This window comes from Manis pentadactyla, chromosome 3, assembly GCF_030020395.1.
Source record: "Manis pentadactyla isolate mManPen7 chromosome 3, mManPen7.hap1, whole genome shotgun sequence".
NCBI classification, from domain to species: domain Eukaryota; kingdom Metazoa; phylum Chordata; class Mammalia; order Pholidota; family Manidae; genus Manis; species Manis pentadactyla.
Genome location: NC_080021.1, coordinates 116,164,231 through 116,452,588, shown reverse-complemented (window position 1 = coordinate 116,452,588; position 288,358 = coordinate 116,164,231). Strand labels below are relative to the sequence as shown.

Here is a 288,358-nt window from a genome sequence, read left to right as displayed (position 1 = left end):
TAACAGCAAGTGTGTATAATCCTCCCTACTTAGACCATGGTATGGTTATTCATTGTTTATCTAACTGCTCCACTCCTGTGGGCCCTATTGTATGGAAAAATGATGGTGAGGAAATATACAGACAAAAGAACTGGGGAAAACTTGGGATGGTGTAATGTTACTAACCAAACTGTTAGAAATAGCTGGTATAATATTTTTAAAGCAATTTTTACTAACGGTGATACTGGCAATTATACCTGTGAGATATTTAAGAAAGGAAGTCCTGACACCTTATAGAAGAGTAGTTCTGTGTACTTAAATGTGTCTATTATCCCAGAAAGTAATCTCTCCTCACCTAACTTATAGTTGCAACTTGCTAGCCAAGGACTACAAAAATCATCCTTCTGTGTGTCAGGAGATTCCTCTATCAGTGGGTTGTTAAAGAAAAATTTAATAGGTATAGGAGTTCCTCTTTTGGTATTTACTTATATATCAGGTCTAAATATTACTCTTCCTCTTATAGTTTCAACTTTTAATGCTCAATTAAATTTACCTGTTAGTACTACCATAATCACTGACTGAATATGTATTAATTGTATCCATGTTCCCTCCTACTGTAATTCCACAATCAATGTGACAAGGCCTTCTGGATATAAACTTCCTAATGGTTGGGTGTTTTTATGTAATCATAAGACATATCAGGCTCTTACCTCACACTATTGATTTATTTGTGGTGTGGGATGTATTCTTTCTGCTCTGATGGATCACTCTGGAATCAACCATAAAAGATTTCTCTGAGCCCTGCTGTCTGATTATGATGACAACTTATGCCTTTTCGATCCCACCTCTGTTGCAGTTGCAGCTGCATTCATCCTCCCAGTTTCTGGACTTGTTGCTGGAATGCAAAATGAAATATCTAAATTAGCTTGCACATATAGTAAGACAACAAATTTAACTGCTTGCATATTGTCTGAACTTAATCAGGAGGTAGGAGAAGTGTGAATTGCAGTGCTTCAAAATCATGCTACTATAGATTATTTGCTGTTAAAAGAACATATGGAATCTGAACAATTTCCAGGAATGTGTTGTTTTAATTTGTCTGATTTTTCTCAAACTATTCAAAATCAGCTAGACAATATTCATAATGTCATTAACAAGTTCTCACAAATGCCTGAATTATCCAACTGGTTTTACTGGTGTGGGTAAAATTGTAACATTTCCAGAACATCTCACCTGGTTTTAATACATCTGCAGTGCATAGCAACAGGTATTCAGAGGTGGAAAGAAGTATGGCTTTAGTGCATTTGCATCATTCCTCAGGGGTGGAGAGAAGTTCATCTACATATCAGTGGGTAATTACCTGGACAAGGAGGGCTTATCTGTACCCAAGAGGTGAGGGGAGGGGTGGTTTTTGCTTCTGTTTGAGCAGGAAAAGAGAGAAGGGCCTGGACTGTAGCTTGTAAGCAATAAACAGATTTTAAACTTTATTTCTCCCGTTGACTGATTTCAGTTTTTAGAGGTATTTTGTCTTGGGATTTCCTCTCCCCAGACTTATGTTCTGGCATAGTTGGCAGGATCCCTCTGAACCCCAAATCTGTCATAATGGGTGTGACCTTTGGGAGGACCGCCCCAAGAAATCATGGGGAGAAGTGGCATTCATGCCAAGGGACATGTGTCTACACTCGTGTGGTCATGGAGGCATCACCACTGCTGCTGGCCATGCCAACCCCAGCCTGTGGCCTGAGCCTAAGGCTGCTACTTCTGCCACTGCTGCTGCTCCTGCTGCCAGCTGGAGCCTGGTCACAACTATGGAAAGAAGCAGAGGTCTGGGTCACCTTGATAGAGAAGCAACTGGCTGCTGTGGACCACACCTTGCTGGCTACAGAGCCCATTGCCGGAGAAGCTCCAACCAAGGTAATAACCACCTATCCTATCACAGGGTGGGTGAGAGACTAGACCCAAAGGCCATGGAGTGGTATGGCACAGACACCTACCATATATCATGTGACTGGCCATTTGCCTTTGGCATCCCCAGGGAATAATGAAGCAGACACATTGGCCCAGGTGCGCTGGCTAGAAGGAAAGCCTGCCTCTGGTGTGGTCCAATGGCTACATCAGCATTTGTTGCACATGGGGCAAAAGACAGTGTGGGCTGTAGCCTGTCAGTGGAGCTTGCCATTGACCTTTGAAGAAGTCAGACAAGCCCGGAAAGAGTGCCCTGCATGTTGTGCAGATCAGCAAACCACCAAGAGGGCCCTAAAGTGTCTCTTTGCAGCCTATGGCCCATCGCCAGTGATTGAGAACAATCAAGGCACCCACTTTATTGGACATGTGTTGGAAGGATGGGTGAAGCAATTAGGAATAAAATGGATGTGGCCTTGGACATTTCAACACATGGACCGGCGATGGCTGCCTCTTCTGGCACCTTGGGGAAAAGGCCTGAAAGCTGGCCTCCTGTGTATTCCTGGAATAACAGCAAATTGGCCCCCCACAATCATGGTTATTTGCTTCTACAGTCCTTGTGGCCTGGATGCGCTCCTTGGCTGCAGCTGCCGCGTGATGGCTGGAATGGACAAGTTTTAGACTTAATCTGCATGGGACTTTGAACCTAGCTGAATCCTCTGGCTTGATAATTATGATTGTGTTGCTGTTGTCTAGAAAAAAATGCTTAAAGAGAGGCTTGACTTTGTCTAATGTTTGGTAGAAGTTTTGTGAGCAATCTAGCATGGTTGTTAGGATGAGGAAACAACTGTAGAAACATATTTTGTGCTTAGTGAGAGATTGTGCTGTAAAGTACATTTACTTAATCTGCATAGGCTGAATCCTCTGGCTTAAGGATTATCAAGATTTTATTGCTATTGTATGTTATTAGATTGGTTGGAAGAGGGGGAACAAGTAAATTGTAAGGTGAGATTTCTGGAGGGGTGGCCTGTGGGTAAAATTGTAACATTTCCTGAATAGCTTGCCTGGCTTTAGGACATCTGCATATCAATAGGTGTTCAGGGGTGGAAATAAGTATGGCTTTAGTGCATTTGCATCTTTCCTCAGGGGTAGAGAAGTTCATCTCCATATCAATGGGTGATTACCTGGACAAGGAGGGTTTATCTGTACCCTAGAGCTGAGGGGAAGGGCAGTTTTTGCTTCTGCTTGAGCAGGAAAGAGAGAAGGGCCCAGACTGCAGTGTGTAAGCAATAAATGGATTTTAAACTTCATTTCTCCCTTTGACTGATCTCGGTTTTTAGAGGTATTTTGTCCTGGGATTTTCTCTCCCTGGACTTAAAACTGGTTCCATTCATTCTGGGCTGTAGTTGTGGGCCTATTTTTATTATGTATTTTTATTCCTATTTTGCTTCAATGTATTCACAATTTAGTTAAAACCTTACTAAATCCTGTATATACTTATGTTACCATACAAGAAATTATGTCAAACAAATAAGGGGAAAATGTGGGATTAATATAAGGTAAACACATCAGAATCCTTGTTCTGTGAGGCTTGCTTAGAGTTTCCAGATCCTTGATAACATGGTTGTTCTGAAAAGGGGGAAAAAAAGACCAGAAGGCAAATGCGCCCAAGTGTGTCCAGAATGTCGGGCATATAGTAGGTCTTAGGACTCCCCTTGTGTTTTTCTACAATAAGTAAATACTTCTCAGGAGTGTCGTGTCTCAATGGACTGGAGACTGCATGACAGCTAAACAGATTTAAGAACTGATAGTGTTGAATTCCCACTTGAACCCCTGCATGTATTCTATAGATGTTAAGATTTACTTGCTCAATAAATATGAGGAGTGCCTTCTCGGCATTACTCTTGTGCTGCACTGCCTTGAGTCTTCTGGCTGGTCCTTTCAGATCTTTAGTATTCCATTGTGTTCCCCTACATCTGTGGGTCAGAAGTAAGGAGGAACTGACAGGAACTCTTCTGTCACAGGCACCTTACAGCAGGAAACATAGGGCGATGCTCACCACTCATTGGGCTTCTAATCTGTGCAAACATTTACACATTACTGTTACCTCAAACCCTGGAGGGAGACATAACTCCCCCATTTTATAGATGGGTAGCCAGAGGCCCATTGGGGTTTGAAAACTTGCTCAAGGTCACTGTTAAGTGGCAGAGGCAGGATTCAAGCCCACATCTGTCAGGTGCCAATGTCCATTCTGTGCCCTTTCATGATGCCTCCAGGTTCACATTAGTGGGGACAGAAGCCAGGACTGGTGCCTGGAGGCTGGCCAGACCCAACCAACCACCTTCCCTTAGCCCACAAACTGAATCAGAGAAAAGATAGCCCAGAAATACCTGGGCAGTTTGGTTCCTGGTTTGCAGCCATATGAGGTGCAGTCACTGGTCCGGCAAGATGGGAATGAATTGCCTCAACAATTTCCAAGCTCCTATTCTGGGACCCTATTGGAGGCTCATATGTGTGTTCATGAGTGCAAACTTTCCAGCTGAGAGGAGCCCTGGCATGGGCCTCTCATCAACCCAAGACATACCAGTCAGGATCCTGGGCCACACTAGGGCCCTGGGCCCCCATCACATGTAAGCATCTGGACAGGACTCAGGCAAGAACCTGGTAGTAAGTCCACTGGCTGGTGTAGACACTATGTATACAAACAGCTTTCCCTCCACTCCCCTGGTCCCCCATAGAGAAGGGGGCCACCCAGTGCTTCCTCATACCCACTTCTCCTACTGCCCTTGATAGCACTTAACTCACTTCATTTGCCCAAGGAGACTGGTGAGGGAGGGGGACACAGAGTGTCCCACTGGGACATCTCTGCTTCTTTAGTCAAACCCACATATGGTTCCACATTTACTCAGCCGCCATCCTGGCTGCAAAGCCCCCTCAGCCCTGGACTCCACACCTCACTCCCTTTTTTGAACCTAACACTTCCTGGTCTCACCATTACCTTTTGTCAAACACCAGGTGCTTCTGCAATCTGCCAGGGAAAACAGTAACTGATGGGCATTACACTTTGAACTACTTTCATGCCTCCAAGTTCTTTTTGAGCTCGGTGGGTGACTTTACTGGAATTTAACCCATCACATAAGCTTTACCCAGTGTGCACATGTCAACTGCAATCTCCTCCTGAAAATGTTTTATTTTGGAGGCACAGTTCCATGTATGGACATCAGCATGCCTGCCATGTCCAACGGCTCTACCGGGGCTGTCATGTCACAGAGTTCCAGGGTTTGCTGAGTCATTGCAGGATTGCTGGGCACTTGGATTGCTTCCAGCCTGTTGCTGTTATAAATAGCATTGCTGCCTCCCCATTGCTTTTGCATTTACTCACCCACTGCTTACCATTTAACTGTTTCCTGGGGCCAGTCCCATGTCGCCAGAGGTAGTGATGTGGTTTCACCTTTCATGTCCGCTCACTGCCCACAGGGGTGCTGAGCCCAAGAAGACTGCATAACACAAAAATAGCCATTTCTTGTGCCCTGACTATGTGTCAGATGGCAGGGGTGGTGGTAAGCCCTTTGCATGTATTATCTCATTTAATCTCACAGCGATCCTGTACCCAGTGCCACCATGATTTTTATGTTATAAATGGGAAAGACAGCCCATAAAGCAATTGGCTAATTTTCTTTCATGTAGCCAGTAAGAGGTGAGGCAGGATCTGGCCCTGACTGCCAGACTTCAATGCACCTGCCTGGCCCATCTAACAGAACTCACCTGGGCACTGCAGGCAGTCTCTTGTGTCCTCACAGGGTGACTCCTGGCTCATCCCAGGCTGGTATGCAACTTGGCAAGAGCATTCCTCAAAATCAGCCCCATTCAGATCACACAAGTGAAGCTGCTCATGTACCTGCACCACCAATTCCAGGTAGGAAGCCACCTGGACATCTGCCCTGTGATGGCCTGTCTGTCCCACCAGGCTCCAAATAAACTCTAATTCCATCCAGCTCCTGAGTCCCCAGGCTGAGTGTTTGGAACAGCAGATGTGGTCTTTCTCTGATTCCTATGATGATGGGAGGAGGGAGGGAGGGACGGCATGGAATTCTGCTTGTGGGGTCCTTTGAACCACAAGTATTTTAGAGGAGGAGAAGGGCAGATGTGCCCTCTGCCTAAGAAGCCCTGAATGCCAGCCCCAAAGGGCCCATGGTGAAGAATTGCTGGCAGGGCCACAGCCGGAGAAGAAAGGTGAAAGCCCAATCCCTCCTCTTTCTGAAACTCCTTCCCAGAGAGAATCTTGTGAGATACTTGGAGAAGAGAAGCCATCAGGGCTGGAAAAGCCTTCCAAACAGCACCTGATTTGGCCACCTGCCTTCAGACAGGTGAGTGTAGTATCTGCTTCACAGGAGGGACCACTTAGGTGCACAGAGGTGATCAGTGAGCTCAATGAGTGTTCAATACTGCACAGCTCAGAAGCTACAGATGGGGAGTCATAAATATGTAAAATTGGATACACTCTGGAATGGCAACCTACCAATTATCATACATCTTTTAAAGAGTATGATTTTTCTTTCTGATTATAAAAACAGTGCATTCTCATTTTAGAAACTATCCAAAATGGAAAATTGAAATCGTCCTTATCTTATCACCTGGCAATAACCCAGTATTAACACTTTGGTATATTATATACTTCATTATGCCCATGTGTGGATAAAATGAGAGTTTCTGTGGCCAGGATTCTCACCTGGCCCTGACTAACTAGCTCACTGCCCACCTGTGGGCAATACATGGCCGTTGACTCTATAAAAAAGAGCTCTGCCCAGGGCTGCAAGGCTGTAGGAGAGCAGAGCAGAGGCTGGAGTGGTGGCAGTGCTGAGGACAGAGGCCCAGAGGATGGCTGTGCAGGATGACTATGCAGAGAGGCCTAGAGGATGGCTGTGCAGGACAGCTGTGCAGAGAAGCCCAGAGGACAGCTGTGCAGACAGAGGGGCCCAGAGGCAGAGACTGGCTTGCTGCATGTAGACTTGCTGTGAGTGAATGGGATTTTAGTGACTGACCTGCCACCTGGAAATAAAGTTGGGTATATCCCTTTCACCCCAAGAACGTTTTGCTGTCAATTTCTTTGGTCACATTGAATCCATAGCGAACTTGCCCGGGGCTGAAACCCATTGGCAAGACAACATGCCTTTTACATAATCATGTTGATTACATATATTTGTAGACCACTTTTCCCACTTACCATTATAAACATTTCACCTAGTTAAGAGATCTTTGTAAATATAATTTTCATAACTGCATACATTTTATTTGATATCAGGCCAAACTTTTCTTAAATATTTCCTTATATAATAGGTGCTCAACTCCAATTTTCTGCTATTATAAATAATTCTGGGATCAGTAGCTTTTGTGTAAGCTTTTTCTGCATTTTTGTGAATTTCTGTACTGTAGATTTCTCAGAGGTGGAAATCCTGGGTTCAACTTTGAAGGTTCTTGGTAAATTGCACTTCAGAGACTCTGACCTTTTACACTCCTACCAGCAGGGCCTGCTCCACCCTGTGCTCTCTAGGTTGTGTTATCCCTAAAAAGTTAAAAATACTTAATAAAATGATCAAAGCCTATCAGTATCTTTAGTCATGATTTTCTCTATCAGTCATTTTGCTGATAATGACTACGTTTATGGATGGTGTCCTATGTACCAGACCCTGTGCTAAGCAACCCATGTGCTTTATCTCATGTGATCTCCCAGTACCCCTGGTCAGGTTTTATTATTGTCTTTGCTTTGCAGGTAAGAGACCCGAGACACAGAGAGCTTAAGTGAGCTCCCCAAAGTGCACAGCTAGTAAGAAGTGAGACTTTGGTTAAAGGGTCTGTCTCCTGTGCCTGGCCTCCTACCACCTGTCCTGAATGCCAGGGCTAACCCAGGCCCAAGCCTAGGTCTCTCTGCCCTGCATGGATCTCATTTCTGGAATTTAAAAAAAAATTGAAGTATAGTTGATATACAATATGGGTTTTAGGGGTATGCCACAATGATTTGTGCTCACCATAGTAAATGTAGTTACCCTTTGTCACCATACAATGTTAATAACATTGTCTATATTCTCTGTGCTGTTCTTTACATCCCCATGAATTGTTTTATAAGTAGGAGTTTGTACCCCTTGGTCTCTTTCACCCATTTCACACCACCCTTCAAATCTCCCTCTCCTCTGGCAGCCATCAGTCTATGAACCTGGCTTTGTTTTGTTTTGTTTCTTCAGTTGTTTTTTCTTAGATGAACCATATGTTGTATATGTCTGAATTATTTCACTTAACATAATACCCTCTAGGTCCATCCATATTGTCACAAATGGCAAGATTTCATTTTTTATGGCTGAGTAATTTTACACTGTATATATGTATCACTTTTTCTTGATCCATTCATCTATCAATGGATTTTGTCTATTGTAAATAATGCTCTAATGAACATACAGGTACAGATAACTTTGGAGTTAGTGTTTTTGTTTTCCTCAGGTAATTACCCAGAAGTTGAGTTATTAGATTTTATGGTATTTCTATTTTTAATTTTTTGAGGGGCCTCCATACTGCTTTCCATAGTGGCTGCACCAGTTTACATTCCCACTAACAGTGTACAAGGGTTCCCTTTTCTCCACATCCTTGCCAATCCTATTCATCTTTTGATACCAGCTGTTCTGATTGATGTGAGGTGATCTAATTGTGGTTTTGATTTGCATTTCCCTGATAATTACTGATGTGGAGCATTTTTTCACATGTCTGTTGGCTATCTATATATCTCCTTTGGAAAAATGTCTAGATCCTCTGCCCATTTTTTAATTGGATTATTTGGGGTTTTTTGGTGTTGTATGAATTTTTTATATAGCTTGCATATTAATCCATTGCCAGATATATCATTTGCAAATACAGTCTCCCATTCAGTAGGTTAACTTTTTGTTTTTTTGATGGTTTCCTTCAATATGTAGAAGCTTTTTATTTTGATGTATTCCCACTTGTTTATTTTTCCTTTTCTGGGAAAATTTTTTCCTTGGAAAAAACTTCCTAGGGGGGAAAAACACAGAAAAAAAATACTAATGCCAATGTCCAAGAGTTTACTACTTATGTTTTCTCTGAGTTTTATGGTTTTTGGTCTTACATAAAGTATTAATCCATTTCAAGTTTATTTTTGGGTATGGTGTCATACAGTGGTCTAGTTTCATTCTTTTGCATGTAGCTGTCCAGTTTTTCCAATACTATGTATTGAAGAGATTATCTTCCCCATTGTATATTCTTGCTTCTTGCATCACAGGTTAATTGACCATATAAGTGTTGGCTTATTTCTGTGCTCTCTATTCTGTTCCATTGATCTTTATGTCTGTCTTTGTGCCAATACAATGCTCTTCTAATTACTATAGCTTTGTAATATAGTCTGAAACCAGGGATCATTCCTGGTTCTGAGTCAGGAACCCATCTTCCTGGGTGGTTGTATCATGGGGAAGTCAAGGAATAAGCCAATCAGGGTCAAAACAACAAAACCAGCAGCAGCCTTCCTAGATTCATCTAGAATCTAGATTCATGGTCTCATAGATTCATCTCCACAAAAAGTTGAGCTATTTGCAGTATACCAAGCTCTCTGTAGGACTTAAGATCAACAAAACATTTTTTCTCTCAAAAGAGGTGAGATCTGATGGACTTGAGGATTCAGAGAAGGGAATGACAGCTGGCTGGAGGGCTCCACTGAGGAGGTGTCCTGTAAACTCTGTAAAGGGTGAGGACAGTTTCTGTTGGCAGAGATGCCGGAGGGACCCTAGGCCGAAGGCTTCCATGACCAAAGGATACTGAAGGGATGATAGGATATTCCATGTGGGACATGAATCAAGTTGATCTGAAGCACGGTGGTCACCAAGCTCAGAGGTCTGCCCTTGATGTAGGCTGCTGGACTGGAGGTTGTGTCCCCTGTCCAAGGGATGATGCCAAATGCCCTTGGGAATGGAGGGTAGATTGTGAATTCAGGTGAGTGATGAACAGACTTGAATGAGGAAGATGGGTGTAGGAATGGAAACAAAACAACAGATTTGAGAGAGTTTATAGAGTGGAATTGACAAGACCAGATGATTGGGCTGCAAGACACTTTCATGAAGCTTGAGTCCCTGGCTGCACTGTTTCTCTGCCTCATCAATCCAGGAAGTGTCCCACCAGCTCTGCCCACATAACACATTCAAAAGGCATCAGTCCTTCCAATTCCTAGGCCACCACCTGCCCAGGACCCCAACAAGGCCCATCCACTTCACTCAGTTCCAACTGACTTCTCAGCTCCCAGGACGGCTGCCCTTACGCCTTCTCCTCCCTCTGGGCAGAGTTCGTGGAATCTTGTGGTTTATCATCTGAACCAGGATACTTCTGAAAGTGAAGGGAAGCAGCACACATAATTACATCAGGCAAAAGGCATAAACCAGGCCTGTCCCGGCAATCATGGAGAGACGGACTCCCTAGCTGGAGGGATCATTTGCAAATGTAAGTTATGTCACATCACTGAGCCAGGAACCTGTGAGGCTTCATGCTTCACAGCTTCCCTCTGTAATTAGAATAAAGCCCACATGTCCTCACCCCTGAAGTCTTCCCAGCATTGCTTCCTCCCTCCTCCCTTTTCTGTGCTCTGGCCACATAGACCTTCCAGTACTAGGGCCCTACACCTGGCCAATCCTGATGCCTGAACACCTTGCCCTAGATCTCCGTGAGGCTGGCTCCTCCCCACCAGTTATGCCTCCTCCATATGCCATCTCCCCAGACAGGCTTCTTGCAACCTAGCAATAGCTCTTCTCTATCTTGCTAGTCAATGCCCCAGCACTTATCACGGTATGAAAAGTTATTTACAGACTTCAAGTTTCAACTCCAAAATGGAAAGAGCTTGGAAGTGATCACTCCCATACTCATGACAAGAAAAAGCCAGACAAAATGAAAATTAATAACTTTATTGGACTCACTAGAGAACTCAAGTTGCTGGGACAACCATTCCCAAAATCTGCAGAAACAGGCCAAATCCAGTCATAGCTGAAAGCTGATTACCTGAAGCAGAAGCTGCTGGACCTGTAAACTGGGAGGGACCCTTAGCTGGTCATTTCCAGGAACTGCTGGAGGGGAACGAGGAATTCTGAGCAGTTGTTGAGTCGGGGATGAGCAGGGCAGGAACAAGCTCTTGTGGGCGGCAGTCTTAGGAGTCCTGTGCTTTTTTTGATCGTTACCCGCAAGAGCTCTACCAGGTTGTCATGGTGAAGATCTGAGAACGATTCAGGGCTCTGGCTTGGGTAAAGGCAGAGTAATCCTGTGAAATACAGCAGACATTCTCCGTAACAGAGGCCTGCCCTGAGGCGAACAGCTTTACCAGAGTCTTCTAAACTTTTTGCCTCACCGAAGGAGGAGGGTAGTACACAAGAGGGTGAACTGAAGGTCACAGACCAGAGGCACATGCCCACTGAAGGACTGAGATTTATCGGAAGGTCATAGTGTGCTCCGCTCCTTTACATCAGCAGAGTCCATACGACAATTGCGTGTTGCAGTGGCAAGACACAGACTTTCTGTGAGGAGAAGTACTTAGGGAGGCCCAGAGTCAAGGAGGAGGTGACAAAAAGCAAACACAAAAACATTAGAGTCTCTACAGAAAACGTTAAAGCCAGATTATCACAAATCCTTATGTAATAAGCCTGTTTACCTAAGTCTCTGTTACCCAGTATGTCATGTCCAGCTCTCAACGAAAAAAATCAAAGTCTGAAGAGACAAAGCATTAAAACCAGACTAAGATCTAACACAGATGTTAAAAAATGATCATTCAGAGAATGTAAAGTATAATTAACTTGTTAAGGGGTCTGCTGGAAAAAGTAGACCACATGAAGGACAGATGCGATAAATGTAGCAGAAGGCTAAGGAAGACTCAAAAAGACATGCTAGCAATTTTAAAAAAGAATAAATGGAGAATACTGTTGATGGTTCATCAGTAGACTTGACACAGCTGAGGAAAAAAACCAATGAGCTTGAAGATCCACCAATATAAGAACAATTAAAAAAAAAAGAAAAAAATCAAAAAAATGTTTCCGAATATCCAAGAACTGTGATGCATGTAGAAAACTTGTAACATACACATGGTTGGAATACCAGAAGGAGAAAAGAGCCAACACTGAGCAGAACAAATATTTGAAGTACTAAAGGCAGAGAGCTTTCCAAGATGAATGACACACAGCAAACCACAGGTCCCGGAAGCTCAGTGACATTAGGCTAGCTCTCTTGGTGCTTGTCACTTAGTGCCACTGACCTTTCTTGTGAGCATTAGTCCTGGTCATCTTTGTATTTCTGGAGTTCAGACAGGGCCCAGAACATAATAGGCATGCAGTAAATATTTGTTGAATAAATGAAGGAATCGAATTGGTTTTGGGCCAGGTGCCTACACGCTGATTCCATAGCTGCGGGTATGTGTAGGCACCACAGCTCACAGAACTTTGACATGCCAGCTGTCTCATTGTTGGCCCTGGCATTCTGTATGACCAAGAAGCATTTTGATGAGCAATGGGTGGAGGGCCAGGTCAGCCCGGCTCACCAAATGTCCCCATAGCCTGGGCAGGTGACCTGTGATCCGCTATGTTATCTCATGGTCACCACACCAGTTTGGGCCACCATCATCTTCTACCCAGAGCACAACATCAGCTTCATGACCCACCTGCCTGATTCTAGCCTAGAGCCCTCCAGGCCATTTCCCACACTTCAGCTGGAGTGGTCTTCATCATCAATAACATTGATGCTTTTACTTTCTCATTTCCAGTGCCTCAAGGTTCCCTACTGTATTTGGAATAAAAACCCCAATTTCAGAGCATAGCACACAAGATAGTTCATTATTTTACCTGTGTTCCTCACCAGCTTGCTCCTTGCTGCAGTCCCAGGACCATTCCCTCCCCACCTTCAGCCCTGTGGAATTACATGCAGTTTTCAGGAGATACCACCTCAAAGCCTTGGTGCAGACAACTTCTCCCTCCCTCCCACCCACTTACCCTCCCTCCTTGCTTCTGGCTAGCCTATCTATCTTATCAGCTCAGGCTGAGCATTTCCTGGGGAAGCTCTTGTGCCCACACTTCAGTCTGAGTTCAGGCCCCTCTTATGAGCTGGCCCCTGTTGTAAGATTTAACTCTCTGTTTACTTATATCTTTTTCCCACTAGGATGTAAGCTCCGTGAGGAAGTATTAGTTATCCAAAACTAGGAAGTGACACACAAAGATGTCTGCTTGCCTGACACCAGTCAGGGTATCACCTAGGAAGCCTGTCTGTGGTGTCTGCTTCTTGAGGAAATGCTGTCTTGCTCAACTGACTGCTTGCTATTGATCAGGGCCCAGACTCTAAAGTTATATGTTCACTTATACGAAACAGATAAATAGCAAATTTTTGTCCAGTAGAGGTGCAAGTGACTTCTGACTGGTGGAAAAGACTAACAGTGAAATGGTAACAGTTTTATTACTTGTGGCATGTGAACCAGGTTTGAATGTAATTTTGAAATAAGATTCCCTCACTCCATTGCCACTGTGTCCCCACTATGCATAAACAGAAACATGAGTGTGTCTGTGTATATGTATATTTTTCTCCTAGCCTCTTCTGAACTAAAGCCACCATCCCATTGGTTGATTCTATCATTAACCATTTAGTGATCTAAGAAAGCCTTTGGCAAGTGGGTGGTGGCTGTGGAAGTGTGCCTTCAGCAGCTTTCAGAGAGGGCAAGCTTTGGGGACTGGGGTCAGATGGCAGTTTCTGGGTGTGGAACCTTCTGGATCCACTGCAGCTCTTCTGCTATGACCTAGCCCAGCAGAGTGCTAGGGACTGGCTGTTTCTGCCCATTTCCTCCAAAGGGCAACCTCTCTCTCTCTCCAGGTTGCATTTCTTGCGTGTCTCACATTGTCTTGGTGCCTGCTTCCCAGAGGCCCCTAAATGTCACCTGTGTTCACCATGTATCTGGATGAGACTTTTGTTTTTAGCTTTGTGAAAAGTATGCTTTGCCAGAAAGCCCAAGACAGCCAACTACACCATGGCAACACCCATATCTCGCATAGCATTTATACCAATGGCAGGTGTTTAGTAAATATTTGCAGAACGAACACGTGAGGAATGAAGTGATTTGCCTGTAGAGGATTGCGTGCACAAGGGTAGCACCACGGTCTGGGTTGAGGTGGAGCCTGGAGCTGAAGGTAAACTGGGCCCTGCTGCTTCAAAGCACCTGGAAATGCCTCTGAATCACCTTCAAGTCTGAGCTGGTTTGGTGTCTTTCCTTTGAAAGTGCCTAGGTCCCCACATGACCTAGTTTCTCCCCACGGAGTCCCTGGCAGGGTAGAAAGGGTGCGGGCATGTGACAGAGAGGATGGGAGGACTCAGACCTGAGGGGAAGAGACCAGGCTCCGGGAGAGGGCCTCGGAAAAGACGTGCCCTGACACCAGGCCCTCCCCACCTCTGCTCTGCTTCTGGGCTGTGGGCCCAGTGAAGGCCAGGCTAGGCCTGAAGGCAGAGTGGCTGGGTCAGAGTGAGCAGGCTGTGTGGGGAGGGAGCCTGTTTCTTCAGGGTCCTGGGAGACAGGGAGGAACTGGGGAGCTAATTCAAAAGTTCTCTCTCATAGTCCTGATAGGCACAAAATCCAGAAAACCTGTATTTGAAATTATTTTTCTGAGCATGCCATTTTCTCTGGTGATTCAGCAAATTGAGTAGATATGAATCATCCCCCAAGGGTGGCCAATTAAACATTTGATAAATAGAATTTAGTGCTTTTCATCTGCAGAGAGCTTTCTTGACATTAACTAATTGATCCAAAAAAAAGGTGTCACCTTCATTCTACAGATGGCAAACCTGGCAAAGACGAGACAGTTAAAGAAGTAAAAAAAAAAAAAGTGTGAATAGAGGAGGGTATTCTACAGCAAGCCACTCCGTGGCCCTCTGAAACCCAGATCTCTGCAGTTTCGCTTAATTGTGTCACTTCTCCCACTGCAGCGCTGGCCTCGCTAGGATTTGCTTCTGGAAACACTCCCGGGGCGGCAGGGCCAGACTGAAAGGCAGAATCGCTCACTGGATTCAAGTTCTTTGTATTATTAACAAATTCACGAGTGGAGATGGGGCCGCTCAGGGTCAACTAGGTTCTGGGGGCTGGGGAGGTGGTGTCCCACTGCGGTGCCTAAGAACTGGCACTTGCTTTCGAGATCGTGACTCAGGTAAAAGGCCGGCGGGGCGCCCCTGCTCCGCTCCTGCGCGTATGCTGATGAGCAACAACGCCACCTGCTGACCCTACAGCTTTTCCCTTAGCACTGCCGACGCCCCGCGAAGGGCCGCATTTTTCTTCCGTAATTATTTCCTCCCCTGGCCAGTTCCAGCTCTGAGTCCTGGCTTCTTCAGCTGGAGTAATGTAGCTGACAGGTTGTTTCAGAATTAATACAAATACGGCAGAGGACCGTTTGGATATAAGTGGCAAACATCTTACCCCTGGATTAAAGATAGTGTTAATGAATTAAGTCTTGATTAACCAATGGGAATGAATTCTTACCTAATCCAGTGGAAACTGAAGGCTTTGTATCCTGGAGTGGCTGGCTGGCTGGGAGTGGGTTTCTGGGGACTCGTCTGGAAGCTGTGTTTGCATAGCAAGCACTGTTTTTGTCCGTAGACTGTGTGCTTGTTACAGGAGAGGAGAAACTAATGGAGATCAGGGGATTGGCAAGGCCACTAAGTATGGCTCCATGAAGACCCACATGGGGCACTGGGTCATCCTGCCTCTGTTTCCACCCAGGGTCTCGAGGGCAGCTGTGGGGGTTCCAGCTGAGTATTTTACTCCCTCCAAATGAAGAGAGATGGAAAGTTCACTTACTTGTTCTCCCAAACATTGGAAACAAGTTCTGAATTACCCCCAGGCCTATACCTCCTTTCTCCTAGAGAACAAGGAAATGCAGCTTCTCCTTCCTGCCCTGCCGCCCAGTGAGAAGTCAAACAAGAGTAGCTGACCATGGACATGCTAAGGAACCATGTGCACACAGAGGCCCAAGGAGGGTCTGGGGCCGTCAGAATTCTAAAGTGAAGTGAAGCAAAACACTTCTACAGCCAGGAGTCAGGAGAAAGAGGGCGCCAGTCTCTCTGCTGCCATGCAGGAGCAGGCAGAGTTCAGTGTAAGAGGAAGGGAGATGGAGCCCCCTTGCTCCACGCAGCTTCTGGAAAGGATTCTCATGACAGCCCTCTGAGGTTCTGGAGCCCGGCACAGAGAACTCCACCTGGAGCGGGAGGCCCCCCCACCTCCCCACGAATGGCCCCTGAGGACCACTGGCCTATTTCCCTCCACCTTACACATGCTGGAGTTGTTCTGAAGATGAACTTAGAACTGTCAGTGATGGAGCTTTAGATTTCTAGGCGTGTTGCTGCATTCTGCCAATGTGGGCAGTGTTGGTTATCAGCTGAGAAGCATAATGCCATGCCTGCTGCTGAGTCCCTGTGCAGGCAACTGTCCCACAATTCCTACTGGTGGAGTCCTGGACCCCAACCCATGTCTCCAAGAAGCTTGACATCGGAGGCTCGAGTGTCAGGGTGTTCCTTCCTTCTCTAGTGAACTGACCATCAAGTGGTCCAGCTGACATGGGCCAAGAGTTTTTAAAATGGCTAATTTCCTACATTATTGAAAACTGTTATGTGGAAGAACAGCTTTGCACATGTTCTGTTTTTTCATACAACCTCGAATGGGGTGGGCACTGGTATTACAACCCAATATTACAGATGAGCATGAAACTTGCTCAAGTTCAATAACCATACGTGGCATGGCAGGGCAGGGGTTGGGAGTGTGAGAGTCCAGAGCCTGTGTGCCCTTCTCCAAGTGACTGATCCTCCTTCCTGTGTCACTGTGCCTGTGGTACCAGCAGCCCCTCCAGTCACCTTAGCCTCCAACATAAATGGTGGTGGATGGTAGGGGACAGGTGGGCAAATTGGGGTAGTTTCTAATACTTGAGTCAAATTTTGGGTCAGAGACTGTGAGAACTAGTGTCTGTCATGTGGAGACAGCAAGGAATCAGAGGCAAAGTCAAATTCAGCCTCTACCATGTACTAGCAGTGGGAGGATGGTAAGGAACTTGACCTCTGAGGACCTCATCTATACCATGGGGTTACCAAGCCCCTCCCAGGACTGCTTCCATGATGTGATGAAATTGCAGGCAGAAAGCTGGTACAGGACTGGGCATGTGATAATGTTCCCACCCATTCCCAAGTTCCTTCTAATGGAAGAGATGATAATGGGCTTTCATTATCTTGATTTTTCAGCAATAGTCTGATACAGGTGGGACATAGACAAACACACCTGGACACAGTCCTGCCACAGCTAGAATTAGGTCTGCTGTCTCAGCCAAGTGCCCATAGCTTCATATGCCTCGGTCTTTTATCTACACATGCCCTATCTATCTCATAGGGCTATTCACATATATATTTTTTTAAGGAATCAAAAATTTAAAAGAATTTACATTTAACATTTAAAAGAGCAACGTCAGAAGCTTTCAATGCAGCTGACCCTTGAACAATGCAGGGGTTTTAGGGTCACTGACTCCCCACACAGTCAAAAATCCACTTGTAACTTTTGACTGATTCAAAACCTAACAGTCCACTGTTTACTGGAAGCCTTACTGTTAACACAGTCAATCAATGCATATTTTGTATGTACAATGTATTATGTACTGTATTTTTATAGTAATGTAAGCTACCGAAACATCTTACAGTATTATACTGTATTGAAAAGAATCTGTGTATGAATGTACCCACACAGTTCAAACCCATGTTGTTCAAGGGTCAACTGTATTTTCAATGCAACAGAAGAATTTCTTGTCCTTTTGAGTAGCTGCTAAGATTTAACCAATATTTGGTGGAACTACCTTGTGGTCACTGGATATCAATCAAAAATGGCACTCTTGCACAGAAAACCCTAGGCCAGCATTTTCCATGTACCATGCTGTGTGCTGGAGCTTACAGAGCTATCATTATAAGAAGACTATCTAGAAGGAGATGTCTTTGTATTCTGTGTGAGTTTCCTAGAGTCGCTGTAACCACGTACCCCAGAATGAGTGGCTTAAACACCGGACATGTGTTGTCTCACAGAGCTAAAGGTTGGAAGCCTGAGGTCCAGGTGTCGGCGGCACTGGTTCTTCTGAGCCCTGTCTCCTAAGCTTGTAGACGGCTGCCTCTTCCTGTGTCCTGCCACGGGCTTCCCTCTATGCATGCCTGTTTCTATGTCCAGATTTCCCCTTTATTTAAGGATACCTGTTATATTGGATTACGAACAAGTCTGATGACCTCATTTAAGTTGATTATCTAGACTATCTCCAAATAAGGTCCCATTCTGAGGTACTGGAAGTTAGGACTCCCACTCATCTTTTTTTTGAGGAGGGAAGAGCAGAGGCAACCCATAACTGACTCCCACCGCACCTCCCTTTATGCTTTCAACAAATTACCATCGTTCTCTCCTTCCTTGGAATGCAAGCTCCTTGTGGAATCAGAGTCTACATATAACTCACATTTATGACCTCTATTGAGCCTTACTCTTTACACTCTGTAAACACTTGGGTGATCAGTGGTAAATATGTGCTCATGGCTGAATGTGGACCATTGCCAATTATGACAGGTTTGGAGTGTACACCATGTGAGACTGGAAACACTTCAGCCATTAATTTGGCTGTCATCACAGTTAGATCTGACTTGTGGAAAGATCCTACCTAACAACCAGAAAAACATCTTTCCCACCTGGACCTGGAGTGTCCTGGCAGATGGTGCTCCCTGCTGGCTCTTTGTGATTCCTGATTTACAAAACACAGTGGCCGCATCAGGAATCACAAGTGTTCAGAGGGGAAGGAACCAGTAACAGTGGGGCTGGAGGAGGCAAGGGAAGCCACGAGGAGAGAGGTAGGACCCCTGTTTTATAATCTCCCAGGATGAGCTCCAACGCTAACAATGCTCAAATGCATTGAGTGTCATATGTAGAAACCACCAATCCAGAAGTACCAGCTGTGGTCATTTCTCATCCCTGCCCCATTTTATTTATCTTTGCTTCCAGATAGGCACAAGGCTCCTTGTTCAGTGGTGGTTCAATTTTTCTTTAACTTTATGGAAAAAACACATCATTATAATCCTTTCAGAATGGATGCTAAAGTGGAATTCAGAGGGTGAGGTTGGACTTAATAATTCAGTGAGATTTAATTACAGACACTTTATGTCAATTTCCAAATAATACAAGTCAGTTCCAATATATCCCTGAAGAGACCCCCAGAGCTTCCTGGCATTAGGTGTCAGGAACATTTCCACAACTCTGATGAGGCTGCGAAGGAACATTAAAGCGGTGGCATTTTGGACCCTGCCTACTAGGACTTGAGCTTGCATTTGTTTCTGCTTCTGTAGCTGCCTTTTTGATCTCAGCACGATATAAAAGTTCAGCAGAAGACCAGTTCATTATGAGAAATGAGGGATGCTGGTCTGTTACTCTTTCTTCCCTATAATCCTCAGGGATCAGCAGTATGCACTGTGCATTTAAATGGTGAAGCCTGTGGGATGTTTCCACACAAGCTCAGCAAATCCATGGTACTGATTCTAGGGCAGAAGCCCTCTGACGTTCTCCCCCTGACTGAGCCCTCAGGGTGCATCTGTTGCAGGTAGGCTCGGAGCAGCCCTTTTTCTGATGCAGAAAGAGCAGGTGTATGCAATGTAATGTGTTTACTTTTTAAAAGTAAAGTAGGAATTTTTCTCTGGGGCAAATGCCATACCAGTATTTTCAATGTTCCATTATTTGCATCTGAATCATTACCTTGATCTTTGATTTGCTATTTTCCCCCTGATCCTTGCTAGTCACTTGATACACTACTGTTTAGGAAGGCTTTGCACAGAGGCCTGTTTGGAGGTGTCTGGCCCTTCCTCTGGATCTCAGATTAAAGAAGGCCTGTGAAAAACAAATCCTCAAAACCTCTGTCTGGGCCCTAGCTTGATGCTGCCCATCCCAGTGAGGAATGTGGAATGGTTGGGGGAGACTGGTGAGGCTGGGCCCCACAATTGCCAGTGTAGGCCTTTACACGGTGCCCCTTATGACCTCAGAATCTCACACCCAGATAAACATCCAAGAGCCAGAGTCCAAGCCTGGAAAATTAAGATGGCAAAGAACAAATGCAATTGTTCTCATAAAAATGTGAGCATAATCTCTATGTTAGTAGATGTAAGTAGATTAAGGAAAAATCTAAAAGAATGTAGGTCAAGGGAGTGAGGTACTTGTATTTGGGAAGTGGTGTCCAAGCTTTAGGCTCTCTTGAGCGCAGCGAGGCCCTGTCGCCCAAGAGCGTACTTTTAGCTTTAATCCTGCCAAACAGATTTACCCAGATCCCCCACCATGATATCTAATCACTCTCATTATCTGATTGGGTTCCCCACCCGAACCAGGTGTCTGAACCCTGGCCTGCCATCAGCGGGAATCTTGTCGGGTGAGTTTAGCCAGAATCCCCCTCTCACACTGATGGTCCCTCTTGGGAATTTTCCATCCAGGGACCGCCACTGGCTCCTTGGCCACATACACCCACTTTTCCCTGTGCCTCAGGAGCTGAGCCCAATCTCCCTCCCCTCTGGCAAAACACTGCAGTGCCCTACCTATGTAACAGCCCTAAATCAAGTCAGCCTTACTGACTCAGCAAGTGTCATGAATGATTTTTTTTTTTCACAGGGAGGATATCTGTGATTTTCAATTCCTAAATTATATATCCTTATAATGTTTGTATTTTTCACATAGATCAAGATATACTATTTTTAAAAACAGCTTTCTTTAAGTATAATTTCTGCCATAACATCCATCTGTGTAAAGTATACAATTCAATAAGTTTTAGTACTTTATAGAGTTGTGCAACCATTGACACAATCCAGTTAAAAACTTTTTTATTGAATTACAGTTGATACATAATTTATATTGGTTTCAGCTGTACAACATAGTGATCCAACAATTAAATACAAAATGCTCACCATGGTAAGTGTAGTTACTACCTGTCACCAAAGATATCACATAATTGACTATATTCCCTATGCTGTACTTTCATACCTATGACTTACTTTATAACTGGAAGTCTGTACCTATTAATCCCCTTCACCTGTTTCACCCAGCCCCCACCCCTCCCCTATGGGAACTACCAGTTTCTTCTCTTTATTTATGAGTATTTCTTGTTAGTTTGCATTTATTGTTTTTTGATTCTACGTATAAGAGAAATCATATGGTATTTGTCTTTCTCTGAGGTAATGTCACTTAGCATAACACCCTCTAGGTCCATCCTTGTTGTCACAAATGGCAAGATTTCATTCTTTTTATGACTCATATTCCATTGTGTATATGTACCACATCTTCTTTACCCACTTATCTATTGATAGACACTTAAGTTACCTCCATATCTTGGCTACCGTAAATAATGCTGTAATAAACATAGGGGCGCATGTATCTTTTTGAATCAGAGACTTTTTTTCTTTTTTTTTAGATAATTATTTTTTATTGAAGGGTAGTTGACGCACAATATTACATTACATTAGTTTCAAGTGTACAACACAGTGATAAAACATTTATATACATAATTCTAGGTTCCAGCTATCACCCTACCAAGCTGTTACAATATCTTGACTATATTCCTTATGCTATACATTACATCCTCGTTACTTATTTATTTTACCATTGGAAGTCTGTCCCTTTTTTTTTTTTTTTTTTTGTGAGGGCATCTCTCATATTTATTGATCAAATGGTTGTTAACGACAATAAAATTCTGTATAGGGGAGTCAATGCTCAATGCACAATCATTAATCCACCCCAAGCCTAATTTTCATCAGTCTCCAATCTTCTGAGGCATAACAAACAAGTTCTTACATGTAGAACAAATTCTTACACAATGAATAAGTTACATAGTGAACAGTACAAGGGCAGTCATCACAGAAACTTTCGGTTTTGCTCATGCATTATGAACTCTAAACAGTCAGTTCAAATATGAATACTCATTTGGTTTTTATACGACTTGATTTATATGTGGATACCACATTTCTCTCTTTATTATTATTATTTATAATAAAATGCTGAAGTGGTAGGTAGATACAAGATAAAGGTAGAAAACATAGTTTAGTGTTGTAAGAGAGCAAATGTAGATGATCAGGTGTGTGCCTGTAGACTATGTGTTAATCCAAGCTAGACAAGGGCAATAAAACATCCACGTATGCAGAAGATTTCTCTCAGATCGGGGGGGTGAGGTTTTAAGCCTCACCTCTGTTGATCCCCAATTTCTCACCTGATGACCCCCCTGCGACTGTGCCTGTCTTAGGTTGTTCCTCCCTTGAGGAATCTTACCCGTCAGAGACTTTTTTTCTTCAGGTAAATACTCAGATGAGGAATTGCTGGATTGTATGGTATTTTTTTTTTTTTTGAGAGGGCATATCTTATATTTATTGATCAAATGGTTGTCTTGAGGTATCTTTAGCACTTGGAGGAATTATGATACTTGGTAAATTCGATATGAGGCATGAATTCTATTTAAGAGTTGTAATTAGGAAGGAAGAAGAAAAACTATAGAGGTAGCAGACGGAAGAAAACATGGGGAGATTGATTATTTCTTTGACATATCTTTTTGTAGAGTAATTTAAGCATGTATAGGTTTTAAACTACTAATTAAATTGCACACACACATTAACATAACAGGAATACAGTTACATAACCAAAGCAGATCTATAATTACCAGCCATCTCCAGTGAGGCCAAGAAAACCAGTTAGGCACCGTAGGCATTTGTGAAAATTTGTCTATGATATGATGGATATTGTCCAACTGTACTTGAACAGTCTGAGAGAAATCAGACAAATTAAAACAGCACATTCCTGGGAATTGTTCACATCCCGTATGTTCTTTTAACAGTAGATAGTCTATAGTTGCAAGATTTTGGAGCGCTGCAACTTGCAATTCTCCTAATTCTTGGTTGAGTTCCGACAGTATAGATCCAGTCAAATTTGTTGTTTTACTGTATGCACAGGCCAGCTTAGATATCTCCTTCTTCATTCCAATGGCAAGTCCAGGAACCGGTGGGATGAATGCAGCTAAAACTGCAGCATCGTCTGGATCTTTGTTGAGGTTTTTTGGTGATCATCTTCTGGTACGACTCTTCCAGAGAGTGCTGATGTTGGAAGTTCTTCTTCATATCATATCTTAGTTTATTTTCTGGGTAGCCAAATTAGGCTTTGATCCTCTGTATAAATACAAACAGACCCTTTGCCCACACTTTGATCTGCCCTTTATACCATTGTGTAGAACTCATTGGAGGTCACCACACAGGAACTGCTTTTTTTTTAAGAGAAAAGAATATTATCAGAAAAGTGTACCTCCATAGCCGATCATCTGACACCCTTTAAGTGATCAAAGTTAAGGATATTTAAAGCATGCATTAATCGTTGATTTACAGTTAGTTTTATCCTATCATGGAGTAATCCCCCTTTTCTTTCTTTTTTTTTTTTTTGTTATCTTTAATCTACACTTACATGAAGAATATTATGTTTACTAGGCTCTCCCCTATACCAGGTCCCCCCTATATACCTCTTTACAGTCACTGTCCATCAGCGTAGCAAAATGTTGTAGAATCACTACTTGTCTTCTCTGTGTTGTACAGCCCTCCCCTTTCTCCCACCCCTCTATGGATGCTAATCTTAATACCCCGCTACTTCTCGCCCCCCTTATCCCTCCCTACCCACCCATCCTCCCCAGTCCCTTTCCCTTTGGTACCTGTTAGTCCATTCTTGAGTTCTGTGATTCTGGTGCTGTTTTGTTCCTTCAGTTTTTCCTTTGTTCTTATATTCCACAGATGAGTGAAATCATTTGGTACTTCTCTTTCTCCGCTTGGCTTATTTCACTGAGCATAATACCCTCCAGCTCCATCCATGTTGCTGCAAATGGTAGGATTTTCCCTTTTCTTATGGCTGAGTAGTATTCCATTGTGTATATGTACCACATCTTCTTTATTCATTCACCTACTGATGGACATTTAGGTTGTTTCCAATTCTTGGCTATTGTAAATAGTGCTGCGATAAACATAGGGGTGCATTGATCTTTCTCAAACTTGATTGCTGCGTCCTTAGGGTAAATTCCTAGGAGTGGAATTCCTGGGTCAAATGGTAAGTCTGTTTTGAGCATTTTGATGAACCTCCATACTGCTTTCCACAATGGTTGAACTAACTTACATTCCCACCAGCAGTGTAGGAGGGTTCCCCTTTCTCCACAGCCTCACCAGCATTTGTTGTTGTTTGTCTTTTGGATGGCAGCCATCCTTACTGGAGTGAGGTGATACCTCATTGTAGTTTTAATTTGCATTTCTCTGATAATTAGCAATGTGGAGCATCTTTTCGTGTGTCTGTTGGCCATCTGTATATTTTTTTTTGGAGAACTGTCTGTTCAGTTCCTCTGCCCATTTTTTAATTGGGTTATTCATTTTTTGTTTGTTGAGGCGTGTGAGCTCTTTATATATTCTGGACGTCAAGCCTTTATCAGATGTGTCATTTTCAAATACATTCTCCCATACTGTAGGGTTCCTTTTTGTTCTCTTGATGGTGTCTTTTGCTGTACAGAAGCTTTTCAGCTTAATATAGTCCCACTTGTTCATTTTTGCTGTTGTTTTCCTTGCCCGGGGAGATATGTTGAAGAAGAGGTCGCACATGTTTATGTCTAAGAGGTTTTTGCCTATGTTTTTTCCACGAGTTTAATGGTTTCATGGCTTACATTCAGGTCTTTGATCCATTTTGAATTTACTTTTGTATATGGGGTTAGACAATGGTCCAGTTTCATTCTCCTACATGTAGCTGTCCAGTTTTGCCAGCACCATCTGTTGAAGAGACTGTCATTTCGCCATTGTATGTCCATGGCTCCTTTATCAAATATTAATTGACCATATATGTTTGGGTTAATGTCTGGAGTCTCTAGTCTGTTCCACTGGTCTGTGGCTCTGTTCTTGTGCCAGTACCAAATTGTCTTGATTACTATGGCTTTATAGTAGAGCTTGAAGTTGGGGAGTGAGATCCCCCCTACTTTATTTTTCTTTCTCAAGATTGCTTTGGCTATTCGGGGTCTTTGGTGTTTCCATATGAATTTTTGAATTATTTGTTCCAGTTCATTGAAGAATGTTGCTGGTAATTTGATAGGGATTGCATCAAATCTGTATATTGCTTTGGGCAGGATGGCCATTTTGACGATATTAATTCTTCCTAGCCACGAGCATGGGATGAGTTTCCATTTGTTAGTGTCCCCTTTAATTTCTCTTAAGAGTGACTTGTAGTTTTCAGAGTGTAGGTCATTCACTTCTTTGGTTAGATTTATTCCTAGGTATTTTATTCTTTTTGATGCAATTGTGAATGGAATTGTTTTCCTGATTTCTCTTTCTATTGGTTCATTGTTAGTGTATAGGAAAGCTACAGATTTCTGTGTGTTAATTTTGTATCCTGCAACTTTGCTGTATTCCAATATCAGTTCTAGTAGTTTTGGGGTGGAGTCCTTAGGGTTTTTTATGTACAATATCATGTCATCTGCAAATAGTGACAGTTTAACTTCTTCTTTACCAATCTGGATTCCTTGTAGTTCTTTGTTTTGTCTGATTGCCGTAGCTAGGACCTCCAGTACTACGTTAAATAGCAGTGGGGAGACTGGGCATCCATGTCTAGTTCCCAATCTCAGAGGAAAAGCTTTCAGCTTCTCGCTGTTCAGTATGTTGGCTGTGGTTTTATGATATATGGCCTTTATTATGTTGAGGTACTTGCCCTCTATTCCCATTTTGCTGAGAGTTTTTATCATGAATGGATGCTGAATTTTGTCAAATGCTTTTTCAGCATCTATGGAGATGATCATGTGGTTTTTGTCTTTCTTTTTGTTGATGTGGTGGATGATGTTGATGGATTTTCGAATGTTGTACCATCTTTGCATCCCTGGGATGAATCCCACTTGGTCATGGTGTATGATTCTTTTGATATACTTTTGAATTCGGTTTGCTAATATTTTATTAAGTATTTTTGCATCTACGTTCATCAGGGATATTGGTCTGTAATTTTTTTTTGGTGGGGTCTTTGCCTGGTTTTTGTATTAGGGTGATGTTGGCTTCATAGAATGAGTTTGGGAGTATTCCCTCCTCTTCTATTTTTTGGAAAACTTTAAGGAGAATGGGTATTATGTCTTCTCTGTGTGTCTGATAAAATTCCAAGGTAAATCCGTCCAGCCTGGGTGTTTTGTTTTTGGGTAGTTTTTTGATTACCATTTCAATTTCTTTGCTCGTAATTGGTTTGTTTAACTTTTGTGTTTCTTCCTTGGTCAGTCTTGGAAGGTTGTATTTTTCTAGGAAGTTGCCCATTTCTTCTAGGTTTTCCAGCTTGTTGGCATATAGATTTTCATAGTAGTCTTTAATAATTCTTTGTATTTCTGTGGAGTCTGTCATGATTTTTCCATTCTCATTTCTGATTGTGTTGATTTATGTTGATTCTCTTTTTCTCTTCATAAGTTTGGCTAGAGGCTTATCTATTTTGTTTATTTTATCAAAGAACCAGCTCTTGGTTTCATTGATTTTTTCTATTGTTTTATTCTTCTCAATTTTGTTTATTTCTTCTCTGATCTTTATTATGTCCTTCCTTCTGCTGATTTAGGCCTCATTTGTTCTTCTTTTTCCAATTTCAATAATTGTGATGTTAGACTATTCATTTGGGATTGTTCTTCCTTCTTCAAGTGTGCCTGGATCGTTATATACTTTCCTCTTAAGACTGCTTTCGCTGCGTCCCACAGAAGTTGGTGCTTTGTGTTATTGTTGTCATTTGTTTCTATATATTCCTTGATCTCTATTTTAATTTGTTCGTTGATCCACTGATTATTTAGGAGCATGTTATTAATCCTCCATGTGTTTGTGAGCCTTTTTGTTTTCTTTGTAGAATTCATTTCTAGTTTTATACCTTTGTGGTCTGAAAAGTTGGTTGGAAGAATTTCAATAGTTTGGATTTTGCTGAGGCTCTTTTTGTGGGCTAGTATGTGGTCTATTTTGGAGAATGTTCCATGTGCACTTGTGAGGAATGTATATCCTGTTACTTTTGGATGTAGAGCTGTATAGATGTCTATTAGGTCCATCTGGTCTACTGTGTTGTTCAGTGCCTCCGTGTCCTTACTTAGTTTCTGCCCGGTGGATCTATCCTTTGGGGTGAGTGGTGTGTTGAAGTCTCCTAGAATGAATGCATTGCAGTCTATTTCCCCCTTTAGTTCTGTTAGTATTTGTTTCAAATATGCTGGTGCTCCTGTGTTGGGTGCATATATATTTAGAATGATTATATCCTCTTGTTGGACTGAGCCCTTTATCATTATGTAGTGTCCTTCTTTATCTCTTGTTACTTTCTTTGTTTTGAAGTCTATTTTGTCTGATATTAGTACTGCAACCCCTGCTTTCTTCTCTCTGTTGTTTGCCTGAAATATGTTTTTCCATCCCTTGACTTTTAGTCTGTACATGTCTTTGGGTTTGAGGTGAGTTTCTTGTAAGCAGCATATAGATGGGCCTTGCTTTTTTATCCATTCTATTACTCTGTGTCTTTTGATTGGTGCATTCAGTCCATTTACATTTAGGGTGACTATTGAAAGATATGTACTTATTGCCATTGCAGACTTAAAATTTGTGGTTACCAAAGGTTCAAGGTTAGCCTCTTTAGTATCTTACTGCCTAACTTAGCTCGCTTATTGAGCTGTTATATACACTGTCTGGAGATTCTTTTCTTCTCTCCCTTCTTATTCCTCCTCCTTGATTCTTCATATGTTGGGTGTTTTGTTCTGTGCTCTTTCTAGGAGTGCTCCCATCTAGACCAGTCCCTGTAAGATGTCCTGTAGAGGTGGTTTGTGGGAAGCAAATTCCCTCAGCTTTTGTTTGTCTGGGAATTGTTTAATCCCACCATCATATTTAAATGATAGTCATGCTGGATACAGTATCTTTGGTTCAAGGCCCTTCTGTTTCATTGCATTAAATATATCATGCCATTCTCTTCTGGCCTGTAGGGTTTCTGTCAAGAAGTCTGATGTTAGCCTGATGGGTTTTCCTTTATAGGTGACTTTTTTCTCTCTAGCTGCCTTTAAAACTCTTTCCTTGTCCTTGATCTTTGCCATTTTAATTATTATGTGTCTTGGTGTTGTCCTCCTTGGATCCTTTCTGTTGGGGGTTCTGTGTATTTCCGTGGTCTGTTCGATTATTTCCTCCCCCAGTTTGGGGAAGTTTTCAGCAATTATTTCTTCCAAGATACTTTCCATCCCTTTTCCTCTCTCTTCTTCTTCTGGTACCCCTATAATACGGATATTGTTCCTTTTGGATTGGTCGCACAGTTCTCTTAATATTGTTTCATTCCAGTGTATCCTTTTATCTTTCTCTATGTCAGCTTCTATGCGTTCCTGTTCTCTGGTTTCAATTCCATCAATGGCCTCTTGCATCCTATCCATTCTGCTTATAAACCCTTCCAGAGTTTGTTTCATTTCTGTAATCTCCTTTCTGGCATCTGCAATCTCCCTCTGGACTTCATCCCATAACTCTTGTGTATTTCTCTGCATCTCTGTCAGCATGTTTATGATTTTTATTTTGAATTATTTGTCAGGAAGACTGGTTAGGTCTGTCTCCTTCTCTGGTGTTGTCTCTGTGATCTTTGTCTGCCTGTAGCTTTGCCTTTTCATGGTGATAGGAATAGTTTGCAGAGCTGGGACGAGTGACAGCTGGAAGAACTTCCCTTCTTGTTGGTTTGTGGCCTTCCTCTCCTGGGAGAACAGCGGCCTCTAGTGGCTTGTACTGGGCAGCTGCGTGCAGACAGGGTTTCTGCTTCCTGCCGGGCTGCTATGGAGTTAATCTCTGCTGTTGCTGTGGGCGTGGCCTGGCTCGGGCAGCTACTCCAAAGTGGTGGAGTCGTGTTGGAGGGGGAGCGGCCGGGAGGCTATTTATCTCCGTAGGGGGCCTCCGTGCTCCCTGCAGCCCAGGGTATTAGGGTGCCTAGAGATCCCCGGATTCCCTACCTCTGGATTAAGTGTCCCACTCTGCCCCCTTTAAGACTTCCAAAAAGCACCTGCCAAAACAAAATAACAACCACAAAAAAAAAAAAATTTTTAAATTAAAAAAATTAAATAAATAAATAAAAAATGGCCGCTCGTTTTTCTTTATTCTCTGGCACCAACCTCAGGCATCTGCTCACTGGTCTTGCTGCCCTGTTTCCCTAGTATTGGGGTCCCTATTCCTTTAAGACTTCCAATAAGCGCTCGCCAGAACAAAACAGCAAAAAAAAAAAAAATAATAAATGGCCACTCGCTTTTCTTATGTCCTCTGTCACCAGGCCTCCGGGACCCGCTCACCGTTCTTGCTGCCCTGTTTCCCTATTATCCAGGGCCCTGCACACGCACTGTGTCTGTGCTCTGGCCCGGATGGCTGGGGCTGGGTGTTCAGCAGTCCTGGGCTCTGTCTCCCTCCCCCTCTGCCTACTCTTCTCCCACCAGGAGCTGGGGGGAGGGGTGCTCGGGTCCCGCCAGGCCGGAGCTTCTATCTTACCCACTTCGTGAGGCCCTGGTTTCTCGCAGGTGTGGATGTGGTCTGGATGTTGTCCTGTGTCCTCTGGTCTTTATTCTAGGAAGAGTTGTCTTTGTTATATTTTCATAGATATATGTGGTTTTGGGAGGAGATTTCCGCTGCTCTACTCACACCACCATCTTGGCTCCTCCTCCCCTGTATGGTATTTCTATTTTAATATTTTGAGGAACCTCTACGTTGTTTTTCATAGTGGCTGCACCAGTTGACATTATTACCAGCAGTGCACGAGGGCTCTCTCTCTTCCACATCATTGTCAACACCTCTTATTCCTTGTCTTTTTGATACTAGCCATTCTGACAGGCATGAGGTGATATCTCACTGTGGTTTTGACTTGCATTTCCCTGATGATTAGTGATGTTGAACATCTTTTCATGTATCTGTTGGCCATCTGTATGTCTTCTTTGGAAAAATGTCTATTTAGGTCCTCTGACCATTTTTAATTGAATTGGTTTTTTTGTTTTGTTTGGTTTGGTTTAGTGTTGAGTTGTATGAGTTCTTTAAAAAGTTGGAATATTAACCTCTTATCAAATATATCACTTGTAAATATATTCTTCCACTCAGTAAGTTGCCTTTTCATTTTGTTGAGTTTCCGTTGCTGTGCAGAAGCTTTTTGTTTTGATATAGTCCCACTTACTTATTTTTGTTTTTGTTTCCCTTGCCTGGGGAGACATATCCAGAAAAAATTTCCTAATGCTGATGTCCAAGAGTTTACTGCCTAGGTCTTCTTTTAGGAGTTTTATAGTTTCTGGTCTTACATTTAGGTATCAATCTGTTTCAAGTTTATTTTTGTGAATAGAGTAAGAAAGTGGTTCAGTTTCATTCTTTTGCAGGCAGCTGTCCAGTTTTCCCAACACTGTTTAAGAGAATGTGCTTTCTCCACTGTATATTCTTCCCTTCTTTGTCATATATTTATTGACCACATAAGCGTGGTTTATTTCTGAGCTCTCTATTCTCGTCCATTGATCAATAGGCCTATTTTTATGCCAGTACCACACTGTTTTGATTATTATTAGTTTGTAGTATAGTTTGAAATCAGGGAGCATGATAACATCAGCTTGGTTTTCCTTAAGACTGATTTGGTTATTTGGAATCTTTTTTTTTTAAATAATTATTTTTTATTGAAGGGTAGTTGACGCACAGTATTACATTACATTAGTTTCAAGTGTACAACACAGTGGTAGAACATTTATATACATAATTCTAGGTTCCAGCTATCACCCTACCAAGCTGTTACAATATCTTGACTATATTCCTTATGCTATACATTACATCCCGGTTACTTATTTATTTTACCATTGGAAGTCTGTCCTTTTTTTTTTTTTTTTTTTTTTGTGAGGGCATCTCTCATATTTATTGATCAAATGGTTGTTAACGACAATAAAATTCTGTATAGGGGAGTCAATGCTCAATGCACAATCATTAATCCACCCCAAGCCTAATTTTCGTCAGTCTCTAATTTTCTGAGGCATAACAAACAAGTTCTTACATGTAGAACAAATTCTTACATAATGAATAAGTTACATAGTGAACAGTACAAGGGCAGTCATCACAGAAACTTTCGGTTTTGCTCATGCATTATGAACTCTAAGCAGTCAGTTCAAATATGAATACTCGTTTGGTTTTTATACTTGATTTATATGTGGATACCACATTTCTCTCTTTATTATTATTATTTTTAATAAAATGCTGAAGTGGTAGGTAGATACAAGATAAAGGTAGAAAACATAGTTTAGTGTTGTAAGAGAGCAAATGTAGATGATCAGGTGTGTGCCTGTAGACTATGTGTTAATCCAAGCTAGACCAGGGCAATAAAACATCCACGTATGCAGAAGATTTCTCTCAGAACAGGGGGGGTGAGGTTCTAAGCCTCACCTCTGTTGATCCCCAATTTCTCACCTGATGGTCCCCCTGCAACTGTGCCTGTCTTAGGTTGTTCCTCCCTTGAGGAATCTTACCCGTCTCTGGCTAACCAGTCATCTTCCGGGGCCATACAGGGAAATGTGAAGTTGGTAAGTGAGAGGGAAGCCTTATTGTTTGAAAAGGTTAGCTTTTTACTTCTTTGCATATTTATGCCCTGTGGCTTCTATGCCCAGCATTTGTCTTGAGGTATCTTTATCACTTGGAAGAATTATGATACTCGGTAAATTTGATATGAGGCATGAATTCTATTTAAGGGTTGTAATTAGGAAGGAAGAAGAAAAGCTATAGAAGTAGCAGGCAGAAGAAAACATGGGAAGATTGATTATTTCTTTGACATATCTTCTTGTAGAGTAACTTCAGCATATATAGGTTTTAAGCTACTACTTAAATTGCACACACACATTAACATAATAGGAGTATGGATACATAACCAAAGCATATCTGTAATTACCAGCCATCTCCAGTGAAACCAAGAAAACCAGTTAGGCACCTTAGGCATTTGTGAAAACTTATCTATGATATGGTGGATATTGTCCAACTGAACTTGAACAGTCTGAGAGAAATCAGACAAATTAAAACAACCCATTCCTGGGGACTGTTCACATGCCATATGTTCTTTTAACAGTAAATAGTCTGTAGTTGTAAGACTTTGGAGCGCTACAATTTGCACTTCTCCAAATTCTTGGTTGAGTTCCAACAGTACAGATCCAGTCAAATTTGTTGTTTTACTGTATGCACAGGCCAGCTTAGATATCTCCTTCCTCATTCCCATGGCAAGTCCAGGAACTGGTGGGATGAGTGCATCTACAGCTGTAGCAGTGCGTGGATCTTTGTTAGGGTTTTTTGATGATCATCTTCTGGCATGAGTCTTCCAGAGAGTGCAGATGTTGGAAGTTCTTTTTCATATCGTATCTTAGTTCATTTTTGGGGTAGCCAAATTAGGCTTTGATCCTCTGTATAAACACAAACAGACCCTTTGCCTACACTTTTATATGCCCTTTATATCATTGTGTAGAACTCATTAGAGGTCACCACATAGGAATTGCTTTTTTTTTTTTTTTTTATTAATCATTAATCTACACTTACATGATGAATACTTTACTAGGCTCTCCCCTATACCAGGTCCCCCCTATATACTCCTTTACAGTCACTGTCCATCAGCGTAGCAAACTGTTGTAGAATCACTACTTGTCTTCTCTGTGTTGTACAGCCCTCCCCTTTCTCCCACCCCGCTATGGATGCTAATCTTAATACCCCTCTTTTTCTGCCCCCCCTTATCCCTCCCTACCCACCCATCCTCCCCTTTGGTACCTGTTAGTCCATTCTTGAGTTCTGTGATTCTGTTGTTGTTTTGTTCCTTCAGTTTTTCCTTTGTTCTTATATTCCACAGATGAGTGAAATCATTTGGTACTTCTCTTTCTCCGCTTGGCTTGTTTCACTGAGCATAATACCCTCCATCTCCATCCATGTTGCTGCAAATGGTTGGATTTGCCCTTTTCTTATGGCTGAGTAGTATTCTATTGTGTATATGTACCACATCTTCTTTATCCACTCATCTGTCGATGGACATTTAGGTTGCTTCCAATTCTTGGCTATTGTAAATAGTGCTGCGATAAACATAGGGGTACATTGGTCTTTCTCATACTTGATTGCTGCATTCTTAGGGTAAATTCCTAGGAGTGCAATTCCTGGGTCACATGGTATGTCTGTTTTGAGCATTTTGATGTACCTCCATACTGCTTTCCACAATGGTTGAACAAGTTTACATTCCCACCAGCAGTGTAGGAGGGTTCCCCTTTCTCCACAGCCTCGCCAACATTTGTTGTTCTTTGTCTTTTGGATGGCAGCCATCCTTACTGGTGTGAGGTGATACCTCATTGTAGTTTTAATTTGCATTTCTCTGATAATTAGCGATGTGGAGCATCTTTTCATGTGTCTGTTGGCCATCTGTATTTCTTTTTTGGAGAACCGTCTGTTCAGTTCCTTTGCCCATTTTTTAATTGGGTTATTCATTTTTTGTTTGTTGAGGCGTGTGAGCTCTTTATATATTCTGGACGTTAAGCCTTTATCGGATGTGTCATTTTCAAAGATATTCTCCCATACTGTAGGGTTCCTTTTTGTTCTATTGATGGTGTCTTTTGCTGTACAGAAGCTTTTCAGCTTAATATAGTCCCACTTGTTCATTTTTGCTGTTGTTTTCCTTGCCCGGGGAGATATGTTCAAGAAGAGGTCACTCATGTTTATGTCTAAGAGGTTTTTGCCTATGTTTTCTTCCAAGAGTTTAATGGTTTCGTGACTTACATTCAGGTCTTTGATCCATTTTGAGTTTACTTTTGTATATGGGGTTAGACAATGGTCCAGTTTCATTCTCCTACATGTAGCTGTCCAGTTTTGCCAGCACCATCTGTTGAAGAGACTGTCATTTCGCCATTGTATGTCCATGGCTCCTTTATCAAATATTAATTGACCATATATGTCTGGGTTAATGTCTGGATTGTCTAGTCTGTTCCATTGGTCTGTGGCTCTGTTCTTGTGCCAGTACCAAATTGTCTTGATTACTATGGCTTTATAATAGAGCTTGAAGTTGGGGAGTGAGATACACCCTACTTTATTCTTCTTTCTCAGGATTATTTTGGCTATTCGGGGTCTTTGGTGGTTCCATATGAATTTTTGAATTATTTGTTCCAGTTCATTGAAGAATGTTGCTGGTAGTTTCATAGGGATTGCATCAAATCTGTATATTGCTTTGGGCAGGATGGCCATTTTGACGATATTAATTCTTCCTAGCCATGAGCATGGGATGCGTTTCCATCTGTTAGTGTCCCCTTTAATTTCTTTTAAGAGTGACTTGTAGTTTTCAGAATATAAGTCTTTCACTTCTTTGGTTAGGTTTATTCCTAGGTATTTTATTTTTTTTGATGCAATTGTGAATGGAGTTGTTTTCCTGATTTCTCTTTCTGTTAGTTCATTGTTGGTATATAGGAAAGCCACAGATTTCTGTGTGTTGATTTTGTATCCTGCAACTTTGCTGTATTCCGATATCAGTTCTAGTAGTTCTGGGGTGGAGTCTTTAGGGTTTTTTATGTACAGTATCATGTCATCTGCAAATAGTGACAGTTTGACTTCTTCTTTACCAATCTGGATTCCTTGTATTTTTTTGTTTTGTCTGATTGCCGTGGCTAGGACCTCCAGTACTATGTTAAATAACAGTGGGGAGAGTGGGCATCCCTGTCTAGTTCCCGATCTCAGCGGAAATGCTTTCAGCTTCTCGCTATTCAATATAATGTTGGCTGTGGGTTTTTCATAGATGGCCTTTATTATGTTGAGGTACTTGCCCTCTATTCCCATTTTGCTGAGAGTTTTTATCATGAATGGATGTTGAACTTTGTCAAATGCTTTTTCAGCATCTATGGAGATGATCATGTGGTTTTTGTCTTTCTTTTTGTTGATGTGGTGGATGATATTGATGGACTTTCGAATGTTGTGCCATCCTTGCATCCCTGGGATGAATCCCACTTGGTCATGGTGTACGATGGTTTTGATGTATTTTTGAATTCGGTTTGCTAAAATTTTGTTGAGTATTTTTGCATCTACGTTCATCAGGGATATTGGTCTGTAGTTTTCTTTTTTGGTGGGGTCTTTGCCTGGTTTTGGTATTAGGGTGATGTTAGCTTCATAGAATGAGTTTGGGAGTATCCCCTCCTCTTCTATTTCTTGGAAAACTTTAAGGAGAATGGGTATTATATCTTCCCTGTATGTCTGATAAAATTCCGAGGTAAATCCATCTGGCCCGGGGGTTTTGTTCTTTGGTAGTTTTTTGATTACCGCTTCAATTTCGTTGCTGGTAATTGGTCTGTTTAGATTTTCTGTTTCTTTTTGGGTCAGTCTTGGAAGGTTGTATTTTTCTAGGAAGTTGTCCATTTCTCCTAGGTTTCCCAGCTTGTTAGCATATAGGTTTTCATAGTAGTCTCTAATAATTCTTTGTATTTCTGCGGGGTCCTTCGTGATTTTTCCTTTCTCATTTCTGATACTGTTGATTTGTGTTGACTCTCTTTTCTTCTTAATAAGTCTGGCTAGAGGCTTATCTATTTTGTTTATTTTCTCGAAGAACCAGCTCTTGGTTTCATTGATTTTTGCTATTGTTTTATTCTTCTCAATTTTATTTATTTCTTCTCTGATCTTTATTATGTCCCTCCTTCTGCTGACCTTAGGCCTAATATGTTCTTCTTTTTCTAATTTCAATAATTGTGACATTCGACCATTCATTTGGGATTGTTCTTCCTTTTTTAAATATGCTTGGATTGCTATATACTTTCCTCTTAAGACTGCTTTTGCTGTGTCCCACAGAAGTTGGGGCTTAGTGTTGTTGTTGTCATTTGTTTCCATATATTGCTGGATCTCCATTTTGATTTGGTCATTGATCCATTGATTATTTAGGAGCGTGTTGTTAAGCCTCCATGTGTTTGTGAGCCTCTTTGCTTTCTTTGTACAGTTTATTTCTAGTTTTATGCCTTTGTGGTCTGAAAAGTTGGTTGGTAGGATTTCAATCTTTTGGAATTTTCTGAGGCTCTTTTTGTGGCCTAGTATGTGGTCTATTCTGGAGAATGTTCCATGTGCACTTGAGAAGAATGTATATCCCGCTGCTTTTGGATGTAGAGTTCTATAGATGTCTATTAGGTCCATCTGCTCTACTGTGTTGTTCAGTGCTTCTGTGTCCTTACTTATTTTCTGCCCAGCGGATCTATCCTTTGGGGTGAGTGATGTGTTGAAGTCTCCTAGAATGAATGCATTGCAGTCTATATCCCCCTTTAGTTCTGTTAGTATTTGTTTCACATATGCTGGTGCTCCTGTGTTGGGTGCATATATATTTAGAATGGTTATATCCTCTTGTTTGACTGAGCCCTTTATCATTATGTAGTGTCCTTCTTTATCTCTTGTTACTTTCTTTGTTTTGAAGTCTATTTTGTCTGATATTAGTACTGCAACCCCTGCTTTCTTCTCAGTGTTGTTTGCTTGAAATATGTTTTTCCATCCCTTGACTTTTAGTCTGTACATGTCTTTGGGTTTGAGGTGAGTTTCTTGTAAGCAGCATATAGATGGGTCTTGCTTTTTTATCCATTCTGTTACTCTGTGTCTTTTGATTGGTGCATTCAACCCATTAACATTTAGGGTGACTATTGAAAGACATGTACTTATTGCCATTGCAGGCTTTAAATTCGTGGTTACCAAAGGTTCAGGGTTAGCCTCTTTAGTATCTTACTGCCTAACTTAGCTCGCTTATTGAGCTGTTATATACACTGTCTGGAGATTCTTTTCTTCTCTCCCTTCTTGTTCCTCCTCCTCAATTCTTCATATGTTGGGTGTTTTGTACTGTGCTCTTTCTAGGAGTTCTCCCATCTAGAGCAGTCCCTGTAAGATGTTCTGTAGAGGTGGTTTGTGGAAAGCAAATTCCCTCAGCTTTTGTTTGTCTGGGAATTGTTTAATCCCACCGTCATATTTGAATGATAGTCGTGCTGGATACAGTATCCTTGGTTCAAGGCCCTTCTGTTTCATTGTATTAAATATATCATGCCATTCTCTTCTGGCCTGTAGGGTTTCTGTTGAGAAATCTGACGTTAGCCTGATGGGTTTCCCTTTATAGGTGACCTTTTTCTCTCTAGCTGCCTTTAACACTCTTTCCTTGTCCTTGATCTTTGCCATTTTAATTATTATGTGTCTTGGTGTTGCCCTTCTTGGATCCTTTCTGTTGGGGGTTCTGTGTATTTCCGTGGTCTGTTCGATTACTTCCTCCCCCAGTGTGGGGAAGTTTTCAGCAATTATTTCTTCTAAGATACTTTCCATCTCTTTTCCTCTCTCTTCTTCTTCTGGGACCCCTATAATACGGATATTGTTCCTTTTGGATTGGTCACACAGTTCTCTTAATATTGTTTCATTCCTGGAGATCCTTTTGTCTCTCTCTATGTCAGCTTCTATGCGTTCCTGTTCTCTGGTTTCAATTCCATCAATGGCCTCTTGCATCCTATCCATTCTGCTTATAAACCCTTCCAGAGTTTGTTTCATTTCTGCGATCTCCTTTCTGGCATCTGTGATCTCCTTCCGGACTTCATCCCATTTCTCTTGCGTATTTCTCTGCATCTCTGTCAGCATGTTTATGATTCTTATTTTGAATTCTTTTTCAGGGAGACTGGTTAGGTCTGTCTCCTTCTCTGGTGTTGTCTCTGTGATCTTTGTCTGCCTGTAGCTTTGCCTTTTCATGGTGATAGGAATAGTCTGCAGAACTGGGACGAGTGACGGCTGGAAGGACTTCCTTTCTTTTTGGTTTGTGGTCCTCCTCTCCTGGGAGAACAGCGACCTCTAGTGGCTTGTGCTGTGCAGCTGCGCGCAGACAGGTTTTCTGCTTCCTGCCCGGCTGCTATGGAGTTAATCTCCGCTGTTGCTGTGGGCGTGGCCTAGCTCGGGCAGCTACTCCAAAATGGTGGAGTCGCGTTGGAGCAGGAGCGGCTGGGAGGCTATTTATCTCCGTAAGGGGCCTCCCTGCTCCCTGCAGCCCAGGGGTTAGGGTGCCCAGATATCCCGGATTCCCTACCTCTGGATTAAGTGACCCGCCCTGTCCCTTTAAGACTTCCAAAAAGCACCCGCCAAAAAAAAAAAAAAAAGTTGGTCGTTCGTTTTTCTTTATTCTCCGGTGCCAGCCTCAGGCCTCTGCTCACCGGTCTTTCTGCCCTGTTTCCCTAGTATTGGGGTCCCTTTCCCTTTAAGACTTCCAAAAAGCGCTCGCCAAAACAAAACAGCAAAAAAGGAAAAAAAAATGGTCGAGCGGTTTTCTTATGTCCTCTGTCGCCCAGCCTCCAGTGCCTGCTCACTGTTCTTGCTGCCCTGTTTTCCTAGTATTGAGCGCCCTGCACTCTGGCCCGGATGGCGGGGGCTGGGTGTTCGGCAGTCCTGGGCTCCGTCTCCCTCCCGCTCTGCCTGCTCTTCTCCCGCCGGGCGCTGGGGGGAGGGGCGCTCGGCTCCCGTGGGGCGGGGCTTGTATCTTACCCCCTTCGCGAGGCGCTGGGTTCTCTCAGGTGCGGATGTGGTCTGGATATTGTCCTGTGTCCTCTGGTCTTTATTCTAGGAAGGGTTGTCTTTGTTATATTTTCATAGATATATGTTGTTTTGGGAGGAGATTTCCGCTGCTCTACTCACGCCGCCATCTTCCGCCCCTCCTATTTGGACTCTTTTGCGGTTCCATTCAAATCTTAGGGTTATTTGTTGTGGTTCTGTGAAAAAAGCCATTCTTTTTTTTTTTTTTAATAAGAATTGCACTAAATCTGTAGATTGTATTAGGTAGTATTGGATATTTTAACAATATTAGTTCCTCCAATCCATGAGCATGGATTATGTTTCCATTTATTTGTGTCTTCAGTTTGTTTCATCAATATCTTATAGTTTTCAGATACAGGTCTTTCATTTCTTTGGCTACATTTATTGCTGGATATTTTAATTTTTTTGATGCAATTGTAAGTGGGACTGTTTTCTTAATTTCTCTTTCTGCTAATTCATTATTAGTATATAGAGACACAACAGATTTCTGTATACTGATTTTTGTATCCTGCAACTTTACTGAATTAATTAAAAAATTCTAATAGTTTTTGGTATAATCTTTAGGGTTTTCTATATATGGTATCATGCCATCTGCAAAGAGTGAAAATTCTATTTATTTCTTACCAATTTGGATGCCTTTTGTTTATTTTTATTGCCTGATTTATGTGGCTAGGACTTCCAGTACTATGTTGAATAAAAGTGGTAAGAACGAACATTGTTTTATTCCTCATCACAGAGGAAAAGCTTTCAGCTTTTCATCATTGAGTATGCTGGCTATGGGTTTTTCATATATGGCCTTTATTTTGATGAGTATGTTCCTTCTGTACCCATTTTGAGATTTTTTATCATGAATAGATGTTGAATTTTGTCAAATGCTTGTTCTGTAACTTTTGAGATGATCACATAGATTTCATTCTTCTGTTAATGTGGCATATCATGTGGATTTGCTGGTGTTGTACCATTCTTGCATCCCTGGAATAAATCCCACTTGGTCATAGTGAATAATCCTTTTACTGTATCTTTGAATTTAGTTTGAAAATATTTTGTTGAGGAATATTTGCTTCTATGTTCATTAGGGATATTGGTCTGCAATTTCCTTTTTTTGCCGTGTCTGTCTGGTTTTGGTATCAAGGTCTCATAGAATTAATTTCGAAGTATTCCTTACTCTCCTATGTTTTTGAATAGTTTGAGAGGAATAGGTATTAACTCTTCTTTAAATATCAGTAGAATGCATCTGTGAAGCCACCTGTTCCTGGACTTTTGTTTGTTGGGATTTTTTTTTGAAGTATAGTTGATATACAATATTATATTGGTTTCAAGTATACAACATAATGATTCAACAGTTACATACATTAAATCCTCACCCCAACTAGTGCAGTTACTGTCTGTCAACATAGAAAGATGTTACAGAACCACTGACTACATTCTCTATGCTACACTTCCATCTCTATGACAACTTATATTATGATTGAGATTTTGTGTCTCTTTATCCCCCTTACCCACACCACCTACCCAGTCACTTCTCAGTGTCCTTGAGTCTACTGCCATTTGGTTTACAGATTCCACATATGTGAATGCATAAGGTATTTGTCTTTTTCTCCTTGGCTTATTTCACTTAGTATAACACTCTCTAGGTCCATCCATGTCACAATGGCAGGACTTCTCTTTTTATGGCTGAATAGTATTCCATTGTATATATGTACAACATCTTCTTTATCTGTTCATCTGCTGATGGACACTTAGGTTGCTTCCATATCTTGGCTATTGTAAATAATGCAACAATAAACACAGGGGTGTTTTTTTTTTCCAATTAGAGATTTTGTTTTCTTCAGGTAAATTCCTAGAAGTGCAGTGACTGGGTTGTATTGTATTTCTCTTTTTAGCCTTTTGAGGAACCCCATACTGTTTTCCATAGCAGCTGCACCAATTTACATTCCCACCAACATCTTCCATATCCTTGCTAACACTTGTTATTTCTTGTCTTTTGGATAGTGGCCATTGTAACTGGTGTGAGGTGATATTTCATTGTGGTTTTGATTTGCATTTCCCTGATGATTAGTGGTGTGGGGCATGTTTTCATGTGCCTGTTGCCATCTGTATATGTTCTTTGGAAAAATGTTCTGATCCTCTGCCCATTTTTTAACTGGGCTGTGTTTTTTTTTTTTGGTGTTGAGTCGTATGAGTTCTTTATAAATTTTGGATGTTAACCCCTTATCAGATAAACCATTTATGAAATATATTCTCTCATACTGTATATTGCCTTTTTATTTTGTTGATGGTTTCCTTTGCTGTACTAAAGCCTTTTAGTTTAATGTCCCACTTACTCATTTTTGCTTGTTTCCCTTGCTTGGGGATATGTGTCTAGAAAAAAATTGCTCTTGCTTATATTCAATAAATTTTTGCCTATGTTTTCTTTTAAGAGTTTTATGGTTTTGTGTCTTATATTTGGGTCATTAATCCATTTTGAGTTTGCTTTTGTGTATGGATTTTGACTGTAATCCAGTTTCATTCTCTTGTAGGTAGCTGTCCAGTTTTTCCACCATCAGTTATTGAAGAGGATGTCTTTTCCCTGTTGTATTTTCATGGCTCTTTTATCATATATTAATTGACCATATATGTGTGGATTTATATCTGGGTTCTCTATTCTGTTCCATTGACCTATGGGTCTGTTATTGTGCCAGTACCAAATTGTCTTGATTACTGTGGCTTTGAAGTAGAGCTTGAAGTTAAGGAGTGTAACACCACCAGCTTTAATCTTCCTTCTCAGGATTGCTTTGGCTATTTGGGGTCTTTTGTGGTTCCATATGAATTTTAGGATTATTTGCTTTAGTTCATTGAAAAGCGCCATTGATATTTTGATAGGGATTGCATTAAATTTGTAGATTGCTTTGGCCATTTAACATTATTAATTCCCATGAGTGTGGGATAGATTTCCATTTTTTTATGTCCTTAATTTCTTTCATCAGTAACTTACAGTTTTCAGAGTACAGGTTTTTCACCTCCTTGGTTAGGTTTATTTCTAGGTATTTTATTCTTTTTGCTGCAATTGTAAATGGAATTGTTTTCCTGATTTCTCTTTCTGATAATTTGTTGTTAGTATATAGGAATGTAACATAATTCTGTATATTGATTTTATACCCTGCAACTTTGCTAAATCCAGTTTGTTTCATCAATATCAAATATTTTGTGTGTGGAGTCTTTAGGGTTTTCTATATATAGAAATCTACATGTCATCTATATGTCATGTCATCCACAAATAGTGACAGTTTTACTTGTTCTTTACCAGTTTGAATGCCTTTTATCTCTTTATCTTGTCTGATTGCCATGGCTTGGACTTCCAGTACTATGTTGAGTATAAGTTGTGAGAGTGGGCTTCCTTGTGTTATTCCTGATCTTAGAGAAAAAGTTTTCAACTTTTCACCATTGAGTATGTTAGCTGTGGGTTTGTCATATATAGCCTTTATTATGGTGAGCAATGTTTCCTCTGTACACATTTTGTTGAGAGTTTTTATCATGAATGGATGTTGAATTTTGTCAAATGTTTTTTCAGCATCTTTTGAGATGATCATGTTCTTTTTTTCCTTTTGTTAATATGGTGTATCACATTGATTTATTTATGAATATTGTAGCATCCCTGCATCCCTGGAATAAATCCCACTTTATGATGGATGATCCTTTTGATGTATTTTTGAATTGTTTGCTAATGTTTTGTTGAGGATTTTTTCATTTATGTTCATCAGGGATATTGGTCTGTACTTCTTTTGTGGTACCTTTTTCTGGTTTTGGTATTAGAGTGATACTGGCCTCATAGAATGACATTCCCTCCTCTTCTGTTTTTTGGAATGCTTTAGGAAGTATGCCTAAATACTGATACCCTAATGAGTATTAGCTTTTATTTAAATGTTTAGTAGAATTTAGTCCTGAAGCCATCTGGTCCTGGATTTTTTTTGTTGGGAGTCTTTTGATTACCAATTCAATTTTGTTACTGGTAATTGGTCTGTTCAGATTTCTATTTCTTCCTCAGTTAGTCTTGGAAGGTTGTACTTTTCTAGGAATTTGTTTATTTCTTCTAGGTTGTCCAATTTATTAGCATATAATTTTTCATAGTATTCTCTAATAATGTTTTGTATTTTTTGTGGTGTCAGCTGTAACTTCTTTCTCATTTCTGATTTATTTATGTCCTCTCTTTTTTCTTGATCAGTCTGTCTAGGGGTTTGTCTATTGTTTATCATCTCAAAGAACCAGCTCTTGGTTTCATTGATTATTTTTCCTATTGTTCTATTATTCTCTATTTTATTTATTTCTGCTCTGATCTTTATTATGCCTCTCCTTCCACTAACACTGGGTTTCATTTCTTCTTCTTTTCTAGTTTCTTTAGGTGTAAGTTCATTCGACTATTTGGGTTTGTTCTTGTTTCTTGAGGTAGGCCTGTATTGCTATGTACTTCTACCTTAGAATGTTTTTGTAACATCCCATGTATTTTTTCATTTGTCTCCATGTACTGTTTGATTTCTTCTTTGATTTGTTCATTGATCTGTTGATTATTTAGAAGCATCTTGTTTAGCATCCATGTATTTGTGGGGGAGGTTTGTTTTGTTTTATTCATGTAATTGTGATCTGAAAAGATGCTTGATACAATTTCAATCTTTTTGAATTATTGAGGTCCTGTTTGTGTCTTAATATGTGATCTATTGTGGAGAACATTCCATGTGTTATTCAGAAAAATTTGTATCCTGCTGCTTTTGGGTAGAATGTTCTGTAGATCTGTTAAATCCATCTTGTTTAATGTGTTGTTCAATGCCTCTGTTTCCTTATTTGTTTTCTGCATGGTTGATCTATCTGTTGAGGCAAGTGGAGCATTAAAGTCTCCTACTATTATTGTGTGGCTGGCTATTTCCCCCTTTAGGTCTGTTAGTATTTGTTTTATATATGTAGGTGCTCCTATGTTGGGTGCGTAGATATTTACAAATGTTGCATCCTCTTGTTGGATTGATCCCTCTATCATTATGTAATGCCCTTCTTTGTCTCTTGTTACTTTCTTTGTTTTGAAGTCTATTTTGTCTGATAGAAGTATTACTACTCCTGCTTTCTTCTCCATTTTATTTGCATGAAGTATCTTTTTCTATGTCTTTAGGTCTGAAGTGAGTCTCTTATAGGCAGCAAATAGATGGGTCTTATTTCTTTATCCATTCTACCACTCTGTCTTTTGATTGGTGGTTTTATCCATTTACATTTAAGGTAATTATTGATAGGAATGTACTTATTGTCCTTTTATTAGTTGTTTTCTGGTTGTTTTTGTAGTTATCCCCTGTTTCTTTCTTCCTTTCTTATACTCTTCTGTTGTTACTTGATGGCTTTTAGTTTTATGCTTGGGCTTCTTTACATTTTTTTGTGTATCGATTATAGGCTTTAGATTTGTGGATACCATAAGGTTCAAAGATAATCTTCTAAATATGTAACAGTCTATATTAAGTTAATGGTCTATTTCAAACACATTTTAAAAGTACTAATTTTTTATTTTTCTTCCTCCCGCATACTTTATGTATGCCATAATCTACATCTTTTGTATATCTCTTGACTGATTTTCTGTATAGTTAATTTACTACTTTTATTTTTTAACTTCAGACTTGCTTAATAAGTAATTGGTCTACTACCAGACTACTGTAGGTTTATTTTCACTGATGAAAAATATATAGGCTTAAGAACATTTCCATTTATGGAAGTACCTTTAACATATCCTGTAATGCTAGTGTAGTGGTGGTGAATTCTTCTAACTTTTGTTTATCTGGGAAACATTTAATCTTTCCTTCAATTCTAAATGATAACCTTGCTGAGTAGAGAATTCTTCATTGTAAGTTCTTCCATTTCAATACATTGAATATTTCACACCATTCCCTTCTGGATTGTAAAGTTTCTGCTATCTAATGATAGCCTTATGGAGTTTCCCTTATAGGTAGGTAACTGTCGGCCTCTCTCTTGCTACTTTTAAGATTCTAGCTTTATCTTTAATCTTTGTCATTTTAATTACTATATGGCTTGGTGTTCTCTTCCTGGGGCTCCTTTTGTTAAGGACTTTGTGAACTTCTAGGAACTGGGTGTCTATTCCCTTCCCCAGATTGGGCAAGTTTTCAGCTATTATTTCTTCAAAGAGACTTTATATTCTTTTGTCTCTCTCTTCTCCTTTTGTACCTCATTATGTGAATATTGTTTCATTTGGAGTTGTCACATGATGCCCTCAGCATCTTCTCATTTAAAAAAATCTTTTTTCTCTCTGTTCCTCAGCTTGGTTGTTTCCCTGTTCTCTAATTTCCATCTCATTGATTCTCTCCTCTACTTCCAGTAGTCTACTCTTCATTCTCTCCATTGTGTTTTTCATTTCAGTTACTGCATTCTTCAGTTCTGAGTGGTTCCCCACCCAATTTTCTAACTCTTTGTTGAAGTTCCCACTGAGATCATCAATTCTTTTCTGCAGGTCAGTGAACATCTTTATGACTGTTACTTTGAAATCTTTATCAAGAAGATAGGTAATCTCTTGTTTCATTTAGCCCTCTTTCTGGTGTCTTATCCTTGTTCTTTTGTTTGGATCATATTCCTCTGCAGCCTCATTTTGTCTGGGTTTCTGTGTTTCTTCCTTTGTATTAGATAGATCAACTAAGCCTCCTGGTCTAGGAAATAATGAATTTATAAAGAAGGCATCCTGTGGTGCCCAGAAGCTCAACTCTTTGCTCACCAGTGCCTGGTTCTCCTTTGCAGTGTAGCCACAGTTGCTGTTGGTGGGCTGTGGGCAGGGCCATCTTTCTGCCTGCCTGTGTGCAGTGGCTGATCTGTCAGCAGAGGCTGACAGCTTGCCTCACTGTGCCCTTTGTGCACAGGACTGAGATACCAGCAAGGGAGATGGAGTGGTTGGAGCTTGCTCTCATGAGGGCCTGACCAATTGGGCTGAGGGAGGGGTGGGGAAGCATCATCCACCTGAACTTTCTCTTCCAGGGAGAGCTCCAACCCCTGCCCCTCTGGCACATTGCTGCTACTGGTGAATCTTTCAAACTGCCACTTCTGTGTTTAGATCTTAGGGGACCAATGGAGTGTGCCTGTCCTCCACAAATGACAGGAGTCTCAGCCTCCCTTATGTCCAGCCCTGTTAATCACTAAAGTCCAAGGCAATGTGGACTCATGTTCCCAGAGCAGATCTCCAGGGCTATGTGTGCAGGACTCATGAGCACTTATCCCTTCCCTGCTCCACTCCTCTCCCTCCCACTTATGGGCCTGCTATGGGGGAAGGGCTTTAGTCCTGCTTGATAGTGGCTTGCACCCCTTTACATTTCTCTGTGTGGTCTATTCTTCACCAGGTATAAGATAGTTGTCTGTTCTGCAGTCTTCAGGTTGCTTTCAGGGTTAGTTGTATTTGCTGCAGTTACTTCCTTGGTGTGTAGTGGGAGGCTTCCACATTGCCTTCCTACTCCACCATCTTTATCTGTTTGGGTTTTTTTACTTACTGATTCAATATCATTACTAGTAATCACTCTCTTCAAATTTTATAATTCTTCCTAGTTAAATCTTGGAAGATGGTATATTTCCAGGAATTTATCCATTTCTTCTATGTTGTCCAGTTAGTTGGCATATGATTTTTCATAGTAATTTCTCATATTCCTTTGCAGTTTTGAGATGTCAGTTGTAACTTCTTTTTTAATTTTGAGTTCTCTGTTTTTCTTGATGAGTCTGGCTAAATGTTTATCAGTTTTGTTGATCTTTTTCAAGAACCAGCTTACTTTCCTTGATTTTTAAATTAATTTTTAGTCTCTGTTTCACTTCTTTCTGCTCTGTTCTTTAATTTTTTCCTTCCTTCTACTAGTTTGGGCTTTGTTTCTTCTTTCTAGTTCATTTAGGTATAGGGTTAGATTGTTTATTTGAGTGTTTTTCTATTTCTTTTTTTGTATTTTTTAATTTTTATTAAGGTATGATTGTTATACACTCTTATGAAGGTTTTACATGAAAAAACAATGTAGTTACTACATTTACCCATATTATCAAGTCCCCACCCATACCCCAATGCAGTCACTGTCTATCAGTGCCGCAAGCTGCCAGAGATCCACTACGACCCTTCTCCGTGATACACTGTTCTCCCCGTGATCCCCCACATCATGTGTACTAAACATAATACCCCTCAGTCACCTTCTCCCTCCCTCCCCACCCGCCCTCCTACACCCCTCCCCTTTGGTAACAACTAGTTCATTCTTGGAGTCTGTGAGTCTGCTGACATTTTGTTCCTTCAGTTTTGCTTCATTATTATACTCCACAAATGAGGGAAATCATTTGGTACTTGTCTTTCTCCGTCTGGCTTATTTCACTGAGCATAATACCCTCTAGCTCCATCCATGTTATTGCAAATGGTAGGATTTGTTTCTTTCTTATGGCTGAATATTATTCCATTGTGTATATGTACCACATCTTCTTGATCCATTCATTTACTGATGGACACTTAGCCTGCTTCCATATCTTGGCTACTGTAAAAAGTGCTACAATGAACATAGGGGTGCATCTGTCTTTTTGAAGAGTGTTTTCCTATTTCTTGAGGTATCACTATAAACTTACTTCTTCAAACTGCTTTTGCTCCATCGCAAAGATTTTGAATTGATATGTTTCATTTGTCTACAGGCATTTTTTGATTTCCTCTTTGCAATCTTCATTGCCTCATTAGTTGTTTAATATCATGTTGTTTAGCCTTCACGTGTTTGTATTTTTCTCCAGTGTTTTTCTTGTAATTGGTTTCTAGTTTCATACCTTTGTGGTTGGAAATGATACTTCATATCATTTCAGTCTTCCTAAATTTATTGAGACTTGTTTTGTGACCCAACATGTAATCTATACTGGAGAATTTTTCATATGCACTAGAGAAAAATGTCTATTCTGTTTTTGGATGGAATGTTCTGTATATATCTGCTAAGTCCCTCTGGTCTAACGAGTCATTCAAATTCACTGTTTCCTTGTTGATTTTCTGAGTGCTCTATCCATTGATGTAAGTGGGAGGTCTTAATGTCCCCTATTATTATTGTACTACTGTTAATTTCTCCCCTTATGTATATTAATACATATTAATTACAATTTTTATATCTTCTTGATAGACTGATTCCTTTGTCATATAATGCCTTTCTTAGTATCTTGTTACAGTCTTTATTTTAAAGCCTGTTTTGTTGGATATAAGTACTGCTACCCCAGCTTTTTTTATTTCCATTTGCAATGAATATTTTTTCCATCCCTTCACTTTCAGTGTATACATGTCTAAATCCAAAGCAAGTCTCTTATAGATAGTGTATAGATGGGTTTTGTTTTTTTTATCCATTCAGACATTTTATGTCTTATGATTGAAGCATTTCGACCATTTATGTTTAGTCTTATTGAGGTGTGTACTTATTGCCATTTTATTATTTTCTTATTGTTTTTGTAGTTCTCTTTTCTCTTGCTCTCTTCCCTCAAGATAGATGACTTTTAGTTTGGACTCCTCCTTATTTTTTGTGTTTTAAGATTCTTAAGGTCTTGGTTTGTGGTTACCATGAAGTTCATATATGACATCTAAGAACACAGCAGTCTATATTAAGTTTATGGTTGATTAAGTTTGAACACATTCTAATAGCGCTACATTTTTCCTCCCCTTCTGCCATGTTTTATGTATATGATGTCATATAATACATATTTTTATTTTGTGATTCCCTTAATTTTTTAGATATAATTGATTTTACTACCTTGTCTTTAAATCTTCATACTAGCTTTATTATAAAGATGTAAATCTTTTACTATAAAGATGTAGTACCTTTACTATATTTTTGCTTTTTTCAGTGAATTTTTTCCTTTCATAATTTTCATCTAGTATGGCCTTTTCTGCTTAAAGAAGTCCCTTCAACATTTCTTTCAAGCCCAGTTTAGTGGCAATTAACTCCTTTGTTTGGAAAACTCTTTATATCTTCTTCCATTCTGAATGATAACCTTTCTGGGTAGAATATTCTTGGTTGGAGGTTTTTTTTCTCTTTGAGCACTTTTAATGTATCATGCCACCCCCTTCTGGCCTGTAGAGTTTCTGCTAAAAATATCAGCTGCTAGCCTTTAGGGGCTTTCCTTGTATGTAATTAGTTGCTTTTCTCTTTGCTGGTTTTAAGATTCTTTGTCTTTAGTCTTTGCCATTTAATCATGATGTGTCTTGGTGTGGACCTCCTTGGATCCATCTTGTTTGGGGCTCCTCTGTGCATCCCAGACCTGGCTGTTTCCTTTCCCAGGTTAGGGAAGTTTTCAGCCTCTTTCTCTCTGTTCTTTCTGGGATCACTGTAATGTGAATGTTAGTGTGCATGATGTTGTTCCAGAGGTCCTTTAACCTATCCTCAATTTTTAAACTTCTTTTTTCTCTTTGTTGTTAGCTTGAGTGCTTTCTACTGCCTGGTGTTCCAGGTTGCTGATTCATTCTTCTGCATCCTCTAAACTGCTCTTGATTTCCTCTAGTGTATTTTTTAAAAATCTCATTTATTCTATTCTTCATCTATGATTGGTCTTTTTTATATTTTATATTTATGTTTTATATTGTCTTTCCTGAGCTCTCCATTCTTCTCTTGAGTCTGGTGAGCATCTTTATAATCATTACTCTTCATCAGTTAGATGGCTTAACTGTCTTTTCAGTTCTTCTTCAGAATTTTTATCTTGTTCTTTCATTTGAAGCATCTTCCTCTTTCTTGTTTGTTTCATGAATTAGGAAAAACAGCTTTTTGAAGCAGTGGACCTTGTGTAGGAATGTCCTGTGTAGACTGTGTGCCTGGTAGCTTTGGCTGGCTGGTTGGATGCAGGCTTGGGCAGAGGTCCCTTTGAGCTCTGCACTGAACTGCCCTGGTGGGATGTCTGGAGCCAATGTGAGTGTGGGCTGGGGGTTCTGGGTCACTCTGAGATGGTGCCCCCCAGCAGGAGGGCCAAAGTCTTGGCAGGCATGGATGGCAGGCGTGGACCTCTGTGCAGGGGTTGCCCTGGCTGGTTGACAGGAGCTGGAGCAGGTGTAGCTCGGGGGTGGGTCCTTGGGCACGCCATGCAGGGGGTGCCCTGGTGGGACTACTGGAGCTGAAGCAGGCAGGGGTGTCCCAGAGTGCACCATGCCAGTGCTGCCTCAGGGGGACTTATGAAGCTTTTGTGGGGTCTGGGGCCCACTGAGGTGGCAGGCTGGCTAAGTGCCTGGAACCTGCTCCTGCCAGTGCTATCAAGGTGGAGGAGGAATGTAAACAGTGGTGCTTGCCAGCATCCCTGATCCTGGAGAGAGTTTCAGCAGGCCCCCCCCCCCCATTTGGTGGATGCTCTAGTGTTAGTGAATGGGTTTCCTTTGCTTATTTTCTAGTTGTCCTTCAAACTATACTTTTTTCTGTGCTCAAGGGCAAGCGATCTGTGCATAGGTCTCAGTGACATCCCTCTCAGTGCAGCCTTGTTTCATGGGTGGGGTCCCCATCACTGCTGTGTCCTTGCCTCTCCTGTTGTTCTATCCTCTGCTGTGCAGAAGCTGTTCACTCACCCTCAGATCTTCTTCCAGAGGAACTGCTCTGTGTGCAGGTGCAGGTTTGGTGTGTATGTGGGAGGAGGTGGGTTCGGGCCCTTCCTATGCTGCCTGCCATCTTAGACTCTCCACCATGGTCATTTTAGAACATTTCTGTCACCCCAAAAAATGTTGCCACATGCTCATCTGCAGCCAACCTTCACTCCCATCTTTTTCCATCCACCGCTGACTGGCTTTCTGCCTGAATGGATTTGCCTTTTCTGAAATTTTGTATGAATGGAATTAAACAATATGTGGCCTTTTGTATCTGGCTTCTTTTACTCAGTAATACTCTTGAGATTTATCAGTGTTGGGCTGTGTATCAGTAGTTTGTTCCCTGTATTGTTGGACAGTGTTCTGTTGTACGGATAGTAGTCCACTTATGGATGTACCACATTTTGTTTATCCATTTCTCAGTTGATGGACAAGTGGGCTGCTTACAGGTTTGGGCTATTATGAATCATGCTGCTATGAACACACATGTAAGTCACTGGGTAGACAGAAGTGTTACTTTTATAATCAGAAAAGAACAACAGAAGGACCAAAATGGGTCTTCAAGCTATTTCTGGAATCTACCTCCTTTTATCAAAAGAAGCTGTACCAGTGGGGCTGAAGTTTTAAAATAAGAAGAAAAATTAGTGGGCTGCTGAGCAGGCTTTGCCTGTGCCTCCCAGGGGACACCCAGGAGGAACAGAGATGATGGCTCTACTCTGGAACCACTTCCACTCATACCATTCCCCAGAGCTGCAGAACACACATGCCGTTTCATGTATCCACTCCAGCTCTGATATCAATCTCAAGCCCAGAGATCAGTTCCCCTCTTTAAAAGTCTGTGGGTTCAAAAGCAGCAAATTAAGGAAATATCAATTCGCTGACTCTGTATGTTTTATAAAAGTTCACCAGTGTGGTTTGCTGTTTGAGTAGCAGTGGAGAAAGGCCTGAAGCACCGATGCAACTTAATGGGCTGAGTTAAGATTTAGCATCTCACGTTTTTAGTCTGGGTCCTTCTCAGTACACAAAGGTCAAAGGTTGTAGCAATGAAGAGAAAAGGATCAGAAGAACCAAGTAAGAGGATCTAGTTCTGTAAGCAGGGAAGAGATCAGTAAACAACTTGGAGGGAAGGAGGTAAACAATAATTTGGAATGTAATTTGGGTGCCCTACTTGCAGAGGGCAAGAAGCATGCTGGCAGTGCACACTGGGGGATAATACAAGGAGGTTTACCGGATTTTAAAGCACTTTGGGGCAATTTGGTGTTAATGAAAATTGCAGATGACAACTTTATTATCTGTAATAGGCTCTCTACTCGAAGCTCTTCTAGCAACCTGAGTTACTTTCTGTGGACATAAAGCCCAGGTGACTTTTGAACTGTCCCCATGCAGGCAGCCCTGCCTGTTTATATGAAGACTTCTCTGCTCCTCTTTGTAAATTACCTATGGGACATATACTCTGAAACCTTCTCTCTACTTTTCCTTTTACATTTATTTTCCTTGGGAGGTTTTGTTTCTGTTTAACCTGTAATTTCTAGGTATATGACTACATTCCTTACTTTCAACTCTTATGCTTTCCTCTTTTAGCCTCTGTAACCAAAATATGAACACCAGCAGGTTTCTGGTGCTTGATGATATTCAAAGAGCTTCCTCTTGCTCCTTGCCAAGAATCAATCCTGTGATGTGGCAGGATTGCCAGTACTGACTCCTTATTTGAAAAAGAGGAAATTGAGGTGGGGAAGTTCAGCAACGACCTAGTAATCACACAGTCATAAAGTGGTGGTACGCTGAGTGGGTTACAGGCCCCTAGCCCTGGTGTAGCGCAGGGTGAGGGTCACGCAAGTGATGAGGTTTAAGACAAATGTGCTGTTATCTGATGGGTTAAACTTAGACCAAAAGGAAAGGGGCACTCAGTAACAACTCACAGGAGGTCTACAGAATTTGTTCAAAACCAGCAATCTGGGATTGTAAGAATGTAAGAGCGTGTGAATTTTCTAACTCATTTTTAAGTTTGCTACATGCCTTATATATTCATTATTTTTAAAAACACACCAATATCCTGAACTTGAGACATAGATGAAGTTGTAAAGAGCTTCTGTTGAATGATGATTTGTCAGAATGTGTTTTCAACAGAGTATTTTCAGGGGTTGAATAATTACTTTTATGACCTTGTATAAAATGTTACCTTCAACTAAATTACTGGGTATGGCAATTAACACTTAATGGTGAAATGTTTCTCAGGAAAGGAACATGCTTGGCAGTCAATGTGAACCAATCAGTGGTGTTTATTCTGAAGCTTTTATTTTGGAGTCCAATATTGCAAAATGACACGTTTAATGTTTATGACAGGTATTAGAAATTGAGATGTTTTTTATTTCTACTATTTTAGAGTAAAATTGTAGATAATGTTCCAAACTGTCATCAAAAAAATGCAGAGCAAACTTTTCTGTATATAAACTGTACATAAAAACAAGGCACTATACATTTTGGGGAAATAGGTAGAGAGGTGGATTTGCACAAATGCTTCCCAGCCCATGCCAGGAAGTACAAATCTTTGCTCACTGTAGCACCGAGGCAGCACTCAGAAGAAGTCAGACCTCACGCTAGAGGAGACATTTCTGAACACGTGTGAGGATACATATCGGTGGCAGAACTCATTCCGTAGAAGCAACTCTATCTACCTTTTAGTACTATTTTGACACTGAAAAAAAGTCTTCAAAGTGAATGAATACATATTGCTTTGTTAAATACATATTTGATTTATATGGTGTTTATATAAATATATATATATATCTTAGAATCCACAAACTATCAAAATAACACTTTATAAAGAGAACTGCTTCCAAAAAGGCGGCACGGGAACAGGAGGGCTGTGCTCCTAGCAGCTGCTGAGGAAGCGCTGCCCAAGTGCATGTAAGGATACTTTTCTTAACATACCTGCTGAGTCGTGGAAAGGGAATTCCAAATAGGGCTCTTAAACATTTACAAAATACACAACCCCAGGACAAACAGTAGAGCTAACAGCTTCAGGTTTTGAAAACTCTTGATTCAAAACTATTTTTTCAAATACCAATCCAAAGAAATATCCATTTTTCTGGTCCAGTGGTATTGAAAGCAATGACACGGTACCACCAGCATCTCCCCAACTCAGAACAGACCTTTTGCTTTCTTCAGGTTCACCTGCTTCCAGGCGGGCAGTGCATTGTATTCCTCTCTGGTCATATCTAGTGCAAACTGAAATCGAGAGAGACACCCAGTGGCTGAGTACAAGGACTCTCATACAAGCCATGTGTGTTGCTGTCCCACCTAGACATGCACTTACCTCAAAGTCTTCATCAGTGAGATAAATCTCAAGCTTTAAAGGATCAACTCCCTCGGGCAGTGGCCTGGCGAAGAGTTCAGCCAGTGGGTAAACGGTTTTACACAGCTTTGCTAAGACATCTTCCACGAGTGTGATCTGATTAGAAACTTCTGTATCCTAGGGAAGAGAAGGGAGCAGTGTGCCATATCTGAACATGTGCTTTCTGCAAATACAGTGTTGTCCCATCCGGAGCCCAGACAGGCTTGCTCAGGGGGGAAGAGACTCCAAAATTGAAAGAAAATGCCCAAAGCTCCTCCGTTCTCCTGAATTTTAGATGTCTCTTGGCCCCACCAAAATGTTTCAAATAAATTCTGTCTTGACGCTGCCCCACAAAGAACATTTGGGAACTATCACATGAGCGAATTATGGCATAAGATTATTAAATGTGAAGTCTCAACACCAGAAACATTCAAATAATGGAATTTGTTTTAAAAGTTAAAAAAAATTAACCTGAAAAGAATCACATAACCCCTCTCATCCCATTTCTTAATCTACTTAGAATATGATGCTGAATCAAGATTTACTTTATTCTGAAAATACTGTTTCAGGTAAATCATCTTCCTATGTTAAACTTGGGATCCCAGACTGGCTACCCTCCCTGGTGGTGGGGCGAAGGTGAACGACTAACGTTGCTGAATTCAGCATTAATACCTGGTACAGACTAGTAGTCAAGAGGTGGGTTTCAGAGTACGCCTGAGAAAAGCTACTTCATGTTTCTGAGCCTTGGCTCCTTCCCCAGTAAAATAAGGATGATGATAATGAGATGAATCTTAACTGACTGGTGTCAAAATCAAAGGAGAAAACAAATGTGAAGTGCTTGGAGCCATGCCTGGTACACAGTGGGCACTCAGTGAAAGTCCATTGTCATTACAGAGTGCTGGCGTGGGAAGCCCAGCTGGGCGCTGGCTGGAAGGAAGCCTGCAGGCCTCCGCAAGACATTGTACAGCCCCTGCTGAGTGCTAGTGAATACAGAAAAACAGTGCTGATTTATGTCCTTGAACTCTGACTGTATGAGGCACCGACAGTGCTCGTACTCCCTGGAGTTTTTAGGTTCCATGGATCACATATTTATTGTGAATAGAGCCATCTCACTACAACTGTGTCAGAGAGCAGGCTGCCCCGGGGAGACCCAGCCCACTGGGCTGCAGAGCAGAGGTAAGGCTCACACTACACAGGCCCTCTCTGTTGTTAAGGAGCAGGGAATTTTTTTGTTTGTTTAAACTTACAAGAGTATTTTACAGGAAGTCTTGGTATCTCCCCCGGAAGAGTGGCTCTTCCTACACAGTAAGAAAACCCAAACGGAACAAACGTATTTCCCACCAAACCAAAAGAATAAAAAAGCTCTTGAAGCTGCTGTGTTAGGGATGTTATAAACTAAGAAATTCTACATAGTGGTAGTAAGCTAAGCTTCCTTTTTTTGGTGTGGTTGGAAATGATAACTTCTGGTTGATAATGTTTTGGTAAATACAGGTTATGATAAATGCTTCAGGTGGTTTTATAAAAGACAATACTAATGAGACATTAAGCGCTACCTTGCCGGGAGTAACCCCTACACATCTGTTCGCTCAGTTGCTAGTTCTCCACAGGTTGACTTTGTGTCTCGTCTGCCACAGGGTGAATGTCTGAAGCCTGAGGACTTCATTGTGCCTTACAAGGCCTTGAGAGGCAACAGATTCTTAGCCTACTGAATGCAGAGACAGCAGCTTTTACTTAGGTATATTCTCCAAAGTAATTAAATTCACCTTTACTTTTAAGTGTTTTAAATTTGAGCATTACGTGTAGAAAACTACTAAACTAGTTCGATTGACTTCTCCTTAGGCTGTTCTTCTTTCTAATTCTACAAAAGTGCAGCTGGATGCTTCTCCCCAAGGCAGTCGGCTCACAGTCCGAAAGGCCGGGGAACCACCTTCCTAGGGAAGAAAAGCGTCTCACCATTTCTGTGATTTCGGCAATGTCCTCCCTGTGCTCCCAGCTGGGAAACATATTGGTGAATGTCAGGGGTTCCAGGCCAGCGTGAATAAGGTAAGACTTGGGGGGCGGCTTCTTGATATTTTTTCCTGCAGATCCACAGAAGGCAAATGTCAGTACACCTGGGCTGGGTCCCGAGATCCTCTCTCTCTGATTTCCCTTGAAATCTTTCCTTCTTTGTTTGGTTCTCTGGACTTCATGCTGCAAGTGGAAGCTATGAGTAGTTCCTAACAACACATGGATAATGTTTATGTAAAATGTTAATTTTATCCATATGACTTTGCATGTAATTGACGTGACTCTCTACATCCTGAACCTAACAAAATGCTTCTAGGTCTCTGGATGCGAGGAAGCCTGTCTGTGGCTTCTGGGGGATAGTTTCACCCTCCCATGATCACCTATAGAAGTATTCCTCTGACTTCCTAAGGCAGAATTAAGTTCAGTATGAATTAAACAGCTGATGGCAGCATTTTATAAGGCACTGGAGCCTAAATATTTGGTGGAAAGTTAAGTTTTTCAAGAGAGAATTGACGGCACAAACTCAATGAAACCAACCAATGAAACTTTGAAAATACAGGTGGGTTAGTCACTGGTATCTTCAGTTTATATGAAATACTACAAGTTTCAGGTGGCCAGTTAGTACAGTAAAAAACTATGAACTAATTATAGAGCTCTCTTTTTAGATATAATACTAAAAATAAAAATGACTGATAAAAAGGCTGCTAGTGGCTTTCAAGCCATTCAGAGGAGCATTCTCCTCTCCCACACTGCGCTGTGTGTGCGGGTGGAGGCCTGCGTGTCTGCAGCATGATTAATCCTGAGTGCCAAAGAGATTTAACCGGTCCAGGGCATTGCCCCATTAACATCAAGAGTAACAGGTTAGATGGCCTTATAATATAAAAGAAAAACAAATCCTCACTCATGCTGGGCAGCCGAGAATGGACTGATCTCAGAAGGGAAAAGACCCCTGGCTCCATCACACCCCACCAGGCCCGCCAGAGTCTGCAGCCCGGGCACTGATGCCTCACCTTTGCAGTACTGGAGCACCGTCTCCATGGCGCTCTTGCGGTCGGAGGCCCAGCGGATGCGGGCAGAGCCAGCGATCTTGTTCTCAATGGGCCACCAGCCTTGCCAGAGGTACACCTCATGGTGATTGTCAACTAGGAAAAGTGCTGTGAGGGCAAGGACAGAGCAGACAATCAGGAGCATCTTCACGGATGCTTCCAGCTTACTCTTGAGGCAAGAGGAGGCAGCTACAATGTGGGCCTTGTTCTTCCTCTCCTCACATTCCTTCCCCCTGCCTCATCAGCCAGCCTGCTAGCGGCCCTTCTGGGTACTGGCAGGCACAACATATGTGCCACTTACAGGGTTGTCAGCACCGTTTGTCTCCGAAGACTGTGTGCAGAACTGGAGAGAACATCATACCCTGCAGGTCACTGGCATTCGTGCTCCCTGTGTGACAGCTCTGTAGGTGATGTAAGTCTATGGTTCTTTCCTCATCTAACCATCAGTCTGCCTTATTCCAGGTGGCAAGGGCTCTCACATTTGCTAGCTCAGCTTGCCGAGTCCTTTCCTAGCGTCCATATCAGGGTTCTGTGGAACGCACACCCTTGAAAGGTTGACACCCCATCCTGAGCCACTGGATGAAGAGGGTGGGTAGAAGCCTCTCTTTGAAGACACTTGCTAATATTTCCCACAGTATGACATGTGCACTGTCAAGCTTTTAATGTGCTGAGCTGGGCCGCTAGCATCCAGGGATGGTCCAGACTCAGGTGACTGACTGTCCCAACCAGAACAAGAGCACATGGCCTGTCTTGAGGTGGAGGTTGAGTGGAAACCATCCTGACCTTGGAATCAGAAGACAGGGGTGAGGGCCATGGCCCAGGGGTATAGCCTTGGTACAGCAGACACTATTTTTTGGCTACCTCAACAGATGCTCTTTGCAGCTGGGGGTTTCTGGGAAAGCTCCACTCTGCCTGATAAGGGGAGAGGCATGGCCATTACTGCCTTTTATCTTATCCTCTCCTTTCTGTCCTGAAGGAACACATGAAGGCAGGAGAGACTCTAGTCCTGATGCAGTCACACTCAACCCATTCTTAACTTAATATTTGGGTGAGTTAAGTAACTGAGCCTCAGTTTCTTATACTATAATATGTGACTGATGTCACCTTTTTGGGTAGGTGTAAGGATTAAATGAGATAATATAAGTTTGTTCTGGCAGTATACTTGGCAAATAAAAACTGCTCAATAAATGCAGAAGTAAAATAAAGAGGCTTTTAGAAAGATGTATCTGCTGCTCAGCACAATTACCCCCTTCCGTGGGCCATACCTGGCTGTGGTGCACTGTACAGATCTTCCTGCAGGAAGGGCATTGAGTTAACCACAGAGGCGTCTCGGGCAGGATACATGAACTCCGTGGCTGAGAAATCGCCAGAGGAGCTGCTGAGGATGAACAGGCGGGGTGTGAAGTTAAAATTTCCAGGATCTTTGAAAGAAAAGAGAAAGTGAAGAATTAGGTGAGATTTATCTGACCTGTGAGGTGAGGAAGGCCTTTTTAATCATAATTGTAAAAGAAGTGATCAAAGGAGAAGAAATTTATGCATTGGCAGCATAAAAATGAAAAATTACAAACAAAACAAAAAGGCAAGGGACAAAATGGAAAATGTGGAAACTTAATATCCTTAACATATAAAGGAATGTAAGGAAAAGATAAATATCTCAAAGAAAATGTGCAAAAGCACAAATAAAACATTCACCAAAGTAGAAATACAAATGATTTAAAAAAATCTAAAGTGTTTAATGGTACAGTTGACTCCTGAACAATGCAGGAGCTAGGGATGCCAACCCTCCATGCAGCAGGAAATCTGTGTATAACTTTTGACTCCCTAAAACTTAATTACTAATAGCCTATTGTTGACCAGAAGCCTTACTGATAAAGTTCATCAACCTTTTGTATGTTATAGGTACTATATACTATATTCTTATAAAGTAAGCTAGAGAAAAGAAAATGTTATCAAGAAAATCATAACTTACTGTACTATTTTTATTGAAAAAACCTGCATATAAGTGCTATTCAAGGGTCAACTATATATAGTTCTAATTTAAAACACTAAGTTAAAACAGTGCTTACATAGCAATTTTCCCCCATCAATTTTAGCAAAGAGGAAAATGGTAATGTACCAAGTCTCTGATGGGACATTTTTCTAGGAAATGTGTACTTTGACACTTGTTGATATGTCTGTAAGACTTCCAACTTTAATACAGCAGTTGCCTACCTAGGCATTTACCTAGTGAATGCAGACAAATTATTCACAACTCTATTATTGCATAATAGAGAAAAAAAGGAGCTAACTCTCCAACATGAGGAGAACAGGTTAAGCAGAGAATGGCATATATTATGGAATATTCATGGGATTCCCCATAGCCATTAGAAGTCTAAATAGTAACAACCTGGGAGATTGTTCATAATAAAGGGAAAAAATCAGGTTACAAAACAGTGTGTATAATGCTATCCAAATAAAAAAAAAATAGGTATGTTATGTACATATCACACGGAAATGTGAATTCTGGTTATCTTCAAGCTGTGATAAGGGATTTCTTAACTTCTCTATACTTTCAAACTTTTCCATCATCAATATGCATTATTTAAAAAATTGAGAGGCAGTATAATGGAGTAGTTTTGAGTAAACTCTATTGTTGTCCAGCCTTGGGCAAGTTGATGAACTTCCCTGTGCCTCAGTTTCCTCTTTGGTTAAAAAAATGCAGTGTTGGGTTGGAAGCGGTAAATGAGTTGATGTATATCAGATGCTTAGACAATTACTAAGTAATTCAGGATGAGCCAGGCATTGTTAGCTTCCCTTCTTATGTTGATCTGTATTTTGTGTATTTCAATATAAAACTGACTTACTCTCTAACTTGAACTCCACTGCTGCCCTGCACCCTGCATGCTGGCCAGGCTGAAGGCATCTGCTCATCTGGCTTCCTGGAATTTTCTTCCCTTCAAGTCATACTTTCCTCCAAGGCTCTATGTCAATGCCCTGTCTTCTTTGGAGCCATGTCTAAGTAATCTTTCTCCTAACTCAACACCTCTTCTGTGGCATCAAATTCTTATTTGGCATTATAATTAGCCATCCCTGTTCTTTAGCCTCCTTATGGGGTTGCAGGCCCATGAGGACCTAGCCTAGGTTTAATTCAGTGTGGTGGTCATAGCATGTGCTTAGCAGGTATGTAGAGAATAAATCAGCAACCCAAGGCCACGCACGTGCCTCACCTTGCAGCATGCAGTCATAGGCTTTCCTGTCTCGCCTTCCCAACGCATCCCAGAAACCCAGGGGCTCGGATCCTTCGTCACACTCATGTATTGTCACTTTGCTGCTGCTGTGCAGCCCTGCCTCCAGGGGACATCTGCACGGAGAGAGTCCAGTAATTATTTAGAAGCCCTGGAAGTGCAGGCAGCACCCAGTTCAAGATGGAATCTACAGATCAGGCCACCTTCTCTCTTTCACTTCCAACTAAAACATTCTTACCAATGAATGAAAACATGCCCTGCAGTTTTGAGGGTGGGGGGCAGCTTGGCCCTCAGGACGGTACAGTCACATATAAAATGCAGTGAAAGTGATATATACTCACATATGTTTACATACGTATTTACTATTTCTTGCTAAGCTTCATGGGGACAGAAATGGGTTTGTCCCTGGTCCCCAAATCTGTGCTTGACAGCAGGAAGGTGCTTGGGTAGCTTCCCGCAGGAAGCCCCCTGTGGGGAGGTCCTCACATAACAACACTCACTGTTCTTTGATTTTATTTGCGGCAGTCCTTCCAACTTCCTTCGTGTGGGCCTGGGCTTTGCATCCATGCCACAAGTAGATGAGGGCTTTATTTACATTGAGCACAACCATGGAAGTCCTGGACCTCAAACTACTGCAGTGACAGGCCACTTCCAGCAAGTTTCCTTCGACGGGCACTTCTCCACGTACACAGTACAGCCTCCACTCGCCTGCAGGGGGCAGCAGCGGCGCAGAGTTAGATCTGCCGCGGGGAGAGCGGGCCTGCAGGTCGCCTCCATGACTCAAGGGAGGGCGGCGGCCCGTGCCGTGCCACTGCTGAAGCCAGCAGCCATCTTACTGTGGGCCCGGAGGGTACATCCCTCTAGAGTTAAAAGCACGTCACAATGCAAAATAACTATTTTTACAAATTTACAAAATACCTAGGTAAGTTATGGAACAGGCATATTTAAAAGGATTAAATTCTGAACTTTTAAAGTTAAGAGGATTTTTGGCTAGGGAGGGGTGCTGGTCAACAAAAAATCTCATAATTTATACCAGAAGATCCACTGATTTTTTTTTTTCCCCTCCTAAAAACAGTCATGGGGAGGATTCGGTTTAAGGTGAAGTACTCTTCCAGACCCCTGCTTGAGAAGGGTAAACTCCACGGGAGGTGGGTAGCAGTTGTGAGCTGACTTATAAGGCAAATGTTAGGAGGCGTTCAGGAGTAAGGCCCCCGCTGTACGGAGAGAGACTTACTTAAACCCCCATGCATTTAAAATACCTTCCGGGAAAGGAAAAAAAATTAAATTCCAACAATTAAATGGACTTACTCTGTGCATTTTCTTCCTCCTCTTCCCTCCTCCCGGCGTGGACCACCATACCCCCCTGGAAGCACTGCAGAAAACAGGGGGGCTCCTTTCCCTGAAGTACTTGGACCTTCCAATTTAAACATATAGAAATAAGTAACATGTACTGATTTTTCAAAGTGATAAAAAAAATACATGCCAATTGTGGAAAATCTGAAAAATATCAGGAAGTACAAAGGCCTTTTTACTAGGTAGTAGTATTATTACTACAAAGGTAATAAATAATACTAGTACCTAAAGATACACCCTAGAATTCTAGCAGTGGTTAACTTTCCTTTCAAAGTATTTTCCAGGTATAGATATTTCCCAAAGAAAATCAGTATTGTTGTTCTATATCCTTATTTTGTTCACTTTATATTTTTCTATCAAATACTCTTTTGAAACATGAACTTTGGTATGTTAATGGTATGGATGTAACATGGTTGATTTAAACACATTTTAAACATGGTATAGCTCTCAGAGAAAAGAATGACTGATCACAGTAATTTGGGGGAAAAGAACTGTCTCTTTTGCAGCCTTTCCCATGGTCTACTCATGGAGCCACGTGCGTATCAATCACAGCCTCTCAGATTCCTAAAAGCCATTTTGTGTCCGTGTCTTATATGTCTAAAGTGATTTTATACCTGCTGGATTGATAAAACATGCAGTGCTCAAACTAGAGAGGTTAAGACTCAAAATTCTCAGGGTAATTTTAAAGGCATGATTAAAACATTCATTTATGGCTTAAAAAACCTAAATATAAGACTGAAACCATAAAACTCTTAGAAGAACACATAGGAAGGAAGCTTTGAACATAAGTATTCATAACTTTTTTCTGGACACATCTCCCCAGGCAAGGGAAATGAAAGCAAAGATATGTAGGAGGGACCACATCAAACTAAAAAGCTTCTGCACAGCAAAGGACACCATCAACAAAATGAAATGGCAACCTACTGAGTGGAATAATATGTTTGCAGGTGATATATCTGACAAGGTACTCATACTCAAAATATAGAAGAACTCATACAACTCAACACCACAAAAGGAAAAATAATAATCTGATTAAAAAATGGGCAGAGGACCTGAATAGACATTTTTCCAAAGAAGATATACCCATAGCCAACAGGCACGTGAAAAGATGCTCCTCATCACTAGTTCTCAGGGAAATGCAATTCAAAACCACAATGAGATATCACCTCATACCAGAGTGGTACAAATACACAGTGAAGTATTAGCCATAAAAAAAGAAAGAAATTTTGCCATTTGCAACAACATAGATGGACCTAGAGGGTCCCACCTGAAAAAACAAAACAAATGAACAAAACTGAAATAGACACAAATATCAACAAGAAATAAGTGTTGGTGAGGGTATGGAGAAAGAGGACCCTGGGGCACTGTTTATGGGAGTGTAAATTGGTGTAATCACCTTGGAAAGCAGTATGGAGGTTCCTCAAAAAAACTAAAATTACAAATACTATATGACCCATCAATTCCACTTCTGGTAATTTACCCAAAGAAAACAAAATCATTAATCTGAAAATATATATGCACTCCTATGTTTATTGCCACATTATTTACAACAACCAAGATATGGAAACAACCTCAATGTCCATCGGCAGATGAATGGATAAAGATGTGGTACATATACACAGTGGAGTGTTAGCCATAAAAAAGAATGACATCTTGCCATTTGCAACAACATAGATGGACCTAGAGGGTCCCACCTGAAAAAACAAAACAAATCAACAAAACTGAAATAGACAAAGAAAAGGCTGGTGGTTGCCATGGCAGAGGGCGATAGGTGGATGGGCAAAATAGGTGCAGGGAAAAAAATATTAGCAAGAATGTTTAGTATCTTCATCTAGGCAATGGGGTTACATGACTGTATACACACGTCAAAATTAAAGCTGTACACTGACTTGTATATTTTCTTATATGTACCTCAATATAAACCCCCACCCCAAATCACCATATTCTTTCATGGCCTTTATAGGGAAAAAAGAGGCAGTCAAAACTACCCACTACTAGGAATAAATTAAAATGCAATAGTCACTAACAACTATTTATAAAATATGCATTAAGTATTTTTTAGGGAAAAGGTCTGGTTCTTACGAATCTGGAAGGCTAGTGAGTGTTAATCTATTTCTGGAGAAAATTCCTCTGTTCTTTTCCCTCATGCTATTACTAACTATTCCCAAACCCCAGAATTAATTCTTAATTACTGGTACGAAAGGATGGGACCCAAGGCCTAGATAATCCAAACATTAAAAGGAAAAGTTGATAAAGCCTTGGATTTGGGCGGCAGTACCTGCTAGACATTATTACTAGCAGGCTCTGGGTTACAGTGGTGGGTAGAACCAGGGCAGGCATGGTCCCCTTCATGCTTGTGGGGACAGACAGATGATAAGTAAACAAAATGGACACAAAATATAAACAACTGACCAAATGGCTACGAAGTTTAGTGGTATGTGCTAGGAAAAAGTAAAGCACAGTAAAGGGACAGACTGGGTACAGATCTGGATAAAATGGGAAGCTGACAATTGGCCAGAAATCAGAATCATAAGAGGTTGAGAGTTACAAATGGATGAATGGGGAGTGTTCCAAGGGAAACAGTGCAAAGGCCCTGGGGTGGCCAGGAAGAGGCATGTCTGAGGAACAGCAAGTTCAGGTGCAAGACAGGGAAGTCAGGATAGGTATGTAGGGCTGACCATGGAGGTGCTGGCAGACCACCAGGAGACTGATTAGACTGTAGTCCAAATGTGATGGCCGCAAAGGAGTGACATGATCCGATGTGCTTAGAAAAATCACTCAGGCTGCTGTGAATAACGCAGCTGATGGAACCCTAATTTTTACATTAGCCTCACATAATATTTCTTTAGGATAGATTTGTGTAAGTGGAAAAACTGATCAAAGTTTTTGAGCTATTTAAGGTTCTCGAGCCAAAAGCACCTTTCAGCATGGCCATTTCAAACAAGTTATACTTCCCAAGGGAAGCATGCACACTCACCCATCCTACTGAACCCTCGGAAGCCTGGGGTCTGTTCTGTAACAGATCTCTACCGCTTTGGGAAGTGGAAAATAGCACCACTTGGTTTTATTTACAATTCCTGGATTATTAGTTAGGTGGAAACTTAAACACTCTTCAGTCCTTTGGACTTGGGTTGTGGACTGACTCTTTGCTGATACATTGTGTTGAACGTCATGTTACAAGAGGTGGGCTTCCTGGCCAGGTGATGGGGGGAATGAAGGGTGAGACACAACCAGGAAACTGGAAGAGAAGCCCAGGACTAAAACGCTCTGGTGATGCTGTCTTTATTCATTAGAACCAGGTCTTCAGGGAACCAGGCCCCACCCTGTGCGGCTTCCCTGAATGGACATGTCTCACCAGCGCCGCTGTGCTCCAGGACTTACCTGGGCCCCCCTCTCCTCATCCAGCTCCACCGTCATGAGGGCTGACGTGCCCTTCTCACTCACAGCTGACTGCCGGCCTTGCCAGAAGAAGTAGACACACTTCTCTTTGCCAGCCACCCGAATTGGATGCTCTCCCTTCTGTCGACTTCCCACTGCAAACACACAGAACCATGGAGTGGGTTAACAGCAGAGAAGCCGCAAGGAAAGCAAATGCGTGGCTCCCTCCTCCAGGCTCTGTGAGGACACACAGTGAAGAAACAGCTCTTGGGCATGGGGCTGAGGAGAAATCAGCTGCAGGGAATGGCAGTCATACCATATGCAGGAGAGAAAAACTACCTTTCTTCCAGTTAGCTGAGCCTGACACTCCAAACTGGGGAAAAATGGTCTGCAGGGCCCACTTGACACACTGAGGAAAACACCTGCCAGCCTAGAGGAAGGCAGCAGGTCACTCCGAGTGTGTGACAGAGAAATGGTGGCTGCCGCAGATGCCTGTTCCAGATTACACCATCCTTTGGCAAAAGTTTAGCTGGTAGAGAAAGATATTGAAAACAATAGCTCGGCCAGCTTTAAGCACAAAGTGAAAAATATAGTCTGTTAAAACTATTCTAGTAAAAAAGCACTTTTGAATTTTCCAAGTTCTGTCAGAAGTGGGAGAGAGAAACTGCTGACATACCACTTTCATAAAATAATCTGGGATTTAAATAGTATCTGTCACCAGGGCTGTAGCCAGGATTAAGTGCTGCTCATCCTTACTGCCTGGCACCCTGCAGGTATTTGGTGAACGTCAGCACACAGAATGCGGGTCTCACTGAAGAGCAGGGACAGAAAGTCAAGTGGTCACTTTAGACAGTATTTCAGACCTCAGCCTGCAACCTTCAGGAACATACCTCACTCCAGACTCCTCTCATGCTTTCATTCCACAAACATTTGTTGAGCACCAGCAGTGTGCCAGGGACTCTTTAGGATGTGGTGGCTACCATGATGGGTAAGCCAGACAACCTCTCTGCTTTCATTCTAATCAGGAGGTGAGCAAGATAATTTCAGGTAGTTGCAGTGCTCTGAGGAAAACGGGGAGATGTGCCACGGGGCAGGGTGAGTGCTGAGGGGACCGACTCCCTATGGAGGGAGGCCTTTCTGAGGAGGTGGGTAAGTGGAGGCCTGAATGACGATGATGACTTGGAGGCAGAGCCTTCTAGAATGAAGGTCAGGAGACCAAGTTCTTGCCTCAAATGCCTGGGTGGTCCCCACAAGCAGCAATCAACCATGGGCCAATGCGGGAGGCTGTAACATTCACGTACCTTGAAGTTAATAATAACCAGATTCTTTGGTTCTATAGTTCCTCAGTTCTTTTTCAGCTCTGATCCACCTACAAAATCACAGTTGTCTTGAAGTTTAAAGGTAAGAAAAAAGCTTATTTAAGTCCCTAAGAGGTCAAGGCCCATATTTATTTGATCTCTTTTTTGTTCTAACAGTTTTCATAAATTATCATAATTCTTCAAGTATTTTTGATTGAGCACAGCCTTCAGCACCACCTACTCTGGACCTGGTCAGATTGGTGTATTTTTAAGCTGTCAAAAGTGAAATAGGGGCCATCGATGGATTACGCATAGCCAACAATTAATTTGGAAGCCATTCAACTGCTAATTTAGATAGGAAGAAAAGTTTGCTTTTGATTAGCAACCCCACTCCTCATAGTTGTGAAAATCAGTCATGTCAGTGAGGTTACTGTGGAAAGATATGCTTAAATAGACTGTGGCAGTTGATACATATTTTGGAATTTTTTAGCACTTAAGTACATTGGTTATTTAAGCATGACTATATATTTACACAGTGTTTTACATCCTAATATTCTAAAATTGACTTGAATGTATATGTCTAAAATAGAATTGGATTCCTTAAAATTACTTCATACAAGTAATTTTCACTAATTTTCCTTGTGATTTTAACCCCAAGTTTAATCATCTACATATACAGCTTAATTAATTCACTTATTTTTAATTTTAGCAAAGATTATGTTATTATTAGTAAGAACTTCTGGGCTGTAATCCTTTTTCTTTTGGTGACTGGATTTTTGAATTTTTAAATTGAAATATAGTTGTTATGCACTATTATTTGTTTCAGGTGTACAGCATAGTGATTCAACTATTATATGCACTAAACACTCTCTTCATGGTAAGTGTGGTTGCTATCTGTCAACATACAAAGATATAGTGTTATTTGGATTGTGATCTTTATAACCTTGATCAGATGCCTAATTTAAAATATTGATCATTCCCTCAAAATACTTTGAAGAGTAAGTCTGTTTTCAGAACTTGTATCTGGAATAAAAAGAGGTGTGAACTGCTCATGGTCAAGTGGTCGTGAAGCAGAACCACATTTTCTGAACTCAACTGGTACCATGCTCTGGAGTGGCCTGGCCCAGCACCACTGGGTCCCTCAAGCAGCTTGTTTACTGACCCTGCAGTCCCCGAGGCAGTCTCTGGGGCAGGACACCGACCCACTGCAGCCCCTGGTTGCCCTTCTCCAGAGCCCATGGTTCAGTTCCCAAGCAGCTCCTATGCAGGCTGGCCAGCACCCCCCGAGGGGACAGCTGTATTGTCTCCACAGCTGCTGATTTCCGCTGACCCTGTCCCCTAGGGCCTTTCTGAGCTCATGCTGAGTCTTGTTTGCAGGTGCAGCCCCTGTGGGCTGTGGGTCCTGAGGGGCTGGACAGGCAGCCACCAGGAGGCCAGCATTTCTGTGATAACCTCAGAGCAATTGCATCTGCCATCCAGCTAAGCTTCTCTGCTCCCAGAGGGATGGTCTGCAGTCTGAATGCTCCCTGCCCTAACTTAATTCTCCACAGCTGGACTTTCTCAACTTGTGACTTTGCTCATAAAGATGCTGAGGGATCTGGCTGTGAGATGTGCACTCTGTTTATTGAGAAGAAGTACATAAACTATTTGCTTGGGTCAAATCATTATGTCTTAAGTCCCCCAAGTAAATAGTCTGTGAAGACCTCAGAAATCTTTTTTTTAAAGATAGCTCTGTGTAGCTTTATTAGAAACAGGCACTTTTCCATAAAGGTTATCTTTCCATAAAAATATCTCAAGATTTCTTTTTTAAATTAATTCATTTTAATTTTGTTTTATTTATTCATTCACTTACTGTTACTTTTTTATAACTAATGGTGAGGGTAAGGAAATGATGGAATTTTGCATTGTGGGGACCCTTCATCTTAGTTTACAAAACATGCAATTCCCTTTCTGTGTTTTAAAAATAGGAACTATTTATAAAATAATTTAGCCACAGGGATGGAAGTTTGGCACAGGGAATATAGCTAATATTGTAAAACTTTTGTATGGTGACAGATGGTAACCACTTATCATGGTGAGCATTTAATATATGTAACTGATCAATCACTAGTTCATCTGGAACCAACCTAACAGTATGTAAGCTGTATTTCAATAAAAGACATTTAAAAGAAAAGAAAGGAATCATGTACACTTTCAGTTTGGCCCTTAAAGTTCCCAGTCCCATACCACCAAAGGTTAGGAGTTTGTCCCACTACATTCCCTCTGAGGGTCTCCACCACCAGCCAGCAGCACAGGATATGATTTCAGGGGCTCAAACCCACAACAGTGACTCTCTGGGAATTGTTATTATTTTGGGTAGATTCACATGATCTCATCTTCAGGTTGAATGTAGTAATGATGCTTTTGCTGCTGAGAACATTGGTGACAGTATTTCCTGCATTTACCATGTGGCCACATGCCAGGAGCCACACTAAACATCACATGCACCAGGTTATGATGTTCTGTGAGCTGCGGACTGTCTCTGTTTTCCAGGTGAGAAAACTGGGGCTCAGGCAGGTTAAATAATTTGACTCAACTTGCAGAGCTAGTATGTAGGGTCTGAGAGAAGATTCAGACCTGCGCTCTATGGTCCCAGGGCCTGTGGCCTTTCCTGCAGCCGCAAGGCCTCCTTATGAGAGGGAGGCAGCTTTTAGTGTCCAGCTCTGCTCTCTACTAGCTGTGTGACTTTAGGTGGGTTCCTTAATCTTGGTGTCCTGTTTTTCACTGAGAAATCAGCAAATGACTGAATACATCCCATGGGGCAGCCCACCCAGACAGTTCTGGGCCTGACACAACCATGCATGGCCCTCCTGCCCTGCCCAGTGATGCCCACTCACTGGCTGCCCAGCTGCTGCTTTGCTGGGCTTTCACTGCTGCTGGCAGACCCAGTTTCAGAATCAAGCTCTCCCCGTCTGGCACAAAGCAGCTGTCTCTCCTGCTTTTTCAATAAATTAGGGAAGAAATCAAATGTTGTAAGTCCTCAGGTGTTTGGTTTCTGCTCTGGGTGGCCCCAGGGCAGCCACGGCTAGACAGCCAGGGGACTGGGCAGAGGTGTGTCAACTCCCCTGGGCATTGCAAGGAATCTCAAAACTAGAGAGTTGTGACAGAAACTGTCTCCTAACTGGGTAGGGATGAGGAACACTAGGGGCCACTTAAGTAAGGGCTACTTATTGGTGAAGAAAGTTCTTACTCCAAGTTTCACTTCCATCCTCCTCTAGTGCAAAACCTACAGTTGAGTGTTTTGCTATGTCACTGACAGGATCGAAGAGTTCTGACTATGCATTTATTCTACCAGATCCACAAACTGCTGTCAGTGCTCTCAGCCTCTAAGAAAATGGCTTTTTTTATTTTTAATATTTTTTTGCTGCATCTGTTCACTATATCGTTACTACTCCATTTGGTTTCACTTCTAAGTCACCCAGCTATGTCTTACTTAAAGACTTTAAACAGCCTATAGCCACATGGTAAATACCACTTAGAAGCAAATCATTGCTTTTCGAGAAACCTCTGGGGACAAGGCAAGGAAGGGAGTGAGGGGAGTAGCGAAGCCTTTACTTTCTACAAGGAAACATCACAGATGTCAGCAATGCTAGGCAGTTAGGAATCTGTCCATGAGACTTAATAAGTGGTCCTCAAAGTGAACAAGACGGGCACACTGCACAGTGGAGCTGAGGGTCAGAAACAGCGATATGAGCCTGGGCTCGGTGGCCAGCCACGGGCCAGCCTATCTCGGTTTGAAGAGAATCCAGAGCTCACTAACCTGTGGTGCTCACCATGTACTTCCACTTGACCACATAGGCGTCCCCCTCATGGAACTGCCCGATGCTCTGTTTGGGAAGCCTGCTGTAGTCAAATTCAAGGATATGCCAGACATCCACAGAGACGCTGGTGATCTCAAATTGCCTCCTGTCGTCCCCTTCCACCAGGCCGTGGCCGCGGCCAACATTCACCCCATCCAGCACAGTGCTGCTTATTGTCTGGGGCACTGGCACCATCAGCGTCACATCATATGGCTTGACTTCTGCCCTTGGCTCTTCCTACAAGGGAACAGAAAAATGTCTGTTGGGTTGCCTCTGCTCCACAGCCATTTCATTGTTAATAGGACAGCATATGAGGATAGCTTTCATGATCTGTCTCGGCATTTAATTGCATTTAAGAAAAGGCTGTATTTAGGGGAAAGACTCCAGCAGGCCTGGATATTCATCCATCACAGTGAATGGGGTGCCCATAAACCCTGAGGCACACCCTGGGCTGTTTTTGATTACCAGTTAGAATGCAACTGGAAACTGGCTTGGTTTGCTGTCCTCCTAGGAAACCCTGGGAAGGCTTTTAGCTTCAAAGCCTGTTTGGTTGGGATCAAACCAAGCCCTGAGGTTTGAGGTTTAATTACCCGGAATTCCTTCTGCTGGGCAAGGTCGCAGGCAGTCTTCTCATTAGGTCTCTTCAGTTCAGTCCAATCGAGAAATTTCTCTTTGAACAGAATAGTCTCATTGTGTTCTGTAAGTCTCCCAAATATTGCCCAGTCAGGCCGCCCCTGTCCTTTCCTGCAGGGTGGGGGTGGCAGACAGGGAAAGAGCCAAGATTAAGTCATGCTAAAGCAAAGGAATCTGAAACATTCACAGGTGGCGACTGAAAAAACTCAGAATCTGTAAGTGGCATATGGAATGAATGGTTTGTTTTCACTTATTTTATCAAATAAGTGACACTCCTTTTAACCTGAAGCCTTGCAAAGCTTTGCATCCATGGAGTTGATGTGCCTGAATATCGTGATGTGGACCGTGTTAAGAATGGACTTTTCTTGCATCCTCAAAGGTTCTTATATTTGGGACCCCCTGGGGGTGGTGCACCAGACTGGGAGCAAAGCAAGGTCTGTGTGTATATCCTCCTCGCCTGACTTCTGCCACCCACAGTCACCTGCAAGTGCTCCCATGTGTCTCAAATGGATGGATGGGAGGAAGATGAGCTCACCCTGAATTCTCTACTATTTAAAGACATGTTATGATGAAGTTCCCCAGCCTCCAGGAATGGATGAAATTCTCCTGTCACTACCATGAATGTACTTTCATATATCATAAAATGGATTCTTGCCTATTTATTTCTAGGCCACTGTTCCAGGCAGCAGGCAGGAGGAGCATAATGACATGTGGAAGGAAAGAGCCCAACCCAACCTGGAGGCTGTTACCATCCCAGCACCTCAGAATCTGCATCTGTTCTTGGCACACAGGACACCTAGGAAAAGGCCGAGTTGTAGAAATCCATGCTGAAGAGGTGTCAGCCCAAGACTAAGATGCAGGTATCTCTATTTCTCCCCATCGACCTTCACAGGACGCTGGGCCTGGGACTCCTATGTCCTGTCAGAGCACAGCACAGCACTTCCTGGGCCTCTGTGTCCCCTGTCTTTGCTCCCTGTTGGTCCAGGACCACGGTTTCTGACATCACGGCTGAGGCCCATCAAGGTGGCTGCCTGTTCCAAAGGAGTCGGATGGGATAGAGCAGAGCACACAAACCCTTCTGCCTCGTACTCCTGCAGGACTAAAGGAACCAAATAGCAGCAACTGTGGAAAACTCACGATCACCTTGAAAAGGCTTGTGGTCTTTATGCAAAAATAGCATGGCTCTTTTATAGAAATTCTACTCTGCAGATTTGCTAAGATGCCTAGAGAAAGAGCACTTGGTTTCAGCTTTAGGAATTTACCTTTTATGTTATGAGCAAGCATGAGGGGGAGCAGTTGCAGTGTGAAGTGGCAAGGCGTGTGCCTCTCCCCTCCATCCTGACTTCCCTGTTTGACCTCGGCTAAGTCACGACACTCCAGCACGTCCAGCCTCCTCCTCTGTTATGAAGGGCTGGGTGCTTCACTATCTCAACTGCACCTTAAAATCCCTGGGGAGCTTTTAAGACATACTGACACATAAGCCCCACCCTATGTAAATTGGAAACACATCTCTGGACCTGGGCCCAGCACATGCTTTTGTTTAAAAGCTCTTCAGGTGATTCTAATCTGGGAGGCGTTGAAAACCAGTGGGTGAGGTGATCACCCAGCTACTTTCAGACCTGTGATTATGTCACTTCTAGATATAAATTATCCAGCATATGGATTTTATGCATCAGCGTAAAATTTTTTCTTTTCTCATACCAAATCAAACATTCTTTTCAGCCTTAGCTTTGTTGCTTAAATCACTAGGTGTAACAGTACTAGTTTTATGTTAAGCGAACCTTTGTTTAAAAAGGATTGAAAACATTTCACCTACATTGGCATCATTTGTAATTGTTTCTATAATGATAATTAATAAAATCAGTAATTCAGTTTTAAAACAGGAAACTAGGTAGGAAAGTTGACATGTGTACACTAATTCAATGGAAAACATTGAAATGCAGTTTCATGATACCCAACATTTTATGCTGTGTGTGGCACATCTATGTCTAACTTATTAACTGGCACACCTAATTTAAAAGCATTTCCCCCCCCCCCCCGGTAGTTCAGAAAACCAAGAACAATCCTTCACAGGTAAGAATTACTTTTCTTATGATAATTGTTAGTTTGTGCACACCAAAATTACTTTTAAGAAGTCCGGTATACTGTAGGAAATATGAAAATTATAATCATCATTTCAATACCATGTCCACCCTCTCACATCATCCCCCAAAAGGCATACACAACATATAGTGTCAAAAAATGGCAAATCTTGAATTCAAGGGCTGTGCTGGAAAGGTGTGAAATTAGAAGGAAACATGTTGTTTTTGTACCTTGAGCTCAATGGCTGAATTTCAGACCTAGGAAGCTTTTCAGATCAGTGTGTAATTTTTTTTAATTTAATTTTTTATTAAGGTATTATTGATATACACTCTTATGAAGGTTTCACATGAAAAAACAATGTGGTTACTACATTTACCCATATTAACAAGTCCTCACCCATACCCCAATGCAGTCACTGTCCGTCAGTGTAGTAAGATGCCACAGATTCACTATTTGCCTTCTCTGTGCTACACTGTTTTCCCTGTGATCCCCCACACCATGTGTGCTAAACACAACACCCCTCAATACCCTTCTCCCTCCTTCCCCACCTGCTCTCCCACACCCCTCTCCTTTGGTAACCACTAGTTCCTTCTTGGAGTCTCTGAGTCTGCTGCTATTTTGTTCCTTCAGTTTTGCTTCATTGTTATACTCCACAAATGAGGGAAATCATTTGGCAGTTGTCTTTCTCCGCCTGGCTTATTTCACTGAGCATAATAGCCTCCAGCTCCATCCATGTTGTTGCAAGTGGTAGGATTTGCTTCTTTCTTATGGCTGAATAGTATTCCACTGTGTATATATACCACCTTTTCTTTATCCATTCATCTACTGATGGACACTTAGGTTGCTTCCATATCTTGGTTATTGTAAATAGGGCTGTAATAAACATAGGGGAGCATATGTCTTTTTGAATCTGAGAAGTTGTATTCTTTGGGTAAGTTCCAAGGAGTGAGATTCCCAGGTCAAATGGTATTTCTATTTTTAGTTTTGTGAGGAACCTCCATATTGCTTTCCACAATGGTTGAACTAGCTTACATTCCTACCAGCAGTGTAGGAGGGTTCCCCTTTCTCCGCATCCTCACCAGCATTTGTTGTTCTTAGTCTTTTCGATGCTGGCCATCCTTACTGATGTGAGGTGATATCTCATTGTGGTTTTAATTTGTATTTCCCTGATGATTAGTGATGTGGAACATCTTTTCATGGGTCTGTTGGCCATCTGAATTTCTTCTTTGGAGAATTGTCTCTTTGTATCCTCTGCCCATTTGTTAATCAGGTGATTTGCTTTTTGGGTGCTGAGGCATGTAAGTTCTTTATATATTTTGGATGTTAACCCCTTGTCAGATATGTCATTTACAAATACATTCTCCCATACCATAGGATGCCTTTTTGTTCTGTTGATGGTGTCCTTTGCCATACAGAAACTTTTTAGTTTGATGTAGTCCCATGAGTTCATTTTTGCTTTTGTTTCCCTTGCTTGAGGGGATGCATTCAGGAAGAAGTTGCTCATGCTTATATTCAGGAGATTTTTGCCTATTTGTCTTCTAAGAGTTTTATGGTTTTATGACTTACATTTAGGTCTTTGATCCATTTCGAATTTACTTTTGTGTATGGGATTAAACAATAATCCAGTTTCATTCTTTTGCATGTAACTGTCCAGTTTTGCCAACACCAGCTGTTGAAGAGGCTGTCATTTCCCCCATGTATGTCCATAGTTCCTTTATCATACATTAATTGACCATATATGGTTGGGTTTATATCAGGGCTCTCTAGTCTGTTCCATTGGTCTATGGTTCTGTTCTTGTGCCAGTACCAAATTGTCTTGATTGCTGTAGCTTTGTAGTAGAGCGTGAAGTCGGGGAGCGTAATCCCACCACTTTATTCTTCCTTCTCAGGATTGCTTTGGCTATTCGGGATCTTTTGTGGTTCCATATGAATTTTAGAACAGTTTTCCCTAGTTTGTTGAAGAATGGTGTTGGTATTTTGAAAGGAATTGCATTGAATTTGTAGATTGCTTTAGGCAGGATGGCCATTTTGACATTATTAATTCTTCCTATCCATGAGCACGGGATGTGTTTCCATTTATTGGTATCTTCTTTAATTACTCTAATGAGTCTCTTGTAGTTTTCATAGTATAGGTCTTTCACTTCCTTGGTTAGGTTTATTCCAAGGTATTTTATTCTTTTTGATGCAAATGTGAATGGAATTGTTTTCCTGATTTCTCTCTCTGCTAGTTCATTGTTAGTATATAGGAATGCCACAGATTTCTGTGTATTAATTTTGTATCCTGCAACTTTGCTGAATTCAGATATTAGATCTAGTAGTTTTAGAGTGGATTCTTTCGGGTTTTTTATGTACAATATCATGTCATCTGAAAACAGGAACAGTTTAACTTCTTTCTTGCCAATCTGCATGCCTTTTATTTCTTTGTGTTGTCTGATTGCCGTGGCTAGGACCTCCAGTACTATGCTGAATAGAAGAGGGGAGAATGGATATCCTTGTCTTGTTCCCAATCTTAAAGGAAAAGCTTTCAGTTTCTCGCTGTTCAGTATGATGTTGGCTGTGGGTCTGTCATATATGGCCTTTATTATGTTGAGGTACTTGCCCTCTATACCCATTTTGTTGAGTTTTTATCATGAATGGATGTTGAATTTTGTCGAATGCTTTTTCAACATTTATGGAGATGATCATGCGGTTTTTGTCCTTTTTATTGATGTGGTGGATGATGTTGATGGATTTTCAAATGTTGTACCATCCTTGCATCCCTGGAATAAATCCTACTTGATCATGATGTATGATCTTTTAGATGTATTTTTGACTTCGGTTTGCTAATATTTTGTTGAGTATTTTTGCATCTATGTTCATCAGGGATGTTGGTCTGTAATTTTCTTTTTTGTGGTGTCTTTGCCTGGTTTTGGTATTAGAGTGATGCTGGCCTCATAGAATGAGTTTGGAAGTATTCCCTCTTCTTCAACTCTTTGGATAACTTTAAGGAGGATGGGTATTAGGTCTTCACTAAATGTTTGATAAAATTCAGTGGTGAAGCCATCTTGTCCAGGAATTTTGTTCTTAGGTAGTTTTTTGATTACCAGTTCAATTTCATTGCTGGTAATTGGTCTGTTCAGATTTTCTTTTTTTTTCTGGGTTAGCCTTGGAAGGTTGTATTTTTCTAGAAAGTTGTCCATTTCTTTTAGGTTATCCAGTTTGTTAGCATATAATTTTTCATAGTATTCTCTAATAATTCTTTGTATTTCTGTGGTGTCTGTAGTGATTTTTCCTTTCTCATTTCTGATTCTGTTTATGTTAGTAGACTCTCTTTTTTTCTTGATGAGTCTGGCTAGGGGTTTATCTATTTTGTCTATTTTCTTGAAGAACCAGCTCTTGCTTTCATTGACTCTTTCTTTTGTTTTATTCTTCTTGATTTTATTTATTTCTGCTCTAATCTTTATTATGTCCCTCCTTCTACTCACTTTGGGCCTCATTTGTTCTTCTTTTTCTAGTTTCGTTTATTGTGAGTTTAGACTGCTCATATGGGATTGTTCTCCTTTACTGAGGTAGGCCTGTATTGCTATATACTTTCCTCTTAGCATGGCCTTCGCTGTGTCCCACAGATTTTGTGGTGTTGAATGATTGTTCTCATTTGTCTCCATATATTGCTTGATCTCTGTTTTTATTTGGTCATTGATCCATTGGTTATTTAGGAGCATGTTGTGAAGCCTCCATGTGTTTGTGGGATTTTTCATTTTCTTTGTGTAATTTATTTCTAGTTTCATACCTTTGTGGTCTGAGAAACTGGTTGGTACAATTTCAATCTTTTTGGATTTACTGAGGTTCTTTTTGTGGCCTAGTATATGATCTATTATTGAAAATGTTCCATGTGCACTTGAGAAGAAGGTGTATTCTGCTGCTTTTGGGTGTAGAGTTCTGTAGATGTCTGTTAGGTCCATCTGTTCTAATGTGTTGTTCAGTGCCTCTGTCTCCTTACTTATTTTCTGTCTGGTCAATCTGTCCTTCAGAGTGAGTGGAGTGTTGAAGTCTCTTAGAATGAATGCATTGCATTCTATTTGCCCTTTTAATTCTGTTAGTATTTGTTTCACATATGTAGGTGCTCCTGTGTTGGGTGCATAGATATTTATAACAGTTATATCTTCTTGTTAGATTGACCCTTTTATCATTATGTAATGTCCTTCTTTGTATCTTGTGACTTTGTTTTGAAGTCTATTTTGTCTGATACAAGTACTGCAACTCCTGTTTTTTTCTCCCTATTAGTTGCATGAGGTATCGTTTTTTATCCCTTGACTTTTAGTCTGTGTATGTCTTTTGAAGTGAGTCTCTTGTAGGCAGCATATAGATGGGTATTGTTTTTTTATCCATTCAGTGACTCTATGTCTTTTGATTGGTGCATTCAGTCCATTTACATTTAGGGTGATTATCTATAGGTATGTACTTATTGCCATTGCAGGCTTTAGATTCGTGGTTACCAAAGGTTCACGTTTAACTTCCTTACTATCTAAGAGTCTAACTTAACTCACTTAATATGCTATTACAAACACAATATAAAGGTTCTTTATTTTCAGCATGTAATTTATTTAAACAATTGCTATTCATCTGCTGCAATAGCACCTGGAATGCTGCAGCAGGGGGGTGACCATGTGTTCACTAAGAAGTGAAATATAACACAAATAGCTTTCAGGAGATGATGACAGTGTATTTCTGTATCAGTTAGGCAAAACCTAAAGAAATCTTTTTGTGAGGATTCAGGGTACTGTATGCAATCATTTATGAAAATGAAAACCTGTGCATAGCAATAGCAGAAAACTGTGGGAAGGACTGAGGGTCCGCTGAGGGACTTGGCTCCTGCCATAGTGCCGTCAACTGATCACAGGAATACCTGGGAATAAGCGGATTGCATTCTCCGGGATCCAATGGGTTGATGTCACAGTTCTCATAGTCAAAGGTTCCATTCCATAAGTGCTTTGCCAGCTGAAATGCTATTTTCCGTTGTGCTAACGTGACTTCTTTTCCATGCCACACATAAACTTCACTACCAAAATCAAACACCAGTACCTGGGAAAATGGTACAGAAGAATTGGTTAGCTTCAAAGACATGCTCCATTTGAATCAGAATCTCTATTGACAGTGAGTCAAATGGGTGATGATAGGAATCCTAACTGAGCAATCAGTACAAACACAGAAAGATCACAGGATCTGACTAGCTGGCACTGCCCTGCCAAGCCAGCCTCTGCTCCCTCAGTGTGATTTTCTTCTTGTCCTGAATGCCCAAGTTAATGCTCCCCCCTCTTACCTCACAAACCACCTGAAACTTCTGGTTCATAAAAGTTAAGTATGTCTTTCTATATTCATTCTTTCCCTTTGTTCATTCATTCAGTTAACATGTCCAGGCCATTTCACACATGCCAGGCATAGAGGACTCTCTGTATGACTTGGAGATGCTCAAGGCTGGAGATCATACCCTACTTCCATTAACAGTAGGAGTTTACTAAGAAGTGTTTGTTAAATGAATACATGAACATAACACTATTTATTTCCATTTCTGTAGTTTATTCTCTTCTCTCTTCCTAGAGTAATTTCTTCCACCATTTCCAGCAATCTACCACAGAATTCCAAAATTCTACTGAACTCAAAACTGGGCTCAATCTCATATTGTCTTTGAAATCAAAGCTGACCGTTAAACAAAATGGGGTTAGAGATGCTGACTCTCTGCTCAGGTGAAAATCTGCATATAACTTTTGGCTCACACAAAACTTAACTACTAATATCCTACTGTTGACCAAAAGCTTTACTGATAACATGAATTGTCAATTAATGTATGTTTTGTATGTTATATGTATTACATACTATGTTGTTCCAAAAAGATGGAGAAAAGAAAATGTTTCTTCAAATTGTTGCAAATCTCCAAAAAATTTTCCAATATATTTGTGGAAAAAAATCTGCATGTACGTAAACCTGTATAGTTCAAACCCATATTGTTCAAGGGTCAATTGGATTCCTCATTATTTCTTTTTCTGTGACTTTTTTTCCCATTTGAATGCCCATGTTTATCATACCACCCATCTACCTTTGGGTTACATTCTTTCAAATAGTTCTATCCAAAGAAATTTAAGGTCCTTTGAGTTTTCCACTTTTTTTCAGCATTCAACAATATTTAATGGTATTGCAAAGGCATGTATTTAATAAATATTTACTGATGTGGGAGAAAAAACCCAGCACTTTATGTGGCAAACCCATAAATTATATATACATGCATCTGTTCTTTCTGAGAAATATTTAAGAACTGAAAAATATTTAATGTTTACACAAAAATCAAGAGATAGGGCTAAGTAGTATTTGCATTTTGTTCCCAGTTTTATTGAGAAATAATTAACATACAGCACTGTACAAGCTGAAGGCATGCAGCATAATGACTTCACTTACATATATTGTGAAATGATTGCCATGGAATGTGTAGTTAACCTCTTTCATCTCATATAGACATAAAAGGAAAAAAATACCAAAAAAAAAAAAAAGAAAGAAAATACACTTTGCCTAAAACAGAAAAGCCTTCAATGCTTCATTCCTCCTCTGGACAATGTTCTGAATTCTGTATCAGCATTTAGGAGCCCAGCAGTGGTCTGATTCATGGACAAACATCCTTTAAAAAGATGTCACTGTCCTGCGGCAGGCACTAACACTGGCTAGCCTCTGCGAGTGCTCACTGGGCAGACCTGTGCAGGAGCTGGCTGGGGAGACAGAGGTCGTGCACTTACCTCTTTTGATTGCAGAAGGGAGCACTTTGGGATCCTCCCCCAGTAGTCGTCATCAGGAACAAGTTTGTCATCCATCAGACGGTAAATGCAGTTTGTTTCTATTATGGCTGTCTCATACAGTTCGTCTTCTTTTGGGTCTCCAGCAGCTTTGGGATAAGAAGAGTATGAGAATAGGACATTTTACACTGAAAAGTAGCTGGTTTTGAAGAATGAAGTGGGGATAAAAAGGATATTCCAGTCTTGTCAGTTTCATAAATACAGTAAACTCTTACATTGGTAACTGGTTTGGCCACCCAGAAGTTTCCAGAAGTCTTTGGCTGCATGAGTGTGTGTATTAATCCCTTCTTCGATAGTCTGGACATAAGTAGCTCTACAACCAAGTTCCCTCTTTGTCTGAATTAAAGTTGCAAGTTCTGAGGCCTGAAAAAAGGGAGGAACGTGATTATGTGGGTGGAGAAGCCCAGGGCTAGGTGGAGAGGTGTGAACTGAAATGGAAGGAGGGAAATGGCCTGTGTCTCAAAGGAAAACCAGCGACCACAGGAGCTGAGGCACTGGCTGTTGGGTATTTTAACAATGTCAAGAAAATATAACTAAAGGACCACAGGGTATCAATTCTTTAGAGCAATAGTTCTCAATCTTCAAATTCAATAATTCCCTTGTGAAGTCTTTGAAAAAAACACCCATTTGCTGGGCTTTTCCCTATGAGAGTCTCATTCATTAAGTTCTGAAAAGACTTTCATAGGCACTAAGATAAACAACTTTGAAGTGATGTGCCAGTACCTTTTTAACACAGGAGAGTAAACCCAGGACTTGGAAACAGGAAGGTAGTCATACTCCTTCTTAAACAGCCCATTAAAGCACCTAAAGAAAGCTTGTTCCTTAGATATTCAGAAAAGTGAATACTACCTACTACCTCTTCTCGCTTGATTGAAACATTTGACATCTGAGCAGCTCTGTAAAGATCTGGCAACTGGTAGAACATTCTATTGGTGTGTAAAGCAGATGCTTAACCTGAACAGTTTTTATTGTTCAGATACCCACCTTCGCTTTTTCTATGACATTTGCAAATTCCCCTGACCACAGGAAGCAGTAATGGGGACAGAGCAGCAGGAAGCAGTCCCCACTGTTGAGTGATGAAGCTCGAGGTTCCACAAGTCTTGTCTGCACATGTCTTCTTCCTGAACATGAGGACGAGAGTCACTGTCTTCCCAAGAAAGAGAACTCTCCCAGCCACATAAGGACCCAGAAACACCTCACATTTGCAGCGCCCCTGCTGCAAACTTTCAATTCTAACGTCTCCTCCGTGAACACTCATTCCCATGGCCCAGTGTGGTGGGGGCATTTCTAGTGAGAATGGCACAGATCACCTCCCTTGTCAGTGCTTTCCCCAATGCCCCATGTTTCTGAGGACCACGCTCAGGGTCCTCTGACACCACAGGTATGGGTTTATCAAGCTTCCTTTCACCAGGGAAGTTAGCAAACACACTCCTTTCCTCAGGTCCTGTCTCCTTCTGTTCACTCTGACATTCAAAAACCACAAGGTAGGCGAGAGCACGCCTTCACACAGCACCTTCTTTTGTGGGAATTTTCACTCTAAACTGTAGAGGAGCCTTGAGGGGAATCAGTTTGGAGAGAAGCACTGCCTTGAGCTGCTTTCAGCACCTTTTTCTAAATGAGTGTTGATTTAATCTTTCCACGATCACACTGATGGAATAGACTCAGGGTTAGAACATGGGACTCGAGGGGGGTTATTTGCACTTTTCATCAGACTACTGTCCTTGAACACACCAGGAGGACAGTGGTTATGCAGAAACACTCTGGAAACCCTCATAGAAGGAAAGGACATTTCATCCATTCTTCTCTTGAAGATTCATCTCCAGCAGTTGCCCCCTGGAGGCAGTGAAACCTCTCCCCATCGCCCAGAGCTTCCCTAGCTGTCAGCTAAGTGCCTGTTGCTGTTGATAGGGTGTTGTGTTGGGAGTGGAATCAGATCCACTTCACTTGCCTCTGCTTTTCTTGATTCCTTCTTCAAGAATGTACATTTCTCCCTCTGGCCTATGTTGGTTCTAGTTTACTTCAGAGAGGAGAACTGAGTGGACAGAACCACAATGATGACACAGGGGGCATCTGGTAACTGCATGACAGTATTGTGGCAGCGGTCACAGGGCAGGGGGAAGCGGCAGCGAAAGCTGAGCTTCCGGAATGGGAGATACCTGGGTTCAAATCTACCTCTGACACTCAACAGCTGCTGTGACCTCAGGCACATTACTAACCTCTCTGAGTCTCCATGGCATCTATTTCCCATCTCATGGATTTTGTGAGGATTATATGAGAGGAGGTAGCACAGTGCCTGGCACACAGCAGAGTCTCAAAAGGCGTGCATTTTCCTCCCCTTAATGGGCAGTTTGGGGCAGTCAGGACTCCTGATGTTACCAGACTAAAAAGTCCTGGTCAACACGTGACTCCTCTCTGCTGCCCTTAAATACCTTTAATCTGTACCAACATCAGCTTCTTGTAGGGCACGGCACTGTTGTTAGAATTCTGTTCTGTCAGGTTGACACTCCGCAGGCTGACGTTGCTGAAGTTTTCTTTACTGGCTAAACCTGCCAGAGTGACTTCTGAGAAGTTGGAGTTGGAGGACACTGGGGGGTTGAATAAGGAGACACAAGGTGGGGAGACAAGATGTTCAGGTGAAATGAGAATGTCTGCACTCAGAAATTATTCATGCCTGACTTTTTCTTTTAAAGTTAATCCAGAGTAGGAGAACATACTCAAGTTTGATTAACTACGCAGTTCAATGCCTAAGCACTGCATGAAGAGTTTAACACCGTATTGAAAGCATAGATGCTTGCTGACACTAGCCACATTTCATCCTGTCGAGACACAAAAGCTGAATGACAGTGTGCACCAGCTATTTTAGTATAAAATCAGGAGCTGGACTCAGTTGTTGCAAAGCCACTGAGAGCTGCTAAAGTTCCTAACAATGTTTAGATGTTGAAAATGCATTCTCAAGAAAGATTGTTAGGTATCTTTCAACAGAAGTGTTGATACGTAGAAAAGCAAGCATTCTGTAGGGATGGTTTGGTTCTAATGTTTTTCTGAGGGGCAAAGTGATCTACTAGATGATCTCCTAAGGTCTTCTGCTCTCAGACTTAAGACTGTTATACCAAAATTCTGGGTTTTCAATGTGGAACAAGAAACATACATGCATCCATCATCCCAAAGCTATCCCTGAGCCCCCAAAGGGTGGAGGAGAAGTACATAAAGTGTGTCAATAAAGCTTTTTCTCTAAATCACTGTTAAAAAATGTATATGCTAGAGAGAAACTCAGAAAGCTATTTTGCAGGGATTAGGTTCTAATGCTGAAGAAATATAACATGATTTGACAATTCATATGGCATAGCAACTCTGACATATACTTCTCCTTAGTAAACCAGTTATAATGAAAAATTTCAACAACTTCACCTAAATACTACATGTCTAAGAAAAACTTTAGGAAGTAGGTTTATGAGTACATTAGGAAAATAAAAATTACAGCAAGAATGTTCAAAATAGCATGATTATGCCTGTCATTACCTCCACCAAGAAAACCACTGTTTCAGAACTATGGGACCCCAGCTTAGCCTGGGACAGAGCATGAGGTCTTCCTCCTGTCTATCCATTCACTGCCTCCACCCCAGGGGCCCCCACTCTACCCATCCCACATCCCAACTCTGAGGGTCCTGAGGCTGCTGTTGAAAACAATTTGGAAAGCACTGGTTTTTGCATTAACATAAACATGTAGGGTTATGAAAGCAGTGATTTGGGACATTTTTCTCATGAGAGATCAAATGATTTTCTCTTGGATAAGATTAAGTAGAGAATTAACATGGTGGGCTCTACAGAGCTGAAAATATGTTGAATTACAATTTGTAGCCTAGAAACATCCTTCTTCTCTGACTTCTTAAAACTCAGTAATACAGGATAATTTGAATTAACCAAGTGAACAAATGCTCCACGCTATAAGAATTTCTGTGAAAAGCCTTTAAATTCCAGGCAGGTGGGCGTGTGTGTGTGCAAACATAGTCATTTTTGTTTGATGCATGTCTTTTGAGCAGCATTATTAGCCTTTGAAGGCAGAAAAAGGAGATGGTTAAAATCACCTAATCTCAGGTCCCAAGCACAGAAACAGGGTGGTAGTTCCAGATACTCACTCTTTTCAACTTTCATACGCTTTGACTCCATGAAGGCAACGTTTAATCTCTGCTCAGTGTATTCCTGAAGGAGGTCCTCTCTTGCTGCCAGCATTTTCAGGGGGTTTTTGGAAGCCTGGACCCGGCGCTTGGGCCTGACTGATCGCTTGTGCTCGGCCACAGAGGATGTCAGCCTGAGAAGCAAAGCAGAGCTGAAGGTTGGTCTGCAGTGTCCTCCACACCCGGTCACAGGCAGGGCTCTGACCTGAAGTGGTGGGCTACACCATTTTACTTGATGGGCTTTCAGCAGATTTTATTATCAATCTTACATGTCCTTCTATGCACCATCCCCTCACATGGAGTCAAAGAATCTTGGAGATGGGAAATTGAAGCCCATTTAGTTCAAGATCCCAGCCAATCCCAGAAGCCCCTATTCACAGCACACACCCCTTGGTCTCTGTATGGAGGTGCACCTAGTCCCAGTGGGGCAGCTCGTTCCTCTACCAGAAAGCTCTGAGGGCAGGGAGTTCTTCTCCATCCTAATCACACCCAAGCACCCATCCTAATTCTATTGAAATAATGCACAAATCTACTTTTGCCACTATCAAGCCCTTCAAGAATTTAGAGCCAGCCACTGCTTCTCGATTTAATCCTTTCCTCCAGACTAACCTTTGCTTATATAACGTTTTCAGCTCCCACCAACTCTCCCATAACTGACCTCCTCTCAACCCATTTCCACCTCTGAAAAATAACCACTATTTTGAAGACTATATTGAAATAAAATAGGCTCATAAAACCAACTATGACCACCATATAGTCACACAACTTGGAGGCAGAGAACCACTGGGGAGGTGGGCACACCCAGTCCCATGATTTACCAAGAGACTCCAGCAGCTGCTCTCAACTCCCAGCTGCATGGGTCTCTGTGCCTGAAAGTCTGTCTTTACATGTAACATTGTCCTCTGTGTGTGTGTACGTACATGTATGTGTTTATATGTAATGATTTAAATAATGACATTTGAGTTGGGAGAAGGTTGAGAAATGGTTAAATAACCATGTATGCAAATACCCAAAATACCATTTAAAGGCTGGGAAATGGCAAATTGTTCATTTTTTTGACAACAAATTGGAAAAAACTGAACAAACTTGAATATGCAAAAAAAAAGTATCATGAGCGGCTTAAGGAAAACTTTATAATGAACCACACAGACTTCTCGAAGAGACTGTCACTCTGAGAAATTTGTGGGAAATAGACACATATGGTTCATAGTTGCCCAGCATATTCCCCCCGGAATCTGGTAGCAGTGCCTTGGCTTTCCTTTGCAGGACCCCCCGCCCTCCACTGTCTGATCCAAACCCGGGCTCTGGCCACTCAGCATTTTCCATCCCCTTGGTGACAGTGATTGCTTCAGGGCTGAGCTTAGACCCTAGAAAGTCAAGCCTGGGTCTTCTGCTGGGCTACTTGATAGAGGAGCCACCTCTGCTGAGTGGCCAAGTACTTCAGATGAAAAATCAGAGCTAGCGGTGGCCATCTTCCACCACATGGTGACAGTATGACTGAGGAAAACTGGCGTGAGGGAGGCCTCATTCCGACCAGCCCCTAGAACCTGAGCTCACACCTGCCCCTTCAGTGAGTGAACCTGTAAATCCCTCCCCATCTTCCTTTTGCTGAAGTCTGACAGGGATTTCTGTTTGGCACTTGCAACCAAAGGAATTCTAGTATCACATCACTTTTCTTAGGTGGTTTGGTGGTGTTCCTGTGTGAGGAGAGACCCTTGAACCTTGCTGAGAAAACCTTCATCTGTTGATTTTATATGTGATTGTAAGTTAAGTTACATGCCTTACTGATTTTCTAGCTGGTTGTATTAATTTAAGGCCAGGTGAGCCAAACATTTTTCAAAGTTCTGAGTAAGAATTCAATATGTGAATTGAAAGGCAGGTAAAGAAATCTCTGCTAAATAATGTTAAATCTAAAAATCTGCAAAACAACATTCGAGTTTTGTGAAAATCTGGTGACATTATTTTTGGAACAGGGCAGACATCTGTGACACATGCTGTGTATGCAAGATTCTGCCTGAATGCACACTTGTCATGGGGCATAATGTTTTATATACCCCACAGCACTGCCTGTCTGGCTCTTGAGGGTAAAGCTTGGCTGTGATGAAGTTCTATCGCAGAAGAAGGTAACAGAGAAGATCTTATGAAAGTGTATGCAGAGCCTGATGAAGGGATCTGTGCTCAGTGGATGAAAAATGGGAACTGAAATAACTCACTTGGGGGCATAAGGATCGAAAAGTACATCAAAGTCCTCATCTAGCTCCACAGGGCTTCTGGGTACAGTATAATCCATGCTGCGGTAAAATTTTGCAAAGGTCTCGTCATCGTCCAACTTCATCACCTCTTTAACAGATTTACCGGTGACAGTGAGGACTGTTTCTTGCATTCCACCAACTATGAACAAACAAGCAAATACATGAAAAAATTTCTATGAAAACTTGACTCCAACTACATCTCATAGAACATGAAAAATCATTTCCCCCCTAAGTTCCAGGACTGGAGGAAACATGACAGTGATGTCCAGGGTTCTGGGGATGCTTCCTGGGCCTCACCTGAATTCTCATGAAAGGACCTCCTGTCTGAGCAAAGTCTGCACCGGGAAGTGGTAGGATGGAGGGAGGCTAACCTTGCTGCATGCAGGACCACTAAGCATTTCTGAACTGGTTCCTTTTGCTATGAGAAGCAGAACTAGCCCCACCCTAGTTCCATTCAGGGCCTGTGAAAACTTTCTGCAAAGGGCCACATGGTAAATATTTTAAGCTTTGTATGGGAGTCTACATGGCCTGTATTGCCACTAGGCAACTCTGCTGTTGCAGTGCAAAAACAACTATTGGTGATACATTAGGCAGGACTGTGTTTCCAATAAAACTTTATTTACAAAAGAGGTGGAGAACTGGATTCATTTAGCAACTTGTGGGCTGGATTACTGTATTTAATGAACTTTCAATTGTTTGAATTCCTTGTCTTGCCAGTTTGGTTATTCTATTACCCTTTTATATTTCTGGTTTAAAATGGCTGTCTGTATTATTTTCAACCTGCTGGGGCTCACTGTCAATAGTAAGGGCTCCCAGCACTTAGTATTTGATACATTTCAAGTACTAGACATTTTTATTAAGAGAAGAGGCTATTTCTGCACATTATTCTTTTATTTTGTATACTTTATTGGCTTTTGTATTGAAATATTTATTTCAATGCTTATTCATTAGAATTTTCTCTTACAAATCATTTTGATTGTAAGATATAATACCAGTTGCCACCTTATTGGAAATTTATATATATCATTTAAAGTTCACCAGGCCCAAGATAATGTTGATTTTGTTTAAATATAATAATCTTCTTTCAGGTATAACAGCAAAATTACTGAGTTCACAATCCTGATTGGATGACATCCCAAGGGCTCAGATTCAGGAATAAATGTTACTTGGTTGGGGGTCCCTAATTTAATACATTATCAAGTGAATCAGAGCTTGATAATCCAGTCTTGACCTAAAACTTCATTTTGTAAATGATAGTAGCAAAGACAATGCCTACGGTATGAATTGGTGAAGTCAAACAGAAAGAAGACAATTTAGCTGAGGAAAAGCAATCAGAATTGGGATTTAGAGATTTTGAGAGAGAAGCAAGGTTTTCTTAGCTACTCATTGAAATACGAATCACCATGTGCCAGAAAGAGCATATAAACAGAAGCTTCCCTCTGGCTTCTGTTTAGTACCTTTGTTATTCAGCCTTCTTAGAAAGGTTTCCAGCCTGTCCAACTTCAGGTCTGATTCTAATTGCATGTCTGGTCTGGCTTCGATATCTAGGCAGATAGAAACAATCAGTGAGAGAGTGTCACAGAGGAGCACAGTGATCGCAGACCAGGGGTTTATCAGGCGCCTGGGAGACTTACCTTCCAGGGGTTTGGAAACTGGTGTCGTGCCTCTTGCTTTACTGCCAAGAGGGGACGCTACTGGAGTTATGGCTGTGGGTGATGCCAGACCTGCAGAGCCAACAAGGAACTATTCAGTATTTGCTTTCTGGAAATTTCTGGAATCTTTTCTGGATCACTGTCAGGATTGTTTCTGGAAATTCCCAGGACTCTGATGGATGTCTGTTGGTCCCAATATAGATGTTACAACTTACAGAATTTACACACATGCATGTGCACACCCACGTGTACATTTGGCAGGTACCATGACTAGGTGGGACAACTGCAGGTTAGACAGAATTTTATGGTTTGTAAGGATCGTAGTAGCTGACAAGCTGTCATTCCAAAGTGAACAGTGAAGATGTGGGAAACTATGTCCATAGCATGTAGATCATCTGAATAGGAGAACATAAGGCAATCAGAGTATATTTGAACAAACGGAGATGTAAGTTCACAAGGCTTTTTGGGGTGGTGAATGTAGTTGAAGAGGAAGTGTATTTGCACCGTCTCCCACAGAGGAAGTAGAGAATGGGCTGTGTTATGCTATTTGGCAAGTGGCCCCCAGCACTGGAATTTTCTTGCAGGCTGTGGTGAGGTAGGGACAGTATGGCTTTTGGGGGCATCACTTCAGAGTGTGTCTTTATTGATCAATAAGCCAAGGAGTGCTAACCTTTAAGAAGGAAGACACAGAGGAGTATATGTTTAAGTTGATTTCTGATTGTTGGAGGGTTGTATCTATCCCAAGTGTTCCTGGGAAGTAGCGATCTGCTTTCACATATATTTATTGAGAAGCCAGGTGGGGAATCTTTAAAGGAGAAATGGTACAGGACATGACAGGGAAAGAAAGGAATACCAGCAAAAAGAATGCACTGGATAGAGCAAAAAACCTTAACAATGACATCACCACTTTAAGCAACCCTCAAAAAAAATCCAAACAACACCCAGAGAATATTGTTGTCCAGAGTAAATCACCTCACGTACAAGGAAAAATAAATGAATTGCTCTGCTCTTTCCTCTCATGAGCTGGAGAGGGATGTATTATAGCATAAAAAATTTTAAGGAAAAATATAGAAAGGTAATTTAAAACTTAAGTTTCAGGTGCTATTCTGGAAGTACTTCTCAATATGTACATATATTTTTGCTTAATGAGGTCCATAAAATTTTAAATATTTATTTCAATCACCAGACCGCTATATCAGCGAGAAGTAAACTTTTTTGAAAGATAATGAAGATAAATAAAAGTTGGTGTCACAGGCTGGGGCAGTAAATCATTACTAAAAGGATGCAAGAAGAGACATGGGAAGAGTTCATTAGCACAAAGGTCATTCATTAACTTGAGGCTAATAAACAGGCAGTACTCAAGGTAACCAACCTGGCCCTCCATTCTGTCAGGGCGCCCCCTGCTGCCCATTCAGGCTGCAGCATGCCCCAGAGCTCCCAAAGGTGGGACCTCTTTCCCAGCTATAAATAAGGATTTTCTGCAATGGGGCAGGGGCATAAAGGTTTAAATTACACCGTGTTAAAACAAAACAAAGCACTCCCCAGACTTCTTTTCAATGAATTCCACCTGCAATAACCAGTCACCTGCTCTTTCTGGGGGGGACATTTTCACATCTCTCTTATTCAAAGGCATGCTTGGAATACTTTTCAGGAGAATCCTAGGATGTTACAGAAACCTGTGGAGTACTCATCGTTATGTAGAATCTAGGAATGTCAGTAAGGGAGAAAGACTTAGGGAGGCTAGGGGCAAACAGAAGTTTCTGGGGTGATGGAATGAAACCCAGGGTACAGTATACCTCTTGGCAATTAGCAGATAAGCAGTATCCTGATGAGATGGGGAGTCTGCAGCTGTAGTGTAGGGGATATTTCACGGGCTATTTTATTCTGTAGTGACTATAGCACACTGGGCCACATTACTGCACGTCAAAAAGAGCCAATGGCTCAAGTGAAACATGTAACTGAGTAGATGGTAAAAATATTAGAAAAATAGGGTTCAGTTTTTTCATCAGATTAAAAGTACAAGAAAATTATTTCCTGAGTAAGATGTGAATGCAAACCCACCAAGGGACAGGAAATTCTCTGACCTTGCTCTCCAAACCTGCAAAAGACCAAGTCTACTTCCTCTGACATCGCTGTGGACAAGGGCAATGGTACCTGGTAGTAAGGGCCCCCTTACAAGTAAATTATGATTTTTAAGATGGAAGAAGAGAAAAATAAATCAAAGTAAAATGTCATCAGGATAAAAGTCTAGGCCAGAAATTGGAAGATTTGAGCTCTAGTTCAAGTTCTCCGCTTGAGCTCTTCTTGATCACCGTGGGCCTCAGGGCGTGCTTTTATTAATACAGGGCTTACGCTAGAGTTGTTTCATCAGATTATACAGTTCAGTGATGTGGTGGCTAAACAAATACTACCTCATTCTGTGAGAGTAAATGATCTTGTTTTCTTCTACCAAGATTTGAATTAATCACAATTCCAGGGCTTCCCCTCCCTTCCTCTTTTCCTTCTGCAAATATTTATTATGAGCCCACAATGAGTTAGGCACTATTTATGGGGTAAGGATCCCAAAAAGTTTTGAGAGGGAAACATAAGTCTCGGAAGCTAATGACAATATAAGTCAACTCTAAGTGAATGTGAACACTTTTATCACTATGTTAGGACCTTTGCTTTTAAATAATAATTTATAAAATGAAAGTATGTGCATATAAAAGGGACCCCACATTTTAACCATTTCCTACAGGATACGGAGCCTCGAAGCTCTCTGGTGACTTTACTCATCACATGACAAACATCACCTAATTTCATAAATCTTTGAACACCAGTTTCAAATCAGTGCCAAGAGCTCAGCTGCAGAGACATGACCGTCCGCAGGACAATCCCACTTCCTTGGAAATGGATACATTTTTTGACATCTATTAAAACACTTTCAGACATAGGGCTCTGTAAGCCAGAGAATTCGGTTTGATGGAAAGGAACCTCAGAATTATCCTAAAAGGGAGAAGAGATAAACTCTATCTTCACTGAGAAAGGCTTGTTTGCGTTACCTAATTACCAGACAGCAAGAATAATTTAAAAGGAATTATGGGAAAGGACTAAGATTTCTTAGCTGATTTGCAACTGCTTTTGAAACCTGTGCTTAATTTCTAAATGGCTAAATTCTGAAACGTGGCGATGGAATTATGCTTTTTGCACTGAAGAGCGCTATTTGGGACCTGAAGGTTTTCGGTAGGAGCATCTCATAAAACCTGCCCCAAAGCATTTATACAACTTCAGAAAGAGTAAAAACTAAATGGACCATGGCTAGACTTTTCAAACTGAGCTAACTCACATCACCTTCCCGTGCACCGGCGAGGAGCGTCCGTGCCCACACGTGTGCGCATGCTCACACGTGCACGCCCCCGCGCACATGCGCGCTCACCTTTCTTCACCATTCTGCCGGCCACAGTGAACTGGGTGGAATCGTTGGCCGCTCCTTTGCCTTTTGCCTTCCATGCTTCCTCTCTCCCGGTGATGAGATGCTTCCTCTCTTCGATACTCATTTGGCTCTCTCGACTTTCCGTGACCCGCTGTTTATAAAGTGCACCACGGTGAAAACAGGAGAGGGAAGTGACAGAGGTAAATTTTCCATATGTAGCATTTCCTGAGCCGAAAAGCAAGCGGAGGAGGACAACTGTGTCCAAAAATGTCCACACCTGCTCTGTCCGAACTAGGTTTGGCTTCCTTACTTCCAGCTCGGGTTACAGATCACCAGAAACAACACTGGAATTTTAGGTTAAAACTTTGAAGTTTTCAAATTTATTTATTCAGAACTCTGCAATACCAGAACGATACTTTGTGAAAATAAACAAAAATAGAGTGTCTTCATGCCTTGAATTTCACAGCGTTTCAGAGTTGCTCTGTTTTACCAGGCTAGTTAAACTTGGTTGATTAGGAAATTTTATCCATATATGCTCAGCAAGAACGCAGTCGATCTAGAAAATCTTAACCCACTTAGGTTCACAAGGAACACGCTCAGTCATAAAATAGGGACAGCTGATTAGGAATAGGTTGTGTTACAAGGAGGTTTTTTGGAGCTCAGCATGCTTTTTTCCTATAGCAACTACATTATACAGGCAATTAGGCCACCAGGTCAGCCCATAGATGTGACTTGTAAGTCATGATACATCTGACATTGAGGATGGATTGTGCTACACTCACAACGTATGTATATAGTGACACTTCTAACCTAAACATGGCTTTCAAGACTTTCTGATTGGGGTTCTGCCTCTTCAATTTCTAAGCCACTATGACACTCATTTGGTCTATAGGGAAGCAGCCAGAGGGGGACATATGGAGGCCAGGAAATGAGAAGGGACAGAAAGGAGGCAGAGGGCAGGGGTCAGGCACTCAGGGCAGCAGAGTTGGTAGAGAGTGGAGGATGGCAGAGGGTGGCATCAGGGGCAGAAAGTCCTCAAACATAGGAGAGTTTGCTTTCCCTCCTTCATGCCACCAGTTCTTTCACTATAAAGTCCCTCACTGTTGGGGGACATGGGACAGGGCAAGAAGCAGGGCAGAGGAGCTGTGAGGGGAAATGCTGAGGAAGGAAGAGAGGAAAGGCATCCTGCCCAGAGCAGACAGAGCTGCCCTCGCTGCTCACCCAAAGGTAGCTCCCACCAAAGTGGCTCCAAAGGGGGCAGTGGCCTCCTGGGTGTGTGGTTTTGCTTTAAGCCCCAGTATTTTCTAAGACCTGAGGAATGCACTAGGGTGTTTTATTCAAACTATGGATGAGCTCTCCTTAACGGCTTAGTTTCCCCAGCTCCTCTTCCCTCATAAGGAAGTTTTCCTTGAATAAGAACTCAAAGATGAAAGTGATCTAAGGTCTTCCACTGACACAGTGGTAGGACCAGGAGAGGCCCAAAGGGAGACACATCCTAGGGGACCCAGTCATTCTCTCCCTCCACAGCTGTTCAACCCACTTATGGCAAATTAGCTTCCCTTACTGATCAGCAGGAAATAACTTCCAGATTAATGCAGGAAGAAAGTGGAGATCAGCACGGCTCTTCAAGCCCTCGAATGTGGAGGGTGATATAGGGCAGAAGTCTTTCCTTCCCTTCCAGGAAAGACATGCATTAAACCACATCTGCAATGGTCAAATTTGGGGTAAGCCATAAACATACACTTCTTTATCATCTAATACATGAATCTTCTTTTTACAGAATTCATCTGCAGAGAAATTACAGCCAGAACTGATTTTGAGATCGTTGATAATTTAAATTAGGCTAAAAAAGCCCTTCCCCAAAGAGACATGACAACTAAATGCTAAGCATAATCCTGGCTTGGATCTAGATGGGGTGGGGGCCAAAGGGATATTGGTGGGGGACACTGACACAGTTAGAATGTGGATTGTGGATATAAGTGGTCAAATTTCCTCATCTTGATCACTGTACTGTGGTTATTGAAGTGTACTATAACTCAATGTTTTAGTGTCCCCAACACTTATATGTTGAAACCTAATCCTTAATATGATGTATTATGAGGTGGGGGCTTTGGGGAGGTGCTTAGGTTCTGAGGGTGGAGCCCTCATGAATAGGATTATGCCCTTATCAGAGACCCCAGAGAGCTCCCTTGCCCATTCCACGAGGTGAGGACAGCAAGATGTTTATCTAAGAACAAGGAGCTGGCTCTTACCAGGCACTGAATTACTGGTGTCTTCATCTTGACTTCTAGCCTCCACAACTGTGAGAACTACACTTCTGTTGTTTATAAGCCACCCAGTCATTGGTATTGTTAGAGCGGCATGAAATGTGTGTACATACACACAAGGAGAAAGGGAGAGTCAGTAATGGGGTAGTGGTTTGAAGGAGGAAAGGAGAGAGGAGAGGATGCCAACAATTGGTGGATCTGGTGAAGGGTATATGAGAGTGCCCTGTCTGTTATGACAATTTTTGTTTTAAATTTTATCAAATTAAAAAATTATCAAAATTAAAAACCCTTTTCCTTAACTTTCCCACTCATGATTGGTGAGATGACTCTAATTCCAAGTTACTCTGAATCATATATCCACATTAAATAATCTATGAGGTTGACTTGCCAGGAAGACCTCATCAAAATTCAAAAGTCTTCTTTGAAATGAAGTTTCAGGAGTCAATTTTAATCAAATCAGTATGGCACTTGACTTAAGGTATTTGAAAAAAACATATAAAGCGCCAGGGACATTTGCTGCTCTGAAGATCCAGACATCATTAATTCAATGGTGAACTCAAAAACATTTCCAGCATCCTGGGTGTGGTGGGCTGTGGTTAATGACTCAGAAAAATGACATCCTTGAATCAACAATTCCATTTCCCTAATTTCACTGAGTCCCCTAGAGCTCTTGCAAGAATGGGGTGGATATAAGCTCTGTAATTATACAGCTGTTTTAGGATTTAAGGCTTCCAGGAGTTGCCAGATCTAAGTTAAGGAGGAGTATATTTTTATTCACTCTAAAGCACATTAAACATAAAGGTTTTTGCTTCTCTGTAAGTTTCACCTTTATTGCTACTAAGTGGGTTTGGTTTAGGACCCCCTAATTCCTCCTCACTTTAGATAGATCTATAGTGGTGTAACGTATACAACTTTTTTATTCACTTGAGAAAATTAATTTATCATACGTTCCTATTAAATTCTAGAACTCAGAATGTGAAAACAAGTAAGATGGACATTTTTGTCCATTTACTTTTTTTTAGCTTAAAACATTATATTCTTCTCTTTCCTTTTTAAGCTTTTCTAGCCCCATTCAGAGAAGGTTTATCAAGGTTTAGCTGATGATGTTTAGGACTGACTGGAAGAGTAAAAGAGTTGAGGAGGACATGAAGAGAAGCCTTAGTAAATCTCTCCTTTCATGTGCAGATCCCATGAACATGGTGCAAAGGTGAAGTGGGGGAGGGATGGGAACAAGAGTGTGTGTGAGAGTGTGTATGTGTGCATGTGCGTGTGCTCTCACACATGTATAGAAGGCAGTGAAACAGTTGAGACAAAGATAGGTCTTAGGGTGGGATAGAGTCTTGGTAGGACACAGCTTGAAATTGTGCAAAGAATCAATCTACAAGAATGTTCCCAGGTTACCCCATTGTTACTGATGGGTTTGCCTCTAAATACCTACTTAGAATTCACAAAGTGAATCTCACTAAATGTTTCTGATACATGGAGGTGATACAATAAGACAGAGAAGAACTAACATGTATTACTGGGATTAATGTAGATTTATGGGTAAAACTCTTCCATAACTGGAGAGTTTTATGGATAGAAAACATTGTGATCTAGCTTTTAAATATTTGTCTTATTCCCATCTACTTGAACAGAATTATAGGGAGAAATGATAAAGGCATGTGTACAGTAATAGAAATAAGGTGAAGTGACTGTTCAGTACTACACAGTTTTCAGTAATGCCATCACCATTAAGAATTGGGTGCACAGGTAAATAAATGAGATTTGCTCCCTCCATAGGTGATTTCTGTCCATATCAGCACAGGCAGACTCAAATGGCCTAAACAAAAAAAAAAACATAAAGAATGGTCTCAACTTGGCTCATACCTCAAAGTAACCATAATCAGGTCTTGTCACTATCTACCAGCAACTAAACTGAAGGGAGAGGAATAAAGAGAAATCTTACTCTGCTGCAGCCCTGAGGCACATGAGGAAGAAGAAAATGTGCATCAAAGTCTGACAGTGAGACAAACGGTCAATTTAGACAGCTTGTGTGCTGTTTAGATGCTCTATTTTCTCTGAACCTCTGCACTGCTGAATACTGATACCAGAACTGATGGAGGAAAGGAGTCTTTAAGAACACTGATGAGCTGGAGGTACATAGTGGCTTCTAAAATACTTATCTGGGAAAATTGTCAAGAAGTAAAAATATAGAATTGTTAAGACATTTTATTTTTGAAGGGATTAAACATAGATTGTCTCTGATAAATGTTATTTTTCTTTAAACTTAGAAATATATAGATAGATATTTCCATGTTCATGTATTGGGAGATGTAATATTGTCAAGATGTCAGTTCTTTCCAACTTGATCTATAGATTTGGTGCAATTACGATCAAATACCCAGCAAGTGATTTTTGTGAATGTTGATGAACTTATTCTAAGGTTTATATGGAAAGACAAAAGACCCAGATTGCCAGCACAATACTGAAGGAGAACAAAGTTGGAAGACGGATACCATCCAACCTTAAGACTTACTCTAAAGTCTACAGTAATCAAGGTAGTATGGTAGTAGTAAAAAAACAGATCAAGTGAACAGAGAGCCCAGAAATATTCCTACACAAATACATTCAACTGATGTTTGAAAGGAGCAAAGGCAATATAGTGGAGAAAAGATAATTTGTGTAACAAATGGTGCTGAAATAACTGGATAGCCACATACAAAGAAGAAAAAAAAAAAGAATCTAGACACAGATTTTACACCCTTCACAAAAATTAACTCCAAATGGCTCACAGACCTAAACTTTTGAAAACAAGAGTGTGTGTGTCAATGTAGGCTTGTTAATTTTAATGAATGTACCACTCGAGGGCAGGATGCTGATAGTGTGTAGGTGCAAAACTATAAAATTAGTAGAAGATAACATAGAAGAAAATCTAGATGACCTTGAGTTCAGTGATGACCTTTTAGATACAACACAAAAGGCATGATCATGAAAGGAATAAATGACATGCTGGACTTCACTGAAATTAAAAACCTTTGCTCTGTGAAAGATACTGTCAAGAGAATGAGAAGACAAGACACAGACTGAGAGAAAATATTTGCAAAAGACTGATCTGATAAAGGATTATTATCCAAAATACAAAAACTCTTAAAACTCAACAGTAAGACAATAAACAACCAATTAAAAAATGCACAAAAAATCTGAACAGGTATCTCACCAAAGAAAATAAACAGATGGCAAATAAACAAATGAAAAGGTGCTCAACATCATGTCATCAGGGAAATGCAAATTAAAACATATGATATTACTACACACTTACTGAAAAGGCAAAAATCTAAAACCACCACCAAATACTGGTGAGGGTGTGGAGCAACAGGAACTCTCCTTCATTGCCGGTGGGAATGCAAATTGCCACAGATGCTTTGGGAGGCAGTTTGGCAGTTTCTTATAAAACTAAACATACTCTTATTGATCCAGAAATTGTGTTCTTTGATACTTGAGTTGAAAACACAGCTACACAAAAACCTATGGATGGTTACAGCAGCTTCATTCATAATTGCTGAAACTTGGGAGCAACCAAGATGCCCTTCAGTAAGCAAATGGATAAATAAACTGTGGTTCATCCAGACAAGGAAAATTAGTAAGCAGTAAAAAGAAAGGAGCTATCAAGTCATGAAAAAACATGGAAAAACCTTAAACGCATATTACTCAGTGAAAGAAGCCAATCTTCAAAGGCTACGTACTACATGATTTCAACTATAAGGCATCCTAGAAGTGACAGAACTACCTATGGAGATACTAAAAAGATTGGTGGCTGTCAAGGACTCGGGGGAGGGAGCAATGAACAGACAGAGCCCACAGGATTTTAAAGGCAGTGAAACTACTCTATATGATATTATAATGATACATGACAAATGCATACATTTGTCAAAATCCAGAGAATGTACACCAAGAGTGAACCTCATTGTAAACTATAGCTGCTGGGGGCTTGTTAATTTTAACAAATATGCCACTCTAGGGCAGGATGTTCATAGTGTGGAAAGTTATGTCTATGGAGAGAGAAGGTATGTGGAAACTTGCTGTACTTTCTGATAAATTTTTCTGTGATCTAAAGCTGTTCTAAAACTAAAGTTGATAAAAGCTATATGTGTGTGTGTGTATATATATATATATATATATACACACATACACATGTAAGTATATACATTATATACATAATTTACATTTTAAGAGTTAATAATACATCTTTTCTTTTAAAGTTTAATTTGACTTCTTTAGAAGCACCAGCTCTAAACGGTTTGCTGGAACGGGTTTGCTCCAGATGTCAGCCTTTTTTAGGGTGCACACTAGTGGGCTGGGCTCTCACAGACCAGTATTCCTGACTTCAGAGGAAAGGAACCATGGGTCCCACAATTATACAGGCTTATTGTGCTTAATTATACAAGAACAGCCACCTCAGGGAGGAGAAATGGGGGGATTCCACCATGAAGGTGAGAGATGAAGACAGGCCCAGTGCACGTCTCTCTGGAGCACTCTGCCAATGCCATATTTGAAATGCTGCACCTCTCATGCAAAGGTCTGTTTTGTCACTACCAGTCCTAAAGGAACAGTACAGTCCTGACAGTTTTACTCAGAGGCCCCCTTAGGGGTAACAAAGTCCCAGTTCTGATGAGGAAACAGAGGCCTGGGTCTGAGCCAGTCCAGAAAGCAGAGGGAGTTGAGCGCCCGGGATTCACAGCCAAGTGATGCAGTCACTTTTCATAGCTCTTTTGACACTAAGGATGTTCCGAGGGAAACAAAAATCATCATTGATATTTTTAGCATTGAAACAATCATGGATTATGTACCCATAGAGTTCCTTAGCCCAGGCCAGGTGTGGGTTGTACCCAGGGGTCCAGTGAGGATGAGGCTGAGGGCAGGAGGCGTATGGGTCCTCATTTCAGCAGGGCCGCTGTACCCAGCTCCTGTCAGGATGGGCGCCCCGTCACTGCGTCTTCCTCCCTGCTCCTTCCACAGCTTCCTCATTAGGCTAAGCGAGACAGCACGGTACTGATCTGAGCAAGGAACACTCTGGTCCAATGGTTGGCCTCCTGACTCAACTTAGCATATAATGCTTGGAGATTAAAAGGGGAAGCTTTTCTCTTAAACCAATTTCATGACTGAGTGAATTACACCACCAGGTCTACATAATAGTCTGAGCCAAGGATGCAATGTGTGTGACTGACTCTAAATATATGGGGAACTGATTAAGCACCCATCCCTGCGAACACAGACACACACACCACACACATACACAAGCACGCATGTGCAGACGAGCAGACACACAGACACCCACAAAGACATACACACACACACACACACCCTCCACACACACCACATACACATACATGCAGACACATATATGCACACATATTTGGGGAATTACTTCCCCAAAGGAAACAAGTTCCTCCCCGCCCTCAGAAATTGCAATGAGGCTTAACACGTGTAGGCTTTTCCTCACCTGATTAATAGATACAAAAGACAGGTATTTATGGGCAGCAGGTATAGCAGGAGAATAAGTAGAAGCATATACAGGTTCCTATAGAGCAAAGCAAGAGGATTAGAAGTGAAAAGAGAAGATTTATCAGAGTGGGGTGGGGTGGGGTGGGGAGAGACAACGATTTCTCTGACAGTATGTTAAGTTACTCATTGCAATTTCAGTTCTATGTTCAAGGGAGTCCTTTTTATTTGTTTACTTTTTCAGAATGCTAAAATAAATCCACGCAAGCACAGGAAATATGCCCAGTCTGTTCCATGCAGTAATTAAATGAGTTAATGGCAAGATCACTGCAGTTTGTAAAAGATACTTAGTTACAGTGAAGGGAACCATGACTTTCATTGGCAGTTTAAACATTTGACATAAAATCTCTTCTTTAAAGCCTTTAAGGGTTTTCATTAGATGATTTAAAAGAATAATTTAAGGAAACAGAGTGGATAGTTCTCCACTCTGACATCTCGCCTTGGGATAAGAAACCAAATAGGGCCCAAAAGGGAACACTCAGGGCAAGAATACACATGGTGGGTATGACTCTGGCTGCAGTGGAGGGGACGCCTGTGCAGAGCACGCTTACCCAGAGCAGATTAGAAATGGCACTATCATCTGTAAGTCCTCCTTCTTCCTACAGGTGAAAATAAATAGGAAACATTGCAGAGCATCGGAAGAGCGGGGTCGCGGTTGGGTGACACAGCACTGCCAAGTGTTCTGTCCTAGGTCAGTGAGAAGCATGCACATGCTCACACCACCAGGTGGTACAAACACCAGCAAACTCACACCCGCCCGTAGGGTGACAGCCTTTAATGGTGAGGTCATACTGGCACGCTTTCTCTCTTTCCTCCCCTTGCTGTTTAAATTGAGTTCTTTCTCCTGAACTGCGGTTTGGAAGTTCAATGACAACAGGCAACTGGAACATGAATGTGGCAGATACACCTTCCTTGAATTTTCAAGGACTTGTTCGGTGGAAGGCATGGATCTTAGCTTGATTCACTGACCTGATTCTACTGAACACAGCTGGATATCAAATCCTAATCTTCGACTCAGACATAGCTGCTGCGTTGTAATCACTAACTCTATAAAAGGATTTTATTTCCTAGAAGAGGTCTGATACACTAGATGATTATCCTAACAAAAGGGCATGGGAGTTGCTAAATATGCTTCAGTGTCAAATATGCCAAGATGGGGTTGGAATTTCAAATAACTATTTGGTCAAAATAAATAACTGTAATTTAGTTGCAGCCAAGAGACTCCTGCCAAATGACTTCTATAAAACTGCTTCACTTCATTTCTCTCTCTTTCGATGGCATGAGTTACTCTGGAAGAAACTGTCCACCAATCAGGCTTTAGTGCTCGTACTCCACATGGTGTGGACCAGGCCAAATCTACAAACCAAATGGCTTTACCATCTTTAGAACTAATTATATATGTTACAAAAGCAAAAAATGTGAAAGGCAAGTTAGCAATGCCCTAGACTAAATGAAGAACAGGAGAAAGGAGAGAGATGAAGGGTGGCAAAGAAGAGAAGAAGAAAAAGGGGAGAGGAAAAACCCAAACTGTGTGTCGCAGGAGATTTGAGTCAGGTAGGTAAATGAGGAGCTTCCCATCTAAGGTCCAAATCATCAGTCCTGATTCGGGGGGGATAAATTTGGAAAGCAAGGAACTGTGAAGTGCCGTATTCTCAGAGGAGGACTGATCTTTTAGGAGGGAAAGGAAAACTCTGAGTTCTCCAAGTCTATTCATGGGCCAAAATAATATTTTCTTACCATCTAGGATTCAAAATGAGATGCTGGTTAGAGCACCATTAATTTTTGTGTGTGTGGAGACAAAACCTTTGAGAGAAGCAAAACAGTTAACAGATTATCAAGGCATCCTTTTTCAGTTTTTTAATCGGGGCTCCTAGACAGTCTCAGATTACTTATGTGGCTCACATTGTATTTTTATTGGACAGCAGGGGTTTTGAAGGGGGCAGTGGAAGTGATTTATGCAGAGTCCCATCTCAATTTCCTGCCTCCTCTGCATTTCCAAAGGCTACAATTCATTGGAGCTGTTCTTACCACACACAAAAGAGGAGGGCAAACTGTAAAATATGTAGTAACCATGGATATGTACTGCTGATGAATTCAGAAACTGTGCAGGAAGTGATGGCCTGACTGTACAACCAGCTCCCTTTCACCCTTGGTGGAAAAGATGGAAGGTTCCAGAGCTTGGCTCCTAAGCTGCTCTCCCTCTGCATGTCTGGGTCCCAGTGCATGTGCCAAGCCTCATCTGCAGGTGCCTCATGTCAGGAATGCCCTTCCTCCTCTGGGGAAGTATTCCAGCCAGCCAGCAAGCTGTGGTGTTTCTCAAGCACTTCTCAGCTGTTTGGGGGCTATCTTAAGACAGATCAAGTTTAAGGCACCTTGCCTACCACATCTGAGCACAGCCGAAGTGTGACTGAAATACAGTGCCAGCCTTGGGAAGAAATAAAGCCAAGGGCTTATCAAAGGCCACGTGAAAACCACCTGATCTCGGCAGAACCTGAGATTGCCAATGTCTGTTAAAAAGCCTAAAAAAGATCTGGCTTATTTTAAGTTCAAAGTGCTTATTGTCTCAGGCCAAAGTGAACTGGGTTGCTGAAGAGGGGGAATAACGAGTTCACTATCGCTGTGGACTCTGCGGTGTCCATTAGCCTGGAGACGTCATGCCACACTCATGCCCCAGCCACGCTCTGAGCCCCTCCCTTCCAGTGACTGGGTTGTTCCCCCGAGGGGCAACTGTGGTAACCTCCTCCCATCTCTTGACTTCCAAAAACCTTTGCCAAGTTTTGAGGCAGTTTGGACCTCCTCCTCCACACACAGGAGGTTTCCCCTGCTCACATGATCCCTCAGCCTTCTAAGGGGTTGAGTATCTCATGCCACTGCTCATGAGGAATCTGCCCAGGTGTGTGCTCTATAACTTTATTTTAATTATTACCTGGCCATACAGGACTATCAGCTCCTCCAAAATGACCAATAAGAGGTAAGTGTTAAAGTTATTTTTTGAACCAAGGATTTAAAGACCCTTTTAAATCAAGTCTATGGGCCATGGGGATAAATTGAGGGACCCGGTTTTCTTGCATTTCTGGATATCATTCTTGAAATCCAGTTTTCACACATAAGCTTTTTAATATTCAATGGTACTTGAGAACTTTACAAGACATTGGGAATTAAATGTCTTTCATGTTATCTTTAATGTCATTTATGTCTCAAAAAAGAGATGTAAAATAGAGTCAAAACTCCTGCCACACAGTACTGCCTGCACACCTCCTTTCTATGCAAGGTTCACAATGTGAAAAGGTCACATTCATAATTTCTCCCTTCCACAGATGCTTTTAGAACTAAGAGGGATCCAGGTCTTCATTCTGTTGGAAGTGTTTTTTTGTTTTTCTTTTTTGTTGCAAGACTATTGATCCTAGAAGTTGACCAGTGGCTGTGGACCTTGCCTCCAGCCCAGATGGGCACTGCAACCACAGAGCCAAGCAGCAGAAAAGTCACCATCAGCTTTGAAAGTGTGCACTAACTGATCAAAAGCTGGTCACTGCTACCTTAGTAATTTAACAATTCATCAACTTTTGCATATGAAATGCTTGCCAGTATTGATAACAATGTACTACTAATTTATTTTATTTAAATTGTAACATATCTTGTTGTACATGCTCAATAAAAGCAATACCTGCTCATCGTGAGACAAGCCTACAATTATGAAATAAGCTCGCTGACCACAATTATGCCCTTAATACACTTAAGCTTTAAATTTCAGCATAGGACATTCAAGTCCATATTTCATATGCAATAAACTGTTAATGGTCAGTTAAAGTTTTTCATTATAAAGGCTGTAAATAACATTGTAAGGTCAGACTTCATTTGAAGATTTTAAACCAAAGTACACACTTCAAAACTCAAAAACTTGCTTGCTGATACATTATGTATTCAGTTCTGTTACCAGTTCTGTAACATCTTAAGACTTTACCTTTTTGATCAGTTTCAGCTGCTGTGTGACAGACTTTAAGTGTGTCCCCAAATGGCAAGAAAGCACTAACGTGTCACAGAGTGGTAATTAGCTAAGTTAGCATGCTTGCCTGTTTGGTGCACTTCCAAGCATGATGTTAGTTAGATGGTTTTTTCCTAACATGGAAAATGTTACCTTCTTCTTGAGCGACTGTTCCACTTCTTGTATGTGCAGGCTGCTAGTGACAGACGCTTTGCCATACTCCTGCTTTCTGGAAAGTCTATTTTTCCAATCTTCCTCACCGCTCTTCTTCAACAGTGCTAATCTAAGGGGAAAACATGCCAACCAAAAAGAATTCAGCACCAAACCCTTATTTGTAACAGAACCATAATTTAGATAAGTTAGATGTCTTTGGCCAATAAATGACCACAGCTACCTAAAATTAATCTTTTTGAGTTTCAATTTATTCTTAAGAGTGTCTGGAAACATTGATAATAGGGGGAATGTAGTAACCACAATGTTGCTCATGTGAAACCTGGGCATAAGACTGTATATCAATGATATCTTAATAAAAAAAAAAAGCATGTCTGGAAACATAACATCAGAGTCCCTTTTCTTATGATGGCCCCAAAGATTTTAAAGTTGACTGAAATGCAAAGCTGAAACCTGACCTGCCTGATAAGAAGCACTATCATTTTACCAAAGGAATAAATCTGTTTTTCTTTGCCCTTGAGAGCGACGAGATACAAGTAATCATCCCAGAGAAAAATGTCTTCTAGTGACCCCTTCTGGTCACTTAATAAAATAACATTTAATGCAACTTGGATCGTGCTTATTTGCAGAAAATACAGCAGAAATGGGTTTAGAAACTTAAAGCTATAAAAAATTTGACAGTCTCTTCAATCAAAGGTAAAAGACAATATTTAAGACTACTTCTCTTCCTTTATCTAAACCTTGTTCTTTTCCTCCACATTCACTTGGTTTTCCCAATCTATATTAATACAGAAACTATTCTCTGCAAACTCATCTTTAAAATTATTACTTCAACTTTCCTCATGAAGAAAGCTACATACAAAAAAAGAACCTAATTAACTGAGATTTTGACCTAGCCTGCTCTGGTTCAACTATGGATGACTTGATAGAAAGCTTCTGGGGTGTTATAATCTGTGAAAGGTTTTCTTCATGAGCGTGAGGCTATGGCAGTTAACTTAAATGAATGAAGAAGTCTTAGGTATTTAAGTTGGCCAAACATGGGAAAGATAAAAGACAAAAGAGTGGTGATCATCAAACTCATCTGAAATAATACTCAAATAATTTAAAGATTGGGGAAGAAAAAACGATAAGACCCCTTTCCTTCTCTGCTGAGCCTGCTGGGCTGGGTCTTTTATATATCATTAATGCCCATCTTTAACCATTGTATTTTTAAGTGGCATATCAGTTTTGGTTTGGCTACTAAGCCAGCACTGGCCAAGTAGCCTGGTCGGGACAAGATAGTTTCTAAGGATCTTTCAACTAAGTTTCCAGATGCCACTAAATAGTCAAAGTAAAGATGGGATGAAATATATCATACTCTGTTATAAAAGTTTTGTTAAGCAAATAGGAAAAATTTTCCAGGACTCAAATAAGAATCCATTTACACCTACAAATGTATGCACAAGCCTTATACTCATAAATTCAGTCAAATAATGGGAAGTAAGCCATGAAAACAAGTACTCCCCAAAGAGGGCAGGAGCTCTGCACTCTGCATTTATCCCCTCTGCCAATCCTTCCTTTTCCTCCCCTTTCTTTCCTCTATGTGACTGCCAATAAGACCTCAAATCCCCATCCTATAAAACTGGTATAATGCCACCTTACCTACCTGTGATACTGTGATTTATAATAAAATATATATACTTGGCTTTTGTCCCCTTTACTGGCACAGAGATCCTAGAACTCTTGGAATTTCGTAAGCTATGACAGTGATAAAGTTGTCTTTGTTCTATTAAGGAGGGAACTTTTGGGAGGCACTGAAGGGCAGGGGCAGGTTGCCTGGAGAGCCAACCTTTTGATTGGAGGTTGGAACTTTTAGTCTCAACCCCTGGTCTCTGGGCAAGGAAGGGGGGTGCTGGAGATTGATTAAATCATTGCCATAGACAGTTGAACTCACTCATGCCCACATAATGAAGCCTCCATAACAAAAGGACAGGGTTCAGAGAGCTCTTGGGTTGGTGGACACGTGGAGGTTTGGAAAAAGGGGCGAGCCTGGAGATGGCGTGGAGGCTCTGGGACTCTTCCCCATACTTTCTTCTATGCATCTCTTCCAGCTGGCTGTTCCTAGTTATGTATGTTTAGAATTAGCTAGAGATCTAGGAGATAAAATGTTCCTGTGAGTTCTGTGAGCCACTCTAGCAAATTAACCCAAACCCAAGGTGGGGGCTTTTGGAGTGGTAGGTCGCAAGCACTGGTGACAACCTTCTGGGGCAGTCTTGCAGGATTGAGCCTGTGGGATCTGTTGTTATGATCTCATCTCTAGGTAGACAATGTCAGAAATGAGCTGAATTATAGGACACCTGGCTGATGTCAGAGAATTGGTGGTAAGGGAGAAAACCCATCCTGGAAATTAGAATCTTACTAAGACAGGCCCCATTTAAGTCCCCCTTAGTCCTAAATCCTATCATATATGATGTTTGACAATATTCAACATGCTAGAAGGGCTACCTAGTTCATGTACTTAAAAAAAAATTCTAAATTGCTATGTTTTCATCTGAATGTCAGACTATATAATGACTAAGATTATTTTTTTCTCCAATTATTCTGAGTCAGTTTTATTCTGACAAAAAATGATCTAGTAAAATCAAATCACAAAAAAGAGACCATTAGTATTTCAAAGGTTTTAAAGTATCTATAAATACGATTTTCAAAAATAAGCACACCTGTACTTCCACACCCATATGAAGGTGTACTTCCCAGTCGTCATCTCGTGATGAGAGACCTTCATCTCATGGATATTCTCCCTGCAAACTGGCCTCAGAATCAGCTTCTGTCTCCTACTTCACCTTTGACCCAGACCACTAGGTTTTTCACCTTGGCCATCTACATTTTTAATCAGATTGGATTCCAAATGATTTGGGAATTTAAAAAATTTAAATTTATCCATGTAAATTGGGATTAATGAGTTGTATGTAGCACATTTTTAATGTGCTACAGTCTTTGAAGGTGTCTTCAAAGAAGCAGCTGCCAAATGTTTGGAGCAATGACAACATAATTAAATAATAATATGGTTTCCTTGGTGGCTGCTTTGAGGAATGTAAAACTGTCTAAGAGAAACAACAAATTCTGGAATCTATAATCATTTTACAGTCCACTTTATACTCTGCTGAACTGCCTGGCAACCTCTGAGAAACTGGATATTTTTGTTCTCAGGGTAACAGACTAGCCATGGGTGCACACACAAGCCAAGGATTTTGTTGACTGAGGTCACACTGCATGTCAGTGGAGCAGGGAGATATGGTTCCATCCCAGGCAGGCTGCTCCCAGTGCATGGCTTGTTTTGCTATGTTATTATGTTAGGTGACCAGATAGGTTTTTGCCTTAATGTTTTAAGTATTCTGGTTTTCTTCTTTTTTTTTTTCTCCCCTGGGATGGCCTTCAAAGAATTCCTCCATTCCAAGAACCTGAAATCTTGCATCTGGATGTGTCTGCAGGGTCATCATCAGGGGTTTCCAAAGACTACAGAGTAACCAAAATAATATGGAAGGACTGTGTTTCAGTTGAGCCCACATGGTACTCAGACCCAGCCCTGGCCTGCATGCAGAGTGCTGATGTGGATGACTTAAAAATAACATGCAGCAACACCTAAGTGTTTATTCCTATCCCTTTAGATTTCCTATTGGGTGTTCAGCAAGCTGAGGAGATCAGGAGACCTTTCCAAATGCATTCCACCCCCTGAAATCTCCTGGCCCCCCTGACTCACCACAGACCACCATGCACAAGTGAGGGCCAAAGAGCGAAACGTCTGGTCCTACACATGACATAAATTACTGCCTATGCAATTCAAACAGTTGTCAGCACTTTCAACATCTGCCAAGTCCAAGTGCCATTTGCAGGGCTGTGATGTTGAGAGCCAGGGCATCTGTTTCATCTGAGGCTGAGAACCTAGTGAGTGGCACTTTGTTAGCCTATTAACCTCAAGGCCTGGCCCAGGGTCATCATGATGTGTGCTTGCTGGGCTACCTGGGGTAATGTCTACCCACTTTGCCAGCAAGGAATACTTGCCTGAGACAGTTGTGTTCAGCAGGACCGGTCTGAGAGCATCCTACTTGATTAGAGCAAGTTCTGAAGGCTCATGCCAGTCAAGGTGGGGTCAAATACAGGCAGGCAAACCATGTGCCCCAGATCTTAAATACATTTTTTTCTCCCCCCTTTAAAAATGTCCCTTCATTTCAGAGAGTCACAGGCACCACACAGATTTCAGATAAGGCTGAACAGCACTTATCTGTTCTTATATCAGATCTTGGTCTTGGGTAGTTTGCAGGCTGGAAGAGTAATCTGATATGTTATTTAAATGGGGACAAATCAAAGATCAGAAAAGGAGCCAGCAAAAGGCAATGACACTGCTTTCCCCAATTCTTACATAAGTCTGGGGGCCCTCTGGTGGCTGCAGTCTCCCAGCTCCAAGGTTAGGACCTCAAGTCTGTTGTGGAAGCATGGGTACAGCCTCCGGCTGGCTGAAGAGTAGACAGGTGGGCTGAGGGTTATTTGGGGACAACAGGGGGCCCTCTGCCGACCCCTTTAAGGAAGAATTCTGCAGGCTGGCAAGAGGCATGAGGTGGATCCGTCAGCATTCCAGGGAGTTCAAGTAAGTCCTGACTTACATGTCACCAATTTCCCAGTGGAAGGATGGCCCTTTAGCCATTTCTAGTAATCTTCTCTCCCAAATCTGAGAGCATAGATGTAGTTATTTCAGCAGTTGTGGAGGTAAGATTTCTGAAAGCCTCATACACTTTTAAAGAGGTATCAAAGGTTTTTATCTCTATATAACATAATACTTTTTTGATTTACAATGCTTTTCAGCAAAATACCCAACAGGGAGAATTTAAACCCAAAATATTTAGGTAGTTATGAAACAGCGATTTTACTAATCCAGTGGAAAAAGCAGATTGTGTCCTAAATTTGATGCTGGTTATGGTTCAAATTTGATATTCTAGGTGTCAGAGAGATGAAAAAAAAAGAAAAGGAGCTTTTAGATGTGTTTCCTTGAGCATCACACATAATCTTAAAAGTGGACTACATTGGGGATTCCTGTCCTTTCCAGGCTGCTCCATGTTCTAAGTCTTGGTTTACATGTACGACATGGGGTAGCAGCGCCTCCTTCTGGGGCTGTCTTTGGCACTGAATGAGGTGACACACAAGAAGTGCCAAGGGCAGGGTGGAGCCTCAGCGGTCCTCCTACAGAGAGCTCAGAGTGCTCTAGAACCGAGGAGAGGGACGGATGCACAAGGTGGAGGACGGCGGGATCGCCTCCTTGGGCTGCAGCCATTTAGAAAATGTGATAAAAGAAATCCACCAAGTCCAATCTCTATTTCCTAGAGTCTCAAATAAAGCAAAAGTGAAATTTGAAACAAGCTAAGGAGAGGACACACAAGTTGAGAAAATTAATGAAAGAGGAGGGCAAAGTCTCCCTGCTGGCCAGCTAATGTTTCCTGTACCCACTTCTAGCAGAATGAACAAACAGGTTGGCTGCTAAACATTCATTTGAACACTTGGCCATCCTGCCACAGGTGCCAAGGCAAACTGGGGACTAGCACCTGGGGTTGGTTCCACTTCCCACTTCCCAGTGGCCACTGGAACCAAACCCCTTATTTGGTAAAACGAGGTAGTCACAGAAGTTAGAATAAGGTTTAAAAGTTCTACTTTATATGTCACCTCAAAAAGGAAACATAAAGCCCATATAAATATATGAAGAGCGATCTTCTTTTAAATAAGCCAAGCTTCATTATTTTGTTTTAACAGAAGGGAGGAATTAAAGCCCCACATTAGGAAAGGCTGACACCGATGGCTTGTAAACATATGTAGTTTTATTTCAGCAGAGTGCAAGTAACAGTACTATCGTGATAAGGGGGAAAGGTCACAGGCAATTAATTTTGTATTAACATACCCTTTATTACAAACATAGTTGCCAAGTAAAATGTCCCTCATCCACTTTTAAGTGTATATATTAACAAACTGGATAGCTGAAGTGTCCCTTCCTATCATGGTTCTGAACAGACTGGGCTCAGACACCTCTTAGAGACAGTGAAAAATTCCTTCTCTCACTAGCCAGAAGGTGGAAGTGCACACAGGGTGGATTTTGAACACACTTTTAGGCAGATCACAGAAAGCTTACAGACAATTGTCAACTCCTCAGACCACCCATGAAGCCTGGGCTAAGAAACTGCATCTTTATAGCAACTCGCATTTTTTAAAAATGAGAATTTTGCAGTAGGATTAAAACTGCTTTCAGAAAGATACAGAAAACTCAAATATACTAAAAACAGGCAAAGAAATCAAGAATTATTACAGGGCAAATAGACACAAAACTCCTCACTCAAGGTTCTAAGTCCCAACAGTCATCTTATATCCAAAGATGGCAAGTCTCCTTTGAGTTTTGAAAGAAGGAAGAATATTAGCATTTTCACTGGAATTTCACTCCAGCAATATTTTCTGATGTACAAAACATCAGAACCTGTGTATGTGATGTTCATCATTAATTTCCTTCGACAATACCTCTTCCTTCTCACCTAACCAGTTACCAATAGTTGGATCTCTGGGATTAAATTCTGAGCTGGGTTTGCATGGAGGAGGGCTTCATGCCAATATCCAACAGACAGCTTCCCTGATTCAAGATACCGCTCCTTCACCCAGCTTACCCATCAGCCCCTTCACCTGTGCCTCAGTCTAGTAGGTCTAATTCACTGTGCATTTTAAGTAAGTTAAGGTGAAAGTCATTAAGACTTAACAATCTGGCACTCCTCTCTCTGAGGTCACGTGCATTTTCCAAGTGCGTAACCTTGTAACTTTAAACTCTCTTTTCAACCTTTCAGGGGGGCACTGAGGTGGCCTACACTTTTGAAGTATGTATACTTTTAATCTTACACTTTCTCTCTCCAACCTTTCAGGGCGCCTCTCCTGGCTGAGGTTACCAGCTGCACTTCTTCTCTCTTTAAGTAACTTTAGATAAAGCTTTTACTCTGCTTCAAAAAAAAAGACTTGACAATCTTACTAACCCATTAATTGAAAAAGTCTCCGTCTATTGAATATTTCATGAATCCTGTTCAAGATGCTTGACTTGAAAAAACAATGAAGAATTTTCATCATGGTTTGATATATATTCTTAGGTAGTTTGAAACGTATGCAGGAAAGAAAGAGTGGCCTGTTCTTGACAGAGCAAGAGAACCCCTGAATGGTGGGAGATGCCAAGGATCCAGGAAGGCAGATCCCTAATCAGCTGATGGTAGAAATAGTTCTGTTCATCACACCGGGAAGACAATGACATCTTTCATCTCCCAGTCTTCTCATTACTATTACATTGTTTGCTGCTTAATTCCACCATGGCTTAAAGGTCAACAAGGAAAAGACAACCCAAAATATTTAGCTCTGATTCGTTGTGTCTGTCCCACTTAAATATATTCTCTCAATCCTCCATTATTTTTTGAATGAAATGAGGTTATGCTGTTATTTGATACTCAGATGTAATCTTTCATAGCTATTGCCTGATACATTTCTAAACGCAGTTCAGAGAAGTCATCCATTTTACTTTTGTAAATAAAATAAGCAAACTTCTGATTCTGATCCCAAAGATTTCTGTCCTAAATAAGAATTTATCTGCATTCCCTCTGCATCTATTTTACACAAATAGTCATAAGCAGTGGTGCTTTCAATTTGAAGCCATGTGTATCTGAAAGAGCCAAGACCTCTGCCCCCAACACTAGAGTCAAAGAATTTAATATGAAGAAGAAAATAGAATTGCAAACAACTAAAGCTGGCAAAAGTCATTTTCTGCTTGTCAGAAACTGGTACCCTCCCAGGCTTACCATCCCCTTGGGCTGTCGGATTTGTGATTTCATCTCTTTGTCTGTGACTCAGGTCTTTTTTCTAAAAGCAATTTGTAATTTCTTCCCGAACAGAACTACTTTTCAATCAGGAGATCTTATTACCTTTCTTTAATTGACATGGTTTTGCTGGGCGAATCACCCTCCATGGTCGGTGCTCTCATCTCCCCGGCAGCGAACACGGTACATGGGTTCTTGGGGTGCTTCTCCTGTGGTTGTTCGGGAGGGCCCTGCTGCTTCCAGGACACTGGAGTTGCAGTTTGAGCAGTAGTTTCCCCAGCAGCTGAGCCCAACTGCTCCAAAGTGGGCTCCCCGACCTCTGCTGCTGGGAAGGGAAGGAGCTATGTCAGCATTTACTCTTCCCAGCAAACATTCTTCAGCTATTCACCCCCCAACACCCTTTGGAGTTCACTCGTGGGCACATGGTGGGTTACCCAATCCCCTGAATTTATGCAAATCTGTAGCTTGCTTCACTCTGTGAGAAAACCAAACTTTCTAGAGATTATTCCAACACAGCAAATTGTTTTGTGACAGTTGGGTCTTTCCCTATGTGTGAGATGCAGGACATCAGCCTTAACCATGCACTATAGAATGTGTCTACTCCTCCAAAACAGGACTTGGACATTTCAAATGTGCTACTGCACAAACCAAAACACCTCTGTACCTTCCTCCTTTAGTGTAGATGTAGGAGATTTAAAGTTCCACGAGTACAGTTTTGCTGGTCTCCACAAAAGGAATGCAGAAGGAGAGAATGGAAGCCAACGGGCTAAATTCAAGTCCTTATGCCCTGTGCTTACCTAGCCCTGGACCTTTGGGGTCATCAGCTTACTAAAAGGGCTGACTGAGCTAATGATTCACATAGCTGTTCAGTGAGTTTTGTGAACCAAGTTATCAAAACCCCTCATCAACAAACAAAACCGAAATAGACTCATAAACATAGAGAATGGACTGCTGGTTGCCACAGGGAAGAAGAGTTGGGGGGGGGGGTGAGGGAAATAGATGAAGAGGATAAAGAGGCCCAAATATCCAATTAGAAGATAAGTTAGCCACAGGGATGAAAGGACAGCATAGGGAATATAGTCAATTATATCGTGATGACTTTGTATGGTGACAGATGGTAACTACACCTATCATGGTAAGCATTTTGTACTGTATATAATTTGGTATCACTGTGTTGTACCTGAAACCAATATAACAGCATATATCAACTATATTTCAATTAAAAACATAGAAATAAAAAAATTAAATTTCCCCCAACGGTGTGTGATGGGCTTCAAGTATTTTTTACTGCTAAAAATTTGCTTAATCCACCAAACACATTGGATTCAAGGGGAAAAGAAGTCTGGGGAGAATAGGACTCCCCCTGTACTTTTAATCAATACTAGTTATTAACTCCTTCATAATTCGGTTAAAAGCAGTCACTGCAACCAATGAAGCTGAAACTGAAAACCTAGCTGGTTTCTAAAAGTTTAGGAGCAGGAGTAACTCACCTCTTAGTGAAAACTTCCTTTGAATGACATTCTCCATGCCCACCTTCTCTTGAAAGGGCTGCCTGTCCTTCAGGTCTGGGCTCCCTCGTGCAGTGCTTCTAGCAATGGAAAATTCCTGTCGCTCATCCCCAAGATGGGCAATGAGAGGGTTGGCTAGTTCCAGGCTTCCCTTTCTCAGGACAGCATATTTGGGTTCTTGAAGGCTATCTCTTTCCCAGACTCTGTTCAGGACGGAGTAGGATGGCAGCTCTGCTTCCTCAAAGGACCCATACTTCATAACTCCACCGTCTTCACCTGTCAAGACTCTCTTGCTTTCTGGCTCTCCAGATTCTCTCAACATTCCTTTGCTCCCACTACCCTCTCCTGAAGGCTGCCAGGCTGGGGTTTTCAGAATGCTTTTAATGGGAGAGTCCAAATTTTCTATAGAAGAGGGAAACTTATAGTCAGTGGCACTTGTGCCATCACCCATGGGTGGCTTTGTCCGAAGATCCCCGGCATATACTGGAGCAACTAGAGATGCCACCATGGACACAGACGTGCTCACAGTAGGTGAGAAAGGAATGCGCTTTCCACTTTGCACCTGGGAGGACACAGTTAAAATGTAAGAAGCTGATTTCAAAACACTGTCTACATAAATCCCAGTTGCAGGGCTGACACCGACTTCTGAAATAATACAAGTGGCGCAGTTTCACTGCTTCTCCAAGTGGGAACCAATCCGAGACACAGTTATAGAGTGCATCTTATTAATCAAAATCATCTGGGTGAAAAGCAGATTGGGTGTCCTATTTTTCCTTCCAAGATGGACTCATTCCAGAAGATTTCAGCAAGCAAATGAGGAAAAGAGGAAAGGAGAAACATGCTTGGCATGGCTACCTTTATTAGGAAGGAAGTTATTTCCAAATCACTTACAGGAAACACAGCTCACAGGCAGACCACCTTAATTACATCGCTGACCTAGGAGTGACACTGTGCTCCTGCATTTTAAGAACACATCGCAGACTGGAACGAGATTATAGTCTACCCACCTGTTCCACTTCTCCAAGCGTGACTGGCTGAGTTTGATAGCGAGCATTCATTCTCCTCTGTCTCACATCTATTCTGTTTCGGGTAGAAATCGCTTTTGAGACTGGCTGGGACAGCTTGTTAAACAAGGCCAGTTTCTCTGCTAAGCTTAGAGTGCTGGAATCAGGTTCACCTCGCTCAGCAGTATCTTTGCCCTCATTTGCCTGTTCTATGGCTAAAGCCTTTTGGTGAGCAGATGCCTGCAATCTGAAAGGGATAAAAAATCAGTTGATGCAGATTAAAAAAACAAACAAAACCCCGCAATACTAATTGTGTGTATTAACTTTTTCCAAATGTCACTTACTCTTGAAAAGGGCTTATTTCTCCCTACAGAAATCAAGTCAGGTGTATGCAGTTGTTCTGCTGTTAATAGGACAGTGAATAGCAGAGTAGGTTGGGAATACTGGCATTACCCATTTTGCAAAGAGCAGACTTTTAGTTCTGAATTATTTCTAAAAATTGAATTTCCTATTTAAGGAATTGAAGTCAGCTTGGGTACACCTTACCTTAGAGAAGTCGTGTTGTTAGTGTCAAAAATAAATAATGCTAAAGGGAGCCCTCAGGCATTCTCTACAGCATTTTAGACATTATCTATGTATGTGGTTCAGAAGGCAGTCTGTTTACTTTAAATAATTAGGAAATAATATTGTCATCCTGCCAACATTACTACAATACAGCGTTTTGATTTGCATTTGCTCAACGCAAATGGTTTAATTTTAAAGATTCTTTTACTCCTCCAGACTAGCATTTTCTTTCTTGGCTTTCTATTAGTTTTTTAAAAGGTACTTGAAATTCAGTAACCTGAAATGTGAAGGGAATTTCAGATGGCGACAAAGCCCTCCAACTTCTAGGGAGAGGAGAAGGCTTCCTATTACCTGGTCATTGGGAATCTTGGAAGGTTTAAGAAAATGTGCCTTCGTCCACTGGCACATCCAATTCTCGAATACAGTAAATAGTACAGTCTGCCCCAACTCCAGTTAATCACCACTTCACAAGTTGTGCCAGACAAAAGAGCAGTGTCTGTGTTCCAGGTTATAATGAGGTGGCAATAAAGCCACCTATCTCCCCAGAGAGGCCCCTGCTTCCATTTGTGGCAGCTCTATTTCTGTCTTGCCCCTTTCTTTCTTTTCATCTTATTTTTAGCCTTTGTGCCATACCAGTAAAAGAGAGGAGCTATTTACCTGCCTTAACAATACAATTTTAAAACACCACAATTTAAAGTTTAGTTGTAGAACCTCTGAGTTCAGATGCTATAAATTGTTTTAGTTCCAATCCCAGAATGTCACACCATGGTCTCTCTATACATTAGAAAGAGGTAGGATTGTTTTTAACATGTAATTGTTTCTACAAGTGTTTAAAGAAAACTGATTATTAGCAGAATTTCAATACTCATGTTAACTCCACATTTTTCTTGTAATCTTTATGAAGTGCTAGTATTTTAGATGAAGAATGAAAATGTAAAGATGACCACGATTATGAAAAACAGAGACAAAACAAATGGATAAGTGAGTTAGTGTGGTTCTGGTTCCAATACACAGTGTAAGCAGGTAGATGAAATGTTTTCTCATGCAGGGCTCCATGAAGTTACATGTCTGGCACTATGACAAAACAAAACACCACACATTCCCAGGACAACTCACTACAGTGACTTGTCAAACAAATGAAAGGCATTCAAGATTTTAAGATGCATCCGCTGTCTAGCACCTTTGCCCCCACTGCGGCATGCAGCTATTTCTGTTCAGTACCTGGCAGGCTGCACAGTGCTCTTAGCTACAGTGGGACTAGGAAGTCTTGTCATTACAGGGTTGGTGGTCACAGAGCATGAGGCAGAGATAGGTTCACTTTAAAAGGAATTGCCAAAGAAGGAACATTCATAAGAAGAGAGAGGAAAAGAAACATTAAGGAAAGAATCATTTTCAATTTCCAATTCAGAAGTGTTAAATCAAATAGTTTAACAAAATTATTTGCTAATTACTTTGGGAGGATCACAAAAGAACTTGAAAAATGATTACAAGTTTAGGAAATAAGCAAAGTAAATGGAATAAGAGTAGGGTTTTAGAGCTATGAAAGGATTTGCTCCATCTTTAGAATAAACGTCCTTGTTTAAAAAAAAAGATAACCTATAAAAGTTACTTTCAATTACCAGCAAATCAGATGATGCCCACATTTTAGAATGTTATCAATGTATTTTTTTTTAAATCGGTGTTCTTATATATCTCTGAGCACATCAAAGTAGATTCAGTGAGCCTTTAAGGTAATAGTTTTTGCTTGTATTTACTGTTTTGCTCTCATAGGTACAACAGCCACTCAAATATTTTTAAAAAGCTGCACACAAAAAAATACACAAAAAACTGATTTGCTAAGAATTCCTAATGCATACAAGACGTAGTTATCCCCAAATACATGGAGAAGTTGAGGACAGCTAGAGAAGGAAGTAAAGGAGGCTGATCTAACAGCAGGGTCACAGGTCTGGGCTGGGACACGGACGACTCTTGGGATTGTCACTGTCCGGAATAAGACAAACTTGTTTTCCAGGAGGGGCGGGTGGATGGGGGTGTGTGTGTGTGTCCAGGGCAAGCATGAAAAAACTGTTAAAAAACAAATAAAAAATTTTTACTTGACTGAAGCAGTGATCTCTGAATGAATGAATTTGGAAAATTCACTCTGAATATATTAGAACACACTGCTCAAAGCCCACTTCCCAGAGTTTGGAAAGTTATTGAACTTGTAATTAAATTTTCAAAATTTTGGGTGGTTATTTAAAAACAAAAAGAACCCCTATCTTTTCGAGATATGTGCCAAGATATATATGGATGAAATGACAACTGGGGTTTGTCTGAAAATATGCAGGAGGAAAGGGTCAGGGGGCGGGGACAGAGGCAGAGCAAGACTGGCCAAGGGCTGATGGTTGTTGAAAATGGGCGATGAGGATGTGGGGGTCCGTGACATCAATCTGTCTACACTTACGGTTTATATTTTCCAGTGTAAAGGAGATATTTTTAAGAAGTTAAATAAAATTCCTCTCCATGTTCTTCTAGGAGATACAATAGGTAATACATTCCATTACAAAGTCCAGAGAAATGGCAGTAAGGAAAATCCGTAACACCAGCTTCCTGGGGCTTCTAACTAAACCACTGCCTGATTGCCTCACTTTTACTACTTCTTTTTTTTTTTAAAGAAGATATCACAGCAAAGGCCAAGAGGTCACCAGGGAGACTTACGTGGCTGCGATGACTACTTCCTCAGTGGTAACCGGCTGGGTGTGGGATCTGTCCTGCAGACGCCGCAGCCTCTGCTCCACGGCCGCATTTCTTGAGCGTCGCTTTGGAACGTTTTTCTCATCAAATGATTTTTCCATTTCCTAAGATCAGAAACATTATGGAATCCTTACACATTCGAGGAAAGGAAGTTGGGGCAGCAGCATGTCTCACTCGTTTGCCTTATAGGACCGACAGGAGGGACGCCCCTGAGAGGCACCGATCATCAGACACGGATAGTCCTGCTGTGTCAGCTGGGTCAGAGTGAGGCGGCTGCAGGGCCTGGCGCACGAACCGGCTGGAGCAGCGGGAGTCCCCGGGGAGAGTGGCGGGGTCTCCTCAAGCACTTAGCACACCTTACCCTGAAAAGCAGCCTCTTGGCGGCAACGCTCAGTTTGGCTCGCTCATCTACCTTTTCTTCATCTGTGAAAAGTCACAAAATAAAAACTGAACATCATTAGAAAATGTAGGTAAAGTCTCTAAAAAGTTTCCCAAGGCTGACCTGGAAATCTTTTAACTGTAATAACAGGTGTACTAAAAAATTATAATTGCCAATATGTTCTCCTTGGGGGCAACTCATTCTTCTGCTCTGTGAAAAGGTGCAAATTTCCATTGCAATTAACCAAACACAACTCGGTCTGGACAGTAATTTTCTACCATAATATTCAAATAGTTGATATTTAAGAATAGATCTTATGGAAGGAATTTCTCCTCTCTGTCCTTAAATGGGGACAAGAAAGTAACAGGGAAAACCTGCTTCTTTGGTTCAAGACAGTTGTTTTAACATTCACTCCACTGTTCCCTGTCAAAAATAAGGGAAAACTAATCTGAAAATCTCAGCTAGGTTTTATTATATCCATAGGAAGAAAACACGCACACAAGGAACTGGTATGCTCCATAATTGCAACTTCTCATAAGGAAAAAAAAAATCTTTAAAAATCTAATCCAGGTAAGATCAGGAAGAGGAAGAAGAAAAAAGAGAATAGATACTTGCCCTCAGCAGTTGGCACTTCTGAATTTGAAGTGGACCTAGGAGAGACATTAGCAAATAACAGATTAGAGAGGGGGAATAGAAGGTACAAATAAAGCATCACATTAAAAGTAAAAATAAAAATTCAGTGATATTCTCCTAAAGAGTATCATCCTGCCAGCAAATCTAGCTGTGAATATACACGTACAGTTGTTAACAGACACCGTGGAGCGTGTTACACATAACCCAGCCAAGTGCACGTCTTGTGGAGACAAACGTGATTGAGTATGACTTCTGATACATGACTGGTAATTTTTTTAGACAAACCTTATTGTTTCTATGCATATGAATGATAAGGTAAAACAGATACAACACATAGGCAGCCATTTATAAAATGAATATAAAATCCCTTATTTTTTTCACTATAAAATTTGGTGATGAATAGTGTATTTGGATTCTAATTGAACAAGGGCATAAAAAATTAGAAAACATTAGAAGAAAAATAATGTTGCTGATTTCTTACCACTGAATGCTATTTAAAACTGTACATCATGATACTGTTGTCATGGTTAACATTCTTTAAAAACACAAGTCACATAAATATCCTTTATAGATTATATGGAAGAATTATGGAATCACCACATCCCATTAAAAAGGCATTAGGTCATCTCCATGGTAAAAATCCTGTATGTTTTTCTTTTGCGTTCCTATACTATGGAACTACACATACACATGCCTACCTATCTGATTCCTTTCGTTCTGCTGAGGTAATGGGCTGAGTTCTAAATCTCTCAGAAGTTTTTCTACTTTCACCAGGAGAAAAATAGCGTCTTGGTTTCCGGGACCCTCTCTCCTGTTCCACATTGGTAGGCAAGCCTACGCCTTCGGTTGACCTTTCAACCCGTGATTGGCTTTTAGAATCATTGGGAGAAGAATGTACAGAAGGGTAACAGGGAGACAGAGAGAAAGGGAATAAAGCAAAGGTTTAAGCATCTCAGTGAGTCAAGGCAGACACCACCAGATCCCGCTGCATGCCTCTCCCATGCACGTAAACGAGGTGGAACTTTACAGATACCCAATACTCCAACTCCCCATTAGTAAGCAGAAGCAGAATGGTAGTTTTTGAGCCATTTCCTGAACAATCTGCCCTACACGCTTGTGAGCTAAGCTAATATGACTCAATGCAGGACACAACACAAGTTGAGAAGTGAATAATTCTGCCAAGGACGTGCAAGTGACACATCGGGAGGACTTTTGAAACATCACCTACAGTTCGGGTTTCTTGATGGCACTGGCAGATTCCAGAAACGCATTTCGCAGCTGGGCGACAGAGACCTTTGTGTCCAGCATGCCAACTTCTGAGTGGGGCCCTTCGGCTTTGGCAATCTGAGGCTCGGGCTCTTGCTTTAAAGCTGCATCCTTGCACTTTAGGGCCTGGAGCTGAGGTGGGCCCGTGTAGTCAGACAGGGACCGTGTGAGGACCTTGCGCCTCCTCACAGGTGCTTCCTTCTTGTGACCTGTCACCCTGGTATCTGGGGACACAGGCTCATTCTGCACATGCACCACCATCTCTCTCCTGCCCATTTGCTCCATGGGCTGGTGCTGAGCCGGGGGTGGGGGTGGCAGGCTCTCTGCTTCCTTCTGAAGCTCTAAGGTAACTGTGCTAACTGCAGGCTTACCAAAGGCTTCATTTTCAGAGGGGTCTTTGCGACTTCTCGCAAGCCCGTGGTCCTCCAAAGCCAAAAGTGTTTCCCTGCTTTTCTCGAGAGCTTCGGCCAAGAGTACATCTTCTTCTGCTTTCGATTCACAAATATGGAGAACTGGGGTATCCCTTCTTTCACCTTCTAGAACCTTCAAGGTGGGAGGCTTTATGACATTCTGGGTGGCTGATTCCACCCAGCTGCACTCAGATACATTTTCTGGGATATCTGAGGGCACCAGCTTGGCGGTGTGAATGGGATCTGCTTGTTGGACATAGCCACGGATTGGCTGTCGTGCAGAGCTGGCTGCCTTGCTCAGGACCCTATCGAAGGCTGTTTTTTCTGATGGAAAGGATATGTAACGGTCTGGCCCTGGCTGCTGTCTCCTCTGTGTTAAGGACTCTGTGGCCAGTTCAGGGCTGTTGCGAGCACTCTCCTCTTTCACCAATTTTTCTCTAACTTTAACTCTTCAAGAAAGAAAAAGGATTTTTAAGTTGCAAAGTATGGTAACTGCTGAATGGGAAGAAAGCATAAGCGTTTCATCTGTTACTAGTGAATGGAAATCAACCCAGAGAGAGAACAACTTGTGAAAAAGCATTTTTGGAGGTGAATGTCAGAAGCCCACCACTTGCCAGATGACTGATTTTGAGTTGTTCCCACATGTGTGTACGTATGTCCCTGGGGTGTGAAAGTAGCTCTACTGCTGTAAAGCTAAGAGGCTCTCCTGGGAGAGGATGATGCCTTCTGACTAAGTGAGAACCCAGAAGCCACAGAAAAACTCATTAATATACACGCCCCCACCCAGTACAGATGAGGGCACACTGGGCTGGTGCTATGAATCAGGAAGCTTTCATGTACAGGCCTTATATATGGACCATGGAGGTAGTTTCCAGGTATACAGATACCTCCTGACCAAATGTAATTTCATTGTCCCCTGGAAATGTAAGAGCATTCATGATTATTATTATTATTTTTTACTGAATTTAAGATACAACAATACCTCTTTTCAAGCACTCAACTAATATTCACAAGCTTCTCCATGCAGTGCAGACTACATTCATTCATTCATAAGACAAGCAACCAGTTTGGGTATCATTACTACTAGCAATTATAGCACCAAGAAGAATATTAGAGAAAAGATATTTGTTGAAAGAATGAATGAGCTGAGTATTTTTTCCCTTGTGGAATTGCTATTGGGCCCTTAGTTAAAAACTAACCTTAAAAGCGATTGCTCTGGTTGTTTCTAGAACTATTTAAATATCTGAGAGCAAAACTGAGATCCATTTTAAAAGCTACAGACCTTTTTCCATCATTGCAGATGCAAAGTGGCCAAGAGCTCTAGCCATGGGGTCCCAGGAGGCCTCTGTTCAAAGCCTGGCTCAGCCAGTTCTCGCTGTGTGTTCTCCAGCAACTTATCTGCCCTCAGTTACTTTATGTTTTAAATGGATATAATCGTGACAAAGTGGCATGTGATGTTTGCAAAGCATATAGCTTAGTGCTTAGCAAAGAGTAAACATTTAATAGTGTTCACAAGTTCTTATTTTTACTTTTTGAAATACCATGTAGTGACAAAGGAGTACCCATTCAAGTGGTTTAAGAATGGATTACTGATTAAGGATAACCTTTAAAAAGTTAAAAAAAAAATGCTCTGGAGTGGGAAAAGTGATTTCTTGGGGGAATATTAACACCTTCATTTATTTAAGATTAGTCAGTAAAAATTACTGTTTATGATATATATTTTTGGAAGAGAGTATTTCCTGAAATAACAAATGCAACCTGCTAAATTTTATATAAACTCCTACATGTTTTTCAGCATAAAATGCAGGATATCAATGTACATTTTATTAAGGAAAAACCAAAGTCCCACATAAAAGGCAGTTATCACAAACAATTCATTGGAAAAAAAGCATTCTGAGATGTCATTTTTCCCAAAGACTAGGCAGTGTTGGAGGTTTTCATATTTACAAGCTTTGTTAGTAAAAAGAAGCCTGAAATGTGGTTCAAGTTCTCCTGTGGAATGTGTCCTTAATCAGAGACAATCTGAATGTTGTCCTCAGCTGGGAACAAAGTGACTGTTAGAAACTCAATAGATGGGTGCTTTGTCCTGTCAATGACTTACTCATTCTTGCTTCTTCTGCCTCCCTGCCCCCCGCCTTAAAAATGAAATGATAGGGGTTTTTGTCTGCTTTTAAAACCATATGCCCTAAATGCAACTGCTGAAAATTAACGATTGGTTTGGAAATGGAGACAGGGAAGGAAAAAGGCTGGAGGTGCTGGGCGGAGAGGAGGTGTTGGCAAAAAGGGGGCGCTAGCTGGTTAGTCTGACTGCAGAGGAGAAAAACTCAGAGATGCTGGTTAGGGCCTCACTACTGCCCCCTCCTGGCAGCATGCGAGCTGGTGAAAGAGGAGAGAAGGCTTATTCAAAGATTTCAGAAAAGAAAAAGGGAGAGCAAGGAAAAATACTATTAGCATTTGTAGGTGAAAACCAAATAATTAGAGAGCAATTTCCAGCGGCCCATTTTTTAACACAATTTTCAAATGCACGGCCATTAGAAAGAGGACAAGAGGAGAGTTAGCATGGGATGATGCATGGCACAGCATGGCAAGACAGCAGGTAAACAGGGGCACTCACTCAACGGAAGCCAAGAATTCCAACTTAGGGTATACCTGGAAGGCCAGTTGATAAGTGAAGGTGTGTCCCCTTCGGAATCTTTCTGGAGAAACCACTCGTGTTTGGGTTGCCCTGTTCTATTATGTACAAAAAAATAAACCTTCAGATAACTTCTATTAAAATGCCAACATATACACAAGTATAATTTCAAAACAAAAGGCTGATTTTTGTTAAGTAAAGAATAATCCTGGCTTTTCAAAGTGTATAAGAACATTTTGCCATGGGGTTATATTCACTTTATGCAATTTCCAGAACACCTGGCCCATTACTAGAATCAAGAGATAGAAATAAGTATGTCTAAAGCCAACAAATAAAGGGTTTTTCAAATAATGTGAAAGTGTTATGAGTCAGTTACAGTCACACTCTCTCCACACAATTTTCTTGTAAAAAGTTGAATTAAAAATATAAAGCAGTTTATCATCTGTAACTTTTGTTAAGATACATTGGTAAATAGCCAAATATAAAGTTAGTGTCCATGCAAAACAATACCCATCATATCAATGGAATAAATAAAAAGATCAACAAGGCCATACCTTTAATTGCTATTAGGCATTTTCCTTTTATATTTATCACTGAATATGCAGCCAACATAACAATTACCAATACTAATTAAGATTCATTTGATAAATGTTTATTGAGTCCCTACTATGTGCAAGGCCCTGAGCTAGGCTCTGAGAAGTTAACAAAGGTGAAATCAGTCACCTTCCCGGCCATTAAAAACTTATATTGTGGTAGGCAAGATAATATATGATTTCCACATTCATTCCTCAATGTACAAGCAAGTGTAATGCAAGGTTGAGTGTGATATACTATGACAGGCTGAGGATATTTTAGAGAAAAATCATAGATAAAGAAAACCTTGTAGTAACTAAGTAACACAAGACACAGGAAGAAAATTCAAACTACTAATCTGTATCCTCTTATAATATAGAAAGAAAAAATGGAAATATGATATGCTAGTTAAAATGCTTACTAGCTCAAAACATTACCAATCTATTTGATGGAAACATGTCTTAGCTCCAAGCAATTTCCAAAAGAATAGAATGATAATTATAACAAAATTCTCTTGATTTTTAAAAATCATTTTAGTTTGAGTTCTGGTTCAAGCTGACAGGCAAGAACCTGTCTGCTACCACTATCTTGCATTTTGCTGTAATGACTCAAATCTGTCATATCCTTTGTATCTCCAGTAACATTCCTCTGTTTTTCTACCAAATCTATCACCCCACCTCCCTACCCCGAGTATTATAACAATTTAGCCTGTAACAAATAAAAAATTCAGATGCATGTAATGTCATTTTATTTCCAACTTATTGGTCTAATTTCTCAACAGGTATTTAAACATAGGAATAGTTTAGCTTTCCCCTGCAGCTAAGGAAGGAAACAATCAATGTAGCACAGGATATAGCAGAGGGAGAAGGATCAACAGATCCTGGGTTTTGAAAAACTTCAAGTTCATCTAACTAATATGCCTACCTCACAGGGTTATTTTAAGGCTCAAATGCTTTTTGAGAGAGGGCTGTGTAAATTGTGAAGTGCTGTACAACTTGCTGAACATGTCCTTCATTAATAAGACTAGAACTTGGTCAGCATCATAAAAAATTTTAAGGGGCTTATTTCAGAGTATGTTGAGGCAGCATTTGTAAAATGAAAATCATACATAGACAATGGGGGACTTTGCTGGGTTCCATTTATTCACTACAATGTAGATAGGGAACTAGTCAAAAAGCTAAGTTACCTACCACCATGGCAGTGAACATGCAAACATTGACATTTCATATATAAAAAATACAAAGGTAATGAGAAATAAATCAATGTGAAGGCATCATGCCAACCTCTTCAAAATGGTCTCCCCTCTCCATCCTTCTTCACAGGTAACAGAGAATTGCACATTTATGACTTACTGTTTTTACATTTTAAAGAGATGATACCTATAAAGTCCTAATTTGGAAGTTGTGGAATGTGGGCCCAGCCTCCCCAGGAGGGCTGAGTTTTGTCTTAAGTAGATTTAAAGCCAGAGTGATGCAGAACAGTATTTCACAAAGTATGGCTTTCAGCATCCTGAGGTTGGCTTAGTCATTTACTTGGGTGAGGTTTTCTGTCATCATACCTGGAAAATAAAGGGGGGGATGTGGGGGAACACCTAAATTTAACTAAACACTTGCTCTGCCCATGGCTGTCTTGGACCCTCTGCATCCACTGTACCACAGAATGTCTCACCCGCCTCCTAGCAGTGTTTGATATGCCCTTTGCCTGCCTCCCATCCCACTCAGCAGCCTCCTTTATTGATTCCTCATCTCCTCTAAAGTTTGGGGCACCTCCCCCATCAACAAAGCCTGGATGATCTTGTCCAGATTTCACTTCCCTGCTGACGATTTTCTGATTAATCTCCTCCCTGATCTCCCCCTACAATATTGTCTCTTGGATTCAACTGGCAACTTGACAATTCCATTTGGGTATCTAATGGACATCCTACCTTTTGATTTCCCTCCAAACTCAACTTGCATTGGAGTCTGCCTTACTTCAGCAAATAGCAACTCTTTGCTTCAAGTTTTCCTGGCCAAAGAATTGGGACTCACCTCTGACACCTGTTTTTCTACACCTCACATCTAAGTCATCAGCAAATTCCATGGTGACCTTCGAAACCTAATGCCTCTTCACTACCTCTGCTGTATTTTCCTAACTCAGACCACCACCATCTCTCACCTAGATCACTCAGATGACCTTCTCGTTATCACCTGTTTTCTTCTTGCCTGCCTATAGTCTATTTTCAGCTTAGCAGCCAGAGTGATTATTTTAAAATGTAAGGCAGATTGACCATGCCTCTTTTTGGAACCCTTGTATGTCTCCACATGTTGCTTAGAGCAAAACCCAAAACTCTCGTGAGGGGCTACGGGCCCTCCCTGACCAGCCCACCCTTTCCCCACCCATCTCACTGACCTCTTCCTTGTCCCCCTTCCCGCCATGCCCCTGCCTCACTGGTGACAGGCCTCCTCAACACCCCACAAATGTTCCACTCAGGACTCTGCAGATGCTAGTCGGCCTGGGCCACTCCATTAGGTCTCTGCTGAACTCTTTGCTCATCAGAGTTAAGAGTTACCACTTCCTAACCACTTTATCTCAAAGCAACCTCCAATTTCTTCTCCATGTTGATGGAATTACTTGAATTTTCTTCACAGCACTTACTTCACCTGTCACGTTACCTGTTTGTTTATTGTTTCTCTCTCTTACGAGGACACATTAGTGTCTCAAGAGAAGAGACTCAGCATAGCACTCAGAACAGTGTGTGGCAAATAGCCGGTCTCAATAAATATTTGTGGAACAGACAAATTGTTGAATGATAATCCCCACTAAAACTCTCAGGTATTCTTATGTTCATTTTATAGATGAAGAAAGGAAGCTACAAAAAATACATATTAACTCTCCAAGATTACAGCTGGTAAATGAAAGGATGGGGTTTGAACCCAGTGCTGGGGGATCCCCAAGCCTACATCTTCTCCTCCAGTTACCAGTTTCCCAATTCTGGGAAATGAACGCGTAATGAGTGTAGCTAGGATGTCTGCGTTGGGTTCTCTGGGCCTGTTCCATCTCCAGCAGTCACCCAGTTGCCCCAGTTGCCTGTCAATCCTGGAAAACCCAGCCACCCTCTGCCTCTGTTTCCCCAAATGTACAACATGAAATCAAAGGAGCCCAGAGATGAAGCACGATTTGGCTCCAAGGGCACTACTACTGAGGTGGGGGTGAGGGGTGGAGCCTGGGCTTGACGAGGTGGGGGACACCCTGTCTCCTTCCCCAACCAAAGCAATCTGTAACAGAAGGTAAACTGCAGAGTCAGTCATTTGGAAATGAGAAAATTCGTGGGAGGAATCAGCTGAGACCGGAGATACTGGTTGTTATGTGGGAAAAATTATAAATACTCTGGAGACCGAGGGAATATTTCAGTTGGGCTGATCCCTTGGCTGCCTCTGTGTCTCTCACACAAAAATGATAATGTGACATGATACTTCATTCATGAAACCTAATTCCTACTTTCATGGGTGCTTTGCAGCATCAACTCACAAGAGCCAAATATCAGCTGTTGGTCAATAAATATTCAAGTGTGGGTGTAACACATGTGCAACACCTGCATCAGGAAAAATAATGTGAGCATGCAAACCTGACTTGTGTGCTGTGTTCACTAGGAAACCTGAAATTAAACATCAACTCTGTATAAACTACGTTGTAAATGTAAATCCAACACCTTAACATGGATTTCTTTTTTGACAATATCATAAAGAATCAACATTAATGTTTCTACTGGGATTTAAAAAAATAATTTCATCTCATTCTTATATAACTTCTTTGGAATTGATAAGAACAAAATACTCAAGGAATAGGATTTTATTTATTTATGTATATAAAATTCCAGTGCAGAAAACAGATTATTGATTGGCAGGACCTGGTGGCCAAGGGAGGGGTTGACCATAAAGACATGCCAAGAAATTTTTTGGGCTGATGGTTTATACTTTGACTGTACTGATATTATACTTCATATATTTGTCAAAACTCACAGAAAGTCACCAAATAGGGTAAATTCTGTATGTAAATTATACCTCAACAAAAATACCTTAAAAACTTAAGCCTTCTAAAAACTGTAGTTCAGCCTGCCTTCATAACTGATCTAGACAAAAATCACAGTCAAAAGATTTACTTTGACAAAGATGTTTAGTGCAATTAATAGCAGTTTTAAATTCAAATATCTTTTTTTCTTCCTTTAAAAGCAAAAAACCAAAATAATCAAAATAAAAATAAAATGTAGACCACACACTGTCAACTCCACAAAATCTGGTTTGGATCTTTTAAATTTCTTTCCTTCAAGTTTCCTCCCCTAAAGCCCACAGAGACTGAGAAACCTGGGAAAAGAACAGAGAAGAGCCCAGAGCGGTCGCTCTGGTAGAGATGCCAAATTCCTCCTGGTGAAAGCTGATTAAATGTACAGCTTGGCTCTCAAAAATGGTGAGTCAAGGTTCAGAACTGACTTGGCTAATTCACAGGCACCCCAAAACTACAGCACATGATGGACCTTTTGGACCATGTTTTCTACGAGTTCAGCCTGATGCCTGATGATACCAAGAGGTGGCTAAGGAATGCCCCAAATGCAGATCGAAAACATGTCATTTTCTAAAAGGGCAAAATTCTGTGTCTGAGGCCCAGGGGTCATTATTTTGGAGATGTAGTATAATACTAGGTGAGTTGTTAAAAATATAACAAAAAAGAGATCACAGCTGAATAGCTACAGTAACATCTCGGGTTCTTCTCCATTTCTTTCTTTAAATCTTGCATGGATGCTGTATTTTATGTGATGTTCCTTAATGCTGTGCTTAACTATTTTTAATAATTAAGGCTTGGTTAAAAACTTAAGAGTGGGAAGGATGGGTTTTACACAACATCATGAAGTGAGAATATAATACTGTCAGGCTCCACCAGTTTAATTACATCCTGGCCAAAAGAGTCAAGAATCAGTATTTGTGGACAGAAGCCTAGTGGTGATAGAAACCTTTTCTATCTCCACAAGGGCAGTGGTTAGGTATTTCCCAAAACTCACCAACCTGCATCCTGAAAATCTGTGCATTTTGATGAAAATTATACCTCAGTTACAACATATATCACAGTTGGATGACAGAGTGAGAGGACTGAGTACTGAAAAAGTAGAAATACAGTCTCTGGGGGCAGAAGCAGGATAAACATAGGAGATAACCAATTTTTTCCAGTTCCCTCTGAGCTAACCTCAGTGCTGACTGCCTAAATGCTCTGAGTTCAGCCAAGAAAGGGCAATGGCAGGACTCATGTGCAGATGGACAAAACCATCTGAGAAAAGTGTTTCAGTCTGAGGAAGGTGCTGGAATGGGCCTCTCAGAGTGGATCAAGCTTCTGGTTCCCAACTGGGTTTGGATTTCTCTGTCTCCTGCTTGGATTCTAACTACCCCTCCTGGAACATTAATGACCCAGGGACTTGACTGCCTTGGTCAAGAGACTAAGTATCAGCTTTTTATGGGCTGGAGACTGAGCTCACCAGGCCGTGAAAGCTGCTCACTTACCACAGTTCCCACTCACAGTTTAATAATATTTATAAGCGCAATGACTCACGACCATATACCAGAATTCCAGCCTCAAAGTGGCAAGAGCCTTGAGCATAAACAAGTGCTACTTAAAGCATGTCCTGATGAGTGGTGTCACCTGTCCATAATCAGATAAAAGGCTTACAGCATGGAAACAAACATCATGAAGCCTGCTGTTTAGCTGAGCTGACATTTTCTTCCTATCATAACTTTCTTGACAAAGGAAACAACCCATGATTTACATTCAGGCATAAGTAAAATCCCTTATAGGCTGTGGGCTGATAAACGGTTTACAGGCTGGCTATTTCAAGTAGCACTGCTGTAGTTTGGTGAGACTAACAAAACAGCAGTTCATTAATTCAAAAGTGATTGACTGAGCCATGGGTATAAGCTGGATGCAGGATGGTAGCCAAGAAGGAGGTATGAAAACGACTAGTACAAACTAAGTACCCTTCCCATAGGCTTCTATAAAGTAATGTCATCCTTGAGGTCATCCTTACCAATCTTATAATTGGCATAATGCCAAATTCACAGTGCCATGTTTGGGGGAATCCTGACAAAATTGCTGAAAGCCTTCTCTGCGTATGTCAGCCTTATTAGAGGGTGTTGGGCATTTGAGTGTCCTTCATCCTAAGACATGAGCTGCAGGTGAAACACCTTATTTGGTCCATAATCTCTTTCTCCCCTTTTCCCTTTTGGTAGAATCATCATCAACCTGAAGCCAGACTAATACCATTAGGGTTCCCTATGCCAAGACAAGCTTCTGCTTTATAACTCTGCTAGGAAAATGGCAACCTAATAGTGAGAAGAACAGATGGTCTTGAGAATGCATAAGAGACTTCAAAAATGATTCTAATTTCTATGAAGACAGGGAAAAGTTTGGAAAGGTCAAGAAAGCAGGAAAGATGGGAAGGTAGGATTCTCTGGAAACAGTCTCATTTATCAACAGCTCCGTTAGAATGAGACACACAGATGTAGTCTGACCTCTGCAGAACATGGGTGGGCCAGGCCCGTGTGCACTTGGTAGCTCATTTTCATTAGTGCACCCCAAGATTGGATGAGCCATTTTGGCAGTCACACAAAGAACTTGCTGTCAACTGAAACTCCTGGGTCTGTTTCTCATGAACTGTTGTTAAATCAGGGTTCCCTATTCCTGATCTGTAACTGACTTTTTTCCCCTAAATACAGAACTCTATTAAATGTTACCTTGTTAACTTCCAGTCATTGTTGTGGGGACACGTGCTCTCTAGCTTCCATGTTCCCGATCTCTCTGCCTCCCTTCCTCTCTCTTCATCCTACCCCATCCCTCCCTCTCCCTTCTCTATCGCCAAATTTATTCACAATCCCTTTTCCAGAAATTTGATCGTCCTTATCATCTTTATCTTCCAGGTTATCTAATGAAATGCTAAATAGGACGAAGGTAACCACAAACTTGGAACCGGAGAGCTCGTTACCTCATCCTGGCAACTACAGCCAACGCATCAGTGGCCTCCCTGATGGGAATCAATGCTCTGTCAGGTCAGCCCTCCACACTTCTCCAGAGACATCTTTCTAAAAAAGCTAGTTAACCACCCATGTTTTAAAATCCTTCAAGCACCCAAAGTGGTCCACAAGGCAAAGGCCAAATGCCTTGTTGTGTCACCAAGATGCCCCATGACTGGTCCCCGTGCGGCTCTCAGCCTCATCCCATCTTCCTCCTCCTCGGTCTGCATAGGATGCTGGGCCTGCTGCCTGGAGCAGCCTCTGCACAGCTGGTGACTCACCACATCCTTATGACTTGGTCTGACTATGAACACCCCTCCAAGGGGAAGGAATTCGTGCCCCATCTAGGTATTCCCACGGCACCCAGCCTGGGTCTCTAGAAGCTTATTTACGCCACTGTGTTGTGGTTATTCTCCCCATTATTTTTTTTAATGATATGCCCAGCTAGGAGAACAGTGCCCAGCATAGAGAAACCTCAATATAATTTTCTTTAATGATTAGCTAAAATACCTGAGAGCTGAAATTAACCCATAAATCAAAATATGTATGAAGTACGGACAGAGAGGTGGATGCCTAGAGTTTGAATCCTCCTAGATTATAAATGGTCATTTTGCTTATGAAGGCAAGGCTTTTAAATACCTTATGTACATCCATATAATCTGTGTCTTTAACATCCCTGGACTTCTTTCCTAAATACCTTTAATCTTCAAAGGGCAAAGACAACAAAGTCTCTTTTCCACTATGACGGAAAATAGAATTGACAGAAATAACAAGAGCAGATGTGACGGAGAGATCTGATGGGTTCAGAGAAGCTGGGTGAACTGACGGGTGATGGGTGGCTGGACTCAGTTTTGTCAAAACAGCTATACAGTCTTAATTCAGCTACTTGGGTTCTTTAATCTTTACTTTTTTCATGTTATTAAATAGATTTTTAAACTATTTATTTCTAGGTTTCTAAGAATTTAAAATTCTTTAACATTGACTATTTTGTGAGGCCTTGGGGTGAGCCAGCTCCCTGAGGGACAGGAGTCACCTCCCCTGGGACAAGACTTTAGCATTGCGAGGGATGACAGAACCTTGGGATGGTAACCTCGGGTTCACAGAACTGTTCTATGATGTGGCGGCTGACTGGCAGAGAATTGTATTACCAGGAAATAAGAACACAGCCTAAGCTGTCACAGAGGATGAGAGTTGCTCTTGGTTTATACCCGAGTATGTAACTATATGCTCTAACTCCCTACGACCCCAACAGTCAACAGACTGAAAAACAGTTTAAAAACAGACTAGAAAGTGTTTTCTGCTACTGAAGTGAAGTCAAATCCAGCAGAGTAAAATCAGTTTCACCTTGGGGGTATCCAGCTCTAATTATACAACAACTTCTAATTATAAAACGTTATTCACCTTAAGAATAGTTATTAACTTCAGCTTCTCATTAAAATTAACAGTTTATTTGCTTAAAGTTGCTTGTTTGGAAAAACTGCCAATGTTTGCTTTGTAGATACACGCAGGCATATGAAAGCACATTGTGTGTGCCTATCAGCAACATTTTGTATTTTAAAATCTGGCAGACATTTGAATTTTTAGGACTACTAGTGAGTATTTTGGCTGACATATTCATACTTAATTTAATGGATAGACATTGAAACTTGCCAGTTAGAACAGAGTAACATGGAAAAAAGAAAGGAATGAATGAACCATGTACAATAGCCAAAAGCTAGTAGAGCAGGGTGGGAACAAACGTTTGGAGGTACAGCTGGAAATGGTTCCACTACTCCAATTCTAGAACACCTCTGAGGAGAACAAAGAGGTCTCTTCTTTAGAGAGAAGGTCCTCAGAGATCTACGTTTTCCACAACATTCTGCCCTGACAAGGGGTGTTAGGGATCTTCCTGCTATCAGAGACAGAAGCTAGGACAGGAATGCTGACGGTCAAAGCCAGCTATGTACCTCCACATCGTTCTACCGGAGACACTTCCATCAATGCAGGCCACCAAGCAATTAACTAAAACTTAGATCTTGACGCTCTGGAGAGGTTTTAGATGCAAACCTCTCACTGGGAGATGAGCAAATGCAACCAGAAATAAACTGTGAGAGTGTAGCATAAGCTCATGTCCTTCTTAGCTGGCTGAGTCTGTGTTCATGGTATTGCAGAAAAGGTCCATTCTGGAGGTTGCCCTGGTCTATCTACCTGAGCCAATCCACAGCCCTTTGGTGTCACGGGAAGCCCTCTCCAAACCGCATTACCAGTGGAAGCTCTCCCCCAGCCAAATTTCAGCTTCTACTCTGTATGCTTTTCTAGAGTGGATCACCACTAGGAGGTAATATGTAATCAATCCTCCTCTTTGCCAGCTGCAGTTTCCTGAGAATAGGGAGTCACAGCTGACACTCAGGCAAACAGCTGTGGGAAGCCAGGGAGTGAGTTTCTCTACTCACAGAAGTAACAAGTATGGTGCATTTTCTTTTTTCTTTTTTTTGAAAATAAGAGATGCACAAAGTGCCAATTCAAAAAGAACCTTGAATTCAGGATTTCTAGTAGTAGTAGGAGCTCGGAGTTTTAAAAAGTTGAATAACCCATACCCCTTTGAATTTTAGACTAAAATTTAGTGGCATAATTAGTAAAGAATGGTTCGTATCAGTAACAGTACCTCTCCAGAAAACATAATTTCTGAAGTTCTATGTTTATGGGTCTTGGCAGGATTGGGGAAGACAGGATTGATGGAGAGACAATGTGTTCACCTTAGTTCCCAGGCTACTGACAGGATTCCTGCATTAAAAGACTTTCTAACACACATACCTGTTCTTCTTTATTGTGCAAACTTATCATTAAGTAATTCTAAAATAAATTTATTACTCAGCTAAATACTGCCCTAAAGGCTATTAATGAGCTTGTAAAGTTTAAGAGCAATATAATATGAGGGAGTATAAAAACTAATGACTGTTCTGTGTACACGTGCTAGTGCATATGAGAACATACAAAAACTGTGCCTTTGATATCTGACTCACATTTGGATTTTTAGGAAACCAGAGGTAGCCTTTTGATGGTTTATTCATGATAGATATATTCATATTTAATTAATGAAACAAAAACAGTCACTTGCTAGTGGGCACAAAATAAAATGATGAAATGGGAATGAGTTAATTCAGAGATTAATAGACAAACCACCTGGCAGAGCAAGGTGATAACATGGTATAATATAGCAGTGAGAAAATCCATTTCAATGAGACAACAAATCCACAAATACATGTGGTATTGTTTTGGTACTTGTGGATACTATTTTTGTCACTCCTGAAGCTTCCTAAGCTTTTCTGTCACTTATTGCCCTACTGGATGACATTTCATTGTTACCTGTAGTTATTAGGTCACTGAGGTTTCTCTATTTACTGTTTTAGTTCACAAAGAATTTTGTCTTTCTACCTCCCTAAATGGAAATTAGACAACAATGGTTTTCTGATTCCTGAATTTCCTGGCTTCAGAGAAAGGACAATCTAAGCAGAATGTTAATCCACTTTAAATCCATCTTTACAAGCCTGATAACCTAATATTAAAAAAAAAATTAACATTTATTTTGTAATGTTACATGTCACATAGTATGTTCCTTCCTTCTTTATGTAAATGTATCTCAGATATTTTCCTAATGTATATGAAATGATTTGTACTTCTCTGCCTATAAACCATAGAATTGTATACCTTGAAGGACTTTACAAAATAAAGCATGTGCCTTCTCAAGAACTCCTTTACAATTTTTAATTATTTTAAGGCTCTTTTGTGAAAGTCAAGTATTGAGAGACTAAAGCTTATGAAACTGCTAGGTAATATGCCTCTTCAAATAACCTAAAAAGAAATGGTTCTTAACCTTTTTTTTTAATAATAAGATTTTAACTCACATGAAACAATTAAGTATCCTATCTTTTTACCTGGAATACTCAGTGTTTTAGTTATTATTACATCTAAATCAAAATCTCGCTGAGAACCAATTATATGTGACCTAGGTGGCTAGCCTTAGATGTCATGATTACTTAAATAGTTGTCATAATATGGCAATCAGAAATTAGATTCCTCATGTTTTTAAACCCAAATAATTACTCCAATTTTCTTTCTAAACTGTAATGTTAGGTTTCTTTGTCCTGCTCACGAAGCACATGAAGAAATTTGCTTGAACAGAGTAGCTAAGCCAAGAACACTGTTTCTACTATGAAATGCAAAGTTCCCAAACAACACACCTCATTTCAAAAAATGAGACAACAGACCACAGTTTCTAAATTTAAAGTAGTTAAGTCCAAAGGCTGAGCAAAAGCCCTCAAAATACAATCTCAGGATCTATAGTATTTGATTCTCTTAGAAGTGAACATCTCTAAATATTTCAACATGGATGATAAGTAGCTAGTGACACATCACTGGCTCAGTAAACTTCAATAAGTGATCTATTTTTCATGTATGCCACTTAAAGACACTCACATTTACTGCCCTGTCCCAATGTGAAATAGTATTTTCCAAGCATCTTTTTTTTTTCCAGAATAAATTTGCTTGATCTTAGGTTCTCACCCTTCCTCAGTTCATCTGTGAGGCTAATGCTTGTTTGACCTGAAAAACATGATTAGGAGTCTGCCTAGATAAATACTTGAAACCTTAATGTAAGATGTGTAAGTAAGTAGCATTTTAAATATAGTCATCCTACTTATAAAATTTAAATTTAGGAACTTAAATTTAGGAATTTAAGCATAACTTAAATTTAGGAGTTTAAATTTCATTTAAAGTTGGAAATGTAAACTTCATTTAAGTTTGGAGATTTAAATTTAGAAACACACATTCTCTCTGGCATTTTACTTTCTGGTTTTATACCTTTTCTGTTTTTCCCCTATGGGAACTGTTCCTGTCTTGACAGATCCTATTCACACACTGATTTCTTTTAAAGGCTGATCTTTTTAATGAGGTGTTCTTACATGCACAACTGTTTTTTTAGCTGTGCTTATATACTACATGTCAGTTATAGTCGGTGGATTTTGCAGTCATTTCATACCCTAAACTGAGACCCTCCATGGGGTAGTGGTGGTGGTCCCTCTGCTGCATGACTTTTAAATGATATCAACAAAAGAAATCACACTTGGGTACGATTATAGGAAAACAAAGAAAAAGACAATTGTTGAAGGCAGGTGAGGAACACGGTAAGCAGAGTTCTGAAGGCCTCCATGAAGGTGTCCCTATGATACTTGTTCAATATATTATTTTCAAAAAGAATGTACAAAAAAAAAAATTCAAGTTTCCTGCTTTGGTGAACCTGTTTTGATGTTGTGGAAATTAAAAAAATCACATAGCACATTATTTCTGCAGTGAGCCCAGAGGTCCCCAGAATGCCAGGAATATGCAGACTTGGACCCACAGTTCGAAGGGCAGATCCAGCGGTGCCCTGTGCTAATGCATGGCAGGATGCTTACCTGGACCGTACCTCCTGGGGGCAGGCCGGGTCGCAGGCTGAGTGGCTCGGGGAGGGTGGCAGCCGAGGTGAGGAGAGGGGCACACCATGCAGGTGCTTTGGGGACCTTGGCACTTCACCGAAGGCGCAGTCCCGCCTGGAGAATGGGAAGGATGAGGAACTTTCCACCTCGGGGGGCAGGTCATGAGCCTGCTCAGTGGCACTCAGCTCTTGACCTCGACTTTGGTTTTCCACGTTGAGCAGCTCCTCTGTGTCGGACACCCCATCACTCCCGCGGAGGACATAGTCTTTGGGTTCAGCCATGCAGGCCCTGGAGGAGGCAGAGCTTGCATCTCTGCTGGATCCCGCCTGTCTATCACCTTTCCCTCCCCTTTCCTCAGCAGCATCAGGGGCCTTCCTGGGCTTGGTGTACCGAAAGAGAGATTCTGAGTCGGCTGCAGGATCCAGAGTGAGCCCGTATTTCTCGGCCAGCTGCCGTCTCCTCTCTGCCTTGTACCTTGCAATTCTTTCTGCTTTGGACTCAAGACCCTGGGGGTCCATGGCACCCGAGCCATAGGAAGAGTCACCACGGACTGAGGTTTCTGGGCAGGGTTTAGGCCGCACCTGCTTCTCTGACGAAGAGTCAGAAGTTTCTTCCTCTTCGTTTGATCTGCCTACGAGACGATCACACAGATCATACATACAGATTCCAAATACAGACTTACATAATATGCTCAGTCTGTACACAATTCACATGTGAGCGCCTGTGCTGTGTGAAGGGCCAATTCCTCACACAGGTGTATTGAGCTAAAATGGTTCACCTGGGATGCAGAAGTCGGAGATCTGCTGGGAAATACAGAAATGTTCGTTCTACAGTTGAGCCCAAAGCATGGCTAGGCTAAAGCTCGGCCCCTCCCTCCCAAAAGCACTTCAGTTCTTGCTCAGGCCTTATTTCCCTTTATTTATTCACTTTTTTGTTTTTAAGTTTAGTATTTCATGTGTGAGGCCAGAGTTCAGAGTCCTCTAGAAAAAATAACAGAGATTTGAGCTGCTGTAATTTGGTAAGTGGAGGATTGTGGCTTCACAGGAGCGGACAGTAACCATAACAATTATGCGCTGAAACATGATTCAAGGATTGTGGTGGGGTTTTCGTTTTGTTTTGTTTTTTATAGAAGTGGCTTTTGCCAGTTACAGCACACATACTTGATGTAGAAAATGTTTACCAAGGAAACATAGGAAGGTAAAACCTAAATCACCAATAATCACTAGTGCATAATAATCTATAATAAATTGACACTTTGCCAAACATTTCTATATATTTCTTCTAGCCTTTTATAGAATCGATTTCTTTTTTCTATGTAAAATAATCCTGATGTTTTATATAATATTAATATTCTACATAAAACACTTTATATTTGGAAACCTTATTTTGAAGATATCATTTTTTTAAGGCTTCATATCATATTCTGACAGGCATTTCCATAATTAATTTAACCCTTCTCATATTTCTGGGCATTCAAATTGTTTCTAGCTTTTAATCAGTCTGATAATCTGATTATTATCACTATAGATAGGCTGGTAAAAGCAGAATGGTTTTATCAAAAAGTACATCACTTCAAGACACTTGCCAGCCAGTCTAATTTCTATAAAGTCTGCATCAATTTATGCTTGAATTTACAGTATATGCTCTTACAATGAGTGTTAATTTTTAAAATTTCCTTTGATTACTAGAAAAAGAGAATACATGCATTTTTCCAAATTTTTATTAGCTATTTGTATCATCTTTTTCTTCTCTGGAATACCTGGTTATGATTTTTGTTCTATATGCTACTGATTCATAGTGTCATTTTTATTGGTTTGTATAAACTTTCATAAGAATATGAGACTGTATCTTATGGATATTTTTCAAATTTGCTCGTTTAATTTTTTGTGATGTCTATGAGTAAGATTTTCTTTGGAGTACAGCTGTTAATTCTTATGCAGTCAAGTCAATTGGCCTGGTCATTTGTGAGTTCTACAGCTGTTTCTGTTTTGAATATCCCATTCAACTTGAATATTCACCTATGTTTTCACGGTTAATCATTTTCTAAAAATTAATCATGTGATTAATTTGATTATGTGATATTTTTGTGTTTATATAAAGTGAGGAGGGTTCTGTCCTCTCCTGCACCCCACCACATCCCATTTTCCCAATGCCATTTTAGTAAATAATTCTTCCTTTGCTCATTAACATTTGAAACTTAAATTATCAAATAATATATAGATTTAACATTTTATACACACTAGGGTTTATTTCTGGCTGTAACTGTTGGTACTCTACCCTTGATTCTTCACGTATGTAACTTTAAAACCCTTAGTTCTCTAGTCTTCTGGCCATAGAAGATCAGAAACTTTGATGACAAGCAAAGGGATCACATCATGAAGTGAGATTAACATACAGGGAGGTAACTAAGGCCCTGCATGGTCATCCTCTCCCAAGGTCAAGTTGCACATTTGGTGCCCCCAACAATGGCTGAGTAATCAGGGAAAACCTGTCATGTCTGACATACTGTTTAATATGAAGTAAATATGTGATATATTTCAAATTACATATATTAAAATAATTCAAATAGAATGTTGCTTAAACATGTAGAGTATGAACCTTAATCATTCAAGGCCCAGCTTGACTTTGAACGCTGGTCTGTGCATACGGGGATTCTGTTTAAGCATGTTCCATTCAGTCCTTCTACAAACACATTTTTACTGAGGATCTCTGTCTTATGTGTTGCAGTTTTTAATGAATATATGTATTTAATAATTACATCTACATAATTCACTTTTGTGGGCTACCTCACTTTCCAATACCAGTGATGAAAAAAGGCTAGGTGGGACATCTCACGCAGCCTGCTTGCCGACAGGCCACCAGGTGTGTGTGCTCACCGATGTGGGGGCTGGCAGGGTCTGAGGCTCGCATGTATCTGGGCGTGTCTTCCTCCAGCAGCCGATGAGTCACTAATCCGGGACAGCTCTGCAAGAGGATGGGCTGTGTGTCCGTTTCAATTCCTTCTAAGCGCCTGGCAATTCTTTCTTTTCTGTGCAAGACACCAAAAAAGGCATCGTGAGCAATGGAAATCAGCTCCTGGGGAAAACTGAGTACTGCTTGCCAAGCTCTTCTACTTCCTAATTACATACAATAAATCTTACCTTTTCATTTCTAAAAATTCTTTTCTCTTTGGTTCAAAGATTTTTCTTAATTCTGCAACTAAAGTAAAACAAAAAAGAATAAAAATACTGTACTTAGTAGTCACGTGTTCATTTTATTTATTGATGTGACATGTATTTGTTGAACTTGTATTTCTGTTCTTGGTGCCCATGAAACTGTGATAGGTGGAACTGACATGGTTCCTGTTTTCCTGGAGATTGTCTTCTGATGGGGGAGGCAGATGCCAAATGAGAAGTGTGTAAGCACACATGCACGCACGCACATACACGACAGGCTGAACTAAGAAGTAAAACCAGAAGAGCGAGGGGTGGAGGTGATGCTGGGGTTCTTGTCTGCGGAGTCGAAGAATGAACTTAGCAAACATTTAAGGTAGGAGAGCCAGGGAAAGGCTTTTACTGAGAGATACAGTGAGAGGACAGAGCTCCTGACTCACGCCAGGAGGGGACAAGAGAACCCATGGTGGTGCGTTGTCTAGGGGATTTATAGGAGGTTGAGAGACAAAGGGCTAGGGATGCAGACCCACCAAATGGTCCCCAAATGTTTATCTTTGAAGAGACACTAAGTTTCTTACAGTCTTCTGGATTATTTTTCAGAGTTAACACAATAAATTTACTGCTCTGATTCTTTCCCAGAATAGCAGCTTCTTGGTTTGGGAGCACATCAATCAAGACCATCTGTCCCGCCCCCAGGGTGGGCTGAGCCACTGTGTTTGCTAAAGAGTAAGTTAAGAATCTTACTTCTTAACTTCCTGGATGTTAAAATGTAGTCTCATCTTTAAGACAGAATCCTTCCTGCCTTTTACTACGTTGTTTACAGCTGGGCCTGCATGCTAAATTAGTTGCCCAGTTTGCAAATCACATCAGGTCTGAGGGAGGAAGAAGAGCACATAGGCCTGGGCCTTTCAGCATGCTAAAGTGAATCTCACACATGATTACAAATGATTAGCATAGTAAAAACATGGGCTACTTTCCTTTATCTGGGGAATATTAACTGATCTCACTGAAGAATGGCTCTAGAGCTTAATGTTTAACACGGAGTTTTGGTACGGGGTTTCCTTGCATGTAGTTACACTGCAAGTTACATTTACAGTCAGTAAATATCCTGTTTTGCTTTTTCCGGAGGCCCTTGCCTTACTCTGACTACCCCCACGGTCCCTGTCTCAGAGGTATAGCAGCAGTTCTATTTTATCCAGGGGAGTTAGGGAAGTCCTGGAACAGTAGGATCTTTCTAGCAAGCAGAAATCTCAGTATCTGTTTTGAACCATTTTTAGGTTTAACGAAATATTTTAAGCTTTTCTTTATGGAAAACTTCAAACATTTGCAAAAGTAGAGACACTACTATAAACTCCCACATGCCCATCAGCAAACAACAACAATCATGACCCACAACATTACTCCACCCTATTATTTAACCGTAAATAGCTGTAACTATCTGATTGTGTTTCTAATGGTGCATAACTCCATTAACTACAGTTTCCATTAACACAGCTCCAGAGCCTCCCCCTTCTAGGCTTTCCCTGGAAGGAAATGTTTACATTTGTCTCCTCGCTATATTCAGCAGGATGATGGATTAAGGTAATTGCCCTAATTTTCCTGGCAATACTGGAGAAGCAGACGAATGTTTCACTGAGGTTTGGAGGTGCTCATGTGATGGTGACTATAATGCTGACTATCGCCAAGCCACCAAATAATTGTTTCTTTGGAGAAATGGCCAAACTTGCCAGAGAACAAAGGTCTCTCTTCTGCCCTTCTCTTCAATCACATGAATTCACAGGGGCTCCTCTGAGTGGATCCTCAGGAATGGGAAGGAGAGAAGAGGTGCTGATAGCCCCAGGGCCCACAAAAGTTTTAGAAAGCCTGAGTCAAAGGAGAAGCTTAAAAGAGGGAGGTATGAAAACATGGACTTTAATTTTCAACTGCTTCAATTTCCTTTTATTTTTTTTAAGTGGTCATTTTCAGTGATGAGTCAGAACCACACACAGGCAACTTTTATATTACCCTTTGTGTTCAAAGATACAAGCATGCATTTCTCTCTTTCTGCCTCTCTCTAGTGATGGACACCTTAAAATTTTAGTTGAGTTGACTTTTGTGAAGACAGTGTGCTTTAAAAAAGTCTCTCCCCTCTCTCAATTGGTCCTTCCAGAAACCAGAACAGCTGGAGGCAGAGGTGTGCTTGCTCTGCAATGTTAATTAGGTTCCTCAGGACAGGGTTTAAGGAAAATGGTGCATCCTGCCTTTTGAGGAAGTTTGACTAATAGCTTCCTAGTTTCCAATTGGCTCTAGTGAGATTATGATAAAATTTTAATGGCTGGTAGTAAATACTTTGAAAATATTTTCAAGGATAATGCAAACCAAAGAGTATCAATTTATTATTTAAACTCCAAAGAAGAGAATAGGGCTGTATTTTTCATAAGACTGCTCAAGAAGCTGTCGAAACCAAATTCCAAATGCTCTGAAAGGTATTAAATTTATGCCTCAAATTCATGGCTGATAAGTGAAGTATATTAATTGGGTTCTGAGGAGCATAACACCACTTACCTCTTCTGCCATCAAAATCACTTCAGCTGGGTGTGCTATGGTCTAAATGTTCATGTTCCCCTCAGATTCATGCACTGAAGTCCTAATTCTCCAAGTGATGGTTTTAGGAGATGAGGCCTTTGGGAGGTGATTAGGCATCACACTCACGACTGGGTTAGGGCCCCTTTATAAAAGGGGCCTCACAGAGCTCCCTGCTGCTCCACCTTGTGAGGACACAGTGAGAGGTCAGCAGCTTGCCACCCAGGGTTCCCTGACCTTGGGACTTCCAGCCTCCAGGACTGGGAGCGATCCATCTCTGCAGTTTGTAAGCCACCTTGTGTAGTTTGTTAGAGCACTCCAAACAGACTGAGATAGGATAAGGACAAAAACATTAATTTAGCACACAGAGTGACATATAACTTTTGCTGGAAAGAGTCAAGATAGACTTTTTTGGTCCTAATTTGAGACTGTGAACATCACTTTTATTTTATGACAGTTATTTTTCTGTAGAAATTATACAATTAAAGACATAAAAGAATTCCAGGAGTACAGTGAAAAAGCCAACTAACAAGTTGCTTCCTGGCATTCTTTATTTCCCATACTCTAGAAGGAAAGATCAATTAACTGGGAGACTATGCAAATGTCCCACGCACAAAAAACTATAGTTTTCCTACTGGGAAAACCACCCTGTTTCAATGTTCTCTTAGGACTGAATAATTGTTCATCACAGAAACCGAACCTCAAGAAGCCTGGGGCAGGGAGAGGAGAGAGAGGCATCAGGAGGGCAAGCCAAGTCATCCTACAGTCCACGGTGATCTCAGTCTCTTTCTGGACAAAACAGGCTGGGCAGCCCACCAGTGAACAGTCATCTGATAGCCATTCACTGCTGGGTATGTCTTAGGACAGCATTTAGCAGGCATACAGGTAGATGCACCTCATTAGGATAGCAGACTCATAGGACACAGGCTCTGGAATAGATCACCATCACTGATCACCACTGGGACGCTTATGGCCTTTGGAATGGGAATTCTTTGTTGTGAGCCCTGCACTGTAAGACATTAAATATCCCTGGCTCTTCTACTAAATGCCAAATTATCCCCAGCTGCTGGGGGCACAAAAATGCTCCCAATTGGTTCTAAAGCTCCCTAGGGATGCTGCTGTCCTGGACTGAGAACCACTGATTCCACAAGGATTCCAAGCAGGCAACCTGTCCCCTAGGTACCCCTCCCCCAGGTCACGCTAACGGTGGACGCCACCAGCCCTTCACTGCACTCTTTTCAACCAAGCCTAGATTCCAACTCAAAACTAGGTCAAGCCTATTGCCTTACATCTGATCATGTACTGAAGAATTAAATGAGGTCATAAATCAAAATATACTTTAAATGTACCAACAAGCTCACTAATTCTTTTTTTTTATATCATTAATATACAATCACATGAGCAACATTGTGGTTACTAGACTACCTCCATTATCAAGTCCCCACCACATACCCCATTGCAGTCACTGTCCATCAGTGTAGTAAGATGCTATAGAGTCACTACTTATCTTCTCTGTGCTATACTGCCTTCCCAGTGCCCCCCTCCCCACCACATTATGTTTGCTAATTGTAATGACCTTATTCCCCTTCTCCCTCCCTTCCCACCCTCCCCACCACCCCCAGTCCCTTTCCCTTTGGTAACTGTTAGTGCATTCTTGGGTTCTGCAAGCTCACTAATTCTTAAAGGAAATAATATTGTGGGAAAAGAAAAGAAGCTCTCAAGCAAACAAATTATCTGTTTTTTTACCAAATACGTTTTTTCAGTTACCAAGATTTGCCTCATTCCTACAACATGAGATTGATTATAGGGGAAAGAAATGGTGTGGATGTCAGAAAGAAGTAATAGAGAGGCTTCCTTTCCCAAGATTATAATTTAAAAGTAAAATTCATAAAACAAACATGTAATGTAATTACTCTAGTATATCCCCATGGGAAAACACTTCAGTTGTTTAAAAGAATGATGTTTTATTTGAATTGCTGAAGTGTATTTTTTTCATCCTTTTCCAGGAAAAAAAAAACTCATATGGCTTTTGTAGTGCTCATTACGCCCTCTAGTTGAATGTTTGGTTGGGTTTATTATAAACATAGAAAAACAGCCAATCCTAAGACACCCACAGAAGTCACCCCTGCTGTGTAAATCTATGCTGTCACTCCACTGTTTCATTTATACAGACCATTCTACCACAAGCATCTGCTCATTGGTGGTCTTGAACAGTTTCTTTTTGTTTTATGATCTACCAAAAGAAGCTTTGTTTCCTTTAAAAGTTTATATATTTTCAGATACACAGAAAAATTAAAAGACATCCCACATAATATGTTAACATTTTCTACATTTGGTTTATTTTTATCCTTGTTTTCCCTCTCCACAGGTATATTTACATGCATACATTTGTAGACACAGGCACACATATTTACATATTCATTTTTCTGCATCATTTAAGGGTAGGTTGTTTTGCAACTTTACCTCTAAACTCTTCAGCGTATATTTCCTGAAAATAAGGAATAAGAGTGTATTTTAAAATTAGGTTAAACAGCTGGAATTCAGCTGACTGTTGCTGTGCCCTAATGTGTATAATTCTAAAGTGGTTCCAGTAATAAGACTCATCACCACACAGTGCAAAAAAAATGATAAGCACAGCCAATCTAACTTCCGCTGTAATACATTTTCTACTTTGCTTTCAAATCCGTTAAGACTTTGACCTACACTAAATGACCCCTTAGTACACCTGCTATCTTAGTTTGCTGCCCTCCTCTGAGTGAATCTGAATGTTATTTCCATGGCAATATGGCTTCTGTGAGTCTGTCTCTAGTTATTTCTGATGGGAATTGGTGGGTTATTTTGCAAGTCAGACAATTTCAGGGGAATTGGCATCAGGACTATAATACTTTATAAAGTTATTTGACTGTTTACCATGCTTTGCAATATATATAATACCAAATACCCATGATAGTTTGGTCTGCTAGGGGCTCTTCTTGGGGGACATAATTTCTGCAATTAGCTATGAGGAACAGACTTTCTGGTAAAGTTATTGCTGGGGTCAGTCTTCCAAACCTGAGTATTGTAGAATCTTCCAAAGAAATATAAGTGGAAGGATTGCCAAGAATACCTCTCTCCCACCCTTCATGTGACAGCCTATGAGCACAGGCTAGACCCAGAACATTCTGAAGACAAATCTTACTTCCCAGAGGAGTAATGCACTGTAACTTTTACACTTGGGTGGCAGTCACTAATATAAAGACAAACAGCTCATAAAATAAGTCATTACAAAACTAGAGGAACGACAGAGAGGAGAGATGGCTAAGAAGCATGGGGTTTCTTTTTGGGATAACGACAGTGTTCTAAAACTGTGGTGATGGGTGCACAATTCTGTGAATACACTAAAAGCCACTGAACTGTATACTTTAAATGGATGAATTGTATGGTATATTAATTATATCCCAAAGAAGCTATTTTAAAAAGGTAGAGTAATACATTTGGCCCATTTTGTAATTCCTAAGTGGAAAATCTATTTTAACATTATAATATTTACATAGGAAAAGATCTTTAATCCCTTCATTACTTGTTTGTGATATACCAGTAAAGGAAGTCCGCAGAGAAAAGTCAGTGATTTTCATGCTCAGTTTCACAGAAGCAAGAACTCCTCACTCAGTACACAGAAAGAAACTTCTGTAAACTTACAAACAAACATTAAAGTTAAAATATATTCTTATTTTTACCATTATATTGCCAAGAGCTAATAGAACCACTGACTTGTTAAGATGAGAAGCGAAAAAAGGTTTCCAGTAATACATGGGCCTCTCCAAACATGCCTGTCCAAGTTTCCAAAAAGCAAAGACTGAAAGAAAACTATGGGGAATTTTGATGGCATTCAGGAAAAGAGGGGCTCTGACACTTTTTAAGCATGTTTTAATAATTTTGTTAATTTAGAAATGTCAATCTGGCTAATATACCAAGTTATCTCTGATTTGTGAAGACTATGTTTTTATGACCAGTTACGATACATTTTCTAACAAAACAGGCTAATAAACTTACATGGTTTAAAATTTTGTTATATATGGAGTTACAAGTTGTTGGACCTTCAGGAACCTAGTATCTCATATTGTTTCTAATTTTTCTGATCCTAATACTGTTTTTGTTATTATTCATTAAGAAAAACAACTGAGGTACAGCAGAGAAAGAAACAACTTTTGTCATTTAGGACTCTGCCTCATCAGCCCAATCTTCTAAGTCATTGCTAACATCAATTCTTTCATTCTCCTACTTGGTTTTGATCATTTTCATACACTTTAAGTTTGGATCAGATTAAATTTCTTTGTCTTTCACAAAAAAGTCTTAAAAGGTGGAAGGAACCCTCCATTTCAAAGCTGGCCCACACATCCATCCAGGTGGGTCCCCCACCCCACCACATCTGTCCCCTGGAGGTGCAGCCATGTGAAATTTCTTGAACAGCTGAGAGAGCTGATGAAATCCCAGTGCACTCCATTTCACCTCTAGGTCCCCTGGACTATCAGAATTTTCTTTCTCATACAAACTCTCATCTATCTTCTTGTAATTCGACACACTATTATTACTTTTAGCCTCTGGGGCAACAGGGATGAAGTCTGTATTTTGGCTGACAGTTTTGTTAGTACTTGAAAATTGCAAATGCCTGGTTTGAGTTTTCTGCACCAGACCAAGTCCCTGGGGTCCTTCAAATATCCATCCTCATCATGCAATGTCTAGGCATATCACCCATTTAATTCCTCAGGACATACACCTATTTATCAGTGGGTCTTTCAAACTGGATTTAGTTTCTGTTAAAAGAAGAGCTCTTCTGGCCCAATTTCTTTTGGGCTTGATACTGTGTTTGTTTTTTCCTTTCAGAGTTGGAAAAAAAAATCTGACTTTCCATCAAACTATTTTGTCTGAAGAAAGGGTTACACAGCTCATTCATGATGAAGACAGTCTGTGAGCTGCTACTATCACATGCTGGATGAAATAAAGATCAGGTCATATTCACATCATTTCATAGGCCAAACTAGGGGCAGTCAGCCAACAGCAAATACAACTACCTCACTGTGTGTGCATCTTTACCCATGAAAACACTAAGTCGCTGAACATGTGAGTGCCTGCTTGAGGAAGGAGAGAGAAGATTAACATCCAGTCCACAGCGGTAGCCCAGAGTGTGGCACTATATGGAGTTACAAAAGATAAAGTGTAAATGCCGTAACACTGGCATGCATCAAGAGACTGGAGGGAGTGGAGGTGGTGGATGGAGAAGAATGGGCAGAGGAGCAGTACTCATCGTCCTGGGAGAAGGTGAGAGGACAGGGATGAAGGAGGTTGACTATACGCTTGCTCCCTGTTCACTCTCCCTACTCAGCCTCCAGTGAAAACTCGAGGATACCTAAAATGCAAGGGAAAGAACATGTAGAAAGGTGTGCATTAAAAATGTAAGAAGAGTGGAGCTTCCACTGAGGTTCATTCTTGGTATAGGCAGACACAGACACATAGGAGAACACAAGCTGGACAGCAGTGGAAGAGTTCTCAAAGAAAATCCAATCACACGATACTTCTATGACCAAGACGCTGGTCAACCATGGAGAAAAAGTCTTACCTTTAGGAAGTGCAGACAAAAGCTTAGCATCAATTTCTCTTCTGTGGTTAGCAAGCTGTTCTTTTTCGTCAAGCAGGAACTCTTTCTGAAAGCTAAACATGACCACATTAATACAATGTTTAAAGTCAACTTAAATCAAGATATATGAAGTGGGAAAAATGCAGAACATAAAAATGATACTACTGTCATATATAGTTAAATATATGCATGTAGATTAAAAGTAGTTTTATTTTGGGGAATTGGTAGTTTTCCTTTATTTATGATTACGTTAGTAGAATGCTTTTGCGCAACTAAGTAATTACATCAGCACAGGTAGGTGACATGCAAAAACATCACTGAGCTGGGAGTCATATGCCTTGGTGCAGACTGACAGCCTCTTCCAAAGCCACCAGTAGCGGTGTAAGCTTGGATTAATTGCTCAGCTCTTTGCTGCTACAATTTCTTCCTTGGAAAATCAGCAACTTGTCTAAGTGATCTACATGCTTTCCTCCGGTGTTGAAATGCTATTAAAGTAACAAATGCCTTCCAACAACTAAGACATCAAAGCACAGCAAAGAGGTCTGAGAGGCTCATAAAACTCACCATGGAAAAAATGAGATGAAAGGGGAGAAGAAAGAATTGAGCACTCACTATGCACTTTTCTTCTATACTGAGCATACCCCATGTGTTATCTTAGTTATCGTCACAAGCCCCTGTGAGGCATGAATTTCTTGGTGCTGGGCTGGTAAATGTTTAACAACTGGCTCCTTCCTCTTGCCACTCCCCTGACCCTTCCAAACACCTGCTTTGCAGTATTTGCTGCTGGGATAAATACTCCTACCTGGCAAAATTTCAAGCTACCCAAGGACGTTGAATTTAAAGTTGGAAGAGGCACACTCTCTCTGTCACGAGGCGTGGCAAGCCGGCTCCGGCACACCACTGGAGCTATGATCATCCTCAGTTTGCAGATTAGGAAACTGTTAACTGATTTGCCGAAGGACATGTATTTGGCAAGAAGAGTACACACGTTAGTGAGAATGTTTGATATCTTGATCTGGGAGATAGCCACATGGGTATATACACATGTCAAAATACATCAAGCTGTACACTAAGATTTGTGCATTTTATAGTATGTACCTCAATAAAAAAGAAAAAGAAGAGTACATGAGATATAGACCTCTCTCCTGCTCTAACACTACCTGCAGCTGCCCCAAGATTGCATGACTCTATGGTTGTCCATGGAAATGTGCTTGGAATTGGGCAAGACAGAGAAGCTACCTTGCAGGAGGAAAACGAACCTAGGAAGACAAGAAACTAGCATTCCCCAGTGATAGGATCCCCTCTAGAGAGGTGAATAATACTCCTGAAAACATATTAGGTGCAAAGCTGACCTTTCCCAGGTACTGGTCCTTGTCTCTGTGTCCTCTCTGATGGGTCCATTTCCCTCATGAAGAGACTGAGGAAGGTGCTGTGCAGGCTATGTAGGTTGGACACATGGACAATCTACACCCCAGAAGTAAATGAAATTTCAAGGAACTTCTACACATTCCAAAATATGGCACAACATACTATCTTCCTAGAACCAAGCTCATCTGTAATCTTAGTTATTCCTTGTAAATGTGGCATGGCTTATATTCATAAATATGAGTGCCATGTATTCACATTATTTAATAAAAAGTCTTGAAAATAAGTAGTCTTTATAAACCATGCTCCAGATGGCTTGAAGATCTTAGGACACCTGCTTAGATCAGAAACTTAGAATTAGCTCTGACTGCTAAAAAGTGAATTGTAACACAGTGACAATTTTTTCAGCGTTTTAGTCAATGTATGATTTAGCATAAACGTAAAAAGCCACATAAAGTTTTGTATTTTCTTTGGAACACTAAAATCTCAAGGAAAAAATTCTATACTAAAATGAAATTATGCAATCCCTGAAATATTCAGTTTCTTAGGCTATTGACACTAGGTACAAAGATAACCTCATATTTCCAAAAAGGAACACCTGTGTTTCTATTTTCCCTTTTTGCTTACCAAAAAGCTCATGGAAGCCACTCATGGAGATTTAGCAACTACCCCTGTTAAACATCTTGCTGAACTTTCACTGAGTGGGGTTCACAAGCCACCCCCAACACCCCCCAGATCCATGTGCATTGACTTCCCTGGAAGAAGCTACAAACAGCGTCAGTGCCAACAGGAAGTACAGCCTTTCCACAGATGATCAGAGAGCAATGGAAAACCAAAGCGGTGTTAGGAAATACCCTCTCGCCTCTTAACACTGCTCCCTGTAAACACTGTTCCTCCACCTGATTTCTCTCCTCTCATCCTGGTTGAGTCCTGTGCTTGGTCTGGGCCTCAGTTTATGGTCATTTCCTTAAGAATGAACCACCCATGCAGCACCAGTTCCCCCAGGCCCTGAATCTGTATTAGGCACCTCTTATTTTCTCTCATGGTATCTATCCTGTTTTGCTATTCGTAGAACATACTACAAATGTCTTATTTTACTTAGAATTATTAAAAAAAATTTTTTTTTAATCAATAAATACATGTTGAATAAATGAATGGCTACAGTAAAATACTTCAAATGTACACAACTCACTGTGAAGAATACTGTGTATATCCTTTATACCATTATGGGATGGGACAAAAGGCATTACAAATATTAAGAGTAATTAGAAGGGCAAATATTTAATAGCATCACCTATTAGCTTCCTTCTTCCCTCCCTTTCTATCCTTTCATCTTTAGAAAAAAAGGTAATTGGGAAAACACCTCTATTACCTTTGCTCACTTTGCATACACGTATGGAAGTATTAGAATATTTGCATATGTTTATAAAGCATGTTATTTTTAAAGTCTCTAATGTCAAGGTAAGCTTTTATTATCAGACTCCACTTTACATTTCATTCTTGCTTTTTTAACTTCTGTCTCCTATTCTGTGAACTTTTGCAGAAGCAGATGAGCAGATGGGAAAACTAGGCAAATGGGTTGGAAAGGGAAGCTCTGACTCACGGGTGTCACAAAGGCTGTGATGGATGCAAGACCCTTTGAATCAATGTTTTGAAAACAGGGTTTGAAAACATCTCCTCTCTTCCCTGGCCTCTCTCCAACCAAGGGCATTAGCCAGCAGTGGAAACCAGTAAAGGATTCTGGACAATTTGTGAACTGTAACTCCCAATCATCTTATATTGATGAGACACAGATACCCAGAAGAACCCTATTTTACTCTACTTTCACTTTTTTGAGTCAGAGGCACCAGGGCAGCATGACTAACAGGGCCCATTCCCAAGGGGCGGTATTAATAACTCCACGGCACTGAGCTCCTCAGGCTGCACAGAGCTGTCCCTCATTGGCCCTCCCTGCCAGGACAGGGGCACTCGGCCCGCCCACCAACCCCTGCAGGGCCCTAGTGGGTTGCCACAACTCAACCACAAGGTAGGAGCCTATATTTCAGTATGAAACTGTATCTCCATATATAACTCAAGTAAATGCTATAGTCTTAATGGTTTTTAATTACGATTTTTGAAGTTTCGGCTTTAAGAAGCACCTTTTGTATTTTTCATCTCCTCTGAAATGGCGTTTACTTGCTAGGACTAATTTTTTCATACTTCTCTCTCCTTCTCTGAGCTTCAATAATTTAAGAAGAGAATTCTTTTTAATATGTCCCATTAACCTACTTAGAGGTCCAAAAGTAGGAACAAGGGGCAATTTTATTAAAGTGAGAGCAGAACATTCTGCTTGATACCTTCCATCTTTTACAAAATGTGGGCTATACTATTATAGTGACGATTCAGGACCCACGCTATGAAAGACTCCCCTACAGTCTGCTCACTCTCCTATGGACACTGAAATGACAAGACATGGGAAATCCACTGCCTTGTATTTTCACCTCAGATATCCAGTTGTCTAGATCTCTTAGAAGGAGGTGAGGTTCCTATATCTGCAGCCTATTTTACACTTGGTACCACGGCAGAGAGGCCATCATTTTAACAGGTACACATGAAGTAATAACCACCACGACAGGACAGCTGTGTCTCTCTGAACCTCCCTCCCCTGACGTGGCTGCCCTTCATAGACCATACATTCTCTATCCTTGAAATAAGCGCTGTCTTCCTGTTTCCCTTTCCTTTTCTTCCTTTTCCTCAGGTACTTATTAGCTCTATTACAGCTCAGTCAACCTGCTAGGACATATTGGGAACTAAGCTGGTATGGTCTGAATGTTTGTGTTCCCCCAAATTCATGTGTTGACATCCTAATCCCCAAAGGTAATGATATTGTGTGTGTGTGTGGGGGGGCCCTCTGGACAGTGATTAGAACCTTCATGAATGAAATTAGCATTCTTAGAAAGAGATCCAGAGAGCCCCCTAGCGCATTCTACCAAGCAAGGGTGCAAGAGATTGGCAGGCTGCACCCCAGAAGAGGGCCCTGATGGGTTACCTATTTAAGACTCCCAGACTCCAGAACTATAAGCAATAAATTTCTGTTGTTTATAAGCCACCCAGTCTGTGGTATTTTGTTGTAGCAGCCCAAACAGACTAAGACATTAGCCTTACATTCTATTAAAATCTGGCAAAGCTGAGAAATATGGGAGACTGTGTCAAACACTAGAAAAGTAAGATTTCATGAATCAAGTAAGACAATGCACTGATGGCCCTGGTTCATTACTGTTCTAGATTACCTGACACTAAGATGTAAGTGAAATCCACCATGATGTTATCCCATGCAGTATATTCACAAGACCAATTCTGCCATTGTCAATGCAGAGCCAGGCTTAGCTGGTGAGGATAGCAGTTAGACAACTCTTTATTCCAATGCTATTGGAATGCAAAGATACAACATCATGCATAACACATCAGGAACAAGACCATCCGAGTGGGAGGAGGGGTAGAGCAGGGTTGTGTCCTTCTAGCCTAATGAAGTGTAGGTTGAGCTCTGTGCTTGTACGTGTTAGGGATAACAATTTTGTGCCTCTACTTGGAAATCTCAGAATCTATTAGGGACAGTGATGTACTTACTAAGAAGCACCTGAGATACAGGTATCTTTTTTGGCATAAACTCTAACTTTATATGAGCTTATATCAGTGATGATGTATCATGGAATTTTAGCACATTAGATAAATTAAATTAATACCTATAATACCCTACAGCCAAGGGAGCTGAAGTACGGAAAGGTGAAGAGACCAGGCATCAAGAACTCTCACATGGACAGATGGGTGGGAGGGGGAAGGAAGAGAGAACTGGAGAAGGAATGAGGCTAAAAAAATCAAAACCTCCCTTACTTGATAGACATTGCAAAAGGACATTCCATGCTTGGAGGCAAGTGTGCACAAAAGATAACAGCCCTTTACAAGTTTGCAATTATGTCCCATTCTGCAAATAGTTCCCATAAACAGCATTAAATACAAAAAAAAAAATCTATGCTGGCTGCATGTACCCAAGTATTTTAACAAATCAAACTCTGGAAAGAAAACATATTGCCGAACATTTCAACTCATACATTAAGACTTCTGAAGAAGAATTTCAAGACCACTTTACCTTGGAACTTCTCTTTGAAGTGGGACTCCAATGAGGCTTAAGTTTTTCTGGTTGAAATCTGAGGGTAAGAAAATAATGTAACATTGAAATAGATACACAGTAAGTTAAAAAAAACTCCAAGGCAGAGGGATGGGGGGGAAGTCTTCAAACTCTTGGGATACATAATTTAAGAAAAAGGAAACCATTAACCAGACAAGAAATATAAATTCAAAAATGATACCTTCTACAAATAAAATTTCACAACATACATTTCACATAGGCAAGTTATTTTTTCTCTTGTGAAAAGCAATCAACATACTCCATGGGTTAAAAAAAACAAATTCTGACATAGTTCAATACTATCATTTAAATTCATTATGTCTTACAAGAATAACTCAAAGCAATTAAATGTTGAATACCATAGTTACATATTCATGAAAAAAAAGGCAAAAGAAATTAAATAGTCTTGGCTAAAGTACCCAGAAATGTTCAGTCATCCTATCTGATATACCTGAGGTGACTTTACAGAATGTGGGGTTGGGGGCGAGGCACTGAGGAAGAGCAGGGGAACAGCTAAAGGTAGCTGAGTTTTTATTGCCTTCCTGAAAATCCAAACAGTAACAACACATCAAATTAACCCCTTATTTATTTATTTTTGAAGACAAGATACATATTATGTAAAGACAGCTGGTATCAATCCCATACAGCAGAAACACGCATCCGAGTGAACCAGTTAATCAAAACCAGGCACAGACAAATATATAACCAGTGGAATGGCAAGTAATGTGTTTCACAGCTTTTGGCACAGTTATCATTTGTCCACCAAGAAAACCACAAGTAAACCACTTATAGAAACTTCTAAGGAAGTGCCTTTTACTGTTTAATATTTGGGGGCAGAAGCCTGAGGAAAAGGTACAAAATACACCAGATGCTGACATGCCATCATCCATCAAAATACTGCTGGAATACTGGGATTTGGAAATTTTGGTCAACTGGAGAATTTAAAATTAAATGAAAGCATCATGCCAATTAAACATCTAGCCTTTTCTCTTAATTATACAAATATCTTGTTATGTATTTTAAAAAAGAGAAAAACTCAGTTCAAAAAGCCATCAAGTATTATAGAAGAAAATTCCTGAACCTGAGGTCTGACTTGTTCAAATCACTTCCTAACAGGACATTTGTGCTAGAAAAGGCTTCTATACAGAATGGCTGAATTTCAAATGTGACTTTCAAAATAACTTCGGCATTTCACTATTGTTCAATGAAGTGAATATGTTATGCCACTTCAGTAGTTAATTTGAAAGCATGTATTTTCCTCTGCCCTCGAAAGAAAGCTGCTGCAAAAACATTTTGTTCTAAACAGTCTCAAGTGAAGATTTACTAGAAAAACAAACACTCACCCTATCTACTGGAAATAGTTTAGTACATAGAACATTTGTTTTAGAAAGTATTTTAGCTAAAGTGCAGCACATTCAAGATTTCTTCTAAAGGTTGGGCATTCCAATTTAATCTGCAATTTTTCCTACATAAAGGCTGTCATGGTTCAGCAATATCTTTAACGTACAGCAGGAAAAGTAAATTCACATTTTTCAGCAATCACAAGATGAGCTCATGCATAAATTTAATTAGATATTTGGGGTATTCTTTGAGAAAACTGGGTAACTAACTGGACACAGGAGAATACAGGTAAAATCGAGGCCTCAGTCATTCATTATGGTATAAAATAAACATAAGTGCATTTGCTCTTCCTCTTGCCTTACCTTGCTTCTCAGAGAACCTGAAAGCTCCCACATGGCTGGGAATCCCTGGGCTTCTGAACATGGTTGTACCCAGGAACTTCAGTAAAAGAGTCTGCTCTAGAGCTAAATTCTCCACCAGCCAAGGCCTTCGGCCTGTCTGAGCAAAACTGGGTTGAGACTTCGCGGTGCAGTGCTAGAGCAATCAGGCGCTTGTGTCCTTGAAAGCCTAGTAAACGCAAAGCAAGAGGCTGCAGGCTAGAACAGCTCAAACCCCGTAATCAGATTACAAGCAGAAACTGGGCCTGAGGATGCTGAGACAGACTAGATTCCCAGGATGGGATGTTTATGATGTTATCACTTCAAAGCAGAGGTGGGATCACAGTTTATGCTTCAGCTAAAAAGAAAGCACTACAACAGAGCCATCACTGGGGGAGTTTGCAAGCAACTCCGCTGTTCCCTAAAAATAAACAAACAAGAGAAAGAACAGACACACTCCTAGGGGGAGAAGGGAAGCCACCTAACTACTCCCAGGGTGCTCTGAGTCTGGCGTTGGTGAAGTTAAATGAAGTATTCTACCTAACAGGGAGCCAACCCCCCATAGTTAGGAGTTAAGATTTATGAACAACATATGAGTGAAATTGTGGGAAAGGAAAAGGCAGATATTACTAGAGGTTCAGAAATTTTAATTTAAGACAGGAGCTCTTAAGTATAACCTATATGACTGCCTTCTGTTTATTTCATTTCTATTTTTTTAGACACCTGATTATTTTAGAGCAGGTTTAGTTTTACAGTGAAATTGAGGGGAGTATACAGAGATTTCCCATATGCCCCCTGTTCCCCATGATCAACATCCCCCACCAGAGTGGGACTTGATTTATTTTTTTTAACCAAAGATGAACCTACAGTGACATATCAAAACCACTCACAGTCCATAGTTTACATTAGGGTCACTCTTGGGTGCACATTCTGTGGGTTTGGTCAAATGTACAATGACATATCCATATCCAGCATTATATATAGTATCAAACAGAATATTTTCATTTCCCTAAAAATCCACCCTGCTCTCCCTATTTATCTCCCTTCTCCTCCCCGGCAACCACTGATCTTTTTACATCTCCACAGTTTTGCCTCGTCCAGAAAGTCATCTAGTTGGAATGATACAGGATGTGGCTTTTTCAGACTGACTTCTTTCACTTAGTGTTAAGCATTTAAGATTCCTCCATGTCTTTACATGGCTTGTCAGCTCATTTGATTTTAGTGCTGAATAATACTCCTTTGTCTCAATGGACCACGGTTATTTATCCATTCACTTACTGAAGGACATCTCAGTTGCTCTCAAGTTTTGGCAATTATGAATAAAGATGCTATGAGGATCCACGTACAGGTTTTTGTGTGGATCTAAATTTTCAACTCCTTTGGGTAAATACCAAGGGTACAAGTGCTGGATCATATGGTAAGAACATATTTAATTTTGTAAGAAACTGCCTGTTTTCCAAGTGGCTGTAACATTTGCATTCCTACCAGCAATGAATGAGAGTTCCTGTTGCTCCACATCCTCACCAGCATACGGCATTATCAGTGTTCCGGAAGTTTGCCATTCTAATAGGTATGTAATGGCATCTCATTGTTGTTTTAATTTGCATTTTCCAGGTGACATGATGGACAGCATCTTTTAATATGCTATTTGCTATTATCTTTGGTGAGGTGTCGATTCAGGTCTTTGGCCCATTTTTGTTCAGTTGTTTGTTTTCTTTTGTTGAGTTTTAAGAGTTCTTTGTATATTCTGGATAATAGTCCTTTATCAGACATGCTTTTTGCAAATATTTTTCCCAGTCTGTGGATTTTCTAATACACTTGATTTTATCTTTCACAGAAAAGAAGTTTTTAATTTTAATGAAGTCCAGTTTATCAACTATTTCTTTCAAGTCTTTGGTGTTGTATTGAAAAAGGCATCAACCATAACCAAGGTCATCTAGGTTTACTCCTATGTTATCTTCTAGGAGTTTCATAGTTTTGTATTTTACATTTAGGTTTATGATCTATTATAAGTTAATTTTTGTGAAGGGTATAAGGTCTTCATTTAGATGAATTTTTTTTTGTGTGGATGTCCAGTCATTCCAGCTCCCTTGTTGAAGGACTATCTTTGTTCTGTTGCATTGCTTGTGAATCTCTGTTTCCATGTGTGTGTCTTCCTGTCTTAGGCTGTCTCTCCAATCTCAGGGATGGCGGCTTGTTTTGTGTGAGCTCTGCCTCCTCTTATAGACCCAAGAAAGGTTCAGTCTGTTCAGCTTTTTACTTTTTATTGAGATGGAGCTGTGATATCCCAGCACCTTACATGCAGGACCACAAACCCTGGAGCTCCCCTCTTTATTTTTTATTGCAACAGGTAGGTGGTGGGCCCAAGCAATAACAATGCAATTCCAAGAAAAATATGCAGTAATTAGAGACTTACAGTTTCATAGCTGAGAGGAACATTAAAGAGAACCTAGGAAAATCATCCCATTTACAAGATGAGGAGACAGAGGGCTGGAGAAGGAACTTGCTCATAGGTAAATACTTGGTTAGTGATGAGACCGTAAGATTTGGGGGAGGAGGATGGAGATCATGATGCCCCCCACCCACCTGCACCAGGAGGTAGTGCTTAAGTCTGTCCATCTCTGTATGTTTGGTACTAACACTGCACCTGGTGTATAGCAGGCCTGCAGTGAATGTTTGCTGAATGACCACATGAAAAAATGGAATAATCTTTTCTCAGGGCTGGAGATCACATCCTAAAATGATTTGTATTGCCTTTATATCCTTTCAAACTAGACCAACTTACGCTGCTCTCTGAACCACAAACTTGACTTGAAACAGAAGAACTCTGCCCAAATGATAAGGGTGCATGGACCAAGAGGCACTTATGGAGGAGCCTCCTAAAGAGGGCACAGCAGCACTGAACACCACGTGGGTCGTCTCTCTCCACAGCTGATCACTCCAGCTCTCGCATAGTTGGAAGAAATACAGAAAATTGGGCAAGTTTTTGAAACTCAGCAAGAAACAACATATGTGCTGCAGATAACTTGTAGCGGAAACTTTATTATAATCAGGTCATGGCCAAGTAGGCATAAAAGGCAAAAGGAAGTGTTGGAAGGAGGAGAAATTGTGGAAACCACTGACTTTGGAAATAAATAGATGGAAAGAAGTCATATATATGTTTATAACTAACCCTCTGTAAGGAATTCAGTTTACGGAACACATCATGACCACTGACACTCCTGAAAACTACTCTTCTTACAGAAAACACTCAATTAGCATTATCCTAAATGAGCCCAAATGTTTCTTTTGAACGATGATTAAGGAATAACTCTAGTGTACATTTTAAAAATGAAATTCCAGTACAGAAAACAAAGAATTTGTATAATCTCTGTAAGTTGGTAATGAGATATTACTAGGATCACTTGCTTCATCCACCAATTATGACACAAAGCCAACAGATTCAAATACGGCTTAACTGCTGAAAAAAGGCACAAAATTCTTTATTAAACTATGGATATACAATCTAATCTCCTATTTAATTTTTCCATCCACATGAAATTAAAAAAGAATATGAGGAAATCAACATTTTACAGTAGTAGAAAGCACCATGAATTTTTTTTTCATTTACTCCCCAACAATTATAAATAATAATTATAATCACAATTATTAGTAATAATACTAGCTATATAACATATTAATTATTATAACTGCATTATTTTAGGTTGGCTCATTCACACAGGGGAGCTACAAAACAGGCAAGCATTTCCTCACCTTATTCTGGTAGGTTAACATATTTTATTTATCTTCAGAGAAAATTGTAAGCTGTGATTATGATTTTCTTAAATTTCAAAGAGAATACATCTTACTTTAAAACAGTGATGGTGCTGTATTCCCTTACCAACACCATCACTTAACCACCAGCTCAGCACAAAGGAAGAAGAGGCACAAATTCTCTGCACCTGTCCACTCAGGAATGCTGATCTTTCCCATTTTCAAAGCACATGTCTTGACAACTTTAAAGCAACAATTTATTGGGAGTTTTTGAAATTTAAATCTTGAATTTTAAAAGAAATAAAGCAAATTAAGTTTCCTATAGATGGGTGTATAAAAGTATTTAAATAGAGTGAAGGAGGCTGGCCCTTGTCACAGGCTTGGTCGTCATGATACGTGGGTGGCAGCTGGAGGGAAACTGGATGACCAAGAGGCACTTATGGAGGAGCCTCCCAAAGTGGAATCACTGGGACAATGGCATCTGGCCTTGGTGAATCCAAAACTTGGGACCTTCAGAAAACTGGAAATGAAGGGACCTTTCTGATCATCTCTGTTCTTCATTTTGGAAAATGGCAGACAACTCCCTCAAGACCACATAGTTTATGGTGTGGCAATAACAGACTTGAAATCAGTATCCTCTCCCTCTCCCTGGGATATTACCCACATTCCTCATCAGCCTGGACACAAAATACAAGGGGCCATTGCTGTAAACTTATCTTAGATTGAGGTGATAAAGCCTCCCAGCCCTATAGCCCATGCTGGTTTAATTGGTAAAGTGGCCCCAGAGGAAGGACATGAGTCAGCTGCCAGTTGCTTTTTATAAAACTCACAATTTCTCGATCTGGTTTTAGTTCCACAGATTTGCCCTTCCAAGGCCCCTACCTTACTGGAGAACAAGGTAACAATGTTACCACCAGCTTTGAAGAGTGATAAACAATGACTCAGTAATTCTACTTTGGGAAATGTCCCCAAGGAAATTACTATGAATGAGCACAAGGATGTTTACCACAGTTCCGTTTATCAGTGTATAAAACTGGAACCAGCCTACAGAGAGGACAGACAAAAGAATGGGTAAATAAATTACACAAGAAAACCAGATTTGAAACTCAATTGGAGATTTGGAAAATTTTTCAGCATCTGTTGTATCAGAGATGCACATACATACCTTATCAGAAAGACAGCATCAGACCAAACCATAATTATCTCATAACTCAGAGGTAACTGTTCATGCTTTTCCCTATTTCTCAAGTTTCCCCAACAGCATGAATTACTTCTATAATTACCTAACAATTCAGTACAAATAAAGATGAAGGAAATAGGCCCTTTTGAAATCGCCCAGCTTTGACGTGGCCTAAAAATCCAGAGAGAAAATCACAAGTGGAATTGTGCCCATAACTACGGTACAACACCAGTCTGCCCATTTTCTTCTAAGCACATACATTTTCACTATAAACAGAGCAGTAGGTCTAGATAATCTTGAAGTTCTTGATAACATACAACACAGTGCTTCTCAAACTGGATCCCGAGAAGGTCATGATCACACGACGTGCCCAGTTCGATTCCCCTACCAACCAACACTGAGTTCATCTGTTAAAGCCCCTCTTTAACACTTTTCTACTGCTAATTAAACTTTTCCCCTCGAAAACCATCATACTCTGCCAGACTAAGAATCATAAAAACTGACCAAATTAAAACAGAGATCAGGCAATATATGGAGACAAATGACACAGACAGCATAAAGCCCCAACTTCTGTGGGATGCAGTGAAGGCAGTTCTAAGAGGAAAGTACATAGCAAACCAGGCCTTTCTAAAGAAGGAAGAACATTCCCAAATGAATAGTTTAAAGTCACAATTATTGAAACTGGAAAAAGAAGAAAAAGTGAGGCCCAAAGTCAGCAGAAGGAGGGACATAATAAAGATCAGAGAAGAAATAAATAAAATTGATAACAATAAAATAATAGAAAAAATCAATGAAACCAAGAGCTGCTTCTTTGAGAAGATAAACAAAATAGATAAGAGAAAAGGAGCATCTACACACATCAACAGAATCAGAAATGAGAAAGGAAAAATCATGATGGACCGCACAGAAATACAAAAAAATTATTAGAGAATACTATGAAAATCTATATGCTAACAAGCTACAAAACCTAGAAGAAATGGACAACTTCCTAGAAAAATACAACCTTCCAAGACTGACAAAGGAAGAAACAGAAAATCTAAACAGACCAATTGCCAGCAAAGAAATTGAAGCGGTAATCAAAAAACTACCCAAGAACAAAACCCCTGGACCAGATGGATTTACCGCTGAATTTTATCAGACATATAGAGAAGACATAATACCCATTCTCCTTAAAGTTTTCCAAAAAATAGAAGAGGAGGGAATACTTCCAAACTCATTCTATGAAGCCAACATTAATCTAATACCAAAACCAGGCAAAGACCCCATGAAAAAAGAAAATTACAGACCAATATCCCTGATGAACATAGATGCAAAAATACTCAACAAAATATTAGCAAACCGAATTCAAAAATACATCAAGGGATCATACACCATGATCAAGTGGGATTCATCTCAGGGATGCAAGGGTGGTACAATATTCGAACATCCATCAACATCATCCACCACATCAACAAAAAGAAGGACAGAAACCACATGATCATTTCCACAGATGCTGAAAAAGCATTTGACAAAATTCAACATCCATTCATGATAAAAACTCTCAACAAAATGGGTATAGAGGGCAAGTACCTCAACATAATAAAGGTCATATAAGACAAACCCAGAGCCAACATCATACTTAACAGCGAGAAGCTGAAAGCTTTTCCTCTAAGATCGGGAACAAGACAGGGATGCCCACTCTCCCCACTGTTATTCAATATAGTACTGGAGGTCCTAGCCATGGCAATCAGACAAAACAAAGAAATACAAGGCATCCAGATTGGGAAAGAGGAAGTCAAACTGTCACTATTTGCAGATGACATGATATTGTACATAAAAAACCCTAAAGACTCCACTCCAAAACTACTAGAACTAATATCTGAATTCAGCAAAGTTGCAGGATACAAAATTAATACACAGAAATCGGTTGCTTTCCTATACACTAACGATGAATTAACAGAAAGAGAAATCAGGAAAACAATTCCATTCACAATAGCATCAAAAAGAATAAAATACCTAGGAATAAACCTACCCAAGGAAGTGAAAGATCTATACCCTGAAAACTACAAGACTCTCTTAAGAGAAATTAAAGAGGACACTAACAAATGGAAATTCATTCCATGCTCATGGTTAGGAAGAATTAATATTGTCAAAATGGCCATCCTGCCTAAAGCAGATTCATTGCAATACCTATCAAAATACCAACAACATTCTTCAATGAACTGGAACAAATAGTTTAAAAATTCATATGGAACCATAAAAGACGCTGAATAGCCAAAGCAATCCTGAGAAAGAAGAATAAAGCAGGGGGCATCTCACTTCCCAACTTCAAGCTGTACTACAAAGCCACAGTAATCAAGACAATTTGATACTGGCACAAGAACAGAGCCACAGACCAGTGGAAGAGAATACAGAGTCCAGACATTAACCCAAACATATATGGTCAATTAATACATGATAAAGGAGCCAAAGACTCCTAATCACATCTTGTCTTTCCTAAAATGTAAAGTGATGATATAGGACATAAATATTTATGTGCAGGGAGAAAGAAGAAAAAAAATGTTAAAAATTCACCAGGGAACCCAAACATATATGGTCAATTAATATTTGATAAAGGAGCCATGGACACACAATGGCGAAATGACAGTCTCTTCAACAGATGGTGCTGGCAGAACTGGATAGCTACATGTAAGAGAATGAAACTGGATCACTGTCTAACTCCATACACAACAGTAAATTCAAAATGGATCAAAGATCTGAATGTAAGTCATGAAACCATAAAACTCTTAGGAAAAAACATAGGCAAAAATCTCTTGGATGTGAACATTAGCGACTTCTTCATGAACATATCTCCCCGGGCAAGGAAAACAAAAGCAAAAATGAACAAGTGGGACTATATCAAGCTGAAAAGCTTCTGTACAGCAAAGGACACCATCAATAGAACAAAAAGGTACCCTACAGTATGGGAGAATATTTTCATAAATGACAGATCCGATAAAGGCTTGACATCCAAAATATATAAAGAGCTCATGCTCCTCAACAAACAAAAAGCAAATAATCCAATTAAAAAATGGGCAGAGGAGCTGAACAGACAGTTCTTCAAAGAAGAAATTCAGATGGCCGACAGACACATGAAAAGATGCTCCACATCACTAGTTATCAGAGAAATGAAAATTAAAACCACAATGAGATATCACCGCACACCAGTAAGGATGGCCACCATCCAAAAGACAAACAACAACAAATGTTGGCGAGGTTGCAGAGAAAGGGGAGCCCTCCTACATGGCTGGTGGGAATGTAAATTAGTTCAACCATTGTGGAAAGCAATATGGAGGTTCCTCAAAATGCTCAAAATAGACTTACCATTTGACCCAGGAATTCCACTTCTAGGAATTTACCCTAAGGATGCAGCACTCCAGTTTGAAAAAGACAGATGCGCCCCTATGTTTATCGCAGCACTATTTACAATAGCCAAGAAATGGAAGCAACCTAAGTGTCCATCAGTAGATGAATGGATAAAGAAGATGTGGTACATATACACAACGGAATATTGTTCAGCCATAAGAAGAAAACAAATCCTACCATTTGCAAGAATATGGATGGAGCTAGAGGGTATTATTCTCAGTGAAATAAGCCAAGTGGAGAAAAACAAATACCAAATGATTTCACTCATCTGTGGAGTATAAGAACAAAAGAAAAACTGAAGGAACAAAACAGCAGCAGAATCACAGAACCCAAGAATGGACTAACAGTTACCAAAGGGAAAGAGACTGGGGAGAATGGGAGGGTAGGGAGGGATAAGGATGGGGAAGAAGAAAGGGGGTATTATGATTAGCATGTATAATGTGGGGGGTGGGGGAAAGGGGAGGGCTTTGCAATACAGAGCAGACAAGTAGTGATTCTACACATCTTACTATGCTGATGGACAGTGACTGTAATGGGGTTTGTGGGGGGGACATGGGGTAGGGGAGAGCCTAGTAAACATAATGTTCTTCAAAAAAATAAAAATAATTAATAAAAAAAATAAATAAATAAAATAAAAAATTCACCAGGGATATCATGTAAAGGAAAAAGCAGGGAAATGATTCCCATAGTCCACTGTGGACAATGTCAGTATGAATCCAGGTAAGAAGGGTCACTTCCTGAATGGCCCTTATCAGAAAATAAGGCATTAGATGACAAAGGATCAAGGCAGTAAGTGCTCATGGCACATGCACTGCAGTTCACAGCTGTGGTCCAGGGAGACACCCAGGCTTTCCTGAGGAGCTGGCCCTCCTGTCGGTTGTCATTCATGCACCCCTACAGTACGAGTGGCAGCTGGCCCTGGGGGGCCACCATCATGGAGGAGAACATGAAAACAATGCCAACGCAAAGGACAACAGCTAGACATCCAACTGGCAACTAGCAATTTCCTACCACATGTGGCATGATGATGATCTGGGACCCTTAATGACTTAGCACCATGGGATGGGCACAATGCTTAAGTGCTCTGGGGTATTAAACTCAGGCAGTCCTCTCCAAGCCAAAGTAATAGGGATCCCCTATTACTCCCCCAGTGTGCAGATGAGAAGACTGGGCCACAGTATGGTCTAGGACAAATGTGCAAGCCTGCTCAAATGTGAGACTGACCGCTCAAAACTCTCATCACAAAACCACCATGCTGGTCAGCTAAAATGAAATTAAAGAGGTAAACATGAAGGTGAGATGGTGATTAATTGAGAGAGTGTATGTGAAATCACTCTGAAAATTGGAGTGTATTCTTTAATCAATTTGTGGTCTACATACGGAAAAGAGGCGTGGTATAGGGCATGCTCCCACAGGGGCCTGTGTGCTGTCATCTTGTGTTGCCATATCATAGTCCCTGAAAAGCAATGGGAGCACTCCCAATCTGAAGGAGAATGAGCTGAAGTTTAAATGGGCAACACAGGGCAGTATGAAATTATGACTAAAGTGGTCTGAATACAAACCATTGTGAGTTACTGGTGCATTTCTAAATTAAGAAGATTTTGCCACAGAACATGCCACAGAACGATTTTGCAATATACTTTCCTCTTAGCACGGCCTTGGCTGTGTCCCACAGATTTTGAGCTATTGAATTATTGTTGTCATTCGTCTCCATATATTGCTTGATCTGTTTTTATTTGGTCATCGATCCATTGGTTATTTAGGAGTATGTTGTGCAGCCTCCATGTGTTTGTGGGATTTTTCATTTTCTTTGCATAGTTTATTTCTAGTTTCATACCTTTGTAGTCTGAGAAACTGGTTGGTACAATTTCAATTTTTTTGAATTTACTGAGGCTCTTTTTGTGGCATAGTATATGATCTATTCTTGAAAATGTTCCATGTGCACTTGAGAAGAATGTGTATCCTGCTGCTTTTGGGTGTAGAGTTCTGTAGATGTCTGGTAGGTCCATCTGTTCTAATGTGTTGTTCAGTGCCTCTGTGTCCTTACTTATTTTCTGTCTGGTCAATGTGTCCTTCAGAGTGAGTGGTGTGTTGAAGTCTCCTAGAATGAATGCATTGCATTCTATTTTGCCTTTTAAATCAGTTTATATTTGTTTCACATATGTAGGTGCTCCTGTGTTGGGAGTATAGATATTTATAATGGTTATATTGGCTTGTTGGATTGACCCCTTTATCATTATGTAATGTCCTTCTTTGTCTCTTGTGACTTTCTTTGTTTTGAAGTCCATTTTGTCTGATAGAAGTACTGCAACACCTGCTTTTTTCTCTGTATTAGTTGCACAAAATATCTTTTTCCATCCCTTCACTTTTGGTCTGTGTATGTCTTTGGGTTTGAAGGGAGTCTCTTGTAGGCAGCATATAGATGGGTCTTGTTTTTTTATCCATTCAGTGACTCTGTGTCTTTTGATTGGTGCATTCAGTCCATTTACATATGTACTTATTGCCATTGCAGACTTTAGATTCGTGGTTCAGGTTAACTTCCTTATTATCTAAGAGTCTAACTTAACTTACTTAATATGCTATTACACACACACTCTAAGGGTTCTTTTCTTTTTCTCCTCCTCCATTCTTTATATATTAGATATCATATTCTGTACTCTTTGTCTATCCCTTGATTGTCTTTGGGGATAGTTAATTTAATTTTGCATTTGCTTAGAAATTAGCTGTTCTACTTTCTTTAGTGTGGTTTTATTACCTCTGGTGACAGCTGTTAACCCTTAGGAACACTTCCATCTATAGCAGTCCCTCCAAAATAGACTGTAGAGATGGTTTGTGGGAGGTAAATTCTCTCAGCTTTTGCTTATCTGGAAATTGTTTAATCCTGCCTTAAAATTTAAATGATAATCTTGCTGGATAAAGTAATCTTGGTTGGAGGCCCTTCTGTTTCATTGCATTAAATACATCATGCCACTCCCTTCTGGCCTGTAAGGTTTCTGCTGAGAAGTCTGATGTTAGCCTGATGGGCTTTCCTTTGTATGTGATCTTACTTCTCTCTCTGGCTGCTTTTAACATTCTGTCTTTATCCTTGATCTTTGTCATTTTAATTACTATATGTCTTGGTGTTGTCTTCCTTGGGTCCCTTGTGTTGGGGGATCTGTGGATCTCCATGGCCTGAGAGACTATTTCCTTCCCCAGATTGGGGAAGTTCTCAGCAATTACCTCCTCAAAGACACTTTATATCCCTTTCTCTCTTCTTCTGGTACCCCTATAATGCGAATGTTGTTCCGTTTGGATTGGTCACACAGTTCTATCAATATTCTTTCACTCTTAGAGATCCTTTTTTCTCTTTGTGCCTCAGCTCCTTTGTATTTCTCTTCTTTAGTTTCTATTTCATTTATCGTCTCCTCCACCATATCCAATCTACTTTTAATTCCCTCTATTGTGCTCTTCAATGATTGGATCTCTGACCGGCATTCATTCCTGAGTTCTTGAATATCTTTCTGTACCTCCATTAGCATGTTAATGATTTTTATTTTGAACTCCCTTTCAGGAAGAGTCATGAGGTCCATATCATCTTTCTAAGGGGTTATATTAATTTTACTTTGTACCAGGTTCCTTTGGCGTTTCATATTTGTGTATGGCTCCCTCTAGTGTCCAGAAACTCTACTCTCTGGAGCTGCTCAGCCCCTGAGGCAGTGTCGGAGGTCGCAGGGGAGTGGGATTGGTGCTTTGGGGGAGGAAAGAGCTTTTTCCTGCTTCCCAGCTGCTATGCCTGTCTCCACTGCCTGAACCAGTGGGCTGAGCACACAGGTATAAGCTTTTGTCCCAGAGCAGCCGGATATGGATCCCTGCTTTCCACAATTTTCTGTAATCTCAGTCTCTCCAGAAATTCTGCCTCTGTTAGCTTTCCAACCCCGTAACCACAAGAGTATCATGAAAGCACCATGAAATGTATGTTTATGCTCCCAGAGCAGATCTTCGGAGTTAGGTATTCAGCAGTCCTAGGCCTCCACTCCCTCCCTGCTCAGTTTCTCTTCCTCGCGCTGGTGAGCTGGGGTGGGGCAAGGGCTTGGGTCCCACCGGGACACAGCTTTGGTTACCCTGTTCCGTGAGGTCTGCTCTTTTCTCCAGGTGTATGCAGTCTGGCACAGTCTTCTTTCCTGTTGCTCTCTCAGGATTAGTTGTATTAATTATATTTTTGTATTATATGTGGTTTTAGGAGGAAGCCTCTGTCTCACCTCTCACACCACCATCTTTTGAGAACAATTTTAATGAAATCTATTATAAGCTACTAAAGATGATGTCTGAACTGAATTTCCAAAATGAAGGATATATTTTCATAGCCCAGTAAAAGAGTATGTTGTATGCTAGATGCAGCCGTAAACGGTATTCACATTTTCTTTGGTGAATTTTATTTATGCATGTACACTCTTAATCGGGGGCAGCACTGCCTGACATGAGGTAATCCCACCAATGGGGAGCCCTTTTCATTTCTCTTCTATCTACACTGGTTATTCATACATTTCAGATTCCTTTTTTCCATGTAATTCTTCTCCTGTGTGCATTGTGAAATGCTTTGTGAATTTTGGTTTAGTGGTAATATTTAGGACAAGTCTCAAACAAAATTTTGTGTTATATGACTATGTAAGCTAATTTTAAACAGGCCAAGTATGTAGAAATGAAAAGCCAAAGGTACTTTCAAGAAATATTGGAACTCACAGATATTTCTTTATCAGATGTGTTGAAAGAACCACGCCAGTCTTGTGTATGTTCAAGAATTCATTTTTAAAGAAAAGGTTTATTGCAAACCCCTAAGAGACTAAAAGACTTTAATGTCTTTAAATGTTGAAATGAGTAATGTTAACATTTGTAGGGAAAATTATCTCTAATCATTTTAACTTCTGGCTGATTCTGAATCTATAATTAATGGTTCTGGAGGAAAATAATCGGAGTAGCTTAGAGGAAAAGTGGGTGGTCAACTGTTTTTCAGAGCAAGAAAAAAAAAGACAAAAGTCATTTCTATGTTTAAAACATACAATGAAATATACTTAAAACAGACTATTATTCAGCCTTAAAAAAGAATGAGTCTGACACATGCTCCAACATGGATAAACCTTGAAGACATTATGTGCAATGAAGGAAGCCAGACACAAAGGGACAAATATCCAAGGATTCCACATATGTGAGTTATGTGGAGTTCTCAAATTCAGAGAAAAAGAGAGCAGACAGGTGAGAGCCAGGAGCCAGCGGGAGGAGATGCAGAGAAGCATTTGATGGAGACAGTTTCAGGTAGGGAAGATGAAAGTTCTGGAAGTGGGTGGTGGTGAGGACGGCACAACAGCACAAATGGACTTGATGCCACTGAACTGTACACTTAAAAGTAGTTAGAATGGTAAATTTTATGTTATGCAGATTTTACCACAATTTAAAAAAGTGCATTGAAGGTAAAGCTCACACTGTCACCAAAAGGAGGCACATGCTGAATGTCCAGGACACAGCTGTCCTGAGGGCAGGGGACCCAGGACAGACGCTGGCCTCACATGACCCAGCACCCCTTCCAGGACCAAAGTCCAAGGTCCGAGCACGTTCTGACCTAGTCGAAGCACCAACACACAAAGGGTCCTTAAACAATCACTTGATGAATAAATATACACTTAGCATTTACTGTACAAAAGCTGATGCGGCGCCCCAGAATGTCATGAGGTGCAGAACACCATCTCTTTAGAGTTGCATGAGCCCTGGCCCTCTACCCCTCACTGAGGGGGGACCACATCAGAGGGCCTGACAGCATTACAATTATCCAGGGAGGTCAGAGAAGTCTTCTGCCAACTCCGATTATTCAATACTCACTATTTGATGGCTTTCACATGAACAGAAAGCAAGGAAATACTGAATTACCAGATAGGATAATTTTTTATTAGTCTAAAAGTCCAGATGGTGCACAAGTAAATATATAAATCACTGTTGACCCCTGATAGATTATAGCTATTCTAGAGCTATTGAGTGATTTGAAAGAAAGAGCTTTGAAAAAAATCATGGCATCTTAATAAAAAAACAACAATGGCAACTTCAACAATAATAACCAGCATGAAAACCCAAGAAAAGTTGAGCAACCTGACACTCTCAACATGGCTGTTTTCCATGAGGCTAAGTAACAGGTACCCAAGACCTTAGCTAGAGTCTCAAAATAGGTTCCCGGTGCATGTGCCGGTTGAAGGGGGCAGGGAGGGGATGCCAGGGAGGTTTGACGTGTCCATGACAGCTTATTCCATGTGCAATAATCACCAGAAGGCAGGTCCTCTGCTCCCAGACCAAGTGGCATGGGAAAGTTATTACATTTTACTCTACCTGTTGAAATGACTAAAGATATGTTTACACTTAATACTAAGTTCAGCATCTGATAGAAAGTAGATGATAGCAAACAGTGGTGCCCCTCAGAGTCATGGGGTGCTTGTTAAAAATGAAGGTCCCCTACCCCAGACCATTACAATGTGCTCCAAAGTTTGAACACCACTAGACAAGTTGTTCATATTATATTCAGGAAGAAGTGGGAAAACAGGATAAGTTTGATGAAGGAAGGCTTCTTCGAGAAGGTGACTGGCAAGCCTACTTGGGCATGCAGAGGATCAGGGACATGCCAGGAGGAAGAGGTGATGTAGACATGAGAAATGGATGAAATGATCTTAAAGGCAGTGTGAGTGTAAATGTGGGCCACCTTCAGAAGGAACTTGGGAGGGGACTTGGCCAGGCCATGCAGGGGTGGGAAGGCAGGCAGTACATTGCTCCCCAGAACGAGGACCCATCCACTAAGAACAAACATGGGAGCCATCACTGAAGCTCGAGGTGGAAAAGAAATCTCAGATTCTCTTCACACCCGTCTGAAATAGAAATACATCATGCAGCGTGGTCTTCAGGTGGTGAGAAAATACTTTCTTAGGAACACACATGAACTAGCCCAGTCATTTCCTAATATGTAGCTGGCATGCCTCTTACCCTTTCAACCTCTGGGTTGGGACTGTAGACAGTAAAATGAAAAAGCTTATGAAAATCAACTCTTTTGATAAAGAAACTCATTATAGTGATCCTTCCATGGGTCACAACCTAGCCGATGGCTGTGACAGCACTCACTGGCCCTTGGTTTCCACAATCAGACGCAACCGGCCAACATCACACTGTTGCCACATGCAGCCCCTGATCAGAATGGTGGCCCAGGATGTAAGCTATGGAGACACCTTGGGGTGAGAACAAGATATAAGCTGACAGCTGATAGTTTTTGTTACCTGTGTAGTATTTCCAGTTAGATGCTCAGCCAGCTACCTGAACTCAATATGCAAAAGACAGACTTGCAAAGATTCCACTGCTACCGGCTCCTGGCCCCGTACCTCTCCTGTATTTACTCCATCTCCAGATTCCATCTTTTCCCTCTTTTTACACAGGAATCATTGAGCATCTACTAGAGTTCAGGCGCCAGGGCAGTCAGTATGCTCAGTGAGTTCCTGCCCTCAATGAATCCACAGTCCAGATGAAGAGATCAGCTAATACATTAAGGCCAGGGTTTTGTACACATTGCCAAGGTCCTTGTCCACCTTGTTATCACTGACCCTTTTTAAGTTTGCCTACTTCTTCCACTTTTCCGATCATGTATGTGTATCTGTCTTCCCCATATATGATGAACTCTTCCTGGGTATAATGAGAGACAGTTCCCTGCAGCTACAGACCAACCAAGAGTGCAAGAAAAGTTGCAACAAACATTGCAGGCTTACTGCAAGGACCTCCTTCCTAAAATAGAGACCATCTGGCCCTTCCTTCTTCCTCTTACTTTCAAAACACCTGGTGACAGGAGCTGAAGCATCTGAACTGTGACAACCCATGTAAATAGGTATGTAAACTGGAGTGTAAACCAATCAGATGTAAACCAGCCTATGACTTTATACATTCATATAAGATTTAGAGTGAAATATGTATTATTGCTCCATTGTAGCCCATCACTTATTAAAGTAATTAAGGATTAAACAACTGATTGAAACAGTATAATCCATTTGAGTCAGTGGTTAATTTTCCTCCCTTAAGAAGGCAAAACATTTTTTTGACTTTCCAGATACAGTGACTATTTCTCAAAATCAAATAATCATTTATTATTAAAACTGTATACATATATTTTAAAATCCAATCAGAAAATGCAGTTGACTGTGTGCTAGGATTCTAAACTCCTCATTCAACTAGGATGCAAAAACTTTAAGCGACAGTCTTAGAATTTATAATGCAGTGGAGTTTTGTGGCTTCTAATTCAGGGACTCAAAGTTTATATTTTAATAAGAAGCCTTTTCCCATCTCCTGACATCTTTGTGATGCGTAAAGAAAATGTACCCACTGCAGGAACTTCTCTGTTCCTTCTTGTTCTGTACAGTTAATCTTTCTCTCTTTAAAATTTAAAGTGATATAGTTTTTCCCCTGGCCAACAAGCTTTGCATCAAGTTCCAGGGGTCTTCCAAAGTCCCAGCAGAGCTCAGCACCAAGTTAAAAAGTCCCTTTTGTACAAGTCAAATGGCCATGTGTTAAGAACAAATAACTCCAAGTCATAGCCCATGCTTTGGGGAGCCAATTAGCTAAGCAGTCAACAGAGATAGAAACAGACATTTAAACCGGAAAAAAAAGGATTTCCTTAACGGGACGGAAAAAGTGAATTTACCCTTTCCCAAAAAGACAAGCAGCAGAAGTAAGATGAGTAATAGAAGATAACAAGGTCAAAAGAGACCAGGGACAATGGCACCCCAGATGTCCTCTGCCCCTGCAGTGAAAGGTAACACACATGCTTAACCAAACCCTAGCCACAGGAGCCATCCCTGTCCACATAAGGAGCAGTGAGCTTGGCTCCATCAAGATTTCTGGAGCAGTGGAGTTGGAACGAGCTGCCCTTCACTCCTTCCTTCTCGGAAGGCTGTCCAATGCCAGCACCAGGTACAGAAATGAAAGGGAAACTGTCCAGACAGACACGGAACATGAACATGAAGCTCATGAGCAGTCACTTGCCACACAATTAATTCAGGCTCCACCCCCATTTGCACATTTGTCTCGCCTGCAGCTTTGGCTCATGAGCCACAACTGTTTAATTTCAGGAACTTGAGAAGTCTGAACAAAACGGCCAGCACAGAAAGGTGCCATCATCCCTAGTTTCTAGATACTGCATCTTGTTTGGGAAAAAACACAAAAGAGGAAAGATTGATTCACTCTAAAATGTTCAATCATGTACTTCCCTGGGAGGCTAAGCTGTGGCTGTTAACCACCCACACTCATTAAACTTTATTGAAGAGAACAAAAAAACGGAGAGGAGAGAATGTAATGAATGTAATTTTAGAAGTGAAATTTACAAAGGTGAAGTTATTGTAGGCTCATTCAGTCTACCCCTACATTTCACAGAGAGCCACGGAAGTGACTAGTCCAAAGTGGCTCAGCCCATTTGAGGCAGCCTTGGAATCCAGGTCCCCTGGCTCCTAGGACTGTTCTTTCCACTGTGCACCTTGCTGCCTGGTGATGCTTCCACTTACTACACACATGACCTTCCCATTAGAAGAACTGACTATAAAACATGTATAAGATTCTAAAAGTCTCCAAAATATCTTGGATTAAAAGGAAATCATCAAATATTTCCTGATAAAGTTCATCCTCTGTAAAGTAAGTCCTGATATAGGACTTGACAGTACAAACTACACAGTCAGTAAAGTCCCAGGAAAATGAGATACATCAGTCTGTCCTCTGGGAAGTCCCCCCAGTTTTCCATCCATACCATAAAGTATGTCTGCCAGGAGAGTGCGCATTTCTGTCCTCAGAGTGTACAAGAATTAACTGAGCAGCACTAGGCCAAGTCCCCAAGGTTTGGGCTCTCTGACTCCTTGCAGGATGCAAGCCCATTGTAACCAGCTGTCAGCCTGTCCTCAGACGCCAGCCTTTTCGGCCTGCTGGCTTGCTGGCCTGCCTAATAAGGCAATGTGCACGTTGAGTGGCTGGCTTATAGGTCACCTGCTGTTTACTTTGCAAACTCTGGGCTCCCAAGAAAAGCAAGAACCTACCTTTTGGCAGACAAAGGGTTACGCTTTGCCAAAAATGCTTAAAAGCCAGCACTGTTCATCCATTTGCATAATCATAGAAACTTCTTGTGCAGCTAGCCAGACTCCAGACCTAGGGGCTGCTTGCAGGGTTAAAGGAATTTAACTTCAGCTGTGGCCTGGAGGCTGCAAGTGGAATTTCTTTGCCTCTGCTTCCCGTAGCCCTTTCCCTAACTCAGTCAGAGAACTCACATACTCAATCTTTGCAGCAACTTATTTAGCACACATCCTGACTTTCTGAGGCGCCCAATTTCCAAAATAGCAACCGACTGTCTCCAAATAGATTGCATGTCCTGGGTACTTAAAAGGGAGTCACTGGGTCAGGTGCAGGAACAATCCTTAGCATTCCAGAAAATCAGAATGTGCCAGCAAAAAATAAACTTCTGCATTTTCAAATAAGGAGGCTGAGCTGTTGGCCAAACCAAGCCTGAACACAAACACCCATTATTTTTAATTCTATTAAGGTCTGGGCTCCAAGACTCATCCCATCCCTGGCTCCCTGGACTTCTATACATATAAGGAAAAGAATACATCTGTGGTGATGAACTGTAGCACATTCATCATTGCAAAAATTCCCTTTAGCTCTTAGAACATCAGTCTCTTTGTCATTCGGAAGGCATTCCACCTTCTTGTTCACCAAAGTCCTGTATGTCCCAACAGAGTTTTGAACACTACCAGCATTTCAAGTTTCAACAGTGGACTGGTGCTGTATTGGAGTGAGATGAGGAAGGGTCAGAGAGCATGAAACAGCAACACTTCAGGACAGTATTCACCAAAGTACTAGTCCACAGGTAAAGTCAAATACATATTTGACACATATACATGATATATACATATATCAAATACATAGCTAAAATACGTGATTAAGGCAAGTGAAAACTAACCTGCCCACCCCATCATTCCACCCTTCCCCTTGTGCTAGTGACCAATCTTAACTTTCCCTGTGTTAACAGACCTTCCTTTAGAATTTCTCAGAGCCCCAGAAGTTAACATATAGCAGCCCGTCTTTGCTCCTAAGAGGCATAGACTTCGGAGTATCTGAAACAGGTGTTATGAAAAATGGATGCCTATTCAATACTAATATGTTGGGGATGTAAATCCTAGATCAATTTTTAATTTTTGCTAATCCAGAATTCACTAATTCAGTCCTCAGAGGATTCTCTAATACAGGTATTCAGGGCAAAGGGAAAGAGCAAGAGAGGCAGGTTATTTAAAACCAAAAGTGTGTCCTTTAGCTATGTGGGAAATGACCTTGGAAAGCAGAGTTTTAAAAAGTAACATCAGTCTCCGTGTTGTCCTAACATGCCTTTGCCCTCACAACCTCAACTCTAAAGGGAGTGGCTTTCACCCTCCTTTATAGACAGGTCTCTAAATTAAGCAAAGTAGGAGAGGAACCACAGGGAGCCAACAGGTGTGCCCAGAATCCCGAGGAGCGGGGACCTGCTCTAGGCCCCTGTCACCCTCAGAAAGTAAGAAGGGTTCACAACTCTACTGCCACATACAACCACTAACCAGGGTAGCTTATGTGTTTATTTTACTCCCATGAAGCTAATTCTCCATGATTTCAAGCCAAGGAAGAGAGTCTAGAAGCAACATTTTCCCCCTTTCTTCCTCCACTGCCAGCTAGAGTGACTGATTCCTAATTAGCACTTCCACCAGAGGCTGGGCCAGGAAAAGAATGGGTGAGATAACTTAGCTACTAGCTTCCAACTCTTGCCAGTGAGCAGTGAACCAAGACTCTGACCAGGAGGAGGAAGCTCCTGCCAAAGAGGGCAGGTGTGGCATTGCAGGGTGTCTTGGATCTACCTTGCAATCCCTCTACAGCCAAACCTCAGGATGTTAGGAATTGCAGGGTGAAGATAGTAAAGAAAGAATAAATTAATTTCTCAGATAATCATCAATGACCACTGAGCTAATCTTAACTCTATCTTAAATTTAATGCTGTAAAAGAAAACTCCTGTTTTCCCATCCCTGTGACTCTCTCCTTAACAATAAGATACTACCGTACTTCCCTCCCACTGGCGTTTCTATCTTAAGCAAGGCTGTCCAACAGGTTTCCAACACAAGAGATCTATTCATAGACCTGATTATATTAAACCAGTAACTGACTCGGTTTTGAAGGTGTATATTTAATCCACATACATTTAGCTGAACTTGAACCTTTGCACTGTCCCTCTGAAATAAAATTGCACCAATTACTTAGGCATAATAATGAATTTTTATCACATCTTTTCCTGCTTGGAAGGGGAAAGAATATCCTCTTTAATATAACATTACATCCTTTTTGGTTCTTACACCATATATGTGATTTGACTGTGATTTTAAAATGATAAAGTGACTAAATCTTCATTTGCTATCTATTTACATAACACTTTATTGTTAACCACATTGTTAGGCTATTTTTAGGGATATATTTTTAACCTGGACACAAGCTTACCCTGTGTTAAGCTGAAAATATGCTAGTTGCTATAGCTTTAAACCTCCTCCCGTACTGCTCACTTGACTTAGGGTTACCCACACCTAAGAGTATTAGCTGGAGTACTAACCCTTCTTTTAAAACGAATTCATTAAAAACTTGATTCCTTAACTGCAATATATTGTCCCCTAGTGGTAGAAAGGAATAGATGCACCTTCCAAAGACAATTTTACAACGACCATTCTGAAACGGAAAGCCTGGAGTCAGGACATTTTTGTGCAGAGCAGCTTTAATATCTAACATTAAATACTTAATATGGAGGAGCTTAAATGTTAGCAAATTAAATTCATCTACTTAAAAAAAAATGCCCTGAGCACCCTATGGGCCAAGCCCTCTTCTGGGTCTGGAGAGACAGTGGGAATCACGGAAGAACAGTGTGAAAATTCCAGTATAATATAATGTCCCATATGCTCAGGGGGCATTTAATTTAATGTACATAAAATGTACATTAAATGAGTTAAATATCAAATACTCTGGAAATGCTAGTGGGTTTGTATTGCTGGTCACGCTCTCCAGTGCCTTGTCTGTCATTCCCACCTTCCCTCAGCCTTTCACTCACCCCAGGCAGGCCTAGAACTTTCTGCCTGTGTCCTCAATAAGACTCTGTTCAATAAAATAATTGTGGGCTGTCAGTACTCATGGAATTCAAACTAATGAGGCTTTGTTATCAGCTACATAAAAGGGTGTTTGCTGTTTTCAGTTGACCGTATTATAAAGTATTGATATAAAGTGAGGCAGTCTCATAAAAAAAATATATTACATATATTTTATATATATGAATATAAAAAATGATGCAATAGTATGCCACAAAACGTTCTTTTCTATATAAACATTACAACATTATGAACATTTTATTCAGAATCTTGCATCTGACAATACAATATTCATAAATTACAAAGCTGCAGAACATTATAGCTTTACTTCTCCCTGCCCCCATCTTGTTTTAAACTGGCAGTGTTAGAATAATGCTCCTAAACATGCCAGTCTTACAGCAGGATGTTAGGTGCTACAGGATATACTAGGGCAGCAGACCACACTCTCATGCCAACTTAGGATACCAGCCTTGGCTGCATGGAGCTCCATGCTGGGAAGGCTTCTTGCCCATGAGCACGTGGGGAAATACAAGAGCTCTGCTCTGGGCTCAGAGGGAAGAGGGACAAAGTGCCTGGCCCAGACTACCCACCTCTACTGCTTCACACTAGCTCTTGGCTACTGCTCTTATACTTATGGCTTGTTAAGAGGCTTCTTGGAAGCAATTGCTAATGTTTTTACATATCAAATACACATATTCTGTTTCTCAATATATTATATATTTCTTCAAATATGAAAATAAAGCTGCTTGAATATTTTACAAGGGGTGAGGGACCCTCCTAGGAGCATAAACTCTTAAAAAAGTTGAATACATGTAGGTTCTCATTTGTTTAAAATTGCACCTAAACTATCCAGATGCTGTTCAGTTTCCTGCTCCTGAGATTCTTCCAGTTAACGGTGAGGGGCCCATGATAGAGATTTAAATGTCAGAGGGTCCACAGTTGTAGCGTCTCTGAGAGTTTTGTAGGAAAGGGAAGGTGACATTTTGCAAGGCTTAATATGTAACCCATATTAACGCATCATGACCACTGTTAAAATAAGTAAACTGAGCTTTATTAGTTAAAATGTTGTCTGGGAAAAGAAAGCCTAGTTGATTTTCAAGAAAAATCTGTGACTGTTAAATACTGTAAGCCTAAACAAAATTCAAATAATTGATTAAAAATGTTTCTTTTCATGGCCAAGAAGAATTAAACTTTGTTCTACTCAATTATGTTTTACCTCATTTTTTAGGGCTAGAGAAAAGGGTGGTGGAAATATGTTTAATTTCAACTCAGCACCTAAGTTTAAAGGAAATAAAATCTCCAAACTTTTGAATTATTGATTTGTTAAACTGAAGTTTTAAACAAAACAGGTGTCTGGATATTCAAAGTCACATAGAAAGTTATCAAATATGGGGATGCTGGCTTAAACATAACCTCAAGGATTGTGGCCCTAATTTCGGCATTATGCTTAAAGTTTTGATAGCAGTTTTGTTAATAATTGCATAGAGAGAGCACTTGTGAAAGTTCTACATTTTATATTAACACTGTATTACGATGCAATGTCTTATAAAAGAATACACTATTTTAAAGTACAGTAATGCACAAATTGTCACACAGTCCTCTGCGGGCACTAACAGGAGCCAACAGCTGAAAGTAAACCCTACGTCTCTGAAGCTTGCCTCAAAACTGTCACATGAAGAACAAAGGTTGCTGTCTCTGAGGTTCCCAAAATATTTCAGGGGCATTTCTCACTCCCCACGTGCCCTCCAGGAAGATCCTAGTGCAAGGGACTGTATGCATAAGGTCCTTGGTTACCTGCTCATCGACTCAGGTCCTTAGAAACCAGGTTGTTTTCATTCAACTCTGACAAGGTTCGTTATCAAAACCCAAACACATTAAATGTCTGCTACTCCCAATTTCCCTTTTCCACTCAGGAATTTACAGTGCTTGGACCACTCACTTCCAGCCCAAACTGTATAAGAACGATACATTATGGAACTTCCCAAATCAGCAGCATATTTTCATTAAGCATATTTAACACTATATGCATATTAAGCTATTTTTTTTTTAAAGTCCTATAGTTCCTTTTTTTTTTTTAAGACAATTTGTTGTTAAATGTACTCATTCTAAACCCAATTCTTGGGGATTCAAGAATCTCTTTTACTCTTAATGTACACCCAGTTCTAAAAAGCTTGGGTGTCTGATTCCCCAGCCCCTACTGAGAAGATTCTGGGAAGCTTCTAGAAGGTTAAGATCACACTAAGAGGAGAGAGGAGCTGGTCCAATGGCAGAGGACTTCCTCCATGTCCTTAAGTACGTCTTTGCTACCCTACATATGATAAGCCAGGAGCTGAATGTCCCAGCTAGAATGGTGTCCTTTGTGGGAGTGGGGATTCTGGTGGATAGGGCCCTAGAAGCAGCTGCCTCAGGAAGGCTCACCTGCAGAGCAAGCTAAGCGGACTGTGTTCCTAGAGAGCCTGCTAAAGCCCAGATGCTGGGGTAAACCAGCTGGCCACCCTAAGAGTCCAGGCTCTACTGGGGTAGGACCTAGGGGTGTCAGGGAAGGAGGTGTAGAGGGGCACACACATTGAAGCAATAGCTTGTTGGACACAACATGGAAAGGATGCCTGGATTTCAGTCCCAAGCACACTGAAGGCGAAGTGCCCTGGCAGCAGTGACCCTCTGGTTTATAAAGGACGGTGCAATAGGAACACACGGGCCATAGGTAGTTGGGTGAGTGGCAAAGGAAGTGAATCCATTCATTCTACTAACCAGTAACATAAAAACCAAACAAAAAACCTTTTGGGTGGGAAAAAATTTTCAACTCATTTCTCAAGGCATAATACACATCGCCAGGGGAATAGTCTAGAGCACCCCTTTACTCTTGATTTCAGTGCTTAGTCTCTACCTCACAGCTGGCACCACATCACACTGTGACATACACATTGTCCCAGCACCAGGCACTGTTCACGTAGCTGGCACTCCACAGGCACCTACTGCTTTCCAGGGGTCTATGGCCCCTGGAGAAATAGCAGCTGTCCTTCCTTGAGGCCGCATAGCCTGTGGGCTCATCCCTCTGCACCCTTGCTCAAGGACAGTCCAGAACTTTCTTTTCTGCAGAGTTCCCTGCATGTCCTTACAGTTGTGGGCAGTGAAGCCATGGCATACACATCTGAGAAGGCAGGTTGCTCCACGTGCCCCTTCCCCATGGGACTTGCTCCCTCAGTGAGAGCTCAGTTGTGCCAGGTGAGCTCTGCTTCCAGGTACCCATCTGCAATCTGTCTTTTGAAAATTCCTTTTCCTCTGGATGCAGAGTTCTCACATTTGAAAACTAAGTTCTCACCCAGTGCCCAGTACAGAAGTCTTGTTATTAATCACTAATAACGTCAAGCTCAAATTAAGAATACTACACTTTCCATGTACACAGTCTTTAATTGCACACAAAGTGCTGTTAATGTCTCATTTAATCTCCCCCTTACAAAACAGACATCATAAAGGGTCTTAACAATTCACAGTGTGGCTTCATGTGGTTGGGCTGGCATGAAGGTTAATATCGATCCCTGCACCCATTTCACAGATGATGAAACTGACCTCCAGATAGCGGAAAACACAGAGTTAGTGAGAGATGGGAACAGATAAGCGGTGGGTTCTAGGCATATAGGTAGGGGACTGTCTGGTCCCTGAAAGCTACACAAAAGCCCAGGATTCCTGCTTGGGCTTTCCGAGGCAGAGATGACCAGCCTGGCTGGCAAATTCTACTATGCAATCATGGCTGTCCCCAGCCCTCCTTCTCTCTCCTCTTTCCAGCTGTACTGGAGACTTGCAAATATTTGGGAAAAGATGATCCTGTATGTTCTAAAACTCAAAAGCAACTCTCTTTGGGGTGAGTGGGGATTAGGGCCTGGAAATGTGCATCTGCGGCCAATGGGCTAACTGCCTCCATTTCTTCTTATGCATCATGTGCAAAGCCTGCTAGGTTTTACTCAAAACTGCTGTTTTCAAGTCTTGGCAATCACAGCTGTGTAGACACTGGAGTCTGGCTCAGGGAAGGGTGAAGTGAGAGAGAAAAGACTGAAACGAGATTCTCACTACATTCTTCTGGTGACAGATTTGGAACATGAGCTAATGCACTCACCAACCCAGCCAGAGTTGAACAAAAACAATGCTGTCTACAGCTGCCTTGGGGCAGCTTTCTGAGTACAAACTAGCCTCTCCCTGCTCCCTTCCAGCAGGAGCTCAGTTTTTTGTTTTTTCTTTTCAATAGTTGTGAGGGTGTGGACAATCTTTGTAAGCCAATATGCCATTTTGTTTAGCTTTAGAAATACTTGGTCATGTTGATTTGGCAAAGAAAAAAAAAGTTTTCTATGGCAGGAATACTTCATCTCTGCAATAACTAGTTCGAGCAAGTCAGGGATGAGGTTTGACTGAGGGTGAGTTTAGGCAGCCTGTGAGGGTCTGACCCTGACACGGAGGACCCCACTGAACTCCTACGCCTGAGTGTGACCTTTCAGGCAGACTTAAAGGATTATAGCTGTTTTTTCCTCTTGGATAGAAAATTAGGACAAGTTCTGAACCACAAGAATCCTTTTCTCTAATTTTTTTCTCCATTGTTTGCTTAGTCCCTCTTTCTTTGTTTTAAAATTGTTTGTAGTCCTCTGTGGGAAGCAAAAATAAAATCAATTCCCAGAAGGTCACATAGACCAGACTTGGGTTTCTCATTAGATGCAAGAATGATGGTCCACAGGGCAAATTAATTTACAGTAAATGTGGAAGATGTGCACCAAGTAGACATACTAAGTGGGGTATGGTTAATTAGAGCCATATTGTGTGTGGTTTGATATTCTGAATGGAAGAAGGGAGGTAGGGGTAGCCTATGAATGAAGTGACAAAATATGCTACAAGTAGCAAAAAAGGCTCTATACAATTTAGTCCTTTGAGCTAGATGAGATTCTTAACAAGGATCACTGACAAATTTAACTGAGTTTTGTTAATTAGTTCTACATGTCACAGACTAGAAATCAGAAAGGGCCAGTCAAATTCATTTGGGACCTCATGGCAGAATTACCTTCAGGGCTGAAAAGGGTTTTGGAAATCTCCTGGTTTTGTGGTTCTCCACTGTGGCTGCTTGTTGGGCTCTCCCAAGGAGCCCTGAAATCTCCTCATGCCCCAGACACACCTCAGACCCATGGCAACAGAATCTCTAGGCAGGACCCGGGCCTGGGGATCTTGGGACAGCGCCGCCCCACTGCCCCAAGGGATTTAGGGTGCAGCCCGGGGTGAGAACTGCAGCTCCTTGAACCTCATCAGATGGAGGAATGCACATCTTGGCTAAAGTGGCAGCAGCAAGATTGAGACTCTAAGAACTCAGCTTCTTTTTTTAAACAACAGGATCATTTACATAATAAAGTGTGTTACGTGGCAGCACATCTCAGCAAATATTCTTAGAGAACATGCAAAGCAAATTGGATCAGTTCCAGAACTTGGGGGAAAAAGTACATCACTCAGACATTACAGAGTAGAAAAATGATAAAAACTCAACGAAGTTCCCAGTGAACCAGGAAAAGGAGAAAATGAGACAATGAAAGGTCAACTGAACTAAAATCCTACTCTTGTTTCTGCAAAGCCCCCTCCCAGGACTCTGTGCTGTGGGACCCCTTTGGTAGGAGATTAGAGTTACAAGGATCAACTGACCCAAATTAGGTCAATACATTCTGTGATTAAGTTCTGGCTTGTTTGTAACACTCAGATGTCAGCAACACACTTCTAGAAATCAGGGATAACCACAGGGCACAGGTCCTCTTCTGGTGGCAGTGGTGTTCTGGCTGTAAAATCCTTTTTTCTGGTTTCATTTCTCTCTGTCACTAATCTACATTACTCATGTGCTAACTTGAAGGGTCTTTATTTTGTAGCTTTCATCCTCTGTATTTCAGAAACTACATGTTACTATAATTATACAAGTTGGTCATCCAAGGAAAATAGCTAACAATACCAGCATAAGTTCCCAGAGTAAAGGCATTAAAAAAAAAAAAAGAAAGAAAGAAAGAAATCACCCCACTAGAGTTTTATTTGTTCACTCACTTTGTTTTCCAAACTGCCACATGCCACATTTTAATCTAAAACCAATGTACACATCAGATTTCCCGAAGGCCAGAGTTGGAGTGAAAAGTGATTATAAAGATCAAAATGTGCTATTTTTTATTCTTGGAAAGGATGCTTCTAAGCCATCATTAGGGAGAATTGCATTCTAATGAATTTCTCCAGAAGAGGAAATGTGTTCAGGCTGGCTGAGCTATGTGTTTTCTTTCACCCAAGCATGTGGCCACTCCTGGCCCCAATTCTGGGAGCAGGGTAAGCCTGAGGAGCCACCTGCAACTAAACAATGCAGGTCTCGCCCATTTGGGGACTGAACCAGTGGCTTTCAACTCTGACAGAGTGATAAGCCATGCCATAGATTATATTTAATGAAAGGGTTGCCAGGAGGTTAAGGGCCGGGGCTGTTCAGACAGTCAGGAATTCAAACCCTAGAGCTGGGGTTTTCTAGCTCTGTGACCATTAGGCCAATTATACCCCTCACGACAAAGATTGGAAGGTTGTCCTAAGGATCTGGGACACTCACGTCTACAGCAAAGCGCCAGGTCCAGGGCAAGCCTCTCAGCTACCACTGCCTGGTGACAACACTGTGCTTCCCACGACACTTTCCCCTCTTTCTTCCCTTTCCATCCATGTCTTCTTCACACTTTCCTGGCAGGCATGCACGCATGCACACGCACGCACACACACATACACACACATTCCCCTCTATCTGATTTATCATCTATGCCCTTAAATGCTTACTTGGGTCACTATCTAGTTTTGCTCTTCTGCTTCTCTTTTCACCAGTTCACGGTCTGCTGGGATTGCTATGAATTCCACTTTGCCCACATCAGGGTCAGTGTCTGGTGTCTGTATGACAGATTCACTAGTGTTCTTTCAAAACATGCAGCCCTGGATTATGAAGTTATATTTTAAACTTGTTGCTTTTAACAATTTATGGAGCTATTAGCAATCCTCAGCACCTACAAGAGAAATGTGTCTATGCCAACACAGTTTTGACAATTTTCCAGTAATAACTTACACACAAAAACATTTCGGGGTATTTCATTAAGTGCCCCTTGATGTGGTACATCTTCCAACACAGCTGCCTCACCTGCCTCGCCCTCCCTCCTGCCATGTATGGGGCAGGCAGGCTCCACAGCCACAAGCCCAGAGGGATGGCCATTTGCCAGAAAAGAGCTGGGGCAGGTTAAGTGTTAACCACTAGAGTGATTTACAAAAGAAAAAAAATGCAAATGTTACCATTTATCAATACAACATCTTTGCAATAGAATGTTTAAAGACACAAACTGCCAAAACAAATTTAAAAAGAGAGGAGCGGTACAAAAAAATTACTTAAAATCCTTTCATTCTCATGGGAAGGATAAGGTAGGAGGCCTTAGAAGCTTGACTTTAGAATGCTCAGGGGACCTTCTTTTGGCTCCTTAGATGTGGCTTGGAGTTAACTGGATGTCTTTGGAGTTAAAAGCAAGTGCCGAGCAGGACCCAGTTGTTGACATGAATGGCATTTAACCCGGGTGAAGGGATAACTCTTGAAGCAACCCCACAAACCCAGCCTTTCCTCTCACCCTCTTACCTAATACATAGAAGGAAAATGTGAGTAACATTTCTAATGCTTTCTTCTTCATTATGAAGAAAATACAGGGGGACAAGAAGGAGAGAAGTTAGTAATTTTGTTTCTTAAAAACCAAACATAGCAATCTTTGTCTTTTAAAGCAGGAATTTTGAGCATGGTGTGAGATAAAAAAAATAGGTACTAATGTGCAGCTTTTAAAAGAAAAATGAAAAAGTACTCAGCAAGAAAATGCTTGAAGTCTCCAACACAGTAAAAGAGCTCTGGCTCCAGGTTAAAACACTCCCAAGAATCATGATACAATTTATGGCCAGGCAGTTCACCTAATTTCTTCACCTGTAGTTCTGAAACATACTTGGTATTCATATTTAATAGAGCAGCCAGCTGGATCAGCAGGACAGTGATGAAATGTTAGAGGAATGGCCTAGGGGAGCCTTCTCTGTTAGAATAGGCACAAAGTCTTACCTAAGTGAGGTAGCATCCCGGGCAGTCAGACCACATTCTGAACAAAACATATATTGAAAAGCACTTTTAATGGCCACTTGAGGTGTATGTTTTCAAATGACCTAATTGTTATTTTTGGACTTTTACTTGATTCATGTAAAATTATACTGCTAATAGATGTAATACATAAAGCCAGAACTTGACCTGCAAAGGTGGCTCTATGTACCGAGCTCACAGTACAGTCATTTAAGTCTGGTTTATGTTTGTAACTGATTTGTGTGATTCGAATAAAGCTAAAAAGTAGAAGGTTCACAGTGAAACATTCCAGTCTTCTCCCTCATTTCCTGGTTGCCACTTAACTAGCTTCTCATTTGTCCCTACAGAGTTTCTTTTTGCAGGTAAATACAAGTAAATGCTTATTTTCCCTTTTATACCCAAGTATCAGTCAAGTACACTAAGCAGCATCTTTTGGAGATCTTTCCATGTAGGCACATAGATGCATCCTCATTCTTTCACACTACATCATATCGCACAACATACTCAGCTGCTCCTCTATTGAAGGATATCAGAGTTCCTAATCTTTTGCTATTTCACACAAAGTTATAGGGCACAACCTTGCATGGAAGTGTACCTAGGGAATTCTGGCAGAAACTGACCGATTGCTCCTTGTGGACATTGTACCCTTCTCCATCCCATCTGCAATGGTGGTTGTTTCCCTGTCTCACCAACTAGTATGTGATTGATTTCTAGTTCTTTGCTACTCGAAGGCTTCTCAGTCAGTACACATTTTTATTTCTCTTAGTGTGAACAAAGTTGAGTGTCATGTTGCATGTTTTAGAGCCATTACAAATTCCCTTTTTTGTGTGCTGTTGGTTTAGAGGCTTTGCCAATTTTTCTAGTGTTGTTGACTTAAAGATATCTAGTGGTTTATATATTAACATGTCAGCCATACATGTGTGATATGTGTTATGAATAATTATCCTAGTTTTTCCTTTCTCTTTGGTGGTTTTTTCCCCAGTGTGGACGTGTTGCTTTTTAAACACAGTTGATTTCTACCCATCTTTTATTTCATGGCTTCTGGATTGTATATCAGTTAGAAGGGCCTGCCAAACCCACAGCTCTGAAGAAATTCTATACTTTATTCTAGTAATTACAGAATAATTACAAGAAAAATTATAATATAATAATATATAATTTAGTAATTATATTAAAAATATTTTAGAAACTTATTTTGATTTTGAAAAAACTGAAACCTACACAGATGGAGACAGTGCCACAGTGGGCCCCCTCCCCCAACCAGCCACTAGAATCAACAATTGTCAAGGTTTTGTTACACTTGCTTCTCTCTCTTCTCTACCGTTATTTCAAAGCAAACCCAAGTTATCATTGGGTCATTTTATCCCTACATGCCTTAGTATGAACTTAAAAACACGAAGGACATTTTCTTGCATAACTTTCATGCTAATGTCACATGTAACAAAATTAAGCAGTTATTTGGTATCATGTAACATTTGCTCTACATTCAATCTCCTCCAGTTGCCTCAAAAATTTCTTTAGACAGTTGGTGTCTTCAAATCAAGATGAATCTGTTTTTTTATAAACACATAACTATTTAAAAATCTAATCTATTAGAAATTTATTAATTTTCCCACACTGTTACCCAATTGTCTTAACATTTATTTAGTTGTCTATTTTTCCCTATTGATTTTCAATGATACTTTTTTCCTTTTCTTTTATTTATTACCACAAATATCTGAGAATATTAATTTCTGGTTTTCTAATCTGTTTCACTGTTCTGTTTATGCACATGCCAGTACCATCTTTTAATTATTGAGGCTTTACAATCTAATAAGTGATGGCTATTGTTTATTTATCCATGTGAACTTTAGGATCCACTTGCCTACATTTTGTTTTTGTTTTTTTAACAGTGGCAATTTTACTGGGAGTGTGCTAAATTTAATAAAGTAACTTAATAAGAAATTGATATATTGATGATCTTGCATTGTCCTATTCTAGAACATGATATATATCCTTCCACTTTTTCAAATTACTTTTGTATTCTTTAGAAGTGTTTTCCAGGTTTCTACATATGGATTTTATATATTTCAAGTTTAAGTAATTCGTTAGTATTTAATGTTTTATTGCTTTAACAAATGTGGTCTTTCCTTCCTCCAAAGTCTTTGAACAGGTTGCTGTTTAAAGGGATAGCTGTTAATGTCAGGTTCTTGCTCTCTGCCTCAACAGATGCTCAGAGGCCCAGGCTTCCCTGTGCTGTGATGACCAGGCCACGTCCTTGAAGCAGAGCCTGGAGTAGGTCAGATCAGGCCAAAGCCTTCCTGCTCTTACTCCCATACCATCACGAGCCGACTCAAGGAGCTGCGAAACTGGGATACGCGGAAGACATGAAAAAGCAAAGTCTAGGAACCTGAGAGTCTTCGTCTTCTCTCAAGCTTTTACAGAAGTTAATCATTCTCTAACATGCAAGAGGCCATTTGCTCTGCAATTAACTGTACTGCAAGACAGGCATCTACCAGGTAATCCTTTCAGATTTGAGGGAAGATTCTAAAAGGCCCTTGGCAGTCAGCGCCCAGCCGGAACCGCAGTCATTTTGAGCATCGGACTCCACCTCCCACCTGCCTGCAGCTTGGTCGGGCTTCCTCCCGCTTGGCCGCCCCCCGGGCTCGGCAGCATCAGCTCCTCTGCCCGGAGCAGGACAGCAAGGCAGCTGAGGCGGGGCTGGCAGCTACCCTCTGCAGCACAATCCTCTCCCGACAGGGACACTGTGTTCTGCCTGCTTTCCTGCTGACCTGCCTGATCTTCATGGGGTCCGATCAACGCCCGCCCTTTCTCATTAACAACCTGTGGCTCCGGTGGTTCCCCGCTATGCCTCTTTCACTCTTGCAGAGCTCTATCTTCATCATTCCCTCAGCTGGGCAATTCTTCCCTCACCCTCTCTGGTTCCTTCCCACCTCTGGAGCCTAGCATGATCACAGAACCTACCTGGCTACTCAGTGCCTTCCCTCCACCCACCTCCATGGCCCCATGAGCATCTACCCTGTCAAAACTCCCAAGGTTTCCTGTACACACACAGTGCTTGTCTTGTCATTCAAGGCTCTTGTTGTCCACAACAGTGACCATTCATTCCACCTTCATCTGCCCTTCCCTCTGGTCCACCAATTCCCATCTTTACACTTACCAAAATCCTACCTGTCCTTGGCATCTTTCGGATTCCCTTGGCCTCCAGCGCCTCAACTTGTATACCTCAGCACAGGCTTTATAGATCATGGTTATGCACGTGTCTGTTCATCCATGCACTCCACTCCGGAGCTGGTGCCCAAAGCACTGACGGCTCATAAAAACCAAGCTGCGACTGTGCCAGAAGTGACTGACGTCAGTTCTCTCTGTTCTTTCAATATGTACCATCTTGCTTCTTTTTGCCTCTTTGGACAATGATAAGCAACACTATTTGCTCACTAAGTGCCTGAAACCTTCCTCCATCAAGTGTTTACACTGGCACACTCTCTACCATCCAACCTCCTACCTGCCTCTGCCTTGTCTAAATCCCTCTTACTGTCATTCTTGGTTTACTTTTGTTTGTTGAGAAGGAAGCTTGCTCAATCTGTAGTATACTGCTCCATTACGTTGAGTGTAATGCCTAAAAGCACGCCGATTCCATGTTTTACATGTAAGGGCTGGTGCAGGTAGAGCTCCGGTTCATCACAGACAGGGATCGAGGTGGTGGGAGCACCTCCAGCAAGTGTCCAGAGGTTTCTCATCCCCAGCTGCTCCTATGTCCAGGCAGGATGTGATAAGAGTCTCTTTTTAGCTCTGGCAGGCATGTCCCTATGACATATGATGGTTCAAGTGCCACTCTTTGTTTAGGATAAAAATCACTTGACATTTTATAATATCCTGGGATATTCTGGAGAGGAATGGGGAGTGAGCTAATGCCAAAGGCAGAGAAGTCCTTGAATTCAAGGGCTACCATGCTTTGACCACTGTTAGATGTGGCTACAGGTGGGTGGGTCCCAGCTATATAGGATTTTGCAGGTGTGGAAAAGGAGTATCACAAGCCATGCAACTACTTGGAGCACTTCTGGTCCCAACCAATCAGAACTCAGCATGAATCCTTCAAGTGACCGGAGCCAGCTGGTTCCCTGGGACTCCCACACTCAAGGCAGCCTAGATGTTCAGGGTTACATACAGATGTCATAAGAAAAAGGGGCTATGCCAGCAACAAGAGGGAGAACTTATCATCCCATGAACATTAAGCTCCTGGAGACACCATCACCCTTGTGAGAGGGGTGGGACTATGGAACAGTGTGAAATCCACCAGCAATATGGTGGCTCATTTTTTCTAGAAATATTCCATCTTCTCTGGGCACAGCCCAGATGCTGGAAGGACTCACCTCCTCAGCTATCTCAGAAAATACCAATTCTCAGCCTTCTTTCCCATTACAAGTAAGAAGAGAATCTGCTTGACCTTGGGTGGCATGTATGTGCCAGTGGGGTGGCAAGGTCATGAGCAAAGGTCCCTGGGAATCTGGAGAAGCAGGGACAGTAGCACTGACTGCAGGTTCTTAATGGCCAACAGAAATTGAATGCCTCTGCTCTAGTTATTCTCAGGGAAAACTTTTTAGAGTGTTCCAGGATCCTTTTACTCCTCATCTCACTTCTCATATGTTGGTAATGACATCAGGTAACAGAATAACTGAGCGCTCTTCATATCATAGACGAAAGCAGTGATGAAACTGGAAGTGATACCCTCCCTGTGCAGAGCTGAACTGTAGGTGAATCACCTGCACATGGATACACGCTGTCGTGAGAACTCAGGGTTTGGGAGCAGCATGGTCTTCCCCTGTGGACTCCGCCCACATACACTTCAGTTCAACAAATCATGTGTATTTCATAGAAACAACTATGGAGTTTGGATTCAGGAAAAGTAAGAAGTTATCGATTTCTCTTAGATCTTAAAAATGATTTTTCTAAGAGATGGTAAAGAGTTTTAAAAAAACACAAAAACTTGGCAAAAGAAAATTCAGTTTTCAAAATATCCTTAGGTCCTCAGAAAGTGTGTTATTCCTAGTCACTTACATCTTGACTGTATGGCTGATCAGAACAACGCTCACAAAGGCCCCTGCACGTGGGTCTGCTCCCATCCTGGCTGGCTGGCTGGCACTGGGCCAAGTGCTGTGGAGGGAGGGACAGGAGGCCAGTGCCGGTAATACCCACTGGTCTAGCATCAGAATTGCCTGGGGGATCACAGTCCCTATCCTCTCATTACGAGTAGAGAGGTCTGTGGCGGGGCCCATAAACTGTACTTTTCAAGAACTTTAACAAATGAGTCTAATGATCATTCCATTTTAGAAAATAATCACTGTGATGAACCATGATCTATTTCAAACAGACGATGTATGACTCTAGTTGAAATATTTTATCCCAATTAATCCAGAATTTTCTTTAGAGGAATAAATATGCAGATATCCACCTGCAACTTGACATTTGAATTAAAAAAATCTCTTTTCTGTATTTTTTTTAAACAAACCCACCTAAGGGTACTAAAATCCAGATAATCATTTTACATATGGGTTTCAAATACCTACCCAACTCCACATAAGTAGAAAAGTTTTCCTTTCCCCTTCTGGAATATGTAAGAGTTATGACCAAGGCTTTCTCAGAGTGAACCAGCTACAGAATATAGGTTAAATCTGATATACTGAGCTCTCCCTTCTCAGGGAACTAGCTTTGGAATGACCACTCAAGCCTCAAGGATAGGTATGTCCTATTATTGTTACTAAGATAATATTTTTTAAACAATTTTTAAAATAAAAGGATAGGAAATCATCTACCTAGATTGCAAGGAAATCACAGGTTACTTTTAACACCAAAGTTACAAAAAATATATTGCAATAAAATTCGTTGAAAAAAATCCTTACATTTTCAGGCTAAAATTGAAACCTACAAGTTATCTTTGCTCGAATCAGAATTAATAATAATCATCTCACAATAACAGCCATGTGGCAAATGCTGTTTTAAATGTTTTAAGTGTATCAGCTCATTTAATCTGCATTAACAACTCTGTGTGCCAAGTACTATTATCACTCCCATTTCGCAGATAAGGAAATTGAGGTAAGATTGAGTTCCCTGACCATGCTAATATAAGCAGTAACTAAAAGTGTTGGAATTTGAACCCACACAGTTTGACTCCAGGGGCCAGAGAGAGAGCCTGCAGTCAGACATCAGGTTTGAACTTCCAAATAAATGAATCACATTAGCAAAAACCTTTTAAGGTAAAAGACAGTGTCCAATTAAGGAACATACCAATTTTTAAATTGCTATAATTAAAAATTACCATATCACAGTAGTCTTATCTCATTTACTTTAGATTTAATCAAATAATTTTCTAGACATTTGTCACCTTGCTTTTCACTCTTTCAAAATTTTCCTAATTCTCTCAGTTATTTTTAAGAAATCAACAGTGCATTATTTAGCATATTTTCCCCACCAATACACAGAGCAAGTTCAATACTGCAAGGATTAAATCACAGACTTTATTTCAATTTTACTGGCAATACCTTCTGTGTTTAATTACTCATTTGGTTAAAAGCTAAACCTCCCTTGTCAACTGCAGTACAAAAATGGAACTGTTTAAAACAAAAGCAACTTAATTACTTTCCTTCTGGAGAAGGCTTGAATGAATCAAAATTGTTACAAAGCAAATTTTCACTATAGAGCTTGGCAGATGAGGACATCAAACAGACTTTCAGCTGAATCCTCTGTGTGTGTGTGTGTTTCATTCATTAACTTCTTCACTGCACAACTATTCACTGAACACCTGCTATGTACCAATTACTGGGGCAGTAATGATTAGGAGTTCTAAATATCAGACATACCAATATCAAATATAAGTACAAACACATTTTCCAAGTCCTGTTAGATGTGCTTAAAAATATCTGCCACTGCAACTTTGAAATAGCCAATCTTCAGAATAATTAAGAGTTCATTATACTCCAAATTTCCACGCTGATTTCCTCACATTCTTTTCAGCAAGTTTGAACTGACTTTGATGCTTTTCCTACATAGTTTACAATAAATCACATAATATCCCATCTCAATAATGTGCTTCTAAAGAGGACCTAGTTTTTGTTTTAATCTTTATCCACTCACTGTTCTTTCAACCTACATGTAGGTGGCTTACCAAACCTTTACTACTCAAGGAAATTGTATTTCTAGCTAAGACAAAAAAATGTGTAAATCTGTTCTAAAACACTGGAGTTCAGGCAATTATATATGTGCAATCTGTCTCCAAAGCAAACAAAATTGACAATAAATTCCTATACAAGACAGATCTCAGATCAAACCTCACATAGAAAAGCCGTTAACTTGACACTAGGACTTACTATAATAACGCACTGTTTTGTTTTTGTTTTATGTAAAGTGCATGGCAGGTCATGTATTTTTCTTAAGAGCAGTACGTTTTATTTTAAATGTCAATAATATTAGAGTCAATATTTTTGCTCAATCCTAGAATAAGAGTGCAGAGTGCACTCAAGCAATGCTGTTCTGCCCAGGCCCAGGTCCACAAAGAGGCCAGGGTGCTGGCTGGCTCTAGAATATTCTCTCATGTGCCAAGGTGCTCCACAGGTAAGAAGAGTGTGTTTATGTGTGTGTGTGCACATGTGTATAATGTTCTTCATGCTGTTGCCTAGCTATTTAAATCCAAGTCAACTAAAGAAGCAAGCTCACATTAAGAAATTCTGTCTGCTTAACCAAAAAGCTATATACGGTATGCAAAAGTAAACTGTTTTTGGAAATTCCTTGGAGGTCCTCCTGGGTGACCATGCCATGTGGCTTCTGTGTGCCCTCTAAGATACAGTGTACTTGTGCTGGTGGCTCCACAGTTCAAATAGGTATCAGATTTTTCTCAAACAAGTGTCTGTGCAGCTCTCCATGGGCATGGGGTTTAAGGCTGACCTACACAGGCCCCATTTGATGGCAAATGGAGACATCTGATTTAGAAGATGAATGCTTGCTTGATCTGACCAAGTCTAAAACATAGTCAAAGTCATGGGCCACACAGACTTGCAGGAACCATGAATTCTGGGATAAAATGACTGCGGATGCTCTGCTGTGGGGCAGGGGCTCCCTTAAGTGAGAGGGCACAGGAATAATCTTGTGGGAGGCTGGGAAATCCAGCCCCCTTCAGGATGGGAGAAAATTTAATAAGTTTGCTTTTACATAAAGGTCCATAATAAGACAAGACCCAACAGCTGCACACAGTTCAAGATCTCAGATTAAAAATCAAGACCTGAACACATCATTGTTAGGGATGGGGGATTTATGGTATAGTTTGTCAAAATTTATGCCCATAAAGCCATGGAAAGGAAAAGACTATCTTTCCTGACTTTGACTGGCTGTTTGCAGCAACCTGACATGTCAAGACCCATTTGCAGAGAGAGGCCCAGCCTCTGGGGCCTCAGGCAGAATTCTTCTGGATTAGTGTCTGCACAAAGCAAAAGTCAAAGCAGGGTCAGACCCAAGCCCTGCGGAGCTCTGCTTCGCACACAGACCTACAGTGCCTGGATCCTCTCAGCTGACAAAACCCGAAGGCCTTCTGCTCGGTGGCTATCCAGATACTACTGCCAAGGCAGACCCAGGAGAACCACTGGGCCTTTCCAGGGCCAGCCTTCGCCTTAAACCCTCTGCCATCCCCCTGCCCCTGTTCCAGGTTCCAGGCGTGGCCCTTCAGCAGACAACTTAATGCAGAGCAAGGGCACCAAGCACTCGCAGGCTCATCAACAAACATGATGGGGGTCAGGTTTGTGCTACAAATGGCCACTTGCGATCCAGTGGTCTTGCTGTCACCAAGGGAGCCCAGAATGACAGCGATCAAATCCTCAGCAAAAAGATAATCAGACAGAAGGAGAGCAAGGCTGTGGCCTCTCAAGTCTAAACATAAAATCTAAAATTCATGATCCTCTTTAAATTCCTCAGAGGACCAACAGAAGACATGCACAAAAACATTTTTTCTCAGTCATTCATGTTTAAGTTCTTTTATATACTTTATTTGCTCAAGAATATACATTTAAGGAGATTTTCAGAACCAGGCAAGAAATGTTTTCCAATGGATTGTAGGTCATGGTCAATGCCTGAGTGAGAAAAATGAGGGATTCTGTGTAATTTGTTGGGCTGTCAACTTTAATGACTCTTCTGCCAAAACGATTTTGGTCAGTGAAGACAAAAACTAACCAGATGTATGACAAATGTTTATGACCAGGGTCAAGAGTGTTTACTCTTCAGCAGTTAGCTTTTAAAACAAAAGAGTTTTGACTAAAGATGAACAGAACAGAGCCAGAGCTGGTGTTTAATGCTCCCTGGAAGAGTCCCAAAGTCACAGCCACTGTTTACAAAGCCCACCGATTTGCAGGACTTGGCTATGAGTATAGAGGACGAAGCCCATCACTTTGTGGCAGTATCTATTTTTAAAGGCCAGCGCACACACACATACAATATGATATGGTTTCCCTCAGAAAGCCAGAACTGCCAAATAGTTACCACATTTCTAATTTTAAATTTGAGTTAACAAAACACCAAAGCAGAAGCTGAGGTTTGATTTTCATTTTTGCTTTACTAAAATTAAACTAGGATGTCTTGTACTCACTTTCTTCTTATAACCTGTAGCAAACTATACTTAAAAAAAAAAAGTAAGTAGATATTTTTTGGGTGTTATTCACAAATACTCACACATACATGCAGATAGTACACATAGAAACATAGCTAACAGTGGAGGAAAGATGACGAATTTGGCCCTCACAAGAAATGAGAGCCATTCCCCGTAAAATATAATGATGCCTAAAAGTCCGATTCCATGTTGCAGTAACAATTATTTTTAAAAGATAACCTACAGTATTAACAGCATTTCAAAAGCCATCAGAACTGTGTAACAGATTTGATGTCTACATAAAAATATTTTGTATGTATATATAAATATATGTATATATATATACACACATCTTTTTAATTTCATACATTAAAATTAGTAAAACTTACAGATATCCATGGCTATGCTGCTTAGGTCTTGATTTAGCTGAAGATGAAAGAGGAGAAGCATCAAGAAAAAAGAAAATACAAGAAAACAGAAGTAAAACATGAAGTAAAAAGTGAAAAGGAAACAGAAGAGGAAGAGAAAAAAGGAGAAAAGTAAGTGAGGAGAGGGGAGGGGAGGGGAGGGTGCATGGGATGGAGGAGGATCAGGCAGAGGCTGCCTCTCCTTATATTGCCCCTGCTTTTTCACCCACCCCTTTGACAAGCCACAGGTCAGGTGGTAACAAGGGGAGTCAACTATGTTGGTTATTTTAAACATGTCCTTTCAGCTCAACAGCTGAGCTGAATTGCTTTTGATATACAGTCACCCAATCCAATTAAAAACATTTATTCACCCATGTTTGATGTAAGGGTTAAATAGGGGAGGTGAGGAATTATCCCACTTCTTTATTCCATGCATTTAATAATGGATTACTATTTTCTTTTAAGAAACAGGGAAGTCTGTTGCACTTGTAGAGTGAAAAATCTCACCAGTCTACTTTGATTCTGGATGAAAAGCAGCACAGTGGGAAGTCTTGCCTGTCTTGTTAGTCTGTACTTAATGAACACAGTGCTTCCTCCCATCCCACTCAGACTGGCTGATTGCTGTGGCAGTTGAAGGGAGGGAACCAGAGAGCTTCCCAAGAAAGGCAGCAAGTTTCCTGAAGCTGGAAGGCCCAGTAGTGGGGGAGGCACCCACTGCAGACAACAGGGATGCAGAGATGGTGCAAGGAGGCCCACGGTACCCAGGGACAGGGGCTGCTGCCCCTGCAGTCTGAGTGCAGACGGGAGGGTCACTGTCTCCAGAGCAACTCACCAGGCCTCCAAAGCACATCTCACCAACCAAAGGATATTATGACACCTGGGTGGTGGGCTCACCGTGAGGGTGTGGGCCAGGACCTTGGACCTGGGCAGGCCCCTTCCCCACCCCATCACATCCTCCATCCCTACACTTCCCACACTGCCCAAGAGTTCCCATCCCCTTCTGTTATGGGTTTATTTTAATAATCAAGGCTCTGCAGAAAAGACACCCCCCCCACCCCCCACCCCCACCCCCAGGGGCTCAAGAGCACAGACAGCCTTGGAGATGGTGTGGGTCAATACCTCATCTTTCAGAAGAGAGGTGAAATGACTTCTAGGTTCCCAGAGCAGCCTTTGTTCTTCCCACCACGCACCCAACTCTGCCATCTAAACTGTCAGAGGTTTTACAAGTCAGAGACACTTGGGGAAAAATACAGTATTGTTAGTTGCCACAGTAGGTACTCAGAAATAGTTAGGATGACTGAATACACGACAAGCATTTTGCATGGTTCGCTTGGTAAATACAAGATCTCACACAAACCATCCTTACAGGAAAGTCTCCTCACACATATTACACCCCTGGTTCCCAAAAGACATCTTTAGTTTGTATCTGTAAGTATACAGAAAAGCTTAAAGCAAGAAGAAAATATCAGTACACTAATTTCTCACAAAACCCCATGACCTTAAGCCAAAACACAGACTTAGGCAACAAAAGTAAGGCATTCAAAGGACATGTTGGCAGCCTATTAAATCACAACCCCTCCTTAACCCCTTTGTTGCCAAATTCACAACACTTCTATCCACATATTAGCTTGAAGGACGCAACTCCAATGTTATTAGTCATGGTGAGACTGTAGGCACTTATCTTTGGATACATAATTCAAAATGTGGAAATGAACATCTAATGTGTTCAGAGCCACAGATAACCTAGAAAACCGCACAGTGAGTATTCATGTTTACTTGGGGGGTGTGGATTTGCAGACTGCTGGGAGGGATGAAGAATCCATGGAAAAGTTTCCTCTGATAGCATAAGCTTCAGTTTCTTTGAAAAGCACACTATTTTATATTTTTCCTCTGCAAACCAAGTGTCAAAGCCAAGGTCAACAGGTGAGGTCCTAGAGTATCAGCAGGTGCATAAAGTACCAGTCCATTTCCTCTGGACCCGCATGGTCCAACACAGAATAGGGCAATTGCAGTTTGAACATATTAAGAGTAAATCAAGTTAAAAGTTCCATTCTTCAGCTGTACTTGGCCACGTTCTCAAGTGCTCAACAGCCAACCATGGCCAGTGGCCACCCTACAGAATGGCACCAACTAGAGAACATTTCCATCAACACAGAAAGTTCTATGAGACTATGATAACCCAGACTGTGGGCTGCCCTGACCTTGTTTCAGTGGGTGGGCAGGCCCTCCAGAGCTGTGCCCTCTGGATGAGGTCACCTACAGACCTCCAGGTACTTCTAAGATTCCCACTTCTGTACCAATCATCAGAATGGGATGGTAGTGTCTCACGTATTTGTTCTTAATTTGGGGGGAGTCAATGCCACTTCAAGAAAAATGCTGAAAATAACAGATCTGCTCTATTAAAAGAGATTTCTAAAAAGGAACATTTTTCATACAGCTTTTGGGAGATAGTCTAACCTTCTAAAGACTGTTCATGGAACAGTTTAAAAATACCTGTTGGGCAAAGCCATTTTTCACAGTGGTCATCTGATACACAACTTCTCCACAATAAGGATTTTGCCTTCCCTGTTCTAAGTTACCTACCTGTCAAGTTTTTTAAATTTGACTCATTAATTATGGAAATCATTATTAGCTCTCACATTAGAGAGATGCTATGAATAAATTAGCTCAGAAAACTCTCTCCATTAAAATATCAAAGAAATTTGTCCTCCTAAAATCTTACAGTACCCATTTACCACCTGACAACCATTTTTATCTGTAGCTACTAAATAAATTATAATTCACTTTTAATGAAATAATTATCTTATGAAGGACCATGGTCAAAATGTTTGTAGCCCGATGAACCCACAATGCTCTTTACAACTTGTGCAAAATTAAATGTAAAAATACTAATATACAACGTAGACAGGAAGGCAGCTAAGGTACTAGTTGATATAAAATCAGTTTTGTCAGTGGTAGAAGTGGTCAGATGAATAGTCTTAAAAAGAAAAACAAAGATTATGGATTCCAAAGTTTCTGTTTTAATACAGCTTCTCTTACACCACTAATGACACACACTACTAGTTCATCTGATGTGACAAATAATAAAGCCAAATGATCATGTGTGTGTGGCTAAAATGAACATCTGGCAGAAATGAAAACTGAGCATAATTTGGGAAGCCATCTACCTCTTCACGGCAGCCCAAACATTTTTTTCTAACCTGGCTCAAACCGAGAGTCATTTGCTGTGGTAGGTATCAGAAGCAATACTTGCAAACGAATACGAGACACTGAAATGCCATCTGTCCTTGGGTTTTATAACAGTAACTGTTACAGGAATGAACTAATTGCAAAATAAATGAATGTAGCTAATGTGTGACCTAGCACATGGTAAACTGAACTATCAGTTTAAATTTAAAACAATCTTTTTCTGTAATCTCTTTCTACTAAACTCACTCCAAAAGTCTCTGGGTAAAACTACCTTTATTTTTAAATTGTTGCTAAGTTTAATAAAAATTTCAAGAGAGACAAATGTCCAAAAGTAAAAAAAAGTCAAGTTGATGCAATTATTTATTTCTTGAACACCCTGGTTGAGTGACATCAATCTGCTCAGAAAATAATTTTTGATGAAGAGTGATTGAAATATTAGCAGCAAGCTAATAAACTGAAAGGGCAGAGAAGGCTGACCACACCCCACTCCTGCAGTGAACGGGCAGAGATGCAGTCTCAGGCATCCCTACGGAGGACTGCTGTGATGGTGATGGGATTCCACATCAGGAGGAAAAGGCAGGAGCCCAAGAGAAGAATAAGTCAGGTTAGAGGAAAGAAAATTTAAGTATTCCAAGGAACACAGAAGAAACAATGAGAGTTTAATCTGAAGAGATGGCAGAAATTTCCAAAGACAGAGGACTGACGGCAAAGAATGGTGCTTAAGCCAATTGAGAAGGAGGAAGTAGGCTGCACATTTCAAAAGAAGTACAGTGAGAAGACGTTTAAAAATATATATGGATTCCTGCTTCAGACATTTCTAACTTGGTCCAGATCACCTACCTTTGAGTCACTATCTTCCAGATACAGGGTTCCCTTTCCAGGGAAGGGCAGAACACTTTCAAGCTCTGAAATATCTGGATTATAGAATCCAAAGAAGTAGAAGGGACCTAAGAATCCTCCAGCCCAAAGCTCATTTTAATGAGTGAGGCTCAGAGAGGTTAAGAACTTACCCAAGGTCACACAGCTGGTTATTAATTAAGACCAGGGCTGTTCCTACTTACTCTGCCGTTGCCTCAAGCACTCCTCAGGGTCAAACACCTGCAATTTCCAAATGTAATCTCCTTCCTTCACTAAGAGCAGGGAAAACATTTCTGTGAGCTTTGGGAGGTGGGTTGAGGGTGAGTAGAGTACAAAGTTTAATTGCTATCATTGCTTTCACATTACTTTCCTCCCATTATTCCCCATTCCACTTTCCTGGAATGGGGAATACAGCACAAATACTTTTGTAATATTTAAGAACTGTTAGCTGCCTGCAAGCTCCCTGAAACCTCCAGAGAGAAGAACTGATACAAATCCAACAAAATAAATTCCATCCCAAATGGGAGGAACCTGTGTTGGGATACACACATTGCAGGAAGCTTACTCATTCTTGTCCAATGCACCACAACAGTCATTATCTAATCACACAAGTTTTCAATATTCAACACTTTCAATAAAAAATGCATGAAATAATAAAGCCAAATGATTACATGCATCTGGCTAAAATGAACATCTGGCAGAAATTAACACTGTGAGCATAATTTGGGAAGCCATCTACCTCTCCATGGAAGCCCAAGTTTTTTTCTTCTAACCTGGCTCAAACCTAGAGAGTCATTTGCTGTGGTAGGTGTCAGAGGCAATGCTTGTTAACGAATACTAGACATTAAAATACCATTTGTCCTTGGGTTTCATGATAGGAACTGTTATAGGAATGAACTAAATGCAAAACAAATGTAGCTGAATTTTGTGACCTAGCACATGATAAACAGAACCATCAATTTAAATTTTAAAAAATCTTTTTCTAAGAAAACCTGTTTACAGAAACAGTACTAAAACTTTCAAAGGTCATTTTACCTTTCATAACCTGCTAATTCAATATATTTTAAGCTACATTTAATCAACTGCTTTCCTACTGGGGTTTTAGCTGGAGTGGCTAATTTGTTCCTTTTGAGTGTATAATATGTGTGCAAGTACATGTGTAAATTTAAATTTTTGGTTAAATGGGGTAAAATCAGGTAGTGTTTTCAGAATGTATGAAAAGGCCAGGGCTTAAAATATTTAAAGTATTTGAAATCTTAAAAAATCTGAAAGTATCAATATGATTTTTCGGTACAATGACCATATGTGTCCACGCCTAAGTTATTTGCCAACTTTCCACGTTTGGAACAAAACTGAAAACCCAGAAAGAAACAAGAGGACTCTGATTAACCAAAACACAGTTCACAAGTTGTAGGCATATTACTTATAGAAACCCTTTGGGTCCTCACTCAGAAAAGAATTGTTCTTTGTGCAAAAATATATCAATACTGGTTATACAGGATACAGACCCTAAATAGCTAATTAGAAGTGAACAATTAAAAGAGAAAATAAAACCCAAATGAATGCATTCCATCTGAAATGGATAAGTCATGTAATTCACCATATAAAGAACAGCACAAATACTTTTATCTGAATGTGGACACCAAGAAGGGTGAGCTGAGCAAGTAGAGAGACAGAAAATAATTTAGAAAATAAATGTGATAGGAGAGCTCAAGAACCCAGCAGTCAGCATAGACCTTACTAGACCTGAGATGGGATCTGTACAAGGAGGGGCTCAGAGGTCAAGTTTAGGGAGGTCAAAGCGATCAGGAGATCACAAAGGTCTGGGAGGGAGAGGTGAGTTCCTGCAGAGTTGTAGACGTTCAGGAATACCAGAGAAGGAGACAGGTGATAGCTGGAGGTCACGGAGAGCTTTATTTAGGATGGAAACTTGAGTATGTTTTCAACATGAGGAGGAGAAGTCAGGAGAAAGGTAGTAATTGGGAATAAGAGAAATAAGGGGTACCACTGAGTGGGAAGAAAGAAAAGCACAAAGGAACGGCTTCACCTTGGACACCATCTCTACCCAGCGAGGGCTTCTTGAAACCCTCATCCAGTCTGCTTGCTCCCATCTCCATGGCTCTGCAAAGGAGGAGTTTAAAACAGTGCTACTCAAAGGTGGTCCTCGGACCAGAGGCAGCAGAATCATTCAGGGTCTTGTTTGCTGAATCTCTGGCCCTACACCAGACTTACCGTATCAGAAACCAAACATTAACACGAACACAGGCAATGCCTACTGAAGTTTGAGACACACTGGTGTAAAGCAGTGGTTATGAATGTGGGCACTCAAGTCAGATCTGGGTTCAAATCCAGCTCTGCTCCAACCCCCTTATATGTATCCTTGGGCAAGCCTAAGTCTCAGCTTTTTCCTCTTCAGAATCGGAATGACAGTAATATTTCTCAGGGGCCACTGCAAAAATTAAATAAGATATATAGGTAAAGAGCTTGGCAATGAGCCTGACACACACAAATAATAGACAGCATGTTATTATTGCTCATCCCTTAAGCCTACTTCATATAATAGCTTTGTACATCCATGCCTACCCCCCAAGAGAATGAGCCCACAAGGGATGGGGAATATGCTTCAGGCACCTTTGTCCTGTGGCATCCAACCCAAAGACCGGCACACAGGTCTCAATACTGACATAAAGTGCTCCATACAAACGTGAGTGCTGTGACAAGGTAAAACAGTGACCGCAAAGCAAATATTAAAGCTTTTTCTTTGACTGTATTTATACTAACGTCAGAAACAGGTTATGAACTTGTTTGAGACTGAAGGATCAACTTTCAGAAGACAATAAGCAGGTTACAAGGTGGAATACATTCCTCTTTCAAAACCTCCTGCAAGAGGGAGTGTCCTTATGAAAGTGACACAGAAATCTCTTTGAACGGACATCAAGCCACTGCACCGTGTCCAAGGCCAGCAGCGCATACCACTCCAGGATGGTTCACCTAAGCGACAACGTTTGGTGTTTGGGAAAAGTACAGAAGTCAAATCACATCACTAGCCGAGTTTCTTCATTTTAGGCAAGGTTCCAGTAATGAAGTGGCTGACCTCATCGAATACACCTTAATTTCCTGTGTTGGCAAAAGCACATATACATAAACCCCACTGGGCTGGTAATAGACAACTCTCTCCGCTTGCATTATTAGATATGGAAGAAATAGACCAGAACTTGTAACACCTACTTCTGTAGTAAATAATATACAACAATGGCAGAAGTATTTCATGGAGCACAGTTAAGCTCTGATATGCAGACTCTACAGGTCATTCGAATGAATTCGGTTCAACTGACTCACCAAATTGTGGCGCAGTGGGCCTGGGCTAGATCCTGGGGTGTAAGAGGGCTGGCGCCAGATGCCTTGTTGGGCACCCCTACAGAGCAAGAGATCTCTAAGACAGGGTTCCAGGGCCCTGCCATAGAGGCTGGAGTCAAAGCCCTAGAACCCAGAGGCAGAAAGTCAGAGGAAGCTTCCGGGGAGAATTCATTTGACATCACTTCCCAGGCAGGCAAAGGAAGGCAGGGGTGCGAGCAAAAACAGTGGCATGGAAGACCCTGAGGTGGGAGGCTGAGGAGCTGGCATTAGCCTTCAATCAGTGGGAAACCATGAAGTTTGGCTTTTGAGGAGTGATATGATCAGATCTTGGTTTAGGAACGTCATTCTCAGGATGGATTGGACAGTAGAGAACTTGGTGGCAAAAGAACCAATTGAGGGCAGTGCAGTCATTCAGATAAGGGACAGTAAGTCTCAGGAGGAGGTGGGAGCAGGAGACAGACTTTGTGGCCTTGGTGACCTACAGGGAGAGGAGCTGAGGGTCACGACGCTACTTCTGGTTCAGAGTTATAAAACAATGAAGCCTGGAACTGGAGGGAAGCTCCAGACTGGGAATTCTCCTGGTCACAAGGAGGTCCCTGTGAGTGTCCCTGCGACAAGGTCCTAAAAGCCTGGAGAGCCTAGCGAAAGGAGATGACTGCCTTTGTGTTCCAGCAACACAAGTAAGTCACTGGTGGCTCCCTCTGCACAGCTGTCTGTGTAGCCTGTGATCCCTGATCGCACCAGCTGTCTGGACATCCTTGTAGGAGCCAAGGGCCATGTTCTTTGGATATGACTCCTCAACTGCAAAAATTTAAATGACCCCAGGGAACTCACAAAGGTAGTCTGAATTGAAATTTGAAATCTTCCTGAGATGGGGTTACCAATAAACAGTGCATGTCAGTGGTGAGACGATGCAGTCCAGGCACACTACCTCGCCCACTGCTGCTTCTCCCCTGTGTTGGGGAGGGCATGCATACCTTGCAGTTTTTGTCAAAGGGGGAATACCACCACGGTTTTGGCCAGACCAACACTTTGTCCTATGGGACTGTCCTACATTGCAGGGCATTTAACATTCTTAACCACATTGCCACAAATCGTTACTGCCAGCCATTGTTATTGTGAAAACCAGAAACAGCCCCAAGCATTTCCAAATGCCCACTAGGGCTGCAGCACTACCTCTGGCTGAGAACCACTGCAGTATTCACCAATGAAGCTCATCTCTATAAATATTCTGTTTTTCTACCTGATAAAAATAATTACTGTTCCTACTGGTCCATCTGACATGGTATAAAGAAACAATTTTTTTTTAAAGGAGCAACATGTCAAATACACCATAAATGCTCTATAACTCATTGTTATTTTTCAACAGAAGCAAATCAGCAAGCCATATTACCAAGAGACCACAGCTAACCCAAAGGCTTAAAAAGAGATTTTTTATTTCTCTCTTGGAGAACTTAAAAATGAAAGAGCTCAAAATCTAGAAACTAAAGCAAGATTTAAAAAAATATATAAACTCTGGTACATCAGAGATTCTATAAATCAAGTGTGAAGAGTCAGAGCACCAAGGGAAAGAGCCCTCAAAACAAAGATTATGCGGAAGGATCACTGATGATTTATGTTTCCATATATTAATAAGAGTGAAATAAAACTTGCCCTTGTAAAACGTCACCCTCATACTTGCAGTACGATTACTGAAGCACTTTGTGTTGTGAATATTCTTTTAATTCCAAGATGCAGTGCTAACATTTAGACAGATTGTACTTCTTAAATCACATTAATCAAATTGTTAGCTTAAGATTCTCTGTATCATAAAATTCTTTTGTTTTATGAAAAAAAAATTCAATCATTCCCAGACCAAAAAACATGCCCAAGCATACCTAGAGGAATGACTTCAGTCACTAGTACATACTGGCAGGTCCATTCCAGTGCTTGGGACCAGCAAATCCTTAGGAAGCATGCTTAGGCATATGGCACTTAAAACAACAACTGCATTTAGATTTATAGGAAGATTGTTCACTTACTTCAAATCTCTGTATAATCCTTGTTCCTCTAAATTAAAGGGGGAAAAAAAATCACACTGTCATTCCTTATTTTCCTAATTAAAAAAGTAAAACAAAATATGTGATATCCTCTGATCCGGCTTTGGCTGTTCTCAAGTATTTTCTTTGACTCTCCTGTCAATGAATACTGCTTTCAAATTCTAAACAAAAAGTCAAATATCAAAAGGTTAGCCCAAGGAACACTATACAAAATCAACTATCACAAGGCAAACAAGGCAACTGCATCTACCAGAAGCAATGATTCAGAACAGGATAAATTTAGAACGGTGCTTTCCAAAAGGTGTTCGGGGGCCAAAGGCAGTAAATAGGTGAAGGCCGCATCCCAAAAGTTTCTCGGAAAAAAGATGGCCAAAATAATATTAAAAAGGATCTTCTTTTTGAAGTTGTCAGTCCCTGGGTGTCCTTGAGGCTGAAGTTCCCCAATCTGGCCCTGGTGTGGCCATCCATTACTGGGTAAATCCACGTGAAACCTGAGGACGCTTCAGCCTCTGAGGGCGCTGTCAGAAGCAGTGAGGCAACTCCACATAGGACGGGCCTTTTATGGCCTGAACCAGAGAGCCTTGATCCCAGCTAATGTACCAGAAATAGTTCTTGAAACTCAGAGGAGACCATCAGCTGTTGCAACAAGCCCCGCGCCGCCAGCAGCTACTTCAAATGCAAATAGATGGTTCACACTGTCTTTCAGCTTGATTTACGGAGAAATTAAAAAATGCAAGAGCAGTCCATGAAGCAGGATAGGACAACACAGAATTGAGTGGGTAAATTTCCTCTAATCCTTGCTTTGCAATTAAAAAAACATAGCCATTGATTAAAGCTCAGACACTGAATGCTCAAAATGTAAGTAACATACCTACATATGTACAGACATTAAACAGCATGCTATAATGGTACATGTCTAATACAAGTTTACAAATTATGTAGACATCTCTGCATTTCTCCCCACTTCCAATTGCTGTAGAATATGAGTCATCAGAAGAAAGAATTGCACTGAAGGTACTTTCTCTAAAACACACAAATATTTCGTCTTAAAAGCCAAGACAATGCTCCCAAGTGGCCAGATCTATCTCCAGATGGATCTCGTGTAGCTCACCTCACTTAAAAACCAGAGGAACCTTAAGTAATGGGAAAAAAAACAAACTTTCAAGCACAACCACTTCTTAAAAGGCTATTACATTTTTTGGACATTAAAGCTAAATATTATATTGCTGCCTAACAAAAATACTTACAATTGTAGGTGTCCTTGTTGTTACCCAGAATAATGAAGTCTTAATTGTTCATCCTCACTTCAGTATTAATGCCAAAGCCAGAACCCTTGGGCTGGAGCAAAAGCTCTGTGCTATGACACCCGGGGTGGGATGCCTTTGGGCGTCTGTCCTCAGACCACAAGCTGCATCAGTTAGGAAGGCTTCCGGAGCAGGATCTGAATTCTTGTTATTAATTAACCCTGCAGGACAACGCCTCCCCCTAAACAGACAGTCCTGTGGCCAGAAGAAATGGTGGCAGATACCCTCAACAGCCCTAATATCACACACCAGCTTTCAGGACTATTTTGTGCATTAGTTAAAAATATTTTTTTTTAAATTTGTCCAAGCCAATTTTTTTTTACCCACTTCAAGATGACAAACAAAACTTCACAGTATGACTTTTGCTTCCAAGTCTCGGTTATAGCCCTCATTTTATTTTCCCTTTGACTCATTTTGTTTTTCATTCATTTTAAATTTAATGTTACTGGTTTTATATATTTATATAAGGTGCTTTAAACTCCTCCTGGCACAAAGCAGTGTAAAAATAAATAAAAACTTATGTAAAACAACTGACTATCTAGGTCTTCTCTTTTAAGAAAGGAGGAAAAAATGAATCACTGTTATCACAACAATGCAGCAATACTATTCTTTCTAGTAACTTCATTGTATCAGCTTCATGTGTTTTAATCTGGCTTTTGTGGGCTACCTTTTTTGTAACAACAACAAACATGTAGAAACCAAAACTAAAACACAATAGCATTTACAATCATTCCAAAGAAAATTCAGTATTTAGATATAAACTTAACTAGACATAAACAGGATCTGTAAGCTAAAAGTTGCTAATCAAACATCCAAAGGACCTAAATAAGTGGACATATACTGTGCTCATGAGTTGGAAGTGTGAAAAAAGATGTCAATTCTACCCAAAATAATCTATAGATTTTATGCAATTTTTATCGACATCCCAGTTTTCATATAAAAAGATGAGTTTCTTCTAACATTTATACACAGAAGCACAGACTTAAGAATGGATAAAAACAATCTTGCAAAGCAAGAATAAAGTGAGAGTAATCATCTATCCCATTTAAGGTCTATTATGTAGCTACAGTGATGGAATAGAATAGAGAACCCAGAAACAGACCCACCCAAATGTACCTCACTGATTTCTGACAATAAGTGCCTTTTCAACAAATGATGCTGGAGCAATTGGACATCCATAGGGTACAAAAAAACGAACCTCTACCTCATCTTCACACCTGACACAAAACTGAACCAAAATGGATAACAAAGTTAAATGTAAAATATAAAACTTAAAAAAAAATAGGGGAAAATCATGATCCATAAACAGAAAAAAAACAGCTAATTAGAATCATGAAATGTGAAATGTTTGCTCCAGCAAGACACTGTGAAGAGACTGAAAAGACAAACTACTGACTGGGAGAGTATGTTCTCAAATTATATATCTAGAAAAGGACAAATACCTAAAATATATGAAAAACTCAAAATTCAACAGCAAAAAACCCAAATGGTTCAATTAGGAGACAGGCAAAAGATGTGATGAGACATTTCACCAAGAAGATACACAGATGGCAAATAAGCACACAAAATGAGTATGGTTCACCATCATTAGCCATCAGAGAAATGCAAATTAAAATGAGACAAATCTACACATGTATTGGAAGGGCAAAAATAAAAAACAGTGACAATTCCAAATGCTGGCAAAGAGAAAGTGGATCATTTACACATTGCTGGTAGGAATGTAAAATAGCACCAGTACTGCTCTGGGAAACATCTCTGCAACTTTGTAGAAAACTAAGCATGCCAAACCGAGTGATCAGGTGACCCAGCAATTACATTCCTGGACATTTATTCCAGAGAAATGAAAAGTTACTTTCATATAAAGACCTGAGTACAAATATTCATAGTAGCTTTGTCTGCAATAGCCAAAACCTAAAATAACCCAGATGTCCTTCAGTGGATGCATGGTTAATTCACACCATGAATACTACTCAGCAATACAGTAGGACAAACAATTGATACAACACCTGGATGAATATCCAGGGGACTATGCTGAGTGAGGGAAAGCCAATCCCAAAAGGTTATATGCTACGTGATTCCATTTATGTAACATTCCCCAAATGATGACACTGCAGAAATGGAGAATAGCTTGGTGGTTCTCAGTGGTTCAAATCTGGGTAAAGTGGTATAAATGGGCAACATAAGGGTTCTTTGGGATGGAACTTCACACTGTGCCCCTCCCTGGCTGTACCAATGCCAGCTGGGGATGACACTCTCTGATAGTTTGGCAAGACATTACCATCAGGGGAGACGAGGTGAAAATCAAACAGGATCTCTTTATATTACATACATATAATTATCTCAAAGCTAAAAAGCTGAATTGGATGTTGAAAAAAAAAATACTTCAGATGAACTTCCAAATGCAACCCATTTAAGTGGGCTACTTAATAGAATAATGCTCTTAAAAAACCTATATAAATGTGCCTGTACATTTTCAAATTTCAAAAATTTGCAAACATTTCCTCCCGCTCTGTAGCTCGACTTTTTAGTCTCTTGACAGTAGCTTGGTAGAGCAAACATTTCACATTTTCATTATTATAATTTGCTACTTTTTCTGTTCATGAATCATGCTTTTGCCTAGGTGCAGATTTCCTCCTTTTATTTTTCCTAAAAGATTCATAGTTTTATATTTTGTATTTAACTTTGTGACAGTTCAGTTATGTGTAAGAGATCAAAATCATCTTAAGAAATTCAGATTGGAAATGTTTCTTTTCTACAAGAATGGGAAGTCATTGGCTGAAAGAAAAATATCTGATCCAGAATAAGAAATGGAAAAAATTGCTTTCCAATTAAATGCACTTATTTGTCAGATTGAATGGGCCCTTTAATACCTAGGACCTCTCCAAAGACAGAACAGGATTCAGGGAACCTCCACACAATTTTCAGAAGTTCAGTCCAGTGCCCAAGATGATTTATTTTCAAAACCTGACCTACACTTGAGAAAACAGCAAGAAAACAACTTTAGAAAAGGAGGAGACTGGGTCATATCACATTGTAATTCTACTATAAATAGCACAGAAAACAAGATATTGAACTCTGGAGTTCTATAGTCTCAAAGGTTCCATTCTTGAAAATCAAAAGATGAGACAGAAGTTCAGTCTTCCAAGTGGTTGAATGGGCAGACTGAGAATGCTTCAGAGCGCTTTATCCCCTCAGATTCCAGAACATAAAATCTAGACCCAAACATCCTGACCTGACCCTGCTGAGGGCCAAAACCAATGTGCACAGGACTTTCACCTTCGTAAAGGCGAGCTCTGGGGAACACCAGAACATGCGCAGATGATCTAGACAAAGCTTCTTTTCAGTTCATTGAAGGAGAGCAGCTCAAGTCCAAGAATATGTGGCAGTTTCTTTCCTCTCCCACCTCCAAACTTGTTCAGCCCACCTCCCCTTCAAGCACTTGCCCACCTGCTCTCTTATCACCACTAAAATCCCACCACCACTGGCTCCCCCCTCCCACTCCCATTTGCACCCTTATTGGTTTTACAATGGATTCCAGCTCCCCCTACAAGGGGCTCTCCTACTGCCTCATTGGACTTGGCCACTGCCATTGGACACTTTCTGACCACTTCCACCTTCGTGGAACATCCTTTTTTAAATGTTGTCCTTGACACCACTTTCTTTGGCTCTCACATGCCTTGCTGACTACTCTCTCCTGGGCTGTCTTTCCTCTCCTTTCTGTGTCCCAGATTCTGCCCTTAGAAGCCTTCTCACACCCACCTCTCCCACAGTGAGTTCCACTGCACCTGCAGAGTTCAGGATGTTGGGTGTTCCCAATCCCAGGGTATCTCCCAGAACAGGAAACACAGGACAAAGAGTGCTAGGCTCCTCCTCTCCTCAGGACACTTACTCTGCGTCCAGGTGGCCACAGCCTCACCACCAGCTCACTGGAGCTCCTCACTCACATCTTGGCCACCACCAAGTCCTGCTGCCTGGACCTCAGGCTTCCTGTCTGTCTCCACTTTCCTTGCATTTTGGCAGAGCTTTTGCAAGAACCTCCAAACCATTCTTCCCTCCCCAAACCATCCTCTCCACTGCTTCCAGAATGCCTTTGAAATGGGCTGCATCACCCCCACTGAAATCTCCCCTCTGGCTCCCACAGATATTCTCAAGTGCAAGCTTCCAGGTGCTGCCTCCCAGTCAGCCAGTTATTTCTCACTGATGGAAGCTCATGGCACAAACTGTTCGATGAAATGTTCTTGAAGAGTTCAGTGTAAGCATGCCCTTGCAAAAAAGTCACTTTCACCTCTTGTATTTAGATATTCATCAGTAGAAGCAAAAAGCGATCAAGTTACAAATAGTTTGGAAATTGCACTTAACCTAGAAATTACCTTATATAGACCAAGATCAGCAGTGACATACTTTTATGACTGTATTGCTAAGAGCTGTAGCACGATTATGAGGAATTTTAACGTCTTATCAGTTACAAACATCACATTTGGAAACACCCAGGAGGGGGTGTCATCCAGGACAAATGGGGTGGTGGAAAGAAGGGTGAAAATGGTGGCTGGCCTGTTGGAAAAATTTCAAAGTCCCTAGCCTCTGTGACTGGCCCCTTCCTACCTCATCAGCCATATGCCCAACCCCAACCCAAAGTAGGTGACTGTGAGAAACCTCACTGACCATCACTGCTGTGTCCAGACTGCTGTCTGCTCAGATTGCCTTTCCTTCTTACCTAGAAAACCCCTCATCATCCTTCGAGGTTCAGCTGACTGTTTCTCTTATGAGCCCTTCCCTCACATGGTCTGATTTCCAACCATGAGACAGTTACTGCCAGGAGGCAGGAACTCCCATCTTCTCTGTGTCACTGGAACCCAGCCATGTCTGCCTGCCACATGATAAATGATGTTTGTGCCAGGGAGACTGACAACCAGAATCAAAATAGCTTGCAGTGAGATCTCTTCTTCTCACTTCCATTCAGCTACAACGCCATCCTTGTCATTCAGGCCTGACTAACGTGTGCTTACTGCCCGGCTGAAGTCCGGGAGCAGCAGGTTGCCTCCTCAGTGTACTGGCAGAAAATAAAACAGATCCAGCTGGCTCAAGTGCTTTGGGGCAAGAGCCTCACTTTCCATTTCCCTCTCTGAACTGCCACCTATTTGTGAAATAAGGATGATGTCAGAGCATCAGCCAGACCTCAGAGCAAGGGAAGCAAGACAACAGTGTTCTCTAACTGCTTCTGCCTGCCAGAAGGTTCTGCTTTCTAAATGGCGATGAACTTGAACAATCGTTAGAAGCATTTTTTAAAATATTTTAAACTAAAGTTATTATTACATCTTTATCTTTCATTTAGTCTCTTATTATGGACAAACATGATTTCTAACTGATTTTGAAGATTTAAAATATTTGACCACAGCTACCATTATCCAGTATTACACTTACTATTTGTTCATATCCACTATTTTTATGCTTACTGTTATGTTTTAATTTTATTTATATTTTTTATTTTTTAATTTTGGTGTCATTAATATACAATACATGAGCAACATTATGGTTACTAGACTCCACCTATTATCAAGTCCCAACCACCTACCCCATTACAGTCACTGTCCACCACCGTAGTAAGATGCTATAGAGTCACTACTTGTCTTCTCTGTGTTATACTGCCTTCCCCATGTCCCCCTCACCTATATTATGTGCGCTAATCGTAATGCCCCTTTTTCCCCCTTGTCCCTCTCTTCCCACCCATTCTCCCCAGTCCTTTCCCTTTGGTGACTGTTAGTTCATTCTTGGGTTCTGTGAGTCTGCTGCTGTTTTGTTCCTTCAGTTTTTTCTTTGTTCTTATACTACACAAATGAGTGAAATCATTTGATACTTGTTTTTCTCCACCTGGCTTATTTCACTGAGCATAATACCCTCTAGCTCCATCCATGTTGTTGCAAATGATAGGATTGTTTTCTTCTTATGGCTGAATAATATTTCATTGTGTATATGTACCACATCTTCTTTATCCATTCATCTACTGATGGACACTTAGGTTGCTTCCATTTCTTGGCTATTGTAAATAGTGCTGTGATAAACATAGGGGTGAACATGTCTTTTCAAAATGGGCTGCTGCATTCTTAGGGTAAATTCCTAGGAATGGAATTCCTGGATCAAATGGTATTTCTATTTTTAGTTTTTTGAGGACCCTCCATACTGCTTTCCACAATGGTCGAACTAATTTACATTCCCACCAGCAGTGTAGGAGGGTTCCCCTTTCTCCACAACCTCACCAACATTTGTTGTTGTTTGTCTTTTGGATGTTGGCCATCTTAACAGGTGTGAGGTGATATCTCATTGTGGTTTTAATTTGCATTTCTCTGATGATTAGCTATGTGGAGCATCTTTTCATGCGTCTGTCAGCCATCTGAATTTCTTTTTTGGAGAAGTGTCTGTTCAGAGCCTCTGCCCATTTTTTAATTGGCTTATATGTCAACCCCTTATCGGATATGTCATTTATGAATGTATTCTCCCATACTGTAGGATGTCTTTTTGTTCTGATGGTGTCCTTTGCTGTACAGAAGCTTTTTAGTTTGATAGAGTCCCACTTGTTCATTTTTGCTTTTGTTTCCCTTCCCTGGGATGATATGTTCATGAAGAACTTGCTCATGTTTATGTCCAAGAGATTTTTGCTTATGTTTTTTTCTAAGAGTTTTATGGTTTCATGACTTACACTCAGGTCTTTGATCTGTTTTGAGTTTACTTTTGCATATGGGGTTAGACCATGATCCAGTTTCATTCTCTTACATGTACCTGTCCAGTTTTGCCAACACCAGCTGTTGAAGAGGCTTTCATTTCCCCACTGTATGTCCATGGCTCCTTTATTGTATATTAACTGACCATATATGCCTGGGTTTATATCTGGACTCTCTACTCTGTTCTATTGGTCTATGGGTCTGTTCTTGTGCTAGTACCAAATCGTCTTGTTTACTGTGGCTTTGTAGTACAGCTTGAAGTCAGGGAGCGTAATTCCCCCTGGTTTATTCTTACTTCTCAGCATTGTTTTGGCTATTTGGGGTCTTCTGTGGTTCCATAAGAATTTTAGAACTATTTGCTCTAGTTTGTTGAAGAATGCTGTTGGTATTTTGATAGGGATTGCACTGAATCTGTAGAATGCTTTAGGCAGGATGGCCATTTTGACAGTATTATTTCTTCCTATCCATGAGCATGGGATGTGTTTCCATTTATTGGTATCTTCTTTAATTTCTCTCATGAGTGTCTTGTAGTTTTTAGAGTATAGGTCTTTCACTTCCTTTGTTAGGTTTATTCCTAGGTATTTTATTCTTTTTGATGCAATTGTGAATGGAATTGTTTTCCTAGAAGCATTTTAAAAAACTGCTCACTTCCAGAGAATGAAAAGTCAACCAGGATCTGTACTCTGTCCCAATTTCTGCTATGACAGGACCAGAATTGGAATCATTTTTTCCCCATTTTTTCAGTAAGTTTAGAAGTTTGATATCTATGAGTGAAGACAGGGACATGCCTTAGTCTCCCAACATCTACAACAGAGTAAGTCACAGATCATGGCCTTCTTACCATGAATAAGTAATTTTATTTTTGGGTAGATTTAAAAGATTGATATTGTTTCTAGTTAACAAAATTTTTCAACCAACAAATCTCCTCCCAGATAATCTAAACCAATCAATCAATCAATCAATCAATCAAGGAGTCTCTCTCTCTCTCCCCCCGCCCAAAGCTTATGGAGAACGTCACTGGCATGGATGAGAATTTTTAAAGCTCCAAGGTCATGTGTATGTCACCAGCTTGCACAACACAGAAGCAAGCCAACTCTTCTCTCCCCGGCTGCTGCTTCAAGAGCATTGGGTGTAGAGCAATGCTTAGCATGCAAAGAACTTCTGGCCTCACTGTCAAAATGAAATGTGAGTTTGCCAGTGGGGAGCCTGGAACAGGTATGATGAGTCCTGACTCCAGGGCCACAGCTGCTCACACGGCTGGACCAACATCACATTCCTGGACATCAGGCTCAGAGTCTTAAGAGTAATCAGAGATGTACAGAGTGTGACATGCTCCATTCAGGTTGCTATTTATAAAAAATTATGGGATTTCTGTCCATTCTTTGTACAGCAAAACCCCAGAGGTGGCTTCTCCAGAAGAACACCAGCATGAAGCAGCACAGCTGGGGGCATAAGGCTCACCTGCACCAGAACAGACCCGAGGGCTCTTCCCTTTGCATGCTGCTATTGCTAGCACACAGCTTAGCACCATGACTGGTTTTCTTTGCTGACCCGAAATATAAGAACGAATGGGCAATTCTTACTTCTGAAGGAAAACTATGGCTCTTCTTAGGGAGCAGTGCAAGAAGGTGAACATCACACTGTGTGAGCAGGGAGGGTCAGAAGCCAGAGATACACAGAACAGGGGGTACTGGACAGTGTTCTCTGTGACCGCTGTTTCCCCACCTCCACAGACCAAGAAACCCCCAAGCATCCCTGGTTGGAAGCACAGTGCATGAATCTCCAGACCAATCAAGTTCATCTCATTTTTCTTCAGAATCAGTTGTAAGTGATGGCTATACACTTGACCAACCCACAGACACCTGATAAACTCATAATAAAGTGAGAACCACACTACCAATGAGTTCACAAAACTGAACCACTATGTGTTATGACTAAAAATCTATCTGTGGTTCTAACTGGGAATCCCAAAACACAGCTCTCCAGCAGCAGGGTGGTGACTCCAGCCCTCAGGTCTAGGCAGTGGTTCTTGCTTTGGGGACAGGGGCTACAAATTAAGGACGGCACTGTCTGAAACTGGAGGATGGGAGGATGAAGTAGGGGTGGGAGTCAACCATGGGGACAGCATGGGGAGGAGTGGAGGGCTGAGTTCAGCAGGGTGAGTCAGTTCTGGGATAAGTGGAGGACACTAAAACCTGGAAAATTCAAGAAAAAATAATTGAAAGATACAGAATCAATTGATCATGTTTAGCATTATGAAACATTTACCTCATTTTCTTATATTTCTTATTTTCCTCTATCAGAAGAACTCTTGGCGGCAGCCCAGGGACCAAAAATCACTGGTCTAGATTAAGACTCGTACAGTCCCATCCAGCTCCAAAATACACTGAGATTCTGTACTTCTGAGGCCAAGTGCTGTCTCTCTCAGTCACACCATGTTAAGAGAAGAGAAGGAAGTGAAGAAAGGAAGGGGATACAAGGAGACAGAAGTATGTTAATGCAAGGCCTTCTGGATGAGAACTGTTAGTATTACAGTAAACAAAAAAAAAAAAATGGAGACTCGGTCTACAGCAGACAATCCTTCAAGACCCTGAACTTCTCTGTTAGACTCGTCCTACTAGAGTGAATAAATGAACAATTCCCTTTACCAGGCCCACTGAAAGTGTCTGGTGACCTTATTAGTGGGATCGATGGTGCACGTTGTGTAGAGAGGTAAGAGGAAATATACAGACAAGTCTGTCTCCCAGACACACTGAGTTCTGCTAGGTATCCTGAACTCCTCGCCGCGGTTCTCTTCAGCCAGCCTTCTTTCCCCCCAGGGGAATGTGAGCTCCCTGAGGACGGAGATTGCTGCCTGTTTTGTAGGCTGGTGTTAATCCTCAGTGCCCAGAGTCGTGCTCAGGATACAGTAAGTGTTCAATAAATATTGTTGAAGGAATAGAAAGAGGAACACCTATTTTATGGGTAGAGAGCCAAAACAGTTTTCTCAAAGGCTGCTCTATCCTTCATTCCTCTGCCCGCTCCCCACTCTGGGATCACTGTGCAGTGATAAACCATTAGCTGTGCTGGTTTTGGGGAGACTGTTCCACAAGCTTGAATTGGTTTACCTTGTTCCCAAACCTCTACCTGGGCAGGATTCTCCTCATTAAGCAGTATCTGATTTCCACAGAGGATGCCCTTGCAGAAAACCCCCACACATTCTGATGCCTTAAGCATGACATGCCTTACCCCAAGCCACTGCTCCTGCACCAAGTACTCGCCTAGGCCCTGCCTGTGTGGGGTAAACCCTTAAGGTAGGACTACTTGCCCGGGTCAGGTTCACAAAGGGCCTCACTAAACGTTTTCTGATGATGGCCAACTGGACAAGTTCAGGCCTTTCTCCCCAGAAACACAATACTGTTCACTATACCAACAAGGATGTAATTAAAATCCCAAGTGGGCAGTCCAGGATATGAAAATTACAGTAATCTAATCTTGTGGAGGAAGAGGTATGAATCATCATTACATGGTCTGACAAAGAGCAAAGTGATTTATCCCAGGCTTCCCAGAGGTTACAGTCCCTGGTGATGGCTCCTCACAGCCTACAGACCAAACAGCAGGACCCACCGGGAAACATCAGAGGGGCACTGCCATGGTTTTCATCCCAGGGGAGGAGAAACAAGGCACCACAGTGCCGTGTTCTCAGGACCAGGCTTTCAAGTTATTTATTTGCAGGAAAATTCTAGGATTGAGGGGTAGGGCAGCAGATCTTGGGGACTAAAAAACACTGTGCGTTCCATCTTCTGATTCTGCTGCTTACTTACATGAGTAGCAACTGTAAGGTTTGCAGAATTATGTCACCTTGAAAATGGTTAGAAATCCCAAACCTCTCCAGGGGAAAAGAGAATATGCAGAGGACAAGCAGGACAAATAACAATACAATCAGAATGTTCTCTTAACTACATCACAGAAACATACAGTTCTGAAGGAAGATCTTTTCCTGAAACTTTCAAAAAGAACACCAAAACTCCCTATCATGAAACCACAGCCCCAGGGCACTGGGAAAGCTGGTGAGGGCATCCACAGGTCTGAAACATCCCTGGCTTCAGTTTTCTTTTTTCTTTTGCACAGCTGTGTTCAATTTTCTGTCCTTGGGGTTTTTAAAGGAACATTTATTCTAGGGCCAGGATTCTCAAGTTTTATGGTTACACAACTCTCTCCCAGGGCCAAAGAATGTTTTAAAAGCCTAAACCCAGCAAAGCGAATTAGTCAATGTATACAAATGAAAGTGAAATGAAAAGTTAAGTGTTACATTCAGCTTCTTACTTGCTTTTGTCTCTCCTATGCTCTGTTTGCTGTGCAAGACATTTGCTACCTATTTCTCATGCAAATAAAGGTAGAAGTGTGTGCATGTGTGTTTGGGAGCAGGTAAGGAACAGAGAAGTCCCAATGTGTATTTATATACTCCCATAGTTTCTGTTTCTGGTTCTATGGTAAATTTTATTCTAAAAGGCCTACATGTTACACTGGATTTAATAAAAGATCATAAAGAAAAAGACTCCTTTAGGATGGTATGTGTTTGCTTGTTTTTCCTACTTAAAGAGCTGAATACCCCTGGTTTTTGGTAGTAGGACATCAGTTTTTAAAAACCCTATATTTTTACATAAAAGTCTAATTAGTACATTATCAATATCCAAAAAAACACTGCCCTCCCACACACACTCCCACAAACAGAGCATGAGCTCCCACCAGCCAGGCATGAAATGCTAACCACACAGCCAAACAGAGTATTTCAGAAAATCCAGAGGTCCATTACCTGCCCCCATCTGTTCTCTCTTCAAGTCACCTAGATTTCCACATCTCAAAGAAATCTGCCTGAAGGCACACAGACATCTGGTCCTGGATTCTCCCAAAGGCTAGTGGCCTGTTTCATACACAACTCTGATCTGACAGACAAAGCGAAGTTCAGGATTGGGGCCTGAGCACACACCACTCATATTAGAGGTCTGGCTAGATCCCAAGACAAACAAGATGTTTTTGAGAAACAAAGTAATTTGTTTAGATCCACCCTGAGCAGAAAACACTGAATCAGTACTCCTCCATAAAGTGACCTGAAATATTGTCAGTATTTCCTGCTTAATACAGTCCACCTCTCTGGAAACACTTTGAAGACACTGTAGGCTGACCTTGTCCAACTCTTGGACTGAGCACCTTCAGGAGGTTTCTCTCAAGAAGCAGTCGAGCAGAGAGCAGACCAGACCAGGCCTTTTCGCTTTGCAACCACTTTCTCTGGCTCTTTCAAAATCAAGATCTTAAAAGTACCCTTTAGCATGGCCCTGTAGTCAAAATAACAGGTGGAGGTTTAAATGATTCCCTCCAGATAACCACTCCAATTCTCCTAGGATTGTAAATCATCAAAAATTAGTAAAATCTCTAAAACTAGGGCAGAGGACAGGAGAAAACCGGGATTCTAGAGTCAGGGTTTCTTTTCCACAGTGGTTTCCTCATGGTTCTAACCAAGCAGGAAACACTACTAATACCCTTTTCTTATAATAATAAATTTAAAACTCCATAGAGCAGGGCTCTAGAACAAATTAAGATGCTTCCTTTCAGAAGAATGTTTTAATGAAAGTAATACTGAAAAATTATTCCCTCAAAACATCTAAAAACATGCTCCCTACATATTGTAAGGCTGGAGGTACCAGAGAGAGGAAAGCAAGGACAGTGCAAGCGGAACAAAGACAGCACCAAATAGCTCTGTGCCACATAAGGAAGGAACGGACAGCTCTTCCTGGGTTCCAGTCCGCTGAGGGTGCCGACAAACCCCGGATGCAGACCCCCTCCATCCTGAAGGAGGAGACCTCTGGCTGTCCATCACCCGACCCTGAGCCAATAAAAATTCCCCACATACCCCTGGCATGGTCCACTCCCCACTCCCTTCCCTGTGCTTATAAAAACTCCCTGCCTGCCCTGCTGAGGGCGACTTCTCCAGCCTGTGTTTTGGACTGGTGAACCTCGCCCAGGATTGCACTCAAATAAACTGCCTGGCCCTTTGTTGCCTCTCATCACCTGCTTATTTTGGTTAGAATTTATCTTAGATATACAATGAAACACAAGCAAACAACAATAACCACATACATTTTTTTCCAAAAAAATCACACACACAAGAAGAATCCTTACTAGGACCATTTAACCAGGGCTTAAGGATGTTATATAATTTCATGCCAAGCCAACTAGAAAACACTGGATTTAAAAAATATTGTTTCATAATGTTTACGTTCCATATAAAAGGCAGAAATTTGAGCTAAGAACACTCAGATATAACTTTAAAAACTAACTCCACATAGGACGAGCATGCACGCACATATATATATACACACACACCTTATAAAAGAAAAACACCAACTTTACTCCTCCAAAATAAGTAGTTCATAGTCACGTGCTCAAAACACAATGTTTGCTCAAAACATCATATGGTTTTACAACCCAAGCAGCAGTCCAATTTCTCAAGAAAAGGTAGAGACTGGGTTGTTACTTGGAGAACATTTACTAAATTTAACTTACTAAAGAAGCATGGAGAAAGAACACATTCACGCAAATGGTAACATGCATGGTTGACAAATTCGAGGTTTATGAAATGCATCTTCCTCAAGCATTTGTATGTCTGACTTTTAAGAAAGCTACCACTTCTCCCTCCACCTTGCCTCATCTCAGTGGTCCTAATACTGGGTTCTACCCAAGTCTGAAGAAATGTGAAGTAGCATTGTGTGTATAGCCAGGACTTTGCTTTATAAAGACCTTCACTGAATTTAAGGATGGAATGCTTTTTCTCCTTATTCTGATTTCAAATGAAGATTTTTAAACAATTATACCTGAACTTCAAAAAAGCACAAAATCTTCCAGTCAGCTTTCTCCCAATCAAAATAACAGAAGAAAATCAAAGCCATCAGAGAACAAAGCAAAGAATGACACTCACTGATGACAAAGAATGACCCCAGCCAGGCACTACCTTGCTGCTCCACACCTACCTACAAGTTGGCAGCTCCACAGGTGCAGGATTTACACCCAAGGGGCTGGCGCCTAGGGAAGGGATGGCCTTCAAATCAACCAGTCTTGAGTGTTTCAGCAGAGAGGCAAGGATCCTAGAGAATTTTGTCACCAGAATGTGGTTCCAGCAAAACTGAAGAAACAGTTGCCTAAATATCTCCACACTAGCACTTCACATTCCCTCTTTCATCCACTGATCTGGAGTCCTCACTAAGGGACCACTCTATGTCAAGGTCATGAACAACATCCATCTTGGCAATTCCAATGGACACTTGCTTCTGTTTCTCCTCTTACTGACTTCCCAGCAGCCCCGCTCTGTGGATCCCTGCCTCCTGAAATCACCTGGGCTCAGTGATTCCCCTCTTCTACTTCTCCCTGGCTGGCCAATCCTTCTTGCCTTTGTGGTTCTGCTGTTCTATTCCATCCACTCCTGAGCCTCAGTAGCACATACTCTTTCTCTGTTTTCATTCTTTTCTATGGATTTATCTATCACAACAATTAGGTTTCCATCTAGGATTGCTCCTCTGAGTTCCAGACTCACATTCAGCTATTGACCTAAAATCTCCATTTGGGTATTTAATAGGTACCTCCAACACAATTTAAGTCCACAACAGAACTCTTGATTCTCAAAGCTGGCCCTCTCTATTAAAACAAAACCACAACAAAACCTTCTCCCCCAGGCTTTCCTCTCTTTCTCAGAAGTTGCCAAGGCCAAAATGTAGGAATCATTCTTAATTCCTCCCTTGTCTGACTCCCTACATCTTATCTACCACCAAGTGCTGACAGTTACACCTCAAAGACATCCTTCTTTATAGACACAACAGCTTTATTAATATACGATTCATGTACTATATAATCCACCAATTTAAAGCATATAATTCAATAATTTCATAGAGTTGTGTGGCTATTATCAGATCAATTTTAGGCATTTTCATCACCCCAAAAGAAACCAGTACCCATTAGGAGTCACTTTCACTTTCCCCCTAAATACTCTAGTCCTAGGCAACCATTAATCTTTCTGTCTCTATAGATTTGCCTCTTCTGGAAATTTCACGTAAGTGGAATTACACAGTATATGATCTTTGTGCCTGGCTTTTCTCCCTTAGCATATTTTCAAGATCCATCCATATTGTAGCATGTATCAGTACTCCACTCCCTTTTATAGCTGGAGAACATCTTATCATATGGATGTACAATATTTTATTTGTCCATTCATAGTTAATAAATATTTGGGTTGTTTCCATGCTTTGATAATAATGAATAATACTGCCAAAAACATTTGTGTTTTTATAAGACATATGTTTCCATATATTTGTCCACTATGAATGGATATGCTGCATCATAACCTAACTCTGTTTAATTGTATAAAGAACAGTCAGACTTTTTTACAAAGCACCTGCATTGGAAAGATTTTGCATTTCCACCAACAGTGTATGAGAGTTCCAATTTCTCCACATCCTCACCTACACTTGATACTGTCTTTCTTTCAAAGTGGGTACAAAGCAGTATCTCATTGGAGTTCTGATTTGTATTTCCTTGATGGCTGGTGATGTTGAGAATCTTCTCATGTGCTTTATTGGCCATCTGCCTGTCTTCTTTGGAGAAGTGTCTATTCTGGTCCATGCCTATTTTTCAGTTGGGCATTATTTTTATTGAGTTGTAACAGTTTTTTTAATATGCTACATAAAATCCCTTATCAGATATATAGTTTGCAAACATTTTCTCCCATTCTATGGGTTTTTCCATCCTCTATTTGTGTCTTTTGATACACAAAAGTTTTTAATATTATTCAAGTTCAATTTATCTACTTTCTTTTTTCACTTATGTTTTTGGTGTTCTATCTTTAAAAAGATAATGACTTCATGACTATCTTAGGTCATGAAGATGAATACCCATGTTGTTTTCTAAGAGTGTTACGGTTTTAGCTCTTACATTTAGGCCTTTGATCCATTTTGAGTTAGTTTTTATATTCAGCATAAACAGGGGTCCAACTTCATTCTTTTGCATATTGTTCATTCTTCTGCTTGTTGTCCAATATCATTTGTTGAAGAGACTATTCCTCAATTAATTGTTTCAGCACATTTGTAAGAAATCAATTACCATATGTCTTTATGTCTGGTCTGTCAATTTTATTCCAAAAATCTGTATGTCTATCCTTCTGCCGGTACCACACTACTTTCTGTTGTAGCTTTGTATTAAGCTACAACAAGTATTGTTGTAGTTTTGAAGTCAAGAAGGATAAATCTTCCAATTCTGATCTTTTTAAAGATTATTTTGGCTATTCTGGGTCCCTTAAATTTCTATGTGAACTTTAATGTCATCTTGGCAATTTCTACAAAGAACGCACCTGAGATTTTGATAGAGATTGCAGGAGTTGATAGATCTATTTAGGGAGTATTGTCATTTTAACAATAGTAAGTCTTCTGATTCATGAACATGGAATGTTTTTCCATTTACTTAGATTTTAATTTCTTACAACAATGTTTTGAAGTTTAGAGAGCATAAGTTTTACATTTCTTTGGTTATATTTATTCCTAAGTATTTCATTCTTTTTCATTCTATTGTAAAAGGAATTCCTTTCTTAATTTCAGATTGTTTATTATAAGTGTATAGCAATACAATTGTTTTTTTGTATATTGATCTTGTATCCTGCAACCTTTCTGAACTTGTTTACTAGTTCTAATAGTTTAGTGCAGTCCTTAGGATTTTCCACATCCAATCATGGGCAAATAGAGATAGTTTTACTTCTTCCTTTCCAATTAGAAGCCTCTTATTTCATATTCTTACCTAATGCCTCTGGCTAAAATTCCCATTACAATACTGAATAGAAGTGATGACAGTGAACATCCTTGTCTTCTTCTTGATCACAGGGGAAAAGCACTCAGTCCTTCATGATTAAGTATGGGGTTAGCTGTGGATTTTTCACAGATCCCCTTTTCAGGGTGAAGAAGTTCCCTTCAATTCCTAGTTTGTTGTTTAGGCTTCTTTTTTTTCTTAAAAAGGTGCTTGGATTTGTCAATGCTTTTTCTGCATAAGGCATACCTTTTTGCACTGTGTTTCCCTCTGTATACCCTCCCTATACTACCTCCATAGCTCAGTGTTTCTCATGTACAGGTCTGCAGTTCAGGGCAGTCCAGGGCCATCCTATTCAAAAGTCCCATCCACTACTATCTCTTCCCTAGTCAGTCTACCATATAACCTTCAAAATACTTGGTCATTAATATTATAAGTACAAATTTTGATAACATCTGTTTAAGGCTTAGTATTTGCCAGCACATATACAACATTTTAATCCTCACAATAATCTTACCAAGGGGATACTATTATCACCATTTTCCAGATGTAGAAATTGAAAGAGAGGGTAAGTGTCTTGTGCAAGGTCATGCAGTTTGTAAGTGGCAGACTCAGGATGAAAACCCAGGCCCACTAGCTCACAAGACCTTTCTCTTAAACGTCAGCTGTTGTGTGCCTATCAATAATTGATCTTACTTACTTTTTGCCTTATTTACTATCTTCACATATGTATGGCCAATCTCACCCACTGTGGTATTTTTAGCATCTAATATCACACATGGCTGGCACTCAGTAAATATTTAATAAACAAATGGAACACTGGTCTCCAGATGCCCTGCAAGAAAAGCGTTCCCCAGGACTCTAGTGAACACTGTCAGCTACACATGCCCATGGAGATTCACAGGGCTCATTCATTTTTGAGATCCTTCGGTAAGGAAGGCTGTTTCACTTTGATCCAATGTTTTCCAAACTTATTTGAGCACAGACCCATCTTTCCACCCCTGTTCTCACTATATTAATCGTCTAGGGAACTGTGTTTCAGGGAACACACTTTGAGAAATACTGCCACAGAGGGGCAGTTCAGATAGCACAGCCCTCAGGAGGAGGATTCCTGGCTCTGCTCTCAACTAAAAAGTTAAATATAGAGTCCCCTAAAACTCTCTTAGTCGCAGCTCAGTTCAAATGGACAAAAAAAAAAAAGCAATATTAAGTTTCCCTTTTCTCTCCTGGGGCTCCTAAAGGGCACCCATACCCACTGAGGAGATGTAAAGATTTTTCTAACTATTACAGTGGCTCATCTCCCTGTATGTGTGTGGCCCCTTATCACAGACATAGGTTAATTTTCTCAGAACTGTTTTGCTGAATGTGATTCAAACCAGTTCACCCTTCACAATGTACTTTGACCTATTCTCTGAATGCTGGCAAAACCAATGATGTATTAACCACAAAACAATTCTATTTCTTTCCTAAATACTTACCATAATGCTGATATTTAAATCATGGCTTCAGATACAGAATGACTTTAAAATCTTCCTATCTCAGCTCTCCAAGTTCTCAATGTCAACTACTCAAACTCCCTCTGAAAAAAGGAGAAAGAAAAATGTCTACTTTGAAAGCTAAGAAAGAAAACAACAACAATATAAGACACCCACATGTTTGAGCAAAGCAGGACACAGTGCTCTGAGTATTTTCTGCTTAAGAGCTTTTCCCTTTCAATTATTCATTTACATTGGTGACTACAAATTATTGGCAGTAGTTAGAGTAACTTTTTAAACTTATAAAAAATATTCAATAGTAAGTACATCTTTTTCATCTTAAAATTAGTGGATAAAATTATTTCTATCTAAATGGTTCCCCAAAGCTCCAATTTCTCTGTGGTGACTGAAATTTTGTGTATTTGGTCTAAATATGACAGTTACCTTGAGGAAACATAAGTCTTTTCTAAAATACAAATTTATATCAGATTCAAATAAGGGGCTTTGGGAAAGAAGACTTTAACAAAGGGAGACTTGAGAAAATGGGGGAATGGGTTAGAACTCATCAAGGAATTGAATGTGCATAGCAAGGAGGAACTGACAGAAGTCTGATTCCTCAGTTAAAGAGAAAACACTGGATAAAGAAGTTAGGAGGCTGGTGACCTGTGTCAGACATCCAGAGTGAAAAGCTTGGGTTGAACTTGGTCTATGCCATTAAATTAGAGGCAGAGAAAATTTTATTTATTTTTCTCAAAGGCTGGGGAACCAGGGAAAGTTCCACCTGTACTGGAAGTACAACAGAGTAAGACTAAGGCACATTACATGTTCCCATGTGATTTTCCTAGCTGCGTGTAACCTGTATGTGAGATGCTCTGCATGGGCATAGATTCATTTCTCATGCACAAAATGGTACTGCACATGGCATTCTAATGACTCAGACTGGGAGAGGGGTTCCGAGCACCAGCAAGGCTCCAGCCCTGAGAGTTGGGGCTAAGAAGAAAAGTCCCTGGGTTTATTAGTTGGTTAGTAGTTAGTGGTTAAGACAAAGGTGGCTTTAGGAAATCTTTCGTTGTAGGCTACTGAGACACTTTCTTCTATCTCCTCCCATTGTCCAATGTCTACTCAGCACTTCCTTGTTCCAGCTTTTGGAAAGGTCATCCTGGAAAAGAGTTCAGGGCGCAGAAGTAGCCAGCAGCCAGTGCCACACCTGCTGTTAAGGAGCAGCACCGGCCCCCTTTCTCGGTTTCCAGAGGCATCTAGGAGGCATGGCACCAGAGCTATCTTACCGCCTGTAGAGAGAATGGGTTTCATCTTCAGAAGCCCAGCCTGAGGCAACTTAGAAAGAAATCCTGTAGTAAGGCAGGGGCAGCGGGGTGCTACCCCATGTGAAGCTCCCACAAAGCAGAAAAACATTATTGTCACCACTGCTTGGTGAAATTCAGACAGCCATAAACTCATTACTTGAGCCACAAAGATGTTTGCAGTAAACACAGACTACTGGGTTTCAGTAGACTGTTTTTTGTTCCCAAAGAGGAAAAAAATCATTTTCCCTCCTGCTGCACAAATCTGTTTATTACTAAAAAGCTCTGAAGCCTTATGAACTGGGCTAGACCAATTTAAGCCTTTCTTTCCCCCTGGATTCCTCCTCAATACAAGAAACCAGGGAGGAATCTGGCTGCTTTAGAAAAGGACACCCACTCTCTGAACTACCCATACAGGAAGGAAAGACAAAATTGTTCAAAAACAAAAAAGGCTGAGAACCAAAAGCAGCCAAGAGGCAAGGGCAGGAGAGGAAATCCTCATCTTTTCCTCTTCTCAGAGAGCTCCTCTCTCTGCCCAGATTCATGCATCTGTCCTGGCCCACGTCCCTCAAGATCCCACTAGAGCAGAGGTTCTCACTTTGGTGCAGGGGGACCCCCGTGGAGCTCCACGATTGTGGGTCAAGAAAGAAGAAAATCTGCAGTGGTGATCATGAATCCAAAGACCAAGAAAGGGTCTGAAAGGCCCATACTTTTAACACTTTAGTTCTAAAAGACTGGTTTGCCCAAAGACAAACACCTCAGTTACTTGACAATAAAACTTCAGAATATAGTAGCTGACAGGAAAACAAAACAACAAACGAGCTACAATGCACTCAAGATAACTTGGGAAAAGGAAAAGAAGCAGACAATCAGTTAAGGGGCCAAGTTAAGTGACAGGCTGATGTTTAATAAACTAGTCAAATCTGTATAAAAGCAGAAAAAATTCCAGATGGTTCCAGCCACAGGAAGAGGGGCGCAGCTCCAGGCCTAGAAGGCCCTATTTTGTCTCTCCACTCTTCACCTTCCTAAAGTATTTGTTCCTGGTCAAAAATAAGCTTTCACTTGACTTTCAGATGATTATTAATCCCTATGCAAAAACTCTAACATGACTTTGTGACTAATTCTAAATCAACTGCATGAGCAGGGAGATACGCCAGAGAAAGGTATACTTTTATCTTAAGTTTTCAAAAGACTTAGGCTAGCCAGGAGGTACCCACAGTAAAGGGACATGTCCAGGCAGCCTTACTCACGTGCTACTTAACTACATCAGCATCAGGTGCCCCAGGGCCCACAGCATTTAGAAGGGTCTTGTCCCGTCCACCAGGCACAATGGATCTGAAGGATGAGGCTTCCCTGAGACCCAACTTTTACTCTGGCTACATTCTCCCATCTTCTCTCCTCAGAGGCCTAGAGCAAGGAAAGAAGGTTCTTCAGGACATTTTCACAGAACTACGGACACCTTCTCCCAGAGCAGGGGCTCATTCTTCCTTGGGGACCACTCTCTGTCCAGAATTCATGCCAAACATGTCATTACAAATGACCACTATAGTAAATTCTCAACCATCCAGAGCTGGATTAGTCACACCAATAATAATTTATAATAATAGTTATTTGAATATTTAGAAAATAAGTAAAATGCCTCCTAATCAACAAAATCATGTCCTCCTAATCAACAAAACCTCTTAGAAGTACTTGACTGGAATGACACAATACAGACAGCACCAGGGGTCTGTACCAGCACAGGGACGGCCCCACTCTATCACCCCTCAGACATGTACTTGCTATACTGGTGCCCAAGTTGTCATTCGGCTAGCATTAATCCAGGACCGCACAAGGTGATGGAAAAACCATTAGCAAGCAGCTGGACTGTCATGTGTAGGAGCCAAGGTTAGAGCAAATGATCAGTGACAGCACTGGGAAGGTGCCAGAGAGTGCAGCAGGGCACTGGGGGCGGGGGACTCCCTCAAAGGTCACGGAGCCCAAAGCAACACCTCGGAAAGAAGGACAGTTCTCAGTGACACAGTAAGGATGCCTCATTTCATTTTAATAAGCAGGGAGCAGGTACAGAAGTTTTGGTTAAAGAACAAGTTATAGACCATTTTAAGCTTACTAACCTTTGCCCATTTTATTTGTCTAGTAACTCATAGATTTTGTCATCCTGAACTATTATGCTTGTGATATTTTTGCATTAGGATACATAATCCACAGAACAGTGAATATTTTCCTAAATACTGGATTTTTCACTAAGTCAATGATGGTGGTCTTCAGTAAGGAAGGGTATATCAAATGTATTTCAAGCAACAATTTGACTGTAACAACCTCTTTGAGGTCTACCTCTATCAAGAGTTACCTGTATTTCATATGCATTTTTTTCTCTAAAATGAGACTATGGGTCTTTGTAAGCAGAACTCTGGTATTAATATGTTTTTTAGTATTTCATGGACACTAATATTTCAGTGCTCAACAAACAGATGCTAAAAGCCTGACAGGGGGATTAGTGGGTGCAGGGCTGCTCACTCCCCCATGGGCGCTCTGGCAGTCAGCAAGCCACCAGCTGCAGGAAGATGCTCACCATTAAAATAGCAACTGACAAGGGGACTCACGAAGGACAGGGAACTAAAATAAACATCGCAGTCCTCCCCAGTAAGATCCAGAAACTCCATCACCTTTCTGTCCTTGGGGAAACCTTCCTACGGGGACACATTTCCAATTTATGGGCTTAGGGACTGAGGAGGCTTCCCACACACACATCCCATGACAGCATAGGTTCTTAAAAGGCAGCATTAGGTTCTCATGCATTTTCAAATATGCTCCTTCAAAACCTTGGGAGATGCTCTACTTCAAAATCCAAAGAATGTGGTATTATCCAGAATTATACGTGCAAAAATTAAGTTAATGGGCAGAATTCTCAATTTTAAGTTCCATCAGGTATTTTTTTCAAAATCTTTGGTGTCTTCTAGTACTTGCCTAACAGTAGCTACAAAAATGAATAAACAATTAGCAGCAAACATTGAAGAAAAATTCATCTTGCTATTTGACAGGCATATGTACTTACAAATATGATTTTATATTATTTGATTGCATCCAAATATAGTGCTGTGGACCAGACGCTTGTGTCCCAGAGATAATAATGTTGAAGCTCTAATCCCCAGTGTGACGGTATCAGGAGGTGGGGCCTTTGGGAGGTAAATAGGTCATGAGGGTGGAAGCCTCCAGATGGCATTAATGCCTTTACCAGAAAAGACACAGATAGCTTGCTTCTTCTCTCTGCTCTCTGCCCACATGATGACACAGCAAAGAAGACAACTGTCTGCAAACCAGGAAGCTGGCCCTCACCATGAACTGAAATCAGCCAGCATCTTGGCCTTGTACTTCCCGGCCTCCAGAACTGTGAGAAATAAATGCCTGTTGTTTAAGACCCCCAGTCTATGATAGGTTTTGTTTTATTTTGTTCTAACAGTCCAAACTGACTAAGACATACCGTAAGAGCCAACTTTATACTTAATTAAATATTGTGTTTATATATACAAACATATGTGTATATATATTTGTATATAATGACAAAATACATTATGTGCTGACTTGTAAAACAGAAAAACTGAATGCAGCATCCCAACATTTCACAGTGTGCCCCAAAGAGAACCATGACTTTCTCCAAGTGTCCTTAGACTTGCACAAGTCTGAAAACTACCACATAAGTACTTTTTTTTAGCAGGCAGTGCCAGGAGGCACTCAAGATGTATGGCCGCCACAATAGAAACAGAACTGAGACATTTCAGAGAATGGAGCCCTCATTGTTTCCTCTGTCAGAGGCGAATGAGGGGCTCCCCCATGGACCTCATGGGCTCAGAGCAACCATAGTATCATGTCCCCTCCTTGGACCCCTAGGCACTTACTGTGGATCCGCGCAATTTAGCACCTTTAGACAAATACTTTCTGTCACTCTCTATTGACTCCATATGTGCATACTTTCAGGAAAATAAGATTATTATGATAGGTTTTGTTTTATTTTTCCTAAGAGAGTAACATCAGATAAAAAACCTATTGATATGCAAGCTGCATGTGACCGAGGCTGGACTTCGCTCTCCCTATACTCTGCCTATCAACCCTCGTGACAGATAAGGAGGTAATGGGTCCTGACTGACTCTGGGTCACTCTCAACAGCTTACTCCCATCCTTAAGTAACATCCTCTGGGTGTAGGTTACAGAGGTATGATTCAAGACCTTCAAGTATGAAGAGCCCTTTTTTAATGTACAAATTTTCTTGTGTCCAGACCATGCCAGCAGTTGTTTGTTTAGTAAGAGTGTCGAAAGGTTACTGTGAACTCAGTAACGTGTCTCACAGATTTACATTTTAGAAGTCACAGCCCTTAGAAACATTTAAAGTGATAGTGCAATTTGAGACATGATTTAGTCTGCAGACAATGCTTAGAAGATAAATTCCTTCACCCCCTATGATAGGTCTGAAGTGCATGAGTGAAGTGGCACTGTGTCAAAGCCACAGTGCACACATGGGCAGGCCTTCCCCGGCCTTGAGCGAGTATCGACGGCCTGCTTGCTGGTTGTGTACATGCTCACTGGTCTCCAGGAACACTTGCTCCAGCACTGAGGCGGCATCCTTAAAACACAGAGGCAACTTACTGGGCCCCCACAAACCACAGGTCCCAAATGGGAAAGCCAGGTCAGGGTTTGGGAGAGATGGCCACTATATGGCAGCATCCAGGAAAAAGGTAAAAGGTGGCACCACTGACCGGTTTAATTTGGTTTACTGCAACCAAATCAAACAGACGTGTGAACTTAGTATCTACCTTGGAATGCAGAGAAGGAAAAAAGAAACTCAGGCAACAGTGAGGGGTTGAAAGACTTTTAAATAAAAGTAATTTTAAGGTCCAAGAGACAGGAATACAAAATTGGGGTAGAAGAGGGGAGGAAGGATGAGATAAATCCTGAGATTTCTCTTCAAGGAGGAAACCCACTCTGCGCATTAGTACTTAAGGACTAAAAAGTAGCCTATGACATTCTCATACCTTATTGGTGGGAACAGAAAATGGTGCAGCCCCTTTGAAAATCAGTTGGCAGTTTTTTGTGAAGCCAACATATACTTACCGTTATGCTCAGCAACCCCACTCCTACATATTTAATCAAGAGAAATGAAAACACGTTCCCATAACAACCAATACATGAATGTTATGGGAGTTCTGGTCACAATCACCAAAAATTGTAAACAGCTTGAATGTCCTTCAACTGGTGAAGCAAAACCCTATATCCATAAAATGGAATACGACTCAGCAATAAAAGCACCAACCTATGGATAACATATAACACACAGGTGAATCTCAAGGGCACTAAGCTAAGTGAAAGGAACCAGGTCCAAAAGCTATATACTGTGTGACTCCATGTATATGACATTTCAGAAAAGAGAAAAGGGTAGCAGACAGATTAGTTGCTGGGGTCAGAACTGAACGGAGGGATTGATAACAAAGAAGCATGATGGACATTTTAAGGTGATGAAAATTTATATTTTGGTTATGATGGTTACATGACTATAACATACTTACCAAAACTCATGGCTGTACAATTTTAAAAAGTGAATTTTACTATATATAAATTATATTATCAATAAATCTGAGTTTTTAAAAGCAGCTCATAGCAACTATACCAACAAATTAACTCATGGAATGGAGCTGTTATCTCCTACAAGGTTCTATAAACCACCTATCCAACTTCCTCTACTGACTCCCACCCCCAATTTCTTCTCATACAGTATTTACAGGAAGATTATTGGTTTCTCATTTTTTGAGGAAGAAGCTTCTTTAGTTATACAAAGTTGCTTAAAGCAACCTCTGAGTCTTTAGATAATTTTGGAAACTCTCCTATATTAAAAATAGACTTGAGTCTGTGCCTCTTTATCCTCATGCTAATCACTGAGAAAGTAAGCATCTAAGACTCCAAAGGCTGTCTTCTACACAGGTCACCACTGTAAACCATTAATTAAGTCACTGAGAAGTTCATTACATGAACCCTATGTTGAACTACATCAAAGGTAAACCAAGGTTATTGCTAAAATTTTTAGGCAAGAAATAAATTCAAGATAAACCTTGACTGTTGAAATAAAAACTTTTAGTAGGGTAGGAAAATCAAAACCATCACTTGAACAGCAGAGCTGCACTGATTTGGTCTACCTATGCAGACCAAGAACAATGTGAAAGATTCTGGTTCTTTCCTTCATTCAGTGCAACAGCAGATATGTCTTGATTGCCTATGTGTGCTAGGCAGGAAAGGTACAATGATAAACGAAAATCCCTATTTTGGAGCTCCAATTCTCTTGAGAGTGATAGACAAATTATAAATAAATGAATGAACAAATAAACAAACCAATCAATCAATAACAAACCGAATGCCAGTTATGAGCGGGGAAGGAAAAGCACAGTAAGTGAATGAGGGAGGCTCTGACTGTACAGAAAGTGGTCAGGAATCTCTGAGTAGGCAATAGTTGAGCAGAGACCTGGAGGAACTGGGGAAGAAAGCTGGTACATATTGTGGGTAAAATTGCAGTATTTCCAGAATCTCTCTCCTGGCCTTAGTGTATCTCCATATCAGTAGGTGTTTCAAAGGAGTGGAGAGAAGTAGTCCCTCTCTGTATCAGTAGGTAATTACAAGGGCAAGGGAGGGCTTATCTGCCAGAGAGGTTGGGTGAAGCTCTCTCTTCTGAAGCCTGGTCGAGAAAGACGTGGGACAACTGCTTGTAAGAAATAAATGGGTTTCTGCCACTTTATTTCTCCCTTTGCCTGATTTCGGTTTCAAAGGTATTTTGCCCTGGATTTTCTCCCCAGAGTTACACACATGTGGAGACAGGGTGCTCCGGTAGAGGAAAGAAGAACAAATACAAATTCTCAAGTCTTGAGAAGGGAGTGTGTCTGGTATGCCCAAGGGGCACAAGGTGGCCAGTGTGTCTAGAGCGGAGTGAGAGAAAGGAGGAGTACATGGGGAGCCAATAGGAATTCTGGTCAGAGAGAGCCGGGTACAGATCATACAGTCCCTCTGCTAAAGGACTTTGGGTTTTATGTGAAGTTACCAGAAGCCACTGTTGAGTATGGCTAAGGGAGTGACATGACCTTGATTTAGTTTTAAAGAATCACTCTAATTGTTCTGAGGAAAATAGACTTTGGGGGTAGGTAGATGGGGAAGTGGACAAGAAGCAGCAGGGAACTTTACAGGAGGCCACCACAGCCACCCAGGGGGAGACGGTAAGCCATAGGCTGGGTGGTGATAGTGGAGGAGATGAGAAGTGGCTGGTGGGCAATGGAGTGCGTCATGGTGTCTTTGACTGAGATGCAAGACGCTGAGATGGCACAGATTAGGTCCATACTGGACAGCAGCCATCCGAGGGGATGGAAAATGTCTATTATATTGCTATCAGGGGTTTAGGTGAATAAGATAAAGAAAAGGTTACCTTGACCCAAGTAACATTATACCTAAGACTTCAAAAGTTTTACATCATAATAGTTGAGTCAGGACCATTTTAGATGTTAATTTTATCTTACAATAACATCCCCCCTGATTAGGTTATTAACTATAGACAACTAAGAAACAGATTTCTGTAGCAAACTATGTACTTCATTAGTGATCTTTCCAGGAAACAAAGACTTCCAGTCTATAAAAACTTCAAAGCTTTGTCAAATACACAAACTATGCTTTGAAGATCCTCTTTATTTAACCCTTGCTAAAAGAAAAGATTATCAGCAAGATTGCAGAATATGGATATTCTTTATTTGCTTCATAAATGAGCTTTGTTTGATGGGAAAGAGAAGTCAAATTATGAGATTCTTTAATCGGTTTACACATTAAAGCCTTTTATATAAACACTGTTTGTGAGACATAATCCACATCAAAGCATTTATCTGCTTCACAGATTATTTTCTCAGCTGCTCTAATATTTCTGTGTTGAGGAAGCTCTGAGTTCTGTGAAGCTGCATCTAACCTAGAAAGAGGCCAGAAACAATACAAGTGCACAAAAGAATCAATTTGATCCCTGCAAATCAGAGTGAGATGCAATAGCAGGAGGATCAGCAAAGCTCAGCATTCACATTATGGGACTTTGCGCAATCCCAAAATCACATGTTTTATCCAAGACAAGATTCGTGCTCAGGATCTAAAACACAAGGAAAAGCTTAAGTTGTTTTGATTGGAATAACTAGCCTGCTAACATGTACAATGTCTTCCAGGAAGATATCAACTCCCATATTTTCCATTGTTTCCTCCTTCCTTCCTTCAACTGAACCTTAGAGCCACAGCACAGAGCCTGATGGGGAATCAAATTAACACATTTGGTGATGTCAAGCACAGGGACCTTGGGGACAAGAGTCATACACATTACTTTTAATCTATCCCTATTGATGAGAAAATGTTTCAATCCAGTTAGAACCAGACAAACTTGAAACCATCTTATAAAACTCATCTGCTTTTGATTTTTTAAAAGTTTTACTCAAAAGAAATTAGCTCCCCAAAGTAACCATCCTTATCCAACTCCCAATCATGAGCCGAGAGAACAATCTTTTAGTCACATAGGGCTGGAGACAGGTATCTTAAATGGCTTCAGTGTTTCCTTTTGGAAACACCTTTGAAATACTTTAATGGCTTTCCAGGTGTTTTCCTACCACACTATATCTCTTAGGATATATTCTTGGAAAGATAAATATTCTCAAACAATTCAGTGTTTTGCTCTAAATTCAAATCTTTGAATTTAGTGAATTTTCCCAAAGTATCTGCTATTAAAGACAGATTTTTATAACTTCTTGCTTTAAGATGTCAAGATGTATTCTGCTTACATAATGCGGACTTAGGACTTCCTCTCACACAGCTCCTCATTACACTAACCAGATGTCTCTGCCTTTTTCCAGAAAACAGTGGCACTGAGGCTTTACACTCTAGGCTTCTCTCAGGTCATTCCTTTAGATATTTACCTACTCCTTCCCAATGGTCTCAGACAAATCCTTTTTTTTTTTTAATCTCAGCGTTAAAATACACACACACCTGTGCAATGTCAAAATCCTCTGCCAAGACTGAATTAGTGTGGTTTTCTTTGCACTCATCTATAATGATCTAAAGATGTACTATATCTGGATTCTCAGAGGTCTGTTAAGTATTAACCATGATGATGTGAAATGTTAGAAAATTAGGTTAGTCTGAACCTTTATTATTAATCCAGTCTGCTATCATTTTTTGGTGAGATTGTCTAACACATTCTGCAACTTTCACTGAGTCACTTGAGAGGCTAAAGAAACCTATAAGCTCCTTCTCCAGAAATATTAGAAAACACAATGATAGCTATAACTACCATTTTGGAACAGGGGTTAGCAAACTGTAGCCCATGAGCCACATCTGGCGCACCAAATGTTTTCATCAATAAAGTTTTATTGGCACACAGCCATGCATATTTCCCTATTATATATAGCTGTTTACATGCTACAACAAAAACATAGTTGAATAGTTGTGACAGAGACTGTTTGGCCCATAAAACCTGAAATATTTACTATCTGATCCTTTACAGAAAAAGTGTGCCCACCTCTGCTTTAAAACCAATGACTTCTAAAACGATGATTGGAAACCCCACTCTGTGTGGTGTTGGAGTTACTTCTCTGGAATACCATTTTCCTCAGGGTAAAAATTAAATGACAAGTTACAAATAAAAGTGCCTAGCACAGAACCTGAAATTCAGTAGGCAATAATATATGTCCTCTTCTACTTGCCAGGTTCCTCTTGGCCCTTTGGTACTTGGTCCAAATGCCCCTCCTCTCCTCTGCTGTATTCTCCCTGCTGAGTTGGAAGTTCCCTGCTTTTGGCACCACATATTATTTTAACACTGGCCATCCTGTATTCTCATTATATAAACACTTGTCTTTCTTCCCATATAGAATGTGGGTTTCTCTGAAGTAAGTGTCATATCTTATTTACTTTTGTTTCCCAGGGCCTGGAACACAGCAAGTCCCCAGCAAAGATTTTTCCAGAGATAAGCAAAAAAATAGGAAATCAACACCAGAAATATCCTTAATTTTAAAAGATGTCATGCCAAGAACATTAATAATATATTAGTAAATAATACCAAGCTTCCTACATGGAGTTTCACAAATAATGAACACTTTTTGGTTTTTTTTGGTCACCAATTTCAGGTTACAACTTGCTACTTACAGCAGTTTTATTGAAAGGGCAAGTTAAAACTCCAACCACGGGGGTACAAAGAAGTTCCTAGAACCCAAGGAGGAAATAATCATTCTTGTTTAAACTCAACAACTTAAAAAACAACATCCCTACCCAAGCCTCTCATTCTTTGAATGACAATATAAAGTATGATATTCTTTGTCTATAATAAGACCTGAATGTAAGATTTCTAATATTAGTGATTCATTTTAGCATAAAATAATTACTTCAAAACTATAGTTATTTTGGTTCTTCATGGATTTAGTTAAAAGAGAATCATTCATTTAAAAATAAATGAGTCAGGCAGTGAGGATAAAATAGTGAAGAAGTAAAGTTCCTGCCCTTATCCAGTAAAATAAATGAGCTTAGAGAGCTTTTAAAATTGATTTTAACAAGAGTCTTGAGTTATTTATGTCCCCCAAATTTTCCATTATATTATATTCCATAAATAACAAAGAGGTCTTGTGCTTCCAAAATAGAGGCAGGTTTCCATACTGGATTGTTTCCTGTGCTGCTACAACAAATTACTATATACTTGGTGGCTTAAAAAAAATACAAACTGATTATCTGAGCGTCTGGAGGTCAGAAGCCTGAAATGAGTCTCACTGGGCAAGAACCAAGGCATTGGCCATGCTGCATCCCTCTGGAGGCTCTGTGTGTGTGGGGGTGGGGGGTAGGGGGCGGGAATCTATTTCCTTGCCTTTCCCAGCTCCTAGAAGTGGCCTGTCTTCCCTGGCTCACAGCCCCTCCTCCACCTTCTGAGCAGCTCAGTCAGTGTGGACTTCATCACAAGGCATCACTCTGACAGCGACTCTGTCTCCCTCTTGCACTCCAGGGGACCGCCATGACCACCTGGACCCGCCTGGATCACCCTGGATACTCTCCCCCTCTCAAGCTCAGTGGACTAGTGACCTTAGGTCCTATTTGCCACATAACCTAACATAGTCACAGCATCCAGGGATCAGCATATGAACCGTGATGCTTCAGGGAGCCATGATTCCTCCTAACACACATTTCTTTGTAGTAAGCAGGTCAGTGAGCCCAAGTCACATGTATGGCCCAGTATGGAACCTGGAATAGTTCTCCAGAAATATTGGAAAACACAATGGTAGCTATAATTGCCATTTAGAACAGGGGTCAGCAGCACACTGCAGCCCATAGGCCAGAGCTAGCCCACTGACTATTATATTGTGCCACAAAGTTTTATTGGGACACAGCCATGCTCATTCCTTTCCATGTTACCTATGGCTGTTTCCATGCTACACCAGCAAAGCTGAACAGCTGTGACAGAGGCTGGCTCGACTACTCGAAATCAGTCTTTCCACTAGCTAGGGTGCTGCTCCCACCCATGCAGGCCCCTAGCGCCCCCACAGGAGCACAGTGCTTCTGTTCTTCCAGGAAGGTAGGAAGTTGCCGTATCTTATTCATCAGAACACGTTCTATCCACACCCAATTGTTTTAATAATAAATCGAATGACTTTTCTCCCACCTGCTCTCTTTCCAAATGATGGAAAGCCACACCCTGTGTCCCATCCTTCTATTCCAGTGACTGATAAAGACCCTGGCCCAAATACTGCACAAAGATGTGTCAGTCACAGAAAATGTATATTCATCTGTGTCCTGCTGCTGGGTTTCTTCGTAGTTACCTAAACATATATGTGATCATCCATTCATCTGTTTTTAAAGTTCAAAGAATAAGGGAGTGTGTGTGTGTAGATGTGCATGTGTACGATAAAAACTCAAGAGCAAAGACTGTCTAACCTGCTAAACACAGACACTTAGTAAATACTAGTCAGCTAAGCAAAAACTAAACCATTTTTGTCTACGACAGTAAAATAAGACATGTTTCTGGGAATACACAGAGTCTTGTAGAGATGTACTCTCCTCAAAGGTAAGTGGTGTTGGGTAGCTGGCTCCAGAAGGCAAGGCAGGTCATTCTGAGCCCTCGACATCACCTTGGGGGATGGAGCAGCTGGCTCTTGGGACACCAGATGGACTGGCTTGGTGGAATTAGAGCCAGCTCTTCTGTTTTTGACAACAGCCTCTGGCCCCACATAGGGCTCCCTTTCAGCTGGCATTCGCCTAGAATGCAACACCCATTCGACTGCATGGAGCAGGTTTTCCAAGTCACTTTCCTTCTTGGCACATAGTTGTGACCCTGGGGTATTGAAAGCATGTACTCAAAATCAGCCCTGGCCACTTGTACAAACATTCCTCCTAGGTCATCTGAACCCTTCTGTCCACCAGACTAGAAAGTGCTTAAATTAGGAACATTTCAAAACAAAGATTTATATAATATGCTGATCAACTGGGCGCTTAATAATAATTGCTGTTTAATTGTGATCATTCTGAAAGTTTCAAAGTTAAAAAATTTAATTTAGACTCAGTGAGTGTCTATGTGAGTGTCCGAGACCCACAATATCCCATTCCACAAATTCTCCCTCTTCCTTCGTTCCCCTTAGTGCAGCTGCCACCCCTGGCCTGGGAATACAGGTGTCTTCTGAAAGATGAGCTCACTTTCCACCCCAAGTAATGCTACCAGGCTCTTGCTCCTTGTTCTGCTGTGCATGGCAATATCCCCAAATCAAAGAAAAATTCTATCGGGAAAGCCCTATCCAGCCCCGAGTGCTGTTAGTGCCACTAAAACAACACCTGGGACATAGATCCACTGGCTACTTATGGTCAGCCATCCAAATCCCATGAAGGCAGAGGGACAGGAACTGCCTTTGCCATCAAGCGCTGTTCTTGGTACTCAGTTGAACTCTGTCAGCTGCACATTCATGTTAGATGCGTTCCACATTCATCATTTCTCAGTGTTCTACCTGCAACCCAGAGAACCCCCAAATGTACAAGCAAGAAGCCATCACACACTCCGTCCTGCCTGGGCCCCCTCCATCTTTGGGTGATGCAATGCTTCTGAGACACAGGGAATCATCACTAGAAAGCCATTAGTCTTTGCCCTAGGACAGACTCCAGGAGTGAAGCCAGAGTCGGCCTTCTGTGAAGAACCAAAAGATTCTAGCAGGTCTAGAATCCTGCAGGAGCCCTTTGTGAATGACAGTCGCTGTCAGAGGTAAAGTTAGCACACTGTTCCCTAGAGGAGCTGTGTCCAGCACAGTGGAGCCAACTAACTTGAAGGATGAAGAACAAGCTTTTGTCCAAACAGCAATAACTACACATAGTAAGAGCTTCAAGAGTTCAGTGAATATCGAACCACTTCTGTCTTCCTTGCCCTTTGCTTCTCCTGAGACGAAGGGACCGTGAGAGGTGGTAGAGCTCAATGCATGTCCAACTCCTGCAGTGGTTCTCCTGCAGCAGCTCATGTACAAAACTGAATAACATCTGCATTTATGGCTGTTTGTAAGCAATGGAGGATTATCCTGCTCCACTAACATTTACTAAATTCTCCAACGTCATGGTGAATACACATCCTTGTGAGAATAGGAGCAGCTGATCAAGCCATTGAAGCCATGTTTTAAGAAAAAGTGGCAGCCTGAGTCTCTATATGCTCCATTCCCTCTGCATCAGATGGAACTTCTTATGAAATACTTTAGTAGAAAAACAACCTAAAACAAAGAGCATTGAGTGTAGGTTGGAAGGTCTAAGGATGAATGATCAGAAAGCCAGACATCTGAGAGAACCAAGATGGCGGCGTGAGTAGAGCAGCAGAAATCTCCTCCCAAAACCAAATACATTTTTGAAAATACAACAAATACAACTAATTCTAAAAGAGAGACCAGAAGACACAGGACAACATCCAGACCATACCCACACCTGCAAGAACCCAGCGCCTCGCAAAGGGGTAAGATACAAGCCCTGGCCCAGCGGGACCCGAGCTCCCCTCCCCCCAGCTCCGGGTGGGAGGAGAGGAGTCGGAGCGGGGAGAGAGAGGGAGCCCAGGACTGCTAAATAGCCAGCCCTAGCCATCCGCACCAGAGTGCAGACACAGTGCATGCGTGGGGTGCTGGATACTAGGGAAACAAGACAGTAAGACCTGTGAGTGGGTCCCCGCAGCCGGCACACCCGGGACAAAGAAAAGAGAGTGCTTTTTGAAGGTCTTAAAGGGACAAGGACCCCACAGCTGGACAGAAGCACCCTGGGACACTTAGCCCAACAGCTGTGAACCTCAGGGAGCTCTGGGTGCCCGAACCCCCGCAGAGCAGCTTGGAGGCCCCTCACCGCGATAAACAGCCTCCCACCTGTTGCCCCTCTGAAGCATCTCCGCCATATTGGAGCAGTAGCCTGAGGCCGGCCACGCCCACAGCAACTGCAGAGCTGAATAAACTCCATAGCGGCTGGGCAAGATCAGAAGCCTCATCTGCACGCAGCTGCCCAGCACAAGCCGCTAGAGGCCACTGTTCTCCCAGGAGAGGAAGGCCACAAACCGGCAAGAAGGGACTTTCTCTTACCCAACACATGCGCCAGCTCCCCACAAATATATCTATCGCCATGAAAAGGCAGAAGAAATTGATACAGACCAAGATCACAGAGGCAAACCCTGAGAAGGAGATAGACCTAACCAGTCTTCCTGAAAAAGAATTAAAAATAAAGCTCATAGCCACGCTGATGGAGATGCAGAGAAATATGCAAGAGCTAAGGGATGAAGTCTGGAGGGAGATTACAGATGTTCGGAGGGAGATTACAGAAATGAAACAATCTCTGGAAGGATTTATAAACAGAATGGATAAGATGCAAGAGGCCAATGACGGAATAGAAACCAGAGAACAGGAACGCATAGAAGCTGATGCAGAGAGAGATAAAAGGATCTTCAGGAATGAAACAATATTAAGAGAACTGTGTGACCAATCCAAAAGGAACAATATCCACATTATAGGGGTACCAGAAGAAGGAGAGAAAAAGGAATAGAAAGAGTATTTGAAGAAATAATTGCTGAAAACTTCCCCAAACTGGGGGAGGAAATAATCGATCAGACCATGGAAGTGTACAGAACTCCCAACAGAAAGGATCCAAGGAGGACAACACCAAGACACATAATAATAAAAATGGCAAAGATCAAGAACAAGGACAGAGTTTTAAAGGCAGCTAGAGAGAGGAAAAAGGTCACCTACAAAGGAAAACCCATCAGGCTATCATCAGACTTCTCAATAGAAACCTTACAGGCCAGAAGAGAATGGCATGATATACTTAATGCAATGAAAGAGAAGGGCCTTGAACCAAGAATACTGTATCCAGCACGACTATCATTTAAATATGAAGGAGGGATTAAACAATTCCCAGACAAGCAAAAGTTGAGGGAATTTGCCTCCCACAAACCACCTCTACAGGGTATTTTAGAGGGACTGCTCTAGATGGGAGCACTTCTAAAACTAAATAGATGTCACCAGAGAAAATAAAATCACAGCAAAGAAAGCAGACCAACCAAATACTAACTAAAGGCAAAAAATAAAATCAACTACCCACAAAAGCATTAAAGGAAGCACAAAACAGCACAGAATAAAATAACCAACATATAAAGAATGGAGGAGGAGGAATAAGAAGGGAGAAAAATAAAGAATGACCAGACAGTGTCTAAAATAGCTCAATAAGTGAGTTAAGTTAGACAGTAAGATACTAAAGAAGCTAACCTTGAACCTTTGGCAACCATGAATCTAAAGCCTGCAATGGCAATGGAACAAAACAGCAGCAGAATCATAGAGCCTAAGAATGGACTAACAGTTACCAAAGGGAAAGGGACTGGGGAGAAAGGGAGGGAAGGGAGGGATAAGGATGGGGAAAAAGAAAGGGGGCATTACGATTAGCATGTATAATGTTGGGGGGGGGCACTGGGAGGGCTGTGCAACACAGAGAAGACAAGTAGTAATTCTACAGCATCTTACTACGCTGATGGACAGTACTGTAATGGGGTTTGTGGGGGGGACTTGGTGAAGGGGGGACCCTAGTAAACATAATATTCTTCATGTAATTGTAGATTAATGACAACAAAATTAATTAATTAATTAAAAAAAAAGAAAGAAAGCCAGACATCTGAACATCTACATGTTTTTTGCAGTGCAAGAGGCCAGGGACCCAGTCCCACCTTTATATAAGTCCCTTACCTGAGGAGATCAGCATCAAAAACACACAGTCTTGCAAGTGCTTTAATATGACTTTTGTCCAGAGGTCCCAGAAGGCCTCCTTCTCCAGAAGGCGCACCTGACGCGGCTGGCTTCTTGGAGGAGGCCCGTGCGTGGTATCTTTAGGTCAGTCAGGTTCAGGTTCAGCCCATCAAGAAGGAGGGAAAGGTGTTCTAGACAGAAGGGACACATGTGCAGGGCCATAAGTTTAAGGCTGAGCCTGGCACTTTCCGAAGGCCGACTGGGACATGGCATGAGGCGGAGGCTGGAAGCCCACATCACAAGGGCCCTCTGTGTCAGGCTGAGGACTCTCACATGCCAACCCTGAGGCTACAGCCAGAGATTTAGACAATAACAAGCGCACCACGCACTTCAGAACAGTGACAGCTCCATGCGAGATCAAGAATGGCAGGGCAAGAGGGAGGAGGGAGAAGGTGGCTGCAGATGAAGCTCCTGATGGGGCCAGCATGCCAGGGCGTGATTAGCTGGACTCAGCTCCTGAGAGCTATTGGGGGGCTGCAGAAAGCGAGGGCCCAAAGAAAGCAGAGCGCTCTGCTGGGCTGCCACCAGGGGAGTCGCCTGTGGGGGTCAGGCAGGATGAGGAATAGGATTGTAGTAAAACTGGGCAGGGGACAGCATGGCGAGAAGGGAACTCTGGTGGACAGAAGAGCCTGGACAAAAGAGGGCAGGCTGGAAAGACAGACTTAGGGCATGTGTACAAGAACAAGGAAAGTAAGCTGGCAGCAATTATGAGACATGGAATGGCAGCTTCACAAAGACTTGCAATGACAACAGAGACTGGCTATCTCAGCAGAGCCTGACATGCGAAGGCATGACAGTTTCTACAGTCAGAATGGTGTGCGTATGCATGGGAGAGCAACAGAGAGACACACAGACAAGAGGACAGCAAGCCCAAGCCATAGTTTCATTAAACTGGTACCTCATGACTGCCTCAACATTATTTATCAGCTTACCAAAAGGCAACTATTACCATGCCTTCAAGTCCAGTGGTAGCTAAAATTTCCTGTCTAGACAAATCCACTTAGCATCAAGGTTCTGGAAACATCTGCCTACCTCCCACCTCCTCATGATCACCAGGGAAAGAGAAAGTCAAAATCCAAAACTTACCCTTGGGGCAACTACTCAAAGACATTATTAGGTATCAGAACTGGACTGGATTCTTCCATCAGCCAGACTTATTACCTGCTCTAAATCAGATTATGCACATGGCAGTAAAGCTCCTTTGTGCTCATTTGTTCAAACAGAAGCAGGGCTGCTTGGACAGGGCCACCCCAACCCTCTGGCGACAGACCTCCTGCATCTATGTGACTCACCCACACTTCCTCAGACCTGACCAGAGGGAAGACTCAGTTGTGACAACCAGCACACTCCCTTCCTGCTCCCCACCCCAGCCCGCAGCCCAGCAGAGGCTTCCTGGGAGGGGCTGGTGAAACAACAAGCAGGAGTCTTGGGTGGATGGCGGTGCAAGTTCTTGGCTTTTGCTTTCCTCCCATGTGTCATTCATCAGCATCTTGGGGAGGATCTCTTATGCCTTCAGTGCCAGATAGCTTCACCTATCAGCTTAAACAAAACAGTGATGACACAATGCACCCCCTCCCCAGCCTGCTGAGAAAGGGGCCAAGCATGGGTTATCACAGCCCACAGACCACTGGCCAGCGAAGGCAGCCCAGCGAGAAGGTCACGGGTGAAGCCACTGCTCCTGCCCCCAAGGAGCTCTCAGTCAGGGAGATGCGTTTTTTACCTCACTAAGCAAATGTGGACCCAGCATCTGCTATGTACCAGACACCACTTGAGGTACTTGTAAAGTAGCAAACAAAACAGAATGAGATCCTTTGCCTCATGGGGAATATTCCAGTAATGGGTAAGGAGACAACTTCTCCACAGATAATTAATAAAAGGAACCAAACCAATGACAAGGTAAGGACAAAATAATGCTGCAGTTAGAAGGAAGGGAGAAGAAATACCTCTTGCAGGAATAAAGGAGTCTTGAGGAGGAAATAGGAGCAAAATACTTTGTTTCCTTATGACTATCAATTGAGAAACTGTAGAATTTTTTTTTTTTTATTGGAATGGCCCTAGAAACCCTTCTTCCCAGGTCAGTCAAGCTCCCATTCTGACCTCAGGCAGGTATGCGGTTTCTACAGAAATATCTCCGTCAATGGAGATCTTCCTGGAGATGAGGCAACCTGTTGATTAGACAGACGTTTTTAAACTTCTCCTGGTGCTTACATTTATATCCTCAGCCCACTGGCCCTAGACTGATATGGCTAAAAAGGCAGATCAGTATCAATTTAAATATGGTTTCTTTTTAACTACAAGTACAATCATTAAGCAAAACAATTTGGAGAAGGGGGAAAAATAAATTGATACTCTGAGAATTGGTGAGAAGGAATTGTGACTGTACCTTAGAACAAAATAGTGTGAACACATTTTGCGAAGAAAATCTTTTGGGAATCAGTGAGTGAGCCAACGGTGAACCTGAGGTTTGGCTGAGAGTTCTGGGAAAGGGGGAAAGTGTGGGCATCCATCTGAGGAATGCTGACTGGAGAGGGCAGCCAGCCACAGGGTTAGGTGGCTGTGAGCAAGGGAGCTGCCCTTGGAGCGCGGCTGAAGGAGGAACTGCTCTGTCAAGGCGAGGCCATCAGATGCCCTGGGAATTCAGTGAGCTGGGGCCAGGGAAGGGAGTAAGGCAGCTAATGAAGTTTTATCAAATTCATGCATAATTAAAATTAGTCCCTACCTTTCTGTAAGATATTTCTTAGAAAATCTAACAGTCATTCTCTAAATGTGGGGCTGTCATGCAACACAGGCATGGGAGACATGACCAGGGATGTGGTAAGCAAAGGACTACTCTGCTTAGCTGGGTCACACCTTAGTCCACGGGTACACCTGCCTGGCAAAGTGTATTTACAAAGAATATGCTTAGTTTAAAAAAAAAAAGGTCACATAACTAAAACCAGAACAGTACCGGGTTTTTTTTTAAGGGAGAAAACACCCCAAATTCCCAGTTTTTCTCTGCTATTGCAGCTGATCTCCACAATAGTACTGTAAACACATTCTTAAATCATCAATAATTACCTTTCATTGATATGGACCAGTGAGATGGACAAGCTGGATGAGGGGGGCTGGATAAGGTGGGTAAGATCAGAAGCCTTTGAAGGCCTGGGTGAGGGTATGTGCAGCCACATGGAGAAAATGTGGCCACCATGTCCACTGCAGAGAAATCGCTTCAGAAAACTTATGTGAAGAGTCATAGAGAAAATAAAGGATCCAAGAAAACATGTTCAAAGCCCAGATAAATGTTTGCCCCTAATAGAGGTGGGAGCAACAGAAAGGGGAACTAGTTTGGGAAGAAGTGATGACAGGTTCCACTTGGGAGATTTCACTTCTGAGACGACAATGAGACCTAGTAGAACAAATGACTAACAGCACTTCAAGATATAGGATGAGATAATGAAGAGAAACTACACAAGTATAGATCTGTGTGTTATAAGCTTGGAATAAAAACAAAGGCCATAAAAAAATATAATTACCTTTTATCGTGTTACTCGAAACTCAATTCACCATTCCTTCATGGGCTTCTTCCTTAGTGTTAAAAAACCAGTCTCCAACGTAGCTAAAATCTGGGGGGAAAGAAAATTTTAGATTATGGGATGTAACTTCCAAAGCTGAGATTATGTGAGACGGAATAAGTCAGTATGCTTTTAAGTTCACCTCTGAAAATATCGGACTACATCCTACTTTATCAATATCCCTCATTCCCATATGACCTTGCACAGGAGAACTGGAAGCTGATGCACAATTTGTATGATTCTCTATAGTGTCTTTCTATGTGATAATTTAAGTCATGATGGAATCCAGTTTAACCTGACTTAATGTGAAACATTTGCCATTAGCTACTGCAAACAACCAAGGACCCCACATTTCAGCAACACTGAGTTCCTGTTCTTGCTTAACTCATCTGGGTACTGGGTGGCAAGTTACGTCAGACAAGCAACAGTACACCCAGCATATGCTGAGGAGGCAGCAACAACCACGGACCAAGTAGATGCTACAAGGAAGTACAGAAAAGGATTGATTATGCTTCCTTTATCTTGGTAAGAGGGAGCAAATCCAATTATAATGCATGAACAAACTATTATCCCCCAAGGATGCATTGAACATTTCCAAGATCTTGAATTAAAATGAGAAGTACTGTAATTTTTAATAATGTGGGATTAGCTAATTTAGTTTGTGGCTGCTTGACTGCTGTGGGCACATCTGCTCCTGAGATTTTCTCCCCAACAGCAATGACAATGGCTTTGTTCTCTGGGCCAGACTGAGGGCAACATCAGAAGTAACCAAACCTTAGGCGTAGTGGGCAGGGGCAGCCAGCCTCGGAAGATGCCACTCAGGATCCCAGTTTCCTGGACCTCCTTCCCCTGCCTCCTTTTTATTTAAAGCCAGACTCTCCAGATTATGATTTGCCCTGCTTGACAGCATCAAAAGACCATGTTGTTCCAGCTTTCCTTGCCTCCTCACCTTCATTTAGCCAGATGCTCTGCCTTGGTTCATTTCTTTCTGTTTACAACAGCCACAAAAGGTATGTATGTGCATTTTTAAAATGCACACACAGCTATGTTGTATGTGTGAGAAGTTCTTTTTACAAAATTGCCTTCAGAGATATCTAAGGTAACATGACCCAAAAAAATCTTCCAAAAACTAAACTACAGATGCTCAGTTGCCTAATGATCAGGGCATATTTAAGTATATTAAAACATGTTTACTCAATGGACTCTCAGGCAGTCATCAGAACTGATAAATATGAAAAACAAAAGATATTAAGATGACAGTATCTAAGCAAACACCTAGAAGACCTAACATTATTGAAAAGAGCAAAATTTAAAATTGTTCCAAAGTGCTGATCGCAATTTTATCAAAAGTATGGTTACATATGAATGTAGCAATAGAAATTATAAAAAATATATAAAAATTATAAAATATTTATATATATATAATATACATATAAAACATAAAAATAAATATGATATACACACATTTATAGTGAAAATAAACTAAAAGAAGGTATTGGCTGATGATTATTAAATTCTAGGGTTCTATGTAAACAGTGATATAGTTCTTAACAGGCTTAAAATAATCCAACAATTTAGAATCACAGAGTGTTTGACTGGAAGGGCTCAAGGGGTGTGTTTTACTTCTTTTGGTTCCCTAGACACAATTTCAGCATGTAGGAGGAGAAGGGGCGATCTTCTCACACAAACACCAAGCAATTCTCACACACCAGCAGGGTGCCCAGAACTCAACTCCATTCTGATGCTGTCTGCCTGGAGACAGCACCAGGTTCTCCAGGTTAAGGTCTCCATCCTACAAGACTGTCCTCCACCTCCAACTCCAGATGCAAGCCCCAGGCAGTTCTGTGCTTCTGACCTACCAGCTACAGATTGGAGGTTCCCATTACATCCCCCTCAGGTTCAATTAGTTTGCTAGAGCGGCTCACAGAACTCAGGAAAACACTAACATTTTCCACTTTAATAAAGGACACCATAAAGGATACAAGTTAACAGGCAGATGAAGAGAGACACAGGGCAAGGTCCCAAATAAAGGAGCCTCTATTCTCATGGAGCTTGGGGCCGGGCTCAGTAGCACGTGAAGGTATTCTGGTTCCCCAAGTTTAGAAGCTCTTTCTCTTACAGAGAAGCAGGATCTAAGAGAGCAGAGAGCGATAAGCTCTTCTCATGAATTTTGTGAGGGCTTCATTGCATAGTCATGATTGACTAAATAATTGGCCATTGGCTGATTCAACCTCCAGCCCCCACCATTGGATGGGAGTCCAAAAGTCTTATTAACATGACAAGACACCCATTTCACCTTTGAAACTCTGCAGTGTTGGACTATAGATAAGACCAAATATATACCTGGGAAATATATATTCAGTCATATTTATGATATGACCGAATATATATTTCTTGTGACTCATTATATCACAAAGGGACTTCAGCTCAACCTTTTCATTTCACAGGTTAGTAAATTTATACTAAAGGAAATTAAGTGACTGTCATGACTCTATAGCTACTGAGTGGCAGAACTGGGACCAGCCCAGGGATCTCCCCACTCATCAATTTGTCCTCATTTCCAAAGAGTACACTGCTGTGGATTCATGCAAATTAATAAGGGGGTCCTATTATCTGAGTAGTCATTAACCAAACCCTATAGTTAGGAGCTTTTCAGAGATGCATTCCTTCAAATCACTAAAATATTTCCTAATAACCAACCATTTTATGACTCAAATCCCCATTCAAAATTCCATTTCTGTTCAAGGTTAGCACGTACACCTGATTCTGTCAGTGTCTTGTGCCTCTCACAAAATGACACATGTCCACTGCAAAGTGAAACTGCAAATCTTGCCCACCCCAATCCAGAATTTCATGAGGTTAATCAAAATGTTCTCAGAGAACTTCCCCAACAACAGGCAAACAGTGGCAAATGGGGACTGAGTGGTTGGGTGAGGAAATAATCATGTAAGAGAAAAACCTAAAGTTGGTGACACGATAAGGATTTTTCTACATGATGAGTTTAATATTAAAAAGTCTAAAAGGCCCCAAAGGAAAATGATCAGGGCCTCAACTCTGTAAAACCAGCCATCTTAGAGATGTGATGTAAATGTCAAATGTGATATTTAAGAAGTACCACAGAGTCCAACTATACAATTTTATCCAAAAATTTAGTCCTCTCAAAACAATAACTTACTTCTGCATTTTTTAATTCTAAGAGATACCCATGGCCACAGTATCTACCTTTCGTTAGCTATAAAGTAAAGTAAAATCATTTCATAAGTTTCACATAATTTTTTGCAAAAGAAACTCCTAAAGCTTTTGTTTCATTACATTATGAATTTTTTGTCCCCATTTAAGTGGATTCACTTTAAATGGCCTTTTTCTGATTCTAATTGTCCTTGGATAACAAGGACCTGTGGTAGAATCTTCATAAAGAATTTTTTAAAGTATAAATCAGGAATACTGAGGGTATTTATACCATTTTAAGCCAAGCATACATTTTAGAAACAGGAACTTCATATTCAGAATCTGAAATGCTAGGAGACGGCCTGTTTTCATTTTGTCCCTCCGTCATCAAAAATAATGCATTTTAGATTTTATACGATATAAAAACAAAGTTTAGGAAATCACAAATGACTATATTTGTCCCAATTCTTTTTAAAGCTGTAGAAGTATAATAATGTATTTACCTTCATGAATGAAGTTTCTTCTACAGTTTATTTTATTTGAACAAAACCATGGAAAAAACCTTCCTAAAGTTCTTATTAGCTGATTTGCATGTTGTGATTAGTTCTATCATCTGCAATTATCTGTGATTCTGTATATTCATGGTCTGAACTTTACCTGAGAACAATCAAGTTGGCTGAGTTTTCCTATGTTCAAAATGTCTATTGCATGAAAATAGTTAATAGGGCTAACATTCACTGAGATAATGAGAGCTATTCTAGTATCATAAAAACACAAGGCTCCATTTTAGAAGCATCAATTATTAAGTGGAATATTTTCTTGTAGAAGAACAAGAACAGCAAGAGAGTATTTTTTCCATTAAATAAAGTTGCAACATTCTATAGTAGAAAGATTTTTTTCTTTTACTTTTCAAATCTATAACAACAGTAGGACCTCTAAATAATCAATGAGGAATGACTTAAAAGTATGTGGGATAATAAAACACTTCTTAAAGATTCACTTCTTGGGGACTTTCCAGCTTCTGTGACCAAAATAAACAGTGTATGATTCAGTTTGTTTACTAATCCTGTTTCCAAGGTCAAGACTGAGATTACTGACTCAGTCTTGCTGTCAAATTTGCTCATCTCTCAAAGCAGTATAAATGTATGGCTCAGGATTAGGATGTGATTAATAGTTCCTCCCAGGAAGGACAACGAAGCCCTTGTCTCCCACAGCCACCAGAGGTCCAGGAACAAAGATGTGGAATTCCTGCTGGGCTCTGCTGCAGACACTCGAGTCATTTTACCACGGTGGTCTAAGAACATGAAGAAAAACAAGTTCAAAATCACCTCCTAAGTAGCCGTGACTCATGCCAAGTAAATGAGATGAGCCTCGCGCTCTGGCCTCTTCCAGGGATAGAATTAGTGAACAGTGGGAGGTATGCTGACCAATAAGTAACTGGAAATTAACGGGCCCAGGGAACCCCTGCTCCAGCTCACTTAGCTAAGTTTCTATCATCCTCGATGGAGAACTTCAGTCATTTTATAGCTATACAAGGGGGGTTTTCTGTAGGGACGCTTGATCAAACCATAGGAAAGAAGAAATCATGAACCTGGCTCCTTACTTTTGACCAACTGACTTTGAAGCCATTGTTTGCCAAATTAAAACTGCCTCTAAAAGGAAAAAATGCATTACAAGACTTACAATCAACCCTAAGAGATGACGTGATTAAGAGGATGATAAACCTGACTAGCTCTCGCTAGCTCTGCTCGGCAGGCTTCCAGCCACAGGAGAGGCAGAGCACTCTCTGCCATACAACAAGTGGGCTCAGGATCCCAATGGACTGCCTTCAGCCACTTCCTAAGTCAGATGAATGTCCTCACTCCCCAGATCTCTTAATCTTCTGTAAAATGGGTATAGGAACAAACTAATTAGATTCTTATAGCTCTAAGTTGCATTGTGCAGCACAGTGCTTGGCATAAATAAAATGCCAGGTGCTTGGTTAGTTTCTGTTTTTCCTGCTACATACAGAATAGAAGGACTTTCTATTCTCTCTGAAATTTGCAGGAAGCTATGTTAGACATTTTTTCTAATTAGAGGTGATCCTTTTACCCAAAACTGTGTCTAAGGTTTTTTTTTTTATTATTACTTTGATAATACAGAGAAAGTAGTACTTCAGAATGCAACATTCTGAAATCCTTTTTCCTAATGGTTACTCCACAATAGATGAGACCCATGTGGTTTGGGTTTAAGGATCACTGGCACATGAAGTGTCACTCAAAGTATCTTCCGTATGTTAACTCATTTAAATTCATAATAATACTCTGAGGTAAAACTACCCTCATCCCAATGTGACAGATCATTTAACACAGACACAGAACTGTTCAGCAACTTGTCCAGATAACAGAGCCAAGCCAAGATTCAAACAGGCAGGGCACGTAGGACCTCTGTTTTGTCTATTTATTGGGGGGGGTTGAGGGAGGAAAGGCAGGGAGGGAAGAAGGAAAACACTAAAACAATCTAGGAGATTCTCTTCCCTCTCAGCACACACATACTCAGCCAAGCCAATTTCGAATGTGAAGAAAACACCAAGTACATTCTCACTGGCTGCTTCTTCCAATGAAAATATTCAAGTTCTCTTTAAAGGGCAGTATATTCCTAGACACACTTGTTGAAATAGGGGCAAAGAGAGACCTGGGCACCAAGTGGGAATGTGTCATGCAGAAGCATAGAAAGAAGAGACTCACAGAGCAGTCACTGGAGAGGATGGCATTGTTCTAGACCCTACTATGATCCAGAACCTACTGCTGTGCTTAATACAACTACACAAACACAAGACACCAGCAAATTCCAGACCTTCTTCCTCCCACAGAAATGATCCTCAAAGTATTCTTCCTAAACATGATGCTTTCAAATGTGCGAAAAGCCAGAATACCAGCAGCTATTACTGAAACAAGTGTGGAAATATACATGCTTGGCCTGTACAAGTTCATTACTAATGTTAATCAAATCTTCATTCCTCATGAGATATTATTCCCATTTTAGAGGCAAGCCTAAGAGATGGAGTGTTTTTCCCCAAGCCACACAGTGACAAAGATAGATAGATATTATATAATTGGAATTCCAGCTTCTGGATGCTATGATGAACTAAGGAGACCTGCGAGGTCGCTGACAGACAACTATCACCCCATCCCATAGAGAGACCCCTGCAAATTGTGACAGATGATGAGTGCATCCCAGGAAGTAAATGTATACCTGTGTAAACAAGGGTGGAAATAACAAAATCAACACGGTTACTTTTGCAGCTGTGGTAAACACAATTAGACATAGTAATGGCCGTACTGTGTTTCCCAAAATATAATTGAATGCTCTTGCTCTTTTAATATAACCAAAGGGAACAAGGAAAACTGAAGAAGAATCTGGAATTTATGGGAACCTCAAGGTATTATCTCAAGATGGACAACACTAACCAACTTGTAATTTCAGAGTAGATAACCTTGATATCTCCTGTGAGAAAATCCTGCTCATCAAACACCTTAGCCCTTTTTTTTTTTTTAAAAAAGGGCAAATTTTGAAGGGAAACAAATCCCATATTTTGTATTTAAAAAGAAGTCTAGGGTGCTCCATGTAGACAATAAGCACACATTCATACACATTAAAATTGCTTGAGGTTTCCTTCAAGCTCTGTTTCTGAATCAAGATGGGCAGAAAATCTGCCGTAACAGGCGACAAGGTGATGACATGCTATGCCAGCCCGGTGCAGCTGCACCTGGGTGAGCAGGCAGCCGGACTGACAAAGCACTCTCACCGAATGACACCATACAACTCTGTATTGTCATGTGCTCAAGAGACCAATCTGGACAACTGCTGGACAGGCTGAATTTAACCCAGCCCTTTTCCCTGTCTGACAGCTGGATAAAAGAATGAACTTTAATAATTGAACCACTGCTGTTCAGTCACTATATTTTTAATGATGGCTCAGGACATGTTGAGGTCAAACAGACACAGATTTTTTTCAATAAGATTTGCTAAATGTTTTAGTGAGTGCTATTGGGGGTGGGGTGGGGGTGGGGGATGTTGGATGTGGAGCTCTATGGGACAGATCTCCAGGCAAAAGAGTGGAAGGCAACTGGGGTCCAGACCTCAGCTCACCCAAGTGCACCCACAGATTCGTGTCACTCCCACAGAACACCTCTGATGCAGTCCTCAGGGCATTATGGGATGGAGAAAATGGTGAGTTCTAAAGACAACAAAACCAACTAAGTGAACAGTAGTCTAGATTCTAACCCTCCCTTAAGACAAATTTGTAAGGAACCTGGCAGTGATTCTAAAGGCTTCCTCTTACCCTACTGGGCTCTGGCTCACCAGGAAAGATGAACAACAGGAAGCTTCCAAAGTCATGGTGAAATTGCTATTTTTCTTCAGAAAGGAAAGAGGTAAGTGATGACACAATAAAGAGTCAAAACAAAGTTAATGAATACACCTGAAATAAAGAGGGGGTCAAAATGAAGTTTCCTCTAGCAGATATTTTGCAAAGACAGGTTGTTTAATTACATAAGACAAGCTGAACTAAATGGGAAGCTTTGAGAGTTGGATGAAGAAGGTGCGTGAGAACATTAAGACTAACTTTGTTTACATAGAGTGGAAATTCATGGTAAAACAAAGGTCAGCATCACTCTCATTTTTCACTGAAAAAGCCCTTTTGCTGAGTGTTTCCCAGAAAACACTCTAAGTTACCACATGATAGCAGGACACCCTCTTACCAAGAGGACACACTTGCAAAATATTTCTACAACAGGCACCTGAAGGTGTCACAGGAGTTCTGGGCAGTGCCTCTCAGTGCAGACAGTATCTGGCTACTTTCTCTTACTCCCACACCCACAGTCTCAAGTTCATTGTTCTCAGCTACTCGGATACTTAAATAAAACCAAGTTTGAGAAGCACTGAACTTTAGCCCATCACCTCAAAGTTCACCTATTATCAGAAGGAGGGAGCCAAGTAGTAAACACCACTGGTACTGCCATGTTCTTTTCCTCCAGTCCCATGTCAGCTCAAACACAAGGCTGTCACTTCAGGACAGGAAGCCCTACCAGCACATACTTGTGGGTTCTGTTTGCCTTCCACCCTTCTTTTCATTTGGAAACCTTTCCTTTCTCCCCCTCATCATGGCCCATGCACCCCTCACTGCAAGGATAGGCTCTGTGTGGATACAGAGGACACCCCACTCCTCTGTCCCCAGCAATGAGCATGTGATCCAGGCCAAAGAGATTCCTTCGGAAGATTTGATTTAGCAGCACCAGAGGAGGATTTTTCTTTTTGGGTCAAGCTGGAAGAGCCACAAGGAGCCCATCCGCTCCAAGAGAAAATGAGGCCAACATACAGAGGGCATTAGAGTCCCCACTGAAGCCAACGTGATCCTTGGGTGTCCCTAATGTATAAAGTCAACAAATCCCATATTTTGCTTCAGCAACTTTTAAGTGAGGCAAGGAGATGTGTAAACCCCCAACTTTACTCAAGAAACTTAAGCCAGTTGCTTTTTTTTTCTTAAACAGAAAAAAGAAAAAATTCATATCTAATAATAGACTGTTACCATTTCCTATCAAAATGATTCTTCATGTGAATAAGAAATAATTTGTCATAATTCTTTCATAACATGATCACTTAGGTTTTGCAGAAAACAGTTGTTACTTGAGACTTGAAATCTTGTATGAAAATAGCTTAATTGTAAGGCACTGAGTTACCTTTCCATATATTGTGACATTCTAATAAACTTGAAGGATTACATAAAGTGCTTTCTAATAAGTGTATCATGTCAGACAGGACATGGTAGCATCTTAAAACATAACGAGCAAAGTGTTTCACCATGACCTGCCCCACGTTAAAGCCTCCCAAAGACTTCTCTAAAGGATAAAGTAGGTGCTACTTTTTGAGTAAATGTTCCATCAAAATAGAAAAAATACTGAAAGGAAAAAAGCCACACCCAACAGCAGAGCCAGAGGTCTAACTGTAGCATTTACATGTTCCAGGGATTCAAACGAAAACCATCTGCTAGAGACCAGCAGACGTGCTGACCTCACCTGATTCTCCATCAGGTGAACTACTGGAAGGGTCCACAAGCAGCGGTTAACTACAGCTCCATCTGCTGCGCATGCTCATGTGCTGCTGCGCATGCTCGCTCACTCCCTCCCCCTTGGACACCATGCAGCTGTAGCCGCATTGGGGAAACTAGCTCAAGCCATGTGTTGATGAGGTTTCTCCAATATGGTAGGAATAATCAATAAAGTTATTTACTTTCATACATATGGTAACCCTAACAAGCACAGCCTCAAAATTTATCATGGTGACATTGAAAATACATTCTTAAACTAACAAAGCTCACAGGCCTTTGATCTTTCATGATTTTCACACAGACGATCAGAGGACAATCTGTTCACCAGACATGGCAGCTCCTCAGGGAGCCGCCTCTAGGCTGCTTCTGTTCCTGGTACAAAACTCCAATTTACAGCTCCCCAACGACACCTTGATTTTTGCACATCTGCCTCCTATAGTGGGCCTCAAACTCCAGGGGAACAGGGATGGAATTTTACTGATCTCCATACCTGACCTGGATTCTAAAAGAACTTCACAGGCTGTCAAACAAATAAACTCATTAAATAAATAAATCATATTTCATTTCACTCTGCTGTAAATACAAAGCAAAAGCTAAAAACCTTGGATACTAGGGTCTCAATAAAGATACTCCAAAATGATTTTTCCATTTGCATGGTTTTTCATCAATATTTTTAAATTTCCCTGAGTTCGGTCATTTAAGGTTCCCTCCTAACACTGCGTTTGAAAGTAACTTGGGTCAGTTCAGGGTCAAACACCAGATCTTGAGCATGCCGGCACTTGACCTTCACAGGCTGGCTGTGCTGATAAAGAACTGTCAGCCCTTCAGCCATCTCTGCCACCTGTTGTCCGAAACCCCCTTCTTGAAAATTGCATCATCCACCCCAAATATATTCCTTTTTTCTACTCCTGTGCAGTTTGTTCATTAAAAGCGAAGCAGGGGCTCTCTTGTCCCCTTCCTGGCGTGAGCCAGGAGCTCTATTCTCTCACTGTATCTCTAAATAAAAGCCTCTCCCTAAAAAAAAAAAAAGCGAAGCAGACGAAGGGTCAGCCAGTTCTCCAAATTCACTCCAATGGCCACTGGGACTCTGAGCTTGGAAATAACGACCCCAGCGTGGGGCTGGCAGGGCACACACAGACACAGGTTGGCAGCTTCTGTTAAGTGAAGGGTCTAGACAACAGTGGCCTCAAAAGCCTGGAGAGAAACGTCATCAGGGAATCCCTGGAGCTGCTGCAGGTAACAGTGCCCTGAAATATGGAGTGCTGCCTGACCCATCTGGAATTCTTCAGTGGCTCTGTGAAATGATCCAGTAATGAGGTAATTGTCTGGTGTGTATATGAACTTTGTGTTTATTGCTATAGACTGAAAGCTTGTGTCCCCCCCAAGTTCATACGTTGAAACCGAATCCCCACTGTGATGGCACTAGCAAGTGAGGCCTCTGGGAGGTGACTAGGGTACAGCCCTCGTAAATGGGACCAGTGCCCTTACAAAAAAGATCCCAGAAGCTCCCTTCCTCCTTCCACCATGTGAGGACACAGCGAGAAGATCCGCCATCTATGAACCAGGAAGTGAAGAGTAACCGGACGCCAATGTGCAGCACCTTGATCTTGAATTTCCCAGCCTCTAGAACTGTGAGAAATTAATGTCTGTTATTTGAGCCTATGTGAAGGCTTAAATGTGCTCTGTGGTTTTCTGTTACAGCAGCCCAAATGGACTAAGACATTTATGAAGAGCAAAGCTCACTGGTATTTCCTGTTTCAATGGGCTAGGCTCCCCAGCCGGTCACCCCCAAAATTGCAACCACTCCTTGTTCTGTCAAATCTGTGACTTCCATTAAATTTTCCAAATCTACTGAGCTTACGCCACTCTCTAGCCCCACAGCATTTGGTACATGTGTTGTCCACTTAGTAACTAAGCATGCACTAAACTGACATAAACAAGACTTTCAAAACACATATACCATGTCTCTGTCACAAACAGGAGTTATATATTCTCACAATCTTTTTTTTTTAATTCCCTGAAGCATCTAACATAGGTCCTTGTATAGAGCAGGTTCTCAAATGTCTGTACACCAAATTCCATTTAAGGTTTAATTTCTCAGATTTCTGAGCACTTCCCCCAATTGTTCCCTTCACCCACAACCGAGAAAATAATTTACTGGTGAAACTGAAAAATTAACTACTGTTCACTTTTATTTAGGTAATGTGGAAAGGGGGATCCAAAAACACAAACTTAAAATAAGAAAGCTGGGATAAAAGATGCAACAACTTAATAGTTCTGCCCTGGGTATTCCCTCATTCATTCAGAAAACATGTTCCACTTTGGAGGCACAGTGACAAACACACCCTCTGTCCTCATGGCCTTGAGTAACAGAGGAAAGAGGAGGTATGAACCAGAAGTTCCTTGCGACCTGTGAGTGTGAATATACATGAGTTCTTGCACATGCAGCCAGAGCTGCTAGCAAAGCTCTTCACAGGCCCGGCTGCCCCTCAAACTTCAGATTTCAGTTTAAGTGGCACCTCCTCTAAGCAGACCCAGTTTAAAGTAAGTTTCTCCCCCTACCCCCATTTTCCTCATGACACATGCATCCTTTGGAGCATGTAAGCCATTTGGAGCCCTGGGTTTCTTGGTTCACCGCTCAGGTCTCTCTTTCTAGCCTGGAAGCTCCTGGAGGGCAGGGCCAGGCCTATTCTTGTAGCTGGCACAGTGGCTTGCACAGAGAAAGTGTGCAAGCAGATGAATCCCGTGAAGATACAAATGCCAGTATGGCCAATCCATTGCCTAGGTCAAAAGTGGGGAAGTCAGAAAAGGTCTCTTACATTTCTGAGGAAGTTCCCAGGAACAAATAATCACCCACAAGAACAGAAGAGCCAGGCAGGCCTGAATGGTTCATGTTGCACCCTCCTTTTACTCACAGGAAATGTGGTCATAGCTGCCACCTACAGGGTCACTGTCAACAGGCCCCTCACCAGACACACAGGGCCCAGGCAATGACTACCACTTCCTCTTCTTTCCCTGAGGCAGGTGACCTGGCAAACACATATACAAAGCATGAAACACTCCTCAGTACGATCTAATGGGCCTGGGTCACGGAGGACAGTGGGGACAGGGTGGGGAGGGCAGGCGGCAATGGGTGAAGGGGTTCTCTAAGCAGAACAGAAATTCGAGTTTCTGCTGAGTGGGACTGAACCGGAGCTCTGCTTGTGTTCCACCCAGAACCCCACACCAGTGGTTCAAGTAATCGTTCAGTTTCCCTGCCCCCTGCAGCATTTCCTTCAGCAGCAAGGACTACACAGAGTGACCTCAAAAAACAAAAGACATCACAGATACCTCTCTGGAGTCCTGGGGAGTAGGAGGGCACTACTTTTAACTTTCAATGCATTTTTTTAAAAAAGCATCACATCCACTTATGCACCAGTTTTACATTTAACTTGAGATGCTTGCAACGGATCTGCTTAAACCATGTAAATATGGTACCCATTTTTTACATATTACGTATTACCCTTTGAAATGCAAGGAAACTGGAAAAGAGCTTCATGATTACTTTCTTTGACAACACATAATATAAACCATGAAGTGTCAGAAGTTCCTTATCCCTGGATATTGGTAATTACAGGAAAATTTGGGGGGAAGGAGGCATTTTTTTCTAATTTGCAATTTTTCCAAAGAGATTTGCAGTATAGTCAAAGATAATGTAGGCTGCATGAATATTTATGGTCAAAAGGGAAAAGGACCCCGTACAGTGGGCTGAATAATGTCCCCTCACAAGAGAGTCACATCTTAATCTCTGGAACCTGTGAATGTCACCTCACGGCAAGGACTTGGCAGATGTCGTAAATGTAAGATCTTGAGATGGGGAAATTCTCTTACATTCTGAGTGGGCCCCATCCCCAGTGTCCTTAAAGGAAGGAGGCACAGGGAAATTAACTGCAGAGGAAAAGGCCCTAAGAAGATGGAGACAGACACTGCAGTGCTTTGCTTTGAAAATGAAAGAAGAGGCCACAGAAGCCAAGGAATACATGCAGACACAGGAAATCGAAAAATAACAAGGAAACAGATTCTTCCTTGGAGCCTCCAAGAGGAACCAGTCCTACTGGTACCTTGATCTTAGCCCTGTAAGACTCACTGTGGACTTCTGACCTCTAGAACTGCAAGAGAATAAATGTGTTTGCTTAAGCCACAAAGTCTGTGGCAATTTGTTACAGGCAGCAGGAAACTGTGCTACAGTATGATTGCTTGTTCCCAAATTACTTGATCAAAAATCTAGTTAAAAATAATTACAAATTCTCATACTCCAAATATGGAAACTTCTAAGTTTGACCTACTAGTTTCTGTGTGCCGTTTCTCTTTGCAAAAACTAGAGTTCTGGTTCTATTTCAGCCCAAGACCCTGCCATCATGATCATATTCAGGATATAACTGGAATCTACATTATAATTCTTTTATAAAGGTGTATTGTCTTGAATCTTGCAGTGTTAATATAGTTATTAGATATAATTCTGATTACACATTAGGGTTAGAAATATCTGTTGGAATTGAGTCAACTCTAAAATGGGAATAAAAGAGACACAGCAATTTACCACAGCAACTTCAAGGATTATGCATATCTGCGATCCACTCTGTGTCTCAGGCTGTATTTGTTGGCTAAACAATATATGTACAAGTTTGAATGAGAACCGAACATGTATTAATGTTATTAAATTTATATCCATTGCTTTCTCTCCACTTCTAGGAACCACTGCAGTAGTAACTCATCAATGTTTGGTCACTAAAGAGCATATGCCTCACTTGAGAAAATGGGTAAATGTGTCAGGCACCAAAATTCACCAGGAACCTAACCTATGATTTATCCTGGAAACATCTGAAGCATTTTTAACAGAATAATAAAGAAATGAAAGAGAATAACCCCATATTGTCTTAATAAGAATAATATGTAACAGTTTAAATTCTAAGAAAGAAGAGAGAAAATAAAATCAAGTAACTCTGGACCAGAGTGCTTTGATTGCATACTCTAACTAGCCTATCTTCTGGTGCTGGAAAAATTGGGGAAGAGGAACACCTACTTGGCAGGCTGGGTTGGTGGGGCCACTGGTGTTGGCTTCCAATACTCCTTTATGGAAACTGTTGGTAGCATAGAGCAAACGGCTAAGTATACACCTCCTCTTGGGAACCCAGGTTTTCAGTGCGGGAAAGGGAGATACAGACATGGAATTAGGGAATAGTGAGGAAGGACGCTAGGAGGGTAGATTCAAATGGGAGAGAATCAGTATGAACTGACAATTTTTTTCTTAAATATATGTCCTAGCTCTGCTTATGAAGAGGCCTAGGAATAAGGACCCCACATCAGCACAGAGCACACATGGCACGGGATCCTGATTTCTAGGTACCATTCCTTGGAAAAGGAACCAGGCTCCACAGAGACAGGGCTGATTCCAAATCTGCATCAGGGAAAGCACAGTAGGAACCTGGAGCTTATACTGTTCTTTAAAAATGGAGAGATTTTGTGATTTTTCACCTAAGGGATCAAGCTTGGAGTTACCAGAAGTGAGGTAACCTGACTGTACCTGCCTCCTGATGTGATTAAATAAGGAGTACACATCACTTCCAGACAAAAGTGTTCAGCCCACATCTAATCCTTAGGAAACAATGAAAATAACCCAGAACATAGGACATCTGTCATGACAATCAGTGCAGAGTTTGAAAAAAGGACAATTTTTATGAACAACAACAAAAAGAAAATGGCAAGAACTCTATTCTAAATCAGAAGAGACTAAGGAAGCATGACTAAAAGAAATGCATGAACACTGGATCTGGGTAGAGGGGCATAAAAGACATTTTTGGACAACTGAAAAAACTGTTAAAGGAACTGCATATTAGATAATATTATTGAATTAATGTTAATTTTCTTCAGTGTGATAGGCATTGTGTTTATGAGGAGACTATCCTTAGGAAATGCCTTATTTATTTAGGGATATGTTTCATGATGTCTGCAACTTATATTCAAATAGTTCAGCCTGGGGTGGGGAAATGTATATGAGTAACAGTGGATAAATCTAGGTGAAAGCCTGTGAACCTTTCTGCAGGCTGAAACATTTTCAAAATTTTAAAAGTTGGAAAAGTAATTCCAAAGAAAGGAAATTTGAAATGTCTTCAAATGTCATGTTACTATTTTGCCCTAAGCTCATTCTGCTAATTATTGTGTCTGCTGTGTCTACCATAGTCACAGTACTAGTGGAAGCAATAGCAGTTGTAACAGAGAACCAACAAAATAGTATTTTACAGATTATGAAGGCTTTTTGAATACGAATTAAATTGACTGTAACCAGTTTAAAATAAAGTGGCATATTTTAAAATAATTGCTAAAGCCATTATGCTAAGTCCTTTATCTCACTATCATAACACTTCTAAGTACTCTTCTCATCTCCATTTTATCAATGAGGAAATTAGGCTCAAAATATTAATTAACTAGTAAATTACAGGGCTCTGATTTACACTCAGGTTGTCTGAGCCACTAAAATGATGGTAAAAACAACCTTTTTAGAATGTGTAAACTTACATTAGTGAAAAGAGGAATCAGTCACCAAGAAACAAAAGATCTGACACATTTTTGAGAAGATAAATATAAAAATGAGAACATGCAACCAGAAAAGAACAGAATACAGAATGCTTAGAAAGATTACAACCTGAAAGCACAGAAAAGAGCTAATGGAATTTAGAAATGCAATCACCAAATAAAAAGTTCAGTAGAAAAGGTAGAAGATAAAGTTATGGAAATCTCTCAGAACAAGAGCAAAGGACAAAGACATGAAAAAATAAAGATAAAAAGACAGAGGACTAATCCAGGAAGCCCCTAATATTTGACTAGATAGGAGTTCTAAAGACCACAGAAAAGTGAGGTAAAAAGGTCAAATTATCAGAGAAATAATACAAGAAAACATTCCAGAGTTAAAGAGAGAAGAGATGAGTCTTCAGAATTCAAGACTTTGCCAGTTATCACTGTGTTGCTGTGCAGCTGCCAATCACACCAGCTAAGCTCTCAGGATGCCAGAGGGATAGTCAGATGAAGGGGCCTCTCTGCCCAGCTTGCTCCTGCTGGCAGCATGTGGAATGCCCTGGGCACGCACCCAAGGGGGCTTCCTGACAAGTTTCGTCAGGACCTCAGCTGGCAGCATCCTACCTGGGCCTGCATGCAACAGCTCAGCCAACCACTGGGCCTAGTGGGCCACAGGGCTGTGCCCTCATCATGGGATCTGCATTTTTGCAGGTCGGCAAAAGACAGTTACTTCCAAATGTGCCTCTAGAGCTGGCAGCTGCTTCCTGTGTCTGCCATGCCATATTCTTCATGGTTGTCTTTTCCCTTTAGTAGTTAATCCCCTGCCGACTCCTTAGCCACTAATCCCCTGCTACTAATTAATAATTTGTTACAGTTATCCTGTCCAAATTCCTGTGTGATTTTTCTCCTGAATAGAGGCTGATACACCCCCGACTGCCAAACACAATAAATGAGGAAAGACACACCCAGACACGTCACTATGAAACCACAGAATATTGAGTAATGAAGAGAAAGAGAAACTCTAGAGGCTTTCAGAAACTAAAAAAAAAAGAGTGCATTAAAATATTTCTTAAAAAATCAGATCAGATGTTCATTGGCTTGCAACCTATGGACAAAGCAAAGAAAATACTGCCATTTAGAGAGGGCAAATGTTGTCAACCTCAAAACCTAAAAGCAATGAACTTTTACTTTCATAGAAGTAAACTTTGACTTTAATCACTAAGAAAAGCTGAATGAGGGACAAACAGAAAAGAGGCAGACAGAAGAGTAGTGCAGCTTAATCCCCTCATCTCATAAAGTCTGGCATTTGAGGTAAAAGGTGGGAAGTATATGGAACAAGATAGAGGTTTAAGAGTATTAAAATTGCAGTGGGAATTCATATAGTGATAAAATTAAGAAGTTGTATGTGTCTGGGGGGAGGGACTTCACCTATAATAGCAGAGACTCAACAGATAAAATTTAAAGCAGATACATCAAAACCAGCTGAGTACATACAATATTAGAGTTACAGAAGCAAGAACCATGGAAAGAATTACCAGGGGCTATTAAAAATGTGTTACCTCTGGAGAATAAGACTCTTGATTTATTATCAGTGCTTCTCTACCATCTGACTTTTTTCAACCATGCTCATGAATCATTTTGATGTTTAGAAAATAATCACTTATTGCATGAGTTGACAAACTTTCTGTAAATAAACAGATGGTAATTTTACACATTTCAGGCACTGTGGTCACATGGGTCTCTGGCAGTTACACAACTCTGCCTGTAGTGAAAACAGGTAATCTGTAAACCAATGGGTGTAACTGTATTCTAATAAAACTTGTATCTACACAAACAGGTGGAAAGCTGGACTTGGCCTTCAGGTTCTAATTTGCAGACCCCTGATCTAGTTCAGTGTTCCCCAAACTATGTACAGGATACCCCAATATATTTAAGGATATTCCTCCATGAAAAGGGGAGAGGTTCCATGTGTAGAGTTGAGAAAATGCTAAGTTAAACAAGGCTAAGCAGACCTCTTTCCTCCAGGACTTCAGTCTAACATGCTTATGAGCTTTGATTACCCTTTATGGAAATAAAATAAGAGTATAATGTTGTGCCCAAAGTCACGAATCCCAGAAGACCACCAAGGAGCCAACACTGATGCAAAAGCAAAGAGCCTTTATTCCAGCTAGCTTGAGCTCAATCTCTCATCTACACCAACGCAGTGGCAAGATGCCAGACAAAGAGAGCGCGTTTCCCCCAGAACAAAGGTTTTATGGGTTTCCAGGGCGGTTTGGGGGGGTGATGGCCATAGCCCTGGCTGATTGGCTGGGCCTGGGGGTAGTTGGGGGGTGATGAGTCATGGCTTTGGTCAATTGGCGGGGTCTGGGGGTAGTTGGGGGGGTGATGGGTCATGGCTTTGATCAGTTGGCAGGGTCCAGGTGTGGTGGATGTTCTTGCTGACTGGAGGAGTGAGACTAAGCTCCGATTGGCTGAAATAGGATCCGGGAGCTTGCCCTTTCATATACAACATTTCACCAATTTGCCTGAATAGAGTGGAAAAGCATCACAGGCCATGAAGTGTTCTGTGGAACAGTTTGGACAATGGTGTCATAATCAAATTCCTACCCTGTAAAGACAAATAAATAAGATTCAGCATGTGGCATGTTACTTGCTCAAGGCAATGTGGCTAGATGGTGTCATAACAGACTAGAAGCCAGCTGGCACAATGTGCTTGCCACCACTCCACAGGGATGTTTATTCAGATGCCTATAGGATCAACCAGAGCAAAGTAATAGCATCTCTACCCTGAGTGACTTTAGAGGATACACTTAGAAACAATGTAACTACGTTTAAGTAACAATTCTTAAACCTCAAAAATTAAATATGATGGGGTTAGAGTTTCCTTTCTTTAGATAAATCATGAAGTGAGATGAAGTGATTATATGATTAGACTCCTTCCTTTACTGTGACTCTGTTCACTCATCTCTAATATAAGGGAGGAAAGCAGAAAAAAATAGAAAATAAGGAAGAACAAAATAATCATTTTTCTCAATTTTATGATTCCAGAGCATATAATTCAGTAGTGCTAAGCATATTTCATATTTTATGGCATATGAGTGACAAGTAACTGTTAAACTCTATCTGAAGAGCATACAGCAATGTACAAAGCTCAGCTATGTGTTTGGGACATAAAAGAAAGCTGAGGAGGATCAGGGGAAAAGCCCCCCCCCCCAAAAAAAGCCTTAGGAAATCTAAAATCTAAATAAACATCCCTAATTTCATGTGAAGATAGTACTAAAATATGAAACAAAGCAACATAATCCCAAACACAGAAATGTTCAGATTATAAACTAAAACAAAAGGCAGGGAGGAAATACAGGGTTTAACCAGGTGGCCCAGGCAAAGTAGAATTAAACAGAACTAAGTAAACCCACTTTGAAAACAGCATCCTGGTTCATAAGGTGGTTTCTGAATTTTAGAATGCCTTACAATACCATTTCCCTTTATTTCACATATCAACCACTGAATTTTCTTCATTTTTTTCAGCTGTACTTTTATTTTTTAATTTTTTGGACTATGATTATTAACAGAGATGATGCTCTGCAAACATGTTTAGCCAACTTAGCTAAGGCACAGGTTTCCCCTAATACCATCGTTAATGTTGTGAAATGAAACCTGCTTCTCTCAGAAACATGCAAATACTACCTCTGCTGACAGAACTCCCATCCAACTAAGTCCAGGTCAGATTGCCCCAGAAGTCATTGGTTAACAGCCCATGGGAAGAGGAAGAGCAGCTGCATTTGACCTACAAACCTAGCCTTGGCCCTATCCCAATAAGACAACCCACAAACAGTCCCTGAGGTCAGAACTTCCCCCACAAAGACTTGTCCTAATGGCCTTGCATAGTGGGAAGTTGTCCAACCCTTGAGGCACTGTCATCAGATACTTTGGAGACCACTAATCATACAAGACTTCCTTTGCTATGCTCCCAAAATTCTGGGTGCTAAGGGACCAGACAAGGAGGAAGCAGCTGCAGGGCAAGCAAAGTGAGAACTCTCCTAGGTGTTAATAACAGATTACATCTAGATTTACAAACAAACACTTGTCCTGCCCTGTCCAGCACAAGAACCACAGGCCATACAAGGCTACTTGTGGCAAATTCAACATAGGAACTCAACGTTAAATTTTAAATGATTTTCTTTTTAAAAACTGAAGCAGTGCCAAATATTTTTCCATTAAACATAAATGTACTGCTTTGGTAGAACTTCACTTCACTTTAAATGTTAAATTGCTTAAGATAGTATTTATTGGTATATTGCAGTACATGAGTCTACCCCTAAACATATCACTGATGTTGAACTTGGTGTAAGCATAAATTACAGTGATAATTATGTAACTCATAACTGGTAATTGAAATACAGTCGACTCTGTATGCTAGGGGGTCAACACAAGGGTTAGGGGTGCCATCCCTTGCAGTCAAAAATCCATGCATAATTTTGATTCCCAGGAAACTTAACTACTAGTAGCCTGTTGTTGACCAGAAACCTTACCAAAACATAAATAGTTAACTAACACATATTTTGTATGTTATATGTATTATATACTATATTCTTATAATAAAGAATGCTAGGGAAAATAAAATTTTTTTCAAATTGTTATAAATTTCCAAAAAATTTTACAATATAGTTTTGAAAAATATATAAGTGGGCCCGCACAGTTCAAACCCATACTGTTTAAAGGTCAACTCTACTTGATTTAATTATGTAATTAAATTATTTTTTAGTTTATAAAATAAATATGTTCAAATTTTCTAATTTAAAACAAGGTCATAGTACTGATAAAAAATCAAGGAAATATACAAAAGCTAGTACTATCAGAACAGTAAAATAAAAATGGGAATAGAAGAAATTAAAAACGTCATCATCAATGAGGATTACAATTTGCTATGGCAGAGCAACATGAAAAAGACAATATTAACAGACTATTAGTAAAACAGAAAATATTAACAGCCTATTTCAGTAGAGACATAGTGGATTTGATGTTAAATTTCCTTTCAACAGTCAAAAAGGAATCAATGAAATTAGTTTCTGAAATCAGAATTGAATGGTCAAAAAAAGTTTTAATAAGTTGTAACAAAATCTGAACCAGTTCCATTAATTTGAATGGCAAATATTAAAGGAAAATGGTTTTTGAAATTGACTCAGTTACTGGAAAACTTTTGTATGTTTGGAACTTGGTTATATAAATCTTTCTCAACTCTAATTTTTATGAAATCTAAATACAGACCAAGTATTTCAGATGAAAATAAAGTGTCTGAAGTTAGATTTGTTATAACTCTTACACTCCAGATCTCAGGACTTAGTACAACACAAATGTCTCATTAATATTTTTGTATTGATTACATGTTGAAATGATAACATTTGGGACAGACTGAGTTAAATACGTAATTAAAATTAATTGCACCCATTGCTTTTAAATTTTTTCAATGTAACTACTAGAAAATTAAAATTATATATGTAGCTTATATTTCTATTGACTCATTAGAGACTCTGGCTATTAAAAAGAGTCTTTTATCAGAAGTATTAATATCATCTGAATGTTTCTTTGAAATGCAGACTCTCAGGCCCCAGCCAAAATCTACTGAATAGAATCTGAATTTTATTAAAAATCCCAGGCTTGGCCAAGATGAAGTAATAGGAAACAGATTTATGCTTTTGCCTGAAACAATAAAAAGAAAAAAAAAAAAGAAAAAGAAGGAAAGAAAAGAAAGCAGACAAAATATATGAAAACATGGTTTTCAGAAGACAGGACAGTAAATAAACTGAGTCTATACTGTCCCAGCTTATTGCCTGAAAAGATTTCCTGGCTAAAACACAGGGAGGAAAAACCCAGGAGGAGCCCAGAAGACACCCTGAGTTGAGTATACAGAATTGAGTCTGGGGAGACCAAAGCAGTTAGAGTTTGGAAGACGGAGAGAACTGCACAGAGAAAGAACTCCAGAGATCTTCAAAGAGTCACCCTTCAAAGAAGAGTACTCAGCTGAATACTGATCACTGCACATGTGTGAGCAAATTCTCTGTAGCTGGGGAGGAAATACCAGGAAGGATTATCAGTAACACGGGGCAAAGAACAGTAACATTTCCACCAGATAAATTGGAAAAACCTCATAATTCAAGGGCATTAGGTATTCAGGGATATCTTGCCTCTGTAGTGGGGGATAATTAGCCCTCGATTGAGCAGTGCTCCACTCCTACCTAACAAGACTTAAAAGCAATTCTCAAAAGAATCAACTGTCTCCAACTAATTTAGCTATGTCCCAAAATGAAGCTCAAGAGTATTTATAGAAATACAAAAATATCCAACAACCAAGAAGATAACATCACAGTATCTGGCATCCAGTCAAAAATTTCCAAGCATTGAAAGAAGCAGGAAAATCCAATCCATAATGAGGAGAAATGTCAATCAATTGAAATTGACCCAGAATTATGACAGACATTAGAATTAGCAGACAAGGATAGGTATTCAAGATTTATAAGTAGATACATGAATATATAAAAACACTAATCAAATTCCTAGAGATGAATTTCTGCAATGTGTGAGATGAAAAATACACTGGATAGAATTCATAGCAGACAAACAACACAGAAGAAAAAATTAATGAACTTGAAGGCATAGCAATAGACATGTTTTTTACCCAAAAGTGAAAACAAACAAAAACATTTTTTAAAAATGAACAGAGCATGAATGAGTGGTGGAGACAGATCAAACAGCCTAGCATATATGTAACTGGGGCCTTCAGAGGCAGGGGGAGGTACAGAAAATAACATTTGAAGAAATAATGTCTGAAAACATTCTAAACCTAATAAAAATATAAACCCAAAGAAACAAGGAACTCAACTAACCCCAAGCACAAGAAACATGAAAACACTGAAGCACATCATAATCAAATTGCTCAAAACCAGCAATAAAGAAAAAAAATATTAAAAGCAATCAGAGAAAAAGGATACATTGAAAAGGAACAGGAATAAGGATGACAAAACATTTTATGTCAAAAACAATGCAAATGACAAGACAGTGAAGCAACATCATTCAATAATTGAAAGTAATTGTCAATCTAGAATTCTATACCCAGCAAAACGTCCTTTGAAAATAAAGGCAAATAAGGACTTTATCAGACATATAAAAGTGGAAAGAACTCATCATTAGCAGTCCTGCTTAACAAGAAATGTTAAATCAAGTCCTTTAAAGCAGAAGGAAAATTATATCTGGTAGAAATACATATTATGAAGGAATGAAGAGCACCAGAAATGGCAATTTCTTAATAAATACATACTTTTTAAAAATTTAAATCTCTTTTGAAAGAGAAGTGACTTCTAAAACAAAAATAATCACAATTTATGTAGAGTTAATTACATATGCAAAAGTAAAATGTATGGCAACAATACAAAGACCAAGATGGAAGTACATTATAGTAAGGTTTCTATACTATATGTAAAGAGGTATAGAATCACTTAAGGGTAGACTGTGATCAGTTAAAGATGTATACTGTAAACCCTAAAGCAAACACCAAAATAACAAAGAGATATAGCCAATTAACCATCAAAGAGGAGAAAACTGAATCATTAAAAATCTTCAAATAATTCAAATGATGGCAGAAAACAGGCAAAGAGAATAAAGGGCAGGATAACCAGAAAATGGATATTGTCATATTGGAAAAATAAAAGGTCCAATTACATACTACTGCCTACAAGAAATGTACTTTAATGTAAAGACACAAATAGGTTAAAAATAAAAGGGCAGAAAAAGATATACCATGCTGATGCTAATCCAAAGAAAGCTGAAGTGTCCTCATTAATATCAGACAAAGGAGATTTTAGAGCAAAGAATATCATCTGGCATAAAGACCATCATTTCATAATGATGAAATGTCCAGTTCATCAAGAGGATGTAACAATCCTAAACATCTATAGTTACCTAACCAACCATTCTTTCAAATAAGTGAAGCAAAAACTGATTGAACCACAAGGAGAAAGACATTCAGAAGAATAGTAACATATTTCAATACTGCTCTCTCAATATTTAATAGAACAAATAGACATAAAATCAGTACACACATGAGAGATTTGAACAAGATCCCCAGGTGATCTGTATGCACATTAAAGTTTGAGAAGCATTGCTCTACCTACTTATAATGGGTAGACAGTCCATATCCTGGTCAACCTCTGGCAAAGTTTTATTTTGGTTTCTTACTGGTATCATCATAAGTAATGCTCATTTGTCTAGCTTCCAGTCTAACAAGGAGAATGTATTTTCATAGCTCTCATGAAAGCTTTCATAGCTTTCATGAAAGCTAAAATCATAGAATTTAGAAATAGTCAAGTTGACTCTAGACTTATTCATCTTACAGACCTGGGAATAACACCAGCCATACCACTTAGATTTAAACTTCTTGAGACTTAATGTACTCATCTACAGGATGACACTAAGGCTACTGTGAGGTAATACATAGACAATGCTCAGAATATAACCTAACACGGTTTACACACTCAATAAACATTAGTTCCTTTCCTACAAGAACCAGCTAGTCACTAGGACTACTCCTGGTGCAGATATTAGCTTTCTAGCAAATCTGCTTCAATAATCCCAGTAAGCACAGGAAAGGTCAATGTCTTCACCAGTGAAGTATGCCAGTATCTCTATTTTGATCACTGAAATCCTGAGACACCATTCAACTAGGCAATACTTTTCCTTCCAAACCTCAATAAGGAGCTTTATTTATGGTGGAAATTTATATGCTTCTCAAAGTCATGGCCTTATATCTCATAACAGATTAGCAGAGAAGGAAGTGAGACACCTTTATATCAAAGTTTTGTATTGTGACAAATGTATCAGAAATCACCATAACTATTTTAATTTTTTCTAAAATCCCACTGGAAAATCTCTCTCACTTGTTAGTGACTCAAAGTACGAGTGATAAAATCACAGGGCTAAGAGTCTGAAGACATGGGTTCCAGGCAAGACCCAGCTCCCTGCTTCCTGCATGATCTTCAGTAGAATGTTTTCTTTCTGAGCTTTTGTTGAGGCTTAATTTCTTTATAAAAGAACGATAAGACGACAAGCCCTGTTCCTCTATAGAGTTAAAAAAATTAAAATGGACTGAATATGAAACCTAAAGCATACACAAATGTAAGGTTTTATTATTTTGAATGATCATGGCCATTGGTTCCTCCCATTAATACAAAAGATCAAGAGGTAATTGGAGGAGGGGAATTGTCTGTTAAATATCAAGCTACTATTTTTCCTCCTTTTTAGATGTATGCTGACAATATCGTCCCAGCAACCATGAGTGTTAAAACTCATGAATTACCCAAATTACTGTTGAAAAGATTTCTCTGCAAATAACAAAGTAGTACAGTAACAAGAAAACACTTGAGTAATTTATTTAAGACTTTATCACAAAGCCCTAGAAGTTAAGAAATTTGAGATTAACACTGGCCCAAACTTTCTCCCAAAAACCTTACTAGAAATTTAAGAAAATAGCAACATTCCATCTCCATAAAGTCGTGAAAAGAAAAAGAGAGAAGATAAGAAAGGAGAAAGAAAAAGAAAGAGAGCAAGGTAAAAAGAAAGGAAACAGCGGCAGTGGCCTTCAGAGGAGGCAACATTAAGAAAACACCAACAATCAGGGCTTTCGCTGAGAGTTGAACACAGACCTGGGACAATCAATGTCTGTGGCAAAAAGCAGGAAAATATTGAATCCTATTCCCCAGACCCAACAGGGACCAAGGACACTGAAATTCCAACCCTAAAGTAATAGTTTTGTTCTTAAAGTTATTCTACGTGAGCATGAAGCTGCACGTCTGGAATCCCCAGTCACACATGTGGCCTTTAGTGTGACGTAACGACCATTTATTTATCAGCTCAGTGCACTGGAAAGTAAACATGACCTTAAAGTCAGAAGGTCCCAGTATAAATCTCAATCCTGTCATCCACTACACAAATGATTTTGCCCATTTGCCTCCATGAGTCTCAAAACTGCTCATCTGTGAAATGGGAATTACACTACGTACTTCACCTGGTGGTTGTGATGAAATGACACTGGATATGTGAAAGTGCCCAGCAGAGCGAGCTGCAAATAGACGTGCTCTTAAGTATCTATAAACTTAAATAAGCACCTCTTAAATTTTAATGACTATTCATGATGAGTAATTTTCATATACTTTAGCTCCAAATACCAGTATTCTGTGAGAAGGCATTACTCTTAGCAAGAGCTGTTTGTCCTACAAGACTATGAATCAGACTTCAGAGAAAAATAATAATAGGAAAAACTTTTTGAGAGAAAAAAATCTAGTTATACTGTGCAATTTCATCTTTTAAGTCGTCTCTACTGTCCTGTCTATACTGAAACTAAGAACTATTAAATCTGCAGGCATCCTCATATTTACTACACTCAGTGATGATAATTTGATAAGCCTAAAATCAACGGGGACAACGCTTCTGTAGCTCATCAACATTCCTTAACTGTGCCTAAAACTGAAAACCACGGGGAAACCATTTGAAAAATACAAGATGAAATAGAAAAGGCATTTTGGGGTAAATGTTAGTAATCCATGTGGATCTGGCAATCAAAGAGAATAAAGAGATGGGAGGAGAAAGCAATCTGGGTGATGATTATATACACAGAGCGCTTTTTAAAGCCAACTTGTAGCTGAAATGGGAAGTGATGGAAAAGAAAATATGTATTGGAAAGCATGGTTATGGGGCAGAGAAAACGTGAGTGGGTTTATAAATGTTAACAGATCTGCAGTAAGATAAAGGATAGTACTATTTGAACCTAGAACCAGTATCTGTACTCAAAATGAAAGGGAGTTTTCCACAATAAGTTTGCAGTTTCATCTGGGTTTTTAAGAAGCCTTGAGACTAGAGATGGAACTAATTTGTTCATTGAAAATAATTAAGTGCTTCTGCCGCCTGCTATAACTAACTTGTGTTTGCTTACAACACTGTGAGAACCAACTACAGAAAAAAATGCTCCACGTTGGAAGATTTTAGTGGTTTTTTTTTTTATGTGATGAGGTTTTTTACAAATACACAGATGTTGGGTTTACATAAATAATCAGCCAAAACATTTTTCTACCATATAATTTTCTTGTCAAGCATATATTTTTCTTTTTCCTGGAAACTCCATGTCAGAAGTACATGATGATGATGATGGTTTTTTAACAGATAATTGGATAATTCTGGGGTTAGGATGAAAAATACATACATAAAGCTTATTTAAAAGCCTTACACCAAATTCATTTTTAAGCTTGGGTGGAAAGAAGTTCTGGCTATACTGGAGCTTACTGTCTATCAATCTTTCTTAGCCTTATTCTTAGAGCTTTTTGCCTTCAAACCCAATGGACTAAAATCAAAATAAAATTAAAAAAAAAACAGGTTTACTTCCAAATTCTCAAAGCCTGGAATTTCCTCATTTCCACAGTTCAGGAACACAGGTCTATGTTTCTTACTTGCACCGCTATCAAGGGCCACACCTGAAACAGGACACACAGACATAGCCCTAAAGCAGACCATGCTTGCCCGACTTTCTTCTTCAGCCCTCAAGTAATTCATCCCAAAGGTCTCCCTTTGTCCTCACAGACATTCTTGGGAAGAAGGCAGGATCCACCCTCCCTTCCCAGCTGCTGCCTTCCTTCAAGTGTGATAGATATTCTCTACCTGCCAGCCAGTATTCTTCATCACAACGGGGTTTTATCAGAAACAGACTTGTAATCGTTAAAAGGCAGAAAAGGGGAGATAAGAGCAAGGCAGCCTACACTGTTGGGTGTTCACACAAGAGTCCTGAGAGCCTGATAGGCCATCATCAGGAAGTTTCTTTCCCTTGAACAGGCCTGACCCAGAACCACTTTCCACACCAAAACAGTTGAGATTAGCAGGGTGGAAACCAGAGGCTTCTGGCTGGGAGGTCCAGCACCAAGAAAGGAGGAATGCACTGTGGAGTATGGTCCTTCCTGGATGACAATAAGCCTGGCAGTCAGTTTCTGCAAAGCTTGTCAGTGGGAAAAGAAAGCCTCTTTAGAAAGACAGTTAGCAAAACATGGAATACAAAGGACGCTCTGAGAAAATGCATAATCCCGGACTCAGTTACCGTCTAGACCAGATCCCCATGGCATATCCTCTCTATGACAAGAAGGGGAGTCCGGACTGCCCATCCTCTATGCAGATTGGCTCTCCGGCCTGCTTCTTCCTTCACTACGGACAGTGATGGAGAGGAATGGGGAAAGAGAAGGAAACTAGGAAGACACTGAAACCTCTTCTCATTTGTTGCATAAGTTTTAGGGCTTTGGATCTGAGTTCAAATCCTGGCTCTACTAATTTTCTTACTGCATGTGTGGTACCTAACCTACCAAAGCTTCCACTTATAAGATCGTGCTGATTTAAAGAGGTACAGTACACCAAGCTGTTGGCACAGGCTGGCACATGGCACACAGTCAATCCACAATGCTACCATCAGCAACCCCCTCACCTCATCCTGTCTTCATTACACCTGCAATGTGCTTCTGTCTCAACACCTATGACACTTGCCTATGCATTTGTGCTTACAAACGTATCTCTAGTTTATGAACTCCATGAGGACAGGATTCACTCTGTAGTCTCAATATTAACTGTGCACATGTGCACATGCATGCTTGCACACTCACCCCCCCCATAGAGTTAATAAATGTTTGAACAAATGAGTGAATGAATAATTCACATTAGTTTGATTAATTTTTTATTTCTACGTACACTTGACCCTTAAACAACTCAAGGGTTAGGAGCACTGACTCCACACACACAGTTGAAAATCCACATACACCTTCTGACTCTCCCAAAGCTTAACTAATAGCCTACTACAGACTGGAAGCCTCATCAGTTTACACATATTGTATTTGGTATATATTGTATTCTTAGAGGAATCTAGAGAAAAGAAAATGTTTCTTTCAAATTGTTGTAAATCTCCAAAAAGATATCCAATATTTTACTTGAAAAAATAATCCTTGTACAAGTGGATCTGTGCAGCTCACTCATGTTGTTCAAGAATCAACTGTAACTCCAATTTTAAAAACCTTTCTCCATACGTTGTCTAAGTTAGCTGAACCTGTTGACCACATCAAGATTCGGGTGCAACATCAAACAAAGACCATTGGTGAAACTACGATTCCTTGGTCCAGGTGAGCTACTGTCTCTACTAACCTAAGCTCCCATCCCAGTGCTATAAACAGACTCCCATCTGCTGGGGCAAGCAAGCCACGCTCCATTGTAATTGAGAAGTTCCAGAACCAAACTCTATTTCTGCACAGGTAACCATCCTTTCCTTTTTTTCAGAACTTTAAAAAAGGAGAGCAAAGAGAAATATAAATGAAGTAGCTAGCACACACACACAAAAACATTCAGAGAAAGAGTGATTGATGTTTGTGCAGTGAGCCCATACCAGGCAGAGGACTCGAGGGCTCACGGCACACAGCTAGGTGGGAGTCAACACCAGCCATGAAGTTTCCCTGCAGCTCTGGCCCACAGCAGGGGAGAAGATCCTTTCCTGCTGCTGCCCAACAGCCAACCTGGTCCACTTCTGACCCTAAGGATACCCCTCTGTGTTTATAGCTCTGGAGAGAATAATAAAGATCCCTAAATCAAGGATCTCCTCAGTCCTACTCTCTAGTATTTTTTTTTTTGAGAGGGCATCTCTCATATTTATTGATCAAATGGTTGTTAACAACAATAAAATTCTGTATAGGGGAGTCAATACTCAATGCACAATCATTAATCCACCCCAAGCCTAATTCTCGTCAGTCTCCAATCTTCTGAAGTATAACAAACAAGTTCTTACATGGTGAACAAATTCTTACATAGTGAATATGTTCTTACATGGTGAACAGTACAAGGGCAGTCATCACAGAAACTTTCGGTTTTGATCACGCATTATGAACTGTAAACAATCAGGTCAAATATGAATATTCGTTTGATTTTTATACTTGATTTATATGTGGATCCCACATTTCTCCCTTATTATTATTATTATTATTTTTTTAAATAAAATGCTGAAGTGGTAGGTAGATGTGAGATAAAGGTAGAAAACTTAGTTTAGTGTTGTAAGAGAGCAAATGTAGATGATCAAGTGTGTGCCTGTAGACTATGTGTTAATCCAAGCTAGACAAGGGCAATAAAACATCCACGGATGCATAAGATTTCTCTCAAAACAGGGGGGGTGAGAGGTTCTAAGCCTCACCTCTGTTGATCCCCAATTTCTCACCCGATGGCCCCTCTGCGACTGTGCCTGTCTTAGGTTGTTCCTCCCTTGAGGAATCTTACCCGTCTCTGGCTAACCAGTCATCTTCCAGGGCCATACAGGGAAATGTAAAGTTGGTAAGTGAGAGAGAAGCAATATTGTTTGAAAAGGTTAGCTTTTTACTTCTTTGCATATTTATGCCCTGTGGCTTCTATGCCCAGTATTTGTCTTGAGGTGTCTTTACCACTTGGAGGAATTATGATACTCGGTAAATTCGATATGAGGCATGAATCCTATTTAAGGGTTGTAATTAGGAAGGAAGAAGAAAAGCTATAGAGGTAGCAGATGGAAGAAAATATGGGAAGATTGATTATTTCTTTGACACATCTTCTTGTAGAGTAACTTAAGCATGTATAGGTTTTAAACTACTAATTAAATTGCGCACACACATTAACATAATAGGAATACAGCTACATAACCAAAGCAGATCTATAATTACCAGCCATCTCCAGTGAAGCCAAGAAAACCAGTTAGGCACCCTAGGCATTTGTGAAAATTTGTCTATGATATGATGGATATTATCCAACTGTACTTGAACAGTCTGAGAGAAATCAGACAAATTAAAACAGCCCATTCCTGGGAACTGTCCATATCCCATATGTTCTTTTAACAGTAGATAGTCTGTAGTTGTAAGATTTTGGAGCGCTACAACTTGCACTTCTCCTAATTCTTGGTTGAGTTCCAACAGTGTAGATTCAGTCAAATTTGTTGTTTTACTGTATGCACAGGCCAGCTTAGATATCTTCTTCTTCATTCCAATGGCAAGTCCAGGAACCAGTGGGATGACTGCAGCTACAGCTGTAGCAGTGCGTGGATCTTTGTTGAGGTTTTTTGATGATCATCTTCTGGCATGACTCTTCCAGAAAGTGCTGATGTTGGAAGTTCTTCTTCATATCATATCTTAGTTCATTTTCTGGGTAGCCAAATTAGGCTTTGATCCTCTGTATAAACACAAGCAGACCCTTTGCCCACACTTTGATATGCCCTTTATACCATTGTGTAGAACTCATTGGAGGTCAGCACACAGGAACTGCTTTTTTTTTTAAGAGAAAGGAATATTATCAGAAAAGTGTACCTCCATAGCCAATCATCTGACACCCTTTAAGTGATCAAAATTAAGGATATTTAAAGTATGCATTAATCATTGATTTACAGTTAGTTTTATCCTATCATGGAGTAATCCCCCTTTTCTTTCTTTTTGTTTTTTTTGTTATCTTTAATCTACACTTACATGAAGAATATTATGTTTACTAGGCTCTCCCCTATACCAGGTCCCCACTATAAACCCCTTTACAGTCACTGTCCATCAGCATAGCTAAATGTTGTAGAATCACTACTTGTCTTCTCTGTGTTGTACAGCCCTCCCCTTTCTCCCCCCCCATTATGCATGCTGATCTTAATACCCCCTTCTTCCTCCCCCCCCTTATCCCTCCCTACCCACCTATCCTCCCCAGTCCCTTTCCCTTTGGTACCTGTTAGTCCATTCTCGGGTTCTGTGATTCCGCTGCTGTTTTGTTCCTTCAGTTTTTCCTTTGTTCTTATACTCCACAGATGAGTGAAATCATTTGGTATTTCTCTTTCTCCGCTTGGCTTATTTCACTGAGCATAATACCCTCCAGCTCCATCCATGTTGCTGCAAATGGTAGGATTTGCCCTCTTCTTATGGCTGAGTAGTATTCTATTGTGTATATGTACCACATCTTCTTTATCCATTCATCTACCGATGGACATTTAGGTTGTTTCCAATTCTTGGCTATTGTAAATAGTGCTGCGATAAACATAGGGGTGCATCTGTCTTTCTCAAACTTGATTGCTGTGTTCTTAGGGTAAATTCCTAGGAGTGGAATTCCTGGGTCAAATGGTACGTCTGTTTTGAGCATTTTGATGAACCTCCATACTGCTTTCCACAATGGTTGAACTAGTTTACATTCCCACCAGCAGTGTAGAAGGGTTCCCCTTTCTCCACAGCCTCGCCAACATTTGTTGTTTGTCTTTTGGATGGCAGCCATCCTTACTGGTGTGAGGTGATACCTCATTGTAGTTTTAATTTGCATTTCTCTGATAATCAGCAATGTGGAGCATCTTTTCATGTGTCTGTTGGCCATCAGTATTTCTTTTTTGGAGAACTGTCTGTTCAGTTCCTCTGCCCATTATTTAATTGGATTATTTGATTTTTGTTTGTTGAGGCATGTGAGCTCTTTATATATTTTGGACGTCAAGCCTTTATCGGATCTGTCATTTACAAATATATTTTCCCATACTGTAGGGTTCCTTTTTGTTCTATTGATGGTGTCTTTTGCTGTACAGAAGCTTTTCAGCTTAATATAGTCCCACTTGTTCATTTCTGCTGTTGCTTTCCTTGCCCGGGGAGATATGTTCAAGAAGAGGTCACTCATGTTTATGTCTAAGAGGTTTTTGCCTATGTTTTTTTCCAAGAGTTTAATGGTTTCATGACTTACATTCAGGTCTTTGATCCATTTTGAATTTACTTTTGTATATGGGGTTAGACAATGGTCCAGTTTCATTCTCCTACATGTAGCTGTCCAGTTTTGCCCGCACCATCTGTTGAAGAGACTGTCATTTCGCCATTGTATGTCCATGGCTCCTTTATCAAATATTAATTGACCATATATGTTTGAGTTAATGTCTGGAGTCTCTAGTATGTTCCACTGGTCTGTGGCTCTGTTCTTGTGCCAGTACCAAATTGTCTTGATTACTATGGCTTTATAGTAGAGCTTGAAGTTGGGGAGTGAGATCCCCCCTATTTTATTCTTCTTTCTCAGGATTGCTTTAGCTATTCGGGGTCTTTGGTGTTTCCATATGAATTTTTGAATTATTTGTTCCAGTACATTGAAGAATGTTGCTGGTAATTTGATAGGGATTGCATCAAATCTGTATATTGCTTTGGGCAGGATGGCCATTTTGATGATATTAATTCTTCCTAGCCACAAGCATGGGATGAGTTTCCATTTGTTAGTGTCCCCTTTAAATTCTCTTTAGAGTGACTTGTAGTTTTCAGAGTATAGGTCATTCACTTCTTTGGTTAGATTTAGTCCTCGGTATTTTATTCTTTTCAATGCAGTTGTGAATGGAATTGTTTTCCTGATTTCTCTTTCTATTGGTTCATTTTTATCTAGTATATTTTTATGGACACAGGATCACTGCTAGGAAATAGCCCTGATGAGCTTCTAGAACAAAAGGCCCCAGCTCATGCTTAATATGACCAATTGCTCAGGACTCACACACAATCCAGACTGGCCACAGAGCACAAACTGCCTTCCAAGATCTGTCAGAAATACAACTTAAAAAAAGAAAAAAGGAAAGAAAAGCAAACATTACTTCTGCTCAGTATTTGTATGATGTCCATTTGCAAGGGAAAAGTTATCCAAAAACAAGCCTGTGTCTCAGTTACTTTCAAGGTACTGCCATGTGAAAGGCAAGCCAAAATAAATTCCAAACTGTTTTCCCCAAAGTTCAAGGCTCTGGAATGCCCTGACCTGACCAGTTTCAAAATGGGTGTTTCCAAGTTTCAAGTACAAAGAACCATATTTTAAAAGCAGTTTCCTCTACATAAAAAAAGAGAGTTTTTAATGTAATTATTATGCCCCACACAGGTGACAGTTAAGCAGGATTGGCTCAGGACAAAGGCAGAGGGTCTCCAAGTTGCTGAGAAGAACAAATAAGGGAGAAAGAATCTACTTCTCAAGAAGCACGGTCGAAAAAGTGGGTAGAAGAATTGTATATTCCAAAGGTGTTTACAGAGTAAATCTGAAAATTTCTCACCACACACAAAAAAGTCTGTAACTATATATGGTGATGGATGTTAACTGGACTTACTATGATCATTTTGAAATGTTATACAAATACCGAATCGTTATGCTGTACATCTGAAACTATACAATTATATCTTAATAAAAAAATTAAAGAGGCTTAAAAAAAAAACACATGGGGCCGAGGGAGAAAGGAAAGGAAAAGAGATAGAAAGCAGGGAAGCCCCAGCAGAAACAAAGCCTCTGTGGCAATGCTGTGGAAGTGCAGATACAGATACAAGGGGGCATGAGCGCAGGGCAGGAGCTCCGCGGCCTCAGTAGCATCTGCCCGGGGGAAAGCTGACAGAAGTCCTCAGAAAGCCTAGTAAGGGGGAAAACTTACTCCACATCACTGGAACAGGCTGGATGGCGAGGAAAGCAATTAAACACCAATGACAAATGGAGATAATGGCTTCCAGGGCAAATGTCCCCAGGACACTTGAAACCGAGGACTGCCAGGAGGTTGCTGGGCAGCTGCAGCAGACCAGGAGCAGGAGGGGCAGCAGGTCCAAGATAACAAGGGTCTGGAATGAGGCGAAAGCTCCCAAAGTTTGGGGGCTGCAGCAGCGGCTATTAGGGTGTGTATGGGGACAATATTAGAGAAGTCCTGAGCAAAGGAGGGACCCTGGGGCTGCACCCACAAAGCTCATCGCCTTCGTTCTCCTACAGGGAAATGGCTGTTGTTCACAACCTCTAAGGAGCACAGTGCTGAGGGACAACATGGTCACCATTATCAAGGGGCACTGGCTCATTTTCCAAGAGTCCCCCTGTGGAAAAGACAAGACAGGTTAACTTCGACCAACAGCTCTATCTGACATCATCAAGAATTGGGGAGCACTCCAAACCATTAAACAGGAATAAGCACTTGAACACAGTAAACATGAAGTCATGCCCATGGGACAATAAGTCCAATAGTTGAGTTGGGCCTCTCTATGTGTGCATATGTGCCTGTGACAGGGAGGAGGAATGCGTGTGTTACAAAGCTGGCAACTGCCCTTGAGAACCAAGACTTAAAAACACAATGTGCAAAGAAACATAATATGGAAGAGTTGCCCCAGCGAAAGAACCCAGTAAAAACCCCAGTGAGGACCGCATAGTTGGGACACACACGATGAAGTCCCAACTTCAGGTGACTCAATGTCCAGCTTTGTATAAATCTGTCACTCCAAGACTCAGCCAATGAGAGCACCAAGTTTTGTATCAGGTTTTCATTCCAATCGTAGCCCAGGTAAGGCTCTCAAATGCCAAGCCTCAGTTTCCTCTTCTGTAAAACAAAGCACCCCGGCCACAGGCCTAAGAACTGAGCAGAGTTCTTGACAGCCTCAAATGGGAATGGCTGTAAAAACCACTGAAAGTGGAAACACTGTAAAAATCTAGCATTATTCATGAGCAAAACCGAAGGTTTCTGTGATGGCTGCCCTTGTACTGTTCACCATGTAAGAACTTATTCACTATGTAAGAATTTGTTCTCCATGTAAGAACTTGTTTGTTATGCCTCAGAAGATTGGAGACTGATGAAAATTAGGCTTGGGGTGGATTAATGATTGTGCATTGAGCACTGACTCCCCTATACAGAATTTTATTGTTGTTAACAACCATTTGATCAATAAATATGAGAGATGCCCTCACAAAAAAAAAAAGTATACACTTCCAATGGTAAAATAATAAGTAACCGGGATGTAATGAATATAGTCAAGATATTGTAACAGCTTGGTATGGTGATAGCTGGTACCTAGAATTGTCATGTATATAAATGTTGAATCACTATGTTGTACACCTGAAACTAATGTAATGTAATACTGTGTCAACTACCCTTCAATAAAAAATAATTATCTACAAAAAAAAAAAAACTAGCATTATAGTGCAAAATGTCTGAAGTAAAAGATAGGAAACTGTGTCAGTGGAGTGCAAAATGAGATTAATAAGCTTAGAATCATGAGTCTAACTCAGCAACTGAGTCACTAGAGGATGTGAAGCAACAACAGTTTCCAGTAAAAGAGCCCGTAAGAGTTAGATGAGATTCAGAGTCAGTTTTATACATGTCCAATTGATTATGGTTTATTTAATAACCACTTACAGAACAAAGAGATTGAAGCTGACTGAATCCCACTAAAGGACTGTAATTTATGCTGTAGCTACTCGTGTGCTTGTATCCACCTCTATTCTTGATTATCAGGAGGGGAAATGCTATAGAGGGCTGGGCAGGAGTCAGGGGACAGGGACTCAAGGCTTTCACCTTTTAGCACATGTCCTCAAAATGTGATAAACCTCTAATGCCTCTTCTGTCTTGTGGTATCCAGGCATTTATTGGCACATCTACCTGCTGCTGGCTTTGAGCCAACGTGATTATAACACTGACATGATTACACAACAGAAGATGCTGCCTCTACCACAGCCCTCACATTTGTTTGTTTATGTCTGTTGTTTCTGAACTGTAAACCTACCCAGGACTGGGCCCAAGCCCTTACTCATCTTTGTAGGGTTTCCAGGCCTGCTGCCTTGTAAACACTCAACGTAAGGTTTGCTGAATTAAACCAAAGAGCCAAATCATCTTGGATGAGTAACAACTTCTTGGAAACTCAGGTTTTCCCAAGGATAAGGTAAGGGGTCAAGACAAAGTGCCCTCCAGCTCTAACAAATGGTAAACAACCTCATCTTCAGAGGACAAAAAGGCCCTGTCTGACCACACACTCTAACTTTCACACATTTCACACAATAGAAAATTGTATATAATTCAACTTGATTCCTACAGCAATTAAAAAAAACACTTAATTTTAATACTAGACCATTCCTTTGTTAGTCAAAGAAATATGAAAGCAGTCTAGGTTTTAAGTATGAAAAACTACACATGTTGATTATCCTTAAAAATTTTGGGGAAAAATGTTAATTCTGACATTTTCTTTGAAACTTTCCCCCCTGAGACTATATCTGGAATAACAGTGACATACAGAAACAAACAAGACTATTTACAATGGCTATGCTGTAACAAAGGCATCTGGATTTTTACCTTCCTTGGTTACTGCACAAAAGCAGCAAATGTAAGTGCAGTTGCTCAGGCAGCTGGCCAGTTCTCTCCCATATGTGAAGAAGTTGTAGAACAGCTGGGGAATGCAGGCTGCTTTTGAGCAAGCTGCTATGTGATCCCAAATAACGCTGCCTGTTCATCTTCCGTACAATGGAAGCACCAGCCCAGCTCAGGTCTGGCGCATGCCCTGCAGCGGCTTCTTTCTTCCCAGTTGGAATGCAACAAGTGGCCACAAATGGAGCAAGCAACAAGCACAAGAGCCTGAACCTTGTTCCTAACCCTTTGCATTCTGTCACTTGTTTAGACACACAAGATCACTTTCCAGTGTGGGGGAAAACTGCATTTCGTTATATGTAAGTTACATTATATGTAACACCTACATAAATGCTTTAAGTGGCAAAGTATTTACATACTCAAGCCCTGTACTTAAGTCCTATGTAGTGTTTAATGACCTTGTAAGGCTTCTAGGGCTTCAGCCAACAGTTGATTGTTTGAAGAGATGCAAAAGCAAAAATCAAAAACTGCAAAATAGCAATGTTAAGAGGTCTTTCAAAAAACAACTTGACATAAACTAGTTCTCCCCTGGTAGCTGCTAAATTGAAAAGCATTCAAGTTTAACATGTGAAGTAGCTATACTGGTTGTTCACTACTTGGTCAACTGAAGCAAACTATACCTCTCATGTCACCTTCCAAAAGTTAGTTTAGCAATTTTCACAGAGTACGTAGTTTACCATATTTGAGCAATATTTCTGAAATGTTATCTCAAACTCTCCTCCCTCCTTTACCAACTTGGTGGCCCACCTTTATACAGGCTCCAGAAAATACTCGATTTTCCAAGGAAATGTTCCCTCTTACCAATATGTGGCCTGTGCAATTTTCACAGAAGCAGATATTTTTCTTTAGTGTTATAAATGGCTAGTGAATGAGCAAGGTGGATACTTGCTTCATTTTCTCCAGTTTGTTTGGTTTTGGGTTTTGTTTTAAGTCCTGTCATCTTGGCCGTTAGGATACTGGCTTCACGTTTAAAGGAAAGAGAAATGGCTAGAGGGCTGACCACAAAATTACACAGCTGTAAAACTAGGAGAAAAGCCCTACAGTTTCCAAGGCCCTTGTAAATTCCCTGGGCAACTAGACAAAGTTTTCCATCACTACCCAACCAACATCCCAAATGCTGAGAAGAAAGAGGAATCACTAGCAGCACTATTATTTATTGCAATTACAAACTACAGTATTAACTGAGAAGAAGAGTGAGCTCAAGGCAACTATTTTACCTCTTTGGATGAGGGAAGAAAGTAAGTCTGTTCTTAAACATCATAGGTATTAGCTAACAACATTTGTTGAGAAGTTACAGTGTGTTACATATACTCTGTGCTACTAAGTACCTTATATAGACTATCAAATTTAACCCTCATAGCTTCAAACCTTGTCTTAAAGGAGGACAACGAAGTTCAGAGAGGCTGAGCAATTTGCCCAATATCAAATAGCTAAAAATGGTGGAGGTGGCATTTGAAGCCTCCCATTCCCGACTTCAGAGGCTTGCCCTTAATCATCTTGCCACGCCGTCTCTACAACTGGCACCACATTAGGACATTCTGAGTCACAGACTATCATTCCAGAGTTTCCAATATCTTTCTTTAAGGCAATACATTTGAACTACATTCAAGACAATACTAACATGCTATATTATAAGCCTGAGCTCAATGATGCATAAAGGTATGTAGATGAAACCATGTTCTTTGATGCCTAAGAGGAACTTAGGAATTTTAACTCATCAAGCAATTAATTAAGGTTGGCCATAATTCCAGGGCAGACTTCACTTAATTTTAAGCACTTATTCAGCATGGTCACACTACTTAAACTGTCACTTCTTGCAACAGGGAAGGCAAACAGAGCTCCAGGCTGTGTGGAGTTCCTAACCCCAGGCCAAATCTGCCTACTGATACACCACATAAATCAAAGGACAGAGGGGTTAACATCCAAAATATATAAAGAGCTCACATGCCTCAAAATCCAAAAACAAATAACCCAATTAAAAAATGGGCAGAGGATCTGAACAGACACTTCTCCAAAGAAGAAATTCAGATGGCCAACAGGCACATGAAAAGATGCTCCGCATTGCTAATTATCAGGGAAATACAAATTAAAACCACAATGAGATATGACTTCACACCAGTTAGGATGGCCAACATCCAAAAGGCAAGAAACAACAAATGCTGGTGAGGATGCGGAGAAAGGGGGACCCTCCTACACTGTTGATGGGAACATAAATTAGTTCAACCATTGTGAAAAGCAATATGGAGGTTCCTCAAAAAACTAAAAATAGAAACACCATTTGACCCAGGAATTCCACTCCTAGGAATTTAGATGAAGAAAACAAGAGACCTGATTCAAAGAGACATATGCACCCCTGTGTTTATCATAGCACTATGTACAATAGCCAAGACATGGAAGCAACCTAAGTGTTCATCAGTAAATGGATAAGGAAGATGTGGTACACATACACAATGGAACATTATTCTACCATAAGAAGAAAACAAATCCTACCATTTGCAACAACATGGATGGAGCTAGAGGGTATTATGCTCAATGAAATAAGCCAACTGGAGAAATACAAGTGCCCAGTGATTTCACTCATTTGTGGACTATCAAAACAAAGCAAAACTGAAGGAACAAAACAGCAGCAGAGTCACAGACTCCAAGAAGGGACTAGGGGTTACCAAAGGTAAGGGGTCAGGGAGGATGGGTGGGAAGGGAGGGAGGGAGGGAAGTAGGGAGGGAGGGAGGAAGAAGGATTAAGGGGCATTAAATTAGCACTCACAATATAGGTAGGTCAGGGAGAAGGCAGTACAGCACAGAGAAGCAAGTGATGACTCTATATAGCACCTTACTATGCTGATGGACAGTGATTGCAATGGGGTGTGTGTGGGGACCTGATAATATGGGTCTATGTTGAAACCACAGTGTTGCTCATGTGAAACCGTCATAAGATTGTATATCAATGATACCTTAATTATCAATAAATAAATAAGTCAAAGGACAGCTATTTGTCTCTATTTGGAGCTGTCAGTTAATTCTAAGGGTTTCTGGGAGAAGCTTCAGTGGCCTTCATATACCTTAAAGTCTGAGTCTTTACTACTTAATCGCTGGCCCTACCAAAAGACAGCAAAATGTGGAACTTCAATCTAACCCTGGTGCCTAACACAATCAAACCCGGAGCCTGTAGTTACAGCATGCAGCCTGACTCCTCCCTCCGCAGTCCACAGACAACCTTCCAGTAACAGCCTTTGCCAAAGAAACTGCAGGAGCAAACAGTAGGCCGACTCTTGTCTTGTAAACCTCTGTGCCTCAGTTTCCTCATCTGTGAAACAGAAATGACCGCCTCCGAGGAGACTGTGAAGTTTAAAAAGATGACCACGATCCTTCCCAAGTATGTGTATAAGGTTCTCTTACACAAGAGTCACTTCATAAAATCCAGTCTGTCCTTCCTTCCGATAGAAAAAGGGAATGGAGACAGGTATGATAAGAAAGCAGGTGGACTCTATCCTTGATTACTGGGATATGATTTCACACCCAAGCAGAGCACCCTGGGTTACTCTCCAGAAGCGTCCAGCTCCTGTCCGGGTCCCAGGAACCTCTGGGGTGCGGGGAAGATGCCACCCCTACCATTTCAATGATGGTACTTGTGTATGTATATGCTGGGTTTGCCTGAAGTTATCACAAGCAGCTTTCTTAACTTCCTAAAGAAATCCTCTCCCCTTCAAAACCTGTAATGGCAATAAACTGTCAAAACTTCCTCAGAGCTGTGAAACCTACGCCAGAAGGGCTTAACCCCGCACCTGACCCAGATTGTGGCCTGGACTGGAGCCTCCAGGCTGCTAATTCAGTAATACAATTACCACCTTCTGGAGCGCCACTCAGGGTGCCGGGGAACTAAGCCACGCCCTTCCGGGAGCCCACAGACATCCACAATCTGCAGGCGGGCAGGCTGCGCGCGCGGCGCGGGGAGTTCAAACCCGCGCAGGCGCTACCAGGACACGACCACCCGAGGACGGGCACCAGCCGCTGCCGCTGCCGCCGTCGGGGTGGTAGAGGAGCCGAACGCACGCGTGCCCCTCCCCGGGCCGCCCCTTTTCCCGCCCCGCCTCCCCGCGTAACGGGCAGCCGCGCTAACTTCCCGAAACTCCGCAGAGGGAAATCCTGACCCAGCCCGCACCTCCCGGCGACGGAAGTGGGTGGGAGCGGTGGCCACGCGAGCCTTTGTTACTGGTCCGGGACCCCGCGGGCCGCCGGGAGCACCCCAACGCAGCGGCCCGGGAATCGGCGGTCCCCTCTCTGCCGGCCACTCCCAGGTCCCGTCGCCGCCCCCGACAGGACCTCCCCGACCCAGAGCGAAGCGGACCCCACCGCGGGCCGCGGATTAGGGCGCACAGCCGCGTGTCGCGGCGCCTGCTGGCCTCAGCCCACACTGCCGTTCCCTCCTCCTGGGCCACCGCGCGGAAGGGACCTTCCTCACCGACCTAAGCTTTCCCCAGACGTCCGGGTGTCAGACGAGCCGCTTCCTGCCGGACAGCGGCCCGGCAACCCCGACTTCTCACAGCGCCACAGCCAGTCCCCGCCTCCTTTCACAGAGCGAGATCGGGTCCCCTCCTCGGAATGATTCACTACGCTTCTTACCTGGAGGTTCTCACAAGTCCCCTCCCCTCCGCGGCACGCGCAGCTATCGGAAGCTGGCGCCCTCTGCTGGGCCACCCGGCGGGCGCACCCTAGGGACTGAGCGAGGGGCAGGGCAGAGAGAGTCGGGAACAAGAAGCTCAGGCGAACGTAGGGACCTCCGCGCCCCCCAATGCGGGTCACCCCCTTCCGGAGCAGCGTATCAAGACCGCACTGGGGCCAGATCCCGAGCAAAGAGGGCCACAGCTGTCCCTGCGCCCGGGACTACTTACTACGCGCCCCCGGACTCTCTCGATTGGCGGGCCAGCCCGGCCAGCCCTGCCCTGGGAGAGGTCCCTAGGAAACCGCCATAAATCGCGTATGCACGTCCCGTTTTAAAACACTGGAAAGCCAGTTTTACTGTGCGAAAACTAAGTTTGTGTCCTGTATCTCAGTAGCCCTCCTATGCCCAAATGAAAGGGACTGAGGCGAGGGCAGTGGCCTGTCACACACCCCCTGAGTCCTACGACAACGAAGAGGCTGGAGGGAGAGCTCTAATTACAGTCGCGGCCCCGGGATTGCGGGGGCTCTTGTGTCCCGGTCGAGCCCAAGCACGGCTTGGGGCTGGAGGCCCGAGAGGCGGGGCCGCTCACCAGGCCTGGAGGGGTAGTTGTCGGAACTACTCGCTATTTGGCCAAAGCAAACACACTTACAGCAGGTTGCCCTACCCGCCCCATATCCCGGTCGCGATTTGAACTTTGGAGGGTGACCAGGTGGAGGCGGCATAGGAAACCTAAGAACAAGGCCCCGCATCCACACTCGAACCCCAACTTCCCAACGCCACTCACCTCCCGGGCGCGCTCCTGCAGAGCGAGCCGCGCCGGCTGCCTTCGCCCACCTGCCGGGCCGGCCGCCTGCACAAAGTTAGCAGCGGCGACAAGGGTGGCGGTCCCTATGCAGCGGCGCTGGGCCTAAGGGCGCACGATAGCGGGGTTCTGGGTGGCAGCGGCACAGTCCCCACTCTTGTTTGCTCTCGGCGAGGGGCCCCTGGGAGTCAAACGGGCCCCCAGTCGCCGCAGCTGCCGGAGCAGAGCAAGTCGCCAGGCTGGCCCGGGCGAATCGGGCCCTTCCTTTCCCGAGTGCGAGCGCGCGAGTCCCGGCGCTGTAGGCGGGCGCCGGGTATTAATTGTAGGGCCCCCGGGTGTCGACCGCCGGGCGCTCTGAGTGGCTCGGACCGCGCGCCAGGCCGGCGGGGCCAGCGCGACCCACCCCCTCGGCGCGCGCCCGCCCGTCTCGCCCGGGGACGCGCGTCCGCGCCCGCGGCGCGCAGCTCCAGGGCCCCGGGGCTCGTCGCTGTCGCCCGGCTGCAAACGCTGGAGAAGCCCCGCGCGGGCGCTGCAAATTTCCAGCCCTTCTGGGAATCAAACCCGCCAACGTGCGAACGTTGTAGTTGGTGGCACTCTGGCCAGTTGTCAAGGAAACGGTCCTTGCCGGCTCACTCAGGACTGAAAAAGTCACGCAACCCTCCGAACTGTCCGCTTGACAGCGGGTCCTACCCCGTCTCCGTGGTTCTTGCAATTTAGACTTTAGCTAATCAGAATCCCCTTTGAGTAGTTAAAAGCCAAATCGCTGCCGCCTCTCCCTCGCCGTCCCGTTTCTGACTCTCATTCTTCCAGGACCAGAAAACTTGTGCTTCTATCAAGTTCCCAGGTGATAACGAGGCAGGTGTGAAGATTCAAAGAGGTCTGTGAAGTATTGGAAATCTGCAAAGCCCTAGATAAATTTAAACATGTTAAATTTACTTGTGCTACTTGTGTGTTTCAGCAAATAGTGTTCACATTTAATTTCCCTCCAAGCCCTCCTGCTTTCCCTGTGTATGATAGGCTCATGTTTTTCCTTGAGAGTTTGCACCAAGCTTAGGTATACCAGCCCCCATCAGAAAAGCCAAAGGAGAGCTATTAGTCTGCTGGGGCTGCCACAACAAAGTACAACAGGCTGGGAGACTTAACGGAAATTTGTTTTTCTCACAGTTCTGGAGGCTCAAAATCCAAAGTCAAGGTATCAGAGGGGTGGGTTCCCCCTGTGGCCTCTTGGCTTGTAGGTGGCTGTCCTCTTCCTGTTCTCACATGGTCCTCCCCCTGGGGGTCCAGATTTCCTCTTAAGATGACACACCAGTCATGCTGGATTAGGCCCCAACCACATGACCTCATTTTAATTTAATAAACTCTTTTAAGACCCTATCTCTAAATACAGTCACATTCTGAGGTGCTGGGGGGTAGGACTTCAACAGATGGATTTGAGGGGGGACAAAACTCAGCCCATAACAATGGGTTTCACTGTCGTTAAGACTGAAAAAACAGAAATTGTGCTGTCTTCCCTGTTCCAAACTCCATCCTATGCCCTCCATGTGGGTTGGTGGGTAGACTCACTCACACACAATGAAGTGCTGGGATTCACAGCTGGGATGACTTGAAACCTAGTCTTGAAACAGCCCACTGAACTCAGCTAATGGTCCTTTGGAAGACATGAGGTACTACATTGCAATGTGTGAAAAGAATATTGGCAATCTACCAGTTACCTGTACCCCTACCCAGCAAAGATTGCAGAACTGCCCCTTTACCCTTTATCAGTGACCAGGTACAGAGTCACCCCCACCTTTGTTCTGACTTAGCTGGAGCTCTGCCCTCTGCCTGGCATCTGTGTCATCTCCAAAAGCCTTGAAAGAAAGACTGTACTGAATAAATGCATTACAGCTCTTCATGCCTTCTGCTCTCTGTGGGAGCTGGGTGGCATGCACGGCCAGAGAGGGCAGCAAGTGAGGACAAGGCTGCTTGCACTAACCCTACTCACCAAAGCCATCCAAATGACTGAACTTCAGCAACTCAGTCACTGCCCTGAATTTGGGACCTCCCCAGGGCCTCCCCTTAGTCATCTGTCAGTCCTACTTCATGTCTTTTGTGGCTTCATCCAACACCAGGCCAGACCTCCCCAAGCTCCAGATCCTGTGGCTGTTGGGTCACCATAGACACTCCAAACTCAGTATGTCCATTATTCAACACTTTCCCAAACTGTGTCCTTCCCCATCTAAGAGGACAGCACAAATGCCACTCTAGTCATGCCTGCAGGAGACCTGAGAGTCATCAAAGACGTGACCTGCTTAATCTACCTGCTACTGTGTCCTGAATGCTCCTCAGAGCCTCCCCTCCTCTCCATTCTCAGCCAAGGCCCTTTGTACTGTTTCTCCTTGGGTTTCTGACACCAGGCTCTGAACTAGTCCCACTGCTCCAGCCTGGCTTCTCAGCTAGCACCCTCCACACTGCTTCTTTAGGCATCCTTGAAAAACAGAAACCTGGTTATCTTCTGCCCTTCTTAAGAACACTCAATAGATCCCCTTGATGTTTCAGGAGAAAATTCAAGCTCTTTTGTTTACTCTGCGCTGGAGGCTGATCTCTGGTGCCCTATCAATGCCCTTCACTGTAGCCAAAGGGACCATTCATAATGCCCTGCAAACTCAAGAAGTTCCATGTTCTGTGAACAGAAATACTTAGGACTTTCTTGGTCTAGAGTTTCACATGTCCAGTCTCCTCCAGGGAGTGACCAACTCCAAGAAGCTCGCCCACCAATTCTGAATTAGGGGCCTCCCTGCTGCCTGCAGAGCACTCCAGGTGCCCTTACAACAATGGGCCATACTTAGTAGATCAATTTTCTATATCTTCCATTAAATCTTGGGCTCCTGGAGAACAAGAATATCCATTTTTGTATGTTTGAAGTATAGATTGGACAATGCTCAGAAAAAAAAAGTTTGCTTTAAGGAATGAATTAACTCAGAAATTCAGAGGATCTGGTCAAACTTAGAATTTGTTTGCAATATCTTATTTGGAGCAATCTTCACTTTTCTGACAATACTTTGTAAATAATCTTAAATTACCTCCTGTTTGAATTGTAGGCTCATCCTTTAGAATCTCTAACTTCCATATTTCCTAAACTCCCAGGGCTTCTTTGAGTTTCTCAAGCTGTTGGTCATGAAATCAGTTTTGTGGGTAAAGATGAGCACTTTTGCTTTATGAAACAGAATTAAAATT

General features: G+C 41.2%; 1 protein-coding gene across 19 annotated transcripts; it reads right to left on the bottom strand.

Annotated features, from left to right (window-relative positions):
- Nucleotides 1-52,290: 52,290 nt before the first annotated feature.
- SVIL (supervillin) lies at nucleotides 52,291-285,261 on the bottom strand. Of its 19 annotated transcripts, none has more exons than XM_057498342.1 (43): nucleotides 285,125-285,261; nucleotides 242,638-242,727; nucleotides 221,515-221,615; nucleotides 151,352-151,409; nucleotides 145,843-145,934; nucleotides 142,710-142,734; nucleotides 137,673-137,730; nucleotides 137,409-137,560; nucleotides 134,512-135,163; nucleotides 121,496-121,576; nucleotides 118,399-119,295; nucleotides 117,869-118,039; nucleotides 117,153-117,187; nucleotides 116,520-116,581; nucleotides 116,123-116,262; nucleotides 114,647-114,742; nucleotides 112,865-113,108; nucleotides 111,840-112,419; nucleotides 110,455-110,674; nucleotides 102,476-102,605; nucleotides 98,892-98,939; nucleotides 98,282-98,359; nucleotides 90,536-90,683; nucleotides 87,103-87,192; nucleotides 86,926-87,012; nucleotides 85,430-85,607; nucleotides 83,178-83,350; nucleotides 81,471-81,626; nucleotides 80,026-80,162; nucleotides 79,257-79,404; nucleotides 78,985-79,130; nucleotides 77,109-77,284; nucleotides 70,099-70,252; nucleotides 69,469-69,745; nucleotides 64,375-64,526; nucleotides 60,949-61,054; nucleotides 60,141-60,348; nucleotides 59,623-59,756; nucleotides 57,682-57,837; nucleotides 56,381-56,524; nucleotides 55,317-55,441; nucleotides 53,346-53,501; nucleotides 52,291-53,257 (listed from the first exon to the last, which is right to left on the bottom strand). In XM_057498342.1, the coding sequence occupies exons 5-43, from the start codon at nucleotides 145,870-145,872 to the stop codon at nucleotides 53,171-53,173; spliced, it is 6,837 nt and encodes a 2,278-aa protein (XP_057354325.1). In that variant the 5' UTR covers nucleotides 145,873-145,934; nucleotides 151,352-151,409; nucleotides 221,515-221,615; nucleotides 242,638-242,727; nucleotides 285,125-285,261; the 3' UTR covers nucleotides 52,291-53,170. The 19 variants fall into 19 exon arrangements, with proteins under 19 accessions (XP_057354325.1, XP_057354326.1, XP_057354327.1 ...); XM_057498343.1 differs by lacking the exon at nucleotides 285,125-285,261 and adding an exon at nucleotides 284,144-284,276; XM_057498344.1 differs by lacking the exons at nucleotides 242,638-242,727; nucleotides 285,125-285,261 and adding an exon at nucleotides 239,066-239,083.
- Nucleotides 285,262-288,358: the final 3,097 nt, after the last annotated feature.

What these genes read in the sequence shown, in the direction of transcription:
- SVIL (XM_036912238.2), bottom strand. Translation starts at nt 192,836, where the DNA reads ATGTTTTACTTCTGTTTTCTTGTATTTTCTTTTTTCTTGATGCTTCTC. An exon ending in GATGTTGGTACAGATTAAAG is followed by an intron (nt 80,163 to 81,470) that starts GTATTTAAGGGC and finishes CCTCATGTTCAG; the next exon opens with GAAGAAGACATGTGCAGACA. An exon ending in GGTGCTCCAGTACTGCAAAG is followed by an intron (nt 55,442 to 56,380) that starts GTGAGGCATCAG and finishes GTGGATCTGCAG; the next exon opens with GAAAAAATATCAAGAAGCCG.